Source organism: Schistocerca nitens, chromosome 6, assembly GCF_023898315.1.
Source record: "Schistocerca nitens isolate TAMUIC-IGC-003100 chromosome 6, iqSchNite1.1, whole genome shotgun sequence".
In the NCBI taxonomy this organism is placed as follows: Eukaryota; Metazoa; Arthropoda; class Insecta; order Orthoptera; family Acrididae; genus Schistocerca; species Schistocerca nitens.
The window spans coordinates 716,307,185-716,595,542 of record NC_064619.1 but is presented as its reverse complement, the minus strand read 5'-3'; the positions used below and the strand labels follow the sequence as shown (position 1 = coordinate 716,595,542).

Here is a 288,358-nt window from a genome sequence, read left to right as displayed (position 1 = left end):
CACTCCTGTCGCAAAGCGTAGTATGCAGTGATTCGTTGTTCAGCCTCATTGCTGCTATTCTTTCTCGCAACCTCTTTCTAGAATACCTTTTCGGCCTGCCACGCAAAGTAATGTGCCCGCATCTATGTTTGATTCAAGGAAAGCAGAAAGCTGGAAGTGATATCATTTGCTGTGCTGCTGAAAACTTTCTTTATGTGAACGGAGCGAAGTTGCATCCCACGTTTTCCGGGAAACGTTATACTTTTTGTATAAAAAATTGAAACTACAGATTTTAGATTTGCTTGTTTTTTACACTAGCAGTACTTCTAAAATGATTGCAATCAACTGGACGCCACGGAGGCGACTTGCGCTTTCCTAACTAATAATCCAACTATGGGACGAGGACCTATAGTGCAACTTGGAGTCCGAACCAGATTGCGTTTCTGGCGAATCTCTACATGATGGAAAAAAAGGGTCCGGCCGGGATACTCTCCCAAAACTTTTCACTTTCCAGTCACGTACTTTACCGCCTTTTATTTTATTTTATTTTTTAATGAAAGACGCTACAATCATTTTTTTATACCCAGAAAGTTTTGAGTGTTAGTAAAAGACGGTACCCTTTTTTGTTTGTTTTTATGTTTTTTTGTTCTTTTTCTGTTGGGGTGACTGAGAGGGCAGGGGGTCGCCACTCGAGGCCTGGCACTGTGTCTTACTGCTCACGGGCCTGAAACAGGGATCAAAGATGGAGATATAAAAGGTTGTTCTTCTCTTGTTTCTTATTTATTTATTTTTATTTTAATTACAAAGTAAATACCACACTAATTTGGTAAAGAAAACCCTAGAACAGCTGAGCGTGGAGATCATCCAGGCCGTCTTCCTGTATGATGAACAGTAGTGTCTCCTCGACCTTGAACTATGGATCGTCGTCACCTGTCTCTCCTCGCACCGTGAACACCCCAGCTAGCCGGAGAGTTCATGAACAACGAACCCACATAGTTGACAAAACAGCAATGATATTTCGCCCGCCACTGTAAGTTCCTGTGTCTGTCCAGCAGGAAGGACTAATAATCTAAAGCATGTTTGTCATCGACGCGGAAGAAACAGTACCGCGTCATTCCTTTAATCCAATTGACTACGTTTGTCCTGACGGCTGGAAAGTAGACGGCATCCGGGTGGAACAGAGCTTCAGAATCAATCAACACGGCCGGCCGTCGTAAGAGTAAGGCTAACATTCATTGTGTGAGTAGCCAATATGCAGCCGCCGTACCAAGTGTCAACCGATGTGCGTCATAATCAGTTACTGCGCGAAGTGGACGCAAACGCATGTCGACCAGATGAGTGGAGTCCAATCGTTGGCGATTAGCGAATTTGTCATCCAATACCACGTACCACTACGTCCACACTTTCTTGGGGGGAAGGGATAGATGGATCGCACGTCATACTCTCTTCCATCCTACGGCAGGGTAGCATTGTTCAACCTCACCGGCGTGTTGGTGTCTTTGTAATTGGCGGTAATAGTCTGTCCTGTGAGAACGTGTAGAACGCAGGTCATCCAGCAAACAACAATATTCCACGAGGAACGCCTTGATGTGACTGAACAAATCTCCAGGCCCCGATGGAATCCCTGTCAGATTCTATATTGAATTTGCGGCTGAGTTAGCTCCTCCTCTAACTATACTATATCGCAGATTTCTCGAACAAAAAACCGTGCCCATTTCTTGGAAGAAGGGCCTGGTGACACCCATCTACACGAAGGGTAGTAGAAGTGATCACACAAAACTACCGTCCAATACCATTGACATCGATTTGTTGTAGAATCTTAGAACATGTTCTGAGCTCAAACATAATGAGGTACCTTGAATAGAATTACCTCCTCAGTGCCCCCTCCCAACCAGCATTGATTTCGAAAACATCGATCATGTGAAACCCAACTCGCCCTTTTCTCACACGACATACTAAAAGCTCTGGATCAAGGCAACCGGGCAGATGCAGTGTTTCTTGATTTCCGAAAAGCATTTGACTCAGAACCACGCCTACGTTTATTGTCAAAAGTACGATCATATGGAGTATCAAGTCAAATTTGTGACTGAATTATCTGAGACAACCTGCCTAAATATTCATCAATTTCTTGATAAGATTTCAACGTGGTGCAGAGATAGCCAAACTTGCTCTAAATGTTCAGAAATGAGAAGTTTTTGCACTTCACAAAACGAGAAAACGTAGTATCCTATGACTGTAACATCAGTGAGACACTGTTGGAATTGGCCAACTCATACCTGGGTGTAACACTTTGTAGGGACATGAAATGGAATGATCGCATAGGTTCAGTCGTGGATAGAGCAAGTGGTAGACTTCGGCTTATTGGTATACTTGGAAGTGGAATGACTCTACAAAAGAGATTGCTCACAAATCGCTTGTGTGACTGACTCTAGAATATTACTCTGGTGCGGGGGACCCATACCAAATACGACTAACACGAGATATAGAACGTATACAGAGAAGGGCAGCACGAATGTTCACAGGTTTGTTTAATCCGTGGGAAAGTGTCACAGAGATACTGAAGGAACTGAACTGGCAGACTCTTTGACAGGAGTAAACTACCCCGAGAGAGTCTGTTAACAAAGTTTCAAGAACCGGCTTTAATTGATTACTCTAGGAATATACTACAGCCCGCTAAATATCGCTCACATAGAGATAGTGAGGATAAGATTAGAATAATTACTGCACGCTCAAAGGCATTCAAACAGTCGTTCTTCCCGCTCTAGAAACGTGAATAGAACAGGAACAAGCCCTAATGACTGTTGCAATGGGACGTACCCTCTGCTGCGCACCTCAGAGTTGTTTGCAGAGTATAATGTAGATGTAGATGTAGACGTAGAGCCTGCCGTTGTGGCCGAGCGGTTCTAGGCGCTTCAGTCTGGAACCACTCGTCCGCTTCGGTCGCATGTTCGAATCATGCCTCAGGCATGGATGTGTGTGATGTCCTTAGGTTAGTTAGGTTTAAGTAGTTCTAAATTCTAGGGGACTGATGACCTCAGATGTTAAGTCCCATAGTGGTCAGAGCCATTTGAACCTTTCTTTTTTTGTGTGTGTGACGTGAGGCCCTGGGGCGATCAGCGAAGAGACGAATCCAGGAAGGCGACGTTCTCATGCCTGCTGGCTCCCAAACCGAACAGATGCACCTACCGTTGCCTCCCCTCATGGATTCGCCTCAGCCCCACTGTTTCAACACCTCTGAACTCGCGGCGTCCTCCTAGCGACGCTGTACACCGAATCTGAATAAATTTTCATTATGATTTAACCCGACATTTTGCTTCAAAAAAAGGAAGGACGCTCCAACCTCGCCTGTCCGCTTCTGACCGTCCTGAGCAATATCCATGTCTGCCACCCGTGGCGGTTCCCTCAACATTTGTACCTTTACCGGGGTGCTAATACTGTTGATGTCGACGGCACCTACACGCGTATATCTGTGACATTTCAATTAATTAGGTGGGCTGCACATGATCGCGGCATCGCTGTGACTGGGACGGTCGACACACAAGTTAAATGTCACCCTGCATGCTGGGCCAGTCCGACACAGTGTCGGCGGCGGGAGTGGGTTGATCATCTGTCCCTGCATCACATCGTTCAGTTTCTCGTCAGTAGCCCAGTGTCCCAGTATGGTGGGATGGTTTCCGTCGGTTGGCGTGCTGTCCTCCTGCTGCATAGTAGCCTCCATCTCGCCGTCATGAGTTTTGTGCTCCAGGTCAGCCTGTGACAGCTGTGCATCTAATCCAGCTGGCAGTAACGTGTTGAGGTCGTCCTCGTCATCCGGCAGTGCACCTCCCACACGCAATTCTGTCAACAGCGGCCTCTTCCTAGCCATTTCTGGGACTTTAGTTTCTACTGACGCGTCTCTGCATCGGACGTAGGTCGCTGGTCAGTATAATCCTCCCTAACCGCCGCTTCCACATCGAGAGAAAGGGTCGACTGTGTCACCACTTGTTCCTGACCCTGATGTGTCTCGGGAATGACGGGACGGAGATGCCGCTGGATCAAATATGACTGCTGCAGCGAAGAATAGGGGGAAAACTTACGATCACCTTCGTTGAGGGCTGATCGTTGTCAATACCCACATCATTCCTCAATGCCTCCACATATGTCAGAGGGAGGGGCGTCGTCTGCGGCCCAATGTCTGTTCTACATGAGATACCTGCACGAGACGTCTCTGAAGACAGTCTGATCGAACGTGTCTTCCTTGTCCACAACCGGAGCAGGCCCTCGGTTGTTCGTCATAAATGACGATTGAGCGACATCCACCGATAGACACACATGAAGGTATGTGTTTTCGGAGATCAATACGGTCTTGACACACTCCACTGCAATGCAATTTCGATAGCCAGGTTGCAGGGCTGCAGCCCTTGGTAAGCCTTGGTTCCTTCAACGATTTTGCTCCACATTTCGCGGTTGTTTGCTGCTCTGTTCCACCCCCGGACTCGCATACTTGTGATATCCACTACAACATCGTCAATCCATCTTCTTCTAGGTCTCCCTTCTCACCTGGATGAGTGGATAATACTTTTCATAATTTTCTTTGCAGTTCTATCCTCTGCATATTCTCTCCACATGTACTAGCCGCCGAATTCGCTGTGATTTCAATAATTTTACCATGTCCCTACCTTGTATTAATACTTGTAATTTGGCATTGTAGCGTATTCTCCAGCCTTCTACCTCCTTATTGGACCATAGATTTCGCGTAGTATTTTCCGCCCAAAGGTTCTTAGTTTATTTTTGTCATGTTCTGTCAACGTCTATACCTCTGACCCGTATGTGATTACTGGGCGGAATAGGGAGTTAGATATTAGTACTTTTGTTATTATTGTAACAAGAATATTTTTGAAGAGTTGCGTACTTACAAAGCAGGCTGTGTTTCCTCTTTGTAGTCTTTCCCTTATATCCCTTCCAATACTGTTATCATTCGTTATTAGAGCTACCAAGTTGTTATGTAAAAGGGTACACTCCTTTGAAGCATTTCCTATTGATGTTTAGCCATTTAGCGGGTCTTCTGCCCTCAGATTGCGACATTACCATATATTTTGTTTTGTTTTTATTTATTATGAAGCCAATTTTTAATGCTTCTGTTTCCACTGCCGAGTATGTTTCTTGGAATGTATTGATATTTTTTCCTATTATAGTAATGCATCAGCGTATGCACATATCTGGCTAGTTTCATGAATACTGTGCCTCTTTCGTTGATTTTATTTACTACAATGTGCAGGACTATATAGAACACGGCAGTGGAGAGACTATCACCTTGCTTCACGCCTTTATTAAAGCCAAAGCTTTCACTTGTTCTGCTGAAGATATTTACTTTTTCTATTGTCCCTGTCAATGTCATTCCGATTAGTCTTATTAGTTAAGCACGTATGCCAGCTTATTGCAGTACTCTGCGTAGTTTCTGCTGCTTTATGCTAACAAACGCTTGTTTGAAGTCGATGAACAAGAAATGCAGATTTACACTGAAGAACCAAGGAAACTGGTACACCTGCTCAGTATTGTGTAAGGCCCCTGCAAGCACGCAGAAGTGCTCCAACACGACGTGGGATGGACTAGACTAATGTCTGAAGTAGTGCTGGAGGGAATTGATACCATGAATCCTGTAGGGCTGTCCATAAATCCGTAAGGGTACAAGGGGGTTGAGGTCTCTCTTGACCAACACGTAGCAAGGCATCCGTGATCTGCTCAATAATGTTCATATCTGGGGATTTTGGTGGCCAGCGGAAGTGTTTAAACTCAGAAGAGTGTTCCCGAAGCCACTCTGTAGCAAATCAGGACGTGTGGGGTGTCGCATTGTCCTGCTGGAATTGACCAAGTCCGTCGGAACGCATAATGGACATGAATGAAGGCAGGCGCGTGTCACCTGCCAGAGTCGTATCTAGAAGTATCAGGGGTCCCATATCACTCCAACTGCACACGCCCCACACCATTACAGAGCCTCCATCAGTTTGAACAGCACCCTGCTGACATGCAGGGTCCATGGTTTCGTGATGTTGTCTCCATACCCGTACACGTCCATCCGCTCGATACAATTTGAAACGAGACTCGTCCGACCAGGCAAAATATTTCCAGTCATCAACACCAATGTCGGTGTTGACGGTGCCAGACGAGTTGTAAGGCTTTGTGTCGTGCAGTCATGAAGGGTACACGAGTGGGCCTTCGGCTCCGAAAGCCCATATCGATGATGTTTCCTTGAATGATTCACACGCTGACATTTGTTGACGGCCCAGCATTGCAATCTGCAGCGATTTGCGGAAGAGTTGCACTTCTGTCACGCTGAACGATTCTTGCAGGATCTTTTTCCGGTCGCAGCGATTTCGGAGATTTGAAGTTTTGCATAATTCCCGATATTCACAGTACACTCATGAAATGGCCGTACGGGAAAACCTCCATTTCATCGCTACCTTGGAGATGCTGTCTCATCGCTCGTGTACCAATTATAATATCACGTTCAAACTCACTTAAATCTTGATAACCTGCCATTGTAGGAGCAGTAACCGATCTAAAAACTGCGCTAGACGCCTGTTGTCTTATACAGGGTGTTAAAAAAAGGTACGGCCAAACTTTCAGGAAACATTCCTCACACACAAAGAAAGAAAACATGTTATGTGGACATGTGTCCGGAAACGCTTACTTTCCATGTTAGAGCTCATTTTATTACTTCTCTTCAATTCACATTAATCATGCAATGGAAACACACAGCAACAGAACGTACCAGCGTGACTTCAAACACTTTGCTACAGGAAATGTTCAAAATGTCCTCCGTTAGCGAGGATAGATGCATCCACCCTCCGTCGCATGGAATCTCTGATGCGCTGATGCAGCCCTGGAGAATGGCGTACTGTATCACAGCCGTCCACAACACGAGCACGAAGAGTCTCTACATTTGGTACCGGGGTTGCATAGACAAGAGCTTTCAAATGCCCCCATAAATGAAAGTCAAGAGGGTTGAGGTCAGGAGAGCGTGGAGGCCATGGAATTGGTCCGCCTCTATCAATCCATCGGTCACCGAATCTGTTGTTGAGAAGCGTACGAACACTTCGACTGAAATGTGCAGGAGCTCCATCGAGCATGAATCACATGTTGTGTCGTACTTGTAAAGGCACATGTTCTAGCAGCACAGGTAGAGTATCCCGTATGAAATCATGATAACGTGCTCCATTGAGCGTAGGTGGAAGAACATGGGGCCCAATCAAGACATCACCAACATTGCCTGCCCAAACGTTCACAGAAAATCTGTGTTGATGACGTGATTGCACAATTGCGTGCGGATTCTCGACAGCCCACACATGTTGATTGTGAAAATTTACAATTTGATCACGTTGGAATGAAGCCTAATCCGTAAGGAACATTTGCACTGAAATGAGGATTGACACATTGTTGGATGAACCATTCGCAGAAGTGTACCCGTGGAGGCCAATCAGCTGCTGATAGTGCCTGCACACGCTGTACATGGTACGGAAACAACTGGTTCTCCCGTAGCACTCCATACAGTGACGTGGTCAACGTTACCTTGTACAGCAGCAACTTCTCTGGCGCTGACATTAGGGTTATCGTCAACTGCAAGAAGAATTGCCTCGTCCATTGCAGGTGTCCTCGTCGTTCTAGGTCTTCCCCAGTCGCGAGTCATAGGCTGGAATGTTCCGTGCTCCCTAAGACGCCGATCAATTGCTTCGAACGTCTTCCTGTCGGGACACCTTCGTTCTGGAAATCTGTCTCGATACAAACGTACCGTGCCACGGGTATTGCCCCGTGCTAATCCATACGTCAAATGGGCATCTGCCAACTCCGCATTTGTGAACATTGCACTGACTGCAAAACCACGTTCGTGATGAACACTAACCTGTTGATGCTACGTACTGATGTGCTTGATGCTAGTACTGTAGAGCAATGAGTCGCATGTCAACACAAGCACCGAAGTCAACATTACCTTCCTTCAATTGGGCCAACTGGCGGTGAATCAAGGAAGTACAGTACATACTGACGAAACTAAAATGAGCTCTAACATGGAAATTAAGCGTTTCGGGACACATGTCCACATAACATCTTTTCTTTATTTGTGTGTGAGGAATGTTTCCTGGAGGTTTGGCCGTACCTTTTTGTAACACCCTGTATAGGCGTTGCCGACCACAGCGCCGTATTCTGCCTGTTTACATATCTCTGTGTTTGGATACGTATGCCTATAACAGTTTCTTTGGCGCTTCAGTGTACATCATATTCACAGAACTTTTCCGTCATTTGTCTTATCACAAAAATCTGATCATTAATTTCTCTGCGTGGTCGAAAGGCACACTGATATGGCTCTAGTATGTCCGCTTCGCACTTCTGTATCCTTCCGTTTAACATACTTGTGAAGATATTGTAAGCTGTCTTTAGGACTGTTATTTCTCTATAGTTTTCACATGCTGTTCTATCCCCTTTCTTATAAATGGGGATTATTATTCCAGCTATCTGACATGGTTTCCATTTCTTACATGTCTGATGTTAATGTGTGCAGTTCTTCAGCTTAAGTTATCCTATTATTAAACACCATCAAACTCCCTAATTCGTAAAGAGTCGCAATTTCAAGTATAAAACAGCTTAAATCTTCTTATTACTTTGTAAATGAGTTAATGTTTTAAACATTTGTAAACGAGAAAATTTTAGAGAAGATTTGAAGTAATGTTTAAAATTTGTTCGAATTCGCTAAGCTTGGCTGTGTCTCTATCGGGTTGTGAATATTGAATCTTGTTACGCGGTCCTTCTATCTTCCTGCATTTCCGATCCTGGACGCTTAAATACTCGTAGCATGTTCGGTCCGAGTAAGATTACCCGTAGTAGGCGACTAAAATAAATGCCCAGTGAATGCGCAACTAAAATTATGGCACAGATAAAATGTTTTGCAGCTGACTGCGGAAAATTGATGTTAGTCCCCGAACGCAACGCGTAAAAGTTGCAGTTCCCTAAGAGTATTTATGAGTTCCAAACAGCAACTGACTATCTATTCATTTCGTTCCTGATTTCAACTGAAATAGAACTAATCAGCCTATTAAAGTTCAAAATCAGTACTCACACTGAAATATGCTACCACTTCAATAACACAAAAACTACCAATCACAATAGTACAAATAATGGGTTGGGTTGATTTGGGGGAGGAGACCAAACTGCGAGGTCATCGGTCTCATCGGATTACGGAAGGATGGGGAAGGAAGTCGGCCGTGCTCTTTCAAAGGAACCATCCCGCCATTTTCCCGAAGCGATGTAGGGAAATCACGGAAAACGTAAATCAGGATGGCCGGACATGGGATTGAACCGTCGTCCTCCCAAATACGAGTCCAATGTGCTAACCACTCAATGCACCGCATTGTTCCCTGTTTACTTGTAAGTGTTCTGAATCAAACTAATTTCACTAAAATCTTGGCCTGGCGCATAGTAAATAAAAAATACATCTATCGGAAATACAGACAACGACTGAATGTACATAACGAGACTTTTTTGTGTTTTATGTTCATCAGCTGTGGCGTCCCGCCGCTCTCTGGTGGCCGGCGTTGTCGGCCTGCTGTCGTCATTCACACTGCTGGCTGTCGGGTAGTTCCATTCACCCCAGCACACCTGGACGCTGCGTGGCTCTGTAACAGCTTTCCACAACCAATATATCTCCCTACTTGTAGTCCGGCTGGCAGCTCAGCAGTATTGATCGACAAAATTCAGTATCTTTACCATGTACTCGAGGACCAGAATAACATACTGACGGTCGTCCTAGGGAACCGTCACAAAGCACTCACATTATCAACCAATGGATGTGTATAGCGTGGCTAATTTGCTCTTCGTTTTAGGAAAAATGTAGTTTTTCACGGGTATCAGTGTTTATGACATCACATCTCCAGAACTATGTAATTTTTCAGGTACAGTCAGTCGTATACACTATGTGATCAAAAGTATCCGGACAGCCCCAAAAACCTACGTTTTTCATATTAGGTGCATTGTGATGGCACCTACTGCCAGGTACTGCATATCAGCGACCTCAGTGGTCATTAGACGTCGTGAGAGAGCAGAACGGGGCGCTCCGCGGAACTCAAGGACTTCGAACGTGGTCAGGTGATTGGGCGTCACTTGTGTCATACGTCTGTACGCGAGATTTTTACACCCCTAAACATCCCTAGGTCCGCTGTCTCCGATGTCATAGTGAAGTGGAAACGTGAAGGGACACGTACAGCACAAAAGCGTAAAGGTCGATCTCGTCTATTGACTGACAGACCGCCGTCACTTGAAGAGGGTCGTAGTGTGTAATAGGCAGACGTCTATCCAGACCATCACACAGGAATTCCAGACTGCATCAGGATCCACTGCAAGTTCTATGACAGTTAGCCAGGAGGTGAGAAAAGTTTTATTTCATGGTCGGGGCGGCTGCTCGTAAGCCACACATCACGCCGGTAAATGACAAACGATGCCTCGCTTGGTGTAAGAAGCGTAAACATTGGACGATTGAACAGTGGAAAAACGTTGTGTGGAGTGACGAATCACGGTACACAACGTGGCTATCTGATGGGAGGCTGTGGATACGGCGAATGCCCGGTGAACGTCATCTGCCAGCGTGTGTAGTGCCAAGAGTAAAATTCGGAGGCGGTGGTGTTATGGTGTGGTCGTGTTTTTCATGGAGGGGGCTTGCACCACTAGTTGTTTTGCGTGGCACTATCACAGCAGAGGCCTACATCGATGTTTTAAGCTCTTCCTTTGCTCCCACTGTTGAAGAGCAATTCGGGGATGGCGACTGCATCTTTCCACACGATCGAGCACCTGTTCATGATTCATGGCCCGTGACGGAGTGGTTACACAACAATAACATCCCTGTAACTGACTGGCCTGTACAGAGTCCTGACCTGAACCCTATAACACACCTTTGGGATGTTTTGGAACGCCGACTTCGTGCCAGGCCTCACCGACCGACATCGATACCTCTCCTCAGTGCAGCACTCCGTGAAGAATGGTCTGCCACTCCCCAAGAAACCTTCCAGTACCTGATTGAACGTATGCCTGCGAGAGTGGAAGCTGTCATCAAGGATAAGGGTGGGCCAACACCGTATTGAATTCGAGCATTACCGATGGAGGGCGCCACGAACTTGTAAGGGGATGGGGGGATCTTATACACCGCTTAAGTAATTAGTAAAAATCTGACGACATCTGCCGCACGGTTTGCGCGGCTGTCCCCGTCGGAGGTTCGAGTCCTCCCTCGGGCATGGGTGGGTGCGTATTGTCCTTAGCGTTAGTCTAAGTTAGATTAAGTAGTGTGGAAGCCTATGGACCGATGACCTCAGCAGTTTGGTCCCACAGGAACTTACTACCAATTTCCAATTTCTGACGATATCTGGAAGAGTACTGCAGTGCATCTCGCCATTCGCGTAGGAATGTCCAAAAGTCAAGCACATCTTTGAGGCCGTCTCGAAAAAGGTAGTATACAGAAAGTCCTTTGATCCAGTTCATTGTTTGATCGGGGAAAGCAGGTCTCAACTTCGTGAATGAGAATTCCGGGCTCAGTCATGCGTGGTGGCACTCGGAGATAGAATGCAAGGATTCCAGGCGATGTTCATCCATATCGGTCGCACAAGACCGCATGTACAGTGGGGATTACGCCAGAGCCATGTCATGCAGTCTACGTCTTGTCGGAAACTTTTCGTTAACCACGAGGTACCAGCTGGCGCGGATGTCCGTCGCGAGATACGTATGATGAACCGCTCGTCACTCCGCAGGTCACGCCCAGAGAATGTGCAAATTCTCCTTCCAACCTGCTTGTACTTAGTTCCGCCGCAACTATTAAAGCAGCTTAACCTGCCACACGTGTACTGAAGCACAGAGGTTAAAGCAGGCCAGCCTGGGTTTCCGCTAGCAAAAAAAATGGTTCAAATGGCTCTGAGCACTATGGGACTCAACTGCTGTGGTCATAAGTCCCCTAGAACTGAGAACTACTTAAACCTAACTAACCTAAGGACAGCACACAACACCCAGCCATCACGAGGCAGAGAAAATCCCTGACCCCGCCGGGAATCGAACCCGGGAACCCGGGCGTGGGAAGCGAGAACGCTACCGCACGACCACGAGATGCGGGCTTTCCGCTAGCCTGGAAAGCTTCACGGGACCCGTTCAGCCTGCTGCACCTCACAACAGATGGCGCTGTCAATCCAACGTGACTAGCCAGGCATACGTTTGCGTAGGTAGTTTCACTGCAGATCATTTATCGTAACAGTGAGAGGAGCCAAATAAACAAACCAGACTTACAGGAGATTGAGGAGAAATGGGGAATATATACGAGTCATGAAACAAAGCCCAAATTTAGTAGGGGAAATATTGCTGGGTGTTTATGAGGCAGCTTGAAATAGGTCGGTAGGTGTCTAGCAATGGAAATTGTGTAAAAAATTACTAAACACTCATTCAGGAACCTGGAGTATCTTACATGTTTGTAAATCTGACAAGCAGTTTTCCTACTCCGCAAATATTTTGAAAGGGGAAGAGACAAGTGTCTGGAAACGCGTGCTAAGACCTTGAGCATATTTAGCGGTGTATAGGGTTTATAACCCGCCCCCCCCCCCACCGCTCCCTCCACGCTCCCCCGCCCCCCCCCCCCCCCCATGAACCGTGGACCTTGCCGTTGGTGGGGAGGCTTGCGTGCCTCAACGATACAGATAGCCGTACCGTAGATGCAACCACAACGGAGGGGTATCTGTTGAGAAGCCAGACATACGTGTGGTTCCTCAAGAGGGGCAGCAGCCTTTTCAGTAGTTGCAGGGGTAACAGTCTGAATGATCTGGCCCTGTAACACTAACCAAAACGGCCTTGCTGTTGTGGTACTGCGAACGGCTGAAAGCAAGGGGAAACTACGGCCGTAATTTTTGCCGAGGGCATGCAGCTTTACTGTATGATTAAATGATGATGTCGTCCTCTTGGGTAAAATATTCCGAAGGTAAAATAGTCCCCCATTCGGATCTCCGGGCGGGGACTACTCAAGAGGACGTCGTTATCAGGAGAAAGAAAACTGGCGTTCTACGGATCGGAGCGTGGAATGTCAGATCCCTTAATCGGGCAGGTAGGTTAGAAAATTTGAAAAGGGAAATGGATAGGTTAAAGTTAGATATAGTGGCAATTAGTGAAGTCCGGTGGCAGGAGGAACAAGACTTTTGGTCAGATGAATACAGGGTTATAAATACAAAATCAAATAGGGGTAATGCAGGAGTAGGTTTAATAATGAATAAAACAATAGAAGTGCGGGTAAGCTACTACAAACAGCCTAGTGAACGCATTATTGTGGCCAAGATAGACACGAATCCCGTGCCTACTACAGTAGTACAAGTTTATATGCCAACTAGCTCTGCAGATGATGAAGAAATTGATGAAATGTATGATGAGATAAAAGAAATTATTCAGGTACTGAAGGGAGACGAAAATTTAATAGTAATGGGTGACTGGAATTCGACAGTAGGAAAAGGAAGAGAGGGAAACGTAGCAGGTGAATATGGATTGGGGCTAAGAAATGAAAGAGGAAGCCACCTGGTAGAATTTTGCACAGAGCATAACTTAATCATAGCTAGCACTTGGTTCAAGAATCATGAAAGACGGTTGTATACGTGGAAGAGCCCTGGAGATACTAAAAGGTTTCAGATAGATTATTTAATGGTAAGACAGATATTTAGGAACCAGATTTTAAATTGTAAGACATTTCCAACGGCAGATGTGGACTCTGACTACAATCTATTGGTTATGAACTGTAAATTAAAACTGAAGAAACTGCAAAAAGGTGAGAATTTAAGGAGATGGGACCTCGATAAACTGAAAGAACCAGAGGGTTTACAGAGTTTCAGGGGGAGCATAAGGGAACAATTGACAAGAATGGGGGAAAGAAATACAGTAGAAGAAGAATGAGTAGCTTTGAGGAATGGAATAGTGAAGGCAGCAGAGGATCAAGTAGGTAAAAAGACGAGGGCAAGTAGAAATCCTTGGGTAACAGAAGAGATACTGAATTTAATTGATGAAAGGAAAAAATGCAGTAAGTGAAGCAGGCAAAAAGGAATACAAACGTCTCAAAAATGAGATTGACAGGAAGTGCAAAATGGCTAAGCAGGGATGGCTAGAGGACAAATGTAAGGATGTAGAGGCTTATCTCAAAAGGGGTAAGATAGATACTGCTTACAGGAAAATTAAAGAGACCTTTGGAGAAAAGAGAACCACTTGCATGAATATCAAGAGCTCAGATGGAAACCCAGTTCTAAGCCAAGAAGGGAACGCAGAAAGGTGGAAGGAGTATATAGAGAGTCTATACAGGGGCGATGTCCTTGAGGACAATATTATGGAAATGGAAGAGGAGGTAGATAAAGATGAAATGGGAGATATGACTCTGCGTGAAGAGTTTGACAGAGCACTGAAAGACCTAAGTCGCAACAAGGCCCCGGGAGTAGACAACATTCCATTAGAACTACTGACAGCCTTGGGAGAGCCAGTCCTGACTAAACTCTACTATCTGATGAGCAAAATGTATGAGACAGGCGAAATACCCTCAGACTTCAAGAAGAATATAATAATTCCAATCCCAAAGAAAGCAGGCGTTGACAGATGTGAAAATTACCGAACTATCAGTTTAGTAAGTCACAGCTGCAAAATACTAACGCGGATTCTTTACAGACGAATGGAAAAACTGGTAGAAGCTGACCTCGGGGAAGATCAGTTTGGATTCCGTGGAAATGTTGGAACACGTGAGGCAATACTGACCCTACGACTTATCTTAGAAGAAAGATTAACGAAAGGCAAACCTACGTTTCTAGCATTTGTAGACTTAGAGAAAGCTTTTGACAATGTTGACTGGAATACTCTCTTTCAAATTCTGAAGGTGGCAGGGGTAAAATACAGGGAGCGAAAGGCTATTTACAATTTGTACAGAAACCAGATGGCAGTTATAAGAGTCGAGGGACATGAAAGGGAATCAGTGGTTGGGAAGGGAGTGAGACAGGGCTGTAGCCTCTCCTCGATGCTATTCAATCTGTATATTGAGCAAGCAGTAAGGAAACAAAAGAAAAATTAGGAGTAGGTATTAAAATCCATGTTGAAGAAATAAAAAATTTGAGGTTCGCCGATGACATTGTAATTCTGTCAGAGACAGCAAAGGACTTGGAAGAGCAGTTGAACGGAATGGACAGTGTCTTGAAAGGAGGGTATAAGATGAACATCAACAAAAGCAAAACGAGGATAATGGAATGTAGTCGAATTAAATCGGGTGATGCTGAGGGAATTCGATTAGGAAATGAGACACTTAAAGTAGTAAAGGAGTTTTGCTATTTGTGGAGCAAAATAACTGATGATGGTCGAAGTAGAGAGGATATAAAATGTAGACTGGCAATGGCAAGGAAAGCGTTCCTGAAGAAGAGAAATTTGTTAACATCGAGTATTGATTTAAGTGTCAGGAAGTCGTTTCTGAAAGTATTTGTATGGAGTGTAGCCATGTATGGAAGTGAAACATGGACGATAAATAGTTTAGACAAGAAGAGAATAGAAGCTTTCGAAATGTGGTGCTACAGAAGAATGCTCAAGATTAGATGGGTAGATCACATAACTAATGAGGAGGTATTGCATAGAATTGGGGAGAAGAGGAGTTTGTGGCACAACTTGACTAGAAGAAGGAATCGGTTGGTAGGCCATGTTCTGAGGCATCAAGGGATCACCAATTTGGTACTGGAGGGCAGCGTGGAGGGTAAAAATCGTAGAGGGAGACCAAGAGATGAATACACTAAGCAGGTTCACAAGGATGTAGGCTGCATTAGGTACTGGGAGATGAAGAAGCATGCACTGGATAGAGTAGCATGGAGAGCTGCATCAAACCAGTCTCAGGACTGAAGACCACAACAACAACAGGGTTTATAAATTTAGGGAAAACATTGACTTACATAGGAAAAAAATGCTCAATTGGTGCAAAAATTATATTCTGGTCCTCTGCAACGTTATATGAAGAAAGCTTAGTTTGAAAGAAGAGCATCTTCTTTGATACATGTACTTTTTAGAATAATATAATATGAATAACGAACTTCATGTTTGCTAAAATGCATTTGGGGAATCCAGAACTAACTATTTTGGCCACTTAGAATGAATTCAGCGAACCAGGAAGACATATCCTGGAAAAAGTAGTTAAAATCGGTGTAACTGGGGTCAGGGGTAATACTTGACTGCTACAGACTGAGGTTTCAGAATCTACTACTTGGCTTTGTAGTTTAATAGACATCTTCAGGTTCTAAAGTGCAAAGGGTCTCGATTTTCCGAGTTGGTTCTGCTTACTACAGAAAACTAGTATCAGAGGTGACCTGATGATGGTTCGAATTGAGAATAGCCAGTACTAGTCGAAATAGGGCGAATTTGCAGAGAAAAGTGTTCATATCGAAATAAATAAGCAGGAAATGCGCCGAAAAGAAAAAAAATCCGTTTTCTGAATTGAAATAATCTAATATATGTTTCATTGAGATTCTTCTTGTGATACTAGGGAAAAGCTATATCCGAGGAAGAATGTTTTGATGTGGGAGAGTGCATACACGATGTGAGCGCGTTCAATAGGGGGCAGGCAAGACGGAGGCGCTAGTTCATCATTGAGTAGACCAGTGAAACATGGTTGACTAGGTCCACATCTTGAGCATGGCGTTAATACACAGATCAAAAAAACATTTGCGTCACCCCGGTTCCCAGAACTTCCGAAGACAGACGTTGACTGTGGATATTGTATCACAAACACAGTCCCTTTGACTGTTCAGAGATGTCACTAAACCCACCCAAAGATGTAAACAACCCTGCACGAGCAGCGCCCAGCGGAGGGGGGTCCGACAGCCAATCAGTTCCAGTCATTCCATCAGGAAGGAGGTACACGACTCGTGTTGTCTGTAGTTCAACAATGCCTAGAAAATCAATACCGCGGTTCGATCGCGTTCGCATGGTTAACTTGTGCCAGGAAGACACAAGGGAAGTGTCCAGGAGTCTCGGAGTGAACCAAAGCGATGTTGTTCGGACACGGAGGAGATACAGAGAGACAAGAACTGTCGATGACATGCCTTGCTCAGCTCGCCCAAGGGCTACTGCTGCAGTGGACGGATTACTATCTACGGATTAAGGCTCAGAGGAAACCTGACAGCAACGCCACCATGTTCAATAATGCTTTTTGTGCAGCCACAGGACGTCGTGTTACGACTCAAACTGAGAAATAGGCTGCGTTATGCGCAACTTCACACCCAACGTCCATGGCGAGGTCCATCTTTGCAGCCACAACACCATGGATCCCGGTACAGATGGACCCAACAACATGACGAATGGACCGCTCAGGATTGGCATCACGTTCTATTCACTGATGAGTGTCGCATATGCCTTCAGCCAGACATTCGTCAGAGACGTGTTTGGAGGCAACCCGGTCAGGCTGAACGCCTTAGACACACTGTCCAGCGACTGTAGCAAGGTGGAGGTTCCCTGCTGTTTCGAGGTGGCATTATGTGGGACCGACGTCGCTGCTGGTGGTCATGGAATGTGCCATAATGGCTGTAAGTTCGGTGAATGCCATCCTCTGACAGATAGTGCAACCATATCGGCAGCATACTCGCGAGGCGTTCGTCTTCATGGACGACACTTCACGCCCCCATCGTGAACAACTTGTGAATAGCTTCCTTCAGGATAACGACACCGCTCGACTAGAGTGGCCAGAATGTTCTCCAAACATGAACCCTATCGAACATGCCTGCGATAGATTGAAAAGGGCTGTTTATGAACGACGTCACCCACCAACCGCTGTGAGGGATCTACGGCGAATCACCGTTGAGGAGTGGGACAATCTGGACAAACAGTGCCTTGATGAACTTGTTGATAGTATGCCACGATGAATACCGGCATGCATCAAAGCAAGAGGATGTGCTACTGGGTATTAGAGGTACCGGTGTGTACAGAAACCTGGAACACCACCTCTGGAGGTCTTGCTGAATGGTGGCACAACATGCAGTATGTGATTTTCATGAGGAATAAAGAAGGCGGAAATGATGTTTATGTTGATCTCTATTCCAATTTTCTGTACAGGTTCCGGAACCCTCAGAACAGAGATGATGCAAAACTTTTTTTGATGTCTGTATACAGGGTGAGTCACCTAACATTACCGCTGGATATATTTCGTAAACCACATCAAATACTGACGAATCGATTCCACAGACCGAACGTGAGGAGAGGGGCTAGTGTATGGCTCTGAGCACTATGCGACTCAACTTCTGAGGTCATTAGTCGCCTAGAACTTAGAACTAATTAAACCTAACTAACCTAAGGACATCACACACATCCATGCCCGAGGCAGGATTCGAACCTGCGACCGTAGCGGTCGCTCGGTTCCAGACTGTAGCGCCCAGAGCTGCACGTCCACTCCGGGCTAGTGTAATTGGTTAATACAAACCATAAAAAAATGCACGGAACTATGTTTTTTAACACAAACCTGCGTTTTTTTAAATGTAACCCCGTTAGTTTTGTTAGCACATCTGAACATATAAACAAATACGTAATCAGTGCCGTTTGTTGCATTGTAAAATGTTAATTACATCCGGAGATATTGTAACCTAAGGTTGACGCTTGAGTACCACTCCTCCGCTGTTCGATCGTGTGTATCGAAGAGCACCGAATTACGTGGGGACCCAAAGGGAACGGTGATGGACCTTAGGTACAGAAGAGACTGGAACAGCACATTACGTCCACATGCTAACACCTTTTTATTGGTCTTTTTCACTGACGCACATGTACATTAGCCGGCCGCGGTGGCCGTGCGGTTCTGGCGCTGCAGTCCGGAACCGCGGGACTGCTACGGTCGCAGGTTCGAATCCTGCCTCGGGCATGGGTGTGTGTGATGTCCTTAGGTTAGTTAGGTTTAAGTAGTTCTGAGTTCTAGGGGACTTATGACCTAAGATGTTGAGTCCCATAGTGCTCAGAGCCATTTGAACCATGTACATTACCATGAGGGGTGAGGTACACGTACACACGTGGTTTCCGTTTTCAATTACGGAGTGGAATAGAGTGTGTCCCGACATGTCAGCCCAATAGATGTTCAGTGTGGTAGCCATCATTTGCTGCACACAATTGCAATCTCTGGCGTAATGAGTGTCGTACACGCCGCAGTACATCTGGTGTAATGTCGCCGCAGGCTGCCACAATACGTTGTTTCATATCCTCTGGGGTTGTAGGCACATCACGGTACACATTCTCCTTTAACGTACCCCACAGAAAGAAGTCCAGAGGTGTAAGAACAGGAGAACGGGCTGGCCAATTTATGCGTTCTCCACATCCTATGAAACGCCCGTGGAACATCCTGTCAAGGGTCAGCCTAGTGTTAATTGCGGAATGTGCAGGTGCACGATCATGCTGATACCACATACGTCGACGCGTTTCCAGTGGGACATTTTCGAGCAACGTTGGCAGATCATTCTGTAGAAACGCGATGTATGTTGCAACTGTTTGGGCCCCTGCAATGAAGTGAGGACCAATGAGGTGGTCGCCAATGATTCCGCACCATACATTTACAGTCCACGGTCGCTGTCGCTCTACCTGTCTGAGCCAGCGAGGATTGTCCACGGACCAGTAATGCATGTTCCGTAGATTCACTGCCCCGTGGTTTGTGAAACCCGCTTCATCGGTAAACAGGTAGAACTGCAACGAATTCTCTGTTAATGCCCATTGACAGAATTGCACTCGATGATTAAAGTCATCACCATGTAATTGCTGATGTAGCGACACATGAAACGGGTGAAAGCGGTGACGATGCAGTATGCGCATGACACTACTTTGTCTCAGTCCACCGGCTCTCGCAATGTCCCGTGTACTAATGTGTGGGTTCATGGCAACAGCAGCTAACACACCAACTGCACCCGCTTCTCCTGTGACGGGCCTGTTACGGACCCGTTTGCGTGCTACGACCATACCTGTTGCATACAGTTGGCGGTAGATGTTTTGCAATGTGCGGCACGTTGGATGCTCTCTGTCCGGGTACCGTTCTGCATACACCCTGCAGGCTTCAGCTGCATTTCGTCGACACTCGCCATAGATGAGTATCATCTCCGCCTTTTCAGAGTTCGAATACACCATGGTCACAGTTCCTACAACATTACACTATCACATACGTCTGGTAACACGGTGTACTACAGTTGGTCTGCGTGCGGAGACGAATGCAGAATAACAATAGCAGCAAGCGCTACATGCGGACACTGCGACAGCTAGACCAAACCACAACAGTGCACTAGAGCCACACTCGTAAACACGGTCGTCATCGTAAACATGTCCCTGCAGATGCTGCTCGCCGACCGTGGCCCGTGTTTGTTACAACACGCAACTGAACGTCGGAGGTTTCAGGCGTCAGCTTTAGGTTACAATACCTCCGGATGTAATTAACATTTTACAATGCAACAAACGGCACTGATTACGTATTTGTTTATATGTTCAGATGTGCTAACAAAACTAACGTGGTTCCATTTAAAAAAAACGTAGGTTTGTGCTAAAGAACATACTTCCGTGCATTTTTGTATGGTTTGTATTAAACAATTACACTAGCCCCTCTCCTCACGTTCGGTCTGTGGAATCGGTTGGTCAGTATTTGGTGTGTTTTACGAAATATATCCAGCGGTAACGTTAGGTGACTCACCCTGTATAGGGCCGCCACTGAAGTTATTAAATCTCAGTCATGCACTGTGAGGGCGGAGCGTGGGGGGTAATGGTAGCGTGTCATATCTTCAAGAGAAGTCCATTACCAATGTAATACCCAAAGGCATCTGCTGTGTGATCACTGGAATCATCAGTAGGATCTGCACCAAGTGAAGGAACTGGGACACCATGTAGATGTTATTGAAGGTGACCTTTTGGACCATGGAGGAGATTGTCTCAGACACGAATACAGAGCTCTCTTAAAAGGTGTGTTTATAGTTCATCATCATTGTATGGCAGACATATCTCGTGAATAGAATGTGCAAAACACTGACGTATATCGATCTACCACAGAGAGGTCACACTCCCCTCTCAGAACCCTCAGCCGATTTCCGTGGAATATGTCTTGACAAAGTTAATGTTGCTGCCTGCTGTATTCCCATACCACTCAATCCATCCTAGCGCCGTCCAGACCTTCTTTTCAGAGTGAGCTACAAAAATGAGATCGTTCACAGAAGCATGGCATTCGAAACTACGTCGTCTCAGTGAGATACCCAAAAGATGTTTCACTGCTCATAGATATGGCTCTGCCACTATTGCATAGAGGATCATTGAGAGGGGCAACCTTGTTGGACCAAACATAAACTTGAGGTAGGTCCTTCCACCCTACCATTAATCATCACCCTCAATGAGGCACTGTGGAGAATGCAGGTAAAGGCAGCAGGGAAGGCCATATGATTAATCAATGCAGCCAGGACAGAATGTCTCACTGTATCAAATGCAAAATCGAAGTTCTCAGAGACCAGGACAGCATGCAACTGAAAGGCTGATGTTAGGGTAAACACATCTCAAGAGTCGTTAAGGGCCATCTGGATATTATTCTCCTCCTCCAACCACTCCATCCTAAAGACATTTGTTCATATGAAATAACTTGGCGCAATACTCTCTTGAGACGCATCACCAAGATTCTGGAGACGATCTTTAATTTACAGTTAGGAAGGGTGATCGAGCGGCAATGTTCACAGGATAATGTGACCTTCCATGAAAGCCAATCGTATGGGGTCTGCTAATGACAGCAACTCTTGAACTCTTGGTACATCTCCTTAGACGGTGGGTTCATCAGATTCCAATATTCTAATGGCAATCCATCTAAGCTTTGCGATTTATTAACTGACCCTTTGGCTAAGGTGTCTGCAATATCATTGCTCGTGATCGCTTCCAGAAGAGATGCCAAAGTGTATCATCCAGCGTGCCAGTGAGGGTCTGGGAGACTACTGCCAAGGCTGCATCATCATGGTGCACCTCCTAATAAGTCAGTGATAGTGGTTGATGAATGTATGTGCAATATCAACCTGTGTTGTCACTCTGAGATCAAGAGCGGGCATCAATGCCCATCGCCTTTATCATTGTTTGGAGAGAACATGGTACGTAGAGGGAGGTTCTCCGCTGATCCTTATCCTGGCATCTCTTTTGTACCAGAACTTCAAGCCTATGGTGGGCAAAGGTGAGACTCTTCGCTTTGGAGTGACAGATCTCCACCTGGGGATCTGGGAATGGTGGGAGCATTGGATACTTCAGCAATCGACATTCACATGAGGCTTATGGACTCGCTATTAGTTGCATACATTCCTGTTCCCATAGGAGTTCCACATTCAGTTTCAGCACTCCCCAAGCACAACATCTCTCTCTCTGGAGGTTAACTGAGCAGATACATGCACTATGGCTGAAGAAAGCCATGGATCAGTCCTTCGCTTCCAGAACTGCCGTCGCTACGTCAGAGGAGACGTACATGCAATCAAGTTTGCTAGCGAATGGCTGGTCACGTGAGCAAAGCCAGGGAAATCACCATGTAATACCTCCTAAGTATCATCATGGCGCAGGTCTTGTATCAAGAGACACAACTGGGGTCTGGAGTATAGTTTGGCTGTTGATCTTTCTGAGACAGCACAATATTTAAGTCTCTGTCAATAATGATGTGGTCATAGTGGTCCAAGAGAGGCATAATTTCTTCTCCAGAAAGCTGTGACCAGTTCCGCCTTTTATCTGTCCCAGAAGGAGCACAGACCTTAATAATTCGAGTCCCCTTCGTACCGAACGCCAGTCCCCTCGCCAATGGCAAGTACATCACATTGTTTATCTCTGTTCCATCTCACACAAGAGCAGCCATTCCACTGTCTCCCGTAGCATCAGGGGTAACGTAAGCAGTAAACCCATAGACCTCTGGAAAGGTCTCCAGTCGAACTTCCTGCATTAGTGCAACATCCATATCTGCTGCCTTGAGCACATCATACAACAGCTGATGTTTGATACATGTGGTGATCATGCTGAGATTGATTGAGGTAATCTTGTAGGCCTGAAGCTAGTCTGCAGCCAGTGATATATTCATAACAACATGGGTAGGAGGCGTAATTGCAGCAGCAGATCAACCACATCGAGCTGTCCCTTCACTGCACAAAATATTCTATCGTTTCTGTGCCAGTGAGGCTGTGCATCCTCGGCTGAAGATTCTGGGGCAATATCATCGATTCATGCCATTGGATGAGTGGCAAGGCCTTTAAACGCCTCCCAGGGGGCATGGCAGCTGCAACATTGCTTCGCGGGACACAAGGCATCATTCATCACGTTGGTCGACAATCCGTGGCTGCACATCTGACATTAGCAACCAGTGGCTGCCCCAGTGTAAGGACACACGTCACAGACCAGTGTGGAGGAGTTCGTCGAAAGCTCACTGTGGTGGTGAGAGATCACATAGGCTTGTGACTGTGTCATAGACACACTGGCTGAGGTCATCCGTCACTTCTTATGCGTCCTTGGGGACCACTGTTTCTGCGAATGTGGCTCTGTCAGATGACAGAAATTAATCTTGACATCCAGCACAAAGGTGGTCGTGGGCACAACCACTGCATCAACCTCCATCCTGACGTGGGGCACCTCTTCACCCCATTCCAGAGCTTGCAAAGTAGGGAAGATACCGTGTTAGGCATTGGTCACCTCTACTTGTCCCATCTTGATACCGCTGTTTGTGGAAGACGCTGTGAGTGGTCAGGCCCACACATCACTCTGGTATCCATCCAGAACGCCGCTCTGTATGTGAGAGGCAAAGATATCAGGACACTGGAAGACATCACCTGTGTTTTGGAGCTGGGCGGTCCATCACTGCAGCCACTCTGAGAAAATGTGACCCTCTTTTCTGCAACCCGAGCAGGTCTTCATCTGGCTGTCATACAAGATGATCACTCTGTATCCCCCAGTGTAGAGGCAGGAGGCAACATGTTTATTGAGGTCAATGCGTACCTATCAAATTCCATTCAGTACAGGGTAGTTGGTGAATTGTGCCAATTTCTCCACAACTTGTCCGCGAATCATTCCACAAGGCCAGAGCACAGACACCACAATGTCCACTGGCACATTGAACGAGAGTTCCAATATGAAGGTCGTCCTGAGAATGGGACCCAAACGATCCACAGTCACTGGACTAATATTGACATTCGGATGTCAGAACTTGAGCCCATCCTTCGTCTTCTCTAAAATCGCGTCGTACGGAGCATTAGTTACTAATTTAACGAAAACCATGCTGCTCACAATTAAGAGGTGGATCCAACAAGATCAGTATAGGGGATCTTCATATCATCTCGAAGAAATTGTTCTACTTCAAGCGTCTTGAACGTGCATATTCAGTCGAACAGCTGAATTTCAGCGTCGATTTCCGATAGGAATTGGTCATTTACTTCAAAAGATATTCACCTACGCGAAGGACGCTGAAGCACATAAACAAGTTGAAAACATGCGGTGCAGTGATGGTGTAAGAAACTCCATCCACACTGCTTTGCAGACCCCTCAAACCTGCATATGTCACACAGTCACAATCCAGATGCTCGCACATTAGACTATTGTTATTTTCTCTATCGTTATTTTAACCCCATCAGGCGTGATTATATCATTAATGGCAACTTTGTCTGTGTTGATGCAGTAACTACGTTTCACATAATAGAATGTTATTCACACACCCAGCAGACACTGTCTTTAACGATTTGCAGCTGTGGGCATCATGAAATGAATTCACATATAGTGAATACAATTTAGCGTCAGCTACTTAGGACCAATGACAATTTGTGCTAGACCAGAACTCGAACCCAGATTTGCCACTTATCATGAGTGGTCACCTGAATCAGTCGGCTATCCGAGCATGCTCCCAGTGCTAGTCCAAACCTCCAGTCACAATCCAAATGCTCAAAAGTTCATGAAATTTAGCATGAAAGACTATTGTTATTTTTGTATTGTCATTTTAATCCTGCCAGTCGTAATCATGTCATTAATGGCGACAGTATCTGTGTTGATGCAGTAATTGCGTTTATTACAATACACATGCATGCCTGTCTGAAGGACATCGTATTGTAACAAATGCAGCTACTTCATCAACACAGATACTGTCGCCATTAATGATATAACCACGCGTGACCTGGCTAAAATGACTATATGAAAAATAATAACACTGTTCCTATGCTTAGTTTCACGTATGTGAATCATTTGGATTGTGACTGTGTGACATGCAGAGGTTTGGGAGAGTGCTCGGATAGCCAAAGTGGTTAATGTGACTGCTCATGACAAACAGTAATATCCCAGTTCGACTCCAGGACCAGCACAAATTTTCATTTGTCATTATTAGCTGATGCTTATACGTGCTCACCTTACGTGAATTCATTTCATGGGTTCCACTGCTGCAAATCGTCAAAGACAGTGTCCATTACTTCAGACAAGCATGCATGCCCAGTCTCCCTTTGGCAGTGAAGCTTCATGGTAGTCCTGTTTACATCCCTGCTGTGATAAGCTCGTGGGCATGTTTTTGAGTTTTATACTTGTCTTCATGCAACTTACTTCCTTCGATGCACCGTGACAATCTCACAACGAAAATCGACACCGAAGTTAAATGTTAAGACCGAGTATGCATGACAAAAAGCATTGGAAGTTGAATAATTTGTATGAAATGACGTTCAGCTTGCTTATCATGAGCTGGCAGGGATTCAGCTTTCCATCGTGAGCAATGTGGTCTATGTGAAACTGGTGGACTATGTGACTTGTGAAAGGATCCTCAATAAGACGATGACATTTGGATGGACACATTGGCCCTGTGAAAGTGGAAGATGTGGGTCTTGGCCAGAGGTCGATCTGTGTGTCTGAGCTGCCATTTGAGGTGCAAGCAGATGGTGATAGCGGGGTTGCAACCCTATGGAATTGTGATAAGCCATATGGGAGAAAAGTGGGTACACTTTACCGTGTATACAATTCTGTGCAGGGTGTACCTGATGCACATAGAACTTATTAAACATATCCTGTCCTACTTGAACATAGGTGCCATGCCATCATAATGAATAATGGACAGCTGAAGATGTGCTCAGGTTGTAGGCAAAAGGGACATCAGACCAAACTGTATGCAATGTTGCGTCATGCAACTTCTGTCAGGGGAGGACGCGATATTGTCTGATGTGATGGTGCTCGCATTGACGTACATGGGGGCCCTTTGGTCTGTGCCGGCTGATCATCGACTGTCGACAGAAGCATTTCCTCCATTGGACCCTGACTAGCCCTCGATGCGGCGGAAGTGCACTAAGGATGGACTGTCCATGCTGCACAAGAACCCGCCTCAGCACCAGCCTTGCAATGCGAAGGGAGAACAGTCCCAGAGGAGAAGTTGGCCACCATAGATTTGGTGGTGAGGACCACGCTTATGTCCCCCAATGCCAACGACCCCCAGTAGTTGTCAGATACCAATGCTCTTGTCTAAAGACAAATGCCAATGAATACTGGTGAGGACTTGTTGCTGACAGAGGAGCCCTCTTCCACCTCTCCAAACGTTCGCCAACAACACAGCCTCCCTGTGCCAGGCCTAATGGATTGGCACTATCAGTCTCAGTACTATTAGTTCAAGGATCAAGCTGCATATATTTCAGGACATGGTGCAGGTAGTAGATCACGACATCGCACTTCTACAGGACGTGCACCAAACCAGTTTCTATTTATCAATACGACTTTCTCCAGGCGCTGTGCATGGACAGTTGCAGCAATATTGCCCTCCTCATGAACGAAGGTGTTGCGATGGATGGTGTGACCTATGTCCTATTAGCACGAGGACTTGCTATCATATATTGGGGCATCAGGATCGTGAAGTGTTTGCCTCCTCTGGTATGGACAAGAGGAGAGAAACTCCTCGTAGTTTCATGTAGAAGAGATCGCGCGCTTATTCGAGGGATACACTGATCATATCATCCTACGCTGTGACTTCAGTTGTGTTCTGTCAGTGAAGGACGAAATGTCGCATTTTAGCACATGCAGTGCAATGGCTGATGCAAGACCTTTGGGTCATCAAGTCATGATGAAGTATTCATGGCGCCAGAAAGGGGTACACATACGTTATTGGACATCTGGCGAGGCGCCTTGACCAGGTTTACGTCTCCCAGGGACTTACAGCAGAGGCACTTGATGCTGAGATATGGCCGAGACCCTTACCAATCGTGAGATATAGCCGAGAGCCTTACCAATCATTAAGCCTACATCTGCATCATCTCCCTCTCAAGACAGAGGTTGTGGTGGTTTAGGAGCTTGTTGAATATGCCGTACTCGTTGAGAATCTAGTGTCAGCAAAAGACAGTGGAACGTGGAGCAACTATGACAGATGGCACCCAATGTTTCCTTCTGTGGTCCAGTGGCGGCTCAGGTGCGAAAAACCTACTTTGCGACGTGCTGTGATGCACTATGGTCGAGAGGCAACGTGGTAGCAATGGCACACCATAGAATACAATTTTATGCTACTACAGGAGATATCCATCTAACCACCATTGCCAGGATGTCAGGCTGAGGTTTGGCAACTGCAAGCAAAGATCACTACTTTTACATAACCCTGTTTTGAGGGCACACTTGTTCGCATGTGTAGTCACTACTGGACCAGGGGTGAACTGCTGGCCATCCATCACATTATCTGTGAACGATTTGAAACATATCCCGTCTGCGTAGACCTTTACGTGAGAAATCGAAAAAAAAAATAGAGGAAACTGATGTTTACACTTATGAATATCGATTTCAGTAGTGTAACAGATTCCAAATCATCCGTATAATTTACGAAGTCAACTAAGGTGTCCCTGTTGATGGGATTATCTGTTACTTGAATTTCTATGGCCTCCTTGTAGATACTGTCCCAGTAGGCACTCGAAACTTTAGTGAGGTGGAATGTGCTGTAAAATGTTACGACTGTGGTCTCAGTTGAACAACATTTGACAATGAGTGATGTATCGGAAATACACCCTGCTGACGGCTGTGGCTCTGGAAATAGAAATATCGGTACCAGTCTTATGACCTGACATACTCTCTCCTTTGCTATCACAGTACTCCACGTCAAATCCATACCTTCCTTACGACTGGACATAGTCATTTCCTTTGCACATGTCTGAACACAAACACATACTTTATAAGCCTGATGTTCAAGTCGAACCTATCACGCACCCCCTACTACCAAGTATAATACTTCATCAATAACTGATTGCTGGCAATACGAAATAATACTGGCCAAAAATCAAAGATGTGTGGACATGTCTCATATGTTTTTCTTGTGATCGCTACCTCCGTGCCTTAGAAAGAGAGGATTAATCTTCTTACAAACCAGTATATGTTAAAAAAGCACAACTATATTACCATCACAAGCGGTCTTGGTTCTACAGGTGCACACAAGTATCCATGTTAAAGGCTATATCAGTTTTATAAACCCACGTATGGCATTACCTATGAATGACGTGGTTTTTACAGACAAATACTGTGACAGTGAATATAGACGGTGATCGCCGGAATGTGTATTATAAGACCAGAAGTGCAGTTCCATGTCGCCGACGGTGCACTCTCGTAATAAAATTAACGAATTTTGAAAGTGATTCGGCTACGGAGCATGGTATGAAACCAGTATCTGCACCTCACTCTCGCCGCCACCATTAGATATTTCTACAGTATTTGTAACGCATTCTGTCTCGATGCCATGTCAGAGGTTGTGCGATAGATCTACTGAGTTATAGGCGACGACTGATTGCGAAGGACCATAAACAGTAGTAGATGGTGTGATGGTTGAGGTCATAAGAAATGTACACTAGCTTTTCAAATCTTTACTGCTAAGCTTTTAGCTGAAATGGCATCTATGATTTGGAATCAAGTCTTTCCATTCAACCACATACCTGCTTTGGATTCTATGGAGAAGGCCTTTAATCATTACAGCCACTAGTGAATCATATTTCTGGCACTCTCATATCTTGAAATGAGACACCTTTCTCGAACCTATCTGCTGCAGTAAAATTCCAATATGTTTTTAGGTAGCCCCTATGCATCTTGCAATGTCCCTGCATCTTTGTGCATGTGATGATTCCAATGTAAGTCGGAACTGAGTAGAAGTCGGAGAAAGCTATATCTGCCAACCTCCTGCAACCTGTGTAGAAACAGGTGAAGCTGAATTACTGCGACAGAACTGTGTTTTGACCATTCGACGGAAACAAAGCCTGCTTCTGCAACACGAGGTAGTATAAAAGACAGTACGGGAATTGGGGGAAGGACATGGATTTTGCTACTGCATTGTGGTGCTTCTCCAAACTGCAAGCAGGTACTACAGATCCATGTCCCTCGGGGCCCATTCACATCTATCACCCCAACATTCTATTATCTTTATTCTGTACCATCCACCAGAAAAATTACGAACTACAAAAGCTCCACTAACTTCATCCGATAGAGAACTCAATAAGATTTTTACTGCGTCTCTCTCCTCGCATATACCGAAAAGAAATACCACATGTGTACTGGCATCGAGCACATCTGACGATCCTAATAAATGTACAGGTATTGATCCACTGCAACAGACCAGTTTAAAGTTTCATCACCCGTACTGTAGGAGAATGACCATATCCCACAGACTTTACTGTAAGTCGCAAGAGGCGCTCCCTGTGACCCTGTGTCGTTGTTTGCAACATTGTTTATTTCTGCTGTAACACACTTTGTACACTGTCATACATTTTGTTTTTCCGCCACGACTTCGAGGTCTGTGACAGGGTCTAAACTGACATTAACATGTTCTGATCCATTGCCTCTCACAGAAAACTAGACGTCACATGGTGTAAAACATGTTGTTACTGTGGCTACCATAGCACGGCACACGCACTGGACGATTTTAAATGAGAGACAGTTACAACATAAGGAAACTGGAAGCATTTGCCTGCATTGTGGAGAGCTTTCAAACTGCTGTCCGAAAGTGCTTGACGACCTCTAATTTTAAACTCATCTGTTACAGTGATGGAATAGCTGATGGCTCTTCATTCCATTTCGACTTATTCCTCATACTGCAGTCATGTATGCGATCACTGTTTTGGTGCTATCCATCCCCAAAAGGTGTTGTCCCTCCACCAAAACTCTTTCTCCAACTCAAACAAGCGATGTCAGTCAATCATTGTGTGGTAACAGACAGCATACCTGTGGATGGATGGGTTGCAAAAGACCCCGCCGATATACACTAATAATAAGCACCACAGTTGACAGTGCAAACAATTTTAGCAATTTTACAGTAATTTCAACACCGAGCAGTGATGCGACAGCATATTTCCCAATTTCACTATCATAGCTAAACCGCCCCCTCTTCTCTTTGCGAGTATCTTGCGAATGGAGATAGATGAGTGTGCATACGTCCATTCATTGTTAATCGTTGAACACATACATCACCAAAGTATACCAGACAGCAGATTTCAGGCACCTCGAGCATAGTGCATACTTTACGATCTATCTCTATGCGGATGGGAGTCAAAGAGTATTCAAGCAGTCTTAGGATAAAATTGGAGACTGAAAGACACCCTCACACTGTCTTCAACCAATCCACCCTGCAGTATGTTACTGATTTAATCTGCAGCTGATCAGAAGTAGACCACTACATTCTGCATCTCGTGAATGAATGGAGCCAGCCGAGTCCTTCCCCATCCAAGTACACAAGATTTCTCCAGATGCGCCCATGTCGAGGAGGTTAGCAGCCCTTATCGGTGTACGAGGTGTGGCTAGAAAAAAACGGGACTAGTACTGGTGAAACAATAAAACGAATGCAATAAGGCTGAAAGTCGCGTGGCCTGTCACGTGACTCTCGCTCCGCCTACTGCTCGAGTTTCATCTGCCTCCTGCACTCAGTCTGCCCGTGGCGTCTGTTTTAAGTAGTTGACGTTTTGTCTGTGCGTCGGAAAATGTCGAGTGTACAGAAAGAACAGCGTGTTAACATCAAATTTTGTTTCAAACTAGGAAAATCTGCAAGTGAAACGTTTGTAATGTTACAACAAGTGTACGGCGATGATTGTTTATCGCGAACACAAGTGTTTTAGTGGTTTAAACGATTTAAAGATGGCCGCGAAGACACCAGTGGTGACACTCGCACTGGCGGACCATTGTCAGCAAAAACTGATGCAAACATTGAAAAAATCGGTAAACTTGTTCGACAAGATCGCCGTTTGACAATCAGAGCAGTGTCTGAGTTAACAGGAGTTGACAAGGAAAGTGTTAGGCAGATTCTTCATGAAAGTTTCAACATGAACAAAGTGTGTTCAAAATTGGTTCCAAAGTGTCTCACAATTGAACAGAAGGAACGCCGAAGAATGATTTGTTCTGACATCCTTGAAAACATTGAAAGTGATCCCACCCCGGCGATCTTGTCGAACAAGTTTACCGATTTTTTCAATGTTTGCATCAGTTTTTGCTGACAATGGTCTGCCAGTGCGAGTGTCATCACTGGTGTCTTCGCGGCCATCTTTAAATCGTTTAAACCACTAAAACACTTGTGTTCGCGATAAACAATCATCGCCGTACACTTGTTGTAACATTACAAACGTTTCACTTGCAGATTTTCCTAGTTTGAAACAAAATTTGATGTTAACACGCTGTTCTTTCTGTACACTCGACATTTTCCGACGCACAGACAAAACGTCAACTACTTAAAACAGACGCCACGGGCAGACTGAGTGCAGGAGGCAGATGAAACTCGAGCAGTAGGCGGAGCGAGAGTCACGTGATAGGCCACGCGACTTTCAGCCTTATTGCATTCGTTTTATTGTTTCACCAGTACTAGTCCCGTTTTTTTCTAGCCACACCTCGTATAGTAACAGATTTGAAAGTGTTGTGAAGTAATAGCAGTTGGTTATGAAAAACAAGAAATGGATGATTTTTATGCATCGTGGAGCTCCCAGATGGATGGAGTTCAAAGCCTTCTAGATAAATCAACCACGCTATCAACTCTAAAGTATTGTTCTAGAGTCTAGAACCAGTACCTGGACGGTATTGGTGAGAAAGGAGGAGGAGATTAGCGTTTAACGTCCCGTCGACAACGAGGTCATTAGAGACGGAGCGCAAGCTCGGGTGAGGGAAGGATGGGGAAGGAAATCGGCCGTGCCCTTTCAAAGGAACCATCCCGGCATTTGCCTGAAGCGATTTAGGAAAATCACGGAAAACCTAAATCAGGATGGCCGGAGACGGGATTGAACCGTCGTCCTCCCGAATGCGAGTCCAGTGTGCTAACCACTGCGCCACCTCGCTCGGTTATTGGTGAGAAAGAACATAAACACACGCACTCCTAAGGCTATAACATTCCGCACTTAAAACAAGCAATAATGTTAGATTGCTTGACTTTCCAGCCTATCAGTCGTGTAGATGCAGCGCTGTTAATATTCCAGTCTGAAAAATATATTTCCAGCGCAGGTTTCTGTACACTAAACTATGGTGTCTAACTCTAAAACGAGAAAACTACTTCCTTAAAACAGTGGCTCTGTGTGATACATGCAGAAAATAGCTTTACAGAGGTCTACAGTTCTATTACAGTAACTCAGCTTTGCCTGTTTCTACACAGGTTGCAGAAGGTGGTAAATACAGCTTTCTCCGACTTCTACTCAGTTCCGACTTACATTGGAATGATCAGATGCGCAAAGCTGCAGGGACGTTGCAAGATGCATAGGGGCTACCTAAAAACATGTTGGAATTTTACTGTAGCAGATAGGTTCGAGAAAGGTGGCTCGTTTCGAGATATGAGAGTGACAGAAATATGATTCACTAGTGGCTGTAATCATTAAAGGACTTCTCCATAGAATCCAAAGTGTGTATGTGGTTGAATGGACAGACTTTATTCCAAATCATCGACACCATTTCTACTGAGAGCGTAGCACTAGAGATTTGAAAAGCTAGTGTACATTTCTTATGACCTCAACCATCACACCATCTACTACTGCTTGTGATCCTTCTCAATCAGTCATCGCTTATAACTCAGTAGATATATTGCAGAACCTCTGATGTGGCATCAAGGCAGAATGCATTACAAATACAGGAGAAATATCTAGTGGTGGCGGCGTGAGTAATTTTGAAATACCGGTTTCATACCACGCTCCTTAGCCGAATCACTTGCGAAATTCGTTAATTTTGTTATGAGGGTGCACCGTCAGTGACATGTAACTGCACAGCTGGTCTGATAATATACACTGTCTATATTCAGCGTCACAGTATTTGTCTGGAAAAACCACGTCATTCATAGGTAATGCCACAAGTGGATTTAACAGCCGGTATAACCTTTAACGTGGACACTTGCGTGCACCTGTAGAACCAAGACCGCTTGTGGTGGTTATATGGTTGTGCATTGTTAACATATACTGGTTTGTAAGAAGACTAATCCTCTCCTTCTAAGACACGGTGGTAGCATTCACAAGAAAAATATATAAGACATGTCCACACATCATTGATTTTTGGTCAGTATTATTTCGTATTGCCAGCAATCAGTTATTGATGAAGTATTATACTTGGTAGTAGGGGGTGCGTGATAGGTTCGACTTGAGCATCAGGCTTATAAAGTATGTGTTTGTATTCCGACATGTGCAAAGGAAATGACTATGTCCAGTCGTAAGGAAGGTATGGATTTGACGTGGAGTACTGTGATAGCAAAGGGGAGTGTATGTCAAGTCATAAGAATGGTACCGATATTTCTATTCCCAGAGCCACAGCCGTCAGCAGGGTGTATTTCCGATACAAAACTCATTGTCAATTGTTGTGCAACTGAGACCACAGTCGTAACTATATAGTTGTAAGTACAGGGATAAAATATACGTGAGGCCGGTTTGTTTGTTTGTTTGTTTGTTTTTTTTTTCCTTGGACGATTCTGTCTATGTGTGCTTGGCGTGGAGTATCGGTGACCTGTGGTGGGAATGATTCACATTTCCCATTAACGGTAGGAGCCATCTGAATGGAGAGGCCTGCTGGAGTTTAGGAATGTAGCTGACTTAACCATGTTGTCCTCCAGAGGGCCGAATAGCGAACTAATACTTTGTATGTATTGGATAGCTTTTGTGATCACGTGGAAATTTGAGAAGATTCAATATTGACGTGTGTTTGCGCTGGACTGTTATTCCCTTCCATGTAAATTGTTTGGTTGACTGCTCCTGCACATTTTGCAGCTTTATTTAGTTGAGGGAACGTCGATTGTGGTGTGTGCATGTAGCAGGTGAACGACGGATGGAAGACATATTTGCTGATTCTCTACACATGAGACACACCTTAGTTTACTCAATGGTTTACAGCACATTCCACCTCACTAAAGTTTCGAGTGCCTACTGGGACAGTATCTACAAGGAGGCCATAGAAATTCAAGTAACAGATAATCCCATCAACAGGGACACCTTAGTTCACTTCGTAAATTATACGGATGATTTGGAATCTGTTATACTACTGAATCGGTATTCATAAGTGTAAACATCAGTTTCCTCTATTTTTTTCGATTTCTCACGTAAAGGTCTACGCAGACGGGATATGTTTCAAATTACTCAGTGGTTTACAGCACATTCCACTTCACTAAAGCTTCGAGTTTGTAGAGAAATAATTTCACTTGGATGGGTGACCATCTGGTCTGCCGAGCACTGTGGACACGGGGGCTGCACTCAGCCCTTGCAAGGCAAACTGAGGAGGTACTTGATTGAGAAGCAGCAGCTCTGGTATCGTCGGGATTATGATGCACGAGCTTTAAGTAGGATACTGCTGCGTGCTTGATATCGACAAGTACCACGAACATGGTATAACATATTGGCAAACCATGCGAAAATACATGTATCCTTATAATCCAAGAGTCTGGAGACGGGTGTAGAAAAGCAGGCAAGCAAGCAGGTTCTGTACCAGAAACAGTAATGCGTTTGTCCTGAGGCGAAACGAGCAGGAATTTGTAGAACAGTTCTGAGAGTAAATTCGGTCAGCTGAGGGCGCTCTGGTCATGCATTGGGAGTGGATGACTTGTGACCGTCGGCTGCGGGAAAATATCCAGTTCTGCAAGGACTATATACGGTGCTGTCTGTCTTCGTGGTGTATGTATGAGTGTCTGGTGGTCGATAGCTACAAAAATTATGTAAAATGGGCGATTTTTGTATGGTGCAGGATACGAATTGTATGTTTACTACATAGATGCGGTATGCGGTGATATATTGCTGGGATGGAGGTCATTTTCATGATCTAATATTCAAGCTCCTGTCCTTAGTGGAAGAGCAGTGTAAATGAGTAAGAGTCTTTCTGTATTTGACGATCTGTAGGCCACTTTGCAAGGTCTAATTGTCGGTGCAGTATGGTGATCTGTGCAAAATACGTTTTTCCCACTGAAAGTCTCGTCTGCAGAAAGAAAAGAGGAAAGGCAGACAGTGTTTCCACACTGGTGGCATCAGTAATTTGGCAGGTGAATACAATTATAACCAATTATAATGCTCCATTCATTTCACAAGACATCCTTTGTGCCGGGATGTAGGAGCCTCTGCATAGCGGTGAGAACGTTTGCGTTTCAGAGACGTTTGTTGAAAGCACGACTTAACGATTTCCAGGAAGAGTAACACGTGATGGATGGGGTGCCTTGTTAGAACCATCAGGAGGAATGCATTCGGCGTTATTGTGCACTATTTTCGTAAACAGGTTCTGTTAGGAAAAGAATTTCCATGCAGACAAGCCGAGACATCATAGAAGTTGCTACAAAAGACATTTCGCAGAGATGCATCAGCCTCGCTGGGGAGGTAACTATGTGTGCATGGCTAGACGCAGCTTGTATGTCCCGTTAGGATCGCGAGGGAGAAAGCAGCCTGTGTTATTCTGGAACAGATTTCTGTATTATGATCTGTGACATCAGTATCCACAGGTGTCGTGCTAGCAACCGTAAACACACATATCCAGAGGCGATTCACGTATGGGACCGGTGTGACCACGCCTTGGAGTTCTGTGACATCATGTGACTTTCACCTGCTTGCTATAGGCGGCAGCGGTGTGAGAGTGATGGCTTGTGCTGGCTTTCATCTGGCGGTGGCTCATAGTGGCGTCTGCACATGCACACCCACGGTAGCCTTGGAGCCTCTGATATGTTGACGATAGTTCGAAAGCGTTTTTTCATGCAATGAGTGTTGGTGTATTAAATTATTTCCGGCTGTTTAAGTGTTGTGAGCGTGTTGCCAGAGCATTATATATGTATTATTTCAGTGATTTACGAGTAGTTTGCAGTTCTGTATGCTGTGTACTGCATTATTTTGACAATTTACAAGCAGATTTCGTGTCTGCACAACAATGTACTGCATTATTTACGAGTAGTTTGAACATAGGTGCTGTGTAGTGCATTATTTCGGTAATTTAGGAGTTGCTTGCGTTTAACATGAGTTATTTCGGTAATTTGCGAGTAGTTTGCAGGTCTGTAGGCTGTGTGGCATGACCCCCAGCATGTCAGAGCGTGTGTTTTTTTGTATCAGTGTAATAAATAAACTATGTGAAATCCGTCCCTAAATAAATGAAGTTCACTCATTTCTTTCTCCAGCAGCCCAGAACAGGCTTAGTCATTTTGCTTGCATTTTCCCCCCCAGAGGGACGAAAGTGCCCTCTGGTGTCAGTACTGTGTACTAGTTCAGTTTGACTCCGGACCTCATGGTGGACGCACTGTATGGATCTACTGCCTCAAATTGTTTAAATAAAGACTGCCTGCAAATTAAAGACTTACGTACATCATATCCAGCACAGGCTGAGTACTTTTCCCGCCATTTCCCCCACCCGAAACATCCATCTTGGATTATGTCATGGGAGGGATGACAGTGCCCTCTGGTGGCTGTACTGTGTACTAGGTCAGTTGGACTCCAGACCCCAAGTTGAACACACTGGATGGAAGTATTGCCTCAAATTGTTTAAATAAAGACATACATCGAGCACAGCTGAGTCCTTTTCCTGCCGTTTTCCCCCCACCCCAGACTGCCATCTTGGGTTATATCACGGAAGTGATTACAGCGCCCTCTGGTGGTGGTACTGTGTACTAGGTCAGTTGGACTACAGACCCCATGGCAAACACGCTTGATGGTGGTACTGCCTCTATTTGTTTAAATAAAGACTGCATGCACAATGAAGACTTACAGCCAGAACAGGCCGAGTCCTTTTCCCACTAATTCCTAGGAAGAGGTGGTGGTCGGGTGACTTAGGTCAGGGACTGATGACCACAGCTGTTAAGTCCCATAGTGCTCAGAGCCATTTGAACCATTTTTGACTTAGGTTAGTGGTGGTAGCCCAAGTGCCCTTTTTTATCGCCATTTTGTTAGGTTAGTAGAGGTAGCCACGGTGTGTTGCATTATCCTGATGGAATTTGAACTTCCCACCATTTTCTGGAGGAGGGAAGGGGGTTAGGTTAGTGGAGGTAGCGCAATTGACCTATCTTCCCGCCAAAAGCCTCCATCTTGGATAACAGTATTTTGGGGCAGAACATACTCAGTCCCCGTACTGGCATACACCCACACATTTCTCCAGTGACAGGGAAAGGCTGTCCATTCTCCTTAGAATCGTAGTACCTAGTACTTCACCAGTAACGCTACACTCTTCATTTGACTCTCTTGAGATTCATTGTCAGTGTTTCCACTGCAATCATTGTCTTTATGGATGTCAACGAATCCCAAAAATCTTTCATGTTATTTGCCGTCACAATCAACATATCTTGCAGCTAAGCTCAGCTGGGTTATGCACGCTATGTCCACAGTCTCATCGAAGATTATGCTGTAATAGCGATAATCTTTGATTTTCTCCAGTATTCTCGACATTATCACTCTTTCACAGCATGAAATAAGTTCGTTACACATTGTTTTACTTATGTAAGTGGCGTTTGTTTTAGTGGTGTTAAGGTGATTTTTAGCTGCAAGTCTCCAGCTTCAGTTCTAGATCTTACAAGAGCTCAAGTTTCCCTCGTTACTCACTATACTTTCACGATCATTTTCGTTTTCTTATAGACTCTTAAGTCCCATAGTGCTCAGAGCCATTTTTTTCTTATAGACTCTCATCATTTCTATAGCTCCGCAGAGGAATATTTTGCTTCCCATGAAATATAATTAAAAAATGTTCAAATGGCTCTGAGCACTATGGGACTTAACATCTGACGTCATCAGTCCCCTAGAACTTAGAACTACTTAAACCTAACTAACCTAAGGACATCACACACATCCATGCCCAAGGCAGGATTCGAACCTGCGACTGTAGCAGTCGCACGGTTCCAGACTGAAGTGCCGAGAACCGCTCGGCCACTGCGGCCGGCGGCGAAATAGGAACAAGATGGTCTCTGTTTTCCCTAATGCTTTCCACTCTCTGTGTTGACAATTGATTTATGACCTCATGTTCGTGGTTGTCGTGTGGCCAAAAACAATTTTCCATCTGTTGACGCTTCAGTGTGGTACTTCGAGCTGAGATTGGGTCTCCAGGTCACCATTTTTACCAGACGTTTGGCAAACTTCGTTAGTGTTTCAATAACAAGTTTCTTGACGATAATGAATTTCTTTCCTCCAAACATTTTATTATTCACGAAAATTGAACAGTTATTGCAAAGACGTCCCTTTCTAACTTGTGAGAACACCGACCATGGATACTGTTTGAAGTGATTATCGTGCACTTGTCTGCGTTCAATCCATCCATCCCCTCTTGTGCTCAAAGTAGGAAAAGTATAACTTTTTTCAGGTTTCTTTGGAGCTGTGAGAAGCTTGTGTTTTATATCATCACTAATATTTCCTGACGCTAATATATTCAAATAATTGCCAATATCTGTGGGATTAAAGGAATCAGTCGATGAACCTTGTTGTGGAGGTTTCGACGAAGTGCTGGGCTCTGCCTGTACATCTGGTGGTGTTTTTGCGGCTGAATGGTGACCGGTATCTGCAGATGTTTCTACTTTTCTTTTTCTTATTACATAACGATCCATTTTATTATATTGTTGCGACTTTGGTATTAGATACCAATTATTCTCGAATAAACATTTTATTCACACTGAAAAAAGCAACACTAGTATACTTAGCACTAAAACACTCCAGGTCACGCTCTACGTCACTAAGCACAACACTGACTGAAGTCCGTGGTAATAGCCGATAATCGCAGTTGTTCATTTTTATCACTTCCAAGTTATCGCGACGATTGTAGCTTTCAAACTGACTACCTCGCAGCGACTCTGCTTCCCTTATAGATGTGGCTCGGTTGTTTCGAGAACATTTGTTGCCAGGATGTTCGCTTCCAGACTTTTATGGAGTGTGAACAAATACCTACTGTGAAAGCGACAAGGCAATATGTACCTTACGACGTATAATATAAGTGCAAGTTTCCAATGATGACGTCATTGGGCAATTTATGTGTAACTTTTATTGTCGATTTCGTTCCTTTCTAGTGCATTTGATGGAGCGCCTATATAGTAACAATGCAATTTTGGGTATCTTCTCGAAAGTCACTATTACACGAGATATACGCATCAATAGTTTCCCAGGCATGGGAAACAGTTGTTACGTTATTAGTAAAAATATTGTTACGAGTCTCGTAACAATATTTTTACTGAGAAATTACTATGAATTACTATTATTAATACTTCACAATCAACTGATCACTCTCACTCTTCACTAATCTTCACACTTGCACTTGTTACAACTAGAACTTTTTACTTATTCATTCTTCAGTCTTAAAATTTCTGCTTCTGAACGTAAACTAGCTTCCTATTTGGCCAATTCTCTGTATTTATAGCGCTACGCATCGAAGATTCACTCGATAACTCGATTCAGTCGAGTCGACTGACGAAATAAACGAACGAATAGCATGCGGGCTGACTGGCCGGGGTGGCAATGCGGGTGGGCCCACAAGAGGTGGTGGGGGGGGGGGGGGGGCGGAGGGGAGGGCGTGAGGCCCCCCCCTATGAATTTGCCACTGGTTCCTACCATATTTAGTTGTCTTACATCTCCGTGGTAGTATGAGTCATAATTAGCAGCACACTTGCTACATCTCGTTAGATTTTGGCAGTATTTTCCTTTGTGTGCTTTGTATCTCGTTGGAAGAGGCTTTACCATGATGTGGAAGCTCAAGAACTTATTCAGCTCATAGGCTTTGTCTCATCTATTCTCAGCACAGATCTTTCGTATTACTCCAGCTTCACAGCTTGACTGACCTTCGCCAAATCTGGCATATGTTAACCATTTCTTCAACACACGTACATGGAAACCTCTGAAGGATTATTCTGACTATTGACAACTTTTTTTACATGCTATGTCTTGGCAGGTGCTGAGACAATGTATTTGGATACCAGGAACTCGATGACCTAACTGTACAGGTTCTTTCTCTGTTATTTCTAGGAGAGTGTCATTGTCCAAACAATTGATACTGAGCTCAAATGATGTGCAATCCCGGAGAGAGCTCCTTGTCAAGCCCCCTCAAGCCCTGCATTGAATGTGCAGAGGAGGAGCAATGTCCTTCAATCATTTGACACATACACCCCATCGTCTGTGTGGACAACAGCAAGCATCTTCATATTATATTGGTGTGCATGTAAGAATCCAGGTCAAGGGGTGATGTACAGTGGCTAGGGTCAGTGTACCACCTGATGATCTAGCCAATAGTGTCAGTCTGCTGCATGTATGTGTTGAGTGAACATCATGGTTCACATAGAACATTTAGCATAGATTTTCATATTATTTCAGCTATAGTGAAGGTACTAAGCCTTTGTAGTGATCACTGTGGTGGCATAAAGTAAACATGAGACTATTACGTTAAAAAGTGAGAGCAATAATTTTCCGATCATACAATCTTTTCTAAGGAGAACCAGAAGCAGAAAGAGGGATTCAGTGTGACAGTCATCTCAATATTTCCAGTTACCGAGGTAGACAATGGTGTGAGTATGTGATGTGGGACAGAGAGAGCAACCACACTGCCTACACAGCCTTTTTTTACTTGTGCATCTCTATGGTCCTCATGAATGATCTCCCCAGCAGAAACGTCCATCTTGTTTCTCGAGGTTCACCAATTGTACGCCAGTGGACCAGAAATTGCAAAATGAGTTTGTTGCTCAGTAAATAGATCTGCCAAGAGTGCCATCACTTCAATTGGTGTCACATCTGTTCTTGCCTATGCTGCACACCAGCAATGACATTTTAACTGAATTTCTGCATCACAAATCTGTATGTCTTCTCTCCCTTGTGAAAGAGACCATTTTACACAAAGTACAACCTTGTAAAATCAACCTTACTCACGGTTTAAGTCAGCAAGCCAAGCAGGTGACTGCCTGCCACAGTCAACAAGTAGTGCTAACCCCAAACTTCCAGTGAGAGTCTCTGAGTACCACATGCACCCTTTCCTTTGTCTCCTGAGTCACTTCATGCAAGTCACTACCAAGTCCAAGGCATAGTTATGTGATGTTAACCAATATTATTAAACTTACAATTCCACGATCAACTGTCTGGCTTTCGTCTGGACAAACTAATGGTTTCTAAACTGATTGAACATGGTAGTAACCAGATAATGTCATGATACTTTTCTCACTTAGATGGTACTGTTGGGTATTAACATCCAACATGGCTCAATCAAAATTGCTGTGCACAGCAGTGAGATGTTTATTACACCCTCTATTCAGAATTTCCACATGTGGTGTTCCATGCAGGCTATGCACCTTGCTAAGCATGTTGCATGTACTACAAATTTAGAGTAAAATGGTAGCACAGACATAAAAATAAATCAGCACATATTGGCAGTGAATACACACTCCTTTTTTCTTAATAGAATGTATTAAAAATGGTCCAAAAGAAAATTTTCTCTCATGCAATGCATTGTAAATGAAATTCAAAGAAATAAAAAAACAGAACTGAATACACTGAAAGTATCCTCTGAAAAATGTCTTTGTTGTCATGAAGTTGTCCATAAATTGCATTCCCGAGATAATAGTGATTCTCATCAAATCACTGAAAATTTTTCTTTATTTGATCCCTTAATGAATTAACATGGGACAGCTTTGGAGAATTAAAACTGAGGATACAAGGCAGGTACATTATGTTGGAAATATTACTTGACACCAGTTGATTTAATTCATAACCAACACTATTAAAAATAAAATTATTTCTGAAACTTCCTGGCAGATTAAAACTGTTTGCTGGACCACGACTCCAACTTTGGATCTTTTATTTCTGTAAGTCAAAGACTGAATAAATATTCGATCAATGCTGGTTAAATGCTTGGTATCGGTTATAAGAGCAAATGACTATTAAAATTATATTTGTTGATATTGTTCAATCTATAACATAATTAATTCTTTATTTATCAGCAAGGGGCATGGTTGTTTTGCTATCCTTGACTTATTTCTCAAGACACCGCCTACTGCTATTTGTCAGTATAGTTTTGTTACTTATCTATTGATAATATGTACACTAAGTGAAGTCTCCTACTTGTATTCATATGTGAAGGCTCCCTAATATTTGCACATTAAAGCAGTTTTCACTCCACAAAAAATATAAAACAAATTCCTTCTATGACACTCTTAACAATAATATTAAATGCAAAATATTGGCAAAATGAATTACTATTATGAAAATCAGTAGCGAGCTTTTCAAACGGGACAAACCTGCCGCTGATGTTACAGCAGATAGGGTATATTGATTATTATACTATGGGCTGTATAAAGACAAATCATCTCACTGAAATTAATTATTGTTGTTGGTGTAGCATTTACAATTGCACATGGAGCTATGAGATGTTTGCTTCTGGTATATAAATCAACCCATGTGGTTGCATTTTGTTTCCTCCTCCCTTTCTGGGAGTATTATACAATACTGTTTGGAAATTTTTATCCTTCTGTCCACATTAGTGGCCATTTCCTAAAATAAATTAAGAAAACTAACTACTACAATCATATCATCAAAGAAATTTATTTCAAATGACTAGTATCAGCACATTACTTGCACCATCTTCAGCTCCGCTATAAACCAAGGAATACTTTCATTCCTTGGCCCATTTATCATAGAAACCATATAGTACTAGTTGCCATGGACTGCAAACATCAGAAGTGTATACTCACCACAGTGAAGGTATTGGGCAAATGATAAAAAATTTTTGTCACTAAATATTCTGAGCCTCTGATACTTTTACTCTCTAGTGTTGTAGACATAGACATCACTGTTCTTCTCAAATTGTGACGTGAATTTCATTAGCGAATATATGTATGCAGTTAAAATGCTCAACCCCTTGAGGAGGAACGTGTGTGGTGAAGATGGATGAACATAATATATTATTCTAACTGCTCACTTTTGTGCAATCAGTACTGTCTAAGTGATGAGTAACTCCAAAAAATTATTTCATAAGACCTTACTGAGTGGAAGTATGCAAAATATGTCACGAGGCTGATTTGTTTGTGACCCAGAATAGCAATTGTATGAAGAGAGAAAGTAGCTGAACTTAGCTGTTTGAGAAGCTTAGTAATATGCTTCTTTGAGTTCAAGTTTTCATCAGTATGTACACCCAAAAATTTGGAGCATTCTGTCCAGATTACTGACTCCTGTTCACATGCTACATCAATTTTTAGCATGACTATTTATTGTACAGGATTTTCTCAAAATTTACAGAGAGCCCATTTTCTCAAAATTTACAGAGAGCCCATTTTCAAAGCTTCAGAATTCTTAGCACATAATCATTGACAGTTTCTTGTATTGGTTTCTCTCTAATGGAATTTATTATAACACTAGTATCATCTGCAAAAAGTACCAATTCTGCTTGTTGAATATTTTCTATTGATATCGTTCAGCAACATAAGGAATATGAGTGGACCCAAAATTGAAGCCTGTGGGTTTCATTTGTAATTTCTCCCCAGACACTAAAATTTTCTATATGTCCAGCATTGTTTGAATTATTCAGCTAAACATTTTGCATTCTGATTCAGATCAGTTATGTGTAAAGCCATCAATTCCATAAAATTAAAGATTTATAACCATATAGCAAGAACTGCATGATGTAATGCTTTGGAAAGATCACAAAAATAGCAACTGGTGACTTTTATTATTTAAAGCTTGTAATATTTGGTGGGCAAATGTTTAAATATCATTGTCAATTGAGTAACTCTTCCATAATCCAAAGTGTGATATGCTAAGTAAATTGTTCTCACTTAAATATGAGCCTACTCTAGAGTACTTTACTTTTTTGTACATTTTGGTAAAAGATGTCACTAAGGCAAATGGATGAAAATTATGAGTCTTTCTTATCACCTTTCTTACAAAGAGCCTTAACAACTGTGTATTTTAACCTGTCTGGAAAAATTCCCTCTGAGAAATAAGGACACTATTTATTAAGTTAGAACAACTTCTCAGAATTCTCTCTGAAGTTCCAGCAACACAACATGAGCCTTTGTTTTTTTACAATTATTATAACTCTATTAATTTCAGTGTAGGATGCTGATGCTACTTCTACTTGTTTAAAGTTTTGTAGAATACATTTTTAATATATTCTCTTGATACTTCAACTGAACCACTTAATTCTAATTTTGCTACTACATTTAGAAATTAATTGTTGAAAGTACTTACAACTTCTGAACTAACAGCCAAAACACTATCATTTAGTTTAAGTGTTAAGGTATCACATTCACAGATTGGCAGATCAGTCACCCATTTGACAATAGGCCATGAAGTTTTAATCTTATTACCTGCTTATACATCTGAGCATGTTATGATTTTCCTTAAAATATAACAAAATTTTTTGTTGTATGCAAGTAATGCCAAATCTTGACTTGGAAAAAAATTCTAGGTTGTGTGATTAATGGCATTTTGCTCTAAATGTAGATAAATATAAGTAAATTCAAATTAGTAGGAAAGGCAGTTCTGTATCATTCGAACACAACATCATTAGGGTGTAGCTTAACCAGTCACTTGGATTAAATATCTAAGTGTAACGAAGCAAAGTGATATGAAATGAAATGAGCACATCAGACTGGTAAGTAGGGAAGTAAAATGCTTGACTCCATTGTATTGGGAGAATTTTGGGAAAGTGTAGCTCATCCAGAAAAAAGACAGTGCATAGAATGCTAGTGTAACCCATTCTTCAACACTGTTCAAAAGTTTGGGATCTCCACCAGGTCAGATTAAAGGAAGATATCAAAATAATTCAGAGGTGTGCTGCTAGATTTCTTATCGGTAGGTTCAATTAGCATGCAAATATTATGGAGCTGCTTTATTAACTCAAATGGGAATACATGGAAGGAAGATGATGCTCTTTCTGCAAAGCAGTATTGCACAAATTTAGAGAACTGGCATTTAAGGCTGACTGCAAAACAGTTGTTCTGCTGGAGATGTACACTTCGTGTAAGGGCCATGAAGATAAGATGTGAGAATTTTGGGCTCATACGGAAGCTTTTCGACAAGTGTTTTTCACTCACTATTTGTGAGTGGAAGAGGAGAGAAAATGACTAGTACTGGTGTGGAGTACCCTCTGCCATGCAGCATATGGTGGTTTGCAGTGTTGTATGTAGATGTAGACTCTGCCCTTTATATAAATTTCTCTCGTTTTATTACATGAGATTTTAATTTAATTAGTTATCCACAGTTTACTTTTTTTTTTCTTTTTCTTAATGGAATTTCTGAGGAAACCTGCTTTCGAATATTGACACATATATGCTAGGGAATAAATTTAATTTGATGTTAGCATCTCTTTCTATACGTACTTCATCACATATCACAGAGAATACATCCTGTTCTCATTAATGTGCCTCACTGCTTTGTATGAAGCACATGAGTGTAAGGTGTAGTGTTTATTTCTGTTAATTGTGTATCATGATCAGATTGTGCATTAACAACTGGGTACACATTAACTGTTTTAACTTGAGCACTGTCTACAAAAATTTTGTTAATATGGGTCTTTTTATCTTGCTGCACACTGAGTTGGAAAATTAACCTTTGAAATCAGATTGAATAACTCAAATAATGATGCCAGTTAATTTTTCCTGTCTGTATATCATAAGTAAACTACATCAAAATCTTCACAGTCTTAAGTGTTTCTTCTTCTCTGACAGGTAGCTCAACAATCCATCTATATTTCTCACGAATATGGAAGTATCCTAGAAGGTATCTGTAAACTATTACAATTACAAGAGAAGCATTCTGCAATAACTACTCACAAGCACGTCTCTAGGTACTGATCAACATACAAACTGTTAGTGTCAATATTTTTGACTTGCATCCAACTTTTACATATGTTGTATTTCCTCCTTTTTCCATATTCATTCCACACAAAAATGATGCTAGTTTACAATCCCTTATATTTAATTTTTCTACTTGATTTCCAGACAGGCAGACATCATTCCATTAGGATTTTCCACACCATCTAGGCATAAAAGAAAATCATCTATCTTGTTTTTCAGCCCACTAACGTTCTGATGAAGCAAACTAATTTCACTTTTCTGGAAACTGTTACATACAGTATGGCCCTGCTTTGTTCTAATTTCTTTCAAGAAAGTCTGTCTGTAACTTGACTCTGATATAAAAAATGAGTCCTCTGATTCCATTAACCACAGGGATTTTATCTAGTGTGAATCCCCATCCCCAATTGCAGTACCAGCTACAGCACCAATATGAGGCTATTGCAGTCTGAAGCAATTCACTCAGCTTTTTGTTAAAATGGCTAACAGACTAACGGCTGGACATGGCACATCCACAAACACAATGACTGTGCACTTTTTCTGCACCTATTTCCTCCAGATCACCTTAAATACTCTTAAGTTGCTAGCCAGGTTATTTCCAGCTCTTCCTACCGTAAGTACCTGATCCTCCCCATCAAACTCTTTGCACAAGCTCCTATGTTCTCTGTCATCTGGCTACAGTTAGCACTAGGTTTCATGAAGCTTGTGACCTAGTACTCTATTCCTAGCTATTCCTGTAGCATTTCGGCAACATCCATCCAATGGTTGCTTCCTAGCAGCAAGAGTCTTTCCTTTATACTTCACTTTTCTACTGACCTAGTCCTCAAGTTGTTTCATGAGTCTTCTGCACTCCACTCTGCTCAAAATTTGGTTGAGGCTCTTCCCTATTTCAAGTAACAACTTGAATTGATTGCTAACCAGGGAATGAAATGTGATTTCTGAGGTTTTCTCCTTTTGTTTGTTGCATATATCTTTTTCCCCAGGTCATATTTTTTCTTTCCCCCTCCAACTTATCAAGTTCAGATTAGATCATTTCTAATTCTGCCTAATGGGCACAAATTTTTTGTCCCCATTCCACAATTCTCGTCTCTCGTCTTAGATAATCCCCTACTCTGTGGAAGAGCCTCAACTGACACTTTAATGGTTTCCCCACTACAGTCATCCCAGTGAAACAGCAACCTACAGTTCTGACGAGCATCTCCCATACTAATTAACCTACGGCAACACTCACAATGTCTCATATGACACTACTTTTATCAAAAAATTGTAAAGCACTAACACACACTTAAACTGTAGCAGAGTAAGATTTAGTTAAAACATACCTTACAATGCACTGCACAGCTAACTTCAAGGTGTCACACTGAAATAAAAACACATGAAGGGGGGACCAGAGAAGGCAAAAGGATTACACATGTGCACTGGCAGAGTAGATGGTGTGTCTAGGGCTGGCATGGGTGCAGGTGAGGAAATAGGCAGGTGGAGGACAGGGACTACTAGTGAGGTTTGAGGTCAGGGGTTATTGGAACCAAGGATTGTTGTAAGGAGAGTTCCCACATATGCAATTCAGAAAAGCTGGTGTTGGTGGGAAGAAACAAGATGGCACACTGACATTGTGCACATCATGTTGAGGTACATGCTCAGCAACTGGATGGTCCACCTCTGTCTTGGCAACAGTTTGGTGGTGGCTCATATCTCTGCAACAGACATAGATGCAAGATCTATCCGATACATCCTCCAACTACCACTTACTCCAGTTGTCACAGACGTCTCCTACACAGTGAAAAACAAGGGCAACTGCGAAAGCAGCCATGAGATCTACAAACTTAGTGCAATTACTGTGCTGCATTCTAAGAGGACATGACCACTGCCAATTTGTGGCCAAGAGACAGACTACCCAGTTGCTGAGGATGCCGCCCAACACAATGTGTATGACTTTGGCGATTGCTTCACACCTTGTGCTGTCGGAATTCTTCCCAACAACATCAGCTTTTCTAAATTGTGTAGGTGGGAACCCTCCCTGCAACAATCCTTCATTCCCACAGTCCCCGGGTCTCAATCTTCGCCGGTCCCTGTCCTCCACTGACCTACCTTTCCTTGCTCCTATATTAGCTATGCAAACACCTTCTATTCCACATACACACCTTCGTAGTCCTGTCCTACTCCTTACTTCTCTCTTCTGCCCTTTTCCATCCACAAGTACAGCCTCCTGATGCTGCACATAGCAGACCAGCCTACTACATTGTTCCATCATGTCCCTGTGTGCTCTCACAGGCAACACTACAGTCCAATCCATGAACGACGAAAGTTTGCGCATGTTGAGGCACAGGTGGGGATAGCATTGTTGATGATTCCAAGTGACAGTTGCTGTACGCGCATGAGAGTGCTTTCCACTCAAAGGAAGCATATATCCTGGAAATGATGTCCCTCATTTGCTTATGCAGAATTTACCACTTACCACCACCATCAGCGATAACAACATGTAACAGATGAAATAGAAATTCACTGAACAACTCGCTACGATCATATTTAATGCTCACATTAGCTACAGCATTCAGATCAGAGCACTCACACCACTACTGAACACTCACTGGTTCCCGAAGTGTGTGTGACCTATGTGTGTGCAGAACAAGCCTAAACTGACTGCCTTCATTTGTGACTCCAACTATAACATCTTCCCCTATCCCTATTCTAGGATCCCTTACTTCCCCCCTAGTCTATGATCCCTTCCCTCCCATTTCCACCCAAATGCCTCTTCTGTACCCCACTACCCACACAACTGAAGATTGCTGTACCCCCCTCAGACACTGTTGGGAATTAGTGGCCGGAGATGGCATCGTCCATGTGTGTGCTAGTTGTAAATGCGTGTATGTTTTGTTTTGCCTACATCCGATGAAGGACGTAGTCCAATAGCTAAATGTGTCTGCCTGCCACCCAACACCTCTATGTGGTAAATAGCAATGTTACCTTTCCACATCATTATTATCACTCCTGGATTTTCCATTATTTCATTTGTATGAAACTGTTTTACCAAGCAGATATAGAAGAATCCATGAAACAAACACCATTGTAATAAGACAAAAAAAAATGGAAATCATGTTTTGATTTGTACATAATAAAAGTAATATATTTTACATCAATTGTATAAAGTAGTGCTTCTGTAATAAACAATTGAATCCATTTCACATAACTTCTCCAGACATGATAATATAAAATGTACAATTCATTTAAATCTGGGCTAACTAAGCTATGATTTAATCTACTCTTAAACAAGAAGTCATGGTTAAGATTTAGAAAAACCACCACATAATAAGCTAACAATTAATACCAAATGTATATAGAAAAATTGAGTATGCTTATACAAGTTTAAGTCTATCACAGCCTGCATATTATGAAACACATGTTTATAAATTCTGGCCCATGTTTGTTTCATCATCAGAAGAAGCCTGTTCAAAGACTGGGCTGCAACAAAGAAGTAATATACATAAGTCTGTTTATACAAGTTACATGTATGATTAATTTTGGCAGTGTTCTCTAACTCTTTCGTCTAAAAGTTCAGGTCTTTAGTGTCATTACCTGAAGATTATTGTTCCACTATGTGAATGAAATACCAGATACTTCTCTTCAGTTTTAACTTTATGATTTTAACACAAAACTGCAAATTTCATTTTGTGTGTTGGCTTTTGTCTCAGCATCTTTGGCTGACATTGTTTTACCGATTTTTCTGTTGTTTCACCAGCACGAATGGCTGACATTGTCAAAAGGTCACCTCCATGCTGATGGCAGATTGGAGTCAAGCCCACAGATAGAGATTACGTGTTCCTGTTGTGCCAACATCTGAAGCCCTTTTGTTGGTCATCACTTGTGGTTCTGCACTTATTTGTTGCAACAGTCATTTACTCCAGCACAGGAATCCAAAATCAATCAACTTACCTTGAGATTTCTTCTTTATTATTACAACTATTGTCGTGTTTATGAATTTTAAGTGCTTCCCTGAACAAACAAGTGTAGCAGCACTCCTCCACAGTGAAAACCTGTGCGTTGGTTCATGAATTTTATTTCGTGGTCAGAGCGCTTACTCCACCATGGCCAATTTCTCTACCTGCAGTACTGTTTGAATTCAGTGACCCTGGTGTTAATTAATCATCTGGTTATTACAACACAGACTACTCCCCATGTCCATGATATACAGTACCAATATACTCCTGACATTGTAAGTGGCTGTCTTTTGTCCTATACGCTTCTGACATAGTCTCCGATCTTCTTTGTCAGTTTAAAAATAGACTTTACTATATGTTTGTGCAACATATGACCAATTCTGTCTGTCAACTTAAGACACAGATGGCCATATCTGATATTTCATCTCTCAATATGTCTCTTTGCTGAGTGCTGACTTTCATATAATAATATGATTGGTGGATTACACATAGTTCCTCACAACACAATCCGAGATGTCCTTGAAAATCATTAACATGGGGTAAAAACGGGAGTACCACAGCAGCAATGACCAGTGAAAGGCCCTCAAGACACTGACATGACAGGTACATTTAAATTATGCCTTGACTCCAGTCCACCATTTATGCTGCCAAAACATCAGAAAAATCAGTATATATTTTGAGATGAAAGCCAACAGTCAAATCATCAATAATTGACCACAAAGTTTCTACAATTTTATTCATGTCACTGTTGGGAGCAAATAATGGTTCTTCACTCTTTAATAATAAAAAGTTCTATTAATAAAATATAATATTTGCAATCCATTCACCTATAAGAGTCTGTCAGGCATTCAAAGTTTTTGGAGGAAGAATTGAGAATCAAATATACATTGTATAAAAAAGACTGACAGATGGCGCACGTCTTTTTCAGATGAATCACCTGAATTTTTACATAAAATCATAGAGTTTTGTAAAATCATAGAGATTTCATAAGATTATCATGAACAAGAACATTCAAGAATGTGGCTTGAGTCAAAATAAACAGGGTGAACATTAATAAAACTGATAAACTGCAGGGATGGATTCCTGACTGAAAATTGAAGGAAAAATGTCCTATGAACACGGGTCCAGAAATGGATGGTGTGCATGTAGTGACAACAAATCTGAACACAGTACAGAGATGCATCACACCCACATCACAGCAGATGCTAAAAGAGGCCTCCATGGCATGCTGTGTCATGCAGGATACACATGATCAATCATACTTTGGCCCGCCATGTTGGTGGGCCACTTGCCTGGAGCTTGCGCTAAGGTTCTTCTCAATATCCTGTACAAGCTGGTCCTCCAGTTCTGGTGTATGCACAGTCTGCCACCTCCCTGCATGTCTATCTGCCTGAAAGGACCTATGGTCACACAAATGTCCAGAAAGGGCTTGAAATGTTGTGTGATGTGGTTGGTGTCTTTGAGGGTACTTGTTTTGGTGTAGACATGTTGTCTCTCTACCGTTTCCATCTGTTTGGTCGTACATAAACACCAGCACGGCTTGTTCCTGGTACAAAAACCGGACCGTTCTGCTGCTTACAGAATGCTGTGCCAATCACACAGCCTGCAACACGCAAGGAACACATGGCACACGGTCAGAGGAACCGTCATTCATCAGCACCATGTACCATGGCAATGATGCATTTCCAGACTTGTGTTCATAAGAGCTTTTTTCCTACATTGCCAGTCAGGAATCCATCTCTGCAGTTTGTCGGTTTTATTAATGTTCACCCTGTACATTAAACAAGAGAAGTCAAAAAATATTCCTGTATGTCATATTAACAATTGAGAAGTGGGAAAATATTTCTGCGTGTCATATTAATAATTGACTGTTATTACGTACTTTCATTCTGTTGGTATATTCTACTGGCAACCCACTAATATTTCTGAGTACATTAAAGTGACCGTGTCTGGGCCAACGGGAGGCCCACCGACTCCAGTTCGAATTCACCCAGCGGATTAACAATGAGGGCTGGTGTGTTGGCCATCCTGGATGTAGTTTTTAGGTAGTTTTCCACATCTCTCTAGGTAGAGACTGGGCTGATATCCTTGTCCTGCCTCAGTTACACACTACAAAAACATTTCAAACATGTTCTCACACCTGAACATGAGATTACTCCAGATGCAGGCATGTCGGGTAAAGAAATTATCGTCCCACGGGGATGCTGTGGTGTCAGGAAGGGCATGTGTCCACCAACTAACACTAACAATGTTAAAACTGATCTAACATGCAGGCCACAGACACACAGAACATGGTAAAGAATGCTTCCTCAGGTATTTTCACACTGTTTGTTGAGATGAAACTAACATCAAAAATTGAATTTATTTTTTTCATTTATTTCATCAGACCAGATAAAGACCTTCTGCCTCCCTCTTGTAACAGAACAGGAGTTACAACATCAAACTTTCACAAAAAACTGTACTGACAATAATTATATTTAACAATATGAATAACACAGATGGAAATGGGAAGTGTAACACCCAGAAACACCAGTCACACTTTGTGGATATGTTCACAACAGAATGGGTATTCACTTATTAAATATGTATTCCATTCAGAACTGATGACCACCATCACCATCAGTGTTAGGTGTGATCCCAGAAGGACACAAATGCACTCTTGTATTCATTGTCATGTGGAAGCAAACCATCTCCAAATGTCACCTTGAGAAATTTCTTACAATTCCAGAAACATAATCTGTAAGGTTCATTAAGATTGACTGGAGGCTGGTGTGAAAGTATACACCTACCTATAACAAGACATGCACCACGAGTGACAAACAAAGGGACCAGTCAGGCAAGTCAAGGATCTGAACATTCTTCAATATGTTTGTAGCTTGAAATGCAACGTAGGGTCATGCATTGTCCTGTTAGAATATGGCATTTGGTACCCTGGTCATGAAGGGTATGAAAACAGTGTTTACTATTGTTGTTATGAGTACATACTTGCAGGCATTCAGCCTCCCTTCAATAATTATAAAGTCACACCTGTTGCCTCATGAAATTGCTCTCCACACCATGTTTCCAGGAGTGGGAGAGATATGGACGTTGAGAATTGCTGCTTTCTGTGACCTTTCAACACGTCATCTATGGACAAGTTGGCATCAATTTGACTGTCAAGAATAAAAGCAAGACTCATTGCTAAACATCACAGAACATCACTCAAAGTGAAGTCAATAGAACAGTCCTACAACTTCCCATGGTGTAGTCTTCTTATCACACTGTTTTCCTTGTTCCAAAGCTATTACACTATAACAATTGTCTGCAGTATGATTATGCCAAGGCCCCCCTACCACCCACGTACATGACTTGATTCAAAAGATGGAAATAAGCTACACATACACATCCTCTGGGCACACTGCATTGTGATTTCAACCTGGAAAGTTCCAATAATGTTGGACACGGCCAATAACATTCTTTTACTCACAGCATTCTCTGTATACTGACTCATACCCTACAGTGGTAGGGTTAAAATGTTTGACCAACTGATAGAGACCTGGCCAATGATACCTGTTTCTGACACTATTAAAGGTCTTTGCAAGTCGCAGATGACCTGATGTTGGGAGTTTTGAAAAAAATACTTCATTATGGATGGCCATAAATGACCTGGGACGATGAGCAACCATTAGGTTTAATTCCTTCTATACAATTCTTCTATGACAGCTTCTTCCTTCTCTGAGGCCTCTATGTCTTCAATGATACTTTATCTCCCTTCATTCAGCTGCTGTGTTTGTCAGGAATGATTGATATACCACCAGGACTGTAACAACCCTCCAATCGATTCCACAAGAGGCAGACTTTATCTTTGTGTCTGGGTTCATTTTTGAACACTGTAGTAATGTATTCTGGCAGACAGTGCCCATCTTCCCAACTGTTCTGATTCATCTTTCAGGATTGTCAGCCAGTATAATGAATGGTGGTCAGTCACAACAGTGAATTGTCTGCCATGTAAATGGGATCAGAGCTTGCTGATAGCCTAAACAACTGCCAAGGCACTTTTTCCTCAGCCAGAGTGATTCTCATCAGATTTGGGGAGTACAGTACTCCGTAGGCATAAGCCATTGTTGTTTTGGTGCCCTTCTGGATTCACACTAGAACTATATTTATTCCACTGCCACTCAAAACAGTGTGCATTTCTGTATCATCATCATCATCATCATCATCATCATCATCATCATCCATCATCAAAAAATGTCAGGGCTGTTGAAGAAGTCAGCACCTGGGTAAGTATATGGGAAGATTACGCCTTGCTCCAAGGTTCTCTGGCATCTTCCTGCAGCAGTTCTTCCAGTGGGTGTGCCTTGCAACTGAAAGCCTTTATGAACCATCTGCATTAGGAGCACATTTCGAGGGAGCCTTTAAAGTAGCAAATGTGCTGAGGTGTTGGAAAATTTGCTATTTTTTTTAGTTTTTCTGGATCAGGATGGAATCTGTTTTTGTTAACTAGTTGCTCTAAGATTTTTGTTTCACGTGAAGACCTGTGTCTTGGATAAACTTCAGCATAATTGAAAAGCAGTTTACATGCTCTTCAAATATCTCTAAGAAAATAACACTGCATCCAGATAGCAAAGGCACGTAGTTTATTTAATCTTTCAAAGCAGGTTGTCTTTCATACATTCTTAGATGGCTAGAGCTTTGCACAACCAAATTACGTAACTTTGAACTCATAGAGATCATCAGATGTTATGAAAGCAATGTTTTCCTGGTTAGCCTCATTAAAATTGATCTGCCTACAGGCTGTCAGCATATTCATGGTGGAGAAACATATTGCTCCCTTCCGACAATATAAGTTGTCACAAATTCATGGCAATGGGGTACATTCTTTTTTGTGACACTGTTCTGCCACCAGTAATTGATGAAGAAACACCACTTGCCACCATTCCTCATCATGAGAAAAACATGGGAGAACCGATGACTCCATGACTGCTGAATGGTGTCATCTTGCAGCCTTCTCTACTTCCTTCTGAATTAGCAGTCATTCAGCTGGGTACACCCAGTATGAGTGCTGACTAATGGGGTGATGATCTCCAATGCTGATAACATGTTTCACAATGCGTCATCTGATCTGTCTTGAATGCTACCAAAAATTGGCACAAAACAGCCAACACTTATCAACAGTGTTTATTGGATAAGCTGTGGGATACTGGTGAGTGGACAATAGATTCCTCCAGTGGGTTAGGTGGTAAGGGTAGTCTAATATGAATCACTATTTATGCCACTGGGTTGACCTGCCTGGACTGATTTAGCTCTGCCTACAGCTATTACTCTGAAGGATGAGTTGCAACAAATCATAAAAACTGGTGATCCTGAGCTTTCTCTGTCCACTTTTAATGGTTATTATAATCTCTGGCATATACACTGATGGAAAAAAAATCACAACACCAAAAAATAAATAATGTAGCATAATGAAATTTTGGGAATACATTTGTCTAGATAACAAAGGTAAATCCTTAACATTGCAAGGACACGGGTTAATGTAGGTGCAAGATAAGGTGTTGCAAATGTGAAATGCTGGTATATTAGTAACTGGTGTGCCCACCAGAATGTTGAGCACAAGCATGCAAAAATGCATGTATTGGCGTTGTACAGGTATCAGATGTCAGTGTGTGGGATGGAGTTCCTGCCTGTTGCACTTGGTCAGTAAATACAGAGACACTTAACAGTGGTTGTGGATGATGCTGGATTTGTCATTGATGATGTCCTATATGCAGGGCCACTGACAGCCAGGACCAGGCCTGAGGCAAGATGTGTGATTGGACCCCATGTCCAAATGTTGCAATCCAATTTTAATGCTATTTTTAGAACATTTGACAGGATTTACACATAGCACAATTCAGGGAATATTGGAGATGCATCAAAAATTCTCACTGGGGTGAAATACAGAATATAATTTCTTATTAAACACTAAACAAATTTTCACAACTACCAATATGTTCTAAAAAGCTATGCATGAAAATGCCATTTTTCAGGTGGTCATACCTCAATTTCTATTCATCACAGAGATATGGGATCAAGTGCTTTGGATAAGCCTTGACCTGGCAATAATTTGTATACCTAATGGAAGAACAGGCATATTATAGCTATCGTTCAGTAGAAGGTCAAAATTTAAACACTACACACTTCCTCCAGGCCAGCAAACTGAGCAAATCAGTTGGTTATTTTGCGTTAGGTGTGGTCTAGGGTGGGCCTTGATTTTATAAGTATCATTTGCTCACCAGTAATTCCTCAGAAAACCCTGAAAAATCCTGATCTTTGGGTATGAAAAATACCAATTGTGGGGATGGCAACTTCTACAATTTCTATTGATAGCAGATTGTAGAAAATTTTACCATTTCTTCTTTACATGTCATTTCTCGGGATTCTTGAAACTTTCTTTGAAATCATTATCAGACACCGATGGCCAGAGGTTCAAAGTTACCGAACTTACACAGAAAACTGCAAATATCTGTTTTCAGCCATTTTTTCACCATGGGTCACAAGAATCTAAGTAACTAACCATAGCAAGAGGCTCAAATTTTTACTGTACATTCTTTAGAAGTTCAACTATAAACCCCATTTTCGAAAATCTATACCTGTTATGAAGATACTCTCTCTCTCTCTCTCTCTCTCTCTCTCTCTCTCTCTCTCTCTCTCTCTCTTGGAAACATTCTATGTGGGAAAAATATCTCTATCAACATACCAATGCTTTCTGGATTGGTAAGCTACGGCATATATATATACAAAGATGATGTGACTTACCAAATGAAGGTGCTGGCAGGTCGACAGACACACAAACAAACACAAACATACACACAAAATTCAAGCTTTCGCAACAAACTGTTGCCTCATCAGGAAAGAGGGAAGGAGAGGGAAAGACAAAAGGATGTGGGTTTTAAGGGAGATGGTAAGGAGTCATTCCCATCCCGGGAGCGGAAAGACTTACCTTAGGGGGAAAAAAGGACGGGTATACACTCGCGCACACACACACATATCCATCCACACATATACAGACACAAGCAGACATATTTAAAGACAAAGAGTTTGGGCAGAGATGTCAGTCGAGTCAGAAGTGCAGAGGCAAAGATGTTGTTGAATGACAGGTGAGGTATGAGTGGCGGCAACTTGAAATTAGCGGAGATTGAGGCCTGGTGGATAGCGGGAAGAGAGGATATATTGAAGAGCAAGTTCCCATCTCCGGAGTTCGGATAGGTTGGTGTTAGTGGGAAGTATCCAGATAACCCAGACGGTGTAACACTGCGCCAAGATGTGCTGGCCGTGCACCAAGGCATGTTTAGCCACAGGGTGATCCTCATTACCAACAAACACTGTCTGCCTGTGTCCATTCATGCGAATGGACAGTTTGTTGCTGGTCATTCCCACATAGAATGCATCACAGTGTAGGCAGGTCAGTTGGTAGATCACGTGGGTGCTTTCACACGTGGCTCTGCCTTTGATCGTGTACACCTTCCGGGTTACAGGACTGGAGTAGGTGGTGGTGGGAGGGTGTATAGGGAAAGTGCTGGTAGATAGGTGTGGATGGATGGATGGATAGGTGTGTGTGCGCGCGCGAGTGTATACCTGTCCTTTTTTCCCCCTAAGGTAAGTCTTTCTGCTCCCGGGATTGGAATGACTCCTTACCCTCTCCCTTAAAACCCACATCCTTTCGTCTTTCCCTCTCTTTCCCTCTTCCCTGATGAGGCAACAGTTTGTTGCGAAAGCTTGAATTTTGTGTGTTTGTTTGTGTGTCTGTCGACCTGCCAGCACTTTCATTTGGTAAGTCACATCTTCTTTGCTTTTAGATATATTTTTCCTACGTGGAATGTTTCCCTCTATTATATATATATATATATATATATATATATATATATATATATATATATATATATATATATATATATATATATATATATATATAGAGAGAGAGAGAGAGAGAGAGAGAGAGAGAGAGAGAGAGAGAAAATCCACCAAAAAACTGTAGGCAAATATCCTGCACATAAATTTACCAATAAAAATGGTACAAGGCTCGTCGAACTATGTAAGCAGAATAACCTGAAGATAATATCAACATCTCTAAGAAAATGTCCAAGAAAACAAAAGACATGGAGATCTCCTATACAACAAATTGGCGAGTTTCAAATAGATCATGTGGCGATTTCATACCCAGTACAAAAAGAAATTTACGACGTCCAAGTACGCAGAGGAGCAAACATTGATTCAGACCATTACCTAACTAGAATTAAAATCAAGTTTACAGCATGAAGAAGTCATCAGAAGAAAACAGAAATACAGAAATATGACACCAAGAAGATTAAAGAATCTAAAGTAAAAGAAGAATGGGAGAAGGAAAAGGCAAACACATGGGAAGAATTTCATTCTAAAATCACGCGAATAGCTAAGGAAACTATTCCCTTGAAAAAGATATTCAAACACCCTTGGTGGGATTCGGACTGTGAAAATGCATTGGAAAGGAGAAAAAAGGCATTTCAAGAATATAACAGTAAAAAATCACAAGAAAGTCTACATTTATTTAACGAGGTTAGAAAACAGGTTTCAAAATCTATTAGGCAAGCAAAAAGGAAGTACACAAAGGCACAACTGGATGCCATAGAAGAAAATTTCCAAAACTATAATACAAGAGACTTTTACAGAACTTTCGCAGATAAAATACGAGGATATATCCCTCAAAATTTATGTTTCAGAAAACCTGATGGTAAATTAGCCCTAACAAACCAGGAAAACTGTCAAGTATTGGCTCAATATTTTCTAACCTACTAAATTGCCCAGAACCTAGTTTAAGGTTTCCCAAAGAAATCTGTGCCAACGCTCAACCGGATTCATTACCACCAACACAGGAAGAAATCAAATGTCACATTAAAAACTTAAAAAATAATAGAACATCTGGCGAAGATGGCATTGTTGCAGAGCTATTAAAAAACCTAGGACCAAAGACGTTGCAAGAGCTCACAAAAATAATAACAAAAATATGGGAAACAGAAAAATTACCAGAGGAGTGGAAATGTGCCCTTATTCACCCGTTACATAAAAAAGGAGACAGAACAAATGTCAATAACTACAGGGGAATCTCACTTTTATAAGTCACCTACAAAATTCTCTCAACATGCCTGCTGAAAAGAACACAAGAGCAGCTGGAATGCCAAATTGGTGATTATCAAGCAGGCTTCCGCCCCGGTCGCTCATGCATAGAACAAATATTTAATTTAAAGACAATATTAAAACACAAAGCAATTAGAAATGCCCCCATAATTTGTACATTTGTAGATTTTAAGAAAGCCTATGACTCAATTGACCGGCAATCTTTGTTTAACATTTTAGAGGAACTTGGACTTGACTCCAAAACACTAAGGCTTATCAAAGAATCACTGACAGACACTGTATCTAAAGTTAAATTCAGGGGAGAAATCTCTGAACCTTTTCTCATAAAAACTGGAGTACGTCAAGGTGACGGGCTATCTCCACTTTTGTTTAATATAGTCCTGGATAAAGTCATTAAGGAATGGGAAAAAGAATTAAAAAATCAATCCTACTGGAAACCAATCCATCTTGGTAGAACCAAAGACAACGTGGAGATATCTTGTTTAGCATTAGCGGACGACTTGGCCATACTTGCAGATGATGAAGAAATCGCCACCAAACAAATAGAGATCCTTAAGGAATGCGCGGATAAAGTAGGTTTACAAATTTCGTTTCAAAAGACAGAATTTTTCTGTACAAAATTCCATATACACAGTTTGAACACAAAATATGGAAAAATAAATAGAGTAAAACATTTTAAATACCTAGGTGAAATTTTGGAGCCAACCGGAGGAGAGAAAGTTGCACAGAAGATCAGACAACAGAAAATGAAGAGAGCATATGGTATGACACATGAAATATACAATAAAAAATGCATCTCCTCGAACACAAAAATCAGACACTACTGCGCAGTAATTAAGCCAGCAGCACTATATGCTAGTGAAACGCTCACACTCCACACAAAATGTGATTTAGAAAAAATACTAAAACAAGAACGAAAAATTATGAGAAAGATTTTAGGTCCAAAATTAACAGAAGAAGGATACCGGATACAATCAAGAAGAACCACAGAAACTATATCAAACCTGGCAGCAGACATAAGAAGGCGAAGATTAAAATTTTATGTACATGTCACTAGGCTTCCCCCCACACGACTCACCAACAGAATTCTCACTTACATAGAAAAAGTCAAATCAACACACCATGGATTAGCCAAGTAAAATTAGATTTACAAGAAGCAAATATTGAACTTAAAGATGTCAAAGATAGAAAAACTTTTAGAAATAAGGTGGAAAAGTGGAATGTATTGTCGGAGAAGGAAGCACTAAAGAGACCAGGAACAAAATGGACAGAAGAAAGAAAAAGAAAACATGGAGAACGAATGAAAGAAACGACGTCAGAAAGCTTTGCGTGATCCTTCTGGGTCCATTCGCGATAAGTAAGTACACACACACACACACACACACACACACACACACACATATATATATATATATATATATATATATATATATATATATATATATACACTCCTGGAAATTGAAATAAGAACATCGTGAATTCATTGTCCCAGGAAGGGGAAACTTTATTGACACATTCCTGGGGTCAGATACATCACATGATCACACTGACAGAACCACAGGCATATAGACACAGGCAACAGAGCATGCACAATGTCGGCACTAGTACAGTGTATATCCACCTTTCGCAGCAATGCAGGCTGCTATTCTCCCATGGAGACGATCGTAGAGATGCTGGATGTAGTCCTGTGGAACGGCTTGCCATGCCATTTCCACCTGGCGCCTCAGTTGGACCAGCGTTCGTGCTGGACGTGCAGACCGCGTGAGACGACGCTTCATCCAGTCCCAAACATGCTCAATGGGGGACAGATCCGGAGATCTTGCTGGCCAGGGTAGTTGACTTACACCTTCTAGAGCACGTTGGGTGGCACGGGATACATGCGGACGTGCATTGTCCTGTTGGAACAGCAAGTTCCCTTGCCGGTCTAGGAATGGTAGAACGATGGGTTCGATGACGGTTTGGATGTACCGTGCACTATTCAGTTTCCCCTCGACGATCACCAGTGGTGTACGGCCAGTGTAGGAGATCGCTCCCCATACCATGATGCCGGGTGTTGGCCCTGTGTGCCTCGGTCGTATGCAGTCCTGATTGTGGCGCTCACCTGCACGGCGCCAAACACGCATACGACCATCATTGGCACCAAGGCAGAAGCGACTCTCATCGCTGAAGACGACACGTCTCCATTCGTCCCTCCATTCACGCCTGTCGCGACACCACTGGAGGCGGGCTGCACGATGTTGGGGCGTGAGCGGAAGACGGCCTAACGGTGTGCGGGACCGTAGCCCAGCTTCATGGAGACGGTTGCGAATGGTCCTCGCCGATACCCCAGGAGCAACAGTGTCCCTAATTTGCTGGGAAGTGGCGGTGCGGTCCCCTACGGCACTGCGTAGGATCCTACGGTCTTGGCGTGCATCCGTGCGTCGCTGCGGTCCGGTCCCAGGTCGACGGGCACGTGCACCTTCCGCCGACCACTGGCGACAACATCGATGTACTGTGGAGACCTCACGCCCCACGTGTTGAGCAATTCGGCGGTACGTCCACCCGGCCTCCCGCATGCCCACTATACGCCCTCGCTCAAAGTCCGTCAACTGCACATACGGTTCACGTCCACGCTGTCGCGGCATGCTACCAGTGTTAAAGACTGCGATGGAGCTCCGTATGCCACGGCAAACTGGCTGACACTGACGGCGGCGGTGCACAAATGCTGCGCAGCTAGCGCCATTCGACGGCCAACACCGCGGTTCCTGGTGTGTCCGCTGTGCCGTGCGTGTGATCATTGCTTGTACAGCCCTCTCGCAGTGTCCGGAGCAAGTATGGTGGGTCTGACACACCGGTGTCAATGTGTTCTTTTTTCCATTTCCAGGAGTGTATATATATAAAGAAAGATGATGAGACTTACCAAACAAAAGTGCTGGCAGGTCGATAGACACACAAACAAACACAAATATACACACAAAATTCAAGCTTTCGCAACAAACTGTTGCCTCATCAGGAAAGAGGGAAGGAGAGGGAAAGACGAAAGGATGTAGGTTTTAAGGGAGAGGGTAAGGAGTCATTCCAATCCCGGGAGCGGAAAGACTTACCTTAGGGGGAAAAAAGGACAGGTATACACTCGCACACACACACATATCCATCCACACATATACAAACATAAGCAGACATTTATTTTGGTCTTTAAATATGTCTGCTTGTGTCTGTATGTGTGGATGGATATGTGTGTGTGTGCGCGAGTGTATACCTGTCCTTTTTTCCCCCTAAGGTAAGTCTTTCCGCTCCCGGGATTGGAATGACTCCTTACCCTCTCCCTTAAAACCCACATCCTTTCGTCTTTCCCTCTCCTTCCCTCTTTCCTGATGAGGCAACAGTTTGTTGCGAAAGCTTGAATTTTGTGTGTATGTTTGTGTTTGTTTGTGTGTCTGTCGACCTGCCAGCACTTTCATTTGGTAAGTCACATCATCTTTATATATATATATATATATATATATATATATATATATATATATATATATATATATATATATATGTGTGTGTGTGTGTGTGTGTGTGTGTGTGTCTATCGACCTGCCAGCGCTTTTGTTTGGTAAGTCTCATCACTTTCTTTCTTTATATATATATATATATATATATATATATATATATATATATATATATGTGGGGGGCAGAAAAGGTACCAATTGTTAGGATGGCCACTTCTGTAATTTCTATTGATGACAGATTGCTGAAAATTTTATCATATGTTCTTAAGATGATATTCTTAAGGAATTTTGAAACTTTTATAAATATCATTATCTATTACCAAGGTCCAGAGGTTCAAAGTTATTGTACTGATACTGTAAACTACACACATAATATCTGGTCCGTGATGTAACTGTTGTTTTAACTGGTGTAATGAACACATGGCAAGGGTTCTAGGGTCACTGCTATGTTTCTGAGCTCACCAAACTATGGTTTTCATCATTTTTTCATCAATAAAATTTTATGGCGCAATGTCTTTTTATAATGAACACTTTATGCCTTCACAAATATGCTTTAAGTGATACTGCTGTAACAAAAAACAGGCTAAAAAAGGTATCACCATGCCTGAAAAGAATTTAAACTGACTGCCACAGATTATGTAAAATGGGAAATTCAGTAAAATATCTTTACTTTTCTATGATACATATCAATAACTGGGCATTCTCACTGAATTGCTATCATTGAGCAAAGTGTTAACAAAAAGCATAAAGCAAACGTCTTGTGTTAACATTGTATTATGCATAGTTATTCGTAGTCATACACTGATAGCCAAAACATTATGACCAATGTTAACCACGATGTTGGGTGGCACCTGGTTGCATTGCGGGCTGCGACGTGTTAACAAAAGTATGTAAATGGAGCAGACACGATTGGGGGATCACCGTAGGGAAGATGTGGGCTACAAATGTGCAAGTTCATTGAGATAAGTGACTTTGACAAAGGGCATATTATTATTATTATTATTATTATTATTATTATATAGAGCCTGTGAAATGACTCTTCACAGAATGTGGGGTTCAGAGGCTCGTCTGCTCTGTGAAGTAGGATAGATGGTGATCTGTGGCATTTCTACTGAAAGAACATAATGCTGGTGCATGCACAAGTGTTTTAGAGCACACCTTCGATTGTACATTGTTGAACACAGAGCTCCACAGTAGACCACCCCTACTTGTTCACATGTTGACCCAACAACATCAACAATTACAACTGCAGTGGGCAGGGGACCATTCGTCTCCACAAATGGCATCATCAAGGTAAACGGCAACTCGAAACGTGCCACGTGCCACGGACACTGGCTGGTGGGAGCAGTATTATGCTTTGGGAGCAGCGTGATGTAATTCCCATGTCTCGGAGCCAGAACTGTGCTACAGTGGTTTGAGGAGCATTATAGTGAACTCATATCAATGTCTTGTACACAAATCAGCAGCCTGTTATTTACACAAATTACATGACCTATGTGTAGACATATAATCCCACATACCTTCACTAATCTACTAATAATCTCTCATATTTAATTCCAAATACAGAAAAACAAGTTACTAAGTGGGTAGTCATAATGTTTTTGCTCATCAGTATATGTGTCAAGGCATATAAATGTGTTGAAGTATACAATTAAGCTTTCAAAACTTTTCTGACCTACTGAATTTATTTTATATACTTGTAAGCAGGAAAAAGAAGGGAACCAGCAGAAAAATGCTCATGTTAGAGCACAGAAAGGCGAATATGTTCCTCTTGAAGAGATTCTGACAGAAAAGTGGGGAACCAGCTGCCCCAATCCTCATTCTGTCTTCCTCACCACAAATTTTGGCATGCAAACATATCTGCACTTTTTGTGCTGAGAGAGAGTAGTAGATAGACAGTGATGGCGTAAGACAGAGGACACAGTGACTGAGGGAGAGAGAAAGTGTCAGTGAAAGAGTAAGAGAATTGGGTGAAGACAACTGCTGTGGGAGCCAAAGAGAAAAGAGATATTGATGGTCAGTGAGAGAGAATGGCAGTAAAATAGAGGGAGCGGGTTGGGGGGAGTGGGGGGGAGAGGGATAGGGAGGGGGAGAGGGAGAGGAGGGGGGGAGAGAGAGAGAGGGAGAGGAGGGGGAAGAGGAGGGGAGGGGGAGGGGGAGGGGAGGGAAGAGGGAGGGGAGGGGGAGAGGAGGGGGAGGGGAGGGAAGAGGGAGGGGAGGGGGAGAGGAGGGGTGAGGGAGAGGAGGGGGAGGGGGAGAGGGAGGGGGAGGGAGGAGAGAGAGAGAGAGAGAGAGAGAGAGAGAGAGAGAGAGAGAGAGAGTTGCATGCAGATAGAGGCAATGGGAGGAAAAGAGAGAGGAGAAACAGGAAATTAAAATAAAAATTGAGTAGGGGAAAAATTAAGTTGTAACCCCCCGCAAGGAAAGACAAAAGAAGATAGTGTAAATGAGGGGTTGTGGGACATGCTATACTGTAAATCAATGGAAGAAAAACAAGGCAGTGGCAGTGAGACAGACAGTGGTAGTGAGAGGGAGATGTTGAGTATGATGGTTTCACTACACAGAAAGTCTAGATAAAAGGATGCAGAATGCATTCTGTTAAAACAGCACAAATATGTTCAAATGCCAAAATTTTTGGTGAGGAAGGTGGGATGAGGTTTCAGGCAACTGGTTTCTCACTATTCTGTCAGAGGCTTTTCAAGAGGAAAATATTCACCTTTTCTGACAGTAGCATTTGTCCGCTGGTTATACTACGGTAACATATGTTGCACGAGATATTGCCATCGCAATTCGAGTGAATTAACAGTTGCAATAACTTAAATCAGAGTATGTGGTAGTATATACACCGCTATCACTGAGCCACTACTATCAGTACTAACTTCAGTTGCAAGTTGTACACAGTGTAACGCTATATTACAGAATGTGTGAACATTTAAGGAAGTTATACAGATTTGTCACTGCATTGTATTTTGAAAGCTGATGCCCACAAAGCAATAGTGCAAAATGTTCCGACACAGAGCAGAAAGTTTATGTACAGGAGTATCCGAGTGTTCCTGATTTTCTGATGTTGCAGAGGACAGAAATGTACAGATTACTGGTACTTATCAGTAGTACCGTGTTTGCAAATGCTTAATTTTCTATACAAAAGCCAGAGCTCACCACTCAGGTCTTAGATGCTTTTGTTTCAGTTGTAATTCTTACCATGGAAGCAACTACTGGGGTTAACTTGTTGTTATAAGTTACAGTATATCTTCTGCGAAATTTATTTACTTAGTTGCAGGTATTATAATATGCAACATTGTTTTCCTACAAAAGCATGCGAAGACAGGCTCCCTAATTACAGAACTGACACTGAAAGTTCAATTTCCTGCCTCCAATTCATAATTTTTTTTCTGAGCACATTTTCTGAATTCACATGTCTGCTTTCCATCCACATTTTCAATCAGAATTAGACTGTGGCAACTGATAATTTCAATAACATTTATAAATATATTTGTAATTTTCCTTGTATTTAATTATAATAATTTCACAGAAAGAGAATAATTAGTAGCGCACATGTGTGATGTGCCCTTGCTAAGATCAAGCACTCATTTTGCGATGAAGTCTTTCCAGCACTTTTATTATAATATATAACATTCTTCATCCCAGTGCAAGTTCAAAACGATGCATAGCTGGATATCGTTTTATTGAGAAAAATGTTTAATTTCATGCCTTCTATTATTTCAGAAAACGTAATAGGTGTTATGATACACCTTGTATAATGTTCTGTTATAGTAAAAAATAACAGACATCAATCATGTCTCCAGTTTCTCACTGCAGGTTTGAAAGAACTAACACACCAGACATATCGTGAATGAGTGTGCAAAGGTCAAATATGTTGTGAAAGAATACTAGCACCATGATGCTTTCATGGAGTAGGACACTGAAAGGATTAAAATAAACTGGTATCAAAAGTAATGACAAAGACTTATCAGGAGCCCAAGAGCATCACAAATAGGGTACTGGACGATAGCTCAACCATGACGTACAATGCAAGGTAGAAAGCTGATAGGACTGATTAAACTTACAAGTTCAGCTTCAGATAATACTCAACAATGAATTACTGTAAAATACAGGTATGCTCAATTTATTTTTATTTTTAAATTGCTTTATTTTACTTTCACTCCACTTTAAAACAAAAGACTAAGTATATGTGATTGCAGTCTTTCTCGGCATATTCCAATAATGAATTCTTCTTGGGTTATCAGCCACCGTATTCTCGCAACGTTTCGATGAGTTTTGTACCCATCATCTTCTGGAGAAGTTGGCTGATAACCTGAGAAGAAGTCATCAAAAGACTAAGTCTTATAATGATTTGCTTATTGATGAAATGTCTGGTGCCAGTAACAATGCGATAGGAGTGTTCTGATCTGACTCGTTCCCTGGCGTGCCCACAAACTTCAGTAAACAGACATCAGCACATTCACACGTAAATTCCAATTAGTCAAGCAATGGGTAGCACAGTAGAACCAACTTGACTATAACTCTGTCAATGGCACTTTGCAAGCCTTTTGTTCAGGAAATGTATGAATCACAGCATCAGAGTCTAGTTGCCTTGCCTATTATACTCAGTTGTCTAGGTCCTCAAATCAGTGAGACATCAATGATGCATAGTTGACCTGAGACAACTTTACAGTCACTGGAAGAGTGTAAAATTTGCACAAAGCTGTGGAAACAAGCTTAAAATTTTAAGCTTGTGTCTCTTATTCAAGGGTTCCAATGGTTCCAAAGTAATGCATTCTAAGTTTGAAGAATGAGTTGTTTTCAAATATTAAATATCATCCTCAAAATCTGTCATGACATCATTACAATATTCTTTGATAAATAACAGGCGTAACTCAGTAATGTGTTCACTGGTCATCTTTGAGTATTTCCATAAAACCCAAATGTTTCCTCTAAAATCTTAAGTGTTTGAAATTGGATTTTTGAGTTAGACACTTAGAGTGCCAATAATGGCATAAAATAGACTTATCTTGAATACATTTCCTGAATTCACACGTCACTTCATTACTGGTTTTATCATGAAATGATTTCCTCTTCTTAAGGTGCACCTCCTGAAATTCAGGACTGATATTAATTACACTGGCGACACTTTTCAATCAGGGAGAATGGCGTTCCAATATTCATGAAGATATGTTAATTCATTTAATAAGCTCTCAGAGTGTTCTACCTCAACATCAATGATAGTGTTTCGAGCTTGTAGTAACTGCTTCTGTAATCAATTGGCACCATCAACTTTAGCTGAACTGATGCCATGATTAAACACTTGAATGATCACACATAATCCAAAACACCCTGTATCACAGAACATGTTTCAGCTGAAAAATTTAAGTTACTGAGAGTCTGAACAATTTTATCAACGTAAGCTGCTGTTGATATTGCAGCACCAGCCTGAGCACTGCAGCAGGTATCAGACATGGAGTATAAAGAACTATTAATACACTGTTTCAGAATTTACCACCATTGTGGACTGATACTGAACAAGCTGAAAAGAAGTTGAAGCATTCTGAAAAAAGTATCTGCTTCACGACAGCTCTCAGTTGCATAAACTCCACATAAAACCATGACAAGCACATACAGATAATTTTGCAACAGGATTTCACTGAAGAAATGTGTCTGAGCTGCTTTGTAATATCACTCAATCTAAGAGCGGGCATGCGATCTCTCCCAGGCCTTCACCCTACCTATGTTTTAACTCTTCCTCACTCTTCCTGGTGCTGTCTGACTTTGTGTTCATCCTTTTACCATCTGTGTTTTCTTTCCTTGTGCTTTTAGGCTGGAGATTTTAGTGTGTTGCAGAGTGGCTGGCTCATCCTTTCTAATCCTTGCGATCAGCCAGACCAGCCTATCTGCTATATTGTTTTACCACCTCCTACCACTTTTTTCCTTTCAGTTAATGTTTTCACTTTTGGCTTGCTTCTTTCATTTTCTTCTTCTGTGTGGTTACACAGTTCATTTTACACCTTTTGTTCATTTCCCCGATTTCAAGTGATAGGATTCATTTTCTTCCAAGACCTGACAATCTAGCAGTTTAGTCTGTCTACTCCCCAAACCAACAAACCAATCCTTTGTAAGATTCTCTAATATTACTTTCATTATCACAACCTTGTCTGCAGCACTCACTGATAAGAACTGAGTGTTTCACAAGTGTTGATCGAATTAAATGTGCCTTAGCAACTCTCATTTTCTGATTACAATCTATGAATTCCAAACACTGTACATTTATTTTATATTCATCAATTCCTTTCTTGAAGTAAATACAATGCACGATGAATGCTGTCTGTTCAATACGATTTGAATCAGGAGTTGCATCAACAATAACATTTCTCTTTCTCTCTCTGTTCTAAGATGGCACCTATGACACGATGGGCACAGCTAAAACTAAATTCGTTCTAAGCTTCGCTTGACACATAATGCACTTTTACCTGCTTCCCACATTCTTGTGAGGTTCTGACATTGCTAATGTGCTTTACAAGAAATCGATCACAGTAACTTACGAGCTCTAATATTCAACAAAATTTCCATTGTTTGGAGTGCCAATTTTCTGAACTGAATCTCTGGTGGCCAAGCCTCTTTGACCAAGAAATAATATCACATCAAGTAACATGAGAGTTCCCACATAAGTTGGCTGTTCTACAGACAACAGAAAGGAGTACCAAGAGTACCAACATGTCCTATGTACCTCTTTCATGTTAATTCATTTCTTCACTTTTATTATTCTTTCACGAGCGCTATATACATATAGAAATATTTTATTTTGTGTTCACTAGTCAAAGCCAAATTTTTTTGTATACTTCTTTTTCATGTAAAATCACCAATGATGGAATAAGAAGTGCCTTATCTTTGAAGCTATTGACAAACTTACCAAATTATAACATTTCACAGCTGTTGCTCTACACATTTATTGAGAAAATTTTTTTGGCAGGATTTTCAAGAATAAAGCGAATTTTTAACTCCATACAAGGTGGTTTTAGAGCACAATCTCTACAGAAAATATAGTGCAGTCATGGTTAAACATGAAACAGAATTGTACAAGATGGTTTTAGTGCACAATATCTACGGAAAATGTAAAGCATTCAAGATTACACATGAAACAGCATTATATGCACCTGGCCTGTATGAATCATAATACTGAACTGAAAAGAGAAAGCTAGATTGCTTATGCTGGTGCTGGAGTAATGTTTTTTTTTATTTATTGTATAATGCAAAGTTTATTTTACAACAGCAGTCTGCTATATGTCAAATTTGCATGCTGGGTGATAAGAGATATCGAAAGACTTGTGCCCCGCATGAGGCTTGGGCCCCTCTCCCCCTCATTGGGTCTGCCCATTTGTGCTCAATTGGAGATAGATCTAGGGATAAAGCAGGCTAAGGCAATCTGTCGACACTGCAATGCATATTGGGTTATGACTACAGTATGTGGGCGAGCATTGTCCTGTTGGAAAACACCCTTGGAATGCTGTTCATGAATGGCAGCACAACAGTTCGAATCACCAGATTGACACGCAAATTTTTAGTTAGGATGATGAGAGTGCTCCTGTGGTCATACGAAATTGCACCCCAGACCCATAACTCCAGGTATAGGTCCAGTGTGTCTAGCATGCAGGCTCTCAACTGGCTTCCTTCTGATCAATACACGGCTATCACTGGCATGCTGCAGTTGCAGTATAATGCACCAGTGTCATATGTCGAACACAACTATCTTCCCTCTTGGTAATGCCACGTGGCCATTGGGAAGCCAGTCTTCTTGAGACTGTACATTCTTGTGATTTCTGCTGCCAGCAATGATTATTGGCTACGCTTCAGCAAAGTCTTCCTGCCATATTGCACAAGGCACATCCAGCTTCTCATAGCCTTGTTAAAAGTCAGTGATGTGTTGATAATGTTGTCTTTGGCTCCTTAAGGGTATTCTTGGCTAACACCAACTCACCATTCACCATGTCGAATTTTAATGGTAATTAATGCTCACAACTGAAACTTCCTGGCAGATTAAAACTGTGTGCCCGACCGAGACTCGAACTCGGGACCTTTGCCTTTCGCGGGCAAGCGCTCTACCAACTGAGCCACCGAAGCACGACTCACGCCCGGTCTCACAGCTTTACTTCTGCCAGTATCTCGTCTCCTACCTTCCAAACTTTACAGAAGCTCTCCTGCGAAACTTGCAGAACTAGCACTCCTGAAAGAAAGGATATTGCGGAGACATGGCTTAGCCACAGCCTGGGAGATGTTTCCAGAATGAGATTTTCACTCTGCAGCGGAGTGTGCGCTGATATGAAACTTCCTGGCAGATTAAAACTGTGTGCCCGACCGAGACTCGAACTCGGGACCTTTGCCTTTCGCGGGCAAGCGCTCTACCAACTGAGCCACCGAAGCACGACTCACGCCCGGTCTCACAGCTTTACTTCTGCCAGTATCTCGTCTCCTACCTTCCAAACTTTACAGAAGCTCTCCTGCGAAACTTGCAGAACTAGCACTCCTGAAAGAAAGGATATTGCGGAGACATGGCTTAGCCACAGCCTGGGGGATGTTTCCAGAATGAGATTTTCACTCTGCAGGGGAGTGTGCGCTGATATGAAACTTCCTGGCAGATTAAAACTGTGTGCCCGACCGAGACTCGAACTCGGGACTTTTGCCTTTCGCGGGCAAGCGCTCTACCAACTGAGCCACCGAAGCACGACTCACGCCCGGTCTCACAGCTTTACTTCTGCCAGTATCTCGTCTCCTACCTTCCAAACTTTACAGAAGCTCTCCTGCGAAACTTGCAGAACTAGCACTCCTGAAAGAAAGGATATTGCGGAGACATGGCTTAGCCACAGCCTGGGGGATGTTTCCAGAATGAGATTTTCACTCTGCAGCGGAGTGTGCGCTGATATGAAACTTCCTGGCAGATTAAAACTGTGTGCCCGACCGAGACTCGAACTCGGGACCTTTGCCTTTTGCGGGCAAGCGCTCTACCAACTGAGCCACCGAAGCACGACTCACGCCCGGTCTCACAGCTTTACTTCTGCCAATATCTCGTCTCCTACCTTCGAAACTTTACAGAAGCTCTCCTGCGAAACTTGCAGAACTAGCACTCCTGAAAGAAAGGATATTGCGGAGACATGGCTTAGCCACAGCCTGGGGGATGTTTCCAGAATGAGATTTTCACTCTGCAGCGGAGTGTGCGCTGATATGAAACTTCCTGGCAGATTAAAACTGTGTGCCCGACCGAGACTCGAACTCGGGACCTTTGCCTTTCGCGGGCAAGCGCTCTACCAACTGAGCCACCGAAGCACGACTCACGCCCGGTCTCACAGCTTTACTTCTGTCAGTATCTCGTCTCCTACCTTCCAAACTTTACAGAAGCTCTCCTGCGAAACTTGCAGAACTAGCACTCCTGAAAGAAAGGATATTGCGGAGACATGGCTTAGCCACAGCCTGGGGGATGTTTCCAGAATGAGATTTTCACTCTGCAGCGGAGTGTGCGCTGATATGAAACTTGCTGACAGATTAAAAATGTGTGGCCGAGCGAGACTCGAACTCGGGACCTTTGCCTTTCGCGGGCAAGCGCTCTACCAACTGAGCCACCGAAGCACGACTCACGCCCGGTCTCACAGCTTTACTTCTGCCAGTATCTCGTCTCCTACCTTCCAAACTTTACAGAAGCTCTCCTGCGAAACTTGCAGAACTAGCACTCCTGAAAGAAAGGATATTGCGGAGACATGGCTTAGCCACAGCCTGGGGGATGTTTCCAGAATGAGATTTTCACTCTGCAGCGGAGTGTGCGCTGATATGAAACTTCCTGGCAGATTAAAACTGTGTGCCCGACCGAGACTCGAACTCGGGACCTTTGCCTTTCACGGGCAAGCGCTCTACCAACTGAGCCACCGAAGCACGACTCACGCCCGGTCTCACAGCTTTACTTCTGCCCGCGAAAGGCAAAGGTCCCGAGTTCGAGTCTCGGTCGGGCACACAGTTTTAATCTGCCAGGAAGTTTCATATCAGCGCACACTCCGCTGCAGAGTGAAAATCTCATTCTGGAAACATCCCCCAGGCTGTGGCTAAGCCATGTCTCCGCAATATCCTTTCTTTCAGGAGTGCTAGTTCTGCAAGTTTCGCAGGAGAGCTTCTGTAAAGTTTGGAAGGTAGGAGACGAGATACTGGCAGAAGTAAAGCTGTGAGACCGGGCGTGAGTCGTGCTTCGGTGGCTCAGTTGGTAGAGCGCTTGCCCGCAAAAGGCAAAGGTCCCGAGTTCGAGTCTCGGTCAGGCACACAGTTTTAATCTGTCAGGAAGTTTCATATCAGCGCACACTCCGCTGCAGAGTGAAAATCTCATTCTGGAAACATCCCCCAGGCTGTGGCTAAGCCATGTCTCCGCAATATCCTTTCTTTCAGGAGTGCTAGTTCTGCAAGTTTCGCAGGAGAGCTTCTGTAAAGTTTGGAAGGTAGGAGACGAGATACTGGCAGAAGTAAAGCTGTGAGACCGGGCGTGAGTCGTGCTTCGGTGGCTCAGTTGGTAGAGCGCTTGCCCGCGAAAGGCAAAGGTCCCGAATTCGAGTCTCGGTCGGGCACACAGTTTTAATCTGCCAGGAAGTTTCATATCAGCGCACACTCCGCTGCAGAGTGAAAATCTCATTCTGGAAACATCCCCCAGGCTGTGGCTAAGCCATGTCTCCGCAATATCCTTTCTTTCAGGAGTGCTAGTTCTGCAAGTTTCGCAGGAGAGCTTCTGTAAAGTTTGGAAGGTAGGAGACGAGATACTGGCAGAAGTAAAGCTGTGAGACCGGGCGTGAGTCGTGCTTCGGTGGCTCAGTTGGTAGAGCGCTTGCCCGCGAAAGGCAAAGGTCCCGAGTTCGAGTCTCGGTCGGGCACACAGTTTTAATCTGCCAGGAAGTTTCATATCAGCGCACACTCCGCTGCAGAGTGAAAATCTCATTCTGGAAACATCCCCCAGGCTGTGGCTAAGCCATGTCTCCGCAATATCCTTTCCTTCAGGAGTGCTAGTTCTGCAAGTTTCGCAGAAGTAAAGCTGTGAGACCGGGCGTGAGTCGTGCTTCGGTGGCTCAGTTGGTAGAGCGCTTGCCCGCGAAAGGCAAAGGTCCCGAGTTCGAGTCTCGGTCGGGCACACAGTTTTAATCTGCCAGGAAGTTTCATATCAGTGCACACTCCGCTGCAGAGTGAAAATCTCATTCTGGAAACATCCCCCAGGCTGTGGCTAAGCCATGTCTCCGCAATATCCTTTCTTTCAGGAGTGCTAGTTCTGCAAGTTTCGCAGGAGAGCTTCTGTAAAGTTTGGAAGGTAGGAGACGAGATATTGGCAGAAGTAAAGCTGTGAGACCGGGTGTGAGTCGTGCTTCGGTGGCTCAGTTGGTAGAGCGCTTGCCCGCAAAAGGCAAAGGTCCCGAGTTCGAGTCTCGGTCGGGCACACAGTTTTAATCTGCCAGGAAGTTTCATATCAGCGCACACTCCGCTGCAGAGTGAAAATCTCATTCTGGAAACATCCCCCAGGCTGTGGCTAAGCCATGTCTCCGCAATATCCTTTCTTTCAGGAGTGCTAGTTCTGCAAGTTTCGCAGGAGAGCTTCTGTAAAGTTTGGAAGGTAGGAGACGAGATACTGGCAGAAGTAAAGCTGTGAGACCGGGCGTGAGTCGTGCTTCGGTGGCTCAGCTGGTAGAGCGCTTGCCCGCGAAAGGCAAAGGTCCCGAGTTCGAGTCTCGGTCGGGCACACAGTTTTAATCTGCCAGGAAGTTTCATATCAGCGCACACTCCGCTGCAGAGTGAAAATCTCATTCTGGAAACATCCCCCAGGCTGTGGCTAAGCCATGTCTCCGCAATATCCTTTCTTTCAGGAGTGCTAGTTCTGCAAGTTTCGCAGGAGAGCTTCTGTAAAGTTTGGAAGGTAGGAGACGAGATACTGGCAGAAGTAAAGCTGTGAGACCGGGCGTGAGTCGTGCTTCGGTGGCTCACTTGGTAGAGCGCTTGCCCGCGAAAGGCAAAGGTCCCGAGTTCGAGTCTCGGTCGGGCACACAGTTTTAATCTGCCAGGAAGTTTCATATCAGCGCACACTCCGCTGCAGAGTGAAAATCTCATTCTGGAAACATCCCCCAGGCTGTGGCTATGCCATGTCTCCGCAATATCCTTTCTTTCAGGAGTGCTAGTTCTGCAAGTTTCGCAGGAGAGCTTATGTAAAGTATGGAAGGTAGGAGACGAGATACTGGCAGAAGTAAAGCTGTGAGACCGGGCGTGAGTCGTGCTTCGGTGGCTCAGTTGGTAGAGCGCTTGCCCGCGAAAGGCAAAGGTCCCGAGTTCGAGTCTCGGTCGGCCACACATTTTTAATCTGTCAGCAAGTTTCATATCAGCGCACACTCCGCTGCAGAGTGAAAATCTCATTCTGGAAACATCCCCCAGGCTGTGGCTAAGCCATGTCTCCGCAATATCCTTTCTTTCAGGAGTGCTAGTTCTGCAAGTTTCGCAGGAGAGCTTCTGTAAAGTTTGGAAGGTAGGAGACGAGATACTGACAGAAGTAAAGCTGTGAGACCGGGCGTGAGTCGTGCTTCGGTGGCTCAGTTGGTAGAGCGCTTGCCCGCGAAAGGCAAAGGTCCCGAGTTCGAGTCTCGGTCGGGCACACAGTTTTAATCTGCCAGGAAGTTTCATATCAGCGCACACTCCGCTGCAGAGTGAAAATCTCATTCTGGAAACATCCCCCAGGCTGTGGCTAAGCCATGTCTCCGCAATATCCTTTCCTTCAGGAGTGCTAGTTCTGCAAGTTTCGCAGAAGTAAAGCTGTGAGACCGGGCGTGAGTCGTGCTTCGGTGGCTCAGTTGGTAGAGCGCTTGCCCGCGAAAGGCAAAGGTCCCGAGTTCGAGTCTCGGTCGGGCACACAGTTTTAATCTGCCAGGAAGTTTCATATCAGTGCACACTCCGCTGCAGAGTGAAAATCTCATTCTGGAAACATCCCCCAGGCTGTGGCTAAGCCATGTCTCCGCAATATCCTTTCTTTCAGGAGTGCTAGTTCTGCAAGTTTCGCAGGAGAGCTTCTGTAAAGTTTGGAAGGTAGGAGACGAGATATTGGCAGAAGTAAAGCTGTGAGACCGGGTGTGAGTCGTGCTTCGGTGGCTCAGTTGGTAGAGCGCTTGCCCGCAAAAGGCAAAGGTCCCGAGTTCGAGTCTCGGTCGGGCACACAGTTTTAATCTGCCAGGAAGTTTCATATCAGCGCACACTCCGCTGCAGAGTGAAAATCTCATTCTGGAAACATCCCCCAGGCTGTGGCTAAGCCATGTCTCCGCAATATCCTTTCTTTCAGGAGTGCTAGTTCTGCAAGTTTCGCAGGAGAGCTTCTGTAAAGTTTGGAAGGTAGGAGACGAGATACTGGCAGAAGTAAAGCTGTGAGACCGGGCGTGAGTCGTGCTTCGGTGGCTCAGCTGGTAGAGCGCTTGCCCGCGAAAGGCAAAGGTCCCGAGTTCGAGTCTCGGTCGGGCACACAGTTTTAATCTGCCAGGAAGTTTCATATCAGCGCACACTCCGCTGCAGAGTGAAAATCTCATTCTGGAAACATCCCCCAGGCTGTGGCTAAGCCATGTCTCCGCAATATCCTTTCTTTCAGGAGTGCTAGTTCTGCAAGTTTCGCAGGAGAGCTTCTGTAAAGTTTGGAAGGTAGGAGACGAGATACTGGCAGAAGTAAAGCTGTGAGACCGGGCGTGAGTCGTGCTTCGGTGGCTCACTTGGTAGAGCGCTTGCCCGCGAAAGGCAAAGGTCCCGAGTTCGAGTCTCGGTCGGGCACACAGTTTTAATCTGCCAGGAAGTTTCATATCAGCGCACACTCCGCTGCAGAGTGAAAATCTCATTCTGGAAACATCCCCCAGGCTGTGGCTATGCCATGTCTCCGCAATATCCTTTCTTTCAGGAGTGCTAGTTCTGCAAGTTTCGCAGGAGAGCTTATGTAAAGTATGGAAGGTAGGAGACGAGATACTGGCAGAAGTAAAGCTGTGAGACCGGGCGTGAGTCGTGCTTCGGTGGCTCAGTTGGTAGAGCGCTTGCCCGCGAAAGGCAAAGGTCCCGAGTTCGAGTCTCGGTCGGGCACACAGTTTTAATCTGCCAGGAAGTTTCATATCAGCGCACACTCCGCTGCAGAGTGAAAATCTCATTCTGGAAACATCCCCCAGGCTGTGGCTAAGCCATGTCTCCGCAATATCCTTTCTTTCAGGAGCGCTAGTTCTGCAAGTTTCGCAGGAGAGCTTCTGTAAAGTTTGGAAGGTAGGAGACGAGATACTGGCAGAAGTAAAGCTGTGAGACCGGGCGTGAGTCGTGCTTCGGTGGCTCAGTTGGTAGAGCGCTTGCCCGCAAAAGGCAAAGGTCCCGAGTACGAGTCTCGGTCGGGCACACAGTTTTAATCTGCCAGGAAGTTTCATATCAGCGCACACTCCGCTGCAGAGTGAAAATCTCATTCTGGAAACATCCCCCAGGCTGTGGCTAAGCCATGTCTCCGCAATATCCTTTCTTTCAGGAGTGCTAGTTCTGCAAGTTTCGCAGGAGAGCTTCTGTAAAGTTTGGAAGGTAGGAGACGAGATACTGGCAGAAGTAAAGCTGTGAGACCGGGCGTGAGTCGTGCTTCGGTGGCTCAGTTGGTAGAGCGCTTGCCCGCGAAAGGCAAAGGTCCCGAGTTCGAGTCTCGGTCGGGCACACAGTTTTAATCTGCCAGGAAGTTTCATATCAGCGCACACTCCGCTGCAGAGTGAAAATCTCATTCTGGAAACATCCCCCAGGCTGTGGCTAAGCCATGTCTCCGCAATATCCTTTCTTTCAGGAGTGCTAGTTCTGCAAGTTTCGCAGGAGAGCTTCTGTAAAGTTTGGAAGGTAGGAGACGAGATACTGGCAGAAGTAAAGCTGTGAGACCGGGCGTGAGTCGTGCTTCGGTGGCTCAGTTGGTAGAGCGCTTGTCCGCGAAAGGCAAAGGTCCCGAGTTCGAGTCTCGGTCGGGCACACAGTTTTAATCTGCCAGGAAGTTTCATATCAGCGCACACTCCGCTGCAGAGTGAAAATCTCATTCTGGAAACATCCCCCAGGCTGTGGCTAAGCCATGTCTCCGCAATATCCTTTCTTTCAGGAGTGCTAGTTCTGCAAGTTTCGCAGGAAAGCTTCTGTACAGTTTGGAAGGTAGGAGACGAGATACTGGCAGAAGTAAAGCTGTGAGACCGGGCGTGAGTCGTGCTTCGGTGGCTCAGTTGGTAGAGCGCTTGCCCGCGAAAGGCAAAGGTCCCGAGTTCGAGTCTCGGTCGGGCACACAGTTTTAATCTGCCAGGAAGTTTCATATCAGCGCACACTCCGCTGCAGAGTGAAAATCTCATTCTGGAAACATCCCCCAGGCTGTGGCTAAGCCATGTCTCCGCAATATCCTTTCTTTCAGGAGTGCTAGTTCTGCAAGTTTCGCAGAAGAGCTTATGTAAAGTATGGAAGGTAGGAGACGAGATACTGGCAGAAGTAAAGCTGTGAGACCGGGCGTGAGTCGTGCTTCGGTGGCTCAGTTGGTAGAGCGCTTGCCCGCGAAAGGCAAAGGTCCCGAGTTCGAGTCTCGGTCGGGCACACAGTTTTAATCTGCCAGGAAGTTTCATATCAGCGCACACTCCGCTGCAGAGTGAAAATCTCATTCTGGAAACATCCCCCAGGCTGTGGCTAAGCCATGTCTCCGCAATATCCTTTCTTTCAGGAGCGCTAGTTCTGCAAGTTTCGCAGGAGAGCTTCTGTAAAGTTTGGAAGGTAGGAGACGAGATACTGGCAGAAGTAAAGCTGTGAGACCGGGCGTGAGTCGTGCTTCGGTGGCTCAGTTGGTAGAGCGCTTGCCCGCAAAAGGCAAAGGTCCCGAGTACGAGTCTCGGTCGGGCACACAGTTTTAATCTGCCAGGAAGTTTCATATCAGCGCACACTCCGCTGCAGAGTGAAAATCTCATTCTGGAAACATCCCCCAGGCTGTGGCTAAGCCATGTCTCCGCAATATCCTTTCTTTCAGGAGTGCTAGTTCTGCAAGTTTCGCAGGAGAGCTTCTGTAAAGTTTGGAAGGTAGGAGACGAGATACTGGCAGAAGTAAAGCTGTGAGACCGGGCGTGAGTCGTGCTTCGGTGGCTCAGTTGGTAGAGCGCTTGCCCGCGAAAGGCAAAGGTCCCGAGTTCGAGTCTCGGTCGGGCACACAGTTTTAATCTGCCAGGAAGTTTCATATCAGCGCACACTCCGCTGCAGAGTGAAAATCTCATTCTGGAAACATCCCCCAGGCTGTGGCTAAGCCATGTCTCCGCAATATCCTTTCTTTCAGGAGTGCTAGTTCTGCAAGTTTCGCAGGAGAGCTTCTGTAAAGTTTGGAAGGTAGGAGACGAGATACTGGCAGAAGTAAAGCTGTGAGACCGGGCGTGAGTCGTGCTTCGGTGGCTCACTTGGTAGAGCGCTTGCCCGCGAAAGGCAAAGGTCCCGAGTTCGAGTCTCGGTCGGGCACACAGTTTTAATCTGCCAGGAAGTTTCATATCAGCGCACACTCCGCTGCAGAGTGAAAATCTCATTCTGGAAACATCCCCCAGGCTGTGGCTATGCCATGTCTCCGCAATATCCTTTCTTTCAGGAGTGCTAGTTCTGCAAGTTTCGCAGGAGAGCTTATGTAAAGTATGGAAGGTAGGAGACGAGATACTGGCAGAAGTAAAGCTGTGAGACCGGGCGTGAGTCGTGCTTCGGTGGCTCAGTTGGTAGAGCGCTTGCCCGCGAAAGGCAAAGGTCCCGAGTTCGAGTCTCGGTCGGCCACACATTTTTAATCTGTCAGCAAGTTTCATATCAGCGCACACTCCGCTGCAGAGTGAAAATCTCATTCTGGAAACATCCCCCAGGCTGTGGCTAAGCCATGTCTCCGCAATATCCTTTCTTTCAGGAGTGCTAGTTCTGCAAGTTTCGCAGGAGAGCTTCTGTAAAGTTTGGAAGGTAGGAGACGAGATACTGACAGAAGTAAAGCTGTGAGACCGGGCGTGAGTCGTGCTTCGGTGGCTCAGTTGGTAGAGCGCTTGCCCGCGAAAGGCAAAGGTCCCGAGTTCGAGTCTCGGTCGGGCACACAGTTTTAATCTGCCAGGAAGTTTCATATCAGCGCACACTCCGCTGCAGAGTGAAAATCTCATTCTGGAAACATCCCCCAGGCTGTGGCTAAGCCATGTCTCCGCAATATCCTTTCCTTCAGGAGTGCTAGTTCTGCAAGTTTCGCAGAAGTAAAGCTGTGAGACCGGGCGTGAGTCGTGCTTCGGTGGCTCAGTTGGTAGAGCGCTTGCCCGCGAAAGGCAAAGGTCCCGAGTTCGAGTCTCGGTCGGGCACACAGTTTTAATCTGCCAGGAAGTTTCATATCAGTGCACACTCCGCTGCAGAGTGAAAATCTCATTCTGGAAACATCCCCCAGGCTGTGGCTAAGCCATGTCTCCGCAATATCCTTTCTTTCAGGAGTGCTAGTTCTGCAAGTTTCGCAGGAGAGCTTCTGTAAAGTTTGGAAGGTAGGAGACGAGATATTGGCAGAAGTAAAGCTGTGAGACCGGGTGTGAGTCGTGCTTCGGTGGCTCAGTTGGTAGAGCGCTTGCCCGCAAAAGGCAAAGGTCCCGAGTTCGAGTCTCGGTCGGGCACACAGTTTTAATCTGCCAGGAAGTTTCATATCAGCGCACACTCCGCTGCAGAGTGAAAATCTCATTCTGGAAACATCCCCCAGGCTGTGGCTAAGCCATGTCTCCGCAATATCCTTTCTTTCAGGAGTGCTAGTTCTGCAAGTTTCGCAGGAGAGCTTCTGTAAAGTTTGGAAGGTAGGAGACGAGATACTGGCAGAAGTAAAGCTGTGAGACCGGGCGTGAGTCGTGCTTCGGTGGCTCAGCTGGTAGAGCGCTTGCCCGCGAAAGGCAAAGGTCCCGAGTTCGAGTCTCGGTCGGGCACACAGTTTTAATCTGCCAGGAAGTTTCATATCAGCGCACACTCCGCTGCAGAGTGAAAATCTCATTCTGGAAACATCCCCCAGGCTGTGGCTAAGCCATGTCTCCGCAATATCCTTTCTTTCAGGAGTGCTAGTTCTGCAAGTTTCGCAGGAGAGCTTCTGTAAAGTTTGGAAGGTAGGAGACGAGATACTGGCAGAAGTAAAGCTGTGAGACCGGGCGTGAGTCGTGCTTCGGTGGCTCACTTGGTAGAGCGCTTGCCCGCGAAAGGCAAAGGTCCCGAGTTCGAGTCTCGGTCGGGCACACAGTTTTAATCTGCCAGGAAGTTTCATATCAGCGCACACTCCGCTGCAGAGTGAAAATCTCATTCTGGAAACATCCCCCAGGCTGTGGCTATGCCATGTCTCCGCAATATCCTTTCTTTCAGGAGTGCTAGTTCTGCAAGTTTCGCAGGAGAGCTTATGTAAAGTATGGAAGGTAGGAGACGAGATACTGGCAGAAGTAAAGCTGTGAGACCGGGCGTGAGTCGTGCTTCGGTGGCTCAGTTGGTAGAGCGCTTGCCCGCGAAAGGCAAAGGTCCCGAGTTCGAGTCTCGGTCGGGCACACAGTTTTAATCTGCCAGGAAGTTTCATATCAGCGCACACTCCGCTGCAGAGTGAAAATCTCATTCTGGAAACATCCCCCAGGCTGTGGCTAAGCCATGTCTCCGCAATATCCTTTCTTTCAGGAGCGCTAGTTCTGCAAGTTTCGCAGGAGAGCTTCTGTAAAGTTTGGAAGGTAGGAGACGAGATACTGGCAGAAGTAAAGCTGTGAGACCGGGCGTGAGTCGTGCTTCGGTGGCTCAGTTGGTAGAGCGCTTGCCCGCAAAAGGCAAAGGTCCCGAGTACGAGTCTCGGTCGGGCACACAGTTTTAATCTGCCAGGAAGTTTCATATCAGCGCACACTCCGCTGCAGAGTGAAAATCTCATTCTGGAAACATCCCCCAGGCTGTGGCTAAGCCATGTCTCCGCAATATCCTTTCTTTCAGGAGTGCTAGTTCTGCAAGTTTCGCAGGAGAGCTTCTGTAAAGTTTGGAAGGTAGGAGACGAGATACTGGCAGAAGTAAAGCTGTGAGACCGGGCGTGAGTCGTGCTTCGGTGGCTCAGTTGGTAGAGCGCTTGCCCGCGAAAGGCAAAGGTCCCGAGTTCGAGTCTCGGTCGGGCACACAGTTTTAATCTGCCAGGAAGTTTCATATCAGCGCACACTCCGCTGCAGAGTGAAAATCTCATTCTGGAAACATCCCCCAGGCTGTGGCTAAGCCATGTCTCCGCAATATCCTTTCTTTCAGGAGTGCTAGTTCTGCAAGTTTCGCAGGAGAGCTTCTGTAAAGTTTGGAAGGTAGGAGACGAGATACTGGCAGAAGTAAAGCTGTGAGACCGGGCGTGAGTCGTGCTTCGGTGGCTCAGTTGGTAGAGCGCTTGTCCGCGAAAGGCAAAGGTCCCGAGTTCGAGTCTCGGTCGGGCACACAGTTTTAATCTGCCAGGAAGTTTCATATCAGCGCACACTCCGCTGCAGAGTGAAAATCTCATTCTGGAAACATCCCCCAGGCTGTGGCTAAGCCATGTCTCCGCAATATCCTTTCTTTCAGGAGTGCTAGTTCTGCAAGTTTCGCAGGAAAGCTTCTGTACAGTTTGGAAGGTAGGAGACGAGATACTGGCAGAAGTAAAGCTGTGAGACCGGGCGTGAGTCGTGCTTCGGTGGCTCAGTTGGTAGAGCGCTTGCCCGCGAAAGGCAAAGGTCCCGAGTTCGAGTCTCGGTCGGGCACACAGTTTTAATCTGCCAGGAAGTTTCATATCAGCGCACACTCCGCTGCAGAGTGAAAATCTCATTCTGGAAACATCCCCCAGGCTGTGGCTAAGCCATGTCTCCGCAATATCCTTTCTTTCAGGAGTGCTAGTTCTGCAAGTTTCGCAGGAGAGCTTATGTAAAGTATGGAAGGTAGGAGACGAGATACTGGCAGAAGTAAAGCTGTGAGACCGGGCGTGAGTCGTGCTTCGGTGGCTCAGTTGGTAGAGCGCTTGCCCGCGAAAGGCAAAGGTCCCGAGTTCGAGTCTCGGTCGGGCACACAGTTTTAATCTGCCAGGAAGTTTCATATCAGCGCACACTCCGCTGCAGAGTGAAAATCTCATTCTGGAAACATCCCCCAGGCTGTGGCTAAGCCATGTCTCCGCAATATCCTTTCTTTCAGGAGCGCTAGTTCTGCAAGTTTCGCAGGAGAGCTTCTGTAAAGTTTGGAAGGTAGGAGACGAGATACTGGCAGAAGTAAAGCTGTGAGACCGGGCGTGAGTCGTGCTTCGGTGGCTCAGTTGGTAGAGCGCTTGCCCGCAAAAGGCAAAGGTCCCGAGTACGAGTCTCGGTCGGGCACACAGTTTTAATCTGCCAGGAAGTTTCATATCAGCGCACACTCCGCTGCAGAGTGAAAATCTCATTCTGGAAACATCCCCCAGGCTGTGGCTAAGCCATGTCTCCGCAATATCCTTTCTTTCAGGAGTGCTAGTTCTGCAAGTTTCGCAGGAGAGCTTCTGTAAAGTTTGGAAGGTAGGAGACGAGATACTGGCAGAAGTAAAGCTGTGAGACCGGGCGTGAGTCGTGCTTCGGTGGCTCAGTTGGTAGAGCGCTTGCCCGCGAAAGGCAAAGGTCCCGAGTTCGAGTCTCGGTCGGGCACACAGTTTTAATCTGCCAGGAAGTTTCATATCAGCGCACACTCCGCTGCAGAGTGAAAATCTCATTCTGGAAACATCCCCCAGGCTGTGGCTAAGCCATGTCTCCGCAATATCCTTTCTTTCAGGAGTGCTAGTTCTGCAAGTTTCGCAGGAGAGCTTCTATAAAGTTTGGAAGGTAGGAGACGAGATATTGGCAGAAGTAAAGCTGTGAGACCGGGCGTGAGTCGTGCTTCGGTGGCTCAGTTGGTAGAGCGCTTGCCCGCAAAAGGCAAAGGTCCCGAGTTCGAGTCTCGGTCGGGCACACAGTTTTAATCTGCCAGGAAGTTTCATATCAGCGCACACTCCGCTGCAGAGTGAAAATCTCATTCTGGAAACATCCCCCAGGCTGTGGCTAAGCCATGTCTCCGCAATATCCTTTCTTTCAGGAGTGCTAGTTCTGCAAGTTTCGCAGGAGAGCTTCTGTAAAGTTTGGAAGGTAGGAGACGAGATATTGGCAGAAGTAAAGCTGTGAGACCGGGCGTGAGTCGTGCTTCGGTGGCTCAGTTGGTAGAGCGCTTGCCCGCGAAAGGCAAAGGTCCCGAGTTCGAGTCTCGGTCGGGCACACAGTTTTAATCTGCCAGGAAGTTTCATATCAGCGCATACTCCGCTGCAGAGTGAAAATCTCATTCTGGAAACATCCCCCAGGCTGTGGCTACGCCATGTCTCCGCAATATCCTTTCTTTCAGGAGTGCTAGTTCTGCAAGTTTCGCAGGAGAGCTTCTGTAAAGTTTGGAAGGTAGGAGACGAGATACTGGCAGAAGTAAAGCTGTGAGACCGGGCGTGAGTCGTGCTTCGGTGGCTCAGTTGGTAGAGCGCTTGCCCGCAAAAGGCAAAGGTCCCGAGTTCGAGTCTCGGTCGGGCACACAGTTTTAATCTGCCAGGAAGTTTCATATCAGCGCACACTCCGCTGCAGAGTGAAAATCTCATTCTGGAAACATCCCCCAGGCTGTGGCTAAGCCATGTCTCCGCAATATCCTTTCTTTCAGGAGTGCTAGTTCTGCAAGTTTCGCAGGAGAGCTTCTGTAAAGTTTGGAAGGTAGGAGACGAGATACTGGCAGAAGTAAAGCTGTGAGACCGGGCGTGAGTCGTGCTTCGGTGGCTCAGTTGGTAGAGCGCTTGCCCGCGAAAGGCAAAGGTCCCGAGTTCGAGTCTCGGTCGGGCACACAGTTTTAATCTGCCAGGAAGTTTCATATCAGCGCACACTCCGCTGCAGAGTGAAAATCTCATTCTGGAAACAGCCCCCAGGCTGTGGCTAAGCCATGTCTCCGCAATATCCTTTCTTTCAGGAGTGCTAGTTCTGCAAGTTTCGCAGGAGAGCTTCTGTAAAGTTTGGAAGGTAGGAGACGAGATATTGGCAGAAGTAAAGCTGTGAGACCGGGCGTGAGTCGTGCTTCGGTGGTTCAGTTGGTAGAGCGCTTGCCCGCAAAAGGCAAAGGTCCCGAGTTCGAGTCTCGGTCGGGCACACAGTTTTAATCTGCCAGGAAGTTTCATGTCAGCGCACACTCCGCTGCAGAGTGAAAATCTCATTCTGGAAACATCCCCCAGGCTGTGGCTAAGCCTTGTCTCCGCAATATCCTTTCTTTCAGGAGTGCTAGTTCTGCAAGTTTCGCAGGAGAGCTTCTGTAAAGTTTGGAAGGTAGGAGACGAGATACTGGCAGAAGTAAAGCTGTGAGACCGGGCGTGAGTCGTGCTTCGGTGGCTCAGTTGGTAGAGCGCTTGCCCGCAAAAGGCAAAGGTCCCGAGTTCGAGTCTCGGTCGGGCACACAGTTTTAATCTGCCAGGAAGTTTCATATCAGCGCACACTCCGCTGCAGAGTGAAAATCTCATTCTGGAAACATCCCCCAGGCTGTGGCTAAGCCATGTCTCCGCAATATCCTTTCTTTCAGGAGTGCTAGTTCTGCAAGTTTCGCAGGAGAGCTTCTGTAAAGTTTGGAAGGTAGGAGACGAGATACTGGCAGAAGTAAAGCTGTGAGACCGGGCGTGAGTCGTGCTTCGGTGGCTCAGTTGGTAGAGCGCTTGCCCGTGAAAGGCAAAGGTCCCGAGTTCGAGTCTCGGTCGGGCACACAGTTTTAATCTGCCAGGAAGTTTCATATCAGCGCACACTCCGCTGCAGAGTGAAAATCTCATTCTGGAAACATCCCCCAGGCTGTGGCTAAGCCATGTCTCCGCAATATCCTTTCTTTCAGGAGTGCTAGTTCTGCAAGTTTCGCAGGAGAGCTTCTGTAAAGTTTGGAAGGTAGGAGACGAGATACTGGCAGAAGTAAAGCTGTGAGACCGGGCGTGAGTCGTGCTTCGGTGGCTCACTTGGTAGAGCGCTTGCCCGCAAAAGGCAAAGGTCCCGAGTTCGAGTCTCGGTCGGGCACACAGTTTTAATCTGCCAGGAAGTTTCATATCAGCGCACACTCCGCTGCAGAGTGAAAATCTCATTCTGGAAACATCCCCCAGGCTGTGGCTAAGCCATGTCTCCGCAATATCCTTTCTTTCAGGAGTGCTAGTTCTGCAAGTTTCGCAGGAGAGCTTCTGTAAAGTTTGGAAGGTAGGAGACGAGATACTGGCAGAAGTAAAGCTGTGAGACCGGGCGTGAGTCGTGCTTCGGTGGCTCAGTTGGTAGAGCGCTTGCCCGCGAAAGGCAAAGGTCCCGAGTTCGAGTCTCGGTCGGGCACACAGTTTTAATCTGCCAGGAAGTTTCATATCAGCGCACACTCCGCTGCAGAGTGAAAATCTCATTCTGGAAACATCCCCCAGGCTGTGGCTAAGCCATGTCTCTGCAATATCCTTTCTTTCAGGAGTGCTAGTTCTGCAAGTTTCGCAGGAGAGCTTCTGTAAAGTTTGGAAGGTAGGAGACGAGATACTGGCAGAAGTAAAGCTGTGAGACCGGGCGTGAGTCGTGCTTCGGTGGCTCAGTTGGTAGAGCGCTTGCCCACGAAAGGCAAAGGTCCCGAGTTCGAGTCTCGGTCGGGCACACAGTTTTAATCTGCCAGGAAGTTTCATATCAGCGCACACTCCGCTGCAGAGTGAAAATCTCATTCTGGAAACATCCCCCAGGCTGTGGCTAAGCCATGTCTCCGCAATATCCTTTCTTTCAGGAGTGCTAGTTCTGCAAGTTTCGCAGGAGAGCTTCTGTAAAGTTTGGAAGGTAGGAGACGAGATACTGGCAGAAGTAAAGCTGTGAGACCGGGCGTGAGTCGTGCTTCGGTGGCTCAGTTGGTAGAGCGCTTGTCCGCGAAAGGCAAAGGTCCCGAGTTCGAGTCTCGGTCGGGCACACAGTTTTAATCTGCCAGGAAGTTTCATATCAGCGCACACTCCGCTGCAGAGTGAAAATCTCATTCTGGAAACATCCCCCAGGCTGTGGCTAAGCCATGTCTCCGCAATATCCTTTCTTTCAGGAGTGCTAGTTCTGCAAGTTTCGCAGGAAAGCTTCTGTACAGTTTGGAAGGTAGGAGACGAGATACTGGCAGAAGTAAAGCTGTGAGACCGGGCGTGAGTCGTGCTTCGGTGGCTCAGTTGGTAGAGCGCTTGCCCGCGAAAGGCAAAGGTCCCGAGTTCGAGTCTCGGTCGGGCACACAGTTTTAATCTGCCAGGAAGTTTCATATCAGCGCACACTCCGCTGCAGAGTGAAAATCTCATTCTGGAAACATCCCCCAGGCTGTGGCTAAGCCATGTCTCCGCAATATCCTTTCTTTCAGGAGTGCTAGTTCTGCAAGTTTCGCAGGAGAGCTTCTGTAAAGTTTGGAAGGTAGGAGACGAGATACTGGCAGAAGTAAAGCTGTGAGACCGGGCGTGAGTCGTGCTTCGGTGGCTCAGTTGGTAGAGCGCTTGCCCGCGAAAGGCAAAGGTCCCGAGTTCGAGTCTCGGTCGGGCACACAGTTTTAATCTGCCAGGAAGTTTCATATCAGCGCACACTCCGCTGCAGAGTGAAAATCTCATTCTGGAAACATCCCCCAGGCTGTGGCTAAGCCATGTCTCCGCAATATCCTTTCTTTCAGGAGTGCTAGTTCTGCAAGTTTCGCAGGAGAGCTTCTGTAAAGTTTGGAAGGTAGGAGACGAGATACTGGCAGAAGTAAAGCTGTGAGACCGGGCGTGAGTCGTGCTTCGGTGGCTCAGTTGGTAGAGCGCTTGCCCGCGAAAGGCAAAAGTCCCGAGTTCGAGTCTCGGTCGGGCACACAGTTTTAATCTGCCAGGAAGTTTCATATCAGCGCACACTCCGCTGCAGAGTGAAAATCTCATTCTGGAAACATCCCCCAGGCTGTGGCTAAGCCATGTCTCTGCAATATCCTTTCTTTCAGGAGTGCTAGTTCTGCAAGTTTCGCAGGAGAGCTTCTGTAAAGTTTGGAAGGTAGGAGACGAGATACTGGCAGAAGTAAAGCTGTGAGACCGGGCGTGAGTCGTGCTTCGGTGGCTCAGTTGGTAGAGCGCTTGCCCACGAAAGGCAAAGGTCCCGAGTTCGAGTCTCGGTCGGGCACACAGTTTTAATCTGCCAGGAAGTTTCATATCAGCGCACACTCCGCTGCAGAGTGAAAATCTCATTCTGGAAACATCCCCCAGGCTGTGGCTAAGCCATGTCTCCGCAATATCCTTTCTTTCAGGAGTGCTAGTTCTGCAAGTTTCGCAGGAGAGCTTCTGTAAAGTTTGGAAGGTAGGAGACGAGATACTGGCAGAAGTAAAGCTGTGAGACCGGGCGTGAGTCGTGCTTCGGTGGCTCAGTTGGTAGAGCGCTTGTCCGCGAAAGGCAAAGGTCCCGAGTTCGAGTCTCGGTCGGGCACACAGTTTTAATCTGCCAGGAAGTTTCATATCAGCGCACACTCCGCTGCAGAGTGAAAATCTCATTCTGGAAACATCCCCCAGGCTGTGGCTAAGCCATGTCTCCGCAATATCCTTTCTTTCAGGAGTGCTAGTTCTGCAAGTTTCGCAGGAAAGCTTCTGTACAGTTTGGAAGGTAGGAGACGAGATACTGGCAGAAGTAAAGCTGTGAGACCGGGCGTGAGTCGTGCTTCGGTGGCTCAGTTGGTAGAGCGCTTGCCCGCGAAAGGCAAAGGTCCCGAGTTCGAGTCTCGGTCGGGCACACAGTTTTAATCTGCCAGGAAGTTTCATATCAGCGCACACTCCGCTGCAGAGTGAAAATCTCATTCTGGAAACATCCCCCAGGCTGTGGCTAAGCCATGTCTCCGCAATATCCTTTCTTTCAGGAGTGCTAGTTCTGCAAGTTTCGCAGGAGAGCTTCTATAAAGTTTGGAAGGTAGGAGACGAGATATTGGCAGAAGTAAAGCTGTGAGACCGGGCGTGAGTCGTGCTTCGGTGGCTCAGTTGGTAGAGCGCTTGCCCGCAAAAGGCAAAGGTCCCGAGTTCGAGTCTCGGTCGGGCACACAGTTTTAATCTGCCAGGAAGTTTCATATCAGCGCACACTCCGCTGCAGAGTGAAAATCTCATTCTGGAAACATCCCCCAGGCTGTGGCTAAGCCATGTCTCTGCAATATCCTTTCTTTCAGGAGTGCTAGTTCTGCAAGTTTCGCAGGAGAGCTTCTGTAAAGTTTGGAAGGTAGGAGACGAGATACTGGCAGAAGTAAAGCTGTGAGACTGGGCGTGAGTCGTGCTTCGGTGGCTCAGTTGGTAGAGCGCTTGCCCACGAAAGGCAAAGGTCCCGAGTTCGAGTCTCGGTCGGGCACACAGTTTTAATCTGCCAGGAAGTTTCATATCAGCGCACACTCCGCTGCAGAGTGAAAATCTCATTCTGGAAACATCCCCCAGGCTGTGGCTAAGCCATGTCTCCGCAATATCCTTTCTTTCAGGAGTGCTAGTTCTGCAAGTTTCGCAGGAGAGCTTCTGTAAAGTTTGGAAGGTAGGAGACGAGATACTGGCAGAAGTAAAGCTGTGAGACCGGGCGTGAGTCGTGCTTCGGTGGCTCAGTTGGTAGAGCGCTTGTCCGCGAAAGGCAAAGGTCCCGAGTTCGAGTCTCGGTCGGGCACACAGTTTTAATCTGCCAGGAAGTTTCATATCAGCGCACACTCCGCTGCAGAGTGAAAATCTCATTCTGGAAACATCCCCCAGGCTGTGGCTAAGCCATGTCTCCGCAATATCCTTTCTTTCAGGAGTGCTAGTTCTGCAAGTTTCGCAGGAAAGCTTCTGTACAGTTTGGAAGGTAGGAGACGAGATACTGGCAGAAGTAAAGCTGTGAGACCGGGCGTGAGTCGTGCTTCGGTGGCTCAGTTGGTAGAGCGCTTGCCCGCGAAAGGCAAAGGTCCCGAGTTCGAGTCTCGGTCGGGCACACAGTTTTAATCTGCCAGGAAGTTTCATATCAGCGCACACTCCGCTGCAGAGTGAAAATCTCATTCTGGAAACATCCCCCAGGCTGTGGCTAAGCCATGTCTTCGCAATATCCTTTCTTTCAGGAGTGCTAGTTCTGCAAGTTTCGCAGGAGAGCTTCTATAAAGTTTGGAAGGTAGGAGACGAGATATTGGCAGAAGTAAAGCTGTGAGACCGGGCGTGAGTCGTGCTTCGGTGGCTCAGTTGGTAGAGCGCTTGCCCGCAAAAGGCAAAGGTCCCGAGTTCGAGTCTCGGTCGGGCACACAGTTTTAATCTGCCAGGAAGTTTCATATCAGCGCACACTCCGCTGCAGAGTGAAAATCTCATTCTGGAAACATCCCCCAGGCTGTGGCTAAGCCATGTCTCCGCAATATCCTTTCTTTCAGGAGTGCTAGTTCTGCAAGTTTCGCAGGAGAGCTTCTGTAAAGTTTGGAAGGTAGGAGACGAGATATTGGCAGAAGTAAAGCTGTGAGACCGGGCGTGAGTCGTGCTTCGGTGGCTCAGTTGGTAGAGCGCTTGCCCGCGAAAGGCAAAGGTCCCGAGTTCGAGTCTCGGTCGGGCACACAGTTTTAATCTGCCAGGAAGTTTCATATCAGCGCATACTCCGCTGCAGAGTGAAAATCTCATTCTGGAAACATCCCCCAGGCTGTGGCTACGCCATGTCTCCGCAATATCCTTTCTTTCAGGAGTGCTAGTTCTGCAAGTTTCGCAGGAGAGCTTCTGTAAAGTTTGGAAGGTAGGAGACGAGATACTGGCAGAAGTAAAGCTGTGAGACCGGGCGTGAGTCGTGCTTCGGTGGCTCAGTTGGTAGAGCGCTTGCCCGCAAAAGGCAAAGGTCCCGAGTTCGAGTCTCGGTCGGGCACACAGTTTTAATCTGCCAGGAAGTTTCATATCAGCGCACACTCCGCTGCAGAGTGAAAATCTCATTCTGGAAACATCCCCCAGGCTGTGGCTAAGCCATGTCTCCGCAATATCCTTTCTTTCAGGAGTGCTAGTTCTGCAAGTTTCGCAGGAGAGCTTCTGTAAAGTTTGGAAGGTAGGAGACGAGATACTGGCAGAAGTAAAGCTGTGAGACCGGGCGTGAGTCGTGCTTCGGTGGCTCAGTTGGTAGAGCGCTTGCCCGCGAAAGGCAAAGGTCCCGAGTTCGAGTCTCGGTCGGGCACACAGTTTTAATCTGCCAGGAAGTTTCATATCAGCGCACACTCCGCTGCAGAGTGAAAATCTCATTCTGGAAACAGCCCCCAGGCTGTGGCTAAGCCATGTCTCCGCAATATCCTTTCTTTCAGGAGTGCTAGTTCTGCAAGTTTCGCAGGAGAGCTTCTGTAAAGTTTGGAAGGTAGGAGACGAGATATTGGCAGAAGTAAAGCTGTGAGACCGGGCGTGAGTCGTGCTTCGGTGGTTCAGTTGGTAGAGCGCTTGCCCGCAAAAGGCAAAGGTCCCGAGTTCGAGTCTCGGTCGGGCACACAGTTTTAATCTGCCAGGAAGTTTCATGTCAGCGCACACTCCGCTGCAGAGTGAAAATCTCATTCTGGAAACATCCCCCAGGCTGTGGCTAAGCCTTGTCTCCGCAATATCCTTTCTTTCAGGAGTGCTAGTTCTGCAAGTTTCGCAGGAGAGCTTCTGTAAAGTTTGGAAGGTAGGAGACGAGATACTGGCAGAAGTAAAGCTGTGAGACCGGGCGTGAGTCGTGCTTCGGTGGCTCAGTTGGTAGAGCGCTTGCCCGCAAAAGGCAAAGGTCCCGAGTTCGAGTCTCGGTCGGGCACACAGTTTTAATCTGCCAGGAAGTTTCATATCAGCGCACACTCCGCTGCAGAGTGAAAATCTCATTCTGGAAACATCCCCCAGGCTGTGGCTAAGCCATGTCTCCGCAATATCCTTTCTTTCAGGAGTGCTAGTTCTGCAAGTTTCGCAGGAGAGCTTCTGTAAAGTTTGGAAGGTAGGAGACGAGATACTGGCAGAAGTAAAGCTGTGAGACCGGGCGTGAGTCGTGCTTCGGTGGCTCAGTTGGTAGAGCGCTTGCCCGTGAAAGGCAAAGGTCCCGAGTTCGAGTCTCGGTCGGGCACACAGTTTTAATCTGCCAGGAAGTTTCATATCAGCGCACACTCCGCTGCAGAGTGAAAATCTCATTCTGGAAACATCCCCCAGGCTGTGGCTAAGCCATGTCTCCGCAATATCCTTTCTTTCAGGAGTGCTAGTTCTGCAAGTTTCGCAGGAGAGCTTCTGTAAAGTTTGGAAGGTAGGAGACGAGATACTGGCAGAAGTAAAGCTGTGAGACCGGGCGTGAGTCGTGCTTCGGTGGCTCACTTGGTAGAGCGCTTGCCCGCAAAAGGCAAAGGTCCCGAGTTCGAGTCTCGGTCGGGCACACAGTTTTAATCTGCCAGGAAGTTTCATATCAGCGCACACTCCGCTGCAGAGTGAAAATCTCATTCTGGAAACATCCCCCAGGCTGTGGCTAAGCCATGTCTCCGCAATATCCTTTCTTTCAGGAGTGCTAGTTCTGCAAGTTTCGCAGGAGAGCTTCTGTAAAGTTTGGAAGGTAGGAGACGAGATACTGGCAGAAGTAAAGCTGTGAGACCGGGCGTGAGTCGTGCTTCGGTGGCTCAGTTGGTAGAGCGCTTGCCCGCGAAAGGCAAAGGTCCCGAGTTCGAGTCTCGGTCGGGCACACAGTTTTAATCTGCCAGGAAGTTTCATATCAGCGCACACTCCGCTGCAGAGTGAAAATCTCATTCTGGAAACATCCCCCAGGCTGTGGCTAAGCCATGTCTCCGCAATATCCTTTCTTTCAGGAGTGCTAGTTCTGCAAGTTTCGCAGGAGAGCTTCTGTAAAGTTTGGAAGGTAGGAGACGAGATATTGGCAGAAGTAAAGCTGTGAGACCGGGCGTGAGTCGTGCTTCGGTGGTTCAGTTGGTAGAGCGCTTGCCCGCAAAAGGCAAAGGTCCCGAGTTCGAGTCTCGGTCGGGCACACAGTTTTAATCTGCCAGGAAGTTTCATGTCAGCGCACACTCCGCTGCAGAGTGAAAATCTCATTCTGGAAACATCCCCCAGGCTGTGGCTAAGCCATGTCTCCGCAACATCCTTTCTTTCAGGAGTGCTAGTTCTGCAAGTTTCGCAGGAGAGCTTCTGTAAAGTTTGGAAGGTAGGAGACGAGATATTGGCAGAAGTAAAGCTGTGAGACCGGGCGTGAGTCGTGCTTCGGTGGTTCAGTTGGTAGAGCGCTTGCCCGCAAAAGGCAAAGGTCCCGAGTTCGAGTCTCGGTCGGGCACACAGTTTTAATCTGCCAGGAAGTTTCATGTCAGCGCACACTCCGCTGCAGAGTGAAAATCTCATTCTGGAAACATCCCCCAGGCTGTGGCTAAGCCATGTCTCCGCAATATCCTTTCTTTCAGGAGTGCTAGTTCTGCAAGTTTCGCAGGAGAGCTTCTGTAAAGTTTGGAAGGTAGGAGACGAGATATTGGCAGAAGTAAAGCTGTGAGACCGGGCGTGAGTCGTGCTTCGGTGGTTCAGTTGGTAGAGCGCTTGCCCGCAAAAGGCAAAGGTCCCGAGTTCGAGTCTCGGTCGGGCACACAGTTTTAATCTGCCAGGAAGTTTCATGTCAGCGCACACTCCGCTGCAGAGTGAAAATCTCATTCTGGAAACATCCCCCAGGCTGTGGCTAAGCCATGTCTCCGCAATATCCTTTCTTTCAGGAGTGCTAGTTCTGCAAGTTTCGCAGGAGAGCTTCTGTAAAGTTTGGAAGGTAGGAGACGAGATACTGGCAGAAGTAAAGCTGTGAGACCGGGCATGAGTCGTGCTTCGGTGGCTCAGTTGGTAGAGCGCTTGCCCGCGAAAGGCAAAGGTCCCGAGTTCGAGTCTCGGTCGGGCACACAGTTTTAATCTGCCAGGAAGTTTCATATCAGCGCACACTCCGCTGCAGAGTGAAAATCTCATTCTGGAAACATTCCCCAGGCTGTGGCTAAGCCATGTCTCCGCAATATCCTTTCTTTCAGGAGTGCTAGTTCTGCAAGTTTCGCAGGAGAGCTTCTGTAAAGTTTGGAAGGTAGGAGACGAGATACTGGCAGAAGTAAAGCTGTGAGACCGGGCGTGAGTTGTGCTTCGGTGGCTCAGTTGGTAGAGCGCTTGCCCGCGAAAGGCAAAGGTCCCGAGTTCGAGTCTCGGTCGGGCACACAGTTTTAATCTGCCAGGAAGTTTCATATCAGTGCACACTCCGCTGCAGAGTGAAAATCTCATTCTGGAAACATCCCCCAGGCTGTGGCTAAGCCATGTCTCCGCAATATCCTTTCTTTCAGGAGTGCTAGTTCTGCAAGTTTCGCAGGAGAGCTTCTGTAAAGTTTGGAAGGTAGGAGACGAGATACTGGCAGAAGTAAAGCTGTGAGACCGGGCGTGAGTGGTGCTTCGGTGGCTCAGTTGGTAGAGCGCTTGCCCGCGAAAGGCAAAGGTCCCGAGTTCGAGTCTCGGTCGGGCACACAGTTTTAATCTGCCAGGAAGTTTCATATCAGCGCACACTCCGCTGCAGAGTGAAAATCTCATTCTGGAAACATCCCCCAGGCTGTGGCTAAGCCATGTCTCCGCAATATCCTTTCTTTCAGGAGTGCTAGTTCTGCAAGTGTCGCAGGAGAGCTTCTGTAAAGTTTGGAAGGTAGGAGACGAGATACTGGCAGAAGTAAAGCTGTGAGACCGGGCGTGAGTCGTGCTTCGGTGGCTCAGTTGGTAGAGCGCTTGCCCGCGAAAGGCAAAGGTCCCGAGTTCGAGTCTCGGTCGGGCACACAGTTTTAATCTGCCAGGAAGTTTCATATCAGCGCACACTCCGCTGCAGAGTGAAAATCTCATTCTGGAATGCTCACAACTGTTACAGTATGTTTTTAAAGCAAACCTGATTTACATCCTCATATTGCTGCTACTAGCACCACTCTCATGCAACTGGCACGAAATATGAACAGACATCATCTTTCAGATTTAGAAACATGCCTACCAACTTTCGTTTATGTTGCACAACACATTCTTTGCAATGCAATTTTTTTTCTGTCAGTGTAGATTTGGTTTGTAAGGATGAGTATCTTCTTGTACTCAACTACAGCTTCACTTTTTAACCAAGGATCAAGACTGTTGACTAGAAGTCATCTCATCTCATCTCACTGATAATTGTGAGACAAATGTGTATTCAATGGTAGCCATCATCAAGTCGCAATTGTTGCAGCTTGAACTTACTATACTAACTTCATCAATCTAAAATTCCAGTCTTCCACAGTCAATGACTCTTTGTGATGCGTGCAAGAAGTCCCATTCAAAAGTAACACTACGGCTACATTCTGAATGACAGATTTGAAGGACTGCATTCTTTTGTTGATAAGATATTCTCATAAAATAGGTTGTCACTAGCTGGACACATCTTGCAGCATAATAGTTATTGAAAAACCTCCTTCTTTCTTTATAGTAGCACGAAAAGTGTCCAGGGTGTTCGCAATGGAAACACAATGGCATGCTGTCTTCAGTTCTCCAAATGTCAGTTGTTCTATGCAGCAATCAAATTAGCAAGGAAGACAATTAATTGTACCTGTATCATCAAGAACATAAGATATATTATGATAATTGTGGAAAGGTCTTGGGTTTTTGGCTCCATTCCCCAACGTTGGTTTACCTTGTAGATACTGGCTCTGATGACCTATGAAACTCTTCTTGAATTAGCAATACTACCTATTTCTAACAATCTGCATTTGACATTAACAAATGTCATGGACTCTCATATCTCTTACTATCTGTCATATTAGTGATGCAAGATGGAGATCTTCCTTCACTACTATTGGTATGACATTTAGAAGTTTGTTGCATGTCTGTCAGTTACTTGTTTCTGGAACATTGCCCCAATGTACTTGCAATGCAGCATCTACGTAGAAACTCAGCAAAACCTCTATGAATTATATGGAAGAAGATACCTCTGATTGTATGAGGGTGGTTTAAAATGTTCCCAGAATCACCACAAGAGGTCAGCACTAGCGCAACGAGTTTTTCATGTGATATTCATTGGACTGTTGCCTGTAAACACATGCCACGTCAGTGCTCTTGGAAGACATCTGTGGTGGTGACGTGGCTCTGTTTTTGTTCACTCATAGTGGTGCGCGAAGATGGGGGGGAAAAAATATATATCGAGATTCAAGCAGTGATGAAATGCTTCCAGAATGAGATTTTCACTCTGCAGCGGAGTGTGCGCTGATATGAAACTTCCTGGCAGATTAAAACTGTGTGCCCGACCGAGACTCGAACTCAGGACCTTTGCCTTTCGCGGGCAAGTGCTCTACCAACTGAGCTACCGAAGCACGACTCACGCCCGGTACTCACAGCTTTACTTCTGCCAGTACCTCGTCTCCTACCTTCCAAACTTTACAGAAGCTCTCCTGCGGGCGTGAGTCGTGCTTCGGTAGCTCAGTTGGTAGAGCACTTGCCCACGAAAGGCAAAGGTCCCGAGTTCGAGTCTCGGTCGGGCACACAGTTTTAATCTGCCAGGAAGTTTCAGTGATGAAATGCTTTGTAAAGAAAGGTATGAAAGCAAAGGACATTCATGCTGATTTCCAGAATACACTGGGGGACTTTGCTCCTTCATATTTTGCCAAGTGGACAAATGAGTTTAAATTTGGATGTAAGAGCTTAGATGATGATCCATGCAGTGATCAGCCAAAATGTGTCACTACTCCAGAAATCATTGCAAAAGTGCACAAAATGGTCATGGAGGATGCCAGTGCCAATGCCAATTGAAAGTGCATGAAATTATTCACACTTGCCAGATGTCATCTGAAAGGGTATATCACAAATTTAACTGGAGAATTAGAACTCATAAAAATTACCTGCAAGATAGGTGCCGCGACTCTTGACAGTGGAACAAAAATGTGTGCCGTCACCATGGCAAAATTACACAAACTAAGGTATGAACTGTTGCCACAACTGCCTTATTCACCTGATACGGCTCTATCAGACTTCCATCTCTTCCCAAAACTGAAATTTTTTTTTGGAGGATGAAGATTCACTTCAAACAAAGAATTGATAGCTGGAGTTGGCAACTATTTTGCAGGCCTGGATGAAACTCACTTTCGAGATGGGATCAAGGCACTGGAACATCGTTGGACCAAGTGCATTAATCTACAAAGAGACTACATTGAAAACCAGAAAAAAAAGTCTCAATGATGTTAGTACTTTTTTCTATTCTGTTCCAAGAACTTTTCAAACCACCCTCATACCACATGTTAGTGTTTCTTCCAGCTCCGATCATGCATGGGGCATAGGAACAATGACTGCTTAAGAGCCACTGTCCATGCTTTACTTAGTTGAATCTGTTCTTCATGGTCTCTCTGTAAGTGATACATGGGAGCTGGAGATTATCTCTAGATTCTTCGCTTAATGCTGGTTCTTGAAACTTTGAACTCTGTTTCTGCGGGATAGTTTGGGCCTATCTTCAAGAGTTGCTTAAGCAGTTTTCTCAACATCTCCTTTTCTCAAATCACTGCTCATAGTTTTTTTTCCAAGGTGTCAACAGTACAGAATGGTTAAAATGGAAGCTAACTCAGGTACAAATTATGTACAGAATCATACAGGGATCCCATCAGGCCCTGGAACGTTGTTTAATTTTGGCGATTTTAACTGTTTCTACCATATGTTGCTGGAGGAGTGAAGAGTTCCAAGTGATGGGAAAAATGTGCAAACCATTCCTGTTTTCAACATGGCTCATTGGTTGGTTGGTGGGTTGGTTCAAAGGCAGGAGAAGGGACCAAACTACGAGATCATCGGTCCCTTGTTCCTAATAAAACAATGCCACAAGTGTGAGAAAAAAGTGGACGAAACACATAACACAAAACGGAAAGAAAGGAAAAGCCACAGGAACGAAGGGATGGCAACGAACACTAAAAGGAACAAAAGAGGACAAGACAACAACAGAGAGATGCTAGAAACAGAAGAGAGTAAAACATGAAAGCAGATTACAGTGGCTGGCCAACCACGAGAATAAAAAGAGAAAGCCAGCCACTCTGCAACAACATTAAAACCTCCACCCTAAAAGCACTAGGGTGAAGGACACAGAGGGACAAAGGACATGTGCTAAAACCTGCATAGAAGTATAAAACCCTCTCTCATGGATAAAATGTAAAACTAAAGCTGCTGTAGAGGCATTGTCACCCAACACTGAAGGCAGGGCACTGGGAGAGTTAAAGTCTGCCGCAGAGTGGCTAAAAGTGGGCAGTCCAGGAAGAGGTGGACGACTGTCATTTGGGAGCCACAGCGACACTGAGGTGGGTCCTCGTGACACAGTAGGTAACCATGCATTAGCCACGTATGGCCAATGTGGAACTGGCAGAGGACAACTAATTCCTTGCAAGAGGCCTGCATGGAAGTCTTCCACACATTCATAGTCTCCTTAATGACACACAGTTTGTTGTGTGTGCTGTTATGCCATTCCATCTCCCAAAGCCGGAAAACCCTGCAGTGTAAGACAGAATGCAGGTCAGCTTCGGAGATGCCTATCCCCAGAAGCGGTTTCCACATCAGCTGTTTGGCCAGCCTGTCAGCAAGTTCGTTGCCGGGGATTCCAACGTGTCTTGGGGTCCACACAAACACCACGGAACAGCAGGACTGTTCCAGGGCATATATGGACTCCTGAATGGACGCTACCAGAGTGTGGTGAGAGTCAATAGCTTGTAGGCTGCTCAATGAGTCAGTACACAGGAGAAATGACTCACCAGGGCATGAGCGGATGTACTCAAGAGCACAAGATGTGGCCGCCAGCTCTGCAGTGAAAACACTGCAGCCAACTGGCAAGGAGTGCTGCTCAATATGTCCTCCATGAACATATGCGAAGCCTACAGTGACCATCAGCCATTGAGCTGTCAGTCTAAACTACTTCAGAGCCCCGGAACATGTCAAGAATCAAGAGAAAGTGACAGCAGAGAGCAGTGGGGTTATCGGAGTCCTTAGGGCCATGCAAAAGGTCCAAACGAAGCTGCGGCCGAGGCATACACAATGGAGGTATACGTGCACGGACCGCAAGTAGAGGTGGTAAAGGGAAGGACTCCAGTTCGGAGAGAAGGGACTACACACGAACCGCAATCGTTAGCCCCGATCTGGGCCGCAGATGCGGGAGGTGGACTGCCACGGGTGGGAAAAGGAGACAGTAATTCGGATGGTCAGGGGAACTACGAATGTGTGCTGCATAACTGGTGAGCAGCTGCACGCACGTCTGATCTGCAGTGGAGGGACACCAGCCTCCACCAGTACGCTGGTCACCGGACTTGTCCTAAAAGCTCCTGTCACTAATTGTACAGGATCGAGTAAATGTAGTGCTGAAGGTGCTGCCACATCGTAAACCACACTCTCATAGTTAATTCAGGATTGGACAACGGCTCTGTAGAGCTGCAGCAGCGTACAGTGATCTGCACCCCAATTGGTGTTGCTCAGGCAACGGAGGGCATTGAGGTTCTGCCAGCACTTCTGCTTAAGCTGACGAAGATGAGGGAGTCAAGTCAATCGAGCATCGAAAACCAGTCCTAGGAACTGATATGTCTCCACTACAGAGAGTGTATCGTCGTTCAGGTAAAGTGCGGGTTTCGGATGAACGGTATGATGCCGACAGAAGTGCATGACACCCGACTTTGCGGCTGAAAACTGGAAGCCGTGGGCTAGAGCCCATGACTGCGACTTGTGGATGGCGCCCTGGAGGCGCTGCTCAGCAGCAACGGTATTGGAGCAGCATTACAAAATGTAGAAGTCGTCTGCATACAGAGAAGGTGAGACAGAGGGCCCAACAGCTGCTGCTAGACCATTAATGGCTACTAAAAATAGACACACTCAATACACAGCCCTGAAGGACTCCGTTCTCCCGGATATGGATTGAACTATGGCAGTCATCAACTTGGACACTGAAAGTACGGAACGACAGGAAGTTTTGGATAAAAATCGGGAGTGGTCCCCGGAGACCCCACTCATACCATGTGGCAAGGATATGATGTCTCCAAGTCATGTTGTATGACTAACGTAAGTAAAAAAAGACTGCAATCGGGTGTTACCATCTGGAAAAGGCTGTTCGGATGGCAGATTTGATGGACACGAGATTATCAGTGGTAGAGTGACCCTGGCAGAAGCTGCCCTGACATGGAGCCAGCAAGCCACGTGACTCCAGGATCCAACCCAACCACTGACATACGATACATTCTAGCAGCTTACAAAGAATATGGGTGAGGCTGATGGGCTTCTTTTTTTTTGTTTAGGGTGCACAACTACTAAGGTCATTAGCGCGCAGTCACAAACGATAGTGCAATAATAGTGTAGAGAAATGCAAGGGGCCAACACCAGAAAGTATTTACAAAGATGCAGAGAAACAAAATAAAAGAGTTAGATCTTTTTGGACAAGTCCGTCAATGTAATAAAACTAAGGACACGAGCAGCTGCTCGAGTATCATCAGCTAAAAGTTCCTGTAAGGTAGATGGCAGACACAGGACAACATGAGAGTGAATAAAACAGGGACAAGACAATAAAACATGGCGCACCGTCAATGGATGAGCACAGGGGCACTGCGGAGCGGGGTCACAGGACAACAGGTAGCAATGGCTAAATCGGCAATGCCCAATCTGCAACCTGGCCAAAATGATCTCCTCTCACTGGGAAGGGTGTGAAGAGGTCATCCAAACCATCGGGATCAGTTTGATGGCCCCAAGCTTATTTTCATGGAGAGAGGAACAAGTCTCATGCCACGATGATGAAATGCGCCGACAAAGAACCCCACTAACATCAGTCGATGGGACACAAAAGGAAGCTGTCCGAGACAGGAGGATAGCAGCCTTGGCCTCAGCATCAGCAGCTTCGTTCCCAGGCACACCAACGGGGCCAGGAATCCACAAAAAAAGGACACGAGTGCCGGTATCAGCTGGCGACTGAAGGGACCGTTGAATTCATTGCACAAGAGGGTGGTCCGAATATGGGTCATGGAGACTCTGAATGGCGCTCAAAGAATCAGAGCAGATGGCATAGGGAGAATGACGATAGCGGTGGATATACTGAACAGCCTGATAGAGAGCACGAAGCTCAGCTGTAAAGCTTGAACACTGGGCAAGGAGCCGGTACGGAAAGGTATCCCCAACGACAAAGGCACATCTGACGCCAGCAGTAGTCTTGGAGCCATCTGTGTAAAGAAAGACGTTATTAGCAAGCCTCGAACAAAGTTCGACAAACCTTGAGCGGTATATCGAATCTGCGGTCCTCTCCTTTGGGAGCGAGCTGAGTTCAAGGTGAATGCGAACCTGAGCCTGGAGCCAAGGTAGCGTCGGGCTCTCACCCACTCGAAAAGTCGTAGGGAGGGTCAAATCAAGTTACTGAAGCAGGGGACGAAAGCGAACTCCAGGAGGTAACAAGGCAGAGACATACAGACCGTATTGGCGATCAAGGGAGTCGTCAAAGAAGGAGAAATATGACGGGTGGGCGGGCATTGATATCAGACAGCAGGCGTACCGACAAAGCAACATATCACACCAGTAGTTTAGTGGTAATTTGGCAGCTTCAGCATACAGACTCTCAACAGGGCTGGTGTAGAATGCTCCAGTCGCCAGACGTGACCCCCGATGGTGGATAGAGTTTAGACAGCGTAAGATGGACGGATGGGCAGAAGAGTACATCAGAGAATGGACAATGGACCGATATAAGCGAAGCAGGACCATTCGATCTGCTTCCCATGACGTACCGCTGAGAACACGGAGGACATTTAGGGAACTGGTATAACGAGCAGCCAAGTAAGACACATGTGGAGACCAGCAAAGTTTCCTGTCAAATGTAAGACATAAAAATTTTGTTGTCTCCACGAATGGGAGAGCAATGGGACCGAGATGTAAGGATGGTGGAAGAAACTGTTTGTAACGCCAGAAGTTCATACATACCATTTTCTCACCAGAAAAATGGAAACCATTAGCGACACTCCAGGAATATAGATGGTCTAGACAACGCTGAAGACAGCGCTCCAGGAGACACGTTCTCTGAGCACTGCAGCAGACTGTAAAGTCATCGACAAAAAGGGAAACTGAAACGTCAGCTGGAAGGCAATCCATTATTGGATTGATAGTTATGGCAAAAAGGGCCACGCTCAAAACGGAGCCCTGGGGCACCCCATTCTCCTGGCAAAAGGCATCTGACAAAACAGAACCCACACGTACCCTGAACATTAGATCAATTTAAAATGCATTAATAAAAAGAGGGAGGTGACCGGAAATGTCCCAAGTGTGCATGGTGCGGAGAATGCCCGCCCTCAAACAGGTGTTGTAAGCCTTCTTCAAATCGAAGAACACAGCCACCGTCTGGCCCTTATGCAAAAAGTTGTTCATAATGAAGGTCGACAAGGTAACTAGGTGCTCAACAGCAGAGCGGCACCTACGAAAGCCACATTGGACATTGGTAAGGAGGCATTGACATTCAAGGAGCCAAACCAATCGAGAATTTACCATGCACTCCATCACCTCGCAGACGCAGCTGGTAAGGGAGATGGGGTGATAACTGCAAGGAAGGTGTTTGTCCTTTCCTGGTTTGGGTATGGGAACAACAATTGCTTCATGCCAGCACGTGGGAACATGACCGTCAGTCCAGATGCGATTATAGGTGTGAAGAAGAAAGCCTTTACATGCAGGAGAAAGGTTCTTCAGCATCTGAATATGGATACCATCGGGCCCCGGAGCAGAGGATCGGGACCGGGCGAGTGCACTTTCGAGTTCACGCATGGTGAAGGTGGCATTGTAACTTTTACAATTCAAAGACTGGAAAGAAGGTGGCCGTGCCTCTTCTGCTTGTTTTCGGGGGAGGAAGGCAGGGTGGTAATGTGCAGAGCTCGAAACCTCCGCGAAAAAGCAGCCGAAGGCATTTGAGACGTCCTCAGGATCCACAAGGACTTCATTCGCTACAGTCAGGCCAGAAATCGGGGAGTGGACCTTGGTGCCAGATAGCAGGTGCAGGCCACCCCAGACAACCAAAGGAGGAGTATAACTGTATAATGAGCTGGTGAAAACCACCCAGCAAGTCTTTTTGCTTTCTTTTATAACACAACGACATTGTGCACGGAGTCGTTTGTAACTGATACAGTTCGCCACTGTGGGGTGGCATTGGAAGGTGCGTACAGCATGTCACCGAGCACGAATAGCGTCGCTGCATGCTGTAGTCCACCAGGGGACTGGGACTTGACGTGGAGAAGAGGAAGTACGAGGGATGGAATATTCAGCAGCAGTGAGAATAACGTCCATGAGGTATGCGACCTGACTATTGCAGCTGGAGAAGTTTTGATCATGGAAGGTCGCCAGGGAGGTGAAAAGCCCCCAGTTGGCTTTGGAGATGTTCCAGCTAGTGGAACGTGGAGAAGGGGTGTGATGCACGAGATGGATTACGCAGGGGAAATGGTCGCTCGAGTATGTGTCAGACAGAGCATACCACTCGAACCGACATGCAAGTTGGATAGTGGATATTGAGAGGTCCAAGTGGGAATAGGTATGCATTGCGTCCGAAAGGAATGTAGGTGCACCGGTATTTAAGCAGACTAGACTGAGTTTTGTTGACAAGGTCTGCCAAGAGGGAGCCTCTCGGGCAGGATGCTGGAGAGCCCCAAATGGGATGTTGGGCATTAAAGTCTCCAATCAACAAAAATGGTGTAGGAAGCTGATCAATCAGTTGTATCATGCTGCCCTAGTAAAGGCAGACGATGATGGGAGTGTAAACAGTACAAATGGAAAATGTGAAAGTGGGGAGAGTAATTCGGACGGCAACTGCCTGCAGATCTGTGTGCAATGTGATTGGATCATAGTAGACATCATCCTGAACCAGCAACATGACTCCTCCATGAGCCGGAATACATGCCAAAGGGGGTAGGTCGAAACGCACGGAGGTATAGTGTGCAAGGTCAATACGATTGCAGGGGCGTAACTTCGTTTCTTGGAGACCTACGACAAGCGGGCAGTGCATTCGAAGGAGCAATTTTAATTCCTCTCGGTTGGAACTAATGCCGCGAATATTCCATTGAAGAAGTGCCATTATGAAAACGAAAAGAAAAGAAGAAACAAATAAGGGTCACCTTGATGGCCGCTGAGGGCCTGGCTTCGAGGGAGCACTGCTGCTGCAATCAATAGGTGGTGAGTCATGGTCCATCAACTCAACAGTTGCGTCTGCCACCTTCCTGAGCTTGTCAGGAGGGGCAGCTTCCTCCACTGGTGAAAGGCCAGGTGATCGGCTACCAGCGGTGCAGCCTGGCGAAACTGAAGATGGCCGGGGACGGCAACTGCTGGGTGGCGCAGGAGAAGAAATGCACTTCGGCAGAGATGGAGAACTCTTTTTGCTATGAGCCTTCTTTGAAGAATTATGTTTTGTCGAAAGAACAGTTGATGGCTACGAAGTTTTTGTACGCAAGAAATCTTCGCATGTTGGTTCTTTTTTGAAGGTCCGAGCATCTGATTTAGAGGTCCTCATCTTAGCAGTAGCAGGTGATGATGTTTGAGCCTTAGGGTTGGTGGGAGGAAGAGGAGACATTGATCGGACGATCGTAGCACTGGGCGCTGATCTGATGACCGAATAGCTAAATGTTAGATCGCATATCTGTGTAGCTACCTCCCTGGTAGGCCGAGGAGAGGTGAGAACGGTACTGTATTTACCTGCCGGAAGCACAGTGGGCTTTCTGCTATTGAATAACTTGCGAGCAATTGTGGTCAACACCTTTTCTTTCACTCAAATTTCTTGTATACTTTTCTCATCTTTGTAGATGGGGCAGTCGTGAGAGGAGGCAGCATGGTCATCCATACAGTTAATGCAACGAGGGGACGGATGTGGACGGTCACTCTCATGGGCGTCACTGCCACAGGTAACGCATTTAGCCGCACTTGAACAAGACTGCTGTGTATGGTTAAACTGCTGACATTGGTAACACCTTGTAGGGCTGGGTACATATGGCCGAACAGAAATGATCTCTCATAACCCGCTTTAATTCGTGAAGGCAGTTGCACATTGTCGAATGTCAGGAATATGGTTTGGGATGGTATGAGGTCCTTGTCGACCCTTTTCACGACCCGATGGATGGCCGTCACTCCCCGATCAGAGAGGAAGGGCAGAATCTCCTCAACAGTTAGTCTGTCGAGTGAACTGGTATACACCACGCCACATGACGAATTCAAGGTACGGTCGGCCTCCACCAATACAGGAAATGTGTGTCAGAGAGGGGCTCGAAGTAATTTTTGGGCCTGGAAGGTGCTCTCTGCTCCAACAGCAAGGTACCGTTGCGCTACCAAGTACAAGATTTCACTGGTCCTGCAATTGCATCTACACCCTTCTGAATGACGAAAGGGTTGATTGTTGAGAAATCATGACCATCAGATCTTGTGACAACAAGAAACTTTAGTGCTGGTGGTGGAATTTTTGGAACAGGAGTTTCATCAAGCTTTTTTTTTTGGGCAGAAGACAGGGAAGAGGAAGAAGAAGAAGAAGAAGAAGAAGAAAAATCCATTGCAGATGAATCCCCCATGATTGCCAGCGTCTCCGATAGTGCGCTCCTTCCTTGCGGGGGCCCTCTCAGAGGGCACTCCCGCCTAAGGTGATTGTTCACACCTCCCGAGAAACGGACGGAGGGACCAATCGGCACCATCAGAAGGTAACAGCTCAGGCAATCACCCCTCCCTGGGCCTGGTCTTTACCAGCCTTACTTGTCTACCCAGGGCGGTGAATTACACGTTACCCTGTCACCGGCTACACATGCGAATGCGTGGGTCAGCCTTCAGACACGCACAGGGAGGGAAGAAGAGAGGAAAGGGATAGAGGGATAGGAGAAAGAATCTCAAACACCGAAGCGGAGAATAAGACACAGAAAAGAAGACAAGGAGAATAGGGCAAGGAGAATGAGGCAGAGATAGAAGGAAGGGCATGAAAGCAAGGAGAAGAGTGAACGTAGGGAAAGACCAATAGAGGAAGAAAGCGTGAGGATGGAGAAAAACAAAGGAAACAGGATCTTGGAGTTTTCAAACGTCCGTCTCCAGACAAAGGCTCCATACATTACTCCCAAGAAGAGGGAGTGTGAAGGGGAGGTAAGGGGGAGGGGGGAAGGATTGGGGACAAGGATGGATGGGGAAGGGGGGTAGGGCAGCCCGGAAAGGAAGGAGAACTGCACTAGCTTGGGGCCCCGTGCTTGCCATGCACATATCCACAAAAGAGTTGTGGACCCTCGGCGGGGGGGGGGGGGGGGGAGGAGGGGGGGTTGATGGGCTGATAGCTATCCACATCAAGCGGGTTTTTGCCGGGTTTGAGTACCGGAATGATGGTGCTCTCCCACCATTGCGAGGGAAAGACGCCATCGCACCAGAGCCGGTTGAAGATGACGAGAAGATGTCGCTTGTAGTCTGATGAGAGATGTTTAATCATCTGGCTGTGGATGCGATTAGGCCCAAGAGCTGTGTCAGGGCAATGTGCAAGGGCACTGAGGAGCTCCCACTTTGTAAATGGGGCGTAATAGGATTCATTGCAGCATGTAGTGAATGAGAGGACGTTCCCTTCCAGCTGCCGTCTGAGTGTGCGAAAGGCTGGGGGTTAATTCTCCAACGCAGAGGCTCGAGCAAAGTGCTCAGCAATCGTGTTTGCCATTTATGGGAAGACTGGGGACAGCTGTTGGGACCTGGTACCTGAAAAGACGTTTGATCTTTGCCCAGACTTGCGAAGGTGACGTGTGGCACCCAATGGTGGAGATGTATCTCTCCCAACACTCCTTCTTCCGTTGTTTGATAAGGTAGCGAACACAGGCATGGAGTTGTTTAAAGGCTATGAGGTGCTCCAGGGAAGGGTGCCGCTTATGCCGCTGTAGCGCTCGCCGACGCTCCTTAATTGCTTCAGCGACTTCCGGCGACCACCAAGGGACGGCCTTACGCCTCGGGCACCCTAAAGAGTGAGGGATCGCATTTTTTGCAGCAGGAACAATTGTGCTAGTTTCCTGCTCCCCCATCACATCGATGTTACCGTGTGGGGGAGATTCAGCGGTGACAGCAGAGGTGAAAGTTCCCCAGTCTGCCTTGTTCAAAGCCCATCTGGGCAGGTGTCGATGCGCCTGATGCTGGGGCAGTGACAGAAAGATGGGGAAGTGGTCACTACCACATGTGCTCTGCAGTGGATAGATGGGTGAAGTCCTGAGCTGCAAATTGATAAATCATGGCTGAGTAACTACCATGAGGCACAATGAAATGTTTGGCAGCCCCGTATTTAAGAGGCAGAGGTCGAACTGCGGCAGTAAAGTTTCGACGTATCTGCCTTGGCCAGTAAGCATTGTACCTCCCCACAAGGGGTTATGGGCATTAAAATCTCCCAGAAGTATGAAAGGTTTAGGGAGTTGATTAATCAGTGCAGCTAATACATTCAGGGGTACTGCAGCATCTGGGGGAAGATATACATTGCAGACAGTTATTTCCTGCGTCATGCCTATTCTGACAGCCACAGCTTCAAGAGGGGTTTGAAGGGGCACATGTTCACTACAGACTGAGTTTAGAACATAAACATAAACTCCACCTGACACTTGATTATAGTCGCTACGGTTCCTGTAATATCACTTATAGCCGCGGAGGGCAGGGGTCCGCATTGCTGGGAACCACGTTTCCTTGAGGGCAATGCAGATAGGAGGTGTAAAGCTTAACAGTTGCCGTAGCTCAGCCAGGCGGTGGAAAAAACCGCTGCAATTCCACTGGAGGATGACATCGTGAGACTGGGAAGGCATGGAACATTCAATGAGGCAGTGTACGCCTGAGAGCCACCTGCTGCCACCGATTTATTGCCTGAGCAGTCTATATCCATTGTGTCTGAGAGTCTGGCGAGATCTAGGTCCTCAGCAGACGCCAAAATCTCCACCCTATCCTCAGCCGCAGAGCTTGTAGGTAGCGGTGGTGTGGGTGCCACCACATTCTCCTTGGTCTTAGGGGTTTCCTTTGTGCATTTCTCTCGCTGCTCCTTGGGTTTCCCTGTCTGGGAGGACTTCACTGGCTTAGTCTCCGGGACTGAGAATGAGCGTGAAGCCCTACGACCAGCTGCTTTTGGGCTCTTCAGTTACTGGTGGGTGTCTTCTTTCCCACTAGAAGAAACCTGGGAAGGGAGTGACCCAAGGGACCCCTTCCTAGCGAGAGAAGCTGAAGAAGACTTAAGAAGACTTATGCTTCTCCGGCTTAGAAGTGGGGACGGACGTCCCCGATAGTTGGGAAGGGTGGGGGGGGGGGGTTGCTCCCAAAGTAGGTGGTGCAGGAGCAACAGGGAGGGAAATGCCCCCCACCATCAAGAGGGCAGGTGTAGTCTACTGGCTTTGAGAAGTGACCTGGATTGGCGGAACTGATGGTGCCAGAACTGTTGTAGCGGCGGCATAAGACAATATCATATGTACAGGATGCAGGCGTTCAAATTTTCTCATAGCCTCAGTGTATGTCAGTCTGTCCAGGGTCTTGTATTCCATGATTTTCCTTTCTTTCTGGAGAATCCTGCAGTCAGGCGAGCAAGGCAAATGGTGCTCTCTGCAGTTGACACAGATCGGAGGTGGGGCGCATGGAGTATTGGGATGTGATGGGCGCCCGCAATCTCGGCATGTGGTGCTGGAAGTACAGCGGGAAGACATATGGCTGAACTTCAGCACTTGAGGCACCGCATCGGGGGATGGATATAGGGCTTTACATCACACCCGTAGACCATCAGCTTGACCTTCTCAGCCAATGTATCATCCTCAAAGGCCAAGATGAAGGCACTGGGGGCAACCTGATTATCCTTCGGACCCCGGTGGACACGCCGGATGAAATGTACACCTTGCCGCTCTAAATTGGTGCGCAGCTCAACATCAGACTGCAAAAGAAGGTCTCTGTGAAATATGATACCCTGGACCAACTTTAAGCTCTTATGGGGCGTGATGGTTACAGAAACATTCCCGCTTGTCACAAGTGAGTAACTCCCATGACTGGGCAGAGAATGTTGTTTTGATCAAGACTGACCCAGATCTCATCTTGGACACACCCTCAACCTCCCCGGACGTGTTCTCTAAATGCTCAACAAAAAACTGAGGCTTCATCGTCATGAAAGATTCCCCATCAGCTCTCTAACATACTAGGTACCGAGGTGAATAAGATCCGCTGCCATCCTTAGCCTGACGTTCCTCCCATGGTGTGGCCAGGGAGGGGAACGATTTGGGGTCATACTTCTGTGCATTGAATTCAGCTTGTGATCGCTTAGAGACTGCTGGTGTTTCACGACCATCAAGAGATGATGGACTACACTTCATCACATGTCATCCACCCTGATGCCACCCACTCCGACCAGGGGCCCTCCCCACGGGCGCCACCCAGCCACAGCAAAGGCCACCAGCAGGATGGCCATTGCCAGGAGTCCCGATGCCCCAGGGGGATGGGCATCTACCCATTGGCATACATGGGGAGTTAACGGCGCAGGCATCAGCAGAGAAATCCCTATGTGGTCAGGGGGCTGCAACCAATGGGGTACATGGCGGCCCCACCACAATGGACTGGCTATTGTGCTGCATATCAGGTGCAAAGAAGTCCATTGTCATCGTCGACACAGAAATCGACACTGCATAGTACATGGTGGAAAACGCACCCAGGAAGTTGTCCTCGCCCAAGAGATGGAGAGTGGGCGACGACGAGAAAGTGGGCTAAAGATCTCAATACACTATTGACATGAGAACAGATCCACACACAGCTATAGGTGCGTAACGCTGATGTTGAGTCATATGTAGAATTTCAGGACAAATTTTATGACCTTCCTGTGTGGGAAACATCTCCTCTGCAGGTATCGAGATACGATTCCACAAAAAACAATCGTGTGAAACCCAGCTTACTCTGTTGATGTTGCATTCGAGAAGGCATCCGATACAGTTCCACACATTCACCTAATCAACAAAATACAAATATCATGCCAGCTTTGTGATTAGATTGAAGATTTCTTAGAAAGCAGAACACAGCATGTCATTTGTAATGGAGAGGGATCTTCAGCAGTAAAAGTAATGTTAGGCGTACTCCAGGGGAGTATAATAAGAGATACTGTATACAGATAAGTTCCAACAGTAGAAAATTGTAGTGAAATGCAGGAAGATGTTCAGAAGATTGATATTTGATGTGGGGATTGGCAGATGACCCTCAATATGAACAAACATAGCATATTGCATATAAATAGGTGGGAAGATCCATTATTGTATGGCTACGTAATTGAGAAACAATTTCTGGAAGCAGTTACATTTATTAAATATTTGGGAATATGTATACAAAGTGATTTAAAGGAAATAACCACATAAAGCAAAACCACAGTTAAGGCAGGTGCCATAATGAGATTCATTGGAAGACTTATCAGGAAGTGTACTCCATCCAGCATTAAACATCCTCGATTGACCAATATTTTCAATATTAATAGTCAGTCTGGGACTCAAACCACATAGGATTGGTGGAAAAATAGAGAAGATCCAAAGGCAAGCAGCATGTTTCATCACAGCTTTACTCAGTAGGTATAAAAGTGTCACACGGATTCTCAATGAACTCCAGTGGCAGATGCTACAAGAGAAGAGTTATGCATCATGGTGTGCTTTACTGTTATAATTCCAAGACCATTATTGCTTCCTCCTATCTACATCTCAAGACAATGTCATAAGCTCGCATGGCTGCTTACCAACAATCATTCTTCCTGCACACCATTTGCAACTGTGCAGGAAAATGAGTAAGTGACAGTGGAACTCAAAGTGTCTTTCACCACACTCTACAAGATGCTTGCAAAGTATATATGTAGATGAAAGCTCCACATCATAAACCATGGACATTGGCAAATTAGGATGATTTGTATACCTCAATAAAACATATAGCAAAACCATTGGTGCAACCACAAGGGTACCTGTGGAGAAGCCAGTCTAATTTCTGGCTGCAGAAGATGAGCAGCAGCTTTTACAGTAGTTACACAGGCAAAAGTCTGGATGACTGGCTCATCCGGAACTGTAACATTAGCTAACATGGTATTGACATGCTGGTACTGCAAATGGCTGAAAACAAGTGGGAAATGACAGCTGTTATTTTTCCCAAGGGCATGCACTACTGTATGATTAAATGATGATGGCATCCTATTGTGGAAAATAGTCCAGAGGTGAAGTAGCTGGGAAGGAACAACTCTACAGGATGTCATCACACAAGAAAACAAAACTATCATTTTAAGGATCAGAGCATTGGATGTTAGCTATTTTAATCATGCAAGTAGGCTAGATAAATTAAATATGGACATTGATAAGTTGAGGTTAGATACGGCAGCAACACATAAAGTCAGAAAGAACAGGACTTCTGGTCGGGTGAGTACAGGGTTACAAATACAGTATCAAATATGGGTAATGAAGGAGTGGGTCTAATTATGAACAAGAAAATAGGAATGGGAGTAAACTTCTATGAACCATATAGTGAATGCATTATCATAGCTAAGACAGACACAAAGCCCATACCCACCACAACAGTATTAGCTTATAAGCCAACCAGATCTACAGATGATGAAGAAATTGAAAGAATGTATTTTTACATAAAAGAATTTATTCAGATAGTTAAAGAAGATGAAAATTTAAATGTGGTGGGAACCTTAACTCAATAGTTGGAAAAGGAAGAGAAGGAAAAATAATAGAGAACACTGATTGGAAGAAAGAAATGAAAGAGGAAGCTGCCTGGTAGAATTTTCTACACAGGATAATTTAATCATCATTAATACCTTGTTTAAGTATCACAAAAAAGGTTGTATATGTGGAAGAGACCTAAAGACAAAGGAAGAGTTCAAATAGATTATATAATGGTAGGCCGGAGATTTACAAACTGGATTTTAAACTGCAAAACATTTCCAGTGACAGATTGAGGACTCTGACTACAGTGCAGTGACTATGAACTGCAAATTAAAACTGAATAAATAGGTAAAAGTTAGGAAATTAAGGAGATGAAACCTGAATAAATTAAAAGAACCATGTGTTGTTGAAAGTTTCAGAGGGAGGATTAGGCAATGATTGACTGAAATAAAGCTAAGGAACGCAACAGAGGGTGAATGGGTAGCCTTGATATACGAAATAGTGAATGCAGCAGGGGATCAAATAGGCAAAACGACAAAGCCACGTAAAAATACTTGGATAATGCATGAGATATCGAACATAACTAATGAAAAGAGAAAATATAAGAATGCATAAAATGAAGCAGGCAAAAGAGAATACAGGCACCTAAAACTGAGAATTACAGGGAGTGCAAAATGGCAGAGGAGGAATGGCTACAGAATAAATACATGAATATACGAGGATTGGAGTTTTAATAGTGGCAACTATTTATTTACAGCTTGTACAATATAGATATGTACAGTTGTAGGTTGTGTTCAAAAAATGAACAGCTTAGTGACAGAAGTGATGACACTTTCTGCAGGACCTGACCATCATTTTGCAGGACAGTGCAAGCTGTTACTGATTTGTTTGACTGATGGGGCTGCTAAGTGCTATACTGCCTACTGCACTCCCCTGACTTAAGCCCTCATGAGTTCCAACTCATGTCTAAACTGAAGGAAACACTTCACAGCATTCGCTTCAGAACTGCTACAAATTTGTTGAGCAATAGACCGCACCACTCAAACTGTCAACACAACTGGAACTGCTGAGAGTATCCTATGACTTCCACATCACTGGCAATGGGCTATACACAATGGTGGTGACTACTTTGATGGTCAGTAAAACTTTGAAACATGTATCTATTTTGTACGAGCTGTAAATAAACAGAAGCCACTATTAAAGTTCCAACCCTCGTAGCAGCATGCATAACTAGGCAAGAGATAGGAAAATTAGAGAGACTTATGGAGAAACGAGAAGCAACAGTTTGAATATCAAAGAAAGAAGATGAAAGATAGATGGAATACACAGAAGCATTTGATAGAGCACTGAAAAACTTGAGTGGAAACAAGGCCCCTGGAATAGACAGCCACGAAAAAACTGTTCCACCTTGTGTGCAAGTTAAGGCAAAAGATCCTCACAGTTCAAGAAGAATGTAATAATTTCAATTCCAAAGACGGCAGGTGCTAGGTGTGAATACTGCCTGACCACCAGTTTAATAAATCATGCTTGCAAAACATTCACATGAATTATTTACAGAAGAAAGAAAAATCTGACAGAAACTAGACTCAGGGAAGATCAGTTTGGGTTCTGGAGAAATGTAGCGACACGCAAGGAAATATTGACCCTACAACTTATCTTAGAAGATAGGTTAAAGAAACGTAGGCCTGCATTTATAGCATTTGTATATTTAGAGAAAGCTTTTGACAATGTTGACTTAAATGTCCTCTTTGAAATTCTGAAGGTAGCAGACATAAAACAAAGGGAGTGAAAAGTTATCTCCAAATTGGGCAGAAACCAGATTATATTTCTCTTCATTTATAGATGATAAGCAGTTCAAACAAGAATAGGATAGCAACTTTTGAGATGTGGTGCTACAGAAGAAAGTTGAAGGTGTGATGGGTAGACTGAGTAACTAATAGGGAGGTACTCAACTGAATTGGGTAAAAATGAAATTTATGGCACAACTTGACTAAACGAAGGGATAGGACACATCTTGGAGAAAGGACGAATCATCAGTTTTGTAATGGACACAGGTTTGTGGGTAGAAATTGTGGATGGAGACCAAGGAATGAACACAGAAGTAGTTTCAAATGGATTTTGGTTGTAGTAACTGTTCAGTGATAATGAGGCTTACACATAGGAGAGGTGCATCAAATCAGTCTGTGGAGTGAAGGCAACGGTGACGAGGGCAACAACAACAACAACAACAACAACAACAACAACTACTACTACTACTACTACTACTACTACTATTTTGGGGGGAGGGGAGGAGGGGGGCTAGGATGTTATTCTTGTTCCAGATTCTTGTCACAACAACTATCATTGCTGGAACTACAGTTCCCTAAATCATCAAAATATTTCCTATTGCTTTTAATGTTTTTACAGCTTTTATTTCAATGTCAACAAGATTTGAATGAATGTCCAAGAAATTAAAAGCAAATCATGCATATGTAGGTCTTGATTTCGATTGCATACCACATGCTTCACATTTCACCTTTGAAAGATTGAGAATATTGAATGAGTTCTACACTACTGTGACACTCAGGAACCTGCACAGATGCTCTTAGAAGGCATGGGCGAAGGAAATTTAATGAATATTAACCCAGTTTGAAAGCCACTCCAACTCTGGGTTAAAGGAGTGTTTGAGTTAATTGGGTGTCAAAAGATCTAGGGATCAGACTTGTAAATTATGATAGACTATATCAAAGTTCCTAACCACGTACCTACTGCCACATGTCCTATCCAAACTACCACTATTTCTGTTCATAGCTTCACATTGAAATAATAAAATATTTTGGAATGATGTTAAAACTATTTCAATGAACACCCGATTTCTTGTTCTTTACACACAAGCAACGTCCGTATGTGTCTTAATCACACTTACTCTACGGTCACACTCAGTCACTTTACACAATTAAATTTCTATTGCTATTCTATTCTTTGTAGTCACCTTTAAATTCAAATGCTTTTGCCAATCACCAAATTAAACCCATTCTTCAAATTACGCAATTTTATATGCAATATCATGCACCTCTCACCCTGCAACCCACTTGGTGGTGGTGGTGGTGGTGGTGGTTGTTGGGATGTTTAAGGGGGACTAAACAGCTAAGGTCATCAGTCCCCCATTCCAAAAACAGGCGAGACAGAAATGCACGAAGCAGGTAAAACCCCAAGAGGAAGGAGACTCCCCCCCCCCCCCCCCCCCCAGGCCCTAAAAGAACACAAATGCAGTAACGAACACTACAGACACGAAGACACCAGACAAAAGAAACAGAACAAAAGAAGAAGACCGGAGACTGGTTGACTGACCACGACAACAAAAAGGGAAAGAGTCAACCAATCGACGACACACCAAAATTTGCAACCAAATATGAGAGACCTGAGGACCAGAGACACACAAAGGGAAAGGAGCAGGACCTCCCTAAATGGAGCCATAAAAAGGACTAACACGGATAAAATTTAAAACGTCATCAGCCATGGAGGCATGGTCGCTTAAAACCAAAGGCAAAGTGCCCGGGAGATTAAAAGACTGCCGGAGGGTGCGCAGTCGGGGACACTCCAATAAAATGTGGGCGACCGTCAGCCGGGACCCACACCGACACAGGGGGGGATCCTCCTGACGCAAAAGATGGCCGTGCATCAGGTAGGTATGGCCGATGCGGAGCCGACACAGGATGACAGAGTCCCTGCGAGAAGACCGCAGGGAGGAGCGCCACACATCGGTCGTCTCCTTGACAGCCCGCAGTTTATTAGGGGCTGTCATGCCTCGCCACTCAGCAGACCACATCCCAAGCACCTCACGGCGCAACACCAGCTGCTGATCGCCAGCTGTGAGGCCGATCTCCAAAGCTGGGGCGTCGATCGCCCCTTTGGCCAGCCTGTCAACACGTTCGTTTCCCGGGATGCCAACATGATCTGGCGTCCAAACCAAGACCACCGAACGACCAGAACGGGCAATGGCGGAAACAGACTCCTGAATAGAGGACACCAGAGGAGAAGAGGGGTAGCAGCGGTCGATGGCCTGAAGGCTGCTCAGGGAGTCACTGCAGATCACGATGGACCTACCTGAGCAGAAACGCATATGCTCAAGAGCGCGCAATATGGCCACCAGCTCCGCAGTAAAAATACTGCAGCCAGCCGGCAAGGAGCGCTGCTCAACATGGGCAGCGTGAGCAAAAGCGTAGGCAGTGCGACCATCAACCAGGGAACCATCAGTGTACACAGTCTCACAGTCCGAAAATGAGGCGAGGAGCGCAAGAAAACGGCGACGGAGGGCCACAGGCGGAACCGAGTCCTTGGGCCCCTGTGCCAAGTCCAGACGGACGGACGGCCGGGGCAAACACCAGGGAGGCGTAGGTGCACGGACCCGGAAGGGAGGCAGAAGAGGGAATGACCCCAGTTCCGACAGCAGGGACTGGACGCGGACAGCTATGGAAAGCCCAGACCGAGGTCGCCGGTCGGGCAGATGGAGGACCGTGACAGGGAAAAGCAGGCGACGATTGGGATGGCCCGGCGAGCAATGCACGTGGACAGCATAGTCGGTGAGCAGTCTGTGGCGGCGAATCCGCAGCGGGGGAACCCCAGCCTCCACCAGTAGACTATCCACGGGGCTCGTACGAAAGGTGCCAGTTGCAAGCCGAACCCCACAGTGGTGTATGGGGTCTAACAACTTCAACACTGAGGGCGATGCAGACCCATAGGCCAGGCTGCCATAATCGAGCCGGGACTGCACAAGGGCTCTGTACAATCGCAACAGCGTGCAGCGATCCGCACCCCAAGATGTGTGGCTGAGGCAGCGGAGGGCGTTGAGGTGCTGCCAGCACTTTTGCTTCAGCTGAGTAATATGAGGAACCCATGTGAGCCGGGCATCAAACACGAGTCCTAAGAAGCGGCAAGTGTCCACCACTTCAAGCAGGTGCCCGTTGAGGTAAAGTTCAGGATGAGGGTGGACTGTCCGACGCCTGCAGAAGTGCATAACTCGAGTCTTGGCTGGAGAGAACTGAAAACCATGAGTCATAGCCCATGATGCTGCCTTGCGAACGGCTACTTGCAGCCTGCGTTCGGCGACTCCCGTAGTCGTGGAGCCAAATGAGATGCAGAAGTCGTCGGCATACAAAGAAGGAGACACCGACGACCCCACGGCAGCAGCCAGACCATTAATGGCCACTAGAAATAACGAGACGCTCAACACTGAGCCCTGCGGGACCCCATTTTCCTGTATATAAGATGAACTAGAGGCGGCACCCACTTGCACCCGGAAAGAGCGGCGCAATAAAAAGGATTGAAGAAAAGCCGGGAGCGGACCACGAAGACCCCACTCATGCAACATAGCAAGGATGTGATGCCTCCATGTGGTGTCATACGCCTTCCGCAGATCAAAAAATACAGCAATGAGATGCTGACGTCGGGCAAAGGCCGTACGGATAGCAGATTCCAGCCGCACCAAATTGTCCGCTGCAGACCGGCCCCGATGGAAGCCACCCTGGGATGGAGCGAGGAGACCGCGCGACTCAAGGACCCAACACAAACGCCGCCCCACCATACGTTCGAGCAATTTGCACAAAATGTTGGTGAGGGTAATGGGACGATAGCTGTCCACCGCCAGCGGGTCAGCACCGGGCTTCAAGATGGGGACAATAACACCCTCTCGCCATTGCGACGGGAACACGCCTTCGCTCCAAATGCGGTTAAATATCGCGAGAATGTGTCGCTGGCAGTCCCTGGAGAGATGCTTCAGCATCTGCGTGTTGATGGAGTCTGGTTCTGGTGCTGTATCAGGGCAATCGGCGAGGGCAGCGAGGAATTCCCTCTCGCTGAAAGGAGCATTGTATTTTTCAGAACGACGCGTGTGGAATGAGAAAGGCGTCCGCTCGGCTCGCTCCTTTAGAGAGCGAAAGGCGGGGGGATAAGATGCAGTCGCAGAGCTCTTAGCAAAGTGCGCGACAAGCCGTTCAGCAATGGCGGCAGCGTCCGTGCAGACAACGCCGTCCAAGGAGAGCCCAGGGACACCCAGAGGGGTCTGGTATCCATAAATCCTCCGGATCCGAGACCACACCAGCGAGGGGGAGACATGGGAGCCCAAGGATGAGACATACCTCTCCCAGCACTCCTGCTTACGCCATGCAATAAGACCAAGGCACGGAGCCTCTTAAAGGCGATGAGGGTCTCTAGAGACGGGTGCCGCCTATGACGCTGGAGAGCCCGCCGACGGTCGCGAATAGCCTCAGCAATCTCCGGCGACCACCAGGGTACAGCCTTCCTCCGAGGGAGGCCAGAAGAACAGGGGATGGCAGCCTCAGCCGCTGAAATGATTGACGTGGTTAAGACATGGACCACCTCGTCAATGTCACCCTGTGGGGGAGACTCAATGGTTGCAGCGGAAGTAAAAGCCGGCCAGTCAGCCCTGTGGAGAGCCCAGCGGGGCAGGCGCCCAGAAGAATGACACTGGGGCAGTGACAAATAGATGGGAAAATGGTCACTACCACACAGGTCAGGATGCACTCTCCAGTGGAGGGATGGGACAAGCCCAGGGCTGCAAAGAGAGAGATCGATGGCCGAGAACGATCCATGGGCCACACTGAAATGCGTGGGAGCACCGGTGTTCAAGAGGCTAAGGTCGAGCTGAGCCAACACATGCTCCACGGCCCGACCGCGGTCATCGGAGACAGTCCCACCCCAGAGAGGGTTGTGGGCATTGAAATCGCCCAGAAGCAGCAAAGGTGGCGGGAGTTGAGCCAGCAGCGCAGCCAAGACATGGCGGGGGAGCTCCCCATCCGGAGGAATGTAAACAGAGCAAACAGTAATAGCCGGCGAGAGCTCAACCCTGGCAGCGACTGCCTCTAAAGGCGTCAGAAGGGGGACTGGCGAGCTACAGACTGAGTGGTGAACAAAAAGGCAAACCCCACCCGACGCTCGTTGACAGGCAGCACGGTTCTTATAGTATCCCCGATAACCGCGAAGGGTGGGGGTCCGCATTGCCGGAAACCAAGTTTCCTGCAGAGCAATGCAGAGAACAGGGGAAACACCCAGAAGCATCCGGAGCTCAGGCAGGTGGCGGAAATAACCGCTGCAGTTCCACTGGAGAACGGAAGCAGGAAGGGACTGGGAGGGCGTGAATGCGACTAAGAGGCAGACGGCGCCTCAGAGCCAACTGCCGCCACCGAGGGAGAGTCAGCTGAGTCCATAGGAAAGGCCCCCAAGGGTTCCGTGAGGGCGAGATCCGCGGCAGAGGCGAGGATCTCCACCTCATCCCTGGAGCCAGGACTATGTACAGCAGGCGGTACGGAAACCGCTGGAACGTCCTTCTTCTTGGACACATTCCGTTCCTTCTTCTCACTACGGCCCTTAGGGTGAGAGGGCTGGGAGAGCTTCTCGGAAGGTGCGTCGGAGGCTGACGATGACGCAGAAGCCCTACGACCAGCAGGTGGCGGAACCTTCAGCCACTGGCTGACATCCGGCGGGGTAGGAGAAGAAACGGAGGAAGGGAGAGCCCCAAGGGACCCCTTCCGCGAGAGAGGAACCAGCAGAGGCAACGCCGGTGGAGAAGGGGGGGGGGGGTGGGATCGAGTCCCCCGGTTGTGGAGGAGATGTCACTCCCGAAGTAAGCGTGGGGGGAGCGACAGAAGAGGGTTTACCCCCAACGGCTAAGGGGGCAACAGAGGAAGGCTTGCCCCCAGACATGAGGGGGGCAGACAGAGATGCACGGCCCCGAGGGCCCACTGAAGGCGGCACAGAGGAGGCGACAACCGTCGCTCGCGTGGGCGACAATAACGTGGCTGCAGCATAAGATGTTCGAAGGGAAGCAGGATACAACCTTTCATATTTCAGTTTAGCCTCTCGATAAGTAAGCCGGTCCAGGGTCTTAATTTCCATGATCTTCCGCTCCTTATGAAGAACGGGGCAATCCAGCGAGCATGGAGAGTGGTGCTCCCCACAGTTGACACATACAGACGGAGGTGCACATGGAGAATCGGGATGAGAGGGGCGTCCGCAATCTCGACATGTAGCGCTGGACGGGCAACGGGAGGACATATGCCCAAACTTCCAGCACTGGAAGCACCGCATCGGGGGAGGGACGTATGGCTTGACGTCGCAACGGTAAACCATCACCTTGACCTTCTCGGGCAAGACATCACCCTCGAAGGCCAAGATAAAGGCACCGGTGGCCACCCTGTTAGTCTTGGGTCCTCGATGGACACGACGGACAAAATGCACTCCACGTCGTTCTAAGTCGGCTCTCAGCTCGTCATCGGATTGTAACAATAGGTCATGATGGTAAATAATCCCCTGGACCATATTTAAGCTACTGTGGGGAGTGACGGTTACAGGAACGTCACCCAGCTTATCACACAAGAGCAACGCTCGTGACTGGGCTGGGGAGGATGTCTTGAGGAGGATGGACCCATTCCTCATTTTAGACAACCCCGCCACTTCCCCAAACTTATCCTCCAGGTGTTCCACAAAAAACAGAGGCTTCGTCATAAGAAAGGAGTCACCATCAGTCCTGCTGCAGACAAGGTATTGCGGTACGTAGGGCTCCCGCTTGGCACTAGATCTACGTCCCGCCCATGGCGCAGCCAACGAGGGGAACGACTGAGGGTCATATTGCGCAGCATCAAAGTCTACTCTACCTCACTTAGAGACGCTGGTGGCCGTGCGACCACCAGCTTGGTGTGATTTATTGCGCTTCATTGCGCCACATCCGCCCAGATGCCACCTACTCCGAACGAGGGCTCTCCCCAAGGGCGCCACCCAGCCAAAGCAACGGGTACCTGGCCGATATCCCCTTGCCCGGAGCCCCGTGCCCCAGACAAGATGGGCACATACTCCTTGGCATGCATGGGGAGGAAACAGCTCTGGCATCTGTAGTGCGATCCCTGCGTGGCCAGGGGGCTACCACCAAGAGGGTACATGACGACCCCACCACAACGGACTGGCTACCGTGCTGGATTTTAGGTGTCTAAAGGGTCCACAGGTGTCGTGGGCGCTAAGAAGAAGATTGCGCACAAGACGAGAAGGAGACAACCCAGATGATGTTGGTTGTAGTCCCCCCCCCACACGACAATAGGTAACATGCAAGATGGTGGTGCATGATGGACCAATAGAAAAACACCACGTAAGGTGTCCTTCCCCAAATGGCATGCACTAACAACGGAAATTTGGAAAAAAGGAGGTCAAACCCAAGAGGGGACCATCACAGAAGGCCGAAACGTTTGAGACTCCTTTTAGTCGCCTCTTACGACAGGCAGGAATACCACGGGCCTATTCTTACCCCCAAACCCGCAGGGGGTAACCCACTTGGCAAGGTGACTAAAGCCACACTGATATATGTGCCAAGGATTGGTAGGTGCCAAACTGCACCCTGCCTGTAGTATGGGGCTTCCACTTTACCAGAGCAAAGATGAGTAAGGGCGGATTCAACCTGTCAGGTACAGAATTGATATCTGCATCCTTATGAGCTTTCTCCTCCACTGTTAACACATACCAATACTGTAGCAGGAACTGGTAACTATTATTGTTTATGGATATTAAATGGGTTACAAATTCATGTGTGTCGTAAATGTGGACAGTTGTGCCAGAGAAATTATCGTGGAAATGGAAGTTCATTTGACGAACTATGACTAGGGAGTGTCGTGTTATCTGTATACTGATGCACTCTCAGCCAGGGATGTGTGCCAGCTGTGCTGCACTTGCACAGTGTATTCGAGCTCCATTAACACTACACATTTCTCCAGCTGCCTGATGGCCAACAGTGGTGGCAATTGTCAACAGTTACTTTTTTAAATGTTTGTAGAGTGTCTTTATCGGGTAAACTTTTAACAGCACATTCATTTTGTTGTATTTTGCAAAACATTTCACAGCAGGTATCAACAAGTCTGATGAGATCAATCTCTCATTAGACTAAGCAAACACAAATAGTTTACAACTTCAGAATAATTACTTATTAATGCAGTTTTTAAGAACTATTTCACTCTGCTAGTTAACTCTTGAGTTATTTCACATCCTGCAGGTTTTACTTCAGGATGGGAACTACAGAACACTACAGACGTATGAATGAATGACCGAATAGCAGGATGTGTTTACTTCTGCAGGACACGGCATAAAATTCTGAAAGAGTAGCAATGTGTGTGTGTATGTGTGTTTGTGTGTGTGTGTGTGTGTGTGTGTGTGTGTGTGTGTGTGTGTGTGCTCGCATTCACATGCGTGTGGGTGCATGACAGAAGGTGTGAATCTGTCCTGCTTGTGGATGATACAAGAATAAGAATAAAAAATAATACCAAACTTCCTAGTGAAAGGGCAGCTAATGAAATCTCTGCAGCATAGTGTGCACCGATTTGAAACTTCCTGGCAGATTAAAACTGTGTACAGTTGATGACTTGAAGCTGGGGCCTACGGCATTCACAGGCAAGTGCTCCACCTATTGAGCATCCAAGCACAACTCATGATCTGATGAGGTACTGGTGGTAGTAAAGCTGTGAGGACAGGTTGAGAGTCATGCTTGGATAGCTCAGTTGGTAGAGCACCTACTGCAAAAAGCAAGGTCCTAGGTTTGACTCCTCATCCGGCACACAGTTTTAATATCCCAGGAAGTTAAATATCAACAAATGGTTAAAGTCAATGGATTATCATTAAATGTCAACAAGACTCTGTACATACAGGTCAGAAATTCTCATAGTCATAAGCTATAAAAATAGACTTTTCAAACAATGAAGTACAAGAAGTAGAAAGGGATGAATTTTTGGGACTGTACATAGATCACAGTCTCAACTGGATAAACACATACTAGAATTAATGAAGCATGTTAGTTCAGCTACATTTGCAGTACACATGATACTGCCATAGGTGATCTAAAAATGAAGAATCTTGCTTATTCTCAATATTTCCTTTCTTTAATGAGTTAAACAATCATTTTTTTGGGGGGAACTATACTTGCAGGGATAGATTTTCAGAATACAGAAGGATGTTAAATCAATTATATCTTATCTTCGTTGTACAGCATCCTCTAGATCTCTCATTCAACTCATGGAAATAATAGACTGTGAATGCATACGTGGAGTGTTAAGTAGTCAATATGCACATGAACATGACTGAAAATACTGTTGAGCTTTTGGATGATATCTTCCTCCACAGCTAACCGGCATAGAATTAACATAAATACACATTCATACCTATTGTTGTCCTAAGTAACTACTTTGTGCTGATACTGTAGCTTGACTGGGAGGAGATGTAGTAGGCGGAGTAAGAAGTTTGCTCTGCTGCAGTCAGTGGGGCATGGACAAAGAGATCAGATGGTTTAGGCCAGCAGGACTGCAGGATATGTTGTAAGAACAAATCTCATCTGTGTAGGTCAGAGAAGTTGGTTTGTGGATGGGAGGGATACATATAGCACAGGTTGTGAAGCAGCCACTGATATCAAGCATATTGTACTCAACATGTTTCACTACTGGGTTGTCAACTCCGTTCTTGGCCACAGTTTGGTAGGACTTTATCTGAAAGCTGATGTTCCAACAATCTACTTTTAAATGAGTCTGTCTGCCACTCAACATCTCCTCTATGTGGTGAATGGTTTTAACTCAAACTGATATTGTTATTCCATTCCAGATTTCCCATTGACTTAAACATGCTATTGACTATAAGGAGCAATACAAACCTCTTACGCATTGGTAGAAGCATTGCAGACCTTCCCATTGTGTCTCCCACCATTTTCATGGAAATTCGCCATAGTTCTTGAGCCAAATCGTAATCTTGAGCAGCTTCACTCGGTTCGCACCGACAACAGTTGTTAAAGTACATTCCTGAGACTGAATCTAGATCTGGAGCTGTTGCACAGTATACAGTTGTTGCCGCTGCTTGTTGCTGTGTTAAAAATTAAATAAATAATGAATTACTTTCTATGTAATTTAGTGTGTTGATTGTCTTAAATTATTTCAAGACAGCAAAAATGCAAATTACCTGAAGCTGGCACACTGATTTAACTGCAATGCCACTGTAGGTTTCAGAACTATTAGTTCCTTCCTCAGTGGGGAAAGAGGGATAGACTGAGAAAGTTGGAAAGGAGGACAGGTCACTCAGATCCTGGGATGAGAGGGAGGCACTTGTTGTGGACAGGTAGGCATTCACTATCCAAAGATAAGTTGTGACCAACCCAGGGCCACTTCAAGGACATTCTCTCACACACCTGACTTATCATTTAGTGCCCTCCTTTTCCCCTTTTCCCTTGTACAATTTCACATACTTCAGTTTTAGCTACGATCTGTGATACAAACTGTACACAAATCTTGTACCGGGGTGCCCCTCTCAGCACAGTGACCCAAGCGACTGCTACTAATTATGGTATGTCCGACATAGAAAGAACACAGTTATGGTGACTCTGGTGTCCCTCTCAGCCTGGTGCCCCAAGCGGCAGTTTGCATAGCTTGGGCCTTAAACCATCCCTGGGCCAACCATTCTGTCTCATTATGATCTCTCTCTCTCTCTCTCTCTCTCTCTCTCTCTCTCTCTCTCTATATATATATATAGATGATGTGACTTACCAAATGAAAAACATACGCACAGAATTCAAGCTTTCGCAACAAACTGTTGCCTCATCGGGAAAGAGGGAAGGAGAGGGAAAGACGAAAGGATGTGGGTTTTAAGGGAGAGGGTAAGGAGTCATTCCAATCCCGGGAGCAGAAAGACCTATCTTAGGGGGAAAAAAGGACGGGTATACACTCGCACTTAAATATGTCTGCTTGTGTCTGTATATGTGTGGATGGATATGTGTGTGTGTGTGCACGCGAGTGTATACCCATCCTTTTTTCCCCCTAAGGTAGGTCTTTCCGCTCCCGGGATTGGAATGACTCCTTACCCTCTCCCTTAAAACACACATCCTTTCGTCTTTCCCTCTCCTTCCCTCTTTCCTGATGAGGCAACAGTTTGTTGCGAAAGCTTGAATTCTGTGTGTATGTTTGTGTGTCTGTCGACCTGCCAGCACTTTCATTTGGTAAGTCACATCATCTTTGTATATATATATATATATATATATATATATATATATATATATATATATATATATATATATAATAGAGGGAAACATTCCACCACGTACGAAAAACATATCTAAAAACAAAGATGATGTGACTTACCAAATGAAAGTGCTGGCAGGTCGATAGACACACAAACAAACACAAAATTCAAGCTTTCGCAACAAGCTGTTGCCTCATCAGGAAAGAGGGAAGGAGAGGGAAAGACGAAAGGATGTGGGTTTTAAGGGAGAGGGTATCTACTCAATCTCCCACTTCCAGCTCCACTCCCTCCAAAACCTCAAAATTCCAATCAACACAATCTGGAACCACAACACCCTAATTCAGTAGTTAACCTTTCCTCCAAATCTCTCTCCCAATTCGAAACCTCTGTCCTATCCAAAGGCCTCATCTTCAGCCCCACTCCCAGATTCAACCAAACAGCCCTCGTCAAAGATTTACTGTCCTACACTCGTACTCTGCTGGAAGTATCACTTTGCCACGAAGAAAATTGATCCTAATCCTACTCCTAATGATCTAACTCCCCAAGACACTATCCAAATTGAACCCTACCTGGAACAGTTCCGTCCTCCGTCACAGTGGGACCCACCTCCTCTTCCTCAAAATCACCCTCTCCAAACCTTCCAGGAATTTCTGACTTCCAGCCTTGCCTCTCAATCCTTCTTAAAAAACCTTAATCCTACTCCCAACATCACCACTGCTGAAGCCCAGGCTATCCATGATCTGAAGGCTGACCGCTCCATCGTCATTCTTCCGTCTGACAAGGGTTCCACGACCGTGGTACTTGATCATCGGGAGTATGTGGCTGAGGGGCTGCGTCAGCTTTCAGACAACACTACATACAAAGTTTGCCAAGGTAATCCCATTCCTGATGTACAGGTGGAGCTTTAAGGAATTCTCAGAAACTTAGGCCCCCTACAAAACCTTTCACCTGACTCCATAAACCTCCTGACCCCACTGACGCCCCGCACCCCTACCTTCCACCTACTTCCTAAAATTCACAAACCCAATCATTCCGGCCACCCCATTGTAGCTGGTTACCAAGCCCTCACAGAACATATCTCTGCCTAAACGTATCTCTGCCTATGTAGATCAACACCTTCAACCCATTACATGCAGTCTCCCATCCCTCATCAAAGACACCAACCACTTTCTCGAACGCCTGAAATCCTTACCCAATCTGTTACCCCCAGAAACCATCCTTGTAACCATTGATGCCACTTCCTTATACACAAATATCCCGCACGTCCAAGGCCTCGCTGCGATGGAGCACTTCCTTTCATGCTGACCACCTGCTGCCCCACCTAAAACCTCTTTCCTCATTACCTTAGCCAGCTTCATCCTAACCCACAACTTCTTCACTTTTGAAGGCCAGACATACCGACAATTAAAGGGAACAACCATGGGTACCAGGATGGCCCCCTCGTACGCCAACCTATTTATGGGTCGCTTAGAGGAAGCCTTCTTGGTTACCCACGCCTGCCAACCCAAAGTTTGGTACAGATTTATTGATGACATCTTCATGATCTGGACTCACAGTGAAGAACAACTCCAGAATTTCCTCTTCAGCCTCAACTCCTTTGGTTCCATCATATTCACCCGGTCCTACTACAAATCCCATGCCACTTCCCTTGATGCTGACCTCCATCTGTCTAATGGCCAGCTTCACATATCCGTCCACATCAAACCCAACAACAGTCAACAGTACCTCCATTTTGACAACTGCCACCCATTCCATATCAAAATGGTCACTTCCCTACAGCTTAGGTCTTCGTGGCAAACGAATCTGCTCCAGTTCTGAATCCCTGAACCATTACACCAACAACCTGAAAACAGCTTTCGCATCCCGCAACTACCCTCCCGACCTGGTACAGAAGCAAATTACCAGAACCACTTCCTCATCCCCTCAAACCCAGAACCTCCCACAGAAGAACCCCAAAAGTGCCCCACTTGTGACAGGATACTTTCCAGGACTGGATTCGACTCTGAATGTGGCTCTCCAGCAGGGATACGACTTACTCAAATCCCACCCTGAAATGAGATCCATCCTTCATGAAATCCTCCCCACTCCACCAAGAGTGTCTTTCCGCCGTCCACCTAACCTTCGTAACCTCTTGGTTCATCCCTATGAAATCCCCAAACCACCTTCCCTACCCTCTGGCTCCTACCCTTGTAACTGCCCCTGGTTTAAGACCTGTCCCATGCACCCCCCCCCACCACCACCTACTCCTGTCCTGTAACCCTGAAGGTGTACACGATCAAAGGCAGAGCCACGTGTGAAAGCACCCACATGATTACCACCAACTGACATGCCTACACTGTGAAGCCTTCTATGTGGGAATGACCAGCAACAAACTGTCCATTCGCATGAACGGACACAGGTAGACAGTGTTTGTTGGTAATGAGGATCACCCTGTGGCTAAACATGCCTTTGTGCACGGCCAGCACATCTTGGCACAGTGTTATACCGTCCAGGTTATCTTGATACTTCCCACTGACACCAACCTGTCAGAACTCCGGAGATGGGAACTTGACCTTCAGTATATTCTCTCTTCCCGTTACCCACCAGGCCTCAACCTCCGCTAACTTCAAGTTGCCGCCGCTCATACCTCACCTGTCCTTCAACAACATCTTTGACTCAGTACTTCCGCCTCGACTGACATCTCTGCCCAACCTCTTTGCATTTACACATGTCTGCCTCTGTGTGTGTGTGTGTGTGTGTGTGTGTGTGTGTGTGTGTGTTTGTGTGTGCACGCACACTCGAGAGAGTGTATACCTGTCCTTTTTTCCCCATAAGGTAAGTCTTTCCGATCCCGGGATTGGAATGACTACTTACCCTCTCCCTTAAAACCCACATCCTTTCGTCTTTCCCTCTTTCCTGATGAAGCAACTGTGGGTTTCGAAATCTTGAATCTTGTGTGGGTGTTTGTGTCTCTATCAACATACCAACACTTTCGTTTGGTAAGTTATCATATATATATATATATATATATATATATGATGATGCGACTCACCAAACGAAAGCGCTGGCACGTCGACAGACACACAAACAAACACAAACATACACACAAAATTCAAGCTTTCGCAACAAAATGTTGCCTCATAAGGAAAGAGGGAAGGAGAGGGAAAGACGAAAGGATGTGGGTTTTAAGGGAGAGGGTAAGGAGTCATTCCAATCCCGGGAGCGGAAAGACTTACCTTAGGGGGAAAAAAGGACGGGTATACACTCGCACACACACACATATCCATCCACACATCCGCTCCCGGGATTGGAATGACTCCTTACCCTCTCCCTTAAAACACACATCCTTTCGTCTTTCCCTCTCCTTCCCTCTTTCCTGATGAGGCAACAGCTTGTTGCGAAAGCTTGAATTTTGTGTGTATGTTTGTGTTTGTTTGTGTGTCTATCGACGTGCCAGCGCTTTCGTTTGGTGAGTCGCATCATCTTTGTTTTTTGATGTATTTTTCCCACGTGGAATGTTTCCCTCTAAGATGTTGTGACTTACCGAACGGAAGCGCTGGCAGGTCGATAGACACACAAACAAACACAAACACACACACAAAATTCAAGCTTTCGCAACAAACTGTTGCCTCATCAGGAAAGAGGGAACTGCTTGCGTCTGTATATGTGTGGATGGATATGTGTGTGTGTGTGTGTGTGTGTGTGTGTGTGTGTGTGTGTGTGTGTGTGCGAGTGTCACCCGTCCTTTTTTCCCCCTAAGGTAAGTCTTTCCGCTCCCGGGATTGGAATGACTCCTTACCCTCTCCCTTAAAACCCACATCCTTTCGTCTTTCCCTCTCCTTCCCTCTTTCCTGATGAGGCAAGAGTTTGTTGCGAAAGCTTGAATTTTGTGTGTGTGTGTTTGTGTTTCTTTGTGTGTCTATCGACCTGCCAGCGCTTTCGTTCGGTAAGTCACAACATCTTTGTTTTTAGATATATTTTTACCACGCGGAATGTTTCCCTCTATCATATATATATATATATAGAGCTGGCAGGTCGAAAGCGCTTTCGTTCGGTAAGTCACATCATCTTTGTTTTTAGATATATTTTTCCCACGTGGAATGTTTCCCTATATATATATATATATATATATGACATAGGCTTTGTCTTTAAATATGTGTGGATGGATATGACTGTGTGTGCGAGTGTATACCCGTCCTTTTTTCCCCCTAAGGTAAGTCTTTCCGCTCCCGGGATTGGAATGACTCCTTACCCTCTCCCTTAAAACCCGCATCCTTTCGTCTTTCCCTCTCCTTCCTCTCTTCCCTGATGAGGCAACAGTTTGTTGCAAAAGCTTGAATTTTGTGTGTAAGTTTGTGTGTCTGTCGACCTGCCAGCACTTTCATTTGGTAAGTCACATCATGTTTGTTTTTGGATATATTTTTCCTACGTGGAATGTTCCCCCCCCCCCCCCCCCCTCTCTCTCTCTCTCTCTCTCTCTCTCTATATATATATATATATATATATATATATATATATATATATATATATATATATATAATGAGCCGAAACAAGATGTGGTAAGGAAAGTTGTATATATGTCAAACAGAGATGAATGAATCATTGTAGTGATGATACAGGTCGCAAATGGAGAAATCCATTGACGTAAATGATTTTGACAAAGGGCATATTGTAATGCCTATAGCTTGGGCACGAGCACCTTAAAAATGGTGAAGCTGGTCTGCTGTTAAAGTATTACTGTCCTGGGCATCCATGGACAGTGGTTGAACGGTGGTGAGCCCATGAGCAGGTGACAAGTATTAGCTGTTCATACCTCACAATAAAACATGGACACTGGAGGCTTGCCCGCTAAGGAAAAGAGATTAGTGGCAAGCTATAGCAGATCTAATGACACACAACAGTGCTAGTGCAGGCACGAGTGTTTTGGAGCACTCTATGTGGTACGCACTGTTGAACATGGGATTCCACAGCAGATGACTCTCCAAGTTTCACATGGTGACCCAATGACAACAGCAAATGTGATTAGCCTGGCCACAGGATTAGTGAGATTGATTGTGGATCTATTGCAACATGGTTGGATGAATTACATTTCTTGTTACATCATGTCAATGGACGTGTCCAGATAAGCTGTCATCCAGGTTGACTGCTGTTCAAAACCAGCACTATGCCAAGTACACAGCCTGGTGGGGCCAGTATTATCATATTTACTCAAATCTAAGTCAAGCTTTTCTTCCGGATTTTGTAATCCAAAAAACCGCCTGCGGCTTAGAATGGAGTGCAAAGTAAGCGGAAGTTCTGAAAGATGTTTGTAGGGGCCGCCACAACTAACTTCTGTTGTCGAAAATATGTAGCACTACACAGGCATGCTTTGCAGGAACAAAGATAAATACTGGCACCAAAACTTCTGCGTCAGTAAATAAGTTTAAAAAAAAAAAAAGTTAGAAGATGAGCTTTTTTCACCGCCCCGAGTTTTGACCACTGCATTTTCATACATTATCCAGTGAAGTAAATAGAAATTCCATATTGTTCATCTTCAAATGTAGCAGCCTTTCAAATATTCGTAGCAGAAAAAATAAATTTCTTTTAGGATTGTTGCACGAGTTGATATGCTGCGGCTCATTAAGATTTCACGTAGTGGCACCTATTGTTTCGTGGAATTTTGTGAAGTGCTTGTTGGTGTTAATGTACCATAATGAAGCGCTTTCATTATAGTGCCAAATTCAAGAGGGGAGTTATTTGATGAGAGCAATGTCAGGTGATGGTGACTGCAGAGACAAATTATTTGAATGTTCAAGTAGCAGGAAAGCATTTAGTGGGCTAAAGTGTGGCTGATATCATACACTAGAAGTGATTTTAAATGAATTTATTAAGGTACATCATAAGAAATTCCTGCCTGTGAACGCCGAAATTTTAAAAATTAAGGCACATGAAATTGCTAGAGAGCAAAAAATTGAAAATTTTCAGGCTAGTCCTGGATTGATCTGTTTATGAAGCGTTGGGGTTTTTCACTTCGGAGGCGAACTTCAGTTGCACTGAAGCTGCCAAAAAATTATGAAAAAAATCTTGTGGAATTTCAGTGCTTCATAATTAGGCGGCACACAGAAAAACAATACCTTCTTGGTCAGATAGGAAATGCTGACCAAACTCCCCTATATTTTGACATGCCGTCAAATTATATGGTTGACGCCAAAGAAAAGAAAGACATAAGTGTTCTTACATCAGGGGGTGAAAAACAGTGATGTCCATCATGCTTGCTTGCACAGCAGATGGACATAAGAGTTTACCAAAATCAGAAGTGTTTCCAAAAACTGTAACTGTATGAGCAAATGAAACTGGGTGGTTTCCAGAGGACATGGTGCTGGAATGGATTAGGCGTGTGTGGAATCAACGTCCTGGTGCAATGCTTGACTTATGCAGTCTGTTGGTATTAGATGTGTAAACAGGCCATACAACACTTGCAGTAAAATGAAAATTAGAGGAAAGCAAAACGGACTTGGCAGTAATTCCAGGTGGGATGACATCAATTCTACAACCACTTGACATCTGTTTGAATAAACCATTTAAGGACAAGCTTAACCGCATGTACACAGACTGGTTTTCGAAAAGCGACACAACTGACACCAACGGGACATGTAAAACGCACATGTTTGTCGCAAGTGTGCCAATGGATTTATGATGCATGGAAGTGTGTTCCAAATCAGACTGTGCAACAATCATTTATAAAATGTTTGATATCCAATGCACTAGATGATACAGAGGATGATGCTCTGTTTGAAGAAATGAGCAACAAAGAATCAAGTGGTGGTGATTCAGAATCATGACTGATATTTTAAACATTTCGTATAAGATGCATTACAAACCTAATAAAATTTTATTTTAAATTCCAGCATTTACTTTCTAAGTTATTTTCATTCTTATTTTATAAGTGTTGCTATTCTCCATTGCACAGGATAGAAAAGCGTGGAGAGCTGCATCAAACCAGTCTACAGACTGAAGACAACAACAACAACAACAACAACAACAACAACACACTCTGCATTTGAAGTCATCACTAAAAATCTACTACAAAAATCTGACTGGCAAGACTGTTTGGGATGTATGTCAATATGGCCAACTCTACGTTCCGAATTTTTTCCTACCTGTGACAAGAGATAGTTGCTGATAGGAACTTTTATGAATCGTGAATCACATGCAGTATTCTCTTCACCATAAGAATAATACAAATATAAACATTATGCCATGTATTCTTTCATGTTTGCTGCTATCTCATTTAAATCCTGTCTGCCTAATAAACTATGAAAATAGAGTGAGACAACAGCAAACACAGAAGAATATACATATCATGTCATGTTTATATTCGTATTATTCTTATGCTCAATATTGATACAGTCAGAAATGAAGCACGCCAACTGACTAGATTTTTAAATCTTAGATGACTAATTTATGTGCAGAATGTAATGTACTAAAGAGGAATCTGCAAAGATTTTCGAACGGAGAAAAATTTTCACTGCACTCTTGTTCAGAACATCATCTATCATACGCAGTCTATTATTTGGTTCTTGCTGATCATTATCAAAGAAAACAGCAGTCTAAGTAACAACAAATAGAAGTCTCTTGCCAATGTTTCGCTAATGAGACGATTCTCATTTTTTTATATTGTAAGCAGCTGTAGGGCACACAAAAGCAAGTCATACCACGAGCAGTGACGGTCATCAACACTCATTATCAGAATGTGAAAAACAATGCATGACACAGTACAATAATGCATTTTCAGCTTAGAGTGACATAAACACCTATAACAAAGAGAACGGAACTTATCAGATCAAAGAAAAACAAGCAATCGATTCAAACCAGACGAAGCACGTGAAAAAGGAAGGATACCCATATAAATACGGACGGAGCGCCTGACGCATAGCAATGGCTACCTGGTAAAGCTTAACTGCTAAGCTTACAACTCGAACCAAACTACTGTAACTGTACCTTCATCCATTTGACCTAAATTGTGTCTCATGTTAGAAAGGACCAACTTTGTTTCGATTTGGAGGTGCGGCCTAAAACTTTTCTTTCCCCTTGAATTTTGAGTCTCAAATTTCAGGTGCAGCTTAGATTTGGGTATCTTTTTTTTCTTGATTTTGAGTCTTATTTTTCAGGTGCGGCTTAGATTCAGGTGCGGCTTAGATTCAAGTAAATATGGTATACTATGGTGGACACTGACCTGGGCTTCCATGACACCTGTTGGTTGGTTGGTTTGGGGGATTAAAGGGGCCAGACTGCGACGGTCATCTGTCCCTTTTTCCAAAAAATTAAAACCACCCAAAGAGAATAAAAACGAACAGCAGGAAAGACGTCAGATGACACAGGACAAGAAATACTCCTACAGAGATCAGACAAAACAAATTAAAATCACACAGAGTGTGACGGTGGTTGGGCGACCATAGAGAAAAAAAGGAAAAGCCAACCACCGAGAACACATTAAAAACTCAGTTTAAAATCGGAGGCCAAAAGCCAGAATCAACACTAAAAAACAGAAACACTCAGATTAAATGATAAAAACCCCCTGCCCGAATAAAACGCAAAACTAAGCCAGCCATAACAGGGTCATCAGATAAAAGGGCAGGGAGCATATCAGGCAGCGCAAATGTCTGCCTGACCACAGCTAAAAGAGGGCAGGCCAACAAAATGTGGGCCACTGTCAAAGCCGCCCCGCAGCGACATAGAGGAGGGTCCTCCCGGCGCAGTAAATAACTGTGTGTCAGCCGGGAGTGGCCAATGCGGAGCCGACAAAGGACGACTGAGTCCCTGCAGTTGGCTCGCATGGATGACCGCCACACAGTCGTCGTCTCCTTAATGGCACGGAGTTTATTGGGCGTGATCCGATCGCGCCATTCAGCATCCCAAAGCGCAAAAACTTTTCGGCGGAGGACTGCCCGCAAATCAGTCTCTGGGAGGCCAACATCCAGAGATGGTTTACTCGTGGCCTCTTTCGCCAGGCGGTCAACATGTTCATTTCCCAGGATACCGACATGACCGGGGGTCCACACAAAGACCACAGAGCGGCCGCAACTGGCAAGAGTATGCAGGGACTCTTGGATAGCCATCACCAGACGAGAACAAGGGAAACACTGGTCGAAAGCTCGTAAACCGCTCAGGGAATCGCTACAGATAACGAAGGACACACCTGAGCAGGAGCGGATATACTCTAGGGCACGAAAGATGGCAACCAGCTCAGCAGTGTAAATGCTGCAGCCATCCTGCAAGGAACGTTGTTCGGAATGGTCCCCTAGAGTTAGCGCATACCCGACACGACCAGCAACCATCGAACCGTCAGTGTAAACAATGCCAGAGCCCTGATACGTGGCCAGGATGGAATAAAAGCAGCAGCGGAAGGCCTCTGGAGGGACTGAGTCCTTCGGGCCCTGTGCCAAGTCGAGCCGAAGACAATGGCGAGGAACACACCATGGGGGTGTACGCAAAGTGGCCCAGAAAGGAGGTGGAACAGTGAAAACTCTAAGCCCGGAGAGAAGCTCTGACGTGGACCGCAATCGTACAACCAGACCGGGGCCGACGTTCTGGCAGACGGACGACCGATTGCGGGAACAGGAGACGATAGTTTGGATGCCCGGGCAAGCTAAAAATATGGGCAGCATAAGCGGCCAGCAAACGTTGGCGCTGTAACCGCAGGGGAGGGACACCTGCCTCCACTAGTATGCTGTCCACAGGGCTGGTGCGGAAGGCACCAGTGGCAAGTCGTATCCCGCTGTGTAGTATTGGGTCCAATACCCGCAACGCAGATGGGGAAGCGGAGCCATAAGCCAGGCTCGCATAATCCAAACGGGACTGGATTAATGCCTGGTAGAGCCGTAACAAGGTAGATCAGTCGGCGCCCCAGCTGGTGTGGCTCAAGCATCGCAGAGCATTGAGATGCCGCCAACACGCCTGTTTAATCTGCCGAATATGAGGCAGCCAAGTCAACTGGGCATCAAAAAGTACACCCAAAAACCTGTGGGTCCCCACCACAGCAAGTAGTTCGCCATCAAGATAAAGCCGCGGCGCAGGATGGACCATTCGGTGCCGGCAGAAATGCATAACGCGGGTCTTGGCAGCCGAAAACTGAAAACCACATGCTACAGCCCAAGACTGCACCTTGCGGATTGCGCCCTGTAGCTGACGTTCAGCAGCTGCAATGCCAATAGAGCTATAGTAAAGGCAGAAGTCGTCAGCATACAGGGAAGTGCAGACAGAATTTCCCACGGCCGCAGCGAGCCCGTTAATGGCTATTAAAAACAGGCATACACTTAAAACAGAACCCTGTGGCACACCGTTCTCCTGGATGTGGGAGGAACTACACGAGGCCGCGACTTGCACGCAGAAGGTACGATACGACAGAAAATTGCGGATAAAAATCGGCAGAGGACCCCGAAGACCCTATCCATGAAGCATAGAAAGGATGTGATGACGCCATGTCGTATCGTATGCCTTCCGCATGTCGAAAAAGACAGCGACCAGGTGCTGACGGCGGGCAAAGGCAGTACGGATGGCCAACTCCAGGCTCACCAGATTGTCAGCGGCGGAGCGGCCTTTACGGGACCCACCCTGAGACGGAGCCAGAAGGCCCCGAGACTCCAGTACCCAATTCAAGTGCCGGCTCACCATCCGTTCAAGAAGCTTGCCAAGAACGTTGGTGAGGCTGATGGGGCGGTAGCTGTCCACCTCCAAAGGGCTCTTGCCCAGTTTCAAAACGGGGATGACAATGCTTTCCCGCCATTGCGACGGAAACTCACCCTTGACCCAGAGACAGTTGTAAAGGTCGAGGAGGCGTTGCTTGCAGTCCACTGAAAGGTGTTTCAGCATCTGACAGTGGATGCGATCTGGCCCGGGAGCGGTATTAGTGCAAGCGGCAAGGGCACTGTGAAATTCTCACTCACTGAATGGAGCACTGTAGGATTCAGAAGTGTGGGTGCGAAAAGAAAGGCTCCAACGTTCCATCCGCTCTTTAATGGAGCGGAAGGCCTGGGGGTAATTCGCAGAACCAGAACTCGTAGCAAAATAATTCACACAGGAACGATAGAAGATAGACCTGGAGCAGGTGGGGTTGGAGTAGTTATGAGTCGAAAATTGGGGCAGAGAGTGAAGGGATATATACAATATGGAGGAAGGATAATACTTGTCAGTCTGGATACCAAACCTACAGAGACGATTGTGATACAGGTCTATATGCCTATCACAAACCAGGAGGATGAGAAAGTTGAAGCAGTATATGAAGAGTTAAATGGAGCCTTGAGAGGAATCAAAGGAGAAACAAATTTAATAATCATGGGAGACTGGAATGCAATAGTAGGAGATAAAGAGGTACAGCCAGCTGTTGGACGCTACGGCCTTGGTAAAAGGAATGATAGAGGAGACCGACTTATAGAATTTTGTAACAGGAATCAACTGATAATATCGAACACGTGGTTTCAACATCACCCCCGTAGAAGATACACCTGGAAGTCACCAGGGGATAGAGAACAATACCAAATTGATTACATTCTAGTCAAAAATAGATTTAGAAATCAACTAAAAGACTCTAGAGCATACGCAAGCCCAGATATTGTGAGTGATCACAACATGGTTGTTGCGGAATGCCGAGTCAAGTTCAAATGCATAAGGAAGAAAATAGGAAATGGAAAACTGGATATAGGGAAGCTTGGAAACCGTGAGACGCAGAAGGAGTTCCAAGAAAGGGCTAAGGATCTAATTCAACAGCATCCTATAGAGAATGTAGAACAACATTGGGAAAATATGAGAGATGGCCTAATAAAAGCAGCTGAAGAGATAATTGGAAAACAAAAACCTGAAAAGAGGAAGGAGTGGATAACTGATGAAATAATACTTATGTTTGAGGAAAGAAGGAAGCTCAAAAATAATGAAACGGAAGAAGGGAAAACGGCATACCGAGTGCTTAGGAACAAAATCAACAGGAAGCTGAAGCAAGTAAAAGAAAGATTCCTTGAAGACAGATGCAAAGAAGTTGAAGACCTTCTGAAGAAAGGGAACTTTGAATTAGCATACAAAACAGTGAAATGCTTCTTCTCAGGAGGACAAAGGATTAGATGTAATGCCCCAATAAGAGAGGATAATAAGATGGTGTATAATCATGAAGATATAGCACTTACGTGGAAGGAATACCTAGAGAAATTATATGGAGGCAATGTACAAGATGACATGATTGAAAGTGAGGACGAAGTAGATAAAGATGAACTAGGAGACAGCATACTAAGGTCTGAATTTGATCAGGCAATACAGGCACTTAAACACGGAAAAGCACCAGGAATTGACTCATTGCCATCAGAAATCATCAAAGCAGCTGGAACAGAAATAAAAGATAAATTGTATAAATTAATCTGCCAAATATATGATACTGGAGAGCTGCCTGAGGACTTCAAAAAGTGTATTATTGTTCCATTACCAAAGAAAATGCCAGCAAAATCGTGTGCACAATACAGAACCCTCAGCCTAACATCACATGCATCAAAAATTTTGACGACCATCCTCCTCAGAAGAATTGAAGGGAACGTGGAATGCATGCTCACAGAAGACGTTTGGCTTTAGAAGAGGGAGAGGTACGCGAGAAGCCATTATGGCCCTAAGGCTCATAATAGAAAAAAGAATGGAAAAAGGAAAGGACACCTACATAGCATTTGTTGACCTCGAAAAGGCCTTTGATAAGGTTGAATGGAAAAAAAACTATTCCAGATATTGAGGGAAACTGGAGCTACGTACAAGGACAGGAGAACGATATGGAACATATACAAAGAAGAGGTGGCAATAGTGAGATGTGGGGAACATCAACAACAAGCAAAAATTAAACAGGGTGTGAGACAGGGATGTGCACTCTCCCCTGTCCTCTTTAATATGTACATACAGAAAGCAATGGACGAGGTCAGAGAAAAGTTAGGACAAGCTAATGGAATCAGGATCCAGGGAAAAATAGTTGATATGCTGCGTTTTGCGGATGACATTGCTGTCCTAGCGGAAAATGAGGAAGAATTACAAGTAGTGTTGGAGGAAATGGAAAACACTCTTGCTACACGGTACAACATGAAAATTAATAAGTCAAAAACAAAAATCTTAGTTGCAAGCAAACAAAATAATCAAGCAACTACGAATATAAGGCTGAATGGAGAGAAGCTGAAAGAAATACAAGACTTTGTCTACTTGGGAAGCAGAATAACATCAGATGGTCGTAGTAGGAAAGATGTAATAAGTAGAATAAATCAGGCATTCTATAAAAGGAAAGGACTCCTCACATCAAATATGATAAGTCTGTCGTTAAGGAAGCAGTTAACAAAGACCTTTGTTGGGAGTGTGCTTCTCTACGGCAGCGAAACCTGGTCACTTGGAGAGGACGAAAGAAGAAGGATTGAAGGATTCGAAATGTGGTGTCTGCGAAGGATGTTAAAAATTCCATGGACGGCCAGGATGACAAATGAAGAAGTCCTGCAGAGAGCGGAGGAAGTTCCAGTTCTTTGGAAGACGGTCAAGAAGAGGAGAGATATATGGATGGGACACATTCTGAGACATGAAAGTCTTCTCCACACTATAACGGAAGGCCTTGTGGAGGGCAAGAGGGCAAGAGGCAGACCTAGAAGAAGGTACATAAGCCAGATAATGCAGGACCTAGGATGCGGAAGTTTCACGGAATTGAAGAGGCTGGCCGACAATCACACTGAATGGAGAGCTGCTGCAAATCAATCTTAGGATTGGCAACTTAAGAAGAAGAAGAACTCGTAGCAAAATGCTCTGCTAAGCGGTTTGCAATGACGTCGGAGTCAGTAAAACCTGCTCCATTCAGTGAGAGCGCAGGGACGCTGACAGGTGTCCGATAGCCGTAGATGCGTCGAATCTTGGCCCAGACCTGCGATGGAGTGACATGGAGGCCAATAGTGGACACATACCGCTCCCAGCACTCCTGCTTGCCTTGGCGGATAAGGAGGCGGGCCCGCGCACGCAGCCGTTTGAAGGCGATAAGGTGATCTATGGAAGGATGTCGCTTGTGACGCTGGAGCGCCTGCCGGCGATCTTTAATCGCTTCAGCGATCTCAGGCGACCACCAAGGCACAGCCCTCCGCAGAGGGGACCCAGAAGAACAGGGAATGGCAGATTCGGCGGCAGTAACGACACCGGTGGCGACCGATTGAACCACCGCATCGATGTCATCACTAGAGAGAGGCTCAATAGCGGCAGTGGAGGAAAACAAGTCCCAGTCAGCCTTATTCATAGCCCATCTGCTGGGGCGCCCAGAAGAGTGACATGGTGGCAGTGACAGAAGGATCGGAAAGTGGTCACTGCCACACAAGTCATCATGCACACTCCATTGGACAGACGATAAGAGGCGAGGGCTACAGATCGAAAGGTCGATGGCGGAGTACGTGCCATGCGCCACGAGCTGTGCCAATAAGTGCTCAATGGTGGCGCCTCGACCTGTTGCCACTGACCCACCCCACAGAGGGTTATGGGCGTTGAAGTCACCCAGTAACAAGAAAGGTGGCGGCAATTGGACTATCAGTGCAGCCAGGACATGAAGCGCGACATCACCATCCGGTGGAAGGTAAAGACTGCAGACGGTAAAAGCCTGCGGCGTCCACACCCTAACAGCGACAGCCTCTAAAGCTGTTTGTAGAGGGACAGACTCGCTGTGAAGAGAGTTAAGGACATAGATGCAGATGCCACCAGACACCCTTTCATAAGCTGCTCGGTTCTTATAATAACCCCGATAGCCACGGAGGGTGGGGGTGTGCATTGCTGGAAACCAAGTTTCCTGCAGAGCAATGCAGAGGAAAGGATGAAGGCTGATAAGTTGGTGGAGATCAACTAGACGGTGGAAGAAACCGCTGCAGTTCCACTGGAGGATGGTGATGTCCATGGATGAGAAAGGCGTGACGGGACTGGGAAGGCAGATTACGCCGCTGGGTCACCTGCTGCCTCCGATTGAGCACCTGTGCTAGTGCTATCCATGGCGTCTCAGGGACCGGCGAGATCGAGGTCCTCAGCGGATGCCAGAATCGCAGAGCTTGTAGGAAGCGGTGGGATGGGTGCCACCGCAATGTCATTAGCCTTGGGGACTTTCTTCTTCTTCTGCTTCTCTTGCTGTGCCTTCGGTGGTTCAGGCTGGGAGGGCGTCAGTGGGTCAGTCTCAGGGGCAGACGATGACTGTGTGTCCCTACGACCAGGGACCGGCGGTTGTTTGAGCCACTTGCGGCTGTCGGCTTTGGTACCGGTCGGAAATTGCGAAGGGAGGTCCCCAAGGGACCGCTTCCTGGCGAGAGGAGCCGAAGAAGGCTTACGCTTCTCCAGCTGGGAAGGGGGAACTGATGTCCCCGATAGTTGGGTGGGGCGTTGCTCCTGAAGTAGATGGAGCAGGAGCAACAGGGAGTGGAGTGCCCCCCACCATCAAGGGGGCAGGTGTGGTTCTCTGACTCTGAGAGCTAACGGTGTGTGGCGCAGCTATAGGAACTGTAACAGGAGCGACAGTGGCGGCATAAGTGGGCGTCATTCGTACTGGATGCAGTCGTTCAAACTTACGTTTAGCCTCAGTGTAGGTCAGCCTATCCAGGGTCTTGAATTCCATTATTTTCCGCTCCTTCTGGAGAATCTTACAGTCCGGCGAGCAAGGGGGATGGTGCTCCCCGTAGCTGACACAGATGGGAGGCAGGGCACATGGAGTATCAGGATGGGACGGTCGACCACAATCACAACAAATGAGGCTGGAAGCACAGCGAGAAGACATATGGCCGAACTTCCAGCACTTAAAGCACCGCATCGGGGGAGGGATATAGGGCTTGACATCACAACGGTATACCATCACCTTGCCCTTCTCAGGTAACGTGTCACCCTCGAAGGCCAAGATGAAGGCACCGGTTGCAACTTGGTGATCCCTCGGACCCTGGTGGAAGCACCGGACGAAATGGACCCCTTGTCGCTCTAAGTTGGCGCGCAGCTCGTCATCGGACTGTAAAAGGAGATCGCGGTGAAAAATAATTCCCTGGACCATATTTAAGCTTTTATGTGGGGTGATAGTAACACAAACATCCCCCAGCTTTGTACAAGCGAGCAAGGCTCGTGACTGGGCAGAGGACGCTGTTTTTATTAAGACTGACCCTGACCGCATCTTGGACAAGCCCTCCACCTCCCCGAATTTGTCCTCTAAATGTTCGACAAAGAAGAGGCTTCACAGACACAAACGATTCCCCGTCAGCTCTGGTACAGACGAGATACCGGGGCGAATACCTGTCGCTCTCATTCATAGCCTTTCGTTCCTCCCATGGTGTGGCGAGGGAGGGGAACAATTTGGGGTCATAAACGTTACCTTTAAAATGGGCCCTCGAACGCTTAGAGACTCCTGGTGGCTGGCCACCAGCAAGAGAAGATGTGCCACGCTTCATTGCGTGTCATCCACCCTGATGCCACCTACTCCGACCAAGGGTCCTCCCCACGGGCGCCACCCAGCCGCAGCAATAGCCACCTGGCAGGATGGCCATTGCCGGGAGTCCCGATGCCCCAGAGAGATGTGCATCTACTCCTTGGCATACGTGGGGAGTTAACGGCGCAGGCATCAGTAGAGCGATCCCTGTGTTGTCAGGGGGCTACAACCAACAGGGTACATGGCGGCCCCACCACAACGGACTGGCTACTGTGCTGGATGTTAGGTGACATGTGGTCCACGGTCGCCGTCAGTGCAGAAAGTGGCCCTGCACATTGCTTGGCAGAAAGTGCACGCAGGAGCGTATCCATGCCCAAGAGATGTAGAGTGGGCAGGACTGCAACGCAACGACGAATAAGCTGGCGAAAGTTCTCAACGCAAGATGGACACAATGCACCAAGTAAGGCGCCCTTCCCCAATCTGCTCGCTCTTCGGAAAAATTTTGAGATATAGAGGTCAAACCCGACAGGGGACCATCACATAAGGCCGAAACGTTTGAGACTCCTTTTAGTCGCCTCTTATGACAGGCAGGAATACCGCGGGCCTATTCTTACCCCCGAACCCGCAGGGGGACATGACACCTGTGATTGTAATCAAAGACACTATGACAGTGTGGACCACCTGCATCCCTTGATGTCTTCCCTGATGGGGATCTTTGTCACACGGCCAGAAACGTGCTACAATGGTTTGGAAAGCATCATAGTGAACTTATGTTGATGTCTTGGCCATCAGTTTCACCTGTTCTGAGCCCAGTGGAACAGATCTGGTATGCTTTCAGGTGGCAGCTCTGCACCCACAAAAGAGAGGCTCACCATTTACGTGAATTGTGTGACCTGTGCATAGACACCTGGTGTCGCATATGTCTGGAAACCTGCCAAGGACTTTTTGAATCCATGTCACACATAACTGCTGGTGTATTACATCCCAAAGGTGGACTAACACCCTAATAAGCAGGAGGTCATAATGTTTCGGCTCATCAATGTACATTACGATAAGTTTCATCATAAAAATGTTTTTATCTGTTTTGAGTTTATCAAATTCTGTGATGTTAAAGAAATCTGCTACTGTGACACAATGATTTTGAATAATACTCACCAATGATTTTGTAAATGGCCTGACTAAGGTGAACAGAAGTCGATAAAACCACCAGTGTCGAGGTAAATCTGAGCTCACTAAGTTTCCAGGATGCAAAGAATTCACACATACTCCCTTATCTAAGCATCTGCGGGCCAGTTCATTGGCAAACAGAATGTTACAGAGTTTGGAATGATTATAAGCCATCAAAGACCAATAATGACTTCCCGAACTGGGAGACAATTTACTCTGCGAAATATTGTTGAGACACAAATCCGAAGACCTGCAAAAGAAACTTCATATCAGTTTCTGTCTTAAAGTGGATTAAGACAAATGAGTACTTAACACATTGAAAAATTCATACAACTGGACATAGCCGAAACTACAAAGCTTTAAAATAATGGAATGAGGAGATGAAACTAACTAAAGATGGCACTTATCACACAAAAATAAAAATATATTGTACTTAATTTTTAATCACTAGATAGACATTTTGTGACCATTACTTATATATTGAATAATTCTCTGGGAAAATTCACCATCAGCACATTAAGATACATGGAAATACTGTTACTGCTACTTGTAACTTGGAGAAATTAGAACTTCACAGACCATAAATCATCCAATTAAAAATAATGAGTTTTGTCCCCAGCTTTTAATACTCTGTGCTGTTGCAATGACCATCTTTTGAACAGCATGGGGAAATTGCAAAGAATGAAACAAGGTCACAGCAACAACGAAAGAACCAACACATGACTCAGTCCTGAACAGAATTGTATCAGAAAAATGTTTCACACATCACATTATTCAGTAGCCTTTATAATCATATAAAATAAAAAAAACAAAGTTTTCTTTAAAGTTGTTTCTTAATGACAATAGCTTTTACTCAGTTAAAACATTTCTTCAGCTCTGAACCACAGCATCTGAAATTTGTACTATATATGCTCTTTCTGTCCCTTGCTCTTCCTTAACAAAATCTTAAAATGATATATCTGATATCAGATATACTTATGTCAGATTATTTCAATAGAAGGCCAGAATATGTAGTGTTTTGGGATATTTGTAAACATCCCAACACACCACTGGGAAGCCGTCGACAAGAGATGTTCGTGAGTAAGTTGAATAAGGATAAATGTAGTGGGAAAGGGAAACTGTGTGTTTTCCTTTCTTGTATGCAGTGAATGTGGAGCAGTGGTGGAGCCGGTGAGAGGGGGACCAGTAAAAATGGTATTGCAACCACTAGTCGTCTGGGAGTCATTTGGGCCATGATGCAGCAAGTGCCTGCATACGAGAGCCATGGAGTAAATGATGCACCAACAAGGGCATAATGAACATTTGAACAGCAGTGGTTTTTTATCTGTGTTTTGTTTGCTCTCACAGGTCCTAAAGTATGCACGTACAGATGTTTTTCAATGTACTCAAGAGGGTGGTATTACCGTAGCAATTGTTTGTTGTGTAGTTAAAAGAAATAATGAAAATGTTGGGCAAAATATACCCCGTTTGTGGGAATTGTAGCTATTTATTTAGTAGTGCAGTTGAGAGAACTTGCGGAAGCATTCCAGGAATCTTAACTGCAGTTGGATCGACAGGGAGGTGGCACGGAAGGATTGGGACCACCAAACACTACTCTAAGAAGAGAGGATAAAGGTAATACTACTTTCATCTGGTGGTGTATTAGGGTTGGCAAAATATTGCCCAGTTATATCGGCCAGGGATGCAACTTCCCACTAGTGCTGATATAAAACCCACCACAAACCCTACAAAATATACATCAGCAGGAGAAGAGGGAAAAATACACCCCAAATAGGATGGTGCAAAATGGGAAATACATACTGTTGAATAGTTCATATACATTCAGTTGGCAAGAACTGAATGGATATGGCAATGAAAAATAAAGGAATACCTTCTGTTAGTGAAGACACAAAACCAGCATAGTCCTATGGAGTATTATATACTAATAAGGGTACAGTACAGTGTTTCTCAATGTGTGGTTAATTACCCCCATGGGGTAAAATGTAATTTTCTGAGGAGTAGAAACAGATGGGTTCAATTATGTTTCGGTCAAGAATTTTGATTATTTTTACAATATCTGTACTATTATCACTATTTCATAAGAGTGTAATACTGATTACATAAGTTGCCAATAATTACCTTTTTTCCAAAAACTAATGTAATGCATGACACAATGTAGTGAAGGTTGCAGCTTGTGAAATGGATGTATGAATACCTGGTTCCTCATATAGTCCATACAGGACAGACATACTTTACAGTACTTTGTATCGTGCATCTACGACAGTAAAATTAGAATATATACATCTCATATGTTTAAACATCTTAACAAAATTATCTTCTCTGAGTTGTAGGTAGTTCCCACAATGGACCACAAATTGCTTCATTATGCACTTTGCAACAGATTCACAAACTAATGGACAGCATTATTATCATCATCATCATCAGCAGCAGCAGCAGCAGCAGCAGCAAATTCTTTCAATAAATGGAAGACATTAAGCAAATAAATCTGTCAACTTTTCTTTAGGTTCTTGTTCTTCCAACATGCTTTCCGAGAAGGCTTGTTTATGTTCTTCTGACCACTTTGGTCTGTACTGCTTTTGTTTTGTTTGCTCTGACCCAATTTCCCATTTGTTTGCTTTGTGTCTGAAGGTGTGTGTATCTAAAATGCCAGTTGGTGTCATATCTGCATTTTTGAGGTTCTTTCAAATTTCGTTCAGCCAAGGTGTTGCGTTCTTAAGTGATGGTACATAGTCTATTATCTTTTTGTCAATCGCTTTTCTGGTAGGTGTTGGGATGTCCAAAGAGCTTCATTTGCATTTTTTAATGTCAATTTTGATGTTTGAAAATTTTTCTGTTAATTCGACTGATTGTAGCCTGTAACCGTCTTGGGAATGTCACGCTCCTAACATTTTCCGAATAATCTTTCTCTCTGCTTCTTTGATTTCTTCACATTCAAGTTTTCTATCAAGTGTCAGTGATTTGCTTGCTATCAAGTGTCAGTGATTCGCTTGCATAGAGAACCGTTGGTTTTATAACTGTCTTGTAGTGCCGAATGTCTTGACATGGATATTTTTATGCAGAGGTTTTAGATTAATCTTTCTCCTATTTGGAGGTGATTTTGCTGTGAGATTTTTTCAAGACCTGTCAGTTTCACGAATTCTCTGAGGTATTTAGAGCACACAACCCTGTTGACATTACTGCATTTTGTTTTCAGGCTCACAATTTCTGTCTTTAAACATAAGAATCCAGTTTTCTTGAATGTGATTTGAAATCTTATTTTTTCTGCAAGTATCTCAAGACGATTCACGGCAAGCTCTTTGTACTCTGTAATTATTGCCAAGTTGTCTACAAATATGAGGTATATTATGTAGAGGTTGTGTTTGGAGGAAGCCCAGTAGAATTGGCTTCCAAAACCCATGTTTCTTGAGTTCTTTCTTCCATTCTTCAATATCCTTGTCCAAGACAATGCTGAAGAGAACAGGACAGAGTCCATCTCCTTGTCTCTCACCTGTACGAATGTCAAAGGTTTCTGACATCTCCCTCATAAATTTTACTTTGGATTTCATGCCATTCAGTGTTTATTTTATGAGACATTGTGTTTTCATATCTAGTCCCCCACCTTCTAAAATTTGGAATCATGAGGGCCTGGCTATCAAGCAGAATACGTTTTTGTAATGTACATGTGTGTGTACCAGAGGTTTTTGTCCACGAGCTCGCATTTTGAGTATGGTTTTGTCATTAAAAACTTGTTCTGGGCATGATCTCTGTGGTCTGGATCCAGCTTGATATTCTGCTAATATGGGTTCTAATCACTTTTATGCTCCTGTGAAGAGACAAGTTGATAAAGTTTTGTACGTGACTGGTAAGAGGAGAGATCACTCTATAGTTGCTTATATATGATTTGTTGCCTTTTTTTTTTTTTAATTGTGGTGGATGGCTTAGAACAATCTTCCAGTCAAGAGGGATTTTTTCCCGTTTGCCAAATGTTTCAGATTATTTGAGTGAGTTTGCACCTAGCTTTTTCAAGAGTTCAGCTACAATTCCACAATCCCATGATGCTCTGTTGTTTTCCAGTTTTTTGAAGTGTAAGGAATTACTTCTTGTGTTAGTGGTGATGAACTTTCCATTGGGACTCCTGGCTGTATTTTCAGGCATCTCTCTTTGGGTTTCAGGCAATTTAAAAGCTGTGAAAAATATATGGTTAGTTCTTGGCAACTTTTTTTTTGTCAAGGGTTAATTTACCATCTTGTTTTTGAAAATAGAGACAAAAGTCTTGTAGAAGTTGTGTGTTGTAACTTTTGAAGTTGTCTTTGGTTGACTCCAGATGGTCTTTCACATATTTCTGTTTATTTTGTCTTAAAATCTTGGACGTTTGTTTGTGAACTCTGAGCAATTTCTCCTGTGTTTCTTCTGCATTTGCAATTCTGAAATGCCTTTTTTCTTTCTTGTAGTGGGTTCTCACATTTTTGATCCCACCAAGGATATTTTGGATTTTGTGAAGAGGAAGCAGATCTTTTGCAGTTTTTATGATTTCAGTTTCAAATTTCTCCCAGTCTTCTGCATGTTCTTTCCATTTTCTTTTATTTTAGAGCTTTAGTAGAACAAATTTTGGGATCACCAGATTTTTCTTGTTGAATTTTCTTTCAGATGTGAATTTAATTTTGATTTTGGTTAAATAATGATCCGAATTGATGTTTGTACCTTTGCATACTTGCACATCATGAATTTCTTTTTGATAGTCACATGATGTAGCCACATGATCAATCAGAAATTCTTGTAAATGATGGATGGGTGATCGCCATGTCTTTTGGTTTTTTTTTTTTTTTTTTTTGGGCTTTTTGCAAAGTGACGTTGACCTAATTTTTAGGCTATTTTGTTGGCATAACTCACCGAGTCATGTGCCATTCTTACTGGTGAACTTGGGTGGAGGATAGTCTCCCATTGTTCTCTTGTATATTTGCATTCCCTGTCAATTTTGGCGTTAAAATCACTGAATAGATTTTCGTATCATCTTTTGGAATTTTGGCCAACTCTGTTTCAAGTTCTTCCCAGAATCTTTCTGGTTTTTTGAGCTCTCTTTTATTGTTACCATTTGCTGGTACATGCATGTGAATAAAGATGTAGTTTTTGTTTGTGTGTTTGATTCTTAAGGTCATAAGTCACTTATTAATGGGTTTCACTTCTTTTACTGAATTCAGAACTTTTTTTGTCTATAATGAAGGCAATGCCAAACAGTACTGGTCCTTTGCCAATTTTCTTGTTTGTTCCACTTTTTAAGATTCTGTTATTATGGTAGTCAATCTTTTCTCAATCTTTGAAGTGTGTTTCTTGAAGGGCTAGAATTTGGATTTTCTGTTTTGTGAGTTCTGTAGTGAGATTGTGTAGTTTTCCTGCTCAAATGAGTGAATGCAGAAACTGCCAATCTGAGTATGCGCTTTTTGTGGAAGTTTACAAGAACACACCAACTTGCTCTGCCATGTAAGCCTAAGCTCCCCAGCATCCAAATGCTTGGTTGCCACTTTGGAGTGTGTGGTTTGCCCACCTGGCATAATTCTGTCTTCACTTTACGGGTCATGTTTGCTTGTCATGGATTTTCTACCTTCTGCTAGTGGTGTAGAACCACAGATTGTGAGTTCCTGGAGCATGTTTACATCCATACCTCCTGGTGAACACACTGATTATACTGCTCCAAGTCACAAGCAGCATGGACTTTGGTTATCATTTTGGCCTGCGGGTGGTATTTGATTTCCAACCTACCCTGCATATCTGCCAAATATTTCCCTATCCGCCTCCTGGGGACACGCCAGATGGGGCTGATAAACCCCACCCTGGACCCATTATTATTATTATTTCTTTACTTTCTCAGACGTTACGTCTGGTTAAGAATGGAAAGTGACGCGGACCTTGATCAAGCGTCACTTCCTATTAACTGTACGGTATGTGTTATATTGCATTTAGGAACTTTCGGGTACTTGAACATGTATCAATAATTACGGATTTCTGTAGTTGTATATATATGTTTGGATGTAGCTGTATTGCATTGATGTACTGGTGGATATTGTGTGGTATGACTCCTGTAGTTGATAGTATAATTGGTATGATGTCAACTTTATCCTGATGCCACATGTCTTTGACTTCCTCAGCCAGTTGGATTTATTTTTCAATTTTTTCTCCTGTTTTCTTTTGTATATTTGTTGTATTGGGTATGGATATTTCGATTAGTTGTGTTAATTTCTTCTTTTTATTGGTGAGTATGATGTCAGGTTTGTTATGTGGCGTTGTTTTATCTGTTATAATGGTTCTGTTCCAGTATAATTTGTATTCATCATTCTCCAGTACATTTTGTGGTGCATACTTGTATGTAGGAACTTGTTGTTTTAAACGTTTATGTTGTAAGGCAAGCTGTTGATGTATTATTTTTGCGACATTGTCATGTCTTCTGGGGTATTCTGTATTTGCTAGTATTGTACATCCGCTTGTGATGTGATCTACTGTTTCTATTTGTTGTTTACAAAGTCTGCATTTATCTGTTGTGGTATTGGGATCTTTAATAATATGCTTGCTGTAATACCTGGTGTTTATTGTTTGATCCTGTATTGCAATCATGAATCCTTCTGTCTCACTGTATATATTGCCTTTTCTTAGCCATGTGTTGGATGCGTCTTGATCGATGTGTGGCTGTGTTAGATGATACGGGTGCTTGCCATGTAGTGTTTTCTTTTTCCAATTTACTTTCTTCGTATCTGTTGATGTTATGTGATCTAAAGGGTTGTAGAAGTGGTTATAAAATTGCAGTGGTGTAGCCGATGTATTTATATGAGTGATTGCTTTGTGTATTTTGCTAGTTTCTGCTCGTTCTATAAAGAATTTTCTTAAACTGTCTACCTGTCCATAATGTAGGTTTTTTATGTCGATAAATCCCCTTCCTCCTTCCTTTCTGCTTAATGTGAATCTTTCTGTTGCTGAATGTATGTGATGTATTCTATATTTGTGGCATTGTGATCATGTAAGTGTATTGAGTGCTTCTAGGTCTGTGTTACTCCATTTCACTACTCCAAATGAGTAGGTCAATATTGGTATGGCATAAGTATTTATAGCTTTTGTCTTGTTTCTTGCTGTCAATTCTGTTTTCAGTATTTTTGTTAGTCTTTGTCTATATTTTTCTTTTAGTTCTTCTTTAATATTTGTATTATCTATTCCTATTTTTTGTCTGTATCCTAGATATTTACAGGCATCCATTTTTTCCATCACTTCTATGCAGTCGCTGTGGTTATCCAATATGTAATCTTCTTGTTTAGTGTGTTTTCCCTTGACTATGCTATTTTTCTTACATTTGTCTGTTCCAAAAGCCATACTTATATCATTGCTGAATACTTCTGTTATCTTTAGTAATTGGTTGAGTTGTTGATTTGTTGCTGCCAGTAGTTTTAGATCATCCATGTATAGCAAATGTGTGATTTTGTGTGGGTATGTTCCAGTAATATTGTATCCATAATTTGTATTATTTAGCATGTTGGATAGTGGGTTCAGAGCAAGGCAGAACCAGAAAGGACTTAATGAGTCTCCTTGGTATATTCCACGCTTAATCTGTATTGGCTGTGATGTGATATTATTTGAATTTGTTTGGATATTAAGTGTGGTTTTCCAATTTTTCATTACTATGTTTAGGAACTGTATCAATTTAGGATCTACTTTGTATATTTCCAATATTTGTAGTAACCATGAGTGGGGTACACTATCAAAAGCTTTTTGGTAATCAATGTATGCGTAGTGTAGCGACCTTTGTTTAGTTTTAGCTCGATATGTCACCTCTGCATCTATTATCAGTTGCTCTTTACATCCTCGTGCTCCTTTGCAACAGCCTTTTTGTTCTTCATTTATAATTTTGTTCTGTGTTGTATGTGTCATTAATTTCTGTTTAATGACTGAAGTTAATATTTTGTATATTGTTGGTAGGCATGTTATGGGGCGATATTTAGCTGGGTTCGCTGTGTCTGCTTGATCTTTAGGTTTCAGATAAGTTATTCCATGTGTAAGTGTATCAGGGAATGTGTATGGGTCTGCAATGTAACTGTTAAATAATTTAGTTAGATGTGAATGTGTTGAGGTGAACTTCTTTAACCAGAAATTTGCTATTTTATCATTTCCAGGGGCTTTCCAATTGTGAGTAGAATTAATAGCTTGGGTGACTTCATGTTGCAAAATTGTCACTTCAGGCATTTGTGGTATCATCTTGTATGTGTCTGTTTCTGCTTGTATCCACCGTGCATGCCTGTTATGTTGTACCGGGTTTGACCATATGTTGCTCCAGAAGTGTTCCATGTCTGTTATGTTTGGTGGATTGTTTATTTTAATGTGTGTGTTATCTATTGTCTGGTAAAATTTCTTTTGGTTTGTGTTGAATGTTTGGTTTTGTTTCCTTCTATTTTCACTTTTTTTGTATCTTCTGAGTCGTTTGGCTAATGCTTGTAATTTCTGCTTCTTTTCGTCTAATTGCTCTGTCGCTTCTTGTTGTGAGATTTTACCTAACCTTTTTCGTTTTTTTTTTTTCCCGAGATTTCATTTCTTATAAACTGTGTTAGCTGTCCGATGTCTTTTCTCAGTTTTTCTATTTTGATCTGTAGCCTGTGTTGCCATGCTGGTTTTGTGGGTTTCTTCTGTGTGTTGGTTGGTTCTGATCTCTGCCTAGTGTGTATATTTAGTGTAGTGAGTGCTCCTATATAAATCAGTAGTTGTAACTCTTCCATAGTTGTGTTTGCATTTATTTTGTTGTGTATGATTGTGTTGATAGTTTTTATTGTTGTTTCGACTTGTGGGTTATTTGGTGGTCTATGCAAGAATGGTCTAATGTCTGTATTTGTGTCTTTGTATTCTATATATGTTAGCTGAAATTTTTCTTCTATATCTAACATCTGTGTCACTTCGTGTTCTATTTGTGCTTGTTCTGGTGGCTGTCTTAAGATTTCGTTTTCCTCTGATTGTTTAATTGGTGCGTGTTGTTCTTTGTTTGTTTGCTCTGGGATGTTTGAGTCCATTACTGTATTTTCTTCTTCTTCTGATTGCACATTATTTTGTTCCAGTATTTGTTGTACTTGTTGTTTGATGTTTTCTAATTCTGAATGGGGTATCCTGTTATTTTTGATTATTACACAGATCTGATCAGCTAGTCGTTGTTCTGTTAAAAATTTTAATTCTGGGTATCTGGTAATAAATGTTGTGTATACTTGTGATCTGTATCCAGTTGTGTTGGTTCCTAGGTTTGTTGCTTGGTAATAACAGAACATGAGGTGTCGATTAACTTCATCTGACCATCTCATCCTCTGTCTTTGTTTTCCTTCTAGGGTGGTTGCAGGAAGCATATCCTGCAAAACACCTCTATTTGGATTTAAATCATTTTCCAGTAAGCTAGCAGTGTCGTTACCATTGTGGGCGGGCATAGGGTTCAAGCGTCGTCCCCGACCATGACGGCGCTTGTCCGAGGCTTCTTTAGTTCTGTCCTGAACCAACTAATCACACTAAAAGGAGGGTTAGCCCTATTAGTGGTTTGTTCTTTTCATCGCCTTTTACGACTGGCAGAACATACCGGAGGCCTATTCTTTTCCCGGGCCTCCACGGGGATTATTATTATTATTATTATTATTATTATTATTATTATTGGCAGTGATTAGACACAAAGCATTAGCATTAGCATCTTTAAGTCTTCTAGTTTCTGTCAGTTTAGAAGTAAGAGGTCCAGCATCAAATCATTATAAATATGGTGCTCACATTTTGATTGGTTGATTTTAAATTAGGGTGCACAGTGTTGGTGAAGTAATTGTTGCTAGGGAGAGGAGAGATGCATAGGAAGTGCATTTTGTAACAAGTGTCTATTCATGTCTACCCTCGACTTGGATCGCTGGTTTTTTTTTTTTCTGAGACGGAATTGTAGGTAGCAATCGCGATGTGTTGGTCACAGCTAAGCAGTATCAACTGTTTGTTGACAAGGTGGTGAGGTTTAGCTAATATGTGGTAAGACTCAAGAGTAATGGTCTCAGATAGCTTGGGAACTACTGTCCCCATTTCTGTCTGCATGTGTTGACTCACTAAGGCAGGGCTGTGAGTATCTGACACTTGCCACTGGTGAAAAAAATTCTGTTGCTTGGATGTGTATTTCATGAGGCATAGTGCACTACTGTTGATGTATGTAACTTAGTAGTCCACTGGCTCTATACTCTATAGTCAATAGTTTTGTTGAGTTCACTAATATTCCCAGTGGGTCATTAATATGATGTACTGCAACGAAATGGAATTATTTGCTTTACAAATTATTTATAGAACTACTACTGCTTTTTCCTGGCCATATCCCCTGTCTTCATGGGGCCAGCATGTTATTCTGGATTTGGCATTGTTAGTAGCAGAGAATGGCTACACATTCCCCTCCAGTAGTAAACCTCGCCCCCCTCCCCCCAAATAATGAAATTCGTATATGCCATCTATCTTCATCTAGTATTATTCCATGTGAAAGTGCAAGAATGTTTTTCAATTTGAAATGTTTGCAAATTGCTTAACAGAGGTGGGATATAGGTACCAGCCTGGTGTTCACCTAGTTAGGTGTGGGGAAACTCTCTTAAAACCACATCTAGGCTCACTGGCAGACTGGCCCTCATTAATCCATGGGACAGATTCTATCTGGGATTGTGCCTCTCTGAATACCACAAAAAGTGTGGTAATGCCTACAGCTAACTATGTGAGTACAGATGTATTTATAGAACAGTAACAAATACTTAAATTTAATAACACCTGTAAGCAAGCTCATGAGAAAAATATTAGTTAGCACCTTAAAAAGGAATTGGTAGTTTTGGAGCACTGTAGATGGCTTAGAACTGGTGCCCGAAAGTGATGAGACCCTACACTGCTGTGTATGTCATGACACTGAAGTGGCATGTAAGTGACAGTTGGCTGCATGGAATCAGTGCTACAAGAGGTGATAATGTGGGGATGTGACATAATTACAGAAATGAGCTATCATGTATAGAGGTGCCCATGACTATACAGTGAATAAAGTCACCTGATTTATTAGTGTACCAATGTGGGCAGTTGATTCTGCCTACAAGGAATGGGGTACCACTTGCAGCCATGTAATACAGTGTAAGAATAGTGGTAATAAAGAGACTGGTGACAAGTGTCATGTCTTCTCAATGACCTTCCCCCCCCCCCCCCCCCCCCTGTCAGTGCGTAAGGGTCTACCTTGACCAGTTTCTGAACATACATTGTGAAGGGAACACAAGAGGCGTTACTCAGAGTAGCACATAGAGCTGCATGTCTTCAATTCAGAGGTGAATAAATCCTTTTCCATTATATTATATTCTAAATTTGAGAGCAAACAGAGAATGATTCTTCTGGAAAATTACTGTTCAATAGAAGAATAATTATTCATAAACTTTCCTCGATAGTGGCCTCGTTCAGGCATGGAAGATTGTCCACAAGTTTCTTCAACATGAAAACTGAACAGCAGCTAATTGGAGGAGTGTAGTGTGGCACGACAAATCACAATATTGCCTCTTTTCAAATTATGCAAAGTGTCAAGTGCACCAGTGCCATTTAACTGATAATGTGTGGAGTGTATAATGCAGACCAGAGGAATAGTATGTGTTATTTTGGGGATGTTTTTCATACCACAATTTGAGCTCACTGATTCAGATTACAGCGAACATCAACTGGAATGTTTTTTTCGACAGTCTCAGTGTCTAAGCGTTGCCCTTTATTTTACAGCTTCATGATGAGTATGCTGTGTGTACTTCCTCTCCTTAGATTACAAGAGCTGTGTTCAATGGCTGCACAGATATGATCTCAGTTTCATGAACACTCAAGCACTCTATCATACCTCGACTGGGTTGCTAAATCGCCTGATGATAATCCCACAGAAAATTCCTGGAACCATTTAGAATGATGGGTGAAAGATAGCAGCCAATATTCCTCTAATTTGGCACCTCTGCCGGATCTAATTATCAGAGGGTGGCTTCAGCCAGAAATGGCATACCTAAAGAAACTTGTGGACACTCTTCCTAGCCTAAACAATGCCACTATCAAGGCACAGTAGCTCTCTAGAATAATCTTCCTCAGTTTGCTTTCAAACTTAGAATAAAATAGAACAGAATAGGATTCATTCACATTTGAACATGTTTGAATGTAATTGGTGCCATGAAGTTGATTTAATCTGGAAACTGTGTTAATACAGTGTGCTTGAACAGGTCTTATTAAGTAAAGTTAGTATGAAAACTTAAAAAATTGTCATTCTACACTACATTTTATAGCGTCCCCAGTGCTATATTACGAAAATACTTAAAAAACAGTATTTATAAATTGAATAATACATTTTTATCATGTAGCCGTAAAGTAATAATCTCTCTGCCAAGTTTCAAATGCAAAGAAATAATTTATGACAAAATGATCTAAAGAGACGACAAGATACGCTCTCTTGTTAATTTTTTTTTTAGTCGTCTTGACTTCCTCTTTTGTCTTGAATGTGTATAGAGGGATATCTTGCGAGTGCTGGCAAATGTAAGCATATTTGTATGAGTTAAGCATATAATATACTGATTTAATATTATTGTGCACTTTTAATTTGTAAGAGGTGATCCCGATTTCATGTCCGCCTTCCTTGAATTAACCTGCATTCAAGTAATTTACAGTTCAACAATCGCAGCGGCCGATGCAGCCAACGACGCCATTACGTGGCGATATTAACTTATGAAAAATTAGCGGAAGCGGAAAACTCGCCCGCTATTAACATAATATTAATTTTTCTCCACAGCAGCCCGACGTTGCAGAAAATACTTAGCTTTAAGATTCTTATTTTCAGTACCATAGCCGAGACCCAGAGCCAGGACTCTGACTACAATACAATGGTTAACGGAGGTAAGAAAAATACTCTCACGCGTGTGTGGGCCGCAATTTTAATTAATAACTAAAGATCTTATGCTTTAAAGTGAGCTGACTAGCCGAGGAAATTAATATGAAAAGTTTATTACATTGTACAACTTATATGCTCATGTTTTAAGATTCAGCGAGTCTAACATTCATTAACGTAACAAATAACTTAAGATTAATATTGCTAAAATGGAGAACTTCAGGAAAGCATTTAATCGTAAAATAAAAATTAAATGAAATATCATTTTTATTAAGGCCCACCACGTAAGTCGGCAACAATCAAATAATAATAATAATAACAATAACAATATATATATTAAATTACGACGGCCGACGGACGCGAGAATTTGTATGCCACAACAACTAATTATTCATATCACAATAAATGATGTTGCATGCTTTTACAGCCTGTTGTTAAAGGCCATTCATCATTAAAATTCCAGGTCAACTACGAGGGTCATTCCAAAATCAAAGCCTACTATTTTCATTAATGGAAACTATAGGAGATACATAAATCACAACAGCACAGCTAAATAGAGCAACATTTCAGTTACAGACTGTCATTTTTTCACAGTCACCATCATTCGTTATGAACTTTTGCCAATGATGAACCCAAGCCTGCGTGCTGTGCATGTAAAAATCAGAACCAGCTGACGCTAACCACTTCCTTACAGCTTCGACAACAGCGTCTGATTCTTGAAAATGTTCACCATCTAGTCCAGCTTTCAGAGGCCCAAAGAGATGGAAGTCTGAAAGCCCTAAATCAGGACTGTACGGTAGATGTGATAAGACAGTCCTGCCAAATTTTGCAATGAGTTGCGTGGTTGGAAGACTGGGGGGAGGGGAGGGGGGGGGGCAGCTTATCATGTTGTTGTTGTGGTCTTCAGTCCTGAGACTGGTTTGATGCAGCTCTCCATGCTACTCTATCCTGTGCAAGCTTCTTCATCTCCCAGTACCTACTGCAACCTACATCCTTCTGAATCTGCTTAGTGTATTCATCTCTTGGTCTCCCTCTACGATTTTTATCCTCCACGCTGCCCTCCAATGCTAAATTTGTGATCCCTTGATGCCTCAAAACATGTCCTACCAACCGATCCCTTCTTCTAGTCAAGTTGTGCCACAAACTTCTCCCCAATCCTATTCAATACCTCCTCATTAGTTACGTGATCTACCCACCTTATCTTCAGCATTCTTCTGTAGCACCACATTTCGAAAGCTTCTATTCTCTTCTTGTCCAAACTAGTTATCGTCCATGTTTCACTTCCATACATGGCTACATTCCATACAAATACTTTCAGAAACGACTTCCTGACACTTAAATCTATACTCGACGTTAACAAATTTCTCTTCTTCAGAAACGATTCCCTTTCCATTGCCAGTCTACATTTTATATCCTCTCTACTTCGACCATCATCAGTTATTTTACTCCCTAAATAGCAAAACTCCTTTACTACTTGAAGTGTCTCATTTCCTAATCTAATTCCATCAGCATCACCCGACTTGAGTACATTCCATTATCCTCGCTTTACTTTTGTTGATGTTCATCTTATATCCTCCTTTCAAGACACTGTCCATTCCGTTCAACTGCTCTTCCAAGTCCTTTGCTGTCTCTGACAGAATTACAATGTCATCGGCGAACCACAACATTTTTATTTCTTCTCCATGAATTTTAATACCTACTCCGAATTTTTCTTTTGTTTCCTTTACTGCTTGCTCAATATACAGATTGAATAACATCGGGGGAGAGGCTACAGCCCTGTCTCACTCCCTTCCCAACCACTGCTTCCCTTTCATGCCCCTCGACTCTTATAACTGCCATCTGGTTTCTGTACAAATTGTAAATAGCCTTTCGCTCCTTGTATTTTATCCCTGCCACCTTCAGAATTTGAAAGAGAGTATTCCTGTTAACATTGTCAAAAGCTTTCTCTAAGTCTACAAATGCTAGAAACGTAGGTTTGCCTTTTCTTAATCTTTCTTCTAAGATAAGTCGTAAGGTTAGTATTGCCTCACGTGTTCCAACATTTCTACGGAATCCAAACTGATCTTCCCCGAGGTCCGCTTCTACCAGTTTTTCCATTCGTCTGTAAAGAATTCGCGTTAGTATTTTGCAGCTGTGACTTATTAAACTGATAGTTCGGTAGTTTTCACATCTGTCAACAGCTGCTTTCTTTGGGATTGGAATTATTATATTCTTCTTGAAGTCTGAGGGTATTTCGCCTGTCTCCTACATCTTGCTCACCAGATGGTAGAGTTTTGTCAGGACTGGCTCTCCCAAGGCCATCAGTAGTTCTAATGGAATGTTGTCTACTCCCGGGGCCTTGTTTCGACTCAGGTCTTTCAGTGCTCTGTCAAACTCTTCACGCAGTATCTTATCTCCCATTTCATCTTCATCTACATCCTCTTCCATTTCCATAATATTGTCCTCAAGTACATCGCCCTTGTATAAACCCTCTATATACTCCTTCCACCTTTCTGCCTTCCCTTCTTTGCTTAGAACTGGGTTGCCATCTGAGCTCTTGATATTCATACAAGTGGTTCTCTTCTCTCCAAAGGTCTCTTTAATTTTCCTGTAGGCAGTATCTATCTTACCCCTAGTGAGACAAGCCTCTACATCCTTACATTTGTCCTCTAGCCATCCCTGCTTAGCCATTTTGCACTTCCTGTCAATCTCATTTTTGAGACGTTTGTATTCCTTTTTGCCTGCTTCATTTACTGCATTTTTATATTTTCTCCTTTCATCAATTAAATTCAATATTTCTTCTGTTACCCAAGGATTTATATTAGCCCTCGTCTTTTTACCTACTTGATCGTCTGCTGCCTTCACTACTTCATCCCTCAGAGCTACCCATTCTTCTTCTACTGTATTTCTTTCCCCCATTCCTGTCAATTCTTCCCTTATGCTCTCCCTGAAACTCTCTACAACCTCTGGTTCATTCAGTTTATCCAGATCCCATCTCCTTAAATTCCCACCTTTTTGCAGTTTCTTCAGTTTCAATCTGCAGTTCATAACCAATAGATTGTGGTCAGAGTCCACATCTGCCCCTGGAAATGTCTTACAATTTAAAACCTGGTTCCTAAATCTCTGTCTTACCATTATATAATCTATCTGATACCTTTTAGTATCTCCAGGATTCTTCCAGGTATACAACCTTCTTTTATGATTCTTGAACCAAGTCATGCTCTGTGCAAAATTCTACAAGGCGGCTTCCTCTTTCATTTCTTCCCCCCAATCCATATTCACCTACTATGTTTCCTTCTCTCCCTTTTCCTACTGACGAATTCCAGTCACCCATGACTATTAAATTTTCGTCTCCCTTCACTACCTGAATAATTTCTTTTATCTCGTCATACATTTCATCTATTTCTTCATCATCTGCAGAGCTAGTTGGCATATAAACTTGTACTAATGTAGTAGGCATGGGCTTTGTGTCTATCATGGCCACAATAATGCGTTCATTATGCTGTTTGTAGCAGCTAACCCGCACTCCTATTTTTTTTATTCATTATTAAACCTACTCCTGCATTACCCCTATTTGATTTTGTATTTATAACCCTGTATTCACCTGACCAAAAGTCTTGTTCCTCCTGCCACCGAACTTCACTAATTCCCACTATATCTAACTTTAACCTATCCATTTCCCTTTTTAAATTTTCTAACCTACCTGCCCGATTAAGGGATCTGACATTCCACGCTCCGATCCGTAGAACGCCGGTTTTCTTTCTCCTGATAACAACGTCCTCTCGAGTAGTCCCCACCCGGAGATCCGAATGGGGGACTATTTTACCTCCGGAATATTTTACCCAAGAGGACGCCATCATCATTTAATCATACAGTAAAGCTGCATGTCCTCGGGAAAAATTACGGCTGTAGTTTCCCCTTGCTTTCAGCCGTTCACAGTACCAGCACAGCAAGGCCGTTTTGGTTAATGTTACAAGGCCAGATCAGTCAATCATCCAGACTGTTGCCCCTGCAACTACTGAAAAGGCTGCTGCCCCTCCTCAGGAACCACATGTTTGTCTGGCCTCTCAACAGATACCCCTCCGTTGTGGTTGCACCTACGGTACGGCCATCTGTATCGCTGAGGCATGCAAGCCTCCCCACCAACGGCAAGGTCCATGGTTCATGGCAGGTGAAAGTTAGTCTTTTTCTTTGGCCTTACCCAGGAAATTCAGACTTCCAGCTTGGTCAGTGTTGTCTTGTAGCACGCTGAATTAACAGTTCTCCAGGCTCCAGGACATATGAAACAACCACACCCTGGCTATCCAGAAGACTGTGCACATCGTTTTGCCTGCAGACGACAGTGTCTTGAATTTCTTCTTTGAAGGAGAATTCACATGTTGCAATGGCATGGACTGTCTTTTGGATTCCAGCTCGTAGTCGTGACACCATGTCTCATCTCTAGAAAGGATGCTGTTCAGAAGATTGTCACCTTAGGCTTCATATTGTTCCATTAGGTCCTGACAAATTTTCATTCGATGAGTTTTTTGCTCTCTGTAAGCAACCACAGGACCCATCTTGCTCAGACTTTGCGATAACCAAGATGTTTCAACATTGTTTCCAAGGCATTACAGCCAATATTCAGCTTTGCACACAATTCTCTGGTCATTATCCACTGATCGACACAGATGAGTTGATCAAGATGAAATTCATTGCGAGGGATGAAAACTGTGCAGGGTCAACTGGGCCACGGCTAGTCATGCACATCCTATTCACTAACTTGAAAATGCTGTACCTGTTGCCCCACATTGGTCATGTCTACTGCATCGTCTCCGTACACCTTTAACAAGTGTTGACGGATCTCAATTGGCACAATTCTTCAACAGTGAGGAATTAAATCACACATCGCTGTTTTATACGTGCGTCCATATCAGACTCCATTTTCGAATACTCCTCTGCTGGTGTCAACTACTGCAAAACAATGGAATCACCTACAAATGAAAGGGGAGGGTTCAAGCATTAGCACTACACCAACAACGTATAACGCAGACATCCTGAGTCACCACAAAAAAATAGGAGGCATTACTTTCAGAACGACCTTCATATTATATGGTCCTTGAATACTAAAACTGAAAAACGTCCCTTGCTTTAAAACCATTTTTGCTTCTCTTGTTTTGAATTCACTCACAGACACTGAAAAGGTTCTTCTAAATAGTTTGTTAAAGAAGGCAGGGTCAACTACTGTGAACTTTTGCCAACTTAACATGTATCACATCAATCATGTGTGTATTCTGCATGTTGTGGTGTTGTACTGATGTCTATAAAGAGCACTTCCGGAGCACTTCATTAACATTATAAGAAACTGTGTCAGAAATGGTATGCATACCTGTTCTCCACAACACTGTCACATATGGTAACCACTACCTCATTTGCTTAACCTGCTACCCACAAATAGGGGGGGGGGGGGGACACCTGCCCTATTTTGTGAAAGGTCATTGATATCAGGAAATGAATCTTTTTAAATAAATTGGAATATTACAGTGTAACAGGAAATGCTGCAAAATGGTTCAAATCCTATATCTCTGACAGAAAACAAAGAGTGTCAATAGGAGAGATATGTGTATTAAGCTATCAGGCATCACCCAGCTGGAAACCAATAACATGTGGTGTCCCCAAAGGTTCCATTTTAGGACAATTACTTTTTCTTGTGTATATCAATGACCTTTCGTCAGTAACATTACCAGATGCTATGTTTGCTTTATTTGCAGATGATACAAATCTTCCAATAAACAGTAAACCAAGTATAGCCTTAGAAAGGTCGGCTAATGAAATTTTCATGGACATTAATAAATGGTTCCTAGGCAATTCTCTGACATTAAACTTTGAAAAACATACTACATGCAGTTCAGAACCTGTAAAAGGTTTCCTGACAGTATACCCCTAAAATATGACAACAAGCAGGTAGAAGAAGCTGACAATGTTAAATTTTTGGGATTACAGCTTGATTGTAAATTTAACTGGGAGAAGCATACCACAGAACTGCTGAAGCACCTAAACAAATCTCTGTTTTCTATGCGAATGTTGTTGGACATAGGTTATATAAAAATAATAAAACTATCATAGTATGCTTACTTTCATTCCATACTGCCAGATGGGATTATTTTCTGGGGTAACTGATCAAGCCAAGATAAAGTTGTCTGAACCCAATACAAATTATTTCTGGTGTGAACTCAAGAACACCCTCCTGAGGGCTGTTTCAGGAACTGGGGATATTAACTACTGATTCCCAACATATTTATCCCTTAATGAAACCTGCCATTAAAAATATATGTTTTTCTTCAAATCAACAGTTCAGTTCATGGAATAAATACTAGAAATAAGAATAACTTTCACAAAGATTTAAAGTAACTTATTTGGTTCAGAAAGATGTTGACTATTCAGCAATACACATTATCAATAACATGTTAGCAGCCATAAAAAAATTAACTAATAATAAAGTTTAGTTTGAGAATAGTCAGACCTGACTGTTGTGTGCATGTTGTTAACAATATTCAGGGTTGCAACAAGTTTCCCCAAGTGAAATTCCCTGTTATTTCCCTGATTTCCGGACAAATTTTAGCATTCTACCCTGACAAATTTTGAGATCTCAAGAGTAAGTAAAGACTTAAGTTGACAAACAAAGCAGTCTTCTGTATTTCTAAACATGTGAGTTAAACATGTGAACAAAAATCTTAAGTACTAACATCAACATCTTTTGTAATGAACTGATCTTAGATGGAGAAAGCAAGCCAAATGGTATATATGTTTCGTTAAGACCACTGATGCTATTTTATTTCAATAAAGCGAAACACGTTTGGTGACAAAAACACAAATTTTTTTGGAGTCAGAAAACAGATTTAAAATACTTTCACTGCTTTCAGGAATAAGCCCAGAAAAAAGTAGGTGCCTGAAAAGAAATGTATAAGGTGGGGAAGAGTTGTGTAAACCAAAACTGTGGGTGACTGCCAATAAAATGTAGGTTCTACTATGTATGAGGGTTGTCAATAAAATAAGGTTCCCATGGCGCTACATTCCTGAAAAGTGCTGTTACGGTGGATCCCACGATTCTGTAGTGTACCTTGGTTCCCCCACTCCAAATCCCCTCCCTAGCAAGCTGTGTGTGGAGCTCAGTCTTGGCTTGGCAGCCGTACATGATGGATCTCCCCCTTGCTTCGCCCACCAGGTGTGAGCTGCGCTCTGTGATCCATTTCCTGTCTGCAAAAAACATTGTGCCAGCAAAAATCCATTCCCAGCTATGTGAAATCTATGGAGACAAGTGTATCAGTGTACAACACATGCGCAAATGGTGCAGAGAGTTCAAGAACGGGCATACTGACGTCCATGATGAGGAGCATTCCGGATGACCATCTGTTTCTGACGAAACAATTGCGAAAGTGGAGGCAGCGGTGCTCTCAGATCGAAGGGTGATGGTTCGTGAGCTCTCCAAAATGATCCCTGGTGTCAGCAAAACCTCTATTGACAAGATTTTGATGGAGCATCTAGGGTATGCTAAGTTTTGTGTGAGGTGGGTGCCAAGAATGTTGACCGAAGGCCACAAACAGCAATGTGTTGAAGCAGCCCAACAACTACTTGAAGATCACGGAACTCATGGCGAGGGATACACTGACTCCATCGTCACTGGAGATGAGATTTGGGTGCATTACCGCACACCCGAAACCAAAGAACAGTCCAAACAATGGAAGCACCCAGAGTCACCGAGATGGGGAAAATTCAAAAAAAACGCGAAGTGTCGGCAAAGTGATGGCAACAGTGTTTTGGGCAGGAAGGGGGTATTGTGGTGCGAGTTCTTGCCCACCGGTACAACAACGCTGCCGGGTACTGCGAGACACTGCAAAATTCAAAACAAGAGTAGGGGTATGCTGTCCGAGGGGGGTGCGTTTGCATCAGGATAACGCTCGACCGCATACCGCTAAAACCAACAATGAGCTCATCACGGAATTTGGATGGGGTATTGTCAAACACCTGCCCTACAGCCCGGACTTAGCCCCAAGCGACTACCATCTCTTCCCTGACATGAAGAAACACCTGTGTGGATCACATTTCGGTGACACAGAAGAGCTGGAAGAAGTGGTTCTCAGGTATCTACGCAGCTTGGTGGCAGATTTTTTTGACTCGGGCATTCAAAAGCTCGTACACTGCATGCAAAAATGTATTGACCTCAGTGGCGACTATGTAGAAAAATAAGTTAAATCTGAACTTTCCAAAAATGTATGCATTCATGAAATAAACATGTTTTATACTGTGAAAAAAAATTGGGAATCTTATTTTACGGACACCTCTCGTACGTTATTGTTGGTTATTATGCACTGTGTTTTGTCTATTATTCTACAGGTATTGTGTGATTTTTCTTTCAAGAAATACACGAGTACATAGCGTACAAACTGCCAGCGACTGCCACAATTTTCTTCTTCTTATCGTCCATACTTTCTAATATATAAACCACTTTCGAAGTGCTAAAATGTACTAGAATAAATAAAATGTCTATAAAATGCCACACTGTACAATGTACTTGGGATGAGACAGTCGCAATCCCTGAAATCCATTGCCCATGGCCTCTGTCCTGCCGAGGAGCAGCACAGTCCTAGGTTCATGGATAAACCATGAAAATTCGCCACATTACGCCACAGATCAGTGAGACTAGATGCAACAGGCAGGGTCTGCACATTAGTGGGAAACTATGGGCTTCAGATTGGTAGGCCCGATCTGTTACAGATACCCACAGAAATGGCCTGAATTTTTGGCCCATCATGGAATTCCACTTGTGTGGCCAGCTATTCACGCGTCACAGACACCATGTTGATGCAGTGGGACCACGGTGATCACCAATGCAACAGATATCTTGTGCAAATACTCTGAAAATCAATACTAATGAAGATAGGTAGCAAATCACTGTAAAGATGATCACTGAGCCACAGACAGGCACACAGAAAAGACAGTCACACTCTCAACTAAATTTTTGGCCATAGCATTTGTCAGAAAACGACATCGCACACACATTAACAAAATCATTGTGACACAACTCATGCACACATGACCGTTGTCTCCAGCCGCTGCTTCAACAAGCTCTGAGAATCAGATCCACACAAACCACTCCTCACACCCGCACCCCTGCCTGTCATCGGCAGCTGCTAGGCTAGCAGCAAGTAATGGTGGCAACACTGACTGCAGGGGAGGGGTGGGAAGGGGAGCAGCAATAACAATACCAGAATACGGAAGCGGTGCACATACTCAGATGTGCCCAACCAGTGATGAAGCATGACGTCTCAGTAAACAAATAATTTCATGCTACAGAGACAAATTGAGATTTTACCAGTGTTTTTCATTTTTTTTCTTTTTTCAAATTTCTCTGATACGTTTGAAATTCCCTGATATTCGCTGATTTCCAGAACCTGTGGCAACCCTGATATCAAATAGTGTGAATATTATCTACAATCTGACATCTGTACAAATTTTGCACAGTAATGTAATCATTGTAAATAAGTGCTGTGAAACAGTTTTTTTAAATTTTATTCTTTTATTTGATGATGTGTAGCTACAACACAGCCAAAGAATTATCATATACACCGAAGTGTATTGAACATGTAATTACTAGTTTTATATCCTTTGTAATGTAAATATGCCTAAGATTTTCCTTGACTGATTCCTCATCACAAGGGCAATTTCTTTTGGTTTCTGTGGAAGATACATTAACATATCTGTTATTATTTTGTAAATACTTATTGTGTATTCTTGTCATATGGCATGTTTCACATCCCAGAGGGTCTCCTCACTATGGATCAATTGGAATGAAAAGTACGCCTAATCTACTTCAATTCAAGAATGGAATCCCATAGCAGGCCTCACTACTGGAATCAAATCTGACCCTTATTTGTTGATGCTTTGTTGATGCCTGAGGATAACCTTCTGCTTCCTGCATTCTTGATGATAATGGAGTCATTTACGAGTACTTCCCTAATTTCATTATGTACTGACTCATGCAAAGTGTACCTGACCTGTTAATGCCTTACACACAAAAGATTAAACTATCTTTCCTCTCAAAGCTAATGCCTTACACACAAAAGATTAAACTATCTTTCCCCTCAATGCTACTTTCTCGAATCCCAGTCTGACAACAAATTGCATGTATTGTGATTGTGAACTTCTATTTACAGAAAATCTTCTCAAAGATCTTCAAAAACTTCAGTAATAAGACAACCATCATGTAATTGTCCTTATTATCTCTTGTTCTCTTTTAATAATATAGTTTTTCTAATTAGTATTTTAATATGTTTGGAAACTGACTGTACCTGAAAGACACATTGTGCAGATGGCTGGGTGCACTAAGGAGTAGTCTATTTGATATTTCATTGTGGCTATGAAAGTCATTTCTCGTCAGTGATTTAATAATGGATTCACAATATTGGTTGTTTCCTGCTATTTCTCATGATCTAGACTGCATCTGCAGGCTGCTGTTTGGACCTTCATTTCCACATAAATGTCTCCTAACACTAGCATGAAATCTCTAGAGTATCTTAATCAATTAAATTTGACTCTGAAGTAGCATGCCCAAGATAATGTGGTCAGGTGAGAATTCTTGATTCTGTGAAACATTGAGTCTACTGCACTCAATGTATGCATGCAGTCAATGTACGAGCAGCAGGAAGACAGAAGAACAGAGTAGAAGGATGGAGTTGAAATATATGATATGACTATGTGATTATGAATAAATTAGAAGGAAGAAAAAGGAGGCAGGATGAGAATTCAAATAACTGGACATGAAAAACAGGATTGGGACATATTACAAACAACTCCAATGGATAATTTGCAGTTACTTACCTGTGGGATTCCGAAGACACAACAACAACTCTAGATGATGAATGCAGCGATGACAGAAGCAGCAGTGTGAGATAAAAGTGACTCAAGTGGTTTACTTGAAACAATGTTTCATATCCATCCCCCGTCAATGAGAATGGTAACCCAAAAATCCCTGCATTAAGAATGAGATAGTCCAATGACCTGCGAATACAGTAACAGGTTAGTATCAAGTAGTACATGCAATCATTTCATAACAATAGAAAAATACCAAAATCTGAAAACATAGGGCAATCGAAACACCAAGAATGGTCAAATGTTTCATTTTATACTGCAAACACATTACTATTTTCAAAAAAAATTTAATTAATTACTCAAAAGCCTTTCTTTCTTTACATTACCAAATAATAAACTGCAGATAAACTCTGTTTGTTAATGACATTATGAATAACTTGCTTATTTGTTTCAGTGTATGGCAATTATAACTCATTGGATGGTATGAGCTGAGACAGGAGATACACCCTGTGCTTAATAATGCCTGCCATCAGTGACACCCTTCAGCTATTTCTCATGATCTGAACTGCATCTGCAGGATGCTGTTTGGAATCTCATTTCCAAATTATGTTGTCAACTTTACCCTTTGGCATCTGGCAACTCAGAAGTATACATCATTAACAGCAGCATTCATCTGCAAATTCAGTTCATTGATCATTCAATATGGTCAGATTTGGAGATAGTGATATGCTGAGTTAAAACTGTGGATTCAGAAAAACCCCTAATAGTCAAGATCGCAAATGTAGTTTTATCAGTTACTACTTTTGGCTTATCTAGAAACTATCTTTAGATCTGTAATATGCAAAATAATTGGCTAAGGTTCTCTCTTCCAATTTTGTCTTTTCACATACAACCCGCATTACATTGTATATGCAGAACTGATGCTACAAGCATTGCAACTTTCCAGTTTCTTGTATATACCAACATCAGATGAATAACTGTCAGTCAATATCAACGTACTGTATTACTTTCTTAACTTTTTTATGAGAAGGAAAGTTGCTACTCACCATATAGTGGAGATGCTGAGTCGCAGATAGACAGAACGAAAAGATTTTTACACTTAAAGCTTTCGGCCAATGGCCTTTGCAACAATAGACACACACACACACACACACACACACACACACACAACTGAAACCACACTGGGAGCAGCAGTACCAGTGCATGATGGGAGCAGCGACTGGGTGGGGGAAAGTAAGAGGTTAGGGCAGGGAGGGAGAGGGACAGTATGGTGGGGATCGTGGATAGTGAAGTGCTGAAGGTTGGGTGCTGGACAGGGGAGAGGTGGGGAGGGGGGGGGGGAGTAGCGGAAAAGGAGAGAAAGAAAGACAAAGAAAGAAAGAAATAATAAAATAAAATAAATACAAAATAAAGACTGGGTGTGGTGGTCGAATGACAGCTGTGTAGTGCTGGAATGGGAGCAGGGAAGGGGCTGGATGGGTGAGGACACCGACTAACAAAGTTTGAGGCCAGGAGGGTTACGGGAACGTAGGATGTATTGCAGGAAAAATTCCCACCTGCGCAATTCAGAAAAGCTGGTATCGGTGGGAAGGACCATATGGCACAGGCTGTGAAGCACTCATTGAAGTGAAGGCTATCATGTTTGGCAGCGTGTTCAGCAACAGGGTGGTCCACTTGTTTCTTGGTCGCAGTTTGTCGGTGGCCACTCATGCGGACAGACAGCTTGTTGGTTGTCATGCCAACGTAGAATGCAGCATAGTGGTTGCAGCTTAGCTTTTAGACCACATGACTGGTTTCACAGGTAGCCCTGCCTTTGATGGGATAGGTGATGTTAATGACCGGACTGGAGTAGGTGGTGGTGGGAGGATGTCCAATGAGGTAAGGGATTGGGAGCAGGAGTTGTGTAAGGATGGACGAGTACATTGTGTAGGTTCAGTGGATGGCGGAATACCACTGTGGGAGGGGTGGGAAGGATAGTGGGTAGGACATTTCCCATTTCAGGGCACGACAAGAGGTAACAAACACTGGCAGAGAATGTAATTCAGTTGCTCCAGTCCTGGGTGGTACTGAGTTATGTGGCCGGATGGTGGGGCTTTGGGAGGTGGTGGGAGACTGGGAAGATAAGGTACAGGAGATTTATTCTTGTACATGGTTGGGAGGATAATTATGGTCAGTGAAGGATTCAGTGAGACCCTCAGTATATTTTGAGAGGGACTCATCACTGCAGATGTGACGACCATGGGTGGCTTGGCTGTATGGAAGGGACTTCTTGGTATGGAATGGGACGCAGCTGTCGAAATGGAGCTATTGCTGGTGGTTAGTAGGTTTGATATGGGTGGACGTACTGATGTAGCCATCTTCGAGGTGGAGGTCAACATATAGGAAGATGGCTTGTTGGGTTGAGTAGGGCCAGGTGAAGCAAATGGGGAGAAGTTGCTCAGGTTCTGGAGGAATGTGGATAGGGCGTCCTCACCTTCATTCCAGATAGCAAAGATGTCATCAATGAATCTGAACCAGGTATGGGGTTTAGGATTCTGGGTGTTTAGGAAGGCTTCCTCTAGATGGACCATGAATAGGTTGGTATAGGATGGTGCCATGCAGGTGCCCATAGTTGTACCCCGGATTTGTTTGTACGTAGTGCCTTCAAAGGAGAAGTAACTGTGGGTGAGGACATACTTGGTCATGGTGACTAGGAAGGAGGTTGCTGGTTTCATATCTGTCGGGCATTGGGAAAGGTAGTGTTCAGTAGTGGTAAGGCCATGGGCATTAGGAGTGTTAGTGTACAGGGAGGTGGCATCAATAGTGATGAGCAGCGCACTGTGTGGTAAAGGGACAGGAACTGTGGAGAGTCCATGGAGGAAATGGTTGGTATCTTTTATATAGGAGGGTAGTTTCCGGGTAATAGGTTGTAGGTCTACGAGAGCAGAGATTCTCTCAGTGGGGCCACAGTAACCGGCCACAATGGGGAGTCCTGGGTGGTTAGGTTTATGGACATTAGGAAGCATATAGAAGGTAGGAGTGCAGCGAGTGATAGGGGTCAGTAGAGAAATGGACTCCGGGGCAGGTTCTGGGATGTGCCTAAGGATTTGAGTAGTGACTGGAAGTCCTGATGGATTACTGGAACGGGGTCACTGTAGCAAGGTTTGTAGGTGGAAGTATCTGACAGCTGGCTGAGTCCTTCTGCTAGGCAATCCTTGCAGTTTAGAACAATATTGGTGAAGCCTTTGTCCACAGGTAGGATTATAATGTTGGGATCAGTTTTTGGATGGTGGACTGCGGTTCTTTCTGCAGATGGAAGGTTAGTCTACATGTTGAGGGATTTGGGGAATGATGGTAAGGCAAGGTATGAGGTTAAGAAACTCTGGAAAGATAACAGGGGGTGGTTTGGGGGTAGTGGGGGTGGATCACAGTTGGATGGAAGGGTGAACTGAGTTAGCCAAGGTTCAATATTGGTCTTTGGTTGAGTCTGATTGGTAGGGTTGGTGGTAAAAAAGTGTTTCCACTGCAGGGATCGGGAGACGGAAAAAAGGTCTTTAACAAGTCCTGCATGACTGAATTTGGAAGTGGGGCAAAGGTGAGTCCAGTCACTAACATCACCTATGTCATAGGAGGTAGGGCTACCTGTCAAACTAGTCATGTGGTCTACAAGCTAAGCTGCAACCACTGTGCTGCATTCTATGTAGGAATGACAATCAACAAGCTGTCTGTCCGCATGAATGGCCACCGACAAACTGCGATGAAGGAACAAGTGGACCACCCTGTTGCTGAACACGCTGCCAAACATGATATCCTTCATTTCAATGAGTGCTTCACAGCCTGTGCCATATGGATCCTTCCCACCAACACCCAACTTTTCTGAATGGCGCAGGTGGGACCTTTCCCTGCAATACATCCTACGTTCCTGTAACCCTCCTGGCCTCAACCTTTGTTAGTCGCTGTCCTCACCCATCCAGCCCCTTCCCTGCTCTCATTCCAGTACTACACAGCCATCATTCCACCACCACACCCAGTCATTTTACATTTTTAAATTTATTTTATTTTATTTTTTATTTTATTTTTTTATTTATTTCTCTCCTTTTCCACTACTTCCCCCCCTCCCCACCTCTCCACCGCCTGCCACCCAACCTGCAGCACTTCACTGTTCGCCATCCCCACCATACTATCCCTCTCCCTCCCTGCCCCAGCCTCCTCCTTTCCCCCACCCAGTCGCCACTCCCATCATGCACTGGTGCTGCTGCTCACAGTGTGGTTTCAGTTGCCTGAGACTGTAGGCGTTCATGTGAGTTGCGTTTGCATGAGTGTGTGTGTGCGCGTATGTGTGTCTATTGTTGTCACAGGCCACTGGCCCAAAGCTTTAAGTGTGAAAATCTTTTTTGTGCCTATCTGCGACTCAGCAGCTCCACTATATGGTGAGTAGTAACTGTCCTTCTCATAATATTGTTACATTCCATCCTGGATTTTCCACTATTTGATTTCTTAACTTTCTCCTATTTACAAAAACTGATATTATTGTTTCGATACAATGTTTAATGTACATACACTTTTATCACTTTATATCTTAAAACTAAAATGCACACAACCAATGTGAGGCTTGTTAATGAAAGTAATAGTATTGGCTTACTGATTGTTATCATTCAGCCTACTTCAGACACTGATATAATTGACAAATACTTGTTCTTTGAATACTGATGTCAAAATTATGGCACAGTGCCAAACACTTTGTTGGCAACAGTTACCTATCATGTTGCTTGATATTCTCCTGGGCATGCAGCTGGGTTGATTGATCACTATAGAATGAATTTTTGATGCTGTAATGTGGCATCGTCATCACGTTACTCCTGCTGACTGACATCCTGGACCAGTAAGTGCGACATACAGAGTGGAGAAAAATTGTGTCACGAAATTTTAACACTGGATAGCTGGTGCTGGTAGGAAGCAAAATTACTAATGTTTTGTAGGTCAACAATGCACAATTTTTAAACTACAGAAACTTGGCGCCATGCGCTCCGATTGGCAGCGAGATTGCGACATATCCAAGCCTTCCGCTCTGGGAGCCAATCTGCTAGGGTCCCCGACACATCCATTGTAGTTTCATGGTAACACGTACCAGGAACAAACCCGTCAACAGCTGTTAGTTCACGTACCAAGAGTCTTTTAGAAATTATGTCAGCCTTGAAATGGGCCTTTTTTGTAGCTAGGGCATTGTTTACTTAAAGCAGGTGCTCGAACTGGCACTCTCTGCCCCCCCCCCCCCCCCTCCTCTTCAAGGAAAAAGTCTGGTGGCGTGATGTCTGGTGATCACAGAGGCCATTTCCTATGAGCACCTCTGCCAATTACCCGGCTGCCGAAGAATTCATTTAAATATCTGCGCACAGCACAACTGTTATGTGCGAGCGCCTCATCGTGCTACAACCACATGCATAGCTGTAGGTCCAGGGAAACATCTTCCAGCAGGCCGGGTAGAGTTTCTTGCAAAAATTGAAGGTAATTTGCCCTGGTAAGTCAAGGAGGTAGACAGACCAGCCCACTCAATGGTCACCCACAATGTCTGCCCAAATGTTGAGCGAAAATTGTTCCTTGTGTCCACGGACATATATAACGTGAGGATTTCCCCTTGACCAGTAATGAACGTTTTGAGTGTTTTAAAGGCCATCCTGATGGAAGGCGCACTCGTCGGTAAACTACACAGTGGTGGGGGAAGTCGGGATCTTGTGCAACACATTGCTGAAATCAACCGGCAAAACCATAGCCTGTGTTCAGAGTCCGCCACAGGATTTAGGTCTTGTGCAGGGTATAAACTAAATGAATGCTCACTGTCACCCCTCAAAACCTAACCGATGAGTGACCCCCATGTCATGTCCAACCACTCGAGTACTTGTCATAGGTGCTTCCTAGAAGCACTCGAGAACAGTCTCTTCAAATGCAGCATCCCGTCATGTTTGAGGTCTTCCAGTATCACCATGATACCGCTGCCGAGCCTGTTTCACCAAGTTGCTGCTGAATTGCTGTAAATGTTTGCGGGCATGGGTGGCGTCTTGCTGGGTACCATTCCTCATACAACAGTCGGGTTTCATGCGCACTATTGCCGTGTTACTACAAACTCGAAGTGTTTGCAGACTGCATTCGTATACTATCCTGCAAAACCTACATCCTTAGCACTGACATGATCCAAAAAGAGGTGTTACAAGAGGAAGATGGAACAAGGGGGCTATAGATGCATTTGTACGTGGAATTGATCCACACTTGGGTGTTCATGTCAAGGTGGCCTCCCCCACTTCTCTAGATGAAGCAGTGCGAGTAGCCTTTCTGTGGGAAGAGACATACTGGTTCATTTCCACCCCAGTGTGGAATAATGAACCGAAGTGCTGTGTATTTACACAAGTGGCAAAATGTTGCTGATGAGGTCAATCTAGCCACGTCACCGACCTGTGTCAGGAATTGTATTGCCCATATTGCCAACAGATAGGACACCTATGAATGCATTATCAGTGGCCACAAAACCGACAAAGTCACAGCATGGTGTCCCATCCAGCAACAGAGGAAGCCAAGGGAACAGAAGACGTAATCACAGCAACAATTGAGTGTTACAAATACAATAGAGGGAAACATTCCACATGGGAAAAATATATCTAACAACAAAGATGATGTGTCTTAACGAATGAAAGTGCTGGCAGGTCGATAGACACACAAACAAACACAAACATACACACGAAATTCAAGCTTTCGCAACAAACTGTTGCTTCATCAGGAAAGAGGGAAGGAGAGGGAAAGACGAAAGGATGTGGGTTTTAAGGAAGAGGGTAAGGAGTCATCCCGGGAGTGGGAAGACTTACCTTGGGGGAAAAAAGGACAGGTATACACACACACACACACACACACACACACACACACACACACACACAAAAACACAAACACACATATATCCATCCGCACGTACACAGACACAAGCAGACATTTGTAAAGGCAAAGAGTTTGGGCAGAGATGTCAGTCGAGGCGGAAGTAGAGGCAAAGATGTTGTTGAAAGACAGGTGAGGTATGAGCGGCGGCAAATTGAAATTAGCGGAGATTGAGGCCTGGCGGATAACGAGAAGAGAGGATATACTGAAGGGCAAGTTCCCCTCTCCGGAGTTAACGACAGGCTGGTGTTAGTGGGAAGTATCCAGATAACCCGGACGGTGTAACACTGTGCCAAGATGTGCTGGCCGTGCACCAAGGCATGTTTAGCCACAGGGTGATCCTCATTAACAACAAACACTGTCTGCCTGTGTCCATTCATGTGAATGGACAGTTTGTTGCTGGTCATTCCCACATAGAAAGCTTCACAGTGTAGGCAGGTCAGTTGGTAAATCACGTGGGTGCTTTTACACGTGGCTCTGCCTTTGATTGTGTACACCTTCCGGGTTACAGGACTGGAGTAGGTGGTGGTGGGAGGGTGCATGGGACAGGCTTTACACCGGGGGCGGTTACAAGGGTAGGAGCCAGAGGGTAGGGAAGGTGGTTTGGGGATTTCATAGGGATGAACTAACAGGTTACGAAGGTTAGGTGGACGGCGGAAAGACACTCTTGGTGGAGTGGGGAGGATTTGATGAAGGATGGATCTCATTTCAGGGCAGGATTTGAGGAAGTCGTATCCCTGCTGGAGAGCCACATTCAGAGTCTGATCCAGTCCCGGAAAGTATCCTGTCACAAGTGGGGCACTTTTGGGGTTCTTCTGTGGGAGGTTCTGGGTTTGAGGAGATGAGGAAGTGGCTCTGGTTATTTGCTTCTGTACCAGGTCGGGAGGTTAGTTGCGGGATGCGAAAGCTGTTTTCAGGTTGTTGGTGTAATGGTTCAGGGATTCCGGACTGGAGCAGATTCGTTTGCCACGAAGACCTAGGCTGTAGGAAAGGGACCCTTTGATGTGGAATGGGTAGCAGCTGTCATAATGGAGGTACTGTTGCTTGTTGGTGGGTTTGATGTGGACGGACATGTGAAGCTGGCCATTGGAAAGGTGGAGGTCAACGTCAAGGAAAGTGGCATGGGATTTGGAGTAGGACCAGGTGAATCTGATGGAATGACATGGGATTTGGAGTAGGACCAGGTGAATCTGATGGAAACTCAACTCCTTTGGTTCCATCAGATTCACCTGGTCCTACTCCAAATCCCATGCAACTTTCCTTGACGTTGACCTCCACCTTTCCAATGGCCAGCTTCACACGTCCGTCCACATTAAACCCACCAACAAGCAACAGTACCTCCATTATGACAGCTGCCACTCATTCCACATCAAAGGGTCCCTTTCCTACAGCCTAGGTCTTCGTGGCAAACGAATCTGCTCCAGTCCGGAATCCCTGAACCATTACACCAACAACCTGAAAACAGCTTTCGCATCCCGCAACTAACCTCCCGACCTGGTACAGAAGCAAATAACCAGAGCCACTTCCTCATCTCCTCAAACCCAGAACCTCCCACAGAAGAACCCCAAAAGTGCCCCACTTGTGACAGGATACTTTCCGGGACTGGATCAGACTCTGAATGTGGCTCTCCAGCAGGGATACGACTTCCTCAAATCCTGCCCTGAAATGAGATCCATCCTTCATCAAATCCTCCCCACTCCACCAAGAGTGTCTTTCCGCCGTCCACCTAACCTTCGTAACCTGTTAGTTCATCCCTATGAAATCCCCAAACCACCTTCCCTACCCTCTGGCTCCTACCCTTGTAACCGCCCCCGGTGTAAAGCCTGTCCCATGCACCCTCCCACCACCACCTACTCCAGTCCTGTAACCCGGAAGGTGTACACAATCAAAGGCAGAGCCACGTGTAAAAGCACCCACGTGATTTACCAACTGACCTGCCTACACTGTGAAGCTTTCTATGTGGGAATGACCAGCAACAAACTGTCCATTCACATGAATGGACACAGGCAGACAGTGTTTGTTGTTAATGAGGATCACCCTGTGGCTAAACATGCCTTGGTGCACGGCCAGCACATCTTGGCACAGTGTTACACCGTCCGGGTTATCTGGATACTTCCCACTAACACCAACCTGTCAGAACTCCGGAGATGGGAACTTGCCCTTCAGTATATCCTCTCTTCTCGTTATCCGCCAGGCCTCAATCTCCGCTAATTTCAATTTGCCGCCGCTCATACCTCACCTGTCTTTCAACAACATCTTTGCCTCTACTTCCGCCTCGCTGACATCTCTGCCCAAACTCTTTGCCTTTACAAATGTCTGCTTGTGTCTATGTGCGGATGGGTGTGTGTGTGTGTGTGTGTGTGTGTGTGTGTGTGTGTGTGTGTGTGTGTGTGCGCGAGAGAGTGTATACCTGTCCTTTTTGCCCCCCAAGGTAAGTCTTCCCACTCCCGGGATTGGAATGACTCCTTACCCTCTCCCTTAAAACCCATCCTTTCGTCTTTCCCTCTCCATCCCTCTTTCCTGATGAAGCAACAGTTTGTTGTGAAACTTGAATTTCGTGTGTATGTTTGTGTGTCTATCGACCTACCAGCACTTGCGTTCGGTAAGTCACAACAATTGAGTGTCACGCACAGCAAACCCCACAGTAACATCAGATAAGCTGCACCAGAATATGAATGGTTCCAGTAAAAAGCAACAGTGGAATAGTTAGACATCTACTGCCCAGCAAAGGCAGACAATCAATAAAAAGATAACACTACCTTCCCACTGGCAAAACAACAAATAAAAATCCTATATGAAGAATGCAACAACACAACCATCTGTTGGGCCAGCTGGTCCATGAAACAGCAAAATCCACATTTATTCAGATGCAGGCAATCCACCATGTCCCCACCCACTATGCAAGCAGAAAATACCAGTTGACAAACAGGATGAGATCATTAGTACTAGTGAAGAAACATTCCAGGAAAGAAGGATTTTGGAAGAACAGGAAATCATACACATTATAGTGTAAAATGAGATTTTCACAAAAAGAAGGGTAAAAGGAAATGCAATTAGGTCCTCTGGATCTGAACAAAACAGTCGAGTGGACAGCTGGGAAAAAATGCAACGAAAGTCATTGTCATGACCCTGACATGCTTCCTATAATGCGTTGTGGTTATGTGTACCTGGGTCACTGGAATGCTCTGAACTGCCATTTTGCATAGAAGCACTTCTTTACACATGGCCCTTCGCACTGCTGCCCGAGAAAGAGTTTACGGCAAAACAAGCGCTGTATCATTTGAGAGATATAGAGGCGAGCGCGTGTGCTGCGACTTACCCTAGTTCACTGTTACTAGCAACACAGAGGTGAGCAAGTGTGCTGGGACTTACTCCAGTTCACTGCTACTAGTCACCATAATGCGTCTGTGCATAGCACACTAGTATTGCACCATAATTTAAGAATGAAATTAAAAATTAAAGTTGCTTTTCCAAACTTTGTCAACATATGCTTCAATGTATTAACGTTTAAATTGCCAAATCTCAGACTGACATTATCTTTCCCTAAATTCAGGGTGTTACAAAAAGGTACGGCCAAACCTCCAGCAAACATTCCTCACACACAAATAAAGAAAAGATGTTATGTGGACATGTGTCCCGAAAAGCTTAATTTCCATGTTAGAGCTCATTTTAGTTTCGTCAGTATGTACTGTACTTCCTCGATTCACCGCCAGTTGGCCCAATTGAAAGAAGGTAATGTTGACTTCGGTGCTTGTGTTGACATGCGACTCATTGCTCTACAGTACTAGCATCAAGCACATCAGTACGTAGCATCAACAGGTTAGTGTTCATCACGAACGTGGTTTTGCAGTATAAAGTGCAATGTTTAAAAATGCGGAGTTGGCAGATGCCTATTTCATGTATGGATTAGCACGGGGCAATAGCCGTGGCGCTGTATGTTTGTATCGAGACAGGTTTCCAGAACGAAGGTGTCCCGACAGAAAGATGTTCGAAGCAATTGATCGGCGTCTTAGGGAGCACGGAACATTCCAGCCTATGACTCGCGACTGGGGAAGACCTAGAACAATGAGGACACTTGCAATGAACGAGGCAATTCTTCGTGCAATTGACGATAACCCTAATGTCAGCGTCAGAGAAGTTGCTGCGGTACAAGGTAACGTTGACCACGTCACTGTATGGAGAGTGCTACGGGAGAACCAGTTGTTTCCGTACCATGTACAGCATGTGCAGGAACTATCAGCAGCTGATTGGCCTCCACGGGTACACTTCTGCGAATGGTTCATCCAACAGGGCTGACGAGAATCCGCACGCAATTGTGCAATCACGTCATCAACACAGATTTTCTGTGAACGTTTGGGCAGGCATTGTTGGTGATGTCTTGATTGGGCCCCATATTCTTCAACCTACGCTCAATGGAGCACGTTATCATGATTTCATATGGGATACTCTACCTGTGCTGCTAGAACATGCGCCTTTACAAGTACGACACAACATGTGGTTCATGCACGATGGAGCTCCTGCACATTTCAGTCGAAGTGTTCGTACGCTTCTCAACAACAGATTCGGTGACCGATGGATTGGTGGAGGCGGACCAATTCCATGGCATCCTCGCTCTCCTGACCTCAACCCTCTTGACTTTCATTTATGGGGGCATTTGAAAGCTCTTGTCTATGCAACCCCGGTACCAAATGTAGAGACTCTTCGTGCTCGTATTGTGGACAGCTGAGATACTATACGCCATTCTCCAGGCCTGCTTCAGTGCATCAGGGATTCCACGCGACGGAGGGTGGATGCATGTATCCTTGCTAACGGAGGACATTTTGAACATTTCCTGTAACAACGTGTTTGAAGTCACACTGGTACGTTCTGTTGTTGTGTGTTTCCATTCCATGAGTAATGTGATTTGAAGAGAAGTAATAAAATGAGCTCTAACATGCAAAGTAAGCATTTCCGGACACATGTCCACATGACATTTTCTTTCTTTGTGTGTGAAGAATGTTTCCTGAAAGTTTGGCCGTACCTTTTTGTAACATCCCGAGTGGTGCTAAATAATAAAGCTAGGAAACCAAAAATTGGTCATAACGTGCAGATGTATGTCAAAATTAACTGGTACAAGTCTCAATGTGATTAAAGCAATATTTTGGTCAGAATCCACAATTTTAAGAAAAATTGAAGGTGCTAAATATTAGACTTAAAAATATGAAAATTTGTTTGAAGATTCATTTCAACTTAAAATAGTAACTACATGACCCCATTAAGCTACCTCTAATAGTTTTTGAGTAATTTACTGAAATTTAAATTTGCAACAAAAACATCCTTATTTGTATTGGATTAAGTATCTGTTATATTAGTGCTAGAAAGTTTTGATTACAGCATGTGGTAACCAGTTTCAAGACCTGGATGTAAATAATAACAAGCTAAATCTTTTTTCTGTGACTATAATCATCTTAATTGCATTCACACAAAAATTACGAAGATTCTAGATTAATACACAATAGTGTTATAAAATATTACGTGTCTGAGAAAGCGGTCATTTAGATGCTGCAACTTGGGTATAGAGCAGATGACGGCAGGTGTTTCCGTCGGCCGCCTGCTGTGCCCGTATATAAATATGGCCCGAGAGGCAAGACTTCACTTCACTTCGCACCTAGTTACTGTACGGTCCACGTTGGTCAAACGCCGGAGTACGCAATTCCTTGAATGATGTCACAGCCAGTTCACAACTAAAGTCATATTTTCGGTACAAATAGGAAGTGAAATCGCGAGGACTGTACACCATCCTGAATTGCTTAGATTTTGTGGAAGTAACTGTTAGTGTGCCACCCGTAATGTTAACAAATCTGCGTGGTAAGTGGTGACAATTATTTTCCACTTTTGTGACGAGCAATTATTTTGATTATCAGAAGTCAGGGCGAAAGACCATTTAATGGGAGCTTACTGCAGAGATTGCCTCTGAACTGCTCATAGTGCTGTTTAGGAGAGAGAGATTTATTATTAATATTAACATAATGAATATTATGATTTTGTGTGTGTGAAAATTTACCAAATATATCTATCAATTAGAACTCAAAATCTTCATTTATAATTAGAGCCCTGATCCTGATGAGTAAATAGGGAGTAGAAACATTTCTTTCAGTGGGCTCGACAAGAATGTGGACTTGCAAACTGGAAACTATGGTCAATATGTTCTCCATTACTTTCTGGCTGACCACAGAAATAGTTTCCAGGCACTTGTAAAAAGACAACATTGCCGCCCCACAAGTTGTTCACATTCCCTAGTCATATGGCTTATTTTGCTTTCATGAACCACTGCCAATTGCTGTAGCATCATTTTTTCAGTTCCTCCTACCTCCTGTGTACATGTTTTGCTGCCTGTTGCTCTGCACTGCTGCACAGGCCATGATCCCCATTTGAGTTCACTTAATGTGATTCATGCTTATGCTATGTCATTATTTCCTACTGTGCTTGTGGTTAAAATAAGGATTATCTCCACTACAGAGGTGGAGTGAGCAGAGTATACTCCTCTCCCTTACCTTAAATATTGTTTTGCATTGCCGCAAGTTACCACAACCTGCATGTTGGCTGTGTCCAGTATTATTTACATTATTCTATGCTGAGCTGTTGACTAATGACAGACTGTCCTCGGACAATGAAGTCCATAGAATCTAACATTGAATCATTAACACCTGGAAACGCCTCACTGTGTGAAGCTTTTGAGAATGAACACCTGTGAAATGTAATTTTGCCACACTCTGAATAGTCAGTAACATTAAGTCATTCTTAGACTCCCTAAGACACTTGCACCCATGCATTCTGATGGTTGACAGAGAACAAAAATTCTAATTACTACATTACACAGTCAATAAGAATCACATTACGATTTTATCCATTTGTCAGACACACTTACTTAAGGAACATATGCCTATAATCTACGTTTCTATGATTGCTACAGAGATCTTTGTCATACATGGTTACAGCAGTTATTTGTTATCCTTCAATTCCACTGTTATGGCCAAGAGAGTTTAGCTGTTTTCTTCAATTACTGTTTAGTGTGCTTCCACATATCCTACTGGCACTCTATCCAAGTGGCTTCATTCAAATTGTTCTTCCCTTAGGAATTAAACTGATTAAAGTGTGATTGTTCTTTAACTGCCAGCAGTGTAGGTACCTGACCACCCTTTACACGTTTTTATGTAGTAAGACATGCTAAACTTTGCAAAGATGAACATGAAAGTGAAATTAGTAGACATGGGAAGAGCAGACTGAGTAAATATCTTTGCTTGAGCAACAAACACCTTCTTAATGCCAAAACTTCTGGACAGTTAAAGCCACTTAGAAAGCAGTAATTAGTGAAAGCAACTGGAATTAGTTGTCAAGCTTTTGTGATTTTGTAATTGTTTATGAAATGGCTATTAATGTCATCGAACTAGATGACTGTAGAGTTGACACTTGACGGCTATTCAAATTTGCTAGCTGTTCACGCATGTGAGACGCTATTTTGGAGAGGCGAAGTTTACTGCTTCCCCTTACCTCACTCTTGTCCCTCAAGTGCTCGGCCGTTTGGACATTGCTGAGACCTCTCTGAACTCTCTATTACCACTGGTACTTCACTTACGCCAATGTATGTGTAACCCCTTCCCTTCCGATCCTCACCAGCCACTCTATGCGACAGCTGCTGTGACACCAGGCCAGCACAGCCGACCTTGTGAGACACTGCACTATCCAGAGCAACTAGCTGATAGTGTGTTGAGTAGAAGTTTTATTCCCAGACTGGGTCCCAGAAACAAATTGATACAGGATTATTTGTTGCAACAAACCAAAAGGAGTACACCAACATCTCAAGTAGACCTCTCGTTCTCAAAAATCACCTCCTCAATTCGTTAATGTAATAAAGTTACACTTAATTACCTTTTACAATGAAGTCTGTTGATATCCTAGATGCCTCTACTATGGGTAGTAACAAAATCAAATGCAAGGTAGTGTGTTGGCCACTAAACCATGATTGACATATGCACAGCCCATTGACATGCTGAAAGATAGAGCCGACAGACCTCTGACTGGAATGACAGATTGTGGAACAATTCAGTTCGCACTTGTGTGGTGCTGTCATGTTAGAATTCCTTCCAGCAATTTAGACAATGAATACTGCTCTCTTGTACACATTTTCCTTAATAATTACCACGAATATTGATGCCCTATCCATTAAAATTTACCAAACGTATATCATGGAAGCTTATCACAAGCATTATTAATTGATTTCAAATTGTAGCTGTGACCACAGTCTGTGTGCTGTTACGTATTAGACATCTTGTACCAAAATCAGATCAAACAATAGCTTCAATTTTGGACACAGCCAGGTGCAAGCTCACTCCCATATGGGACTTTCAAGAAACAACCTCTGCTTCCACTATATCTGACTCCAATCACTTTCATTAATTGTTGATGTTTGTATTACAAATGATTGATTGATATTTATATTATTTTACTACAGTACCCATTTTGATGCTAATCTTCAGTTACCCATTTAGTATGATGAATATTTACATGTGTGCTATGATTATTTGCACAATTAGATCATTTAAATTTTCCATACTTGAGCCTCAATGAAGTTCCAAGCTACTGCATGAATTTATACTGAACCATCAACATGTTCCCCTAGCTACGGAGCTGTTCTCCATTACCATATTTACACAATGAACTATCTGTTCATCATGTTCTTGAAGTGTACTCAGTTTCTGTTGCTAATGATTTGCTGTTGTTTACGGATTTGCCAGGATGTTTCCTCACTATGTTGTTTACCTCAAATAGCTATGCAGCGTTCACTCATTTCTTCTGTTACTTGGAAACGTATGACTGTTCTCTGTGCTCCACTGAAACGAATCCTGCAAGTGTCATCTGAGCACTGGTCTACTTGCTTGCAGGAAGACATTTCCTGAGTCATTTGGATTCAGGTGTTTTTGAACATGTATTTCAAGATGTTCTGCTTAAAAGGTTGTTACCAGTTCTGAGTTTGTCAGTGTTCTTAAAAATTATTCACCCTTCATACCCATCAGCAATGTAGTGATCTGTGTTTGCAATTGGTCCTCTGACTTTACATTTTGGGCATTAATTTACACAATTTATCACTAGAAAGTCTCAAGTCTTTACCAGTGGCTAAATTGGAGTTTTTCTGCAATGACCATGAATGATATGGTTTCACCCAACCAACTGCTCACATTGCATGAGAACTATGGAAGTGATGTATGTTAATGCCCAGACATGGCCTCCACCTTTGTATAGCCACCCATGTCAGACATAAAACTCAGCAATGTGGATACTATGCAAGATTATCAAACTGCCAGCTTGTTTATTGTGTGATTGAGAACATTGCGTGTCGAGAACCCAAACTGTTTAAGATTGGTGCCATGTGAGTGATGCTACACATCTGTGTATCTACTTCCTGCATTACCAATACCTTATTCATCTAATGAAATCACGATGGGTGTATTACATTATAACAGCCATTGATACAATACCTCTGTACCTTCAGCATTCCGCTCCAGCAAGTAATTTAGCTGTCAATTTCCAGCCCTTATCGTAACTTTCAGCATCTCATTCTGTGTCAAGCAGACAACTTATGTAAGGTGCTACATGTGGATTGTCTTGAGATTCTATGAATTAGAAGTGAAGTTACACGTTTACATCCTTACTTTAAAAAGACAAATTATGTAAACCATAATGCCGAATATCCTTAAATCTACCCATACTTTTGAATCACTGTTTCAGTTGCTTCTCCACATGTTTTCCTTTCACTAGAGATTGATGTGCAGTGGCTTCCTACCTCTTATTGCTCAAACACCTTTACCTTCTAAAGAGATTGGTAAGCAGTTCTGTGAACCACTGGAAGAAGTGACTATAAGAACCTCAGCCAGTACACCTAGATTGTACATATAATTGAGGCATGGACCCTCCATCAGATTAGTACATAGCTACAAGTAAAAAGCGTTTAATCTTTCTGCCAGATATGTATCACAGCACCTTTCTTAATATATTAAGGTTGAACTGTCTTGTGAATTTTATCAATAATAAGAGTATGTTAGTATAATTTAATATCTAACTGATTGTTCTATGGGCACTCTTTATAAAATGTTGGTAACTGATTGAGCCCTGCACGGATTTTTCACTTTTGCATAACACTTTCTGTAAATACTTTTCGCTATAGAAGGAACCAGTATTTAGATTTTTGGTATATAAAATTTATTAAATACTTACACAGAACCTAATGGAATGAAGAAGTAATTTTATTTAATGTTTAATTGTACAACATGGCATAGATACTTGTAATTTGGGTAATTTATTTCTGTTTCTAAATAATTTATAGAAAGAGTTTTAATATTTAAGAGAGAACCATACTTACTTTGTAGGCAATGCTGCTGTCTCAAATGTTATAAGAATACAAGTGGAGAAAACTAAGCATAAAATATCTGTAGTCACTCACTATAATATGGAATGCAAACATTCCTCTGAATGTTATAAGAATACAAGTGGAGAAAACTAAGCAGAAAATATCTGTAGTCACTAAGTAGAATATGGAATGCAAACATTCCTCTGAACACAAGAGACTGGACAAAGACAAGAACTATCATTTTATTATTGATTATTACTATGCACACAACTTTGTTCATATTAAATATTTTGCTCTAAGAGTACTTCCACTGAGCCCTCCTCTAAGACACACCAGACGGGATATTACAATACTGAGGACCCTGCACAGGGTGGCACTTCTGCGCCCTGCAGCTACTCGCAGAGGCCTACTTCTTCCTGCAGGCCACCACAGCTACGCCGCCTCTGTTTTGCCCATAGCATTCCGCCGTCACCACTACATGCCCTATCTCTTCGCACCAACCATGTCACTCCTCTCTGCGCAAAGCACGACATGGTGATGCCATGGTGTTGTGATGAATATATTTTGATCCATAACACAAGGGACTTAAACCAAGATCAGAAACATGAACATTTTAACTCAATGTAAACTTGTTGATCTACACATTGTAAAGCTTTATCAATTCTTCACTTATTTTTATAATAACAATTGTTATCAAATTTAACCATGTGTAAATCACCCTAGTTATTGACAAATTCACAAGACAAGTAATCTCCCCCCTCCCTTCACCCTTCGTTCATAAGGCTTCTCAGCATGCCTGTTCAAGGAAGTCCTAATGTTCCATCGCTCTTAGTACACAGTCCTATCATTATAAACTTACTCCTGCAGAAGGGGAATGAGTGTAGAGGAGACCACCTGCTTGCATGGAGTAGAAAGCATAACTTAAAAAAAAATAAAATTATAGAGAACAGTTTATTTCCTTGAAAGGTTTCCAGTACTTATCGAGAGCCAAGCAGCTGTAGAAACTGGTCGCAGCTGGTCCACAATTTTAGCATGTGTTGCTGAGCTATCATTGCTCCCACAGTAGGACTGCTGAAGAAGGGACACCTTAAGGTGGACCTTGTTCATGATTCTTGGCCAATAGGGGTGCATAGTAGAAGGGTTACATGGTGCCTGAGACGTGGTCATGCCAGGGAGCAGAGCCGGCGGCTTTCCTCTCTTGCTTGGCGACCCTTGACTAGCCAGCATGTACCTTTTCCACTCTCCTATGCCTATTCCGGATTCTCAGTCAGAATGACTACCCTTGTGAGCAGGGGGTTGAGCCCTCAGTGCAATATGCACTCCTAGTTGCAGTCTTGATTGATTTCTTGCTATGGTGACTGTTAACATATATGTCAACTCCTCCTCTTCCCATATTGTCTCTGCTTGCATGTGCTGAAAGCTTATATCCACTTACATTTATATTTTTCATATCTACGGTAATATGACGTTCTGATGGGCACAGTACATCCACTGCATTCTCTGCTTCTAAATCTTATAAGCAAACAAGAATACTCACACTTGTTTCATGAACTAAGCTGTATTTTAAATTAGCATCAGGTTCCCAGCACACCTCATCCCAGTGTAACTGCTGCAATCGTTAAATCATGAATTGAACACAACATTTTGGAGGACTGTTTTGCATTACTGTTTGGAGCTGTGTCATATATTGTAACCAGCTGTGCATCATGATCTACTGTTTTTTAATCCCCTAATATTCTGATGCAATACACTAACATCATTTCACACTGTATTTTTATAAGAATCTTGTGACATTTTAACATCTACAGTGCCTGCCTGTCGAAGCTTTTTATTATGCTTGATACCTTTCAATGTTGTATCACTGAAGACTGATCTTGCCCTAAAAAAAGAAATACTCTCATGAGTTTCAATGCGCCCCCCCCCCCCCCCCCCCAGCACCCCATTAAGGATTTTATTATCAACCCAGCCAATTTACTGTCCCCTTTCCTATTGAGATGCAGAATGTATCTTATGAAATCCCACCTACCAATAGCATCAACAGGAACCAGACCCATGTCTGACCCCATAGCTGCCCGAAGCAGCCAATTCAACTCCATCTTCCAGTTGATAATGGTAATAGAATAATAGAATTATAGTACTTCAAGTTGAATTGGCAGAAACTGACTTTATTCCCCAGAGTAAGCTAATTTTTAAGGCATCATAGGCTAAGAATTCTGAGGATTCCCATTCTGAAATGGAGTGCAGTGTGTCTTCAAATGATGGTTTAAAGCACAATTGTTGTCGTATACCCATGCGTCTTCAGTTGATAATGCACGTATTGACTCAGCCCAAGTGAACGAAGATCCAACAACAAATTCCAAAATGGCAGATATTAATGGATGGATGTCCTCTAATTGAGTACCTCATAGTTCATCACATAGCAGAACAGAACTGTTCATTCTTGTCAGTGCCCTAAAGTTTGCAAACGAGTTTATGAGATAGATGAAATTGCAAAGCAGCATGGACACCATATTGTTAGATTACCCTCATACCATTATCATTACAATCCAATTGAACAGATATAGGCTTCATGTGAAAGCTTATATTGTGGAAAAGAATGATACATTTATAACTACAGACGTTGGCAGTACACAGTATGTCAAAATCTGCATCGACAGCTTGCGTAATACAGGCAGAAAAACTGAACGATACAGACATTGGTAGGGACATGACTATGGAACTTTTCATTCTAAAACTTGCTGAGTGTATTTCAGCTACAGGAGACCGCGAAGATGATGGCATGGATTTATTACAGCGAAGTATGTAAGTATTAATTACTGGTGCTTATGAGTTTGTTTGCATGATTGTTTCTGCATCTGCATTAAAAATTATTAATAACATGAGTATTCATCTTTGGCCTCATGTGGTTTTCATCATAAGACATCTTTCGTTAAATATATAATTTGTAATGCTGTATTAGGTTGCACAATGAAAGAAATCAGCTTTTAGTAACCCATTAAATGATATGTTTCTGATATCACGCATTTTTACACCTTGAAACAGATTTAAATATATTCAATCACTGTAGATGCCTAATGTAATCAACGCAAAAATCTGTTTGTTTAACAAACTGGATTATTAATGTTCAAAACACGAAACGTTAAACATTGACAGTATTTAAAGAAAGAAGCTACGTCATGATTATTGACAAAATTTTGTGTGTGTGTGTGTGTGTGTGTGTGTGTGTGTGTGTGTGTGTGTGTGTGTGGGGCAGGGGGGGGGGGGCACGCGTGCGTGCGTGCAGGTACATGTAAGTGTTCATGTTACTAAGAATGCTGTTCACTGTGGCACGTTGAGTATGCTAGAGCACCGTCACCTGTCAGAGTGCATGAAATGACAGAAGACAACTGGCAGCATTGCAATGTATTTTCCCCCTCTCTCTCTCTCTCTCTCTGGGCAAAATGCACATCACACCTATCTTTGTAGCTGCTCTGGACTCTAGCCAGACCAATGTCTCTGCCGGGTATATGTATCATAATGGTGGTAGGATGTTAACGGAATCTGAGCAGATGAGAAACTGAACACGTCTCATCTGCTCCAGTGCCTTCAGGATTGCATAGAGAGCAGCGGTAAATACAGTATATTTGCATGGAAGGCAAATCCTAAGGACTTGGTTGGTGAACACTATAGACCAGCCAAGGGAGTCTCCTTGTTGTGATCCATCAGTGTACACAACTGTAAAACTGAGATGCCAATCTCAAATGTTAAAAACCAGAGAGTGAAGTGTAAAATATGGTGAGTGATCTTTCTTATAATGCATAAAATCTAAAATAATTCTGTAGGAGCCAAGGGGCAGATATGCTCTGACCTCGCTGGAAGACTTTAATTAAAGCTTGCCACACCCATTCGTCATCTGTTGCGAATCAACGCCCGTGAATAGCTTGTTTTAGAGGTCCAAACACATGAAAGTGAAATGGTGAAAGGTTGGGACTGTACGGTGGATGTTACAGCAGTTCCCACCGAAACTGCTGCAATGTTGTCTTCGCCGCATTGGCCATGTGTGGGCGGGCATTATCATGCTGGAGGATAACGCCACTGGACAGCATGCCCCAGCGTTTCAACTTGATGGCTTGTCGAAGGTTCTGTAAAGTGGCTTGATAATGCTGGGCATTGATGGTGGTTCCCCGTTCCAGGAAATTAACAAGCGGTGGGCCCTTGTGGTCAAAAAAGGAGGACATCATGACCTTACCAGAACTGGTGTGCACGGCCTTTGATTTCTTTGGAGGTAGTGAAGTTGCATGTTTCCACTGCTTGCTCTGATGCTTGCTTCCCGGTTCAAAATGGTGACACCATGTTTCATCACCTCTGAAAATACATGACAGAAAGCTGTATTCCTCCTCATGATAGCATTGCAGATGACTCAAGACAGCATCATTTGAGTACTGTGCTGTTCGGTGGCCAGTTGGTGAGGAATCCACTGCACACAGATTTTTCAAGTTCAAGTGTTGATGGATGATGATGTGCGCGGTACCCATGCTAATGCCCAGTACCTGACAGATCTCATCAACGATGATTCTGCAGTTGTCCAAGACTAAAGCATTCACTTCCACAACAATTTCCGTTGTGATGACATGCTGAGCCTGTCCAAGACAAGCATTGTCTTCCAGTGACTTGTGCGCCTCAACAAATTGTTTGCGCCATTCCACAACACTGGAACGACACAGCCTTCATCCGTCGATACATTTCACGGTCTCCAACTCCCTCCACCGCCAAAAATCGAATCACTCATCATTGTTCCTGCTTACTCGCCTGCATGTTCGGTAGTGGATGATAACTTACTTGTGTGACCAGCTTCCCTTCATCTGTTTCCCTTCGGCGTGAAACCACACTGGCGCTATGCAACATCAAACTGTGTTCATAGAAAAGGATAGTTGCTACTCACCATAAAGCGGAGATGCTGAGTCGCAGATAAGTACAACAAAAAGACTGTCAAACGAAACTTTTGACGAAACGGGCCTTATTTTCATCAGAATTAGACAATAAACACACACACACACACACACACACACACACACACACACACACACACACACGACCACAGTGTTTAGCTGCCAAGGCCAGACTGCAAGCAGCAGTTTACACTCAGTGGCCTTGCCACTATTGAACACTACCTTTCCCAATGCTCAATGGATTCCAAACCTTCAACCTCCTTCCCAGTCACCATGGCCAAGTATATCCTCACCAACAATTACTTCACCTTGGAAGGCATAACTTACAAACAAATCTGGGGTATGGCTATGGGCACCCACATGGCATCATCCTCTACCAACCTATACATGGGTCATCTAGAGAAATCCTTTCTAATCACCCAGAATCCCAAACCCCTTACCTGGTTCAGATTGACTGGTGACATCTTTGTCTCCAGAACCTCAACATCATCTACCCATTCACCTCACCTCATCCTCGTCCACCCAACAAGCCACCTTTCTCGATGTTGACCTCCATCTCAAAGATGGCTACATTAGTATCTCCATTCATATCAAACCTGCCAATCACTCCACTTTGAAAGCTACTAACCATTCCATAACAAGAAGTCTCTTACACACAGGCCTAGCCACCCATGGCCGTTGCATCTGTAGTGATGAGCAGTGCCTCTTGAAATATACCAGGGGCTCACTGAGGCCTTCACAGACCATAATTACCCTATCAACCTTGTACAAAAGTAGATCTCCCGTGCCTTATCTCTCCAGTGACCTACCACCTCCAAAAATCGCATCATTCGGCCACAGAGGAGCATTCCCCTTGTGACTCAGTACCATCCAGGATTGGAGTAACTGAATTACATTCTCTGCCAGGGTTTCGGTTACCTCTCGTCGTGCCCTGAAATGGGAAATGTCCTGCCCACTATCCTTCATACCCCTCCCACAGTGGTACTCCGCCATCCACCAAACCTACACGATGTACTCATCCATCCTTACACAACTCCTGCTCCCAATCCCTTACCTCATGGCACATGCCCTTGTAATAGACCTAGATGCAAGACCTGTCCCATACATCCTCCTACCACCACCTACTCCAGTCTGGTCATTAACATCACCTATCCCGTCAAAGGCAGGGCTACCTGTGAAACCAGTCATATGGTCTACAAGCTCAGCTCCAACCACTGTGCTGCATTCTATGTGGGAATAACAACCAACATGCTGTCTGTCCGCATGAATGGCCACCAACAAACTGGGCAGAAAACAGCTGGACCACCCAGATGCTGACCACGCTGCCCAATGCGACATTCTTCATTTCATATAGTTTTAAACATAAGAATCACACAGCGAACTGGGTGAAAATAACTGTTTGGTACATTCACGTAAATTTTGATCCTCTATGATGTCATCATCAGAATGAAATTTTAAGAAACCATAAAGTTACATTGCGAGAAGGCAGAGTTTCAAGCAAAAAATTGAAACTAAACATGTTCCAGCCTTTGCCATGTATTTCAATGACTGCTTCACTGTCTGTGCCATCTGGATCCTTCCCAACAACACCAACTTTTCTGAACTGCACAGGTGGGAAATCTCCCTATAATAAATCCTACGTTCCCGTAATCCTCATGGCCTTTACCCAGCAATCCCCTTCCCTGTTCCTATTCCTATTCAAGCAACACATCCCTCTATTCCATCAACAAACCCATGGTCTTCTTACTTCTCTCCTTTTCACTGCCCCCTCCCCCCTGCCAACCATCTACTCTTCTGACTGCCCTAGCTGCTCTACCCTCTCCCAACCTCGTTCCTGTATGCTTGCACAAGTAGAACTTTGCTGTCCTCCACCCCAACCTTGCATTCTTCCCTCTCCCCCCCTCAGCCTCCTCCTTACCCACAACACTCAGTTTGCATCTCCAATCGTGCTGCTGCTTGCTGTCCGACCTTGGCAGCCAGAGATTGTGGTTGCGCGCGCACCACGCAGAGCATTTTATTCCTTTATGATGCTCTCAAAGACTGAAGATTTGTGCACATAGTATGTGGAACAGAATTGTGTGTGTGTGTGTGTGTGTGTGTGTGTGTGTGTGTGTGTGTGTGTGTGTGTGTGTGTGTGTATTGTCTAATTCTGATGGAGACCTATTTGGACAAAACTTTGCTTGCCTTTCTGCGATTCAGCATCTCTGCTATACGGTGAGAGCAATTATCCTTTTCTAGTATTCTAACTAATATTGTCATTTTTGTAACTGGATTTTCTGGAGATTTGTAACCATGTGTGCGGGCGCGCGCGCATGTGGTTTTGTTTTTGTGTTTTGCGCAATGGCGAAAATTTTGGTAGTTTAAGTATAAAGTAAAAACTACATATTGTGAGTATATTTGGACAGTTTGAGACAATGCATAAATTTAATGAAAGATAAAATTCTTATTGTTGATGTTTTACGTTCTGTGATGACAGCACACACGTTAATCTGTGAGATCAGTTGGCAGCAAACGGCTACATAAGAACAGTCAGTGACAACTTCCAAAACTAATTGCTTGATGAGATAAGTATTGTAACAGCAATGATCGATACGTTTTGAGCAATGTAGAGCTATAGGAAAAACAATATACTTTCTGCACAACTTCACTTTTTTAAGCAGTTACTATACTAATACAATGAAACAAATAAATATGGTGTGGGTTTTTTCTTGGAGGCTACCATAAACTGCTACTGCAGAATACTGCTCTTTTCTGAAGCAGTGTGCTTTTCACAAATGCAAATCTTCCTATTAGATGCAGAGATTGAGAGCATTACAAAAAAAAACTTTTACCACCATATTCACCCTTACTGCAAATACATGGAATGGCATTTCGAGGGTGTTGTCAGCTCCTTGTGCTCTATGTTATGAGATTCCACAGCAGTGTTCAATTTGTTGCAGACTACTTGACCCACCTTCTGGTACATGTGTAAATTCTGCCAACTTACGGAAGATTTTGGATTCAGTTTTTTTGTACATATATAGCAGAAACTTTACCATTACGAGCAGTCAGCTGTTTAAACTCCTAGATACAATGAGCTTTCGAAAGATGTCACTGCGAAGGATTACAACTCAATTGACACAATTTGAAAGCATAGCATTTTATTCCTTTATGATGCTCTCAAAGACTCTGAAGATCTGTGCACATAGTATGTGGAACAGAATTGAATGTGAGCTGCAAGTTAAGATGCCGCATCAGTGGTAGTGACTTATGTATTGGCTTAAATAACTATCATGAGGAGGAGGTTACTACTAATCTCGAAACTAAAAGGATTTAGATGAAGATGGACAATGCTGATGGTTGCTTTAATAGACCACCTGCTTCAAGTGTTACAGTAACAGAATACTTCACTATAACTTAAAATATATTGCACATAAATTTCCCTTTATGATTTCAACTTATTAGCTACAGAGCAGAAGGTTCACAAGAAACAGGCAGCAGAGAAATAGGCATATGTGAACCTGTTTCATGCTACAGGGACCAACTTGCTGAAGCAGCGAGACACTTCTTATGGCCAAATTTGAATCATAGCTTTCAGTCTCTAGGTACTAAAAATGATTAAACATAAAAGTATAGAATTAAACTTACTGGTATATGTGTCTAAAATTGACGACAAACATCTTCACACTTGCCAGTGAACAAAGATCTAACTCAATGAAATTACATCGAGCATTTGGTCTTTCAGCTTGAATTTTTGCTATAGCTGCCTCAGCCCTCGACTGACTGCGACAAGCAAATACTACGATGCATCCATGGAATGCTAATGATCTTGCTGTTTCATAGCCTACAAAAACAAAAAGTGCAGATTAGTATTTAAATACTTGACATAGACACTAATACAGTGTTCCTCAAACCTTTTGGGTGAAATTAAAATGGGTGATAGTGGATGAAAAAATTGATTTTATTGAGACGGGGAACCAACAGCTGGAAATGCATACTTGTTGTGTTATGGACATACATAGCATACACCGCATGACAACAACATAGCTCATAATAGTTGGTCAATGTGATGACTGCCAGTCTCAATGCACGCATGGCAACGGTGTATGAAGTTCTGCCGCACTCTTTCAAAGATCACTAGTGTCTGTTGTGCCAGGAGACACAAAGCTTGGACTCTAGCAGCAGGTCTTCATCCACTTCTAAGGAGGTTTCACACACCAATGCTTGACGTAACCCCACTCGTGCAGCCCATGGAACAGGACCTCTCCTTCCAAACCAACGATGAGAGTATGTATTGCTCAGGTACTCATTGACATTAACATCGAAGTGAACTGGTGTACCTTTGTGCTGAAACCATATCATTATGTGGACAATAAGGGGTACAATCTCCAAGACCTGTGGCAGCACATCTCGCAGGAACACCCGGTAACACGGACCAGTGAAACAGGGAAGCAGCAAATAAGATCCTATTAGGTGAGCTTGGACAATACCCACCTATATTTCCTCACTCCAGAAATGGCTGCTGTTACTGTTAAAAACACAATCAATGGTGAATGAGGCCTTCTCTGTAAACAATACAAACTGTACGAAGTTATGCTCTACAGCACTGTGGTGGATAAACCGTTGACAGAAGTGAATGCAGGGCTCACTATCTGTTGACCCCAGTGCTTGCACATATTCTACGATAGGGATGCAATAGTTGTTCCACCAGTACTCTACACACTTTTACTTCCAAGTGTGCATTTCATGGGCACACTGATGGGTGCTTGTTGCTGGATGGTTGGCCACACAATCCAACACTGTGTCCTCAAAGTTGGTATCCATGGAGATAGACTTCTTCCAATTAGTACCCCTGTTGGGAAAATATTCTCTGCACATTTGTGCTGATTTACAGACACCACATCCTGCCTCACTGTTGTGTACATAGTTTCGTGTAGTCAGCGCGTACACAACTTTCCCACTAGAGCGCGCCCCGCTAAGCACAACAGCGCAGGCGCAGTGCTCATCGGTCTCCGCACTACGAGATGGCACTGCCTTAGAGACGGACCAAATTCTGCTTCCGCTGATCCACGTATTAATATGTAACGCAGCCAATGAGATTGCTGCTAACGTAGAACCTTTTCTACTCGCGGATCACACTCGCGCAGTGATACATGAACACACGAGGTATTATAACGAGTGTACAGACCTCCGATTAGTCAGTCTGATTTGTCTGTACCAGTCTGCATTAGTCTGTGCCAGTCTATAGTCAAGTTTCAGTCTGCGCCTAATAAGATTGTCATATTCCTGTACATAGCCATGAAGATAAATGTATAGACACTTTGTCAAGTGTCAGAGATATGTGAGAATAAGATTAACGTACCAAGACCAAAGGAATTTCAGATTGTCAATTGTAAACAGCATCCAGAATCAAGTTACGTAATTCTATGCTTTTTATTATTTTAATAAATGTGTGTGAAAATTAATCAAGTTCTGTTTAAAGTTGGTCACCGTCAATCTGCTACTCTAAGTGTGCAAGTGACACTTCTATTGTTTGACCTAATGGCAGAAGATAAACACACCACAATAAGACCACGAGACATATTGCTGACGCCTACTTTGTTAGAGCGACAAGTCAAATAATCTAATGGTGTGTGTACGGAAGGTCTTACAGTACGCACACCACACTCACTGTACATGAAATGCATATCTGCCAACTCTCATAATGAGTAACGTTCCATCTTTGACTGTATACAGTAACACAACTCACTATAGTCACGTCACAAACTGTCTGATGCAATGGGCAACTGAAACCAGGGATACTTGTGTGCATGTGGCCAGGTTAATGCACTGATGTGATGCTTATGATCATTACATGACACATGGTATGAGCTAAGTTGTATACAGTATGTTTATGATTTACACTGTTTATCACCAACTGCCTGCTCCAGTGTTCAACAGTCACCTGGGGCCTTTGCGAGATTGTGGGAGAATGGCATGTGCTGTTGCAATACATGCACAAGACTCGTGGTTGTCTCTTTGAACAATTACTATGAGCTACACTGTTGTTATGCAGTGTATATCCATAACACAATAAATACAAATTTTTGACCATTGGTTCCCAATCTCAATATAATCAGTTGTGGACCCATAGAAACCTGTTTCAGTTTGACTCAAAAGGTTCGGGAGACCCTGTATTTTACTCTTGTCAGCACTGTGTTGATAAACTGTGACAAGTTAAACAGGGTGCTAGATTATAAACTGACTGAGACAACTGATTTTCACAGGCTGTAACAACTGAGCCACCTACCAGAACAGATTGAGTGGAAAAAAAAAAGAGAGAAAGGCTATTGGCCCGGCACCTGGCAGAAGTATATCAACTTAAGGATGCTCTCCTGTAATGCTGCAGCCCTACTTCTTCCTCATAGCCTATATTGCCTGTTTATTATCTGAAAACACAATATTTTCAGAAGGGTCTTGCACTCATATGAGGGTGGCTTGAAAAGTTCTTGGAATCACCACGAGAGATCAGTGGTAGCGCGAGTTGTTCACATGATATTCATTGGACTGTTGCCTGTAAACACATGTCACATCAGTGTGCTTGGAAGAGAGCTGTGGCAGTGATGTGGCTCTATTGTTGTTTTCACGTAGTGATTTGCAAAGATGGAAAAAAATTGAGATTCGAACAGTGACTGAATACTTTGTAAAGAAAGGTATGAAAGCAAAGGGCATTCGTGCTGATTTCCAGAATACACTGGGGGACTTTGCTCCTTCATATTCAACTGTTGCCAAATGGACAAATGAATTTAAATTTGGTCAGGAGAACTTAGATGATGATCCACGCAGTGGTCAGCCAAGATGTGTCACTACTCCAGAAATCATTGCAGAAGTTCACAAAATGGTCATGGAGGATCACCATTTGAAAGTGCGTGAAATTGCTCACACTTGCCAGATGTCATCTGAAAGGATATATAACATTTTAACTGAAGAATTAGAAATGAAAAAATTATCTGCATGATGGGTGCCACGACTCTTGACACACGCCCGCACACACGTGCCATTGCCATGGCAAAATTACACAAACTAAGGTATGAATTGTTGCCACACCTGCCTTGTTCACCTGCTATGGCTCCATCAGACTTTCATCTGTTCCGAAAACTGAAAATTTTTCTTGGTGGTTGAAGATTCACTTCAAACAAAGAACTGATAGCCAGAGTTGACAACTATTTTGCAGGCTCTCATTTTAAAGATGGGATCAAGACACTGGAACATCATTGGACCAACTGCATTAATCTACAAGGAGACAACATTTAAAAATAATAAAAAGTTTCAGTGATGTAACTGCTTTTTTTCTATTCGGTTCTGACAACTTTTCAAACCACCCTCGTACTTCTTAGTTTCTCCAAGTCCAGCCTTTCCTGTTAGTTATGTACTTTGTTCACTCAAAAGAAATATGGGGGCTAACTTTTTCTGCCTGTTCCTCCAGCATGTTTATCTATTCTACAGTAGTCTCTCTCTCTTTCTTGACAGGGTCATCAGGTCACTGTTGAATGCAAGACAGTTGATTCTAACACTGTTTTCTGAACCTTCAATTTTAACTTTGTTCAGTAAGCCTTCCCCAGCTAATTCCTTTTCCCTTCTTGGACAACGTTCCCTAAAACACAACTGAATAGAACTGGAGAGAGTCCATCACTCTGTCAGACACCAGTTTTAATTAAATTAGTTCTCACATGAAAATTTACTTTTGAAAATATCTGTGTCAAAGCTAAAGACATCAAACAGTACTTCCCAATCATTCAAATCACAGGCTTTTTGGTTGTCAACAAAGACACTACCTGATCCTTCGAGATGTAATTTTCCAATACTCTTTTCAAACTACAGATATGCTCAAAGCAGGATCCGCCTTTCCTGGCTCCAGCTTGATCAAGATTACTGAACGCAGCACTCAAGTCATACTTCTGCCAGAAGAATGTTTATGAGCAGCATTTTGGATTTCGTCTGTAACATCACCTTTAATGTCATTGTTGTTGTTGTTGTTGTTGTTGTTGTTGTTGTGGTGGTGGTCTTCAGTCCTGAGACTGGTTTGATGCAGCTCTCCATGCTACTCTATCCTGTGCAAGCTTCTTCATCTCCCAGTACCTACTGCAACCTACATCCTTCTGAATCTGCTTAGTGTATTCATCTCTTGGTCTCCCTCTACGATTTTTACCCTCCACGGTGCCCTCCAATGCTAAATTTGTGATCCCTCGATGCCTCAAAACATGTCCTACCAACCGATCCCTTCTTCTAGTCAAGTTGTGCCACAAACGTCTCTTCTCCCCAATCCTATTCAATACCTCCTCATTAGTTACATGATCTACCCACCTTATCTTCAGCATTCTTCTGTAGCACCACATTTCGAAAGCTTCTATTCTCTTCTTGTCCAAACTAGTTATCGTCCATGTTTCACTTCCATACATGGCTACACTCCATACAAATACTTTCAGAAACTACTTCCTGACACTTAAATCTATACTTGATGTTAACAAATTTCTCTTCTTGAGAAACGCTTTCCTTGCCATTGCCAGTCTACAATATATATCCTCTCTACTTTGACCATCATCGGTTATTTTACTCCCTAAATAGCAAAACTCCTTTACTACTTTAAGTGTCTCATTTCCTAATCTAATTCCCTCAGCATCACCCGATTTAATTTGACTACATTCCATTATCCTAGTTTTGCTTTTGTTGATGTTCATCTTATATCCTCCTTTCAAGACACCATCCATTCCGTTCAAATGCTCTTCCAAGTCCTTTGCTGTCTCTGACAGAATTACAATGTCATCGGCGAACCTCAAAGTTTTTATTTAATTTATTTAATGTCATTACCTAAGCACAATTCAGCAACCTGAAGGTGTTCAAAGAATTAAACCATCATAACACAATATATGTGTAATCATACAGCTGAGGTAGTTTTTATTAATCATTAACAGCTTGATAGTCACCTATTTAATGATCTAGTGTTTCCACCAGCGTCACCTGCAGTGCTTTGGAGAATACCTTGTAAGTTTGGGGTACAACAGAAATGTCATGGTAATTGTTGACGTCAGTTTGCTTCAACATAGTCAAACAATGTTAGCTAATTAAAATGTTTCTTAGCTTTCTCAAGTTCACAGTTTACTTGTTTTGTGTTTTTTCTCTCTCATCTGTTACTTCTACATCAAGCTATATTTTCATAATTCCTTAGAATTGACTTTTGTTACATCACAGCATGTGAAGAGCCCTTTCTTATCATCATGGATAACTGCCTAACATTTTGGGCCTAAAAATATAGTCTTCCACTGCTAGGACAGGAATATTTCATCTTCCTTTCGCACAGGCTGACCACATGTATGGTGAATTTTTAGTACATAGTACCAGAAACTGATATGAAATGAGCTGATCTGAAATTCTGTGTTTGTGTGGCATTTGACCTGGTGCCGTAAGAGTTATTACTTTTTTTGTTTGGTCAATGATACGGTAGCAGTGAACTCAAACAGAACTGATTTTTGCACATGCACAATTTTTTAAACAGACTGGGAGATGGGTGGTAGCCAGTCTGCAACAGAGTGAAAACTAGGTTCTCTAGTAACGGATGGCCATAAGCATCCTACATTTCACAAAGTCTGTATTAGGTATTATACTGTTCATATATAGGACATGCCAAAGTGAAAACATAATATTCACAAGACTGGTAACAAAGCTTGGTACACACTGTTAAACACCAAAAAAAGCTAGCAATTGTAATCAGAGTTCCCATCATTTGTTGAAAGAGAGGGAAGTGATGCAACAGTACCAAAAATAGAGACTAAACAGAAAAATTCAGGACCTCAGATAACTAGGCAATAGGGCAGAATGAGCAGAAGATGCAAGTACCTTGCCTTCACTTCAAATAATTATCTTAACAGTTACAATCTCAAATGGTTTCCCACGTCTCATCAGCCAGTCTCACTATGACTTAATTCTCTTGAAAAGCATGGAGATCATCTGTTGTCACTAAATATTTTCACATTGTAACTACATTCAATTCCAAACCAGAACGCAAGGTCATCACTGAAATACAACACTTAACATGGAAACCACATTATTACTGTAGTTCATTCACGGCAGGACCCCAGCATAGTTGGCCATTCCATTTATTCACATCTGCATCCTGTGGGTTGTCAGCTCTTGGCCTGCAGGCATTCCTTCTTCAAAGACTGTGATGTGCCTTGCTAGCACATCACTTTTTTGGATTTGGTGCTGATAATGTATATTCTGTTAACAGGCATAATGCCTGCAGACATTACCAGGAATGATTATCATCGCTCGTAGGCAGTGCCTGCAGCAACAACACAGGTGCTGCTGCAGTGAACTAGCTTCCATCCGTGGGTCAAAAGGTTATCAAGGGCCTGCTGCTATTACTCCGCTGCAGTGTACTGAAGCCTCGGTGCAACCACCAGCAGCAGCTGTAGTCACAGCCGTGCTTCAGGCCACTTGTGCTGATCACCAACAGCCTCCCGTGTATTGGGACTCAAGCGAATCTGCAGCACACAGCATCACTCCACTGTGCCAGCCAGCAGCCATCTTCCTGGGGACTTGGTGCTACTGTGTAGTTGTCCTATGGCAATTACCGTACTTACTCGAATCTAAGCCGCACCAGAAAAATGAGACTCGAAATCAAGGAAAACAAAAATTCCCAAATCTAAGCCGAACCTGAAATTTAAGAGTCGAAATTCAAGGGGTGAGAAAAGTTTTAGGCTGCACCTGCAAATCGAAACAAAGTTGGTCCATTGTAATATGAGATACAATTTAGGTCAAATGAATGACGATACAGCTACAGAAGTTTAGTTCGAGTCGTAAGCTTAGCAGTTAAGCTTTACCAAGTAGCCACTGCTATGCGTCAGGCGCTCCGACCGTATTTATACAGGTACCCTTCCTTTTTCATGTGCTTCGTCTGGTTTGAATTGATTGCTTATTTTCTTTGAAGTGATAAGTGCCGTTATCTTTGTTATGGGTGTTTACGTCACTCTAAGCTGAAAATGCATTATTGTACTGTGTCATGCATTGTTTGTCGCATTCTGATGATGAGTGTTTATGACCTGCCGCCGCTCGCGGCATGGCTTGCTTTTGCGCACCCTGCCGCTGCTTATAATAAAAAAAAAAAAAAAAAAAAAAAAAAAAAAAAAAAAAAAAAAAAAAAAGAGGAATCGTCTCGTTAGCGAAACAATGGCAAGAGACTGCTATTTCTTGTTACTTTCACTGCTCCTTTCTTTGATAATGATAAAAAAGAACCAAATAACAGACTGCATATGATAGATGATGTTCTGAACAAGAGTTTAGCGAAAATTTTTCTCCATTTGAAAATCTTTGCAGATGCCTCTTTAGTACATTACATTCTGCACAGAAATTAGAGTCATCCTAGATTTAAAAATCTAGTCAGTTGCCGTGCTTCGTTTCTGACTGTATCACTACTGAGCATAAGAATAATACGAATATAAACATGACATGATATGTATATTCTTCTGCGTTTGCTGTTGTCTCACTCTAGTTTCGTAGTTTATTAGTCAGACAGGATTTAAATGAGACAGCAGCAAACACGAAAGAATACATGGCAAAATGTTTATATTCGTATTATTCTTGTGGTGAAGAGAATACTGCATGTGATTCACAATTCATAAAATTTCTTACTAGCAACCATCTCTTCTGACAGCTAGGAAAAAATTCAGAACGTAGAGTTGGCCATATTGATAAACATCCCAAACAGTCTTGCCAGTCAGATTTTTGTACTACATTGAAATGCTGCTACATTCAAAGATGAACAATACGGAATTTGTATTAACTTCGTTGGATAATGTATGAAAATGCAGTGGTCGAAACTCGGGGTGGAGAAAAAAGCTCGTCTTCCACCTTTTCTTTAAATTTATTTACTGACGCAGAGGTTTTGGCACCAGTATTTATCTTTGTGCCTGAAAGCATGCCTGTGTAGCGCTACATTAGACGGCAGAAGTAACTTATGGAGGCACCTATCAACATTTTAAGATTTTCCGCTTACTTTGCACTCAATTCTACGCCACAGGCGGTTATTTGGATTACAAAAACCGGAAAAAAAGTGCGGCTTAGATTTGAGTAAATATGGTACTGAACACACGTTTCTTTGGACTGCGAGTTACTTATGTCTCACCAAGGGCAATCATTTCTGTTATGTCTGCCTTATGAGAGATTTTGCTTTTCTGTGATGATGCTACAATAACTGCATACTGTCGGACTACTGGCGAATCCTCCTACTTTGTTGTACTGTTCACTATCATCATATCGGGCTGCATCAGAGATTTGGATACACTATGCTATTTGGATTTCCCTGTTGTATTCTGTGCCATCTTATGCTTGGCTCAGTATACAAGTTAACTGTTCAGCCTTCTTTTCTATTGTGTGCTGCACTACAATTAATGATGAGGATTATTGGTTTTGCATTGTTTTCTGCAGTCCGATTTAGTGCTTCTCAGAGTCACCTATCTTTCCGCATTTCAGACTCTGGTCATCATAACTGACAACTGTGGACTGAGCTTACATGAGCACCAGCTACAGAACCTTGAACTTTGCATGTGCTCTTCACTCACACTGTGACAATTTTTGTGCAGTTTTCAGAACTGTGAGCCTTTCTTGTGTACCTATAACTGTTAATTCTTTGACAGGTCAGTACCTGGACTGTGAACTTTTCTGTGATCTGTGGACCTTGGTCCTCTGTGCTTTGAATAGCAAACAGCGCTTGTTATTTCTTCCTTTCAGTCACCGTGGACAAACCATCTTTGGCAGCCATTCTGCAGCAGCTGATGAAGGGAAAGTCAACTCTTGGCTGGGGAACTGATTCCAAAACAGGCAGCCAATCCTTTGGCAAGGCCCACTGCCATTCTTCCGTTTGAGCAGCTTAGTGTTCTGGCTGTTGCCCCTTCCCCATTATGAATGCCACAACTTCTGATGCTTCAGGTTCACAAAGACACTTTGGAGCCAGGGTCTGCCATCCTTGATCAGCTTTTGTGGTATCCGTCATTAACAAGGGCTGTCACAAAAAAGTTCTTCTTCACATCTGGTCTGGCACTTTGGTTTATTGCCTTCTTCTGTCCCTTAATCCTGGAGTTCACCATTTTTCCTCTCCTACACTAAATTTCGGGAACAGTTCGTGGCTCATTATGCTGCCCCCACTCTCTCTCATGCTTCTGCATCCCCTTCCTCTTCCAATGCATCTTCTCTGTCCTCTCTGGGCTCCCAAGCACCTTTGTTACAGGCTCCATTGCCTGTTGCCATTGGCTCTTTCACGGCCGGCTCTGCTACTACCCAAGTGTCATGTCAGACTCCTGGCACCTCTGGCGAGTTTCGATGAGTCCTGCACTGCCAACATGGCCCTCTCTCCAGTCAACATGCATGGCCTCCAGCACCGCTGCCCCAACACAGCCTGTCCTTCCGTACACGTTTTCCTTCTTCCGACTTCCATTTCTCCTTCTGTTCTGTCCTTGTTTTCGGATTCTTGCTTCCTTGTCCCCTTTATTCCCTCAGTACCCACATGCCTCCACAATCCCAAGCGCACTTCCGCATGCCTCAAAACACTTTCGGGACCTGCTGCAGCCAAATGTGCCCTTCGTCATTTTCTCTTCCTGCTCCTCGCACTTTATGTTTTCCACACCTTTCTGCGTCCCTTCCTTGCTGCCTCTTGGCCTGTTCCTCATCCTGCTTCCATACCTGATTTTCTGTGCTTCCTTATACATTGCACAATCAGTATCTTCCTCCACTGCCTCTCCTGCCACGCACCCCCATGGCGGCCACTGCCGATTCCGCAAGGACAGCCCCTGTTGTGACTGGCTCTCCTGTCGTCGCTGGTCCAGACGATGCTGGCTCTGTCACTGCTGAAGCCAGCCCTGTAACCAATGACGTAGCCTCTCTCATTGCTGACACATTTGTGGCCGGCCTGGTCCTTCCTGCCACCACTGCACTCGGACCTGTAGCCCATCTCGAAGTCCCATCAGGCACTGATGTGTACTCCTGTGTGCAATTCCACATTTACCATGATACAGTCCCAAGCACACATGCAAATGGTGTTTTCATTGTTTTCCTCATGCTCCCACACTATGCCTCATATTCGGCTTTTCTTATTCTGCAGGTGGTGCTGTCCCCACAATTGCCCGGTTCTTCTGCCACAGCTGCCCTTGTGCTGCCTGTAACCTTCCTGGTAAGGCAGGTAGGGAAGGTGTGCAGTATATGCAGGGTTGGGCCCCTGCTTAGTCGGCCATTCTGTTTCCAGCATGTTGTCTATGCCCTCTAAGCTGCCTGCTCTTGACCTCCTCCTCCTCCTCCTCCTCCTTAGGACACTGTTATGTGCCTCAACATTACATTGTGTGTTTGGATTCGGTGCTAATTCCAAATATTCTCTTTACAGACGTAATGCTTGCAGGTACCACCGGGAACCACCATTATCGCCCACAGGCAGCGCGCGCAGCAGCAACAGAGGCTACTTTGTGTTCACAGGACATGTGGTCATCAAGAGCCCATGGATAGTCCTTCACTGCAGTGTACTTAGGCCACAGTGCAACTACCAGCAGCAGTTGTAGTTGAAGTTTCGCTCCAGGCCACTTGCGTCATTTGGCTATGGCATCCAATTTGTTGGAGCTCAACTAAATCTGCAATACTCCGCATTACTCCGCCATGCCACTCAGCAGTTACCAGCCTACTTCCGGGGACTAAAGTGTTACTGTGCAGTTTTGTTACAGTGATAACTGAACCAAAGTTTCTTAGGACTTAAGCTATATTTACATCTGGTCAAGGATATTCATTTCTGTTATGACTGTCTGTACAATAACTGTATACTGTCCGACAATTGCAAAATCCTCATTCTTCGTTGTGCTCTTCACTGTCATCACATTGGGCCACACCCTATGTTTGGATAAACTATGCTGTTTGGACTTCCCTGTTATTGTATTCTGTACCATCTTATGTTTAGCTTAATAAGCAAGTTAGCCATTCAACTGTTCAACCTTCCTTTATGTTGTGTTCTACAATAATGATGAACACCAGCATACATCCCGAACAGAACTGACTTCCTGGTCGGACAGTGCAGCTACTTGTAAAACACAGAATATTTCAGACTGCTGGTATTCATAAAAACATCTATAATTCCAGAAAACAGCAACATTATTAACACAAAACATTTCAAGAACCTTCCAGGAATGATAAATACTAAATTACAAATAATGGCTCATGGTCAGTTTTGAATGGCAACATGTAGCAGAGCAGCCAGTGACACTAATCACTACATCACACTACTGCACCACAGCTCACAGCAGACCCTTCCCTGAAAGTTAGCATACTCTTCTTCTCTCAGTGTTAGAAGGGCACGTCAAATGAAAAATATAAATTTCCAGTAAAAAAAGTGAAGCTGGCATCAGCACCCTGTAAGTTTGCAATCGTATTCTAGATAGTGTGCTCAATGTTTGTTAGGTGGCAGTGTTATCAAGCTGTGCAAACAGCAGCACAAGAACAGTAGGAACTTGCTTCAGGCGTAACAACATTTGATTCCTCATTTATAATTTATAAAATGATTTTAAATGAGGATGACACTATCTGTTGTTCTTCCCACATCCAACATCGGCAACCCATTTCCTTACTGCACAGATCATATCCTTGTTACGGCTCTCATTCTGATACTGGCTTTGTGCACTCTTCTCTACTGTGGTGGACTTTGGTTCATTGGTAGGATGCTGCGAAAATGCAATTAATTTACAAAGAAGATTGCTTGTAAAAAGCTGAATGCAAAACGAAAACTGTATGTCATCTCTCATTTAGAGAAATCACAATGGCATGATGCACTCTAGACGCTGCAACCAAGCCTCTAAACATCATTCCATGGATTTGAAGAAAGTTTTGGTATGTTTCTAGGATATGTTTCTTCTCATGATTTGCATGCTATCAACAAGGCATCAATAGAGACTGCTGTGGGGCTTTGGCAAGCTGGTTTCTGACCATCTTCCGGACATGCGAGATGAGAAGTCAGAGAAACATGTACGCCACAGAACAGTGGCACTAGCCATTATCTGAAGGAGGATTGCAATTCTTCATCACATGAGGCCTAGTATTATTTCACTGATGTATGTTACATCTATTCAATATGGCAGTCAATAATGCTGACTGCCGGTCATAGTCATAATGGTAGTGCTAACATTCAGCACAGTAATAGTGGCTTTCACATGCTCATTTCTTTACGAGATGCTTTTGGTCCTGAACAATGGAAGTGGATGCAATGGCATGTATAGCACCAGTCTAGTTCCTATACAAAAGCACCAAACCATCAATGAAGATTGGTTCACTTTTTTTTTGTAGTGGTCCAGCTTTGAGCCAACACTGGCCAAATCTGCACATTTCACTGCAACCATGGAGGCATGATGATAATCCTCCCATGGTGCCAAATTGTGAAGTACAGCAGACAATCATCACAGCCATCATAGTACAACAAATTTATTTCCTAGAGACCTATCTTTCTTGCCCGTTGAAACTTGCTCAGTTATTGCATCCTTTGACACTGCCTAGGCACCCAGGCACTTGCTATCACATTCCTACTCTGGTGGCTCTTCACAAACCAGACTCAGTGTTACTAATGGTTCTGATACACAGGAGAGAGAACTGCCTTGATATATATGTATATTATTTTCTTGCAGTCTTCATTAGTCACAATTGGTACAACATTCCATATAACCTTCAAGTTTGATTTTGTTTAGGCCATTATTTCTGAATTTTGTAATCTCCACAAATGTTGCGGAACATCTTACTGAAGTTTCATTTTTGTGGTAATTTTCCTAACAGTATTTCATCAATTTGTGTCTGCAGTTTTGTAGAAATATAATCACTTCACATAGCTGCCAAGAACTGCAAATCAGTATTCTGCAGAACTGTAAGACTTCCTTTCAAATGCATTTCAAACAAAGATGATCTTAATACATTCGAGACAGCACCTGGGTCTCATTTATGCACTGGCATAGCCAGTGCTTTAGTGAGACTGGTGCCATCTCAGAAAAAGTTAACATTTTAACAAACCAAGTCATTCACGAAAATGGATTCAACTTCATTATTACTGTGTCAGAATCACTAGAAAACACTGCCACTTTACACTTCTTTATAGGTCTGATGATGTCACTGTCACTCGAATTATACTCCGAACAATAAAAACATTCATTCACACCGTCATCCGGATCTTCAGTTCTCACTACAAATCATTGTCAAAAATAACTGAAAGTACTTCAGAATCATTAATTTCCATCTGTTTTCTGAATAGGGCAATTTCTAAAAGCAGGAGGAACTTCAAGATGGAAATAATAAATATTTGAAATTTCAAAGGATAACAACAATTCTTAATAAGCAAAAATTACATGAACTCAATCAAGTCTGATACGCTGACTGATGTATATACACTTAAATAAACAAAGTATTTAAAATTATATCAATGCAGATGGCATCTCCAGACAGCGTGCAGAAAACACAAGTTGTCTACAGATCCATAAATAATGCATGGTGTGTGAAACACACACAAATCAACACATACTGTAAAATTACAGAAAGTAGCTTTCAGGAGCAAAAATTCTAGTACAGTGGAGACTTGATTATCCGGACCTCAGTTGCACGGATTCACGATTATTCAGATAGTCAACCGTGAGCAATTACCTTCATAGTCTAGTCCATGCATGCATGAACATGTTAACTGTCATCACCCCATCTGCAGCCCACGCAATCTTTGCCCTGTGTGTTTAATTATTGTTTGAGTTAGACAGTTGCCAATTGCTACACCACTGCACCATGTCGCATCTTTGCTTTGAAGTGGAAGGGAGAACTATTATCCCTTAAAGACAAAGTAAACATAATTGATTCATTAAAAAAGGAGAACTGGTTTAAGTTAGCTGATAAGTATGGTGTAGATACTTCTATGATAAGCGATATTAAGAAGAATATTGATTCAGTTTTGAAGTACATCTGCAAACTTGATAGTGAAGACGGCAGTAAACATTGAAAAGTGATGAAGAAATGAAGATATGGAAAAGCTATGTATTGTTGGTTTTTACAAAAATGATCAACTAATCAATCAATATCTGGTTCTTTGCTCTGTGTAAGGCATTACGGTTAAATAGGTTACGCTGGTTCATTGAGGTGGCACTTACCTTGGAAGCTCCTTGTTCTTTGTGCTTGTAGTTAAAAATCATTCAGGTGAGAGAGGTGCATTACCTTCTGTCTGCTTGCTGTTCCATGTATTGTCTGTATGGCTGCTGTGTTTTCTTCTGTTGCTGCTTCTTCTTCTGCAGGATGATATCATGTACATACAAAATCTTTGGTGTGCTTGTTGTATGTTGCTTCTACTTCCTGGCAGCTATCAATAGGCGAGTTTATTTCTGGAACTTGCAAAAGTTGTGTTTCATTCGCCTTTGTCCTTTTTGGTTTAAACCACATCGTAACTTACATCAGACTTGCAACTTGACTGTTTGCTTCTGTCCTTTTCAGTTTAAACCACTTGGTTATTTGCATCTGACTGATCACTATATTGTCTGCAGCTTGCCTGAAACACGTCATTTGCATTTGTTTGCCACTTTTTCCATTTCCCACACTGTTCCTCAAAATATGAGTCGATATTTTGTCCACAAGTAACTCCTTTCTTGATGAATTTAAATGAATACTGTGGACTCTATGGAACATTCACTCCAAGCTGCTTATGTCTATAGTATCGACATTCTTGAAGCGGGTACATATTGCGGCAATACACTTATTTGCAATAATAATTTTGCACTTCACACATGAGCAGGATGCTAAATAATGATGATGCATGATATTCACAATGAGTACATTTGTATGGATTAAATTATTTAAACATTTCCTCAATTCTGTGCTGATGATTTCTTTGAAGCCAAAACCAATTTTCTGTTCAAATAAAATATAACTAACTAATATAATGAAGTCTATGATCTATTAACATACCTATGGCTTTGATTTTCTTTAGAGGTAGAAGTGGCCTTATTTCATGAATACAAATCTTCAATCTTACCTATTCCTGTGTTAGCACCCGTTATTACAGCAACTTTTCCTGTCAAATCTCTGCCATGTAAAATCTGTAAAGCAGTAGTTGAACCATCATATCGTTGACGAAAGTCATGTGGATGTTCCTTCTCTTCTGTAGCAAATGCCAGTCTTGGGTCAGTATATGTTGTACGACGATTTACATGATCAACATAAAATATTTTTCCGTCTTCAGACACACATTTTTCCCATCCAAATGGAAGATCTGCAATAAATTCATCTTAGTATCAGATACCCCAATAATAATTCAATGAAACTGATAAGTGGAAATTCTTAGTTAGGTCATATATACATTACCAGTAAACATTCTTTTTGCTAAGACCAGCTTTCACTAAATAGATATGTAAAACAAATGGTGAAAAAATAATAGAACACTAAAGATTTGTGTATAAATTGTAGATGTATTCCCTGTTCTTTTCTCCCACTCGTTATGTCTTTCATGCCCCACTACCCACCCCAACAGGGAACTCTACTTGTCCAAGTTGGGCCACTGTGTGTGTAGGGATAGGTTGGGAAGGAGGAGAGTGATAAACGGGAGCGGGGTCACACGTATTTGCTAGTTTTATAAAGGAGGACTGTGAAAGTTTAGGTTGCAGTTATCCTGTTATACAAGCTTTTTTGAGGCTCACGTGAAATGCGATCCACCCTCACATAGACATTTACTTTTATTTTATTGTGTTGTGGTTATGTACATCACATTTTATTCAAACTGACTTATCACACTGTAAGTAGTGAAGTGACTAAATATCCAACACTGTTTCCTACTTAGGCCCACTAGTATACACAATGATACAATATGGAGTAAAAAGTTTGTTTGGAAACATATCTGGAGCACCTGCCTTCTTGTACTTTATGAAATTCAAGGACAGCCTGTGCTTCACAATTTATCCAAGTCTGTGAGTACAGAAGCATTTAACTTTGTCACTTCTATGTTACTGAGGTGTTCCATCCCTTAGATAACAAGTGGCCTGTTGGTTACTAAATAAGTAACCGTTTCACTGTATCTAGCACCAGTGTGGTGATGAAAGTTGTAAACTTGTTGCACCATGAGTAGTTGCCTTTTGGCACAAGGAGGCAGCTAACCAGGGAAAGGATTAAGAGCTCAAACTGTAGCCATCAAGCACCAGCCTTTGCCATCCACAGTGTACAATGCTTAGTATTTGTAGAGTTACATCAATCATAAATAACAGAGACACAGCCAGGTGGGACAAATCAAATGTTTCATGCCACTGCAACATCTGGCACCTGCCTGCCTGCTAAGTTCTATGCTGATACATACAACGATGTTTAGTCACCTTCCTTTAAAAATCTTACAGATGTGACAAAATGAGTTTCTCACCAAATCTGTGACTCCGGAACTTTGTCAACATGTTTCTGCAGACAATGGTGTCCCTCAAGTGCAAGTATAATAACTTGTAAGATTTTAACAGTAAATTAGATTTGTGGACCATCTATTTTAGAATCTAAGTTGGAACTGGTCCTTTCTGACTAGTCCTCTGTTCTCTGAAGAGTCAACGATAACTGATGTGCTTAGTTAGCAGTTTGGAGGACATGGTGCAGAAATGGAAAATTACCCATATATAAAGATCAATATAGCAAGTTTTTTCTTGTGGGTATTGTGCTCCTTATTGAAACAACAAGCACATCTGCACTTAAAATATTCTCAGATGAAGAACACTTCTTATTTGGGAAAATTTGCATGAGTTGGATCTTCAGAGTTCATGACAGAAGAATAATCCAGCCAAGAAAGAGCACAGAAAGCTGGCACATATCCACACAAACTCTCATAAGCTTTGTCGCTGTTGTCAAAAAATTATGTGAGGTAACATTTGTGTAAGAAAGTTTCTCATATTAGTACCTTCAATACACTTAGGTTATCAAGAGTTGAATGAAACTTCCTGAATCCCAACACTTGAAGCAGTTGATGGCTCTCCTTGTCTCAAGAACACAGAATCAATAATAATACATCATCTTGTTCATAAGTTGTCTTCACACAGCTCAATACAATTTCCTACTGCAGAAAATTGGTGTTGAATGTCTTCTGAATGTACAATAACATATTTTAATGTACTAAAATTAATGGGGTCTTTCTCTTGCACTGTATCACCAGCCACAGACAAATGGAATTCTCGTTTCCACATGCAGAAAGGGCAATTGTGTGGTTCTTTATTGGTGGAAATGAATATATGGTTCATATAAATAAATGCAATTCAACCTATTCAAGACATCAACCACTCTGTAGCATCCTTGTGTTTTGGACAGGAAATATTATGTATTAAACAGTTGTTTCCATAGTTATAAAAGTGGTGATAAGAATGCATGAAATTTGCGGGTGAAAGTTGTTCTAGATAAATTCCTGTGTAGGTTGGGGCCACAAATACACTTACCATGTTGCCCTCTCATAAGACCTTTTAGTTTGCTTGTTTTCTTAAAATTTAATTAAGGAATTATTATTTTGTAATATATTTTGATATTTTGACACTTTGTATATTTGTGCACTGTAATGGGTTTATATTTATGGTGTTATGTGTGTTGTGTATAGCACATCTGAAGATGAGTGTGTTTACTTTTGCAATCAATCAAGTGAATTAAATAGCATATGTAAAACAGCACACCTGATTACCCAATACAGAATATTTATTAAATGATAAACATAACTTCAGCATACCTTAAACTAACAGAGATACTGTAATGAACTACACCAATGACAAATGACGCAGCAATAGCAACACCGCAAACAACAAGAATACCACATAGAGCTGTCCATTCTAGCAAGCAATTTGCAACTAGTGTAACAAGTTTAGCCACACTGCTCTTGTCTATGAAAGCAAAAGTCAAACCAAAGGCTCATCCTAAAGAGCAAGTTGATTCAATATCAATACTCAGACTCGCAGACACAATTTGAAATTTGTCTGGATCTGGGATCAGGAAAGTACATTTTGAACAAATACAAGAGCAGCTAGTACTTAACAAACATACATAAGTTAGGAGTTCCACAACTGTCTCTCACAAAACATGGTTTATTCTAAAGCTGTCCAACATACGGCCTGCAGGCCACAACCTGGCTCCCAGCCACAAAGAATATGGCCTGCCATAGCATGATGAAGTAGTTGTTTTTTCAGACACGGTAGGGAGGTCAGTTTTTTAAAATTAACTTGCATTGTTGATTGAGCATGGGCACAAAAAAACATGCATATGGGGTGAGGGGGTGGTTGCCTACTGTCCTCTTCCTTACTTGCTACCTACTGCACATTTCCCAACTAGTGACCCATTCATGTGCTATGTGGGCCACATGTGGAATGAGTGAAAGCGTCGTCGCCCGCCCTCACTTGCTTTCTTTGCTTCAGTTCAGTCAGTCGGTCAGTCAGTCAGATACACTCTATGCTGTTGTAGTGGCTGTGTGCTGCTTAATAGTCAGCTCCCAAGGAGATTAAAGGTACATAATAAATATATGTAATCTGTCACACACAAGCATGATTTTTCTGGCAATGTGTGGTCAGAAGTAGTGCCATAGGACCATAGAGCTGAGTTGCCTGGTTTCTGTGTGCATGTTTCTGGAATTGCTGTCAGCTGTTAAGATGATGCCTAATATGGCAGCCACGTTGGCGGTGATATTGCTTGTTCAGTGAACACGTGTGGTAACTATTGTTTTATTAGGCACTCTTTTGCATATGTTTGTCTCTGTCGCACATTTCATCGTGGCATCCATGATTTAGTATGAAACTGATGGCGGAAACATTGCCCGAAAACGATGCTCATGTACAAGCTCCAAAGCCTCTGAAACTGATAGTGCACTGTATCCTTGTGAACTGGTGTCAAACTATACATATATACATCCCTCTTTGATGTGAACAGGTTTAGGAAAGAAGAATTCAATTTATTGTAATTCAGGTTTCTTAGAGACTGACTTTGCCTCTCAACTGCTTGTTTACCTATATTTTATTCTGATTTTTGACTGACCAATGAGACTTATGAGAATGTTCATAATTTTGTTCCAGAAGACACATGCGATTATGAAGATTGTTATATTTGTTGGCTGGTCAGCAGGCCATTTTTAAAATACCAAAAGAAAACTCAGAAACTGTAACAAAACTAAGCTTTAAGGCAACAGAAGTTGTTGCCAAAAGAGGAAAACCTTTATCTGATGGAGAATTCATCAAAGAATGTTTGGAAATCTTTGCATCAGCATTGCGTCCAGAATGGACATTATTAGTGAAAAATACAAGCTTGTCACATCAAACTATAGCACGCTGAGTTGATGACATAGCAAAAGATACTAAAATTTCACTTAAAACACAATTAAAGTAATGTGTGCTTTACAGCTTAGCGCTTGATGCAGTGCTGATGTTTCAGATGACAGTCTTTGTAAGAAGAGTGACAGAGAACTGCACCATAATCAAGGAATTATTTGACTTGCATTCAATGAAATGTAAGACAATGGGACACAACACATATGAAGAAATAAGAAGTTGTCTGGAAAAGTTTGACCTTCAAGGTGAAAATCTTTCTGGGTTAACAGATGGTAAGCCACTGATGACAGGGAGAACAAACAGATTTGTGGCTTTGATGAGTAATCGCATGACACACACAATTGTAAAACACTGCTACATTATTCACAAAGAACAGCTGTGTACCAAAGATCTTGATTTGAAGAATGTGATGAAAAAGGTATATTGTCTGTCAATTTCATATACACAACAGGATTAAATCATAGACATTTTCAGACCTTTCTGTCAGAAGCAGGCCCAAGTCATGATATCATATGGCTCAGCAGATCAGCAACGCTCACACAATTTTATTCTCTGTTGGGTGATAAAAAAAACTTTAAGGAGACCGACAAAGGACAAAATTCCAGGTTTTTGGAGAATGAACAATGGTTGAATGATTTAGCTTTTTTAGTTGACATGACTACATACCCCACCAACCTAAATATAAAGCTCCAAGGTAATATGTGTAGAAATGTATGGACATATTCAAGGATTTATTGAAATGCTTATCTTGTTCAAGAGAAAAGGAAAAGACAGTTGGGTCACTGGGAGATCTTATCTATGTGAAATCAAGAGATACTGGATTTCAACATGTATGATGTCTCTTTGCTGCAAATAATGAGGAAAGAGTCTGACAGTAAATTCACAGATTTTAAAAATCAAGAGCCCTATATAAAAATGTTCCAAAATCCTTTTGAGGTTAAGAATGAAGACATCATGTTACACATATAGACGAAGTTGACTGAACTCAAAAGTAACGAAACCCTTAAGACAACCTACCAGAGTTGCCCACAGAATGGACTGACATAATTTTATATAAAAATATATCAGACCTGATAAGCATCCCAACCTATCCGAGTTAGTACTTCAAAAGGTGCTCGTACTTGAAAGTACATATATCTGGAAGCAATTTTTTTTATGAATGAAAAATGTAAAATCTAAAACAAGATCTTCACTGACACATGACGATCTGAGCAGAATTCTCAGAATTGTGGTATCAAACATAACTCCAAATATCGAAGAACTGTGCAAAAAAAAGCTTTTTGCTCATTGAGTATTCATTTTTTTTTTTATTTGGGCAGGCAAGAGACTGTTTTTACTTGGAGCTTCTTCAACATGCATCCAGTTTTACATGATAGTGTGCCAGTGTGCAGTATAAAAGCAGAAGCTGCCTCTTCCTTTGTGACTTCTTCTGTTTCCACAGGATGTACTGTTTTGGTGGGATGAAGAGCATGCCTAATCTACCATTCTAAGTACCCTGGGAACACCTCATAACTGTATTATGGGAAAAAAACAGGTACCCAGAATGGTAGATTACGGTAGGTGCGCTCTCTGCCCCATCATAACATTAAAAGCTATGGAAGCAGAAGGAGTCATGCAGGAAGAGGCAGCCACTGACTTTGTACCACACACAGGTGCACTATTTGGAAAAATTGGACACATATTGAAGAAGCACTGAGTAAAAACTGTCTTTTGCCCACCCCATAAAACACCAGCATTCTTGGGAAGAGTCAAAGATAATCTCGGTTTGCAGAAGGCCGCTGTATACCAGATTCTGTGTTAATGTTGAACGATATATTGGACAGACAGTGTGCACCATCAAAGATCATTGCCAAGAACATCAGAGGCACACTCGACTGATGTAACACAACAAGTCATTGGTCGCAGAGCACGCGATGGAGTACGAAAGCACCATGATCTTGGTACAGACTTCCAAATACTGGGACAGTGTTGTTAAAGAGGCCACAGAAATTCCCGCCAGAGACTATCTCATTCACCGAGATTGCAGCTACAATCTTAGCAAGGCTTGGGAACAAGTACTGAGTTTAATTAAGAAGACTCTCAGGAAACAAAATGATCTGGCGACTGGGAAAGCGTATCGGCAGTCGCAGGTGTAGACCATGGAGGGAATGGTTCGTGTGGGGGATGGGATGCAGCTCAGCTGCATGTCCTCAGGAGCTAGCTCAGTTTTTCTCAGTCACATTATCAGACAAGTCCTCCCACTCCTAGAGCCTTCAATGTACTCCTTCCACCTATCTGCACTTTCCTCTGCATTTGACAGTAGAATTCCGCTTGCACACTTAATACTGATGCCTTGCCTTTCAATGTTACTGCAAATTGTTTTGAATCAGTCCTGAATTTAAAGTAACAGGGATATTGTTGGGTTTGATGTGGAAAGCATGAAAAATTATTTGTGAATAATGAAACACGTCTGTCCACATAACGATGAAACAAATTATTGGCTTTCGCCATTTATATTAAAATGAAACATTTACTTACATAAAACTTGCAGTGCCTCGCAAGTAACTATCATTTTCATATTGGGAGGGTTGTGTGCATATTTCTTTATCTGCTTTTGAAACAACTGCTACACATTTGATCTTCATTTTCAAATAAAAATATACAGCTTTCCTCAGTCTAAAAGTTGGTATGAACACCACAGTGTTTTACAAGACATCATCATGTAGGACGTGGAAAGCCCTTTGCCTTCTTTCTTCCTTAGAAATCACTCACCCAGCCAGTTATGGCAGGGGGTGGGACCTAAATTTTAACAGTGTAATGTGGATTTGGTGACAATGTTCATCTTTGCATTTTTCACATTAACAAATCATTGCCACTGCTGAAAGAAGCAATAAGTGATGGGGAAAAAGTCTCAGGAACAATTGGAAATTGAACCCCAGACCTTTGGATTTGGACTGTGGCAGTTATTCACTCGGCCACTCCATCTGAGTTTATATTTTGTTATTAAATATGCAATAGTATTCTCAGAATAAATGCTGTTTTATCTAATATACATAGAAACACAAAGTGTGAATGTCCATTTCCACTTTTTCATCAGATGAGTGCCTCTTCCATTTTCTCACAGCCTCCTATGACAGTACTGGAAATACTCACTGAGAGCATGTGAGTCAGTAAGGTTACTTCTGCTCCACTCAAACAGCCACCAACTCTGTTTGCACTGACTGGCCCCAGCTGTTGCCTCCTAAGGCAGTATTGGAGATAACCACAGGGAGTGCACTAGTTGGAAACTGAGTTACCTGCTGCTTATCCAGATCCGATGGCAAGTTCTAGCCAGCAGCCACAGACACTTCTACTGCTGCTCCTCTCATGAGCACCAAATCAGTGTCATAACTGCACACTGAGGTTCCATCCTGGGTGGCTGTATGGGCAAGGACATTTCTACGACATTCCAGGTGACAGGAGATAGAGTGATTTCTTTCTGTCTTTGTAATCTAATGTGTACTATGGCTACCAAAGGGCAGTATACTAAACCATTCAAACCTATGGTAGTCAGAACAGCTTCTGTTAATTGCACTGTTCTCATAAACATGAAGCAAAATTTATACTCCAAGTGCATACTATCTCTGGAAATTCCAAAATCTTGGTCATTTTAATGAAATTATGCTCACAGTACTATATCCACATTCATGTTGATGCCTTGGGAAATGCACAAGGTGCCACTGCTATCACTGAAAAACAAGGCCATCAGCTGAGCTGCCTGCCTAAATTATGATGACAATGAGATGCCACCAGCTGCTGGAAGCCCAGGAAACTACACTCACCAGGAAAAGAACACTGCCAAGGATATCATAAAATTCATGGACACATCTGACAGCGAGATCTCATAGAGTGTTAAACCAACACAGTGGAGTGATGTAGTGGCTCTGGCAACTTTACCTCATCTGCCTTGATGCTAGCTGGGACATTTCAGACCCTATTGCCACTTTCCAATGGGACTACTGTTAAGTACCAGGAAATCTATGTTGTAATGGCACAGGAAACAGTTCATCTAAGGAGAACACTTTCGTAGAATTTAATCAGTACAAAAAGCTCCAATTGTGGCACATCACAATAAGCCACAACTTGCGCAACACACTGTCATTAAAATATGGAGCACAAACTGATCTCTTCACGTACTGGTATTTGTTTATTCTGTTCTCATAGCTTTGCTTGTAAGAACACTTCATGGCAGACTACGTGATTCTAAGAGGTTATTTATAGATACTGTACACCAAGGATTATAACAAGTTGGCTGTAGATACTTATTAGTAATACTGTCAGACAGAACCTTGGTGAAATTCAAATTTGTGACTGTAATACAAAGTGATTATAACAACAGATTGGACATTACACACAAGAATAGATATTATCTTTGGTTCCTGTTAGAAATGCTTCCCTGAAGTACAATCTTTGCCTTATAACACACTAGTATAGCAATTGGGAGAAGTCTTCACGATGTAGCTGTATCAACTATCATTAAAAAAGCTACACAGAGTTACAGAAACAAACATAAAAGTCTACATGCAGAGCAAACTAGACATGCATATATTTTTATCATATCTCATACAGTATTCAGAATCACAAAATTCAGCTAAGGGGACATAACTATGACTCGTGTTCAGGCAAACAGCTGACTGAGGTCTGGAAAAATATGCACATAGCAGAACAGTTGAAGATGCAGAATCCTTCAATGTTTGTCAACAAGGTTAGGCATAATACTTTCTCTGTTGGTTGATCTGTATCCATTTTATGTTTATAACATCTATTAGCTGTTCTATGGCTTAAGATTCACCTAGGCCTACAAGAATTTGGCATTTCATTGGTCTCAGTAAAATTGACAATAAAATATGCAACTGAAAGTTCTTCTTGTACATGAGTATGTTCATACTGTAACCACTGAAGCACTGGCTTAACAATTATCCATTACGAAGTATACTATCTCTCAATATGCAGCAAAGTAATCTCTGGTTGACAGTGACACACACACACACACACACACACACACACACACACACACACACACACAAATGGTTAGAGCTTCAAAAGCAAATGACCAAATTATGGTTCAAGAGGGAAAAATAAAATAAAATAAAACAATACAGATTGAACTGAAATGAGAATTACTGTAGACAACATTAAATAAATAAATGGCACACAGTTGCCAATCTGGTGCACGTCTTGATATCTTTCGCATGTTTCCGACAACACAGCAAACTGCTTTGATCAAATTCCATAGTTCATTGATACTTCTGATACAGAAGTCAGCCATCAGCCTCTGCTGTTGAAGCACCAGAACACTAGCAAGTTTCATATTTAGCTTTCCTGTTGTGTTCACAGTTTACTTCTTAAATACTTTATGTGCTTTTATGTGCCTGCATAGTTTAATTCATAGATTCATGTAATTAAGAGGTGTTGTATTGTGTTCCAGTAATGGTAATTTGTATATTCATGCAGTCTGCAGCACAGTAGTCATTTGTTTGTTCCTTCTGGATGGCCAATAACTATTTGCCACAACAAGGCAGCTACCAGACTCCATTGGTGACGCTTCAGGAGATTCGCAAGCCATATATTTAGCTTTTTCTGTTTGTTTCACAGTTTAAATCTTACGTTAGTAGGATGGGTAGTGTGTGTGTGAATGCTGTGGGTGGGTGCAGCAGGAGCTGTGTGCAGTATGTGAATGCAGCTGGAGACACTTATGGCAATGGTCAGCTACCTGCAGGCTGCTGCCTCTGGGTATAGTGGTAGCAGAGCATCTGGCGCATTGCATGGGACAACTCAGGTGTCACTTGTTTCGCTCACGGGCTCTGCTACCAAGGCACCTTGCAGTGTACCCGTTACAAGGGATTCACGCTCACCACAGGATGAGTTACAGGTTGTAACATTTTCGTGCTGATTATGGTGGATAGCCAATGTGGAGGCTGGCTGTCTGGCCTCACCTATTCACTCAGTGAGCAGACAAGTGGCCATTCCCTCAGCAGGCTCTGGCTCTGCGTAGGCACAAGGTGGAGGGCTCACTAGTTACCAGAAGCTCCAATGTTATGTGCATTAAGAAACCCCTTATGGAAAAAAGGGTCCCGGGCTGGTACTCAGTATGTCTGCTGGGGGCCTCATAAGAGATTTGGAGGGGCCCTGCCTGCAGCAATTGAGCCTGCAGGGCGCAATTGTCTGCCAGTTGCAGTCCGTGTTGGCACCAATGACATCTGTCGCTTGGGCTCCAAAGCCATCCTCAGTTCGTACAGTCATCTAGCAGAAGTGGTGCAGACTGGTGGCTTCGCATGTGGGGCACAAGTAGAGCTCACAACTTGCAGTATCACTCCTAAAGCTGACCGGGGTCCTTTGGTTTGGAGCCTAGTGACAGGTCTCAACCAAAGCCTCTGGTGATTCCATGATGGTCTTTGCTGCAGATTTGTAAACTCATATTATGTGGTGAGGGATTATCATATACCCCTGATAGATTAGGGGTACACTACACAAAGGAAGCAGCTACTTAGTTAGCAGAGTACTAGTGGAGTGCACATGGTTTTTTTTTTTTTTTAAGGCTAGGTGGTAGTTTGAGAGCCTCTGATGAAAGCTCACCAGTCAGTTTACAGAGAGTGAAATCAGACTGCTTACAAAGAAGGTACACTTCAACTGTCAAAATTTTAACAGTAAATTGTTAAAATATTCATAATAAAGTTCTTGAACTTACTGCTCAAATTATTCTAGGAACCCTAAGTGGAAAGCTCCAAAATATTTAGTAAGGCATAGAGTGTACATCAAAAAGACAGACTGGATGCCATAGGAGGGGGAGCATTCATTGCTGTTGAAATAATATTCTCTCTATCAAGGTCGAAATTGACTTTGATTGTGAAGTCATGTGAACACAAGTAGGAGGCCCAGGTAAACTCAAGTTAATCTATTGGTTTCACCACCCAACTGATTCCTACATGACACTTGTAGAATCATTCAAGGGAAGTCTACACTCAATAGTGCGGAAATACCCGGATCACGCAGTACTAGCTGGAGGTGACTTTTAATCTACCTAGTATAGGCTGGCACATCCCTGGATTCACTGCAGGTGTAGAGACAGACAGTGTTGTGAAGTACTTTTGAACATGTTTCCTGAAAACTACCTTGAACAACTATTTGGCAATCCACACACAATGGAAATACACACATCAAAAAAAGTTTTGCATCACCCCAGTTCCCAGAACTCCTGAAGACAGACGTTAACTGTGGATATTGTATCACAGACACAGTCCCTTTGACTGTTCAGAGATGTCACTAAACCCACCCAAAGATGTAAACAACCATGCATGAGCAGCGCCTCTTAGATGGAGGGGGTCCGACGGCTGATCAGTTCCAGTCATTCCACCAGGAAGGAGGTACATGCCTCGGGTTGTCTGTAGTTCAATCATGCCTAGACAGTCAATACCACGGTTTGATCACATCCACATTGTTGTTTTGTGCCAGGAAGGGCTCTCAACAAGGGAAGTGTCCAGGCATTTCGGAGTGAACCAAAGCAATGTTGTTTGGACATGGAGGAGATAGAGAGAGACAGGAACTGTCGATAACATGTCTCACACAGGCCGCCCAAGAGCTACTATTGCAGTGGAAGACTGCTGCCTACAGATTATGGCTCAGAGGAACCCTGACAGTAACACCACCATGTTGAATAATGCCTTTCAAGCAGCCACAAGACATCATGTTACAACTCAAACTGTGCACAACACCCGTCCATGGCGAGGTCCATCTTTTCAACCATGACACCATGCAGAGAGGTACAGATGGGACCAACAACATGTTGAATGGACCGCTCAGGATTGGCATCACGTTCTCTTCACCGATGAGTGTTGCATATGCTTTCAACCAGACAGTCGTTGGAGACGTGTTGGGAGGCAAACCGGTCGGGCTGAACGCCTTAGACACACTGTCCACTGAGTGCAGCAAAACGGAGGTTCCCTGCTGTTTTGGGGTGGCATTATGTGGGGCCAATGTATGCCACTGGTGGTCATGGAAGGCGCCGTAACGGCTGTACGATACGTGAATGCCATCCTCTGACCAGCAGCATATCGGCGAGGCATTTGTCTTTATGGATGACAATTCGCGCCCCCATCATGCACGTCTTGTGAATGACTTCCTTCAGGATAACTACATCACTCGACTAGAATGGCCAGCATGTTCTCCAGATATGAACCCTATTGAACATGCCTGGGATAGATTTAAAAGGGCTGTTTATGGACGACGTGACTCACCAACCACTCCGAGGGATCTACACTGAATTGCTGTTGAGGAGAGGGACAATCTGGACCAACAGTGCCTTGATGAACTTGTGGATAGTAAACCACGATGCATACAGGCATGCACCAATACCAGAGGACATGCTATTGGGTACTATAGATACCGGTGTGTACAGAAATCTGGACCACCACCTCTGAAGGTCTCGCTGTATGGTGGTACAACATACCATGTGTGGTTTTCATGAGCAATAAAAAGGGCGGAAATAATGTTTATGTTGATCTCTATTCCAATTTCCTATACAGGTTCCAGAACTCTTGGAACTGTGGTGATGTGCATATTTTAGGCCCAGTAGCTACAAACAATCCAGATCTTATCGACAGGGATTGGTGATCATGCTATCATAGTGACGACAGTTAATAAAGTTAATAAATGCATCAAGAAAGCTACCTGAGTATTTATGCAAGGAAAAGCAGATAAGCAGTTGTTAGCATCCCACTTAGACATCACTTACTTCCTGTACGATGGATGTTGAGGAAGTTCAAACTGTCGCACTTTGGAGGTGTACACGCAAAGTAAATGGCTTAAGGGTGGGATAGACCCTCCATTGTTTAATGATCGAACTCAGAAAATGCTAAGGAAACAGAAACCATTGCACTCTTGGTTCAAGAAAGAATGTGCAAATGTTGACAGGCAAAAGCTTGTAGAAATTCCTGTGTCCAAAAGACAATGTATGTGGGAATTATACAACAGCTTCCACTATCACACCTTAGCAAACATCTTGCTGAGAAAATTCTGGTCATACATAAAATCACTAAGCAGACTGAAGGCTTACATCCAGTCACTTGTTGACCAGTCTGAAGGCAGAAGACAACAAAAGGAAAGCTGACATTTTAAATTCCATGCTTAATCATTCACACAGGAGATTCATACCAATAAACCATCGTCTGATTGTCACACGGACTTCTGCATGGAGGTCATAGAAATAGGCATCCCTGGCACAGGGAAGTAACTGAAAGACCTCAAAACAAGTAAGTTGCCAGTTTCAGATGGAATCCCAATTAGCTTTTATAGAGAGTACTCTGTGACACTGACCCCCTTACTTAGAGTTCATTTATTGCCAATCTTTCATACCTTAAGAGCTGTGAGAACTTGTTTAGTGCTCAAAGCTCTTAAGGCATTTTAAAGCCCATGTTTACTAAAGCTTTTCGCTTTGGATGATTGTGCCTGTTATACTTCTGAATACTGACTATTCTTCCTGGGGTACCCTGTAAGCCATGAAATGATATGTTGCACTGGGTACTTGGTATACCTAAATAATTTTCTCAGCTTATAATTATGTTCAAACATTGTGTGTGTTGAGGGAGCAGAAAGCATTTGTTTTCCTTTTGCATGTACCTAAATTTCTCTACTTTCACCATAATGGTCATTACAAGAGATAAAGTAATGTTCTGTGTCTCATACAGGAAAGTGGAACGTGTTTTCCAAAGGAGTTCATTGAATGTTATTGAGACTCTTGTATTGACTAAACAAACATTACAAAACATGTAATTCATCCTTGAAAAGTCTATTTCTTCCATTACTCTAGCTTATTAAGCATCCCAGACCAGTACAGAACACTTGCACACTCACTGACTGCAACATCCATCATATGTGAATTAAATTTCCTTCGGGTTCTTCCCATAAATCCTAATTCGGCATCTGCCCCTCCACCTGGCTACATTTATGTAGATATTCCCCTTCAAAAGACTCAGGACAGATACTACCCAATACTTGACAAATGTCACTGATTTCAGAGACTACTTGTCAATTGCATAAACTAACAGTGTTGGGCTTTATGTTTGTTTACATGTAATACATTACACTTATTTGTTGTTGAGGGTCGGCAACTAACCTTCTGTGCCAAGCACTGATGAAATTGGGATCTTCCTGCATCTTTTAACACATTTCTAATGATATATTGTGATACAGAACTGCACCATCTATAAACAGCCTGAGATAGCTATGTATCTACTTGCTACATCCTTTATATAAATGGTGAACTAATCACACTGAGGTACAAGGGACACTAACAACGTAATCACAACTGTTAATCAATTTATTGTCACATGTTTACACTTGATTATTGTTAATTGTAGATTATGGAAAACAAGTCTTATCACAGTATTTCAATCATACACACCATGTAAACAAAATGAACTACTTTGTATAAAGATGTTCATTTAGTACAACATATTACTTCACAAGAGCAATAAATAGTTAAGAGTATCAGAAGCTGCAACAACATGACAACATATAGCATGATGAAAACATTGTGCATTTCTGAAACATTGTAATGATTCGCTTTTGGCAGTAGTGAAGTACGTAAGTATGAAGCATAATTCTGAAGAGTTGAGAAACACTTTAAACCATGCAAACACTTAAGGAATACCAGAAGTAATAACTGAAGTAAAACTCAGAACGAAATCCGTCCTTGGGACCTACGAAAAAGAAATATCTCCAATTTCTGATTCCAAGCAATGAAGTACTGTCAAGAATGTGCAGAGAAATCAATACAACAATTTCAGGCTATTATGATTAAAAGGATAAGCATAAAGAATATTACATAAGCAGAAGATGACAGATAATAATGGAATACCTGTATGTCTTACACAAAAATGTGGAAGAGTAAGAACTGAAAAAAACTGCAGTAAGCATAGTATAAGTGAAGAGAGCAATAAAGAAAATGACATTCTTTCTTGACTAGCACAATACAAGATTACTGCAACACATTTTTCCACAACATGATGAAAACAGAGACACTAACCTCCTGACACAACTTTCTTCTTTCCTGTCCTTGGGTGTGTCCATTGTGTTCCTTTTGTTGCATGGCTGCATGAAAAAATTATATTACAAAATCAATCCAAACACAATAAAACAACAATATCTTAAGTGCACAATATTTATCATGTATGTAAGAATGAAGACAGAAGATTTATTTTGTTTTCAACCAGACATGTTCCACCTATTTGTGCTAAGCATTATCAGGAAAGTAGATTGCTAATAAAATGAGTTGATACAATATTCTGCATGTCAGGCATGCTGTATTTGCATTCTTTCTCAGAAATGATGTATCTGAGATTATTCCTGGAAATTACATTCCAGCCAAACCTCAACATCAAAGCTGTTGGTGGATTCTACCAGAAAATTGAAGTCAGCCACAGAATTTCAAACGGGAAGTTACAAAAACTGAGCTCTCAAAACTGAACACTTCTTTGTGACTCTTTATGATATGTCACACCAATATGATAATGTCACCGAAGTAGTTCTTCGGTTTGAAAAGTTCAAAAACATACAAGGGAAGAAACAGGATTTTGCAAGGTAAAGGACATTAGACAGACCTTTACATTTCCAATGTCAGAGAGAGGGGGGGTCAAAGATCTCACATATTGAGAGAACAAGAACTGAATTTCCATTTTTCAATATTTTATTTAATTTAATTATTTATTGTGGAGAGAATATGGGAGGAATACCTTATATACAGATCAAAGACACCAACTGTCAACAATGTTCTTCTGTGAGATAAGAATGAACCACCAAACATTTGGGTAGCATGCTGGTTTTAACAGCTACAGAGACAATACTGTTCTATTAGTTTCAGACTTCACAGAAGTTTAAAAACGCCATGTAGTTTGCTACCGAGTAAAAAGTTCATTCAAAAAACAATCACTAACCAGGCAGTTATCCTTTTATTACCGATAATATTAATCCAGCAAAGTATGCAGGAGAGCATCTAAGAAGCCTAGAAAGTAAAAGAGAGGTACTTGCAGGACAAGCTGTAAAAGCAGGTCACAACTCATTCCTGGATAGTTCAGTCAGTAAGTCATGAAAGGCACAGTTCTGGGTTCAAGTACCAGTCTGACACACAATTTTAATCTGCCAGAAAGTTTCAATACATTGCACACACTGCTGCAGAGGAAATACTTGGGTATATATGAAGGGGTCAAATAATTAAGAGCTCAACTGTATTTAGAAAAAGTAAAGAACACTTCAAAACACTTATTAAACAATACTTAAAAGTTATAATGTTTGTACTGTGAAGTGGCCTCATATCACACATAATTTCATTTTGCTTCTTCAAACATTGATTACTTCATTCCATAAAGCTGTTTTGATCATCCAGCAAGGGGACTAAGACTCCAAATTTTTTCAGTTTTGAGAATTCTATTCTATGGTGACAATTTACTAGTATCTTCCCAGTTACAGCCTATTAAATTACAAAAAGAGCACTTTCCTTTTCTTTTTATTAGCACAATATTTAGCTTTTAGCAATAATGAGAATATACACTAAGAGATGGAAATATTTATTTATTCATCCGCGTATCATCTGATGATGATATAGAATTTGTCATCATAAAACAACGAAAATAACTAGCTGAAATGTACACATACATAGAATATATCTGGATGAGGACATGACAGTTGGATGGCCATAGCGCTTCTGAATGAACCATCTTGGCATTTGGCTGAAATTATTTAAAAAACCACAGAAAACCTACATCAGAATGACTACACAGAGTAAATTCCATTCTCTCAAATATAAGGTCAGAGTCTTAATGACCCCACTGCCTCAAGTTGGTCTGTTATACAGCGTTCTTTTGTTTATACACAATTTGAACAAGATAACTAAAAAAACACACACACACACACACACACACACACACACACACACACACCCACACACACACTCTGCCATGAAGGAATTTAGGCAGGTGGACTGGTGTCAGGATTGTGTCAAGAGCAATGGGTAGAAGGAGAAAAAGGTGGGAAGCAGTTAGAGGGGTTGGGGATGGATAGCTAGCAGCTCTGAGAGAGGCAGCAGATGTGCTGGCGAGTAATGTGGGAGAGAGGGACGACAGGTGCATGAGCTAGACATTTGATACACATAATCAGAACTAGTGTGGTGCATCATATAATGAACATGATTTGGAGGTGTGGATTGGGAAGAGGAGACAGTACAGAGAAAGGGGAAAGTGTTGAATAGCGGGTGTGGGGCCAGTGGGTTTATGGAGACTAAGGCTAGGAGGATTATGGCAGATGCAAAAATTCTCTCTCTCTTTCTCTCTCTCTCAGCATAATATCAGGTCCCATTTCAGTATGGCCTCACCGCCTTTGACATATCGGTGCAGTTGCTGCTATTACAGGATGGCACTGCTGCCGCTTCAAGCCAAGCCCATCATCAACCTGCTGACATCCCACCAGTGCATCAACAGCTAGCGAGCACCACCAGTCTGTTACTTTCAGTTGATCCTATCAGTTTCTGCCAGCACCCCACCCGCCTGTCGCATGATGCAACCAGCTCCTCCGCAGCCATCCTTGTTGCTGCACTGGTGTCATGTAGGGACCTGAAGCGATGCTTTCTCCTCTGGTGTCCCTGATGCTGTTTGCAGGTTCAAATGAGTCTCTAGTCACTGGCACTACCACCGTGTTTCCAGCTGCAGCCAGCCTTGCTGCTCCAGGCTTCTTCATAGCCATCCCTGTCACTGCAACGGTGTCAAGTTGGGCACCTGTAGAAACGCCTTTTTGTCCATTGCTCCTAGACATCACTGGCAGGATACGAGTTGTTGGCCACCACTGCCACCGCCAGCCTTCTCGACATTAATGTCACTTTTTTGCTTCACTTCCTTCTCCCTTTCCTATGTTGTCACCTCTGCCATATCACTCTTGGTCGAGTCATCGTGCTCCTGTACTATCATTTTCCAGTGGCATTTGATGGGATATTCTTGGAAGGTGTGATGTAAAACCCTGGGCCGCACCTGGTTGTGTCTCCATCACAGCCTCCAGACAGCTGCTTTCCCTTCCTCAACGATGAGCACCCTGCCTGTCTGTTGTTTCCAGATCCCCAAACATGACAGCCTTTCGAGTTGTCCACATCAGTGCCATACTGGAAGTCTAGCCAGCATTGGTGTGTCTTGGGTTGCCACCATTGATTAAGCATTGTCCCCTCATTGGTCGCCAAAGCTTGCTGATGGTGCTTCTGCCCCACTGATCACATGGCATCTTCTCCCACTGGCAGCCCCTTCACCTTCGAGATGGCTTTTCCACCTCTTTTTAAGGTAAAAGGGGTATTATATCCCCTGGGATCCGCCAGTATGCAACAAAAGTCTGTACTACAGGCTGCTGCCCCTCCAGGCTGCTAGCAATACCTACTATGGAGATGCAGGATAAACAGTACAACCATAACATAAGTACACCACTTCTGTTGTCAACTGCACCTCCCACACCCACCACGGTAACACATAGAAACATCTTCACTGCTAGAGGCCCTACAATTAGTGCTGTCATCGTGGGCATCAATTATTCTACCACAGATCACGTGCCTCCCAATCACAACAGTGGGATTTTTCCACCAGGCAGCTGTAACGGACGCCACGTAGCTGACCAGGGCCAGTTCACATTGTGAGTTTCTCTGGGAAAGTGTTGATCATATTTTGCCTATCCGTGAATCGGAGCTCCCTTTGCCCAGAACAGCTCAGGTCTTTGCTACAAGTTGTGTCCAAATCTTCACTCCACTTGTCATTTGTGTTCAGCATACTGGCCACTGATACCTCCATTCCAAGGTACATTCCTAGTCTGTGTCTTCTCCAAGATTTCCATTTTCGGCCCGACATCAGTGGCACCCACAGCTTGCTAGTGCACAACTCAGTCACACTCCCGGATTATGACAGACATGTCCTCGGCCCAGCCGATGGAGCCCATCTCTCTGCAGTAGCCACACTACCTCCGATGAGCTATGAGCTTCTGCTTCACTGGGACCTATCTTCTGGACTGTCCTCAAGCCCTACCACTTTCCACTGATATGGTTGCACTGACATCACCCTTGTCATGACGCCTTCAGAGGTACATCAGTGGATAGGAAATAAGCAGTGTTGATTGGAGTCCAAATGACTGTTTTGTTGTGTTCCATTTATGAGTAAAATAAAGTTCATTTATTATTGCTATCTGGGGCACGTTAAGTGGCATGACTCTCTAGGCCACAACACAAAACACAGCTTTTGATGCAGCCACTGAAGTTGAACATGTGCTCAACTGCATATTGTGCTACTAGGTGGTCAAATTTGTTTTTGGCCACAGTGTGGAGCTCGTCAAAGGATTTCTTCCAAAAGCTAGCAAAGTTTTCAGTCCCTTTTGTGTGTGCCTATCAACAAGTCAATGTTTCTGCTATTTGGTGATTTGGTGAGTGATCTCCTTCACTTCTAAATTATTTACATTCTGCCAGAACTTTCCTTACTCTATTTACAATATAAAAAATAGTTTTTCTTTGTTTCTTTGTGTCTCTCTGCACTATCACTGCTCACACGCTATGAACATGCACTGGTAACTTCATGACCACAAACATGTAGCTAAGACCTTCGTACTCCTTTCAGTCCATCCACAAAACTGTCCCCACAACTATAAACATGTTACCACACCCCAGGTCCTTGCTTCACTCCATCTGGAAAACTGAGTACCCACCCACCCACCCACCCACCCACCCACCTCCCTCCCTCCCTCCCTCCCTTCTCCATCCTCATTCTCCTCCTAACCCATGAGTGAGATGCTGAGCTCAGGAGAACAATAAGGCTTTAGTATAGGACATGATTGTACTGTAAAAAAAAAAAAAAAAAAATACATTGTGATCAAGTATTGTAAGATGACAGGGTATCATAACTGTCCTCTTCTATTATTAACTCCTACACTTGGTCCTTTTTAAACAGATGTTTATAACCAGTACCACTAGTGTGACAGAGAGCTGCAGTATGCTGATGACAATGCTTCTCCAGCTCATTCACCTGCAGAGTTGTAGCCGCCAGTTGATTCCTTCAGCAGGTCTCTCCATCAATATTCCAAAGACAAAGGTGATGGCGCAGCCAACTCCTGGCTCCTCCGTTCCTGATTTCAGCATATCCATAATGATACACCCCTGGAACAAGTGGACCATTTCCTCTACCTAGGAAGTGTCGTAGTAACTGCCGTCTGCTTCGCGTCTGCTGTGCAGCGAGCTACGTTAATTTAAGTATTAACTGTATTATTCTCATTTGTCACTTCTTCTTCCATGTGTTTTTGCTTTTAGGAAGCTTTAATTGTCGAGTGGTAGTAATAGTGTTCCATGGATTTCGTGTTTGTTTTGAATACAGTCAGAGAGAGTCCCTTTAGTCAGCCATAGTGCCAGTAGTGCTAGTGTTTGTTTTCAATACAGTCCAGAGACAGGTAGTGCTATTTTCATTGTTTTCTACAAGAAGTGTCTAGCAACCACAGTTTAGTCAACTATCAGCCGCCTTTAGTGAATTAGCAGTCTAGTTAAAAGTTGATTAACTCTCTACAGTAAATTGATTTCTTACGATGGATAGAATGTGTGACTGCTGTGTACGGACGCAGGAGGAGCTGGCAATTGTTCGCGAACAGCTGAACGTGTTGATGGCCGCAGTCAGCCGTCTTCAGGCTGCTGCCTCGGAGTGTAGTGGCAGTGGGGAGTCTGGTGCGTCGCATGGAACACCCCAGGTGTTACATACTTCACCCACTGTCCCTGCCGTTGAGACATCTTCGTGGGTACCGGGTGCGGTTGGGCCACCCTCTCCCCAAGGGGAGTGGCGGGTTCAGCGGCGTTGGCGGCGCACGAGGCGGAGGGTCAATGTGGAGGCTGGCCGTGTGGCGTCGCCCACTCTGCCTGTGAGTAGACATGTGGCCGCTCCTTCAGCAAGGTCCGAGCAGACACACGGGGGGAGGGGTTTATTAGTTATTGGGAGCTCCAACATTAGGCGGATGATGGAGCCCCTTAGGGAAATAGCAGAAACGTCGGGGAAGAAAGCCAGTGTTCACTCTGTCTGCTTGCCGGGGGGCCTCATCCGAGATGTGGAGGAGACCCTGCCGGCGGCGATAGAGAGCACTGGGTGCACCCGACTGCAAATTGTTGCTCATCTCGGCACCAATGACTCCTGCCGTCTGGGTTCAGAGGTCATCCTCAGTTCGTACAGGCGGTTGGCGAAATTGGTGAAGGCGGAAAGCCTCGCTCGCGGGGTGGAATCTGAGCTAACTATTTGTAGTATCGTTCCCAGAACCGGTCGCGGTCCTCTGGTTTGGAGCCGAGTAGAAGGCTTAAACCAGAGGCTCAGACGATTCTGCAGAGATCTGGGGTGCAAATTTCTCTACCTCCGCTATCGGGTGGAGAAATGTAGGGTCCCCCTGAATAGGTCAGGCATGCACTACACGCAGGAAGCAGCTACAAGCGTAACGGAGTATGTGTGAGTGCACATGGGGGTTTTTTAGGTTAGAGGATTCCCCCCCTAGGTCCGACAAGACGCCTCCTGAGACGCGATGCAACAGGGAATAACAATATTAATGTGCTAATAGTAAACTGCACGAGCGTCTATAGAAAGGTCCCAGAACTGCTCTCATTAATAAACGGTCACAATGCCCATATAGTACTAGGGACAGAAAGTTGGCTGAAACCAGACGTAAACAGTAATGAAATCCTAAACTCAGATTGGAATGTATACCGCAGAGACAGGCTGAACAGTGAAGGGGGAGGTGTATTTATAGCGATAAGAAGTGCAATAGTATCGAAGGAAATTGACGGAGATCCGAAATGTGAAATGATTTGGGTGAAGGACACAGTTAAAGCAGGCTCAGACATGGTAATTGGATGTCTCTATAGGCCCCCTGGCTCAGCAGCTGTTGTGGCTGAGCACCTGAAGGATAATTTGGAAAATATTTCGAGTAGATTTCCCCACCATGTTATAGTTCTGGGTGGAAATTTTAATTTGCTGGATATAGACTGGGAAACTCAAACGTTCATAACGGGTGGCAGGGGCAAAGAATCCAGTGAAATTTTTTTAAGTACTTTATCTGAAAACTACCTTGAGCAGTTAAACAGAGACCCGACTCATGGCAATAACATATTAGACCTGGTGAGAAACAGACCCGAACTATTTGAAACAGTTAACACAGAACAGGGAATCAGCGATCATAAAGCGGTTACTGCATCGACGATCTCAGCCGTAAATAGAAATATTAAAAAAGGTAGGAAAATTTTTCTGTTTAGCAGAAGTGACAAAAAGCAGATTTCAGAGTACTTGATGGCTCAACACGAAAGTTTTGTCTCGAGTACAGATAGTGTTGAGGATCAGTGGACAAAGTTCAAAACCATCGTACAATATGTGTTAGATGAGTATGTGCCTAGCAAGATCGTAAGAGATGGAAAAGAGCCACTGTGGTACAACAACCGAGTTAGAAAACTGCTGTGGAAGCAAAAGGAATTTCACAGCAAACATAAACATAGCCAAAGCCTTGCAGACAAATAAAAATTACGCGAAACGAAATGTAGTGTGAGGAGGGCTATGCGAGAGGCGTTCAATGAATTCGAAAGTAAAGTTCTATGTACTGACTTGGCAGAAAATCCTAAGAAATTTTGGTATTATGTCAAAGCGGTAGGTGGATCAAAACAAAATGTCCAAACACTCTGTGACCAAATTGGTACTGAAACAGAGGATGACAGACTAAAGGCCGAAATACTAAATGTCTTCTTCCACTATAGTTCCTTCTCTAGATTGTTGAACAGATGACAAAATGGTAGATATCGAAATAGACGACAGAGGGATAGAGAAACAATTACAATCGCTCAAAAGAGGAAAGGCCGATGGACCTGATGGGATACCAGTTCGATTTTACACAGAGTACGCGAAGGAACTTGCCCCCCTTCTGGCAGCGGTGTACCGTAGGTCTCTAGAAGAGCGTAGCGTTCCAAAGGATTGGAAAAGGGCACAGATCATCCCCGTTTTCAAGAAGGGACGTCGAACAGATGTGCAGAACTAGAGACCTATTTCTCTAACGTCGATCAGTTGTAGCATTATGGAACACGTTTTATGTTCGAGTATTTGTTCGAGTATAATGACTTTTCTGGAGACTAGAAATCTACTCTGTAGGAATCAGCATGGGTTTCGAAAAAGACGGTCGTGTGAAACCCACCTCGCGCTATTAGTCCACGAGGCTCAGAGGGCCATAGACACGGGTTCACAGGTAGATGCCGTGTTTCTTGACTTCCGCAAGGCATTCGATACAGTTCCCGACAGTCGTTTAATGAACAAAGTAAGAGCATATGGACTATCAGACCAATTGTGTGATTGGATTGAAGAGTTCCTTGATAACAGAACGCAGCATGTCATTCTCAATGGAGAGAAGTCTTCCGAAGTAAGAGTGATTTCAGGTGTGCCACAGGGGAGTGTCGTAGGACTGCTGCTATTCACAATATACATAAATGACCTTGTGGATGACATCGAAAGTTCACTGAGGCTTTTTGTAGATGATGCTGTGGTATATCGAGAGGTTGTAACAATGGTAAACTGTACTGAAATGCAGGAGGATCTGAAACGAATTGACGCATGGTGCAGGGAATGGGAATTGAATCTCAATGTAGACAAGTGTAATGTGCTGCGAATACATAGAAAGATAGATCCCTTATCATTTAGCTACAATATAGCAGGTCAGCAACTGGAAGCAGTTAATTCCATAAATTATCTGGGAGTACGCATTAGGAGTGATTTAAAATGGAACGATCATATAAAGTTGATCGTTGGTAAAGCAGATGCCAGACTGAGATTCATTGGAAGAATCCTAAGGGAATGCAATCCGAAAACAAAGGAAGTAGGTTACAGTACGCTTGTTCGCCCGCTGCTTGAATACTGCTCAGCAGTGTGGGATCCGTACCATATAGGGTTGATAGAAGAGATAGAGAAGATCCAACGGAGAGCAGCGGACTTCGTTACAGGATCATTTAGTAATCGCGAAAGCGTTACGGAGATGATAGATAAACTCCAGTGGAAGACTCTGCAGGAGAGACGCTCAGTAGCTCGGTACAGGCTTTTGTTAAAGTTTCGAGAACATACCTTCACCGAAGAGTCAAGCAGTATATTGCTCCCTCCTACGTATATCTTGCGAAGGGACCATGAGGATAAAATCAGAAAGATTAGAGCCCACACAAAAGCATACCGACAATCCTTCTTTCAACGAACAAGACTGGAATAGAAGGGAGAACCGATAGAGGTATTCAAGGTACCCTCCACCACACACCGTCAGGTAGCTTGCGGAGTATGGATGTAGATGTAGATGTAGAAGCATACTGTCATCTAACTGCTCATCTCGAAAATATGTGGAGAATAGATCATGTGCTGCCCATGTAGCATTTGGATGTATTACAAGGCGTGTCTTCCTGAATAAAGACCTAACACTGTACACCAAACTGATGGTGTACAAAGCTGTAGTCATTTCCACCCTGCTATATGGTTGCGAAACCTGGACGTTATATTGCTGTGATCTGAAGAAACTAGAACGCTTCAACCCACAGAAGCTAAGATATATCATGAACCTGAAATGGGATGACTTCATATCCAACATGGCTGTTCTTAAGAAAGCAAAAATGTGTAGCATGCAAGCTCTTATCATTGGGCATCAATTCAGATGGGTCGGAAATGTCCAGCGGATGAAAAATGATAGACTTCCACGCCAAATGCTGTACAGCGAAGTCAGCACAGGTAAAAGGCCACGAGGTGCCCCTCTCAAACGTTATAAGGATCAGTACAAGAAAAATCTGAAAAACTTTAACATCGATCCGAGTAACTAGTCCACAATAGCAGAAGATCGAAGTCGCTGGTGCTCAGTTACCTCAAATGCTCTTCAAAACTTTGAGCTGGAACGTCGAAGAATGGAGAATGACAAACGTCGGAGACGTAAACTTCTCCAGGCTCAGCCATGTCCTCCACCTTCCATCAGTTGTAATGTCTGTGGCTGCTGTTCCACGCTAGGATTGGATTGCTAAGCCATCAATAACACTTCCACGCCTGAACCGTGACAAAGGAAATCTCAGGAGAGAAATGAAAACTTGGATATGGGTATCAGCCGACGACGATAACAAATCTTCTAGGGAAATGTATCATATAATTTTATATTTACTAAGATGGTATCTGTTCTTTCAGACATGTCCGAAAGAACATATACCATCGGTGACCAAGCAGCTCGTTAGAATGAAATTACAATGAAATGAACACCCTTAGCTGCTTACAGGCATTGACATACGTCAACGGGGACAGATGAAAATGTGTGCCCCGACCGGGACTCGAACCCGGGATCTCCTGCTTACATGGCAGATGCTCTATCCATCTGAGCCACCGAGGACACAGAGGATAGTGCGACTGCAGGGATTTATCTCTGGCACGCCTCCTGCGAAACCCACATTCTCAACGTATTGTCCCGCACTACATTCGTAGTGGCCCCACCAATTATACTCATTACTTGCGGCGCGTTGCCGATTCCCGTAAGAGTTCGGGCATTGTTTGTGCATTTGCACAGAAGAAGAAGATGGTCAAGTGGCCGGTGAGCCTTAATTATATATTTACTAAGATAGTATCTGTTCTTTCGGACATGTTCAGTGCGAATGCACAAACAATGCCCGAACTCTTACGGGAATCGGCAACACGCCGCGAGTAATGAGTATAATGGGCGGGAGCACTACGAATGTAGTGCGGGACAATACGTTGAGAATGTGGGTTTCGCGGGAGGTGTGCCAGAGATAAATCCCTGCAGTCGCGCTTTCCTCTGTGTCCTCGGTGGCTCAGATGGATAGAGCATCTGCCATGTAAGCAGGAGATCCCGGGTTCGAGTCCCAGTCAGGGCACACATTTTCATCTGTCCCCGTTGACATATGTCAACGCCTGTAAGCAGCTAAGGGTGTTCATTTCATTGTAATCTCATATAATTTTATTCCATGATAGGAAACATTATTTCAAGTTGTTCTTCATTTTTCCTTGGTAAATGTGGGTCCAAACTGGGTCCTGTTCTGTGATTAGGTACAGAACTATTAGTGGAATCACTTACTTATTTATGTCTTCCTTCATATGCACAACAGATTAGTAGATGCACTTGCTTAATGCATACTAAGATTCTTAATTCTTTATGATGAGCCTGCCTGCTAACTTCAGTTATTATTATTATGGTCTTTTCTGCAGTTTGAAAAATGCTTCCATGTTTTGAGACTTTGACCCTCAAAAAAGAATCCCATACCTACATAAATAAGAATTGAGTGGACATAGGAATAATATGTCACCACAAGACATTGGCTGTTACATACACACTGACATTCTCAGAGCATTACATGCTGATGACATTATTTTTGCTTGTAACTTTGTGTGTTCATTCCATATTAACTGACAGTGAAAATCATTCTTAAAAATGTTATGTTTGTTCTTTTTTGTTTTTTTTTTTTTGGGGGGGGGGGGAGGTTGTAAAAAAAAAACAACTAAGGTGATATGCGTCCATATCAGAACCTTAGAACACTAAGATAAAAAAGGAGTAAAAAGCGATTACATGTTAAGCCCAATTGACAGAAGGAAAGAAGCTAAAAACAAGGGCTTCCTCTTTGATAAAGGTCCATAACATACACCATTGAGACAGCGGAGGTCGTGAACTAATGATTAAACGTCCTTTACCATACAGCTATGATGGATAAAAAGTAAAACACTGTCGACAGCCTGTATGTCATTCACTAAAACAGCCGATAACTCAGACGGCAAACATAAATTAGAATAGTGGTTAAAAAAAGGGCATTCAGTCAGGAACTAGTGTTGGGGATTCGAATGGTTCAAATGGCTCTGAGCACTATGGGACTTAACATCTAAGGTCATCAGTCCCTTAGAACTACTTAAACCTAACTAACCTAAGGACATCACACACATCCATGCCCAAGGCAGGATTCGAACCTGCGACCGTAGCGGTCGCGCGGTTCCAGACTGAAGTGCCTAGAACCGCTCAGCCACACCGGCCGGCTTGTTGGGAATTACCACTTAACAAATGGTGATGGCTAAAACAACAGTGCCCAATATGCAACCTAGCTAAAATGATCACCTCATTGCAAGAGGACAGTTGGGAGAGGTTTAATTCCCAGGAGCTCGTTCCCGTGAAGGGAAGACCAGTGGTGATGCCAAATGGACACCACCTGATGACAGTCGGCAACACCGAGATCATGGGAAGAAATGGAAGAACTAGTGGGACGAGATAGGAGGGCTGCAGCCTTGGCAGCAGTGTCAGCAGCTTCGTTTCCCGTCAGACAGACATGACCAGGGACCCACATAAATATCACTGTGGCTCCATCAGGAGGGAACAAGTGGAAGCTTTGTTGCACTAAGGGATGGACTGTGTACAGCACATACAAGCTCTGAATGGCACTAAGAGTCGCTGGATGTATTGTGTGGCCTGATACAGGGCAAAGAGTTCTGCTGTAAATACAGAGCTGTGTTAAGGAAGCTGATACCGAAAATAGTCAGGGCCAATGATAAAGGCACATCTAACACCACGGTCAGTCTGAGAGCCATCAGTGTACACAAAGGTACTACTGCTAAGTTCCATATGATGGACAAGAAACCTATGGCAATAGATAGAATTTGGAGTAGTGTCCTTAGGGAGTGAATGAAGTCCAAGACGAACATGGGCTGCTGCACAAAGCCAAGGTGGTGAAGGGCTCACATCCATCAGGAAAGTGGCAGGTGGTGTGAATTTGAGCTGCTGGTGCTGTAGTTGGAAGTGAACTCCAGGAAGTAACAGAGATGACATACTGGCAGTCAAAGGAGTCATTGAAGGAGGAGGTGTAGGATGGGTGTCCAGCCATGGCACACAAAAGGCATGCATATCTGCTGAGGAGAACATCACATCGGTATGACAACGGTAGTTCAGAAGCTTCTGCATACAGACTCTGAACCGGGCTAGTGTAAAAGGTGGCAGTGGCCAAACGGATGCCACGATGGACTATATTTAGATGGCGTGGGATCAGTGGATGTGCAGGCGCATAAATGAAACCCCCATAATCTATTCTTGAAAGGACAAGGCATCAGTACAAAAGGAAGAGGGTGGTCCGATCCGCTCCCCAGGAAATACCGCTGAGGACACATAAGACATTGAGGGACAGTGTACAGCTGGTGGTTGGGTAACACACATGGGTGGACCAAGAAAGTTTCCTATCGTGCATGAGCCCCAGGAATTTTGTAGTTTCAGTGAATGGAAGAGCGACAGGCCCAAGAAGTAAAGACAGTGAGAGAAACCCATTGTGCCACCACAAATTCATATAAATGGTTTTGTCAGGGGAAAAGGAAAAACCATTGCCAACACTCAACGAGCAAAGACGATCGAGACACCCCTGAAGACACTGCCCATGGAGACAGCCATGAAGAACTGTAAGAGCTCACAAAATCGTCAATGAAAAGGGAACTGGAGATGCCTAGCAGGTGACGGACCATAACAGGGTTAGCGGCGATAGCAAAGAGGATGGTGCTCAGAACGTAATCCTGAGGGGCACACACTTTTCCTGGGTGACGGTGTTCGAGAAGGCAGAACTCATACGTACCTTGAAAACTCAGTATTTTAACAATTCCTGAAGGAAATGGGGTAGGTGGCTTCGGAAGTCCCACCTGTAGAATATGGAGGATGCCAGTCCTTCAACAGAGATCTTAGGCTTTCTCCACATCAAAAAACATTGCCACAGTCTGGTATTTCCACAGAAAACTGTTCATGACATGGGTTAACAAAGTGATGAGATGGCCAACAGTGGAATAGTACACTCAAATTCCACACTGTGCAGTGGTTAGTAGATTACGAGACTCAAGTCACCATACCAGCCAGGCATGAATCGTATGATCCATCACCTTGCAAACACAGCTGGTGAGAGAAAGGGGGCAGTAGCTAGAAGGAAGGTGTTTGTCCTTACCAGGCTTAGGTATGGGTATAGCAGTGGTTTCATGCGAGCATCTGGGAAATGTGCCATCTGCCTAGATATGATTGTACGTATGAAGGAGGAAGTGCTTGCCCTTAAAAGAAAAGTGATGCAACAACTGAATGTGAACACCATCCGGCCCTGGGGTGGAAGTTTGGGAGGAAGTGAGAGCATGATCTAACTCCCGCACAGTAAATGCAGCGTTGTAACATTCACAATTCTGAGAAGTGAGGGTTATCAGCCAAGCTTCCTCCACTCGTTTCCAATCGAGGAAGGCAGGATGATAGTGGGTGGAGCTCGAAACCTCCACAAAATAGTGGCCCAAGGTGTTGGAGATAGCAATAGGACCCACTATGACATCATCTGCTGTGGTCAGGCCGGATACTGGGAAATAGACCTCGGCTCCAGAGAGCTGTTGGAGGTTATTCCACATGACTGAAGAGGGAGTGGAACTGTTGAAAGAAATAGTTAATGAAATCCAGCAAGCTTTCTCACTACCTTGAGGAATGCAATGACTTTGGGCTTGCAACTGTTTATAACAAATGCTGTTTGTCATTATAAGGCGATGGTTAAAAACATGGGGACTTGATTGCATTGCAGCATGCCTCAGTCCACCAAGGGACCGGGACATGGTACGGTAAAGGTGAAGTGCACAGAATGGAAGGCTCTACAGTGATAAGAACAATTTTTGTAAGGTATTTTACTTGTGGATCACAACTGGGGAAATGTTCGTCGAAGGTGCCAGTGAGGAGTAAAGCCTCCAGTCGGTCTTACAAAGCTGCCAACTGGGTCTGCACATAGGTGGGGTAGCAGTCAGCAAACGGATAGCACACAGGAAATGATTGCTTGAGTATGTGTTAGAGAGAACGGACCACTCGAGATGTTGGGCAAGCTGCGCAGTGCAGAACGAAGGTCCAAATGGAAATAGGTGTGGGTGGAGTCTGAAAGGAACGTGCATGCTCAAGTGTTAAGGCAAATGAGGTAGAGTTGACTGAGAAAGTCAGCCAAGAGGGCACCTCTCTGACAGGTCCTGGGAGAGCCCCAAAAGGGATGGTGTGCATTTAAGTCACCGAGCAGCTGAAAGGGGTGAGGGAGTTGCCCAATAAGCTGGAGGAAGTCCCGCATCGTGACACCAGATGACTGAGAGATGTAGATGGTACAAAGAGAAAAGGTGAAGTGAGGAAGGAAAATGTGGACTGCAACAGCTTGCAGGCGAATGGTCAGTGAGATGGTTCTTCTACGATCATCATCCCGGATGAGCAATTTTATTCCCTGTAGGCATAAAACAAGTGCACACTGTGATTCCAAGACCAGCAGTAATTCCTCCGGAGGGTAAAAAAATGAAAAGTTGTCACCTCAGCAGCTGCCGAGTGGCAGACTTCAAAAACTCAGTGCTACAGGGTGCAGAGGCTAAAGGATCCTTCTCCATGATATCTACAGAGGTATCTGCACTCTCACGGGGTTGGGTAGCAGATTCCAGGACATAGAAACAGTTGGTGGAGTGCGCTGCCTAAACGGAGATAGGCCAGGTGAGGGTGCAACAGGAGGACACTGTCAAAGAGTATCTCTGAGTTGGTGAAGGAGAAGACCGTCTGTTTTGTTTTTTGCAGTCTTTGCAGTTGGCAGCTGAAGACTCAGGTGCCTGTTGGCTGTAGAGACGTAAAAAGTCTTCGTGGGAGTATTCCTTCTGTCCTTTCTGGCCTGCCAGATATGTAGCAGGTGATTTAACTGCCAGAAGTGAAAATTTGGTGAGCTGGTACACAGTCAGAGGAGAAGATGGGGATGCTACAGTGACATTGGGTCTATTTTAAAACTGTGGTGCTGAATCTGAGGTCACAAGTCTGTGTGACTGTGTCCTTCATGGAGCTAGGTGTAACAAGAACAGTACTGTTAAGTACGGTAAAATGCATGACTTCTGAGTAACCAACAACTTGTGAGCAACAGGATAAGGCACTTTTCCATTCATGGGAAATTCTTGGAATGAGGCTGCATGGTTGTCATTGTAATTGGTGGAGCGGGAAGGAGGAGGTGGTCAATCGCCCTTGTGGGCATCCCTACCACAAGTAACACATTTGGCCGGGTTTCAACAGGACATTTGAATGTGGTTGTAATGTTGACACTGGTACCAGAGAATCGGGTTCGGAATGTACAGTTTTTACTTTTGTTTTGTTTTGTTTTGTCTTGTCCTTATGTTTGTTACACAGTCTATATGTTTGTCATCTATGCTTTATGTGTCAAGTTGTTTTCCTTCTTTATGCTGAAGTCCATGCCATCTTTTTTTCTTTATGTTGAATGTTAGCCTACTACATACAGCCCAATTTGTAAACATTCTCTAGGGTTTCATTTGCCTTCTCTATTATGAGTTCTGGCGTTTCATCAGTGACTATGATAATGCTGTCAACAGATACTAGAATTCTCCCCACGTCTATTATAATAAGAATGTAATTGGATCCAGTGTATTACTCTCAGGAAGACTTATGTTTGTATGTTTCTTGCCTGACAATTGTTTACTAAAAAAATATCACAAAGAGAAGTGTGAACTATCTCAACTTTTTGCCTATTATTATCATTTGCTATTCTTCTTGCACCTAGTGCTTTTGGTGTGTTGAGCAGCATTTTATTGTCAGTAGTGTCAAGTCTAAGAATATGTCTGTGACACAGTCAGCTTTGTTAAGAGCTTCAAGTACCATGTTTGAAAGCTCTAATGGCAGCAATTGTACATGCAAAGGTTAGAAAAATATTTGCTGTAGTAAACAAAGTGAATGGGCAGTGCTTAAGATATAGCTGAATTAAAAACCTATAGGGGTGTGAGATGTACACAATTTGTTGTGCCTGACTGTCTTCTTTTCATAGGTAATCTTTCAGTTCCATTAGTATTATTCAATAACAATCAACTGTCTGTAACATTTCTTTTATTTACACTTACTATTCTGTAAATGAAATAGCTGACGAAGCGAAATAATAATAGGGTTAAATAAAAAAACTGTATTGTTAACATAATCCATATATTTTTCACCTAGTGACATCGAATTTTGGAGACATATTCGCTGGAAAGGTAATTATCACCAATCAATATTTTAGTTGCCTTGGTGAGAGGAAGCCCAAAGAAAAAAGAAATAAATTAAGATACACACGTAAAGCTTGGTAATTTTGTCAAAATCAAGTGGGAGGGAGGGGGGGGGGGTGATAAAAAAACCTTCATCCTAATTGTGTTAGTCTAAATTGTCAAGCAAATTTTAACATGAATCTGGTAGTGAAATCATTTGTTATCAAACTGATAATATAGTAACTTTAATAAAGAAATGAACACTAATCTCTATGTAACTCTTCAGGCTTTCCCGGCGATCTAATGACATCTTGGGTTGTCGGGTGTTCTGCCGGATATCAGCGTCTTACTTGCATGACCTGATGCCATAGGCATAAATACTGGACCAGGTCCACTCGAGGAGCAGTCTCAGGTCACACCTGATGAAGGTTACGAGCTACATGACCAAAATATCGTGCAAGTACGACGCTGATATCCGGCAGAACACCCGACAACCCAAGATGTCAACACTCATTTACTAATGTCCAGGATTCTGGGAGGCATGATGTCAACAACTGTATGATTTACCAAATTATGCAATAAGTTGCTGAGAACCGTCAAAGTTGCAATAATAATTTTCTTTATTACTTGATGATTTGTTTCAAGCCTAAGTTCATTATCAAATCATCCACTAAACTATGCAATAACATGCAGTTAGGTGAATGAACTTCAGCCATGCACTAATTTACAAGATACGTTTAACTGGAATGAATAGTCTTGTGGCTTAGGCTCAATACTAATCATCAAGTAACAAAGAAAATTAACATCGCAACTTTGATGGTTCTCTCCAATTTATTGCATAATTTAGTACTAATTGCATTGTTAAAAGGTTATACAAGTGACTGCAGCTCCCATGACAGGATCAGCATTTACTCAATCCTGGTTTAATGATAGCATAATTTGTTTGACTCAGTTTTTTGTGAATAAATGTGAAAAATTAAAGTACCAAGTGTGCTGGATTTTTCGAAATGAAAGTTAAAAGATTTGCATAGGAAAGCAATGTGGGAAACCAAGACACACTACAGTGAAGTATCTGATACTGGGATTGATGTACATCCCAATCTATAGGTAGCAAATACAACAAACGCCTCGTAAATTTTGTTAACTTTTTAAATTCATAATTTTACTAAAACACGAGTCTACAAATGTCATTATACATGAAAAAGCTTACTTTTGGATGTCAACTTAACATTATTCTACATAAAACTGATTTTGTAGATCATTCTGGAAAGTTTACACAATATTGGTTCTCTTTAATAGCATTTTCAAACTGTACATTTCGAATACAACTGTTAAATTATTAATCATCAAAACAAAAACCTATGAAAATGTTAGTATTAAAAGAGCAAATTTAATTAATATGTAAATTAGAAATTTTCTCACTTAATTGCTCCAGAAAGATATCATTAAAATTTGTACTAAAATGTTGGTTTTCCAGGATTTTGTTTGTATAAAACATACCAATATATTTAGAAATTTACTTGACAGTGTGTGTCAGAATTGACGTATTGTGAAAAGTTATATTCAACAGTGTCAAAATTTATTAAAAACTACCAAACGATGGTGGTTATTTATTACAATGCATGAAAGATACTTCACACATGAACACCTATTGTGTATTATCTGCAATGAAACAATTATGACAATCACACTGATGACAGAAGATTCGGAAGTTATGTTAGAACATCGTCACCATTTACTACAATTTTTATCAACAACTGTAAAAAGCTTCACAAATTATTTTGAAGCAAAGTACAAGCTAAAAGTAACATCAGCTTCTTGTACAATTTGTAGTGGGTTGTTACAACACATCCAACTGAACAAGATACACACAAATTCTTCAACAAAATGTTTACTGCTAAAAAAAAAAAAACCACCATCTTATTAATTGCTCGACTTACATGAAAGTAGGAACATTTCAATACCTATATGAGATCTTCACTCGTGAAGCTCAAATTTGTGTCATATCATGCTCATTTGCTTTGCCAACTGCCACCTGAAGTGCCACTTGCCAACCTAGACCTTGGGTTACATCACAGACCAAACTGTCACCACAACCTCCATCCTGAGAGAAAGCTGCTTTTTATGTGACAAATTCATTGTCTTCACCAACTTGCAATTAAATTACAATTTCGGTACTATGAATACAATTCTTTTTTTCTTGCCACTCATTAGATATGTAAAACTATCATTCCATTGGTGTTGAGAAAATGAAACTTTGTCAACCTAGAAGCAGTACAGAAACAGGCCCAGATCTAGATTTGAGCCCTAGCACACATTCAACTTCATTAAGCACTTAAATCAATCCCTGTTCGCTTTCGGTGATGACTGACATTTTATCGATGACCCATATTGTGCTGATTTCCTGCCCACAATAAACAGCACTCATGTCAAGACAATCCTCTACTTCTCTCACTGAATCTGCAATATATAAATTATAAATCAGTTATAAAAACGAGTAACCTAGCCTAAGACATTTCCTGATTTTAACCTCTTCTACCATTTCACCAGTGCCAATTTCTCCATTCCACTTCACCTAAAGAAAATGATTAACCTCTTATCCATATAGTTGACACCACACAACCTAAGAGGAAAAAGATTTTATTCCATTGCATTTTAACAAACGTCTTCTTCAAAGCTACAAATACAATGCAAGTTTCCTTATTTATACTCAATTTGTTCTTTTACAATCACAGTGCTAAAATTGCTTCTCAAGTGTCCCTCGTTCCCTTGAGATGAAATTGGTTCTCTTTGATGACATATTCTTGTGAATATTTATGATGTCTTTGACACCAGACTTACAGCACCAGTAATTCTTTCATCTAAAAATTATATCTTCTGTACCAGCTTCCTGCCCATTGCCCCTATCCTAATAGGCCAAATTACTTCTTAGCAGCTACAAAATGTTCGTTTGAGCAGTTGCCAGACAGCGCCAGACAACAGGCTGTACTGTGCATGCGCAGCTACGATGACGTAGGCAGCCTGTGCTTGGTGTTAGCTCTTTTCGTTGCGTTTCTGTGTGGAATTTCGTGCATGGTGGGGCATCACGTGACCATGTGCAGCCCTGTGGCATGTTGTTGAGAGGACTTAGGGAGTTGTACCTGGAGCAATTGTTTTATCAGTTCTACCCAGATAAGGAATGCAAATAAGGAAGCAGTTCTTGGCGTATTATTCATTTCAAAACTAGACTCCGCAGCTCAAAGTACCATAACATTTTGCTGTGTGGTGACTTTGAGAGACTTTTTTTTTTTTTTTTTTTTTTTTTAATTCTTACTCTGCAATATTGTTATGTAGCATTTCCAATCAAGTTTACATCTACACAGCACTGCAAAAAGCTAGTACGATGGAATACAAATTTCTTCCAAAAAATTAAAAAAGAAATGTTTCTTGTGTAGCTTACATCAGAATAAAGGACAATAAATTTCATGACTATATCAAATTGCGTAAAAAATTAACAAGGTTGTCAGTGAGGCAAAGAAACTGTACAACTGACAGTTTATATTTTACTCTAGGAATAAATATAAAGCCATGTGGGGAGTTAAAATAATAAAACATGGTATGCTGGAAGTCAACAATTTAGCATAGAATGGCATTCTATAAATGTAAGATGTAAACACAAATTAAGAAATAACTTCAGGCCTAGAGGAAGTACTAAAGGTGTGCCTTGTGATCGAAAAACACTGTTTCACAGAAGGCAGATTTGTAAAAATCTGCTGCAGCTGTCAATATATTTGAAACAAAATATTTAGTTCAAAACTACTGACCGAATTTGCCTATTTCGTCAGCTTCAAGTCAATGTTTACGCATGTTCGTACATATAAAGCATTAAGACATCTTACAGTGTCATAACAGGAACAGGGCCTCAGAGACTTCTCCAAGAGTATCGGGATTTCGTAAACCATACTAAACTGCTTAATTCAGGTTACAGTGCACATTTGTATAACCAGATTCACTTTGAAGTACCTGACATTCAGCTTTTATGTATGGTTTTTGTAATACCAATTTTCTTGGAGGTCCAGTACTGTATTCTCAGGTTTGGTTCTTTATTATGGTATAATGCCATTCGTCCCAGTAAACGAAAATTTGCACTTGAAATTGAATGAAGTCTAAAGTAACCAGTAGTGCAGAATTAAACACTTAGTTTATTTGAAACAAACTGCCTCAGTGGAAAAAATTAATAGAAGCAAATTTCTCTACAAAACTGACAAAATAGACATCAATGGTTGATTGCTAATAATGTGGAAATAATATAAAATCAGAAAATTGAAACTACTAACTTATTTTGGTTTTTTATGTTTATGAGAATGTATATTAATTCACTTGATGGCTCCCAGCCACAGAAATCTGTTTTGTTGTCATTTGATGTGGGAGCTGTAAACGAAGAGACCAGCAATATCATGAAACATAGACATGGGTCACGTGGAGAAGGACCCTGCCCCCACTATAGCTCAGCTTGCTCTGCACATGCATGAATCTGGCAGCTTGGACGCGCCGGGAAAGTTTTTCCAGGTAGCATCTGGCTACTTGCTGCTACTGCTCATATGGCAACGCTTCAAGTAGCCAGAAGCAGGAGAAGGCACTGCTCGTATGCGAATTCAGCTCTCTGCATGCGCACGAGCCTGCTGGCAACCGCTCAAACGAACCAAGTCTCTCCCAATGTGTATTTTGTGCTTCAATTCCCCAATTCTCTTTTCCGTCCCTTACCTTTAAGCTTTTAACATGATTGTTCATTGTTTTGCGTGCAGCATCTACATTTCCCTGTTTTTATTTTGTAACTATCCAATATTATGATACACTTCAGTTTTCCTATCATCTGCATCTGTGGTTGACATGTATTATTACAATGTCAGTTACGTATCCAGTCAACTTCATCACTGACATTCTTTTTGTTTGTTGCAAATAATCCTTTACTCTATTACCTGATTACATTATTATACCTACCATTGATTTACTGTTATCAAATTCTGTTTCATCCTAGAGGAATGTAGCAGTTCCTCTATCAGTCACAGCTGGCAACTGCTTGTTTTCTGCAGTCTTCTGCCAAGATGACTTAATTGTTGCAGTACTGCAACGTGTAGGATAACCGGAAACTATCACACTATCTTTCCTAAGACAATGCAATTTCCTACCAAAAATATCATGACAGCTTCCTCCTGGATAAAATATTATGTAGGTTAGATAGTCATCCATTTGAATGTCCAGGCATAGGAAACTTGAGAGAAAAGTGAATTTTATTTCACCACTAATGACTTCATTGCCAACTGCTTTAATCTTCCTTCCTTCTAGTATCTTAGAATGCTGTGGTAGTGACAGAACAGACTAAATCTAAAAGTAGAAATGGAAGGGATGTAGCCACACATTTGAGAAACTGGTGAATAAGACAGGCAAATTTGAGGAGTGACTACCAAGATGCAAAAATGATACAAGCCCAACAAAGGGAATAACTTAATTTAGAAACATTTTTCAGATCCAAAATATAACAATATACGAATTTCTCAGGGCAGCACTTTAGAACCAATATTATTCATATACAATAATCACTTTCTGCACAATATCACATACAAAGAAAAACGTCTTTGCTGATGACAGGAACATTATAATCACAGATAAAATACCAGATCCGCTGGCACAGAAAAAAAGAATGGCGTTTTTAATGAGTTGGAAATTTTAGCTGGCCTATGTGTATAATCTATCAGTTTATCATGCAGATTAATTGCTAAACCATCAGCTTTACCTGTGATTGTGGGACAAGAGCCAAAGCTACAGCTGCTGCTGCTACTACTACTAAACAATGTAGCAGGGCAGTACGTTACACATAAATATTGGAATGTGAGATCCCACCCATACATAAAGATTAATTCTCTCTCTCTGTTGACAGTAATATAACACGAGATAGCGCACTTACCCAGGTGGGCCTAAATAGCTCACAGCATTCATCGGAATTAATTTTAGGGAAGGAAAGATAACCAAGATAATATCCGAATAAATGAATTTGAAGTGAACGCAAGGGCATAACGGAAATTAGACGGCATCATTGATTAATATGCTTCTCTTTCCTTTAATACTGCAACAGTTTTATGATAGATAACTCTCATTGTCATCAGAAAGCCAATTTCATATACGTATAGGATCTACACAAATTTGTTATTAACAAATAGATATTACTCTGCCAGGTACTCATAATGGAACTAATACTTTTACTTCACTAAAACATCTTTCACTCTTTCTGCTACTTATCATCGGAGTTGATCTAATACGACGTGTATAAAACATATTCCTATGGGGCTTCACGGATTATTTTAAAGTGTTATTTCGGAAAGAAAGTAATAGCTTATGAATCGTATCAGAAGATGCAGTTGATACATGCTTTGTGTGCCAAAGTTACGAATGATGCGATAATCGTACACATTACAAACTAGTTTGTCAAAATTTTCGACACATCAAACTCTTTAAAGTATTTTGCTGCAAGTGGATCGTAGTTCGACATACTTCACATAGTAAACACTGCCGTCAACCGTGGTTCTTTCTTCCCATCCCGGCGGTAATTCGTCTTCGCTATCAGAATCTGGCAGAACAGCAGCCATACTCGTAACATAAACTTCGGAACATGTGACAAGTAGCGGTATTTATCGATATGAACACTCGTTTCCTAGGCAACGGAACGAGTTGTAGACATGGATGAAACGCTACTTCATGAAGTTGCTCTTTTCCTGCCATCTATCGTCCCTTCATATAAGACTAAACTTATCCCTATTGACCACTAGGTGGCAGCGGATAACACTAGGCTTACAGAGACGATCTTGGCTGTGGCGCATTGTACGAAAGCTCGTGTATTGGTCGCTTCAGAAATACGCTTAGTTTTAGTTCAAACACTGTGTGAAGCACATAAAGTTAGCATCCAAAATATCTTTTGATACTGAATGACAAAACTATTGATAAACAGTCTATATGACTAAACGGATAACGCGGTTCATGGCCCCATCCCAATCGCTGGTTGCCTATCAAACGGCTTCCACGAGTAACAAAAATTTTCACAATCAGTATTACATAGAGTTAATGAGCAAATTTAAAAATTTTGAATGCTTTTATAATCTACCCACTAAGAATTATGTTACAGGTTGAACACAGTAAGACAAATAATGCTCTTAGAAACCGTTTATATATATTGAGGCAGAATAACTCACGGAGCGGAAATTACTCAAACTGTATTCATCCAGTATTTGAGAATCAGAGCCCTTAGTGACTTGCAACAAACTTTACACATAACTTCCAACTTTCATGAAATTTTTTTCTCGTTGACACTTCTAACAAAATGATGAAAGGAAAAAAAGTTTATCACTTACTACATTTTCGGTGTTCGTACAGCAATGCTTCCGCATCAGGCATTAAGTTTTAATTTATCGCTCAATTTATATGCTATATCCACATATACTACGGAATGTAGCTGCAAAATTATATGACTGTACCCCGAACGACTCCTGTTTAACGCAATGTGATGCCATAAACATTCAGATGAGTGAAAAACTAGTTTTGACTTAAATCGGGGAGCAAATTAGACAGACTACAGAAATTCAGTGTTGCATCCCTTCGCGACTGCCAACAAACTTTAAAAATAATTTGTTTTTCTAAACTTTTCCTCGCTTACAGCCTTAACGTCAAATATTTAACATGTTAACTCATTTGTAAGGAGTGATTCAGTTTTTTAGTCGGGAGTCCGATTCAGTAAGGAACGGGGTGAATAGTGTTCGCCTACAGAAATACGGGGTTATAATAAAATAATGAGTAATTAATTTTCGGAAAGTTCGTAAGCACTGAAGCCTAAAAGTATAAAGCGTGCATCCGCGACACAACTAATTGACGGAGTTGTCTCATCTTTGGTAGTGTAATAGTTTGTAGTTCCGGCAATCGCCACACAAGCGTTGTATTGCGTTGTTTTGTTTTGTCAGACGACAGTCGCCACATAATCAGTGTTTTGCTCTTAGTTGCATCTAGTTACGCGAATAAGCATGGCTGGCGCAAGGCTTACATTCGATGAAAGGAAGTCAGTTTTGAAGTGGTATTTTAAGTAAGAAAACATTAATGAGGTTCAACAGCAATGGCGAAATGAGTATCAAACAGAGCCACCGACACGTTTCACGATTCGTCGCATTCGAGACAAATTTGAAGCCGAAGGCTGTGTTAAGGATATGTACAAACAACGATCTGGACGACCTGTAACAGTAACAAGTCCAGCTAACTCCCGTCGTGTGTTAACAACAATTCACTCGCTCACCACAGAAGTCGGTGAGACAGTGTGCCCGTGAAACTGGAGTGAGTCGCTCAAGTGTTCGGCGAATTTTGAAGGCAGCAGAGTGGAAGTGCTACATCTCACGAGTGCTACATGCAATGAACGAGGACGACCCAGATAGTAGAGTGGAGTACTGCGAGGGATTTACTGACATGGTGTTCAACGATGAAGAGTTTGCAGAGATGATTGTGTGGTCTGATGAGGCACAGTTCAAACTCAATGGTACAGTAAATCGCCACAATTGCATCTACTGGGCCGCTGAAAATCCGAACGTTCATGTAGACAAAGCCGTGAATTTGCCAGGAGTAAATGTGTGGTGTGGGATGTCTTACGGGGCCTTGATTGGGCCATTCTTTTTTGACGGCACAGTTACCGGTGAGGTGTACCTTCAGAAGCTTCAGATATCCATTTTACCTGCCATCCGATACTTGTATGGAGACGGAAGAGTTTACTTTCAACAAGATGGTGCCCCAGCCCACTATCCAGGAAGATGGATAGGCTGTAGAGGTGCTGTGGAGTATCCACCACGTTCCCGAGACCTAACTCCTCTGGACTTTTACCTGTGGGGAACGCTAAAGGACGTCGTTTATCGACAAAAGCCACGCATATTGGATGAACATCGAGAATCCGCCGTACATTCATGTGCAAATATCCAACTGAACACGTTGCAGTCAGAAGTCCGTGCTGCAGTTCGGCGGCATAGTTTGTGTGTGGATGTTAATGGTGACCATTTCGAACACCTACAGTGATATCTTTAGGTTGGACTTTAAGCTACAAAAATGAAAAAAAAATGGTTCAAATGGCTCTGAGCACTATGGGACTTATCATCTGAGGTCATCAGTCCCCTAGAACTTAGAACTACTTAAACCTAACTAAGCTAAGGACATCACACACATCCATGCCCGAGGCAGGATTCGAACCTGCGAACCTGAAGCGCCTAGAACTGCTCGGCCACACCGGCCGGCTACCAAAAATGAGACAACTCCGTCAATTAGTTTGCAAGTTATGGACTTTTAAACAAGGGAAACTTTTTTTTTTTTGGCCCCTCTGTATTTTTCACTGTCCTTGAAGCAAGCGTACTCTTCGACGTTTATGTAGTAAGTATATTCTGACTACAAAATTTAGCTGGTTCTGCCAACGTCAGAATATTACCAGCGAATTGCAGAAGACCTCTCTGGTTCTGAACAAAAATAGTGTTTTGTAATGGTTAATCAACATTGGTCTGGCGCAGGAAGGAAGGCGGAAACTGTATCGCACTATAAGACAGATTTCCAAACCTGGCCATTCAAAAGCGTTGAACATAGGAATGTGTGTGAAACAGTACCTTCTACCGAAATAAGTACTGCGAGCCAGTTACAGACTATTTACTTAATTTCAAATGAACGTTCCTACGTTGCACGCCAGCATTCAGTGTCCAGCCTCACGGTCTGAAGCTCCATGATTCCTTTTCGCATCTGACACAATGTAGTTTTAATGGGACATAGCCTGCCCTCTCCTACGCCCCTGTGTGGGGACACAGAAGGCTACTACTTCCCTGTCCTATACCTGTGCAGGGATGGCTTTCAGTGTCAAACAAGTTTATGACACTCCGGTCCTTCTAATTTAACTTCTCTGCCATGCGCCAGCTAAAAAGAGCCCAAGGTTGCAGAAAATAACTGTCTCCCTCATTGTAATAAAAGAAAAGAAGAAGTAATTAGCAGTGAGTTATTGGCAGTAGCGAATATTGTATGTAGTTTTCATGCAGCGCTAAGGAACTGACTATGTTGACTATTGGAATGTGCGTATTACATTATAAAATGTGTTGGTGATAGTTTGGGCTTAAACTGCCAAGTAACACAACGAACAAATATTTGTGCAAACATTAAGAGAGACATAAAAGCCGTTATTTTTGCGGGAATAAAATTAATCCCTCCCTTTTCAACTCCTCTCTTTCACACACACACAAACACACACACACACACACATACATACAAACAGACAAATACCTATATCGACCGATTGGAAAAATTAATGAAATAGAGAGATAATAATATCAATGAATAAATGCATACTGAAAAAAAGTTTTGAATACTATCAAATGTGTTTATAAAAAATTTAAGGGCTTGCTGGAGACTGCAACTTCAAATTATTCCAGAAGCAACTGTATATGAATTTGTGGAACCATACATAGGACTAAATATGTTAAGCAACGGAAGGACTGAATAATAGTTTAAAAAATGATACATTAAAAACAGATTTAGTTTTGGATTGAATGCATTATTAATGAAAATAAACTAATTGCCTTTGGCGGGAACTTTCAACTGTCAAGGCAGTCCGTCAGCAGCAGTTACGATGCTGCTTTATTACCTCGTGCCATCTTGAAGGAGAAGTCGTCGTTCTACATCGACGAAAAGAGCAAAACGGCAACGAGCGAGGTGGCGCAGTGGTTAGCACATTCGGGAGGACGACGGTTCAAATCCGTGTCCGGCCATCCAGATTTGTGTTTTCCGTGTTGTGTGATGTCCTTAGGTTAGTTAGGTTTAAGTAGTTCTAAGTTCTAGGGGACTGATGACCATAGCTGTTAAGTCCCATAGTGCTCAGAGCCATTTGAGCCATTTGTTTTCCGTGATTTCCCTAAATCGCTCCAGGCAAACGCCGGGATGGTTCCCTGAAAGCGCAGCGCTGATTTCCTTCCCCATCCTTGACATAATCCGAACTCGTGCTCCGTCTCTAATGGCCTCGGTGTCGACAGGACGTTAAGCCTAATCTTCCTTCCTTTGGTAAAACTGCGCTCATTCTTGGTGAAGAGATTCAACAGCTTTTCTTGTTTCAACAGCGGCAGGCGATATAAAACTAGGCAACCGATGGCTTCCAACCCCCTTTTGAATGTACACCTATATCGCCAGCAACAGTTAACAAGCCCAGTGATGTGGTTCAAAAATGGCTCTGAGCACTATGGGACTCAACTGCTGAGGTCATTAGTCCCATAGAACTTAGAACTAGTTAAACCTAACTAACCCAAGGACATCACACACATCCATGCCCGAGGCAGGATTCGAACCTGCGACCGTAGCGGTCTCGCGGCTCCAGACTGCAGCGCCAGAACCGCGCGGCCACTTCGGCCGGCCCCCAGTGATGTGAAAATGACCTTTCGCACAGGCGCCTTCGAAGCCATACTTAACCTTTAAATTAATAAAATAGATGAACAGATGGAAGGAATTTGTGACAAGAACGAATGGGATCAGAAATTCAGAGATATTGCTGAATTACAAACTGAAACATAGGAAAAGAAACTGAGGAAGAGGTGGCTGGACTACGACATTTGAGGGCGGGAAAACTGGAATGGCTTGATCCTTGCTCGATGATAGAGTTGACATTTGAAGTGACACTCGGAGCATTGACCGACGAGTACGCGTTAACAGTACCTTTCTGATAATTTACATATGTATCCGCTCAGTTAACAGAAACAGTTTTCTGTAGAGGAGAGTGTTGTACCTTGGAGCACTGTTCAGACTTTCAGCTTTGTAATAGAAGTTTAATAATCTGACGGGAAAAAATCAAACACCAAAAAATAATTAATGTAGAGTAATGAAATTTCGGGAATACATTTAACTAAGTAACATTTTAAGTGCATGGCAAGATCATGGGTTAATGTAAATGCGGGATAAGCGATTGCAGATGTGAAACGGTGGTACATTAACAACCGGTGTACCCACCAGAATGTTGAATACAACAAGCAGACGTGCATGCATCGTATCGAACAGGTGCGTGATGTCAGTTTGTGGGATGGACTTCCATGCCTGTTGCGCATGCTCGGTTAATATAAGGACGGTTAACGCTGTGGATGACCCAGGAGTTGTCGTCCGATGTTATCCCATATGTGTTCCATTGGAGACAGATCGGGTGATCGAGCAGGCCGAGGCAAAACGTCGAGAATCTATAGAGTGTATTGGTTTATAACAGCGGTAAGTGGGCGACCGCTATCGTGTTGGAGAACACCCTCGGGAATGCTGTTCAAAATGGTTCAAATGGCTCTGAGCACTATGGGACTTAACATCTATGGTCATCAGTCCCCTAGAACTTAGAACTACTTAAACCTAACTAACCTAAGGACATCACACAACACCCAGTCAGCTGGTCTGCTCCTAACCAAGATAGAGCCATCACCGGCACCGAGCAGTACCAACTTTTATCAGAAAACACAATAGACCTCCTCCATCGTGCTCTCCAATGAGCTCTCTATTGACATCACTGAAGTTGCATATGGCGGTGATTTGGGGTCAGTGGAATGTACGCTACCGGAGGTCTGGCTCTGAGCTGTCCTTGAAGTAACCAATCTGTAACAGTTCGTTGTGTCACTGTGGTTTCAACTGCTGTTCAAATTGCTGCTGCAGATGCAGTACGATGCTCCAGAGCCATATGCCGAACACGATGGTCTTCCCTCCCGACAGTGCCACATGGGTTTCCGAAGACCGATCTTCTTGCGATCGTACATTCTCTGCCAACAATAATATACAATGGATACATTCCTGTCAACTCTTTCTGTAGTATTGAAGAAGGAACATCTAGCTTCTCGTAGTCCTACTACACGTGCTTGTTGAAACACACCGAAGCATTGATATTGGCATTTTTGTCGCCCTAGGGACACTCTTGGCTAACGTCAACTCACCACGTCCAATCTCAAACGTAACTAATGCTCTCTACCGTAACAGCGTGTGTCTAAAGCAAACCTAATTTGTATCTTCATGGTGGCGCTAGTAGCGCCACTCTTACGGCAGCTGGCGCCAAATTTTAGACATCATCTTTCAGTTGCAGAAATACGCCTAGCGACTTTGGTTTCTGTCACACAACTCCCTCTTGATGTTTTGATTTTTTTCCGTCACATTAAATTTTTATTTCATGTTTAAATGGCAGCGTTCACTCTTTGTGTACTGTAGTCTTTTCCTGAATCCACAAAACTTTTTCTAGAAAAGTAAGTCTTTTACAAATGTGAAAAATATTCCAAGGTCATGTACCTTGCAGTTGCCTCCCAAACTCGTATATCATATACGTACCACTAACTCCCCTACTACGCAACAACACAAAATGAATTGCCCTTCTTTGAAATCTGAAAGTAACGCAATCGAGTAAATCTTGTCAACACTGTATTTAATTGTCTACCTGTTACATTGTTTCTCTACTACACACCAATAAATAGTATGTGAAAGAAAATTAAGTAGAAGTATTATCAAAAAGAAATTACAAGTGAGATACATTTTGAAATAGAATCTGTCGGAAACTAACACAAATTTTGCTTTTCGAGGAGGCAGAACTGTTAAGACATTAGGAAAACAAAGTATATTTTCATATAAAAGTCGTACTTACGTTTCAAGGTTCAAGATGGTGCACTACCAACGAACTATGGCTTGACCACCAACTAGTTTTAAAATTATATAGAATTTTTATTCACCACAAAATTCTGTAGCTGAAGAATTAACAACATCTTTCAAATAGTTTTAATGCATTATATAGCACTTAATTGTCTAGAATTATATTTACAAATGTTGCAGAAAACACAATTTCAGCCAAAGCAGTAGAAAATCTCGAATATTACGCATGGTGTACTTTACATGCCCATCTGCACGACTGCTCTGCAATCCACACTTAAGCGCCCGACAGAGGGTTCATCGATCCACCTTCAACTATGCCATACATTTTCACTCCCGTAAAGCGCACAGGACAAACGAACACTTCAGTCTTTCCCAGCGAGCTCTGATTTCTCTTATTTTTTTGCAATGGTCATTTCTCCCTGGGTAGGTGAGCGTCAACAGGATATTTTCGCATTAGCCCGAGGTAGTCAGTAATTGAAATTTCGTCAAAAGATCTCGCCTTTGTTTTAATGATTGCCACCCAAACTCGTATGTCATATACTTACCACTACCTCCCCTACTCTGCAACAACACAAAATGAATTGCCCTTCTTTGAACTTTTTCGATGTCGTTGCCAGTCGTATCTGGTAAGCACTCCATACCACGCATCAGTACTTCACAAGAGGACGAACAAACATAGGATACGCAGTCTCTTTAGTAGTTCTGTTGCATATTCTAATTCTGCCAACTAGACGAAGTCTTTGGTTCTCCTTCCCCGTAACATTTTCTGTGTGACGGTTCTATTTTGATTTGTTCGTAATTGTAATCCCTAGCTGAATTGACAGCTTGTAGATTTGTGTGATTTATCGTGGAACAGAAATGTAAAATTCCTTTTAGTACTCATGTGTCTGAGCCTACAGTTTTCAATATTTAGAGTCAAGTGCCGCTTTTCACACCAGAAGGTAAACGATAGCATCATCGACAAAGAGTCTAAGAGGGCTGCTCAGATTATCTCCTAAATCGTTTACACAGATAAGAACACCAGAAGGCCTGTAACACTTTCTTCGTGTCGCTCGAGACGGAGCGTCAGTGTAGAGGCTGGCCTTACGACCTCGCCCATTCACCCTGTGAATGGACAAGTGGCCACTCCTTCAGCAGGTCTGAGCTGGCACACGAGAGAACGGTTTGCTTGTTATCGGGAGCTACAATGTTAGGCTCCTTATGGAACCCCTTCGGGAAACAGCGTCCGTTCGGTATAACTGTCCGGGGACCTGATTTGAGACGTGGAGGAGGCCCTGCCTGCGGCTATTAAGGGTGCAGGGTGCAGTAGTCTGGAAGCTGTGGCTCATGTCGGCGACAACGACGCCTGTCGCTTGAGTTCTGTGGCCATCCTCATATCACACGGGTTTCTGTTGGTAGTTGTGAAAACTGCTAACCTCGCTCGTCGGGTGCAAAAAGAGCAGCATCGTATCGAGAATTGATCGGGGTCGTTTGATTTGGAGCCGAATGTATGGTATCAACCAAAGGTTCTGTCGATTCTGTGACGGTCTTAGCTGCAGATTTGTGGAACTGCGTTATGGGATAGAGAATTGTAGGGCTCCTCTTGATAGATCAGAGAAGTATAACACAAAGAAAGCAGTTATTCGGGTAGCACCGAGACTTTGTAGAAAGTAACGAAACTTCGATTGTCAAAATTTTAACGGTAAATTGTCGAAGTATTCGTAACAAATTTCCTGAATTTGCCTCGATCCAGGAACGTAATCGCACCCAAAAAATTATAGGAGAGCTGGCTGAAACCCAAAGTAGAAAGCTCCCAAATGTTTAGCGAGATAGGGAACGTATATTGATCTGCCAAAACATTATGACTACTGTCCACCGCGACGCTGGATGTCGCCTGGTGGCACTGTGGGCACGTAAGGCGGTAACAAAAGTATGTATGCGGAGCAGACACGGAAAGGGGAACATCATAGCGAAGATATGGGCTGCAAATGGGGAAATCCATTGAGATAAAGGACTTTGACAAAGGGTAGATTATTATTACGCAGAGCCTGTGAACGAATATCTCGAAAACGGCGAAGCTGGTCGAATGTTCATGTGGTACTGTTGTGAGCATATATGGAAACAGGTAGGACAGTGAAACTACCACTAGGCGCTAAATGTTTGGACTTCTACGATACTTTACAGAACGTGAGGGTTCTGAGGCTTGTCTGTTCTGTTCATCTACATCTACATCTACATCTACATTTATACTCCGCAAGCCACCCAGCGGTGTGTGGCGGAGGGCACTTTACGTGCAACTGTCATTACCTCCCTTTCCTGTTCCAGTCGAGTATGGTTCGCGGGAAGAACGACTGCCGGAAAGTGTCCGTGCGCGCTCGAATCTCTCTAATTTTACATTCGTGATCTCCTCGGGAGGTATAAGTAGGGGGAAGCACTGTATTCGATACCTCATCCAGAAATGCACCCTCTCGAAACCTGGACAGCAAGCTACACCGCGATGCAGAGCGCCTCTCTTGCAGAGTCTGCCACTTGAGTTTGCTAAACACCTCCGTAACGCTATCCCTCTTACCGAATAACCCTGTGACGAAACGCGCCGCTCTTCTTTGGATCTTCTCTATCTCCTCTGTCAACCCGACCTGGTACGGATTCCACACTGCCGAGCAATACTCAAGTATAGGCCGAACGAGTGTTTTGTAAGACACCTCCTTTGTTGATGGACTGCATTTTCTAAGGACTCTCGCAATGAATATGATCATTCCACTTCTTATCGTTCCGTATGCATACTCCCAGATATTTTACAGAAGTAACTGCTACCAGTGTTTGTTCCTCTATCATATAATCATACAATAAATGCTCCTTCTTTCTATGTATTCGCAATACATTACATCTGTCTATGTTAAGGGTCAGTTGCCACTCCATGCACCAAGTGCCTATCCGCTGCAGATCTTCTTGCATTTCGCTGCAATTTTCTAATGCTGCAACTTCTCTGTATACTACAGCATCATCCGCAAAAAGCCGCAAGGATCTTTCGACACTATCTACTAGGTCATTTATATATATAAATATTGTGCTAACAAGGGAACCTCCCCATCGCACCCCCCTCAGATTTAGTTATAAGTTGTCACAGTGGATAGGCCTTGAAGAACTGAACACAGATCATTCGAGAAAACAGGAAGAAGTTGTGTGGAACTATGAAAAAAATAAGCAAAATATACAAACTGAGTAGTCCATGTGCAAGATAGGCAACATCAAGGATAAAATGAGTTTAGGAGCGCCGTGGTCCCGTGGTTAGCGTGAGCAATTGGGGAGCGGGAGATTCTTGGTTCAAGTCTTCCCTCGTGTGAAAATTTTTCTTCCTTTCCTTGCGCAAAGTTATGATCTGTCCGTTCGTTCTTTGACGTCTCTGTTCACTGTAATAAGTTTAGTGTCTGTTTTGCGACCGCACCGCAAACTTCCAGTTCGGAAAATATTCATTGACCTTGTTATTGAAGTCGCGAGCTATATTTGCTGGATTCATATTGCCCACGGAATGCATCTCACGTATTTAGTGCACTCCCGTCCAAAGTAGCGAACAGTCAACTGCCAGCCAGGGAGCCTCGTTAACAGGAATACTCTCTCTTCCGTGCGCTATAGTCGACTGACGTCGTGTGTTCCGATGTTTGTTCAGGTGTAGCATCCTCATGCTACGGCGCAGTTACCTCGCATCGGACGGACGGACAGATAATAATTGTCTGAAAATAAAAAAATAAACTCTTCACTCGAGGGAAGACTTGAACCAAGGACCTCTTGTTCCACAGCTGCTCACGCTAACCACGGGACCACGACGCTACTGAGCTCACGTTATCCTTGATGTTGCCTATCTTGCACATGGACTACTCAGTTTGTATATTTTGCTTATTTTTTTCATAGTTCCACACAACTTCTTCCTGTTTTCTCGATTGATCTGTGTTCAGTTTTTCAAGGCCCATCCACTGTGCCAACTTATAACTAAATCTGAGGGGGGTGCGATGGGGAGGTTCCCTTGTAAGTAGAACAGATGATCTGTGGCATCTCTACCTAAGGAGCACAATGCTGGGCCACACACAAGTGTTTCGAAGCACACCGTCCACCGTGCGTTGTAGAACATGGAACTCCGCAGCAGACCGCCCCTACGTGTTCACATGTTCATCCAACGACATCGCCAGTTACGATTGCCGTGGGCACGGGACCATCGGGATTCGACCGTCGATCAACTGAAACGTGTCGGCTCTTCGGATGAATCACATTTTTTCTACACTAGGTCGAGGATCGTCTCCACACCGAGCTGAACGGCGGCTCGAAACGTTCAGCGCGCCACGGACGCAGGCTGGCGAGAGCAGTTTTATGCTACGGGAGACATTCTCCTGCGTCTGCACGGAGGCTATCGTAGTAATCGAAGACATCCTGACAGCTGTGAAACACCTGCATCCCTTCATGCTTGATGTCTTCCCCGACGGCGCTGGCCTCTGTCGGCAGTATAATTGTCCATGTGTCGGAGACAGAGCCATGCCACAGTGGTTTGAGGAGCATTATAATGAACTCTCGTTGATGTCTCGGTGACCAAATTCGGCTCACATAAATCCTATGGAACTCTTCTTGGTCGCTTTCGGCTACCATCATCGCGGACGCGTATCAGCGGGCCGTTATTTACGCGAATTACATGATCTGTGTGTAGACATCTAATGTCACATATCTCCACAAACGTACCAACAAACTGTCGGATCCCTGGTACGCAGAAACAGCGATGTATTTCGTTTCAGGACGGACATATAAGCTATTAAGCAGGTGCTCATAATGTTTTGGCTCATCAATGTGTACCGGAAAAACAGATTAGACGTTATAAGAAGGGAGTGTTCATTGCAGTCGACAAAAATGTTATGTCAACCGAGGTCGAAAATCAGTCTGACTGTGAAGTTACCTGGACGAAAGCAGCAGGCCTGGGTGAGCTCAATTATCCGATGTTATAGAACCATCCAAAGAAAGTTACGCTGAACGTCGCGGAAATACCCAGATCATGCAGTATTAGGTGGAGGGGACATTAACCCAAGGAGTATACAAGGTGGTCCATTAATAGTGACCGGACCAAATATCTCACGAAATAAGCATCAAACGAAAAAATTACAAAGAACGAAACTTCTCTAGCTTGAAGGGGGAAACCAGATGGCGCTATGGTAGGCCCGCTAGATGGTGGTGCCATAGGTCAAACGGATATCAACTGCGTTTTTTAAAAATAGGAACCCCTATTTCTTTATTACATATTCGTGTAGTACGTAAAGAAATATGAATGTTTTAGCTGGACCACTTTTTTCGCTTTGTGCTAGATGGCGCTGTAATAGTCACAAACTTATAAGTACGTGGTATCACTTAACATTCCGCCAGTGCGGATGGTATTTGTTTCGTGATACATTACCCGTGATAAAATGGACCGTTTACCAATTGCGGAAAAGGTCGATATCGTGTTGATGTATGGCTATTGTGATCAAAATGCCCAACGGGAGTGTGCTATGTATGCTGCTCGGTATCCTGGACGACATCATCCAAGTGTCCGGACCGTTCGCCGGATAGTTACGTTATTTAAGGAAACAGGAAGTGTTCAGCCACATGTGAAACGTCAACCACGACCTGCAACAAATGATGATGCCCAAGTAGGTGTTTCAGCTGCTGTCGCCGCTGATCCGCACGTCAGTAGCAGACAAATTGCGCGAGAATCGGGAATCTCAAAAACGTCGGTGTTGAGAATGCTACACCGACATCGATTGCACCCGTACCACATTTCTATGCACCAGGAATTGCATGGCGACGACGTTGAACGTCGTGTACAGTTCTGCCATTAGGCACAAGAGAAATTACGGGTACGAGGACAGATTCTTTGCACGCGTTCTATTTAGCGACGAAGCGTCATCACCAACAGTGGTAACGTAAACCGGCATAATATGCACTACTGGGCAACGGAAAATCCAAGATGGCTGCGACAAGTGGAACATCAGCGACCTTCGCGGGTTAATGTATGGTGCGGCATTATGGGAGGAAGGATAGTTGGCCTCCATTTTATCGATGGCAATCTAAATGGTGAAATGTATGCTGATTTCCTACGTAATGTTCTACCGATGTTATTACAAGATGTTTCACTGCAAGACAGAATGGCGATGTACTTCCAATATGATGGATGTCTGACACATAGCCGCGTGCGGTTGAAGCGGTATTGAATAGCATATTTCATGACTGGTGGATTCGCCGTCGAATCACCATGACCCGCGCGTTCACTGGATCTGACGTCCCCGGATTTCTTTCTGTGGGGAAAGTTGAAGGATATTTGCTATCGTGATCCACCGACAACGCTTCACAACATGCGTCAGCGTATTGTCAATGCATGTGCAAACTTTACGGATTGCGAACTACTCGCTGTTTAGAGGAATGTCGTTACACGTATTGCCAAATGCATTGAGGTTGACGGACATCATTTTGGGCAGTTATTGCATTAATGTGGTATTTACAGGTAATCACGCTGTAACAGCATGCGTTCTCAGAAATGATAAGTTCACAAAGGTACATGTATCACATTGGAACAATCGAAATAAAATGTTCAAACGTACCTACGTTCTGTATTTTAATTTAAAAAAAAAACCTACCTGTTACCAACTGCTTGTCTAAAATAGTGAGTCAAATGTTTGTGACTATTACAGCGCTATCTATCACAAAGCGAAAAAAGTGGTCCAACTAGAACATTCATATTTCTTTACGTACTATACGAATATGTAATAAAACTTGGGGGTTCCTATTTTAAAAAAAAACGCAGTTGACATCCGTTTGACCTATGCAGCGCCATCTAGCGGGCCAACCGTAGCGCCATCTGGTTTTCCCCTTCAAGCTAGACAAGTTTCGTTCTCTGTAGTTTTATCGTTTGTTGCTTATTTCGTGAGATATTTGGCCCGGTCACGATCAATGAACCACCCTATAGACTGGGATGCCTGTGGATTCTGTACAAGCTGTACTGACAGTCCTGTGAAGTAGTTTTGAACAAGTTTTCCAAAAACTGCCTTGAGCAATGGAAATATTTTAGACCTTGTAGCTACGAACAAACCTGACTTATCGACAGTGTCAGTACAGATATAGGGATTAGTGATTATAATGTTATCACAGCGACGATAAGTTGATAAACCCATCAAAAAGGCTAGTGGAAAATTTTTGCTAGAAAGAGCAGATAAGCAGTTGTTCGCATTCCGCTGAGACAACGAATGAGCATCTTTAGTTCTAATATGATTGACGTAGAGGAATTTTGGGATAAGTATAATGTTGTTGTTGTTGTGGTCTTCAGTCCTGAGACTGGTGTGATGCAGCTGTCCATGCTACTCTATCCTGTGCAAGGTTCTTCATCTCCCAGTACCTACTGCAACCTACATCCCTCTGAATCTGCTTAGTGTATTCAACTCTTGGTCTCCCTCTACGGATTTTACCCTCCACGCTGCCCTCCAATACTAAATTTGTGATCCCTTGATGCCTCAGAACATGTCCTACCAACCGATCCCTTTTTCTGGTCAAGCTGTGCCACAAACTTCTCTTCTCCCCAATCCTGTTCAATACTTCCTCATTAGTTATGTGATCTACCCATCTAATCTTCAGCATTCTTCTGTACCACCACATTTCGAAAGCTTCTATTCTCTTCTTGTCCAAACTATTTATCGTCCATGATTCACTTCCATACATGGCTACACTCCATACAAATACTTTCAGAAATGACTTCCTGACACTTAAATCTATACTCGATGTTAACAAATTTCAAATGACTGTAAATTCTTGCTCTGGAGAACTATGCGACGAGAAAGTGGATTTAGGGCGGACATGCCCGCCGTAGTTTAATCAAAAAATACGGAAAGTAGAGACCTTAACACTCTCTTTTCATAATAGGAACTGCAAATGACAACAGACAAAAGTTAGTAGAAATTCATGCGTCTATAAGAAGTTCGATACGCGACGCATACAACTTCCACCGTCATACCTTAGCAAAATATCTGGCCGAGAACTCGAGAAAATTAAGGTCCTGCGTGAAATCGCTAAGCAAGTCGAAGGCTTCTATCCAGCCACCCGTTGAGCAGTCTTATGAGGCAATAGTAGACATCAAAAGGACAGCTGCACTTCTAATTTCGAGTTTAACAAATCATTCGCGCAGGAGGATGGTACAAACATGCCATCGTTTGACCGTCGCACAGACTCCCGTATGGAGGGCATAGTGGTAATAGGCATCCCCGACGTAGAGAAGCAAGTGAATGAGTTGAAAAGAAGTAAGTCGCAGGTCGGGATGGAATACCAATTCGCTTTGACATAGAATACTCGACGGCATTCGCCCTTTATTTTCGCTGCAGCGTAAAGTTTCAAGAAACTGGAAAAATGCACAGGTGACTCCTTTGTATAAGAAGGGTTAAAGAGCGGACCTGCAAAATTATAGGCCAATATCCTTAACATCGGATTCCTATAGAATTCCTAAACGTGTTCTGTCCACATATCAGCACGGCCTTAGAAAGCTTCGCTAGGCCCAAACTCAGTTGGACCTTTCTCACATGATGTACTGCGAACTATGGATGAAGGGCAACAGGCAGATTCCACACTGCTAGATTTCAGAAAGCGTTTGACACGGTGCCCCACTGTAGACTGTTAACAAAGGTCCGGACATACGGACTGGATTCCCAGATATGTGAATTACTCGAAGGCCTGCCAAGTAATAGAATCCGGTACGTTGCCCCCGTCGGCGAGTGTTCATCAGACACAAGGCTCTGAGCACTATGGGACTTAACATCTGAGGTCATCACTCCCCTAGAACTTAGGAACTACTTAATCCTAACTAACCTAGGGACATCACACACATCTATGCCCGAGGCAGGATTCGAACCTGCGACCGTAGCGGTCGCGCGGTTCCAGACTGAAGCGCCTAGAACCGCTCGGCCACAGCGGCCGGCTCAGACACAATGGTATCGTCAGAAGTGCCGCAGGGAAGTGTGGACAATACCGCTTTCATTCTCTACATACAGAAATGATTTGACGCAAAGGGTAAGTGGCAGTCTGTTCAGTGATGATGCTGTGGTGTATGGGAAGGTATCGTGATTCAGAGACTGTGTAGGAGGATACAACATGACTTAGACGTAATTTATAGTTGATGTGATCAATGCCAACTTGCTCTAAATGTAGAAAAATGTAAGTTAAAGTGCTAAATTCATACTAACTCTCTGTGAAATCTTCTCGAAAAGAATAGCTGAGGGCTACTTTGATGATTACACTACATGCTTCACGTGGTCAACTTGGTTTACACAAAGAGTGTAACTCCGCAATAATTTTGATAATTAAAATAAATTACATCGAAACACAAAATACAAAAGAAAAACCTAGAACTGGTAACTATCGCCTTACTATTAACCTGATGGATCAAACAATTGTATAAGCACATGGTACTGGTCTCACAAAGTACACCCCATGTGGGTTGAACATAAAGAAAAGTTGCTATATTGAAAAATATTGTCAAGACGAGACGTAATAATCTCACGCACATTCACATTTAAGATTGATGATCTTAGTTAGAGTTACGGATCATCCACACGTGGTTCCACTTTACTCACAAAGTAGTGACAAAGCAACTACTGGAAGGTATTCTGAACTTCACACTCGAATTACACTGCGCTACAATTTAAGATAACATTAGATATTTTAGATCTAAACCTGAAATAAAGGTGATTAAATTTTCAGTTAGGCTGAACTTAAGAAATCCATTGTCCTACGGACGTAGCAGAGACGCGCTTAGCCGGAGATCTTACCACTTCAGACGCTCGCCGCGGACAGACTGCCCGTGGGCACCTACCGAGGGTGCTTAACAGATACAAACGGAAGTGACCAGAGAGGCAGCTTCCTATACCAACATGACAAGGGACGGACAGGACCATACTAACAATGGAACCTCCCCATCGCACCTCCCTCCGATTTAGTTATAAGTTGGCACAGGGATAGGCCTTGAAAAACTGAACACAGATCAATCGAGAAAACAGGAAGAAGTTGTATGGAACTATGAAAAAAATAAGCAAAATATACAAACTGAGTAGTCCATGCGCAAGGTAGGCAACATCAAGGAGCGTGTTAGCTTACGAGCGCCGTGGTCCCGTGGTTAGCGTGAGCAGCTGCGGAACGACAGGTCCTTGGTTCAAATCTTCTCTCTAGTGAAAAGTTTAATTTTTTATTTTCAGATAATTATCAAAGTTCAGGCACTCACACATAATCAACTTCGCTCTCCAAAATTCCAGGACATGTTCAGATTTGCTTGGACATATACAGATTTTGACGGTCTACGCACGGAAACATTTGGAAACGTAAAAAACATATGTTTGACAGAGCACAGGGAAAACTGTGCGACTGTGAAACTGTTGCATTCATTTGATGCAGTTTATATGACAATCTCTTATGTTTTCATCACTTTTTTGGGAGTGATTATCACATCCACAAAAAAACCTAAATCGGGCAAGGTAGAAGAATCTTTTTACCCATTCGCCAAATGTGCAAGTTAGGTGGGTCGACAACATATTCCTGTCATGTGACGCACATGCCGTCACCAGTGTCGTAAAGAATGTATCAGACGTGTTTTCCTGTGGAGGAATCGGTTGACCTATGACCTTGCGATCAAATGTTTTCGGTTCCTATTGGAGAGGCACGTCCTTTCGTCTACTAATCTCACGGTTTTGCGGTGCGGTCGCAAAACACAGACACTAAACTTATTACAGTGAACAGAGACGTCAATGAACGAACGGACAGATCGTAACTTTGCGAAAATAAAGAAAGTAAAATTTTCACTCGAGGGAGGACCCGAACCAAGTACCTTTGGTTCCACAGTTGCTCACTGTAACCACGAGACCACGGCGCTCATCAGCTGACATTGTCCTTGATGTTGCATATCTTGGACATGGACTACTCAGTTTGTATATTTTGCTTATTTTTTCATAGTTCCACACAACTTCTTCCAGTTTTCTCGATTGATCTGTGTTCAGTTTTTCAAGGCCTGTCCACTGTGTCAATTTATAACTAAATCTGAGGGGGGTGCGATGGGGAGGTTACCTTGTAAGAATAGAAACCTCTCTGCTTTTAGAAAGCGTAGCTACCTGTCCTACTGTCCTCTAGCAGACAGACTTGTCTGCTACCCTCAAGCATGCAACTAGAAATACATTTGCTCATTCATCCTCTCACACAGAAGGGAAGGGGGATGACAGTATCTTATCATATACAGTATATAAAAGAAAGCGGATGTAGGTTCCGTATGAGACTGTGTGACATGAATTACATATAAACTGTGTTTTAAAGTGTAGTAGTGCGACAGATCGTTCTTGTTTATGTGTAAAAGTAGCACGTTCCACTGCTAAGTCTCCTCCCAGATAGAATCAGAAACACCAGAGTAAATTTAGAAGTGGTATTTATGCCGTTAATGACAACAGATTTAAGAAATTAACATGAAAGGAATCCAACAGAGACCTTTCAAGATGAGTATCAAAAACAATCCGGTGATGTTCAAATGAAGCTTTAGTACTTGCTGCTTAAAACAATGCTGATGATGAAATATCCAGGTGTAACGTTGCGGAGCGATATGAAATGGGACGAGCACGTCAGGTTGGTCAGGTGAGTGCTTGACTTCGTTTTGTTGGGAGACTGTTACGAAAGTGTGTCTCATCTATAAAGGAGACGGCGTACAGAACACTAGTGCGAACCTTCCTTGAGTTCTGCTCGAGTGTGTGGGATCTCCAACAGGTCGGATTAAAGGAAGACATCGAAGCAATTCAAAGGCGTAAAGGCGTGGCTCTACATTTGCTACCGGTAGGTTCGACATGCACGCACATATTACTTAGATGCTTTATGAACTCAAATGGGAATCTTTGGAGACAAGACGACGATCTTTTCGCGAGGCAACGCTGAGAAAATTTAGAGGACCGGCATTTTAGGCTGACTGCAGAACGATTCTACTGTTGCTAGGGTACACTACGCGCAAGGAACACAAAGATAAGATAAGAGAAATTAGGCACCATACGGTGGCTTGCAGAGTCTGTATATTGATGTAGATGGGGAACGCCAGATATGACTTTACTAGATGACTTTCAGTCAGTTACTACGAACTGTGACCTTTCTGGCAGGAAATCACGAATCCAGTCGCAGGACTGAGACGATACTCCGTAGCCAGGCACTTTGATTAGAAGCTTGGGAAGAACGGTGTCAAAAGGCTTCTGGAATTCCATAAATATTGAATCAATTTGGCATCCCCTGTCGAAAGCACTCATTACTTCGTGAGAATAAAGAGCTAGTTGTGTTTCACAAGAACGATATTTTCTGAATTCATGCTGGCTGTTTGTCAGTAAATAATTTTCTTCGACGTAATTCGTGATGTTGGAACACACAATATGTTACAAAATCCTCTTCCAAATCGACGTTAGCGATATGAGTCTGTAGTTCAGTGGATTACTCCTATTTCCTTTCTTTAGTATTGGTGTGACGTGTGCAATTTGCAGTATTTATATAAGCATCTTTGGCCGAGGGAGCGATTGTATATGATTGCTAAGCATGGCGGTGTTATGTCAACAGACTCTGGAAGGAACCTGACTGGTATACCATCTGGACCGGAAGACTTGCGTTTATTACGTGACCTACACTGAGGTAACAAAAGTAATGAGGTACCTCTTGATATCGTGTCGGACTTCTTTTTGCCCAGATCGACGTGGCATGGTCGCGCAGAATTATTATGCTACGCTGTCTCTATAGCCGTCCATAATTGAGAAAGTGTTGTCAGTGGGGCCGACCGGGGTGGCCGAGCGGTTCTAGGCGCTACAGTCTGGAACCGCGCGACCGCTACGGTCGCTGATTCGAATCCTGCCTCGGGCATGGATGTGTGTGATGTCCTTAGGTTAGTTAGGTTTAAGTAGTTCTAAGTTCTATGGGACTGATGACCTCAGAAGTTAAGTCCCATAGTGCTCAGAGCCATTTTAACCATTTTTTGTTGCCGGTGGGGCATTTTGTGCACGAACTGACCTCACAATTACGTCCCATAAATTTTCGATGGGATTAATGTAGGGCGATCTGAGTGGCCAAGTAATTTGCTCGAATTGTCCAGGATGTTCTTCGAACCAGTTGTGAGCCGCGCATTGACATGCTTGAAAACGAAAAGCCAAGAATGGCTGCATATGGTGTCCAAGCAGCCGAACATAAGCACTTCCAGTCAATGATGGGTTCAGTCCATTCCATATAAACCCAGCCTAGACCATTATGGAACCACAACCAGCTTGCGCAGTGCCTTGTTGATAATTTGGGTCCGTGGTTTTGTGGGTCGCGCAGTGAAGATAGTGATTGTGTCTTGCCGCTGGTGTACTTTACATATGACCAGAATGTGCTCGGAGTTTCTGACAGATTTCGATACAGAGTTTCGTTGCGTAAACTATTACAAGCATCTCACATTAAAGTCAGTGCAAAGTTTCGAGATTCTGTAAAATATCGCCAATCCTGAAGATTTTGCATTCTTTTAAATGCACTTTCCTCCCTGCGGTTCTAAAATTCGTCACTGGATGGAAACACAGACAAGGAAACGTCATGTGTCCGTAGGTACACTATCCTCAAAGTACAACACTCTTCCCTACTAAATGCATGATTTTTTGTTTGTTTACACCGTGCTCCATTACAATATTCGTAATACTACATGTGTGTGTGTGTGTGTGTGTGTGTGTTTGCGTGTGATATATAGTGTAATGTTTGTGTTGTATGATGACGATCAAAATGGTTCAAAGGGCTCTGAGCACTATGGGACTTAACATCTATGGTCATCAGTCCCCTAGAACTTAGAACTACTTAAACCTAACTAACCTAAGGACAGCACACAACACCCAGTCATCACGAGGCAGAGAAAATCCCTGACCCCGCCGGGAATCGAACCCGGGAACCCGGGCGTGGGAAGCGAGAACGCTACCACACGACCACGAGCTGCGGACGATGACGATCACGATGAGAGAAGGAGAGAGTGGAAGCCGGTGCCTGCTCATAGTCTGTTCGTCGTGAGTAGCACCCAAGGGAACTGCCATGTTAAAAGTCCACATACGATGGACGTGTCTCCGTCAACAGCGTCACATGCCCTCACTTCATGACACACTGCGGAGAGGTTTGGTATTTAAACCAGGACATTGTCGCAAAGTCTGCTGACCAGGAACTTTAGGCCACCACATCTCCTGCCTTTTCCGGCCAAATACCGGCAGAGAAAAATTTTTACACCGCAAATGCATGGTGTCGAATTCAGAGTAAAGTAGGTTTACAGATTTCAAAAAGTTTCTTACCTCTGCAACAGATGGTTATTACGTTAGTATATCATACACTCACGCACAACTCGTCCCAGAAACACACATACGCACATATACATACACAAACAGACACAGGCAGGCATACATATGCACACAGACTTTTGATTTCTGTGTGGGATAGTGGCCAGGGTAGGCTTTCAGGACCAAGCGGCACAGGCTGTCCCTGGAGGCGCCAAGGGGAGAAGGGTTCCAGAAGGGCCACAGCTGAAGATTCCTGTACGAAATGCGTCACAATTAATAGCGGCCGTTTGTGGCGCCAAGCTGAGAGGGTTGCCAAGCGGTGCCTAAGTGCAACAGTTGTATACAGTGCGTATCACAATACTAGTAGCGAAAACTGACTCGCGTTAATGTGTACGTGGAGAAAGGGGGATGGGGGCGTGCCAAAATAATATGTCGCTTGAGTTGGGAAATGTTCTTGAACCGACCATTTGTATGACCAAACATTTAAATTTAAGAATATGTGTCCTATATTTGTATTCCTTCTTAATATTAGTGGCAACTCCAGCTTCAATTTTACTTTCCACAATGGCTTGTGTTTCTGCATCTACATCTACATCTGTACTCTGCAAACCACCGTGAGGTGCAATGGCAGAGGGTACGTCCCATTGTAGCAGTTATAGGGGTTTCTTCCCTTTCCATTCACGTGTGGAGCGCGGGTAGAATGATTGTTTGAACGCCTATGTGCGTGCAGTAATTATTCTGATCTTATCCTAACGATGCCTGTGTGAGTGAGACACATGGGATTGTAGTATATTCCTAGAGTCATCATCTGAAGCTGGTTCTTGAAAGTTTGTTGTTAGACTTTCTCGGAATAGTCTTCAAGAGTCTGCCAGTTCTGTTACTTCAGTATCTCTGTGACACTCTCCCACGGATTAAACACACCTGTCCTCCTCTGTATTCCTTCGATATCCCCTGTTAGTCCTATTTGGTACGGGTCCCACACTTGGGCAATATTCTAGAATGGGTCCCGCGAGTGATTTGTAAGCAGTCTCCTTTGTAGACTGACTGCACTTCCCAATATTCTAACAATAAACCGAAGTCCACCACCAAGACTCGGCCTATGTGATCATTCCATTTCATATCCCTACAGTTAGACCCAGGTATTTGTACGAGTTGGCTGATTCCAACGATGGCTCATTGATGTTATGGTCACAGGATACCACGTTTTTTCGTTTTGTGAAATGCAAAATTTTACACTTCTAAGATAAGTTGCCAATCTTTGGACCTATTTGAAATCTTTTCAAGATCTGACTGAATATTTATGCAGCTTCTTTCAGACAGTACTTGATTATAGATAACTACACCAGTTGCAAAAAGCCTGATGTTACTTTTAATACTGTCTGCAAGGTCATTAATGCACAACGTGAACAGCAAGGATCCCAACACACTTCCTTGGGGCACACTTCTACATCTGACAAAGACTCTGCATCCAAGATAACATGCTATGCCCTCATTACCAAAAAGTCTTCAACCCAGTCACAAATTTCACTTGATACCCCATATGATTGTACTTTTGACAATAAGTGTAGGCGTGGCACTGAGTAAAATGCTTTTGACAAATCAAGAAATACAGCATCTACTTGATTGCCTTTATACAAAGCTTTCAGTAAGATATGTGCGAGAAATGCGAGTTGTGTTTCACGTGATCGATGTTTTCGAAATCCGTGCTGGTTGGCATTGAGGCCATTCTGTTCAAGATACCTCATTATGTTTGAGCTCAGAACATGTTCTAAGATTCTAAAGCAAACTAATGTCAAGGATATTGTACGGTAGTTTTGTGGATCAGTTCTACTACTCTTCTTGTACACGGGTGTGACCTGTGCTTTTCTCCAAGAACTGGACACGGATTTTTGTTTGAGGAATCTACGATAAATATAGTTATAGTATGGTTTCTCGAGTTACTATAAAATTTTGTGTAAAGTCCTTACTCTGCATGCGCATAAGGAAACAAAACAAAACTATATCATCACGCTTATCACAGCGATGCAGCGGTACTAAATGTGGCATATTGCGACACATGACCAATCCATTGCATGTGATTCCTCAGATTGCTTCGGAATTACGAGCGATTAGTGATCGATTGCTGCGATTTGCCCGCATAGGCGCAATCTACGGATAAATCCCGCGACCTGGCGACTGATTGCTTGCGTGTGGAGCCATTGAGATGATTAAAGTCAATGCTTCACGCTGTATACTGTGCAGTATTGACATTAAAAGAAAATAGGAGCTTCACTGAGATTGACTTAGTAATATGTTGTACGGCGGGCGGCAGAACGTTTATCTGTGCTGTGATGCGTGTACCGCTGCTGCGCCCGGCGATCGCAGCGCCGCCCGGCCGCTGCGGTCGTTCCATTAACGTATTGGGTCAGACGGAGGCGCCGCGGCGGCAGCCCCCACTTAGCGGAACCGCTGGGGTGGGGTGCGCCTGATAAGCGCGCAGGCAGCGCGCAGAATGAGGTCGTAAAAACGCAGGGGGGCGGCGGCGGCGGCGGCGGCGAAGGCGGCCGGGGCGCCCGCACGATGTGCGAATGAGTTACTGCGCGAATTTGTAGCTTTTAATAATCATTATCCTATAAAGTGTAGATTACTTTTCCGCCGAGATCACGGCCGCAGCAGGAATGAATATTGCGTATTAGGCTGCGAGAGGACTTGCTATCTAACCCGCACAATTCATTTCTAGACGCAAAGAAACTTCGTCCCGGCGGAGGAAAGAGTGCTGGAATGGACCTCCGTGATGCGAAACCGACCGCTGCAACCAGATTGTAGGAGATGACAAGGACTAATTCCTTTATAGTTGTCAATGTTAAAAAATATATCGGCTCAACCACTTGTTTATAGTGTAAAACACTAAGATTGACGCGTTTCGGAAGTCAAGCTTCCATCATCAGAATAATAAAAAGTAAAAGAACCTTGCATGGGGGCTTAATTAAATAAAAAGAAATGCAAATAATTTTAATTTTTTTGCTTTAGTAGTTTGTCCGTCCGATTACGAAGTCTCGTAAACGGTTGGCCCTGACTAGTATTATTACGCAATCTGACTGCATAGAACAACAACAAAGAATGAAATGGAAATTTTCATTAACACAATTAATTAATTAAGTCCCCAGCAACTATAAAACCTACGAAACCAAAGCACAAGTGTAACTGTTCTGTGTGTGGAAGTATGACTCAACGTACGCATCTGGCACGGTTCTTCTTCAATAACACAAGAAATTTTAAATATCATTTATACTGAATTAATTAAAGAAAATAAAAATACCATAATTACTCAAGAAAACCAGAATTACACTCTAATACAAGAACACAAGCCAGATGCTTTGTTGACTGAACCTGTAATGAAGCATTACTTACGACATTAAATAATGAAAAATAAATCAAGTTTCGTTACCTTCATATATTGACCAAAATCACTCTAATCATTACAATATATCTCCACACCGACTCGCTATTACCACATCTCAACAAGAACTTTTCAGTATCACATCTCAGCGAGCACTCCCTACTAGCACATCTCAACAAACACTCTCTGCTACGAGTTCTTAACAAGCACTGACTACCACGAGCTCTCCCCAAGCACTGCCCACTACGACATCTCAATAATCACTGCCAGTGGAGGCGGCGGAACAATACTCTCTAGCGCGATCTCTGGCGCTGTGGCTCAGTGTAGCCACCTTTCATATGCCCTTCCTCCACAGGCTAGAATTTGATGGTATTTTTGCCAGCATTGGTGGTGAAAATACCACCAAATTCGTCAAAAAAAATACAGACAAAAATAAAAGATAATATTAATGCGTAAATATCATATAACTAGATAAAATTTTGGCTTAGCACTGACCTTTCAATAACCTAATATATAAAATACAGTAAGCAATACAAATTCCTTCATACATGTGACTTTACATAACAGGTTACACAAGTATTATGTGGTTAAACAGTTCAATCAATAGCGTCAGCAATGACGAATATGTGCAGGTAAGAGTCTCATAACTTTTCACAAACAGTAATACACAAAAAATCAGTTTATACAAATATTCACATAAACGCTTTCCATAGCCCAAGAAACAAGTAGTTGACAGTTCCAGCAGTAGCACCCAGCAATGGTCAACAGGTGCAAATACCAACAAGTGACATCTTCACTAGAAGCAGTCCCATCAGTTGCACCCAGCAATGTTGAACAGGTGCAGATATCAACAAGTAACATGTTTTCAGTAGAAACAGTCCATCAGTGGCACCCAGTAATGTTGATCAGGCGCAGACACCAACAAGTAACACCATTTCAGTATAAGCAGTTCCATTAGTGGCACCAGCAATGTTGAGCAGGTGCACACAGCAACAGGTGACATCTTTTCAGTAGAAGCAGTCCATCAGTGGCACCCAGCAATGTTGAGCAGGTGCAGACATCAACAAGTAACATCATTTCAGTATAAGCAGTTCCATTAGTGGCACCAGCAATGTTGAACAGGTGCAGACACCCACAAGTAACATCTTTTCAGTAGAATCAGTCCATCAGTGGCACCCAGTAATGTTGAATAGGTGCAGACACCAACAAGTAACACCATTTCAGTATAAGCAGTTCCATTAGTGGCACCAGCAATGTTGAGCAGGTGCACACAGCAACAGGCGACATCTTTTCAGTAGAAGCAGTCCATCAGTGGCACCCAGCAATGTTAAACAGGTGTAGACACCAACAAGTAACACCATTTCAGTATAAGCAGTTCCATTAGTGGCACCAGCAATGTTGAACAGGTGCAGATATCAACAGGTGACATCTTTTCAGTAGAAGCAGTCCATCAGTGGCACCCAGCAATGTTGAGCAGGTGCAGACATCAACAAGTAACACCATTTCAGTATAAGCAGTTCCATTAGTGGCACCAGCAATATTGAGCAGGTGCACACAGCAACAGGTGACATCTTTTCAGTAGAAGCAGTACATCAGTGGCACCCAGCAATGTTGAGCAGGTGCAGACATCAACAAGTAACACCATTTCGGTAGAAGCAGTCCATCAGTGGCACCCAGTAATGTTGACCAGGTGCTGACCGCAGTCCATAAAATTCACTATCACTAATCACACTGTTCATCAGCAGAAATTAAACATGTCCTAGTGGCACCAATCATGTAGAAAAAGTGCAAATAACAGTTCATAATATTCCCTATCACTAATCACACAGTTCATCAGCAGAAATTAAACATGTCCAGGTGGCATCCACCATGTTGAAAAGTGCAGCACCATCACTAATCAGACAGTTCAGGCATGAACAATAGTTTGAATACACATACAATGCTTTCACACTAAACATACAAATCATAACAAACACACAAATGATATCAGATAATTGTCCTATTAACTATTACAATACACAAATACCAGTAAACCTATAATATTTATGGGTGTCAGTGCAAGCCACAACAACAAGTAAAATAATATTTAGGAGATAGGTTGGGATCACTTCTCTGGGATTATAAAAGGAAAACACACAAAACACACTCACTCATCTTTCATCCACATTTAGTGCTACTGTGTAGTTGAATAGTGTTAACTGTGTAAATGCAATTCTGTCAAAATTTTATGTTCATCATGTGTATCAAGTAGTAGTGGCAGCAATGTATAACAGTCAATAATAGTTAGTCAACGTCATAGTCATCATGTCAAGACCAATGTTTGCCAAGCCAGATCAAAATGTACGGTTGCTGAACAACTGTCAGTGAGCCATGATATGCAAATGCTTCCTCTCTCCAAAAAAAGTATATACTGCTTAGTGATTTAACAAAGTGTGTGTGTAGACAATCTTCCTGCTACTTTAGTGTTCTAGTCTGCCATCTTTATCCTCCTTGTTCCATATAGACCAACGAAAAAAAAAATATGCTCCTCACTTACTTCACCTCTTATCCACCAAAACTCCAATAATCATCAGCATTACATAATCTCAATACTTCAATAATACCTCATTTACCTTACCTCTTGTCCACGAAACTCCAATAATCATCAACTTCACATAATCTCAATACCTCAATAATACGTCGATACATATAAACCTCAGCACCAATATCATTTCACTTCCATAACAACTCTTTCCTGTAGCCAGTCTCCTCGAACAAGTACAGACAAAATCCTAGTGCAACTTCAATTCAGCATCCCATACAATCCGAAGACACAGTGTCCACACACAACCTCTGTGTAATCCATCTGACACAAATTTTCTACTCATTATAAATTATAAGATACATTTTGGTTCCTTGTCCATCATTAAATAAAAGAAATGCGTACATGACCTCTAACAGACTTAGTTCGAATAACTCTCAGTAATTAAGTACGATTACGAAGTGTTAATGATCGTGATATTTCAGTGTGTACACCACTTCAAAAATTATGGCAAACAGAAGCAAACATGTGGAGTATTTCTCGTGTCAAGTGTCACTTCCTATTTCAATTGCTCACGAAGAATGCAGTGTAATAACTGTCAATGGTCTAAACCTAGTGTTGGTATGTCATGTCGTTAGCTTCCTTCCTATTAGCATAAATTTATACAGCTTCCATAAAACCTCCAGCTCATGTGACTTCTAAGCAGTTTCTTGTACCAATGTCGTTCGTAGAATTATAGCAGTTCATTTTCTTATCTTAAAAATATCAGGCACTGAGCGTAAGCAATACATGCAATATCGCGACAATATACCAGTAGCGAACAGAATGTCAACAAGTGGATGCAGCACAATCCCTATAACGAGGCTCTGCCAAGCGAACAATCTACAATTAATACAATAGTGTAACCTAATCTTCATGTTTGTACACTGTACATCAGCACTGCTATATTCTAAATTGAAGAGTAGCTATGACAACAAAACAGAAATGTGTAAATATGCAATCCATACGCACAGCAGCAAACATATATCTTACGTAATAAACAAGTGATTAGCATCATATCAGCATAAGCAAATAAATGTTCATATGTAATCTTTAAAAAGTAAACATGAAGGCGCAAGCAGATAAATCACAAAGTGTAACCTACATACATAACCACTGTCAGCACAATTAATCAGGTGACAATTATAACTTAAATAAATAAACACAACAGGCACATAATAAAAAAATATGACATCAGTGAAAAAGCATAGCAGCCAAGCGATGCATAATATACGCAAGTAATAACACTGTTCATTAATAAAACATTGTCAAAATCAGTAAATGTACACAAGCACGTCGCTTCACAAGTAAATTCATAGAACATGAAATTTAGCACAAAGTATGAGTCACGTAATCGCAAGCAGCAATTTACATCTAAAGTTCGTACCTAAGTGGAAATATGTTACCTGAAAAATAAACTCAATTAATAGTTACCCTTTTTAGTTTATTACTTTTTTTTCGAAATTACATTCTTCCTGAAATTTTCTCCATAGCAAGTCGTCTTAACGTCGGACACGCACAGAATTTACCTAAAGGTCTTAAATATTTTACACAACCGTATCCTGAAAAATACTGAACGTTAATAACATAATTTATAAAGTCACCATAGCTTTATACAGAATTTAGTCGGAAAAATTAGACTGTGTATTTGTTTACGGCTGTCAGTGCATTCACACTGTGCGCTCGATCAGCTGTAGGCGCGTGACGTATGAAGTAATTGTTTGCGGTCAACGACTGCCTTTTGCGGCGCGCAGACTTCACTGTTGCTTTGAGTATCTGCCGCCGCCGGAACACGGCGTGGTATCCTTGCATTCTCCACCTGTTTACGTATAACTGTTGGTTTCTCAAAAGTATGTCATTCCACAAAAATTTTTACGTTCGATATATGATGTATTCCCTTAGAGCGCCGAGATTTAAGAGTTTCTACTTCAACAGTGTTATCATGGATAATTTTGCGAATTCTATATGGACCGTTATAAAGCAGAAAAAATTTGCGACATAAGCCTTTTCCTTTATGAGACAAACGATGAGACTTAATTAACACCTTTTGACCAACTGACAAAATTTTTAAACGACCAGGACGTTTAGCTGATTTCTCTCTTCTAGCAGCCGCAGATGCAATATTTCGTAGAGCCAGGTTGACAACTTCAGAATGCCGCAGTTTCCGTGAAGGCGGAAAAGGAACGATTTCAGAAATGCGATTTGTTGGTACTTTATTTTTTAATATCAATAGAGGCGGTAAAGAAGTTGAGTCATTAGGAAGTTCATTCAGAATGTTTTGAAAAATATGAAGATACTGATCCCAAGTTCTGTGATTCTGATGACAATAAAGACGGCACAATTTATTGATTTCCTTCATCCATCTCTCTGAAGCATTAGATTGAGGGTGAAAAAGTGAAATAAAAATTGGTTTAATCTTACGACGCCGTAGAGTACGAAGCCAAATTTTAGAGCGAAACTGTGATCCATTATCTGATATAACCTTATCAACATGACCAACTTCTTTAAGAAAATGTTTGATGAAAGCATTAGATACTGAACGAGCTGTTGCTTTGCGTAAAGGTGTAAAACACACATATTTTGATGTCAATTCCACTGCTACGAAAATGTACGCAAAACCATTAGTAGAACGAACCACTGGACCGAACAAATCGACTGCAGCCATCTCCTTTAATTTCGCTGGAATGATAGGAAACAACGGTGCTCTGCGAGAAACAGTTGGCGGCTTAGCCTGTTGAGATAATTTGCATTTGGCAAGAACAGATCGAATACGTTTTTCCATATTACTGAAGTAGCAATTTTCTCGTAATTTATGAAAGCATTTTCTGGGACCAAAGTGCGCATAACTGAAATGTGTAAACGAGGTGTGGCCAAATCATCCAATCTAACAAAGCGTCTAAGAAAATTACAGACACCAAGGAAACTACGAACATCACGTTTTGTGGGAAGAACAGCATAATTACGAATTGCGTCTAGTTTCTCTGGATCGGGAAGAATACCTTCTGTAGAAATAATGTGACCGAGAAATTTCACCTGAGAACGACCAAATTCAGATTTTTCCAAGTTCACTGTAATGCCAACTCTTGCAAAGATATGTAAGAAGTAATCCAAAATTTTTTTGTGCTCACTCCAAGAACGTTTAGCAATACGAATATCGTCAACATATGAAGTAATGTTGTCGCGAAGATAAACAGGTAAAATTTCGTTTAAATTACGAATGAATGCTGCAGAAAATATAGTAAGTCCAAACGGTAATTTCCAAAGTCACTTTTGGGTAAAATCGTCATATCCGGTTATTGTTTACCTACTGTCTAGATAGATGGATAGTAGAAGAATTGTTTTTTATAGATGCAAAGAATAGTGAAAGAGTAGGCAGCGGTGCAGAAAACTAAAAGGGAAATAACACCACTACAGCTCGGGGCCCTGTGAGCGCTACGGCACATATTCACTTAGTATAGTGAATCCCATGAGGACTTTAATAGCTGCACATAAATTTCAGTTTGTGACTTAGTGGCCAATTTGGCGGAAGTGTGTACATAAATTGATCTAACCATGCACATGGATGTATGTCATTCTTAGAATTGCGAAAGATCTTAAATTTCCGAACAGTCAAAAAGTGTTTATAGTCAAAGTTTTCGCCTCGTGGCGACAAAGACCTACCGCGTCTGTCCCAGTCCGAATGTCGATTATTGTCAAGTTCGCGCGCCTGGCGCTCTCTTGTTGCATCCCGTAAATGAAACAAATTATTGTCTTCAAAGCCCTCTGCTATCTGTGATTCTAAATTTCTTCTGCTGTCTTTTCCTACGATTTCGCCTTCGATTTGTTTGACTTGCTTTTGTAATGCTTCAAATTCCCTTTTCACGCGTTCATTAAACTTTCCCTGATTTTCAACATGCTTATTTATGTTCTGGTACTCTTCGGTTTCTGCAAATGTTAATGGAGCTGTATCATCTGAATCTCTGTCCCCATGTAAACTAAGACTTGTCAATTTATCTGAAATCTCCTCATCTCTTTCCAATAAGTTTACGTCTTTCGTAAGTGTCGCAACTCGGGTTTCGGTATTGTCACATTTAGTAGTTGACTGTTCACACTGTTGCGTTAAGTCATTTGTTACGGATTCCTCGATTCTCTTAAATATTTCCTCCTTATCGTGTGCACGTTGTAAATTTAGCTCTGAAAATTTTTGAACTATCACGCGATCTTTTTCTTCCTTTTCCCTGTCCAGTTCCTCTTGTCTAATTCCTGTTGAAATTAAACTATTATTGTGAGCCTTCAAAATCAGTTGTACTTCTTCTCTAATTTCTTTCTTTGATTCATCTTCCATGTTTTTGAAACATGTCCCTGTTCGTGAGCCTAACTGTGTTTCCATTGTTCCCATATCAGTTTTTAATTCAGATCGTAACTGTGATCCCACTGCTTTCATCTCGGTTTTAATTGTTCCTATTTTTGAGCCTAACCCTCTTATCGCTGCTCTTAATTCAGATCCTCGTGAGTCTAACCGTGTTGCCAAAGTTCCTATCTCTGTTTTAATTGTTCCCATATCAGTTGTAATTGTTCCTATTTGTGATCCCAAATTTAATATTGCACCCAACAACTGCTGCATATCTTCTGTCGTTAATCTCGTATTCTGTGAATTTTCTGATTGAGAAAAATTTTGAAATGGTTCCGGACTATTTTCCCGACTTATTACATTGTTTTCCACTTCATTATTCATCACACTGTTTTCCTCTGTTGGCGAGTTCGCCATGTTAACAATTTCGTCATTCTCACTATTCATCATTTTTGCCTTTTTCATTGATCGCGTAATCATTTACAGAATATACAAAACTCGTCACTATATGAAAATTGCACACAATGACACTTTATCTCCAACAATACCATTCACACGAAATGTTTCCCTCAAACACGATTAATCGAACAATTGAAATAATTGCACTAATTGTCAAACCCGTAGACAAGACAACAGAAATGAAATTTTGCAAAAAAATACCATTAGAAGAATGACAATTACCAAATCTACACATGCAATATAGACTACAATTACTAAACTACAAATTACTACAACAATCCTACTGTCTACTATTTCTACAATCAGAAGAATTCCAAGGGACGATCCGAAGCAGCGATCGCCACGTGCATGGGGGCTTAATTAAAATAAAAGAAATGCAAATAATTTTAATTTTTTTGCTTTAGTAGTTTGTCCGTCCGATTACGAAGTCTCGTAAACGGTTGGCCCTGACTAGTATTATTACGCAATCTGACTGCATAGAACAACAACAAAGAATGAAATGGAAATTTTCATTAACACAATTAATTAATTAAGTCCCCAGCAACTATAAAACCTACGAAACCAAAGCACAAGTGTAACTGTTCTGTGTGTGGAATTATGACTCAACGTACGCATCTGGCACGGTTCTTCTTCAATAACACAAGAAATTTTAAATATCATTTATACTGAATTAATTAAAGAAAATAAAAATACCATAATTACTCAAGAAAACCAGAATTACACTCTAATACAAGAACACAAGCCAGATGCTTTGTTGACTGAACCTGTAATGAAGCATGACTTACGACATTAAATAATGAAAAATAAATCAAGTTTCGTTACCTTCATATATTGACCAAAATCACTCTAATCATTACAATATATCTCCACACCGACTCGCTATTACCACATCTCAACAAGAACTTTTCAGTATCACATCTCAGCAAGCACTCCCTACTAGCACATCTCAACAAACACTCTCTGCTACGAGTTCTTAACAAGCACTGACTACCACGAGCTCTCCCCAAGCACTGCCCACTACGACATCTCAATAATCACTGCCAGTGGAGGCGGCGGAACAATACTCTCTAGCGCGATCTCTGGCGCTGTGGCTCAGTGTAGCCACCTTTCAACCTGTTAAAACTCGATAAAATGGAATATGCACCGGAAACAATAAAATTGATAATAAAATTAGAACATCGTGGCTACTTCCCCTGTTGCAGCCGTCTCTTCCAAGGTGCATCTCCACACAGTCGCCAAAATATAAAAAAACTCTAAAATGTTGTCGCCTATGGTGTTCAACATCTAACCACATGGCTCTCTCCTCTATCGTCGTAAACCGCCCGTGCGTCTTCGTTGATACCACACACCACGTAGCCAAACACGACACTGAACCGCGAGTGAGCTCACGCGCAAGTAAACAAGGAAGTCACAGAGATGTCTATACAGATAACGTATACATGTTCCAAGGACCTCATGAAATGATGGTATCCTGCCAATTGCTAAAATGAAGTTACTAAAAGAAACCAGAGAAATGTTTGAAAAAGTTATTTGTATCACGAGTTAGCTGTTCATTCAGTGTGTTCTGATTATCTACGCTATGTATCGTAATTTCCAGCTGTTCTAGTAGATCCAGCTTTTTGCCTTTGTCCTGTCTATGTAAAATAACGAGCTCCTGATCTATTCCCAACATGGGGTGTCCCGTTTCCCAAATATGCGTGGCTACAGCTGACTTTTCGAAATTATTGAGCCGGATAGCATCGCTATGTTCTTTGTAACCTACTTTAAAGGACCTACCAGTTTGGCCTACATAGCTTGCCTTGCACGTGTTACACTGAATTTTATAGATCCCAGCTCTCTCATATTTATCGCTTTCCTGCTGTAAATTATTTCTTAGTTTAAACCGCAGCGTATTATTGGTCTGAAAAGCGGTGTCAACTTTAAAAGGTTTGAAAATGTTAGCCACTTTTTGCGAAATATCACCGAAGTATGGTTTTTTGACTCTCGTAATATTATTTGCGGTATTCTTCCTTGCATTCGCGCGCTGTTTCTGTCGTAACTGGTGATACAAATAACTTTTTCAAACATTTCACTGGTTTCTTTTAGTAACTACATTTTAGCAATTGGCAGGATACCATGATTTCATGAGGTCCTTGGAACATGTATACGTTATCTGTATAGACATCTCTGTGACTTCCTTGTTTACTTGCGCGTGAGCTCACTCGCGGTTCAGTGTCGTGTTTGGCTACGTGGTGTGTGGTATCAACGAAGACGCACGGGCGGTTTACGACGATAGAGGAGAGAGCCATGTGGTTAGATGTTGAACACCATAGGCGACAACATTTTAGAGTTTTTTTATATTTTGGCGACTGTGTGGAGATGCACCTTGGAAGAGACGGCTGCAACAGGGGAAGTAGCCACGATGTTTTAATTTTATTATCAATTTTATTGTTTCCGGTGCATATTCCATTTTATCGAGTTTTAACAGGTTCTTTTACTTTTTATTATTCTGATGATGGAAGCTTGACTTCCGAAACGCGTCAATCTTAGTGTTTTACACTATAAACAAGTGGTTGGGCTGATATATTTTTTAACATTGACATTCACAATCACGACCTCTCATCCAGTATGGATAAAATCAAAACTTTATAGTTGTCTTATGCCCGAATCGTAAGTTTAAAACTAATCTAAACAAACCGCTACGTCGGACGCAGTGCTTCTATACCACACGTTATTTCGTTTCTATTCTAGCATTAATGGCACAATGAGGCACGCCAAAGCACTGAAAGTCTTCACTGTTTTTGATATACGGGACATAAAGCCCCTTCTGAGGCCTGCGATCATTTTTATGTTAATAATTGGCAACCAATGCTGTACAATCGCAATAAAGTCATGAGATGTTCAATTGACTCTTTTATTAGAACATGTTAGCCGTTTCGGGATTACACCCCATCTTCAGACATCTGTTACAAAAAGGTAAAAAACGTAAGTGAACAGCACACTCAACACGTTTCGTTACAGAAAATGAGATCTGCTCATATGAGTTACATACCACAAAATTCAACTCCTTCCTAACTAACCAGGCGTGCAGCCTTGACAACTCACAGGAAGTCTCGAATAACATGTGACTGCGACACAAGCAGTCTTGAAGCAGAGCTTATACTGACGCTAAACAAGTCAACTAGCAGCGAAGCGCCTTCGGTAGGGGGCGCTGCATAATCATATGCTCCATACGTTCACATGTAATTTAATAATAATATACTCAGCATATAACATCTAACAGGGTGTAATTACGACTAGCAATCGGAATAGTACTTCCATACACGTTAACACTAATGGATTTTTTTTAAACTCCAAATTTTTTTATATTGCCATACTATGCCTATAGCCAGTAGTGGCACTAAGCACAACTCAAACCATATGTCAGTATAAAATAAATAATAGGGGGAGGGGGGGAGTTCGTTCATGAATAAACCTTTCAACCTCTCAAATCTCTAAAAGAATACCACCAAATTAAATATAACCAACATTATCCGTCATAAACTAAAACCCTGTGATCAGCTCCTATACGCAAACGTCTTAGGCGCTATCTGTTAAAGGCAACGGCAACCACATCGGCGGTAGCCATTCGCCTATCGAATTGCAGCCAAGTGATACTCATGGGCCATGATTGCCCAAACAGAAGCCTTCAAACAACAACCTACACCCCTCTACCACATGCAAAAAGTTTAATGGTGAGAGGAAGAGCATTTTCATAAAATCCCAAAACACACGTGGGTTATACGTCATACATTCTTTATATAAACTAGTGGCACGACATTGCCCGAGTCCTACCTCTGCTATCTGGATACCACAGAACTCTAGATTTTTAAAAAAACAAAAAACAAAACATTAAAAGTGTTAAAACTTTAAAGTCTAAAATCAATAAAATAAACCATTGCGTCACCAAGGACTACCCAAAGGGTACGGTGGTGGACAAGTCCATATATGCCAAGCTATCTGCCCATCTAACTTTCCCCGTACGAGGTTAAACTAGCCAACCAAAAATGGCTCTGAGCACCATGGGACTTAACATCTTAGGTCATCAGTCCCCTAGAACTTAGAACTACTTAAACCTAACTGACCTAAGGACATCACACACATCCATGCCCGAGGCAGGATTCGAACCTGCGACCGTAGCGGTCGCGCGGTATATTTGCGATGACGCCTAGGGCATACTGACTGGATCGACTGGGAGTGTGGTCACCTGCTCTTCACGGGTGACACTGCACTGAGTCTGCGTAGTGTTTCTAGATGTACCCTTAGACAGCGAGAGGTGGGAACACGTAATGCACCCAGGAGCGTTGTCGAACATAATCGTCTTCGCAGTGCATCTGTTACGGGGCTGTGTTGTATGATTGTACTGACCTCCGAATCTTTGAACACGGTACACTCACCGTTATTGTGACATTTTACTTCTTCCCCATGTTCGTCTTTTCACTGGTGCATTCAGCACTGACTTAATTTTTATAGATGACATTGCACGATCGCATCGAACTGCGCATGTGGAGGACTTGTTGGAACGAGAGGATATTCGACGAATAGGCTCACCTGCCAGGTGCCCACATTTAAATCCAACCGAGGGCGTGTGGTATGCATTGCGGAGACGTTCTGCAGCATGGCTACATGCACCAACGATCATTCAGCAGATGTCAACTGAGCCGGAGGAGAAATGGAGCGCTCTTCCACAAGAACTCCTTACCAACCTTGTGGACAGCATGGGAGTACATCACAGAGCACGCGCTGCCCTCTGTGGTGATCACATACCCGATTAAGAACTATCACAAACCGTGATGACTTCATCATAATGAAATTCTCAATTGAATGAAAGTCTCAGTTGCGTTCGTCTCATTGCGTATTTCTTTTAGTTACCATCAGTACACCGCTGCAGCAGTTCTTTGCATGTGTGGCCCAAATTTCGTCGAGCTGTGTTACTTGGCAGTGACACATCAAGTGGACGTTACTTTCGTCCTTAAGTTTTACATACCAGAGCACTGAGAAAATAACGGTGCTGCGAAAAACGTCTGTCGCACTGTAGGAAATGAAACCAAACATGTAACTGAGGTGCTCAAAATGTTGACCTAGATCGCTGATACATGGGCAGACAATACTACATGTTGACTTTCATCTGGAACCGTGTTATAAGGCATTTCGTGTCTTTGGCCAGATTTAAACGATAAACATTAATTAAATACGCCGGAAAATTTGGCGTTTATGTAACTTTACTCAAAACACTGTCATCTGTCCATATTCTGGCAAAGTCAAAACCTTTTTATTACGTACATTAAGTTCGACCGAAACTGATATCCCTGAACCCAAATATTCTGCTAAAATATAGGTGGAACGGCAAATAAGGAACTAACACATCCTCATCTGAAAAAATAAAACAACTGGCGATCCAAATGTCCTGATACCATTTTATTTCGAGATCCCCAACAGAACTGTAGACGCACATTTTAGTGTTCAAGCTTCATCTGATCCACATCATAAAATGTACGCGGATAAAGATGCAGGCTCTTGTTGATAATATTCTGACGGAACAGTCTCTTATTTCATACCTGCATCGTTAAGCGGAGGAGCGATTTTGTCAGACTTTTCATTTGAGGTATTTTTTCAATGTATTGACTTGTTTCCCATGGTTTCGTAATAAGCACTTTGCTGTATAAACTTTATTGTCATGGAAATCCTAAAATACCTTTCGGGCCAGTGTTAGATTACGTAGCTACTTGCATGCGCATCACTGCCGCTTCTGGGGCAAGGACGTTTCACATAGTTAACATCGCGAGGCCAGATCTGTATTTTCGGTACCATATGGAAAGCGTGAGCTGAATTATAGAAGAAACAGAACATCCTGATCATCAAAGATAAACGACAACCCACTCATCTCGGGCGTAACTGTATTTCCAAAATGGCTCAAATGGCTTCGAGCACTTTGGGACTTAACATCTGAGGTCATCAGTCCCCTAGAACTTAGAACTACTTAGACCTAGCTAAGGACATCACAGACATCTATACCCGAGGCAGGATTCGAACCTGCGACCGTAGCGGTCTCGTGGTTACAGACTGAAGCGCCTAGAACCGCTCGGTCACATCGGCCGGCCAACTGTAGTTGCTGGGGCGGAGTTGGACTCTACCAACAAGGGACTTAGCAAACGGAGCATTTAATGGCCTTCGTTTCCAAAAAAATTCGCTCTCCGTTTGCCGTTCCGATAAGTTCTCTTCTTTAAAAAAAAAGTATATAGTGGTGCATTGTTCCGTATATGTGTTTCCCCAAAAGCCATCGTCGGAAAGCTAAAAGGTCCGAACAAAGGAGTCTCTGATTTTAAAATTAAATAACAAGAAAATAAAGATCGATAGAAGAATACAATAAACGGTATGTTCATAAAAACACTCGTCCTCTGCAAGCAGTCTTTGCAGTCACATCACAATCTTATCAAAATATCCATCGCTTGCAATACAGAGGTGGGGCAAACGAATAATGAAATTAATTAAATGTATTCGCAACCGTGAATGTGGACAACCATCAGCTGTAGAATAAAATGATTACAATGAAAATTTGTGCCGGACCGGGACTTGAACCCTGATTTCTCGCTTATCGCTGGCGGTCGCCTTACCATTCTTTTTTTTTTATCTCATTTTGTTCTATAGCGTTCGTTGAGTTTGCTCGGGGTGGACGTTCGAGGACAACCGATCAGGTTCTTCGTTGATCCATTCACTCAGCTTTTATATTGCACAGGGTAGCTAACCCTCGGACGGACCCCGCTGAGCTACAGTGCCGGCAGACCAGTTGGCTCTCCGTACACGACTCACAGCCATATCCAAACTTCCTCCGGCCGGAGTGGCCGTGCGGCTCTAGGCGCTTCAGTCTGGAAGGTGTTAAGTCCTATAGTGCTCAGAGCCATCTAAACCATCATCCAAACTTCGATATGTCGTCAGCCATACATCTACAACCTGTATTCGTATATCCATTACGTATATCCCGGTCAGATGAGTCACTTGCCCGGTATCGGAATATAAATACGATATTGCAGTGCCTGTGTTACCCTGTATACGATGCAAAGTTCAAATGTGTGTGAATTCCTAAGGGACGAAACTGCTGAGGTCATCGGTCCCTAGACTTCCACACTACTTAAACTAAATTATGCTAAAAACAACACACACACCCATGCCCGAGGGAGGACTCGAACCTCCGGCGGGAGGGGCCGCACAATCCGTGACATGGCGCCTCAAACCGTGCGGCCACTCCGCGCGGCTGATGCAAAGTTCCTTTTGATATGCATGCATGTGTAAAGGAACTTTGCATCGTATTCAGAATAACACGCGCACTGCAATATCGTAATAATGAAATTGGCAATTGCATCTTGTAGTGCCTCAACGTAAATGGATTTATTTGCCACACAGGTTGAGGAATCAAGCATGTCCACCGTGGTGGAACGGTTGAGGTAGACGGAGTCCTTGAATGTGCCGCAAAAAAAGTAATCATAGTGAACCATATCGGGTGAATATGAAGGCCAAGCTTTCCCTGCATCAGTAAACCCGGGATAATTCAACGCAATGACTCTATTCCCGGAGTACCACCAAGAAACCGAAACGAGTGTTCGGTACGATGTCGGACTCCATCTTGTTGTCAAATAAACCAAGATCATTAAAAAGAAGCGAAGCGGACTGTGACTGGCTGGATCAGTGACGTCACTATTGGAGCACAACGACGCAGCGGCTGGCAGAGCAAGCGGCTCGTAAGCACAATTAACTACTTATAACTGCAATAAGTTTTCAAAAAAATGTTTAAAACAGTTGATTTACCTGGTTAGATGTTAGTAGTGGATGAAGAGCTCCACTGCTTTTTGCTTTCATACTGTTGCCGCCTTTTGCATTTTCATCTCCATATTGAGGAAGTGCGCGCGACTGCAAAGAATTGTTCTGACATACAGTTGGACGACTTCCGGTGAGAAAATCCGTACATCTGGTTTGGACAGTAGCGTAGATTGTTTTTACTATAATTCTGTCCTTCGAAGTACTTTTCAAACAGTTAAATTCATTCAAAATGAATTCAAACTGCGACAGTTTGTGGAGCTAGTCATCTGTCGGAACTGTAAGCCAATCGCGAGAAAGGATTTCAATCCAGTCCACATCTATAGCAGGAGGACTTGAAACATTTCTAGATGGTATTCCCAGGGTGTTGTCATACTTCTTTGCACGATACGCGGTGTAGCCAGCCAGGTATCGGAATCCTTCTGCAGAGCAGTCAGGTCCCTCTCTTCACAGATGCTTCTTTTGGTGCAGGTTGAAGAGGAAAATTATCTTGCAGTTCTCTTCCACCATTTACCATTTCCAGTGCTTTCCTCATGTCGGTCGAAATCCTTTTGAACAGATGCGACATGAAAAGTCGGGCGATATTCGTCTGGGCAGATGCGACGTCGAAAGTCCATCAATCTCATCTTACTCAACGAAGTTTCATTTGACAGAGGAGTATCATGAGCATTGTGCCCCTAGAGTGGCAGCCGTAATCTATGTTTCAGTACTGTTGTAGAAGGATTCAAGTGGAAGTGAACAAGTCCTCTTATCTGTGAAAAAAAAATTCCAGTGCGCCATGGTTCAATCGTGCAGTTAGAATATTTTTCATCTGCTGTGGCTGAAGGTCTAAAAACAGTCTAAATAACGAACGAACAGTTTTCATTATGCTAACATTCTTTCCTGAACAAGCTTGTGAATCCCATAACAACATAAAATATTCTTGTCGTCGAATATTCGGGCACTCACGACGTCCAATGGATCGTTTCTCAGTTGGAAAAAAAAAATTTCTGTTTCTTCTTCTTCCGGCATGAGGTACCTTATGGCTTTAGCCGTGGTACTGGAAAATAGTTGGATTGCTGAATGAACCCTTTGACGTTCTGTGCCCTTATCACAGGTGAATTTGTGACAGTTTAGGGCACGACTACATTTCAATCCTATCTAATGTGAGCAGTCTTTCTAAAACGGATTTATTAAGAGTTTTCCCACCTGGAAGTCATACTCCATCACCCAGAAAGTGGTTCCTCATTAATTTAAATAAATGTGGATGGTCAGAAAACACTCAGATTAGTTTATTTTCATGTTGCGGATTTGGATTGCAGGAATTTGTCTGTGTCACATTCAGATCTTTCTACACAGATCGATTTTTTGTGGGGAAGTCATGCACTACCGCAACAACATTGTAGCCAGCATCTTGTATGGAGCAGATGATTGTGTTTAACAGATCAACTGTTATGTATGTGTGAAAGTCATAGACGACTAGTTGCTTCCGTCCTGGAAACAAACCGCGTATCTCAACAAAAAAAACTCGCTAAGGTGCGGCACTACAACATGATCTTCAACAGAATCGTATATGACTCTACTGTCTACATTCATTTCGTCAGATGGGAGCACACACGTTCAATTTTGGCAGTACACATGCCTGGGCTTCCATTAACTGCAAAACATCTGTAAATACACCTGGAATGCATCTAGAAGTTCGTGATGTCCATCTTTTCAGTGTTGATAGCCTTTAAAATGGGCAACCTACCTGATTTCTTAAAAACAGACAACTCTTCCTAGGTACAGGACAAAGAGTAGCTGCATTACAAATGTCTTGTCTTTGCCACAGTGCTCATTCCTTTCCACTCACCAAGCAGTTTATCTGCGTTCTTGAAAACTGTTTTCGTAATATTTTACTCACCTTCTCCTGCACTCCCTTCTTTTGATATTTTTGTTGATGTTTTATTTCCTCAACACAAGCTTACACTTTTAGTTTCCGACACTTCTCACTGTGCCCCATTTTTGCACACGTAGCTGTCATTCTATCGTTCCTATATTGTAATTCTTGTACGCATTTACGAAGTCCATTGATTTTATTACTGTCAGTCTCACAGTCATCTTAGCTGTTGTCTGCTCGATTTTTCTTTTTCTGTGAAACACGTTAGCCAGGAGCTCAAGTGCACTTTGCATTATCTTCCTTGTCTGCAGCCTGTCTGCCCTGCTTGGAGATTCTGCATCATCTGCACTCCAGGTACCACTTACACTCGCAGCACTTCCTGGTATATTTACACTCGGTACTGCATCTTGTTTAAGTACTTTCCTAGAATGGTAGATTAAGAAGTCCTGCTAGCAAGTCACGGGCATAATCACCGGGCGCGAAATGTAAAGAAGCCACTGTTGATGCCGTAACACTGAAACAGTGTTTTCGGTGGCACTTCATAATCCAGACTTTCTTTAATTGAGTGTCTATTGGGAACGAATGACAGATTATATCCGAGCCTTTTGTCGTCATGCTGTACAACAGGCATCCGGTTACAGCACTGCCGGGCATCTGAAACAAAACTTCTATCAAACACCGCAAAGCACCACAAACAAAAGTAAACAACACAACTCTGTTACGTGCTTCGGTACACAATCGAGTTTAGCGGTCTTATCATGACGACATGCGCAGAACGACAATACGTTAAAGCTTTCTGAGCATGCCCTTGAAATAAACTGATCGCTCGGGTCTTCGGAGTACTATTTATAGGCACTACGTGTTGCGATTACAGCGCCAGCTGTTAGCAT

General features: G+C 43.4%; 1 protein-coding gene and 15 non-coding genes across 17 annotated transcripts; 13 read left to right on the top strand and 3 right to left on the bottom strand.

The window, feature by feature from the left end:
- Nucleotides 1-49,266: 49,266 nt before the first annotated feature.
- Nucleotides 49,267-245,785, bottom strand: LOC126262679 (WW domain-containing oxidoreductase). Of its 2 annotated transcripts, XM_049959454.1 has the most exons (9): nucleotides 245,598-245,715; nucleotides 227,067-227,197; nucleotides 222,062-222,126; nucleotides 206,739-206,975; nucleotides 191,342-191,537; nucleotides 165,515-165,694; nucleotides 141,802-142,063; nucleotides 122,911-123,116; nucleotides 49,267-49,588 (listed from the first exon to the last, which is right to left on the bottom strand). In XM_049959454.1, the coding sequence occupies exons 2-9, from the start codon at nucleotides 227,183-227,185 to the stop codon at nucleotides 49,531-49,533; spliced, it is 1,323 nt and encodes a 440-aa protein (XP_049815411.1). In that variant the 5' UTR covers nucleotides 227,186-227,197; nucleotides 245,598-245,715; the 3' UTR covers nucleotides 49,267-49,530. The 2 variants fall into 2 exon arrangements, with proteins under 2 accessions (XP_049815411.1, XP_049815412.1); XM_049959455.1 differs by lacking the exon at nucleotides 227,067-227,197 and having other exon boundaries at nucleotides 49,269-49,588; nucleotides 245,598-245,785.
- On the bottom strand, nucleotides 71,611-71,685 carry Trnal-caa (transfer RNA leucine (anticodon CAA)). Its single transcript has one exon. It is a non-coding gene; the product is annotated as a tRNA-Leu (tRNA).
- Nucleotides 72,511-72,585, bottom strand: Trnas-uga (transfer RNA serine (anticodon UGA)). The gene has a single exon. It is a non-coding gene; the product is annotated as a tRNA-Ser (tRNA).
- On the top strand, nucleotides 72,888-72,962 carry Trnal-caa (transfer RNA leucine (anticodon CAA)). Its single transcript has one exon. It is a non-coding gene; the product is annotated as a tRNA-Leu (tRNA).
- Trnal-caa (transfer RNA leucine (anticodon CAA)) lies at nucleotides 74,042-74,116 on the top strand. Its single transcript has one exon. It is a non-coding gene; the product is annotated as a tRNA-Leu (tRNA).
- On the top strand, nucleotides 75,796-75,870 carry Trnal-caa (transfer RNA leucine (anticodon CAA)). The gene has a single exon. It is a non-coding gene; the product is annotated as a tRNA-Leu (tRNA).
- On the top strand, nucleotides 80,250-80,324 carry Trnal-caa (transfer RNA leucine (anticodon CAA)). The gene has a single exon. It is a non-coding gene; the product is annotated as a tRNA-Leu (tRNA).
- On the top strand, nucleotides 83,550-83,624 carry Trnal-caa (transfer RNA leucine (anticodon CAA)). Its single transcript has one exon. It is a non-coding gene; the product is annotated as a tRNA-Leu (tRNA).
- Trnal-caa (transfer RNA leucine (anticodon CAA)) lies at nucleotides 84,150-84,224 on the top strand. The gene has a single exon. It is a non-coding gene; the product is annotated as a tRNA-Leu (tRNA).
- Nucleotides 85,050-85,124, top strand: Trnal-caa (transfer RNA leucine (anticodon CAA)). The gene has a single exon. It is a non-coding gene; the product is annotated as a tRNA-Leu (tRNA).
- Trnas-uga (transfer RNA serine (anticodon UGA)) lies at nucleotides 85,350-85,424 on the top strand. Its single transcript has one exon. It is a non-coding gene; the product is annotated as a tRNA-Ser (tRNA).
- On the top strand, nucleotides 88,650-88,724 carry Trnal-caa (transfer RNA leucine (anticodon CAA)). Its single transcript has one exon. It is a non-coding gene; the product is annotated as a tRNA-Leu (tRNA).
- Trnal-caa (transfer RNA leucine (anticodon CAA)) lies at nucleotides 89,850-89,924 on the top strand. Its single transcript has one exon. It is a non-coding gene; the product is annotated as a tRNA-Leu (tRNA).
- Trnal-caa (transfer RNA leucine (anticodon CAA)) lies at nucleotides 90,450-90,524 on the top strand. The gene has a single exon. It is a non-coding gene; the product is annotated as a tRNA-Leu (tRNA).
- On the top strand, nucleotides 91,350-91,424 carry Trnal-caa (transfer RNA leucine (anticodon CAA)). Its single transcript has one exon. It is a non-coding gene; the product is annotated as a tRNA-Leu (tRNA).
- Nucleotides 91,650-91,724, top strand: Trnas-uga (transfer RNA serine (anticodon UGA)). The gene has a single exon. It is a non-coding gene; the product is annotated as a tRNA-Ser (tRNA).
- Nucleotides 245,786-288,358: the final 42,573 nt, after the last annotated feature.

Coding starts and splice junctions, on each gene's coding strand:
- LOC126262679 (XM_049959454.1), bottom strand. CDS start 227,185: ATGGATATGCTGAAATCAGGAACGGAGGAGCCAGGAGTTGGCTGCGCC. Junction 222,127..227,066: donor TGGCGGCTACAACTCTGCAG/GTGAATGAGCTG, acceptor TTTTTCATGCAG/CCATGCAACAAAAGGAACAC. Junction 165,695..191,341: donor AATTTTAGACACATATACCA/GTAAGTTTAATT, acceptor CTGTATTCGCAG/GTCATTGGACTATCTCATTC.